This window comes from Bombina bombina, chromosome 4 (assembly GCF_027579735.1).
Source record: "Bombina bombina isolate aBomBom1 chromosome 4, aBomBom1.pri, whole genome shotgun sequence".
In the NCBI taxonomy this organism is placed as follows: Eukaryota; Metazoa; Chordata; class Amphibia; order Anura; family Bombinatoridae; genus Bombina; species Bombina bombina.
This window is the reverse complement of record NC_069502.1, coordinates 805908796-806197153: the sequence shown is the minus strand read 5'-3', so window position 1 is coordinate 806197153 and position 288358 is coordinate 805908796. Positions and strand designations below refer to the sequence as shown.

The following is a 288358-nucleotide window of genomic DNA, read 5'->3' as shown; positions in this document are numbered from 1 at the left end:
TGGACTCTTGCCAATATGAAAGAAATGAATTTATCAGGTAAGTTCTTACATAAATTATGTTTTCTTTCATGTAATTGGCAAGAGTCCATGAGCTAGTGACGTATGGGATAGCAGATACCCAAAATGTGGAACTTCCACGCAAGAGTCACTAGAGAGGGAGGGATAAAATAAAGACAGCCAATTCCGCTGAAAAAATAATCCCCAAACCAAATAAAAAAAAAATTAAATTATAAGCAGAAGAATCAAACTGAAACAGCTGCCTGAAGTACTTTTCTACCAAAAACTGCTTCTGAAGAAGAGAAAACATCAAAATGGTAGAATTTAGTAAAAGTATGCAAAGAAGACCAAGTTGCTGCTTTGCAAATCTGATCAACAGAAGCTTCATTCTTAAAAGCCCAGGAAGTAGAATGAGCCGTAATCCGTTGAAGCGGAGATTCACCCGACTCTACATAAGCATGATAAATCAAAGACTTTAACCAAGGTGCCAAAGAAATGGCAGAAGCCTTCTGACCTTTCCTGGAACCAGAAAAGATAACAAACAGACTAGAAGTCTTTCTGAAATCTTTAGTAGCTTCAACATAATATTTAAAAGCTCTAACTACATCCAAAGAATGTAAAGATCTCTCCAGAGAATTCTTAGGATTAGGACACAATGAAGGGACAACAATTTCTCTACTAATGTTGTTGGAATTCACAACTTTAGGTAAAAATTGAAAAGAAGTCCGCAACACCGCCTTATCCTGATGAAAAATCAGAAAAGGAGATTTACAAGAAACAGCAGATAACTCAGAAACTCTTCTAGCAGAAGAGATGGCCAAAAGGAACAAAACTTTCCAAGAAAGTAATTTAATATCCAGAGAATGCATAGGTTCAAACGGAGGAGCCTGTAAAGCCCTCAGAACCAAATTAAGACTCCAAGGAGGAGAGATTGACTTAATGACAGGCTTGATACGAACCAAGGCCTGTACAAAACAATAAATATCAGGAAGATTAGCAATCTTTCTGTGAAAAAGAACAGAAGGAGCAGAGATTTGTCCTTTCAAGGAACTTGCAGACAAACCCTTATCCAAACCATCCTGAAGAAACTGTAAAATTCCAGGAATTCTAAAAGAATGCCAAGAGAATTTATGAGAAGAACACCAAGAAATGTAAGTCTTCCAGACTTGGTAATAAATCTTTCTAGACACAGATTTACAAGCCTGTAACATAGTCATAGAGGTTTCTCTGACTCAGTGATTAATACTAAGTATCAAGCATTCAATTTCCATACCTTCAAATTTAATGATTTGAGATCCTGATGGAAAAATGGGCCTTGAGATAGAAGGTCTGGCCTTAACGGAACTGTCCAAGGTTGGCAACTGGCCATCCGAACAAGATCCGCATACCAAAACCTGTGTGGCCAAGCTGGAGCCACCAGCAGAACAAACGAACACTCCATTAGGATTTTGGAAATCACTCTTGGAAGAAGAACTAGAGGCGGAAAGATATAAGCAGGTTGATAATTCCAGGGAAGTGACAACGCGTCCACTGCTTCCGCCTGAGGATCCCTGGATCTGGACAGATACCTGGGAAGTTTCCTGTTCAGATGAGAAGCCATGAGATCTATTTCTGGAAGCCCCCAGATTTGAACAATCTGAAGAAATACCTCTGGGTGAAGAGACCATTCGCCCGGATGTAACGTCTGGCGACTGAGATAATCCGCTTCCCAATTGTCTATACCTGGGATGTGAACCGCAGAAATTAGACAGGAGCTGGATTCCGCCCATACAAGTATCCGAGATACTTCTTTCATAGCCTGAGGACTGTGAGTCCCACCTTGATGATTGACATACGCCACGGTTGTGACATTGTCTGTCTGAAAACAAATAGACGATTCTCTCTTTAGAAGAGGCCAGAACTGAAGAGCTCTGAAAATCGCACGGAGTTCCAAGATGTTGATTGGTAATCTCGCCTCCTGAGATTCCCAAACCCCCTGCGCTGTCAGAGATCCCCATACAGCTCCCCAACCTGAAAGACTTGCATCTGTTGAGATCACGGTCCAGGTTGGACGAACAAAGGAGGCCCCTTGAATTAAACGATGGTGATCCAACCACCAAGTCAGAGAAGATCGAACATTGTGATTTAAGGATATTAATTGTGATATCTTTGTATAATCCCTGCACCATTGTTTCAGCATACAAAGCTGGAGAGGTCGCATGTGAAAACAAGCAAAAGGGATCGCGTCCGATGCAGCAGTCATGAGACCTAGAATTTCCATGCACAAAGCTACCGAAGGGAATGATTGAGACTGAAGGCTTCGACAAGCTGAAACCAATTTCAGACGTCTCTTTTCTGTTAAAGACAAAGTCATGGACACTGAATCTATTTGGAAACCCAAAAAGGTTACCCTTGTCTGAGGAATCAAAGAACTCTTTGGCAAATTGATCCTCCAACCATGTTTTTGAAGAAACAACACAAGTTGATTCGTATGAGATTCTGCAGAATGTAAAGACTGAGCAAGTACCAAGATATTGTCCAAATAAGGAAATACCGCAATACCCTGTTCTCTGATTACAGAGAGAAGGGCACTGAGAACCTTTGAAAGATCCTTGGGGCTGTTGCTAGGCCAAACGGAAGAGCAACAAACTGGTAATGCTTGTCTAGAAAAGAGAATCTCAGGAGCTGATAGTGATCTGGATGAATCGGAATATGAAGATATGCATCCTGTAAGTCTATTGTGGACATATAATGCCCTTGCTGAACAAAAGGCAGAATAGTCCTTATAGTCACCATTTTAAATGTTGGTATCCTTACATAACGATTCAATATTTTTAGATCCAGAACTGGTCTGAAGGAATTCTCCTTCTTTGGTACAATAAACAGATTTGAATAAAACCCCAGACCCCGTTCCAGAACTGGAACTGGCATAATTACCCTAGCCGACTCTAGGTCTGAAACACATTTTAGAAACGCCTGAGCCTTTACTGGGTTTACTGGAATGCGTGAGAGAAAAAATCTTCTCACAGGTGGCCTTATCTTGAAACCTATTCTGTACCCTTGTGAAACAATGTTCTGAATCCAAAGACTCTGAATCGAATTGATCCAAACATCTTTGAAAAATCGTAACCTGCCCCTACCAGCTGTGCTGGAATGAGGGCCACACCTTCATGTGGATTTGGGAGCTGGTTTTGACTTTCTAAAAGGCTTGGATTTATTCCAGACTGGAGAAGGTTTCCAAACGGAAATTGTTCCTTTAGGGGAAGGGTCAGGCTTCTGTTCCTTATACTGTAAAAAGGAACGAAAACGATTAGCGGCCCTATATTTACCTTTAGATTTTTTTGTCCTGAGGCAAAAAGGCTCCCTTCCCCCCAGTAACAGTTGAAATTATTGAATCCAACTCAGAACCAAATAGTTTATTACCTTGGAAAGAAAGAGAAAGCAATGTTGACTTAGAAGTCATATCTGCATTCTAGCTAAAATAGCTAAAGACGTATACCTGACATCAATCCTAATGATATAAAAAATGGCATCACAAACAAAGTTATTAGCATGTTGAAGAAGTTTAACAATGCTATAAGCATTATGGTCTGACACTTGTTGCGCTAAGGCCTTCAACCAGAAGGTGGAAGCTGCGGCAACATCAGCCAAAGAAATAGCAGGTCTAAGAAGGTTACCTGAACATAAATAAGCCTTCCTTAGAAAGGATTCAAGCTTTCTATCTAAAGGATCCTTAAAAGAGGTACTAGCTGTCGTAGGAATAGTAGTACGTTTAGCAAGAGTAGAGATAGCCCCATCAACTTTGGGGATTTTTTTCCCAAAACTCTAATCTATCAGATGTCAAAGGGTACAATGTCTTAATATATAAACACAGAGTTATTTCTCCCTTCCGTAAATGGATAGCATCACGCTCCTTATTATTGACAACCACAGCAGCCTTAAAGTCAGTGAGGAGACTGTAAAAGTGTTGTTGTTGCAATTTTTAACCCAATAAAACTATGGATTGTGATTTACAAGAGACCGGAACTCCTTATTCCTTCTTTCTACAATTTCTTAAACCTTGGAGAAGGAGTAAATGAAGTACCCAGACTATTCCATTCCCTAGAAATTACTTCTGAAATAGCATCAGGAACTGGAAAAACTTCTGGAATAACTACATGAGGTTTAAAAACTGAATTTAAACGCTTATTAGTTTTAATATCAAGAGGACTAGACTCCTCCATATCTAATGCAATCAACACTTCTTTAAAGGGAGAGTATACACTTATTTTCATATAACTGCATGTAATAGACACTACTATAAAGAATAATATGCACAGATACTGATATAAAAATCCAGTATAAAACTGTTTAAAAACTTACTTAGAAGCTGTCAGTTTGGCTCTGTTGAAAAGGTAGCTGGAAAGCCCACTGCAAGTGGCAAATAAGACACTCCCCCCCCCTCCCCCTTCTTTTGCATATGAAAAGACCCTTTACACAAACAGGAGCAAGCTGGAGTAGGTAGTCGAGCGTATTCACATAAAACTTTGGGGCTTGGTTAGGAGTCTGAAAATCAGAGCAATGTTATTTAAAAATAAGCAAAACTATACATTAATTTAAAAAAAAAACTTTATGGGCTATATAAATAGATTATCTACAAAACATTTATGCAAAGAAAAAATTAGTGTATAATGTCCCTTTAAGTAAAGAACGAAATGTGAAAAAAACTGGCGCCAAGTACGACGCCCACTTTTTTGGCGTCAAGTATGACGCCCACATTATTTGGCGCCAAAAATAACGCCAACATTTTTTGGCGCCAAAAAAAGTCTGTAATACACATGCGTCAAAAAATGACGCAACCACGTGAAAACTTCCGTCGTCAGCTATGACGCCGGAAATGACTAAATTTTTGTGCCAAAAAAGTATTGCGCCAAAAAAGACGCAATAAATTGAAGCATTTTCTGCACCCGCGAGCCTAACAGCCGCAATTTTGAAAAAAGTCAAATTGAAAATTTTAAGGTCAGAAAAATATTCATATGCATTTTCCCAAAAAAAGAAACTGACAGTCTGAAAAAAGGAACACTGATTACCCTGAACCATGGCAAATATAAGTTTAAAACATATATTTAGAACTTTACATATAAAGTGCCCAACCATAGCTTAGAGTGTCATGAATAAAATAACACTTACTTACCCTTAGACACTCATCTACATATATTCATATGCATTTTCCCAAAAAATGAAACTGACAGTCTGAAAAAAGGAACACTGATTATCCTGAACCATGGCAAATATAAGTTTAAAACATATATTTAGAACTTTACATATAAAGTGCCCAACCATAGCTTAGAGTGTCATGAATAAAATAAGACTTACTTACCCTTAGACACTCATCTACATATAGTAGATAGCCAAACCAGTACTGAAACGAGAATCAGTAGAGGTAATGGTATATAAGAGTATATCGTCGATCTGAAAAGGGAGGTAGGAGAAGAAATCTCTACGACCGATAACAGAGAACCTATGAAATAGATCCCCTAGAGGAAGACCATTGTATTCAAATAGGCAATACTCTCTTCACATCCCTCTGACATGCACTGCACTCTGAGAGGAAAACCGGGCTTCAGCCTGCTGCGAAGCGCATATCAACGTAGAAATCTAGCACAAACTTACTTCACCACCTCCATGGGAGGCAAAGTTTGTAAAACTGAATTGTGGGTGTGGTGAGGGGTGTATTTATAGGCATTTTGAGGTTTGGGAAACTTTGCCCCTCCTGGTAGGAATGTATATCCCATACGCCAAGAAAGAGCAGATAATTCAGAAACTCTTCTAGCAGAAGAGATGGCCAAAAGAAACAATACTTTCCAAGAAAGTAATTTAATGTCCAGAGAATGCATAGGCTCAAACGGAGGAGCCTGTAAAGCCCTCAAAACCAAATTAAGACTCCAAGGAGGACAAATTGGCTTAATGACAGGCTTGATACGAACCAAAGCCTGTACAAAACAATGAATGTCAGGAAGAATAGCAATTTTTCTGTGAAACAGAACAGAAAGAGCAGAGATTTGTCCTTTCAAAGAACTTGCAGACAAACCCTTATCCAAACCATCCTGAAGAAACTGTAAAATTCTAGGAATTCTAAAAGAATGCCAAGAGAATTTATGAGAACACCATGAAATGTAAGTCTTTCAAACTCGGTAATAAATCTTTCTAGACACAGATTTGCGAGTCTGCAACATAGTATTAATCACTGAGTCAGAAAAACCTCTATGACTAAGCACTAAGCGTTCAATCTCCATACCTTCAAATTTAATGATTTGAGATCCTGATGGAAAAAATGGACCTTGAGATAGAAGGTCTGGCCTTAACGGAAGTGGCCAAGGTGGGCAACTGGACATCCGAACAAGATCCGCATACGAAAACTTGTGTGGCCATGCTGGAGCCACCAGCAATACAAATGAACGTTCCATTATGATTTTGGAAATCACTCTTGGAAGAAGAATTAGAGGCGGAAAGATATAAGAAGTTTGATAATTCCAAGAAAGTGACAACGCATCCACTGCTTCCGCCTGAGGATCGATGGACCTGGACAGATACCTGAGAAGTTTCCTGTTTAGATAAGAAGCCATCAGATCTATTTCTGGAAGCCCCCACATCTGAACAATCTGAAGAAACACATCTGGGTGAAGAGACCATTCTCCCAGATGTAACGTCTGGCGACATTGTCTGTCTGAAAACAAATAAACGGTTCTCCCTTCAGAATAGGCCAAAACTGAAGAGCTCTGAGAATCGCACAGAGTTCTAAAATATTGATTGGTAATCTCGCCTCTTGAGATTTCCAAACCCCCTGCGCTGTCAGAGAAACCCAGACAGCTCCCCAACCTGAAAGACTCGCATCTGTTGTGATCACAGTCCAGGTTGGACAAACAAAAGAGGCCCCTTGAACTAAATGATGGTGATCTAACCACCAAGTCAGAGATAGTCGAATATTGGGATGTAAGGATATTAATTGTGATATCTTTGTATAATCCCTGCACCATTGGCTCAGCATACAAAGCTGAAGAGGTCTCATGTGAAAACGAGCAAAGGGGATCACGTCCGATGCTGCAGTCATGAGACCTAAAACCTCCATATGCACATAGCTACTGAAGGGAATGACTGAGACTGAAGGTTCCGACAAGCTGAAACCAATTTCAGACGTATTTTGTCTGTTAGAGACAAAGTCATGGATATGGAATCTATTTGGAATCCTAAAAAGGTTACCCTTGTCTGAGGAATCAAGGAACTTTTTGGTAAATTGATCCTCCAACCATGTCTTTGAAGAAACAACACTAGTTGATTCGTGTGAGATTCGGCAGAATGTAAAGACTGAGCAAGTACCAAGATATCGTCCAAATAAGGAAACACCGCAATACCCCGCTCTCTGATTACAGAGAGAAGGGCACCGAGAACCTTTGAAAAGATCCTTGGAGCTGTTGCTAGGCCAAAAGGAAGAGCAACAAATTGGTAATGCTTGTCTAGAAAAGAGAATCTCAGGAACTGACAGTGATCTGGATGAATCAGAATATGAAGATAAGCATCCTGTAAGTCTATTGTGGACATATAATGCCCTTGCTGAACAAAAGGCAGAATAGTCCTTATAGTCACCATTTTGAATGTTGGTATTCTTACATAACGATTCAAAATTTTTAGATCCAGAACTGGTCTGAAAGAATTCTCTTTCTTTGGAACAATGAACAGATTTGAATAAAACCTCAGACCCTGTTCCAGATATGGAACTGGTACAATTACCCCGTATAACTCCAGGTCTGAAACACACTTCAGGAAAGCCTGAGCCTTTACTGGGTTTACTGGAATGCGTGAGAGAAAGAAACTTCTCACAGGCGGTCTTACCTTGAAACCTATTCTGTACCCTTGTGAAACAATGTTCTGAATCAAATGATTTTGGATTGAATTGATCCAAACATCTTTTAAAAAAGATGGAAACCGTTCCTTTAGGGGAAGGGTCAGGTTTCTGTTCCTTATTCTGACGAAAGGAACGAAAACGGTTAGCAGCCCTAAATTTACCCTTAGATTTTTTATCCTGAGGCAAAAAGGCTCCCTTCCCCTCAGTGACAGTTGAAATTATAGAATCCAACTGAGAACCAAATAATTTATTACCTTGGAAAGAAAGAGATAGCAACGTTGACTTAGAAGTCATATCCGCATTCCAAGATTTAAGCCATAAAGCTCTTCTAGCTAAAATAGCTAAAGACATATACCTGACATCAATTCTAATGGTATCAAAAATGGCATCACAAATGAAATTATTAGCATGTTGAATTAGCTTAACAATGCTATACACATTAGGATCTGGTACTTGTTGCGCTAAAGTTTCCAACCAAAAAGTTGAAGCCGCAGCAACATAAGCCAAAGAAATAGCAGGCCTAAGAAGATGACCTGAACATAAATAAGCCTTCCTTAGAAAAGATTCAAGTTTCCTATCTAAAGGATCTTTAAAAGAAGTACTATCTGTCGTAGGAATAGTAGTACGCTTAGCAAGAGTAGAGATAGCCCCATCAACTTTGGGGATCTTTTCCCAAAACTCCAATCTATCAGTCGGCAAAGGGTACAGTTTCTTAAACCTTGAAGAAGGAGTAAATGAAGTACCCAGACTATTCCATTCTCTAGAAATTACATCTGAAATAACATCAGGAACTGGAAAAACCTCTGGAATAACTACATGAGGTTTAAAAACCGAATTTAAACGTTTACTGTTTTTAATATCAAGAGGACTAGTCTCCTCCATATCTAATGCAATCAACACCTCTTTTAATAAAGAACGAATATATTCCATTTTAAATAAATATGAAGTTTTGTCAGTGTCAATATCTGAGGCAGAATCTTCTGAACCAGATAGATCCTCATCAGAGATAGATAAATCAGAATGCTGTCGGTCATTTAAAAATTCATCGAATTTATGAGAAGTTTTAAAAGACCTTTTACGTTTATTAGAAGGTGGTATACCAGACAGGGCCTTCTGAATAGAATTAGAAACAAATTCTCTCACATTAACAGGAATATTCTGAACATTAGATGTTGAAGGAACAACAACAGGTAATAGATTACTACTAATGGAAATATTGTCTGCTTTTGAAAGTTTATCATGACAACTAACACAAACTACAGCCGGAGGAACAGTTACCACAAGTTTACAACAAATGCACTTAGCTTTGGTAGAACCGACATCAAGCAGCAGCATTCCAGAAGTAGATTCTGAGACAGGGTCAGATTGAGACATCTTGCAATATGTAAATAGAAAAAACAACATATAAAGCAAAATTATCAATTTCCTTATATGACAGTTTCAGGAATGGGAAAAAATGCAAACAGAATAAGCCTCTGGAAACCAGAAGCAAAAAGAAATAACGACTTAAATAATGTAAAAAAATCTGGCGCCAAGTATGACGCCCACAATTGACAAAATATTTTTTGGCGCCAAAAACGTCTGCAACAAACACGAGCGTCATAGATGACGCAACTACGTGAAAAAACTCTTGGCGCGAACTAAGACGCCGGAAATGACGTCATTTCGTCAACAAACGTAATTCTCGCGACAAAAATGACGCAATAAATTATAGCATTTTGCGCTCCTGCGAGCCTAACAGCCCGCAATTTAGAAAGAAAGACAATTTGAAAAATTTTCAGGTAAGAAAAAATGTATTCATATGCATTTCCCAAAATGAAACTGACAGTCTGTAGAAGGAAATATACTGATTAACCTGAATCATGGCAAATATAAGTATAAAACATATATTTAGAACTTTACATATAAAGTGCCAAACCATAGCTGAGAGTGTCATAAATAAAAGAAAACATACTTACCAAAAGACACTCATCTACATAAAGTAGATAGCCAAACCAGTACTGAAACGAGAATCAGCAGAGGTAATGGTATATAAGAGTATATCGTCGATCTGAAAAGGGAGGTAGGAGATGAATCTCTACGACCGATAATAGAGAACCTATGAAATAGATCCCCGTTAGGATGACCATTGTATTCAATAGGTGATACTCCCTTCACATCCCTCTGTCATTCACTGCACTCTGAGAGGAACCGGGCTTCAGCATGCTGAGAAGCGCATATCAACGTAGAAATCTTAGCACAAACTTACTTCACCCCCTCCATAGGAGGCAAAGTTTGTAAAACTGAATTGTGGGTGTGGTGAGGGGTGTATTTATAGGCATTTTGAGGTTTGGGAAACTTTGCCCCTCCTGGTAGGATTGTATATCCCATACGTCACTAGCTCATAGACTCTTGCCAATTACATGAAAGAAATACACAGGTCTTTATAAGGATGTTTTTTATTTTAACTCACTAGCTATGAATACGGCTCCGGCCTAAACATGTTAGCTTTAATCATCATCCTTTACTTTGTCTTGCTCATGTGAAGGTTCCTTTGTGTTTTACACATTGTTGGAATAAAAGTTACGTTTTACATACAGCTCCCCGGATTTGCTACTTTGTTACCTTATTATTAATTGTTCACAAAAATGTTAAGAGTGGCAGTGCCTTGTGAACAAGATTGATAACATCTCCCAAATGCATTAAAAGGACAAGAAACCACAATTTTTTCTTTCATACTTTAGACAGATCATGCAATTCTAAACAACTTTCCAATTCACATATATTATCTATTTGCTTTGTTCTCTTTGTATCATTTGTTGAAAATCATACCTAGGTAGGCCGAGGAGCAGCAATACACTACTAGGAGCTAGCTGCTGATTGGTGGCTGTACATATATGCCTCTTGTCATTGGCTCACCCGATATGTGCAGCTAGCTCCCAGTAGTGCATTGCTGCTCCTTCAACAAAGATACGAAGAAAATTAACATTTGATAGTAGAAGCAAATTGGAAAATTGTTTAAACATGTATGTTTTTTTTTTTTAAAGAGCTTTATTTAGAAGATTTGTATAATAACATGTCATGGTCAACCAATAATAACAGATACATTAGATTCTTTAAACAGCTTTCCCTTCTCTCTGGAAGGTAGGGGTAGAAGAGGTAGGGTCCCTTGTTAAGTTCGTAAGGGCCACCTAGGTCCTGTTGTCAAAATTTTGGGGAAAAGCTAAAGTTTTCAGCAGTATGACAGTTAACAGTTTTTTCATAACTTTACCCCAGGTCAGCAATTCCTTATTATAAACATACTTATGTGGTAACAAGGTATAGGGGTAAAGAAAGGAGAGGATGAGAAGAAAAAAAAAAGGGGGGAGGGATAGGGTGGGAGTTATTGAGTACCTGGGTATGATACCCGTAGATTTATATTTATATATTACATGTTTAGTGTACTTGAGCTTCAGTATGTGAGTGTGTGGTGTTAAGTATCTGCGGCTGGGGACCACATTGCCAGCATAAGTTTGTGGATCTCAGTTTTTCCGGTCTGCAGGTAGTGGTGTTTTTCCAGGTGTAATGTATTGATTACTTGTTGTTTCCATTGGTCTAGTGTGGGTACTGTGGGAGACTTCCACTTTTGGGGGATGAGGGCTGTTGCGCTGTTGAGGCAGATATAGAGGAGTGTGCGATCTGCTGCTGCGCTGACTTACTTAGGTAGTGAGTGGAAGAACAAGATTTTTGGGTCTACTGGTAAATGGATTGAGAATGTATCGCTAATATATTTAATGATCTCTTGCCAGTATGGACCAATGTTGTCGCATCACCACCAGATATGTAGGAGATCAGCTTCCTCAACACATCCCCTCCAGCACCTCCGATTTGTTTTTTTAAATATGTGCTTTATCCTGGTGGGAGTCAGGTACCACCTCAATAGGCGTTTGTAATTCATTTCTTGTATGTTTGTAGAGACTGAGGAAGTTTTAGGAGCCTGAAAGATTTTACCCCAGTCATTTGTATCTATTGGTTTGCTCAGGTCCGAGTTCCATCTGTGTGTGTACGAGGGGAGGGTATCTTGGGGTAGGGTTAACTTGTATAATAGTGAGAGCATGTGTCTCGTTGGGGTTTCAGATTATCAAAGGTTTTCAAAGGGAGCAGTTCATCTGAGTATTTAGCCTTTCTGTTAGTGTGTTTGTATATAGTGTGAGATTTGTATGTATGAGAACCAGGAGGAGAAGGTATCGGCGTCTATTTCCTCTAGTTTGACCTGGAGGTATTAGTGTGCCATTTCTTATGATAGATCATATTGCAACATGTTTGATGTGGTTTATAATTGAGTTGGATGGGTTGTGTTTGGGTATCGGGATGTCTGTGTTTCCTTTGAAAGGTGTCAGAGGGGATGGATTTGAGGATATGTGTGAGGTAGTGTTGATTAGCTTGTCCCATTGAGTGAATAGTTCACTAAGGAGTGGATATTTTTTATGTCTAGGAATCTTTTCTGTGTGGGTAACTACGTCAGTGAGCCTACGCTCTTGAGTTGAAGGATATCTGCATCTAGTTGGATCCACTGTTTTTAATCGGAGTTAGAGCACCACTCTGGTATAAGTTGAAAGAGAGCAGCTAGTCTGTATTGGGTTAAGTTCAGTACTCTTAGACCTGCTTTATCCCATTGGGAGATACAATGGGTTTTTTTTAGGAATTGTGGTTTGATTTTTTCCATATAAACATCTCTATTTTAGCTTGTAGGTGTTGTAGATAGTTGTGTGGTAGTGGTATGGGTGCTGTTTGAAAAAGGTACAGGATGCGAGATAGGATGTTCATTTTTAATATCTGTATTCTACCAAGCCATGAGGATTTGTTATTACACCCTGATAGATCTTTTATAAGTTCTTCCTGTATATGTGTGTAGTTGGTACAGATCATTTCTTGGGGGTTTGCTGTTAGGAAATGCCCAGGTATTTGAGCTTGTCTGGTTGGATTTTAAGGGGGCAAGAAGAGGAGATGTTTGCCATGATATTGTGTGGTGTTGTAATGTTGAGAATTTCTGATTTTGTGAGGTTGAGGTGGAAGTTGGAGTGTATGCCATATTCCTTGAATTCTTTAAGCAGTGCAGAGAGGGACAACGTAAGGAGTCAACGTAAGGAGAATAATGCTCGGCATATAACGCTGATTTATATTCTGTGCTCTGGATGAGAATGCCCTTGATATGATGGTTATTTCGTATTTTGTGGGCTAAGGAGTGGGGACAGGGGACATCCCTATCTGGTACCGTTTTGAATTTGAAAAGGGCTAGAAAGAATGTTATTTGCCTTAAATCTTGCAGTAGGGTTAGAGTATAAGGAGAGAATTTGATTCATGAATTTAGTTCCCAGATTCATGTTTGCCAGGGTGGCACCGAGAAATTCCCAATCCATCCTGTTAAAAGCTTTTTTGGCATCGGTAGAGATGAGTGCCATTGTAATGTTGTTGATGCGAGCATGAGAGATTAATTGTATATTTTTGAGAGTGTTGTCCCTAGTTTCCCTACCCGGTATGAAACCAACTTGGTCTGTTGAGATAATGTGTTTTAGTAGTGGATTGAGCCTATTGGCAAGTATTTTAGCGAATATTTTTATATCGGTCTAAAGAAATAACAAAATAACAGCACTACTAATAGATAAATAAACAGAATTATATCCTGAATTGTCAAGAGGGGCGGGTGCAAGAGTAAGGTATCGCCCTACATACCAACAAATCCACAATAATAAAAAATACTCAGCACAGCTAAATGAATCAAAAAATGAAAATATTTAATTTTAGAAAGAATATCGATTACTAAAAAATACCAACGCAGCATACACTTGCATACATCACACTTTCCCTTAGGCGTCCCTAAGGAGAAATAGAACAGAGGCGTCTTTTCAAAAGATTCACAGTTCAGTAGTGTGAATAAGTAACCCAGGGGCTCAAAAAGTGATACTTTGTAATCCAATAGTAATAATATGTTAAGCTTGATTGTAGCTCATTACAAACATCAGAGCAGTGGTAACTATTGTAATCCACATGTAATGTAACAATCTATCCAGCTTGATTGTAGTTTATTGAACACAGTTCACTGCCCATATGCAGCCACCATATGCATAGGACACTCCTATCCTTCTAGGTCTCACACCCCTAGAGAGCAAGATGTATCACATAGACCTCACACTTATACAAGACTTCCCAGTCCGTAACACTTGTGATCTCGTCACTGGACAGTATGTAAGTCTCTCTACAACTGAAGCGTATGGTGCAGTAATAATTGCAACGTTTCTCATAAGTAAAACACAATTGTGAATGTCCCACAGGCTACACAAGAAAACCTGTATGTTGTGTCAGCTTGCAACGCAATAGACAAAGAGTATACTTGCTAATATTCAGTCCGGCTTCCTGTCGGATAACGCTGAGTCAGCGTGTAATATCCCGGCTGCTGCAAGAAGCAGAGAATATACTTGCTGGTATCCTGTCCGGCTTTCTGTTGAATATCGCTCAGTGAGCGTGATGTCCTGCACCAAAACTGTCACATGTAACAGTTGTCAGAGGCTATTGGAAATCCAGGTTACCATCAAAGGGAGACCCATGCATACGGTGGATTTAGAAAAGACTGCCTTAGTCAAACACTCCACTCGGGACTCCACCCTTTCTCAAGGAGTATGATACGTCATAGTGTTCACTGCCTCTTGTAGTTCACATCTCATTTGTGGTTGGATCATAGGGCACCTTCCTTCCGTGTACATCACTCACACACTTACTCTAACTTAGCGAACACTATATTAAACAACTTTATATACATAAACAATGAAAAACTATGGGAAAATACATTGAGCAATAATCTATTTTTAATCTATATAACCGAATCTCATTTGAAATCTCAAACATATCATAATGCGTTATATAGGATCATCTGATCAGTATCCAATATACAGACACATAATGGAAAATAATGGAAAGATATATTGGGCAATGATCCATTACTAATCTACATAGCAGAATCTCATCTGTAATGTCAGACTTATCTTCATACATAATATTGAATCATCTGATCAATATGTATATACAAACGCATAATGGAAAACAAAGGCAGAATATATTAAGCAGTAATCAATATTCTAATCTATATACCAGCATCTTATTTGTAATGACAGATTTTACATAATACATTTATCATCAGATTATGGTCTCAACATAGTAAATCCAGCAGTATGATAGATATCCACACTTGACACTATACTAGAATACCTACATGTCTAATTCGCAACAAACCTTGGTAGGATACCAAAAATCTTTAATTAAAAAAAACCCCAAGATATATCTATTTAGACCCTTAGGGGTAAGCGTATCTAATTTCCTAATCCACTGGGCTTCCTTACAGAAGAGGGTCCTTTGTCTATCCCCCTCTTCTAAGCAAAGAAGCATCATCCACAATTTGAAACCTAAGTTGACTCTTATTATGGGAATGAGTAAGAAAATGAAAAGCAACTGGGGCATCATAGTCTTCATTACGGATAGCTGCCTTATGTTGTCTGATCCGTTCCTTGACACTCTGTGTGCTCTCACCCACATATGCCAACCCACACGGGCATTTTATGACATAAATTACGAGTTTGAGTTACAAGTATATGTATTTCTAATATTAATCTTACTTCCATTATGTGGATGTGTTACATAGTCACCTTTAATGAGGGAATTACAGCTATAGCATGGAAATTAACCTTTTTTTGGAGGGATAAGGTCGTATTTATAGAACCCAAATCCGTCCTAACATGGCTGGTGGATGAAAACTAGCATACAATAATAGATTATTTCTATCTGTGGTTTTACTGAAAATATCACATTCCATGGTAAATTTAAAAAATCAGTTGTGAATGACTTCCGGTGGGCGGGTGTACAGAGTGGAAGTGGTGAAAAAGAGCTCTGCTGCTTAAACTCCTAAAACTGAGTTAAACCTCATCAAACACCCCTTAAAAGTGCTGTCATCCTTAGCAGGAAAGGTATATACCTGCCCGGACTCTGGGCAGCAAGGAATCGAGCATCTGATTCCCCCGCCGAAACTTCCGACAGACAGAAGAAGAGGAGAACGGCTGCAGCTGCAGCCGCAGAGGAACTTGCTGGGCAGTGACTCCAACACACCGCAGAGCCGCACAAGGGGCAAGCGGCAGTCAACTAGTACCTGGTGAGAGTTGGGGGCACTGTGTGGGACACTTTACAATTCAGAGGGGCCAATATAGTCACTGGCGGGAAAACCGCCATCTTGCCTCCACTATTGGGAGTACACAGCAGTGCGGCCCGCAGCTGACAAATAAAGCGGCAGCAGATTGGTCTCTGTGTGACCGGCTTGAAAAGGCCAAACACCTGTCGCCATCTCAAAGGGACAATAAGGAGCATGGCACGCTTCATAAAAACACTGAGTGCTAACCTCTTTAAAAACAACAAAAACCCAAACATATAGCAAGGGGGAAAAAGATAGGAAGCAGCATTAAGGAGCTGCAAATACAGCCCAGAACAGACCACGTGGCTCAACAGATAAACATATGAGGGGACAGGACCCCTAATTAAGGAGTCAAAAGACACAGGGAAAAAAACACATATTGAACAATCCCTTAGGTGATACGGGGCAGCCCTACTCAGTTGTCCACTGGAGAAAGATTAAACTGACAAGAACAAACTCTTTTCCCCTTTCTCTTTGGGGGACATATCTCCTTTAGTTTAGGTACCTGCCACATCTCAGGAGAAAAGTACAGGAACTGGGGAGACTGTATAGCTGCATTGAATTACGTGTGCTCCAACCCCCAGACTCATCCCATTCATGAATAGCATAATCTCCCGCTAGAAACATGCAGGGCTAGACACTATGCTCCTGCACCCCCCTGCTCACCCATCGGTCACTAAACCCCCTATTGAAACTGGGTCCCTCATTGCCTTGGGGACAGAAAGACACTTGTTAAGAGCTGTAGACCTGCAGGAAAATAAGCACAGTAATATACCACAGCTGAGGATTGTAGCGGAGGGACTCTTAGATCTGTATGCAAAAATATTATAACTCATACATTAAAAAAACAGGCACAATGGCAAACAGATTGAAAAACGCAGATAAGAAAAAAAATCAGGCGGAGACACTGCAGGCCCCCCCTGGGTGTGTGAGGACACCTTGACCACCAATACAGTGGACACTCATCCAATTGTTTCCCAGATATCCGCTTTGTTTCTACCAAAGATAGAGCAGCTGCAAACGGGAATGGACTCACTCACAGCAGAAGTTAAATCCTTTAATGGCAGGCTCTCTCAAGTGGAACAAAAGGTGGCAGAGGGAGAAAGAAAATTGCTATAATTCAATGCCCAGTACAAGCAATTATGCCAACCCTAGGAGTCATTTTTTAGGGGAAGAGTTAAATTGGAAGAGAGACAATCCGAACTCACCCATCATAAATCAAAGAAAAAGAAGGGCATCCGAAAACGTGGGGGGAGAGGAAGTGGAATACAGAAACGTCAAAACAAAAAGAGTATAACTGAAGATATAAATAATATTTATAATTTGAGTAAAATTGAACTAACTTTAAAACAAAGGGAAGTACTAAATAGGGGTTTATCGTTTGCTCCATCACAGAGAATAAACAAATTTAATGCTTTCATTGACGCACATAAATTTATAAGGAACCTAACAGTGAAAAAATGGTTCCTACGAAATCCTCAGGATAGAAATACAAATATAAGTGTAGAATCTGATAATACGTTGTCTTTTAAGCATACTAACCTTAAAGAAAAATCACGCTTCTATCCAAAATTTATTAAAGGAGGTTCGATTGAAACTTTTGAAAAGTTGGTGACAAATGATATACAAAATTTAAATTTAAATAAAAATAAGGCGAATAAAACAAATCTAACGAAGGTACAGCTGACTGAGATTAAAAAACTAGAGGAAGATAAGACCATTGTAGTGAAACCTGCAGATAAGGGAGGAGGAATAGTTTTAATGGATAAAGATAAATATGTAAATATGTGTAATCAGCTCCTTAATGATGAAGAAACATACAAAATCTTACCTAGAAATCCTACTAATGAATTTTTGTCTGAGTTAGGTATACTTTTATCGTCAGCTAGGGAACAAGGTATTCTGAATGACAAAGAGATGGGTTATTTACTCCCCAAAGAGCCAAGAATTCCACTTATGTACTGTTTACCAAAAATACACAAAGATAGTTTAAATCCGCCCGGGAGACCAATTGTATCCGGGATTAATTCCATTACTGCGAATCTATCTGAGTATATAGACTTGCATCTTCAGAAACATGTAAGAGCTTTACCTAGCTATTTACAAGATTCCACTGATGTACTTCGAACTTTGGAGACCATTGTATGGGAGGAGGGGTTTCTACTCGCCACTTGTGACGTTTCTGCGTTATACACCTGTATTAGACATGAGTTGGGTATAGCAGCAATTGCTTATTTTCTAGAAAAAGATTCAAGTTTACCTAAAGAACATAAAAAATTTATTATTGATGGTATAAAGTTTATTCTATCACACAATTATTTTAATTTTGATGGCAATTATTATTTGCAAGAATGTGGGACGGCCATGGGGACCAGATTTGCCCCCAGTTATGCTAATTTGTTTATGGGTTTATGGGAGTATATCTTCCTTGACTCTACAGACCTGGGGGCAAATCTGGTCTCCTTTAAAAGATATATTGATGACATTTTAATTATCTGGCGAGGCAGTAAGGAAGACCTTGATTGGTTTTTTTCTAGAATTAATCAAAATGATAAAAATTTGAAATTCACATATGAAACTAGTGATACTTGTATAAATTTTCTTGATTTAAAAATATATGTGGAGGATGGTAAGATAATGACAAAAACCTATTTTAAACCAGTTGACGCAAATGGATATATCCATGCTGAAAGTTGTCATTTGGAGAGGTGGAAATCCAATATCCCAAAGAGCCAATTCTTGCGCATTCGGAAAAATTGCACAAATAGTATAGATTATATGAATCAATCAGATATTTTAGCTAACAAATTTTTGCAAAAAGGTTATAATGCAGGGCTAATAGAATCAGCTAGATCAGAAGCTCTAATGATAGATAGAACTGACCTTTTAATCAAAAAGGAAGATAAAATAAAAAGGAATAACAATAGTAATAGAAATGATTTTGGAACTACAAATAATTTGAATATAACTGAAATTTTGAATATCCCTTTCATCACACAATATAATGATGATAAGAAAAAACTTGAAATTTTTTTAAAAAGGCATTGGTATGTTCTGAGATCAGATGACACTCTAGGGCCTGTTCTACCCAGTTTTCCAAAGTTTGTTTATAAAAAATGTAGAAATTTAAAAACATGACTCGCCCCAACGGATCTTAATGTAAAGTCCTGTATAAATAGGGATAGGGACCTAAAAGGTAATAGAATTACAGGGTTTTTTCCCTGTTTGAGTTGTAAGGCGTGTAAGAACTCCAAGAAATGTAAAACTTTTAAGTCAAATATTACCAATAAGGAATATAATATTAAAGATATCTATAGATGTACTGACTCCAATGTTATCTATCTCCTAGAATGTTCGTGCGGGGCTCAGTATGTAAGAGAGTCGACAAGCGCTATAAAAGATAGAATTAGAGAGCATATTAATTCTATTGAGAATATGGAGTCAGAGAGGAATAAGGTTTTACCTGTCCCTAAACATTTCAAAAAATGTAATAATGGGAATTTGAAACATTTTTCATATAAAGTGATTGATAAGGTCAAACCAAATTGGAGGGGAGGGAATATACAGAAAGAAATTCTAAAACTAGAAGCTAAGTGGATATTTGAACTGAAAACTTTAGCCCCTCAAGGATTAAATCTAGATTTTGATTTGGGGTGTTTTTTGTAAAGTTTTTTATAATGAGTTACACTTTATATAAATACTTATTTCAAAAAAGTAGTATAGTATATAATATTTAAGGTCTTTCTTGTTATGATAATAAATCCTTGTAATTTTTTTAAAAGATATTATTGTTAGATTTGTCTGGACCATTATGTCTTTATATATATCAATAGACTTATGTCTTTATCATGAGCCTATTGTGGGCCAGTGGTTAAGTTGCTTGTTTCAGAACCAGAAGGTTACTGGTTTGATTCCCATCATATACATATATTTATGAAATAATAGGAATATAGAAGTTATTTATAAAAAAATTCGGAACCTAATTATGAATTGGGAAGGATGGCCGAATGGTATAGCCTGCAGGTTTAGCTAGTATGGGTCTTTGGGTTCGAATCTTTACTATCATTTATAGAATATATTTGTAAATGAGAGGGTTTAAATACAATCCAAAATAGCAGTTACCATGTTTAGATGAGCTATGGCTTAGTTGTTAAAGTGTAAGCATTTGATGTTTTTTGGGATTCGAGGTTAGGGGTTCAATTCCCTGTTTGGTGAATATATATATATATTTTTTTTCTAAGGATAACTAATTGTTTTTTAGTATATATATTTTTCAGCAGCCTTATATTTATTTTTTATTTGTTTATTAGGGTAATAATATTAGTAAACAATTTTGTAGAAAGATGCCGGCAACAAATTGTATGTTAATATGTTAATATTGTTTCCAGAATACTATGCAATATTTTTAGCATGAATGATTTTTAAATATAAAATTAGTTCTAAACATTAATTTTTAAATATGAATGTATATTCTGCAAATATTTTCACTGATAACAATGCTTATAAATCTGCTAATGTTAACAGCCTCACCTTTTACAAAACAGGTGGCAGACTAATTGATTAATCAAATCAGCTGGCTGGAAGTGGGTTTAAAAGAGAGCATTGTTCATTTGTTTTTAGAGCTTGAAAAAGATATTACATTTTGAAACTAGTTGCTCTATTTGCTCTATTTTAAACTAACTCCTACACCTTTGGAGTATTTTATTTGTGCAGATATCTTGTGGCTGAATAACCCTCTGCTAGGTGTTTTTTGTGCAGTATTGGCCATTATAAACAGGCCTTGGGAGCAAGAATGCATATCCTGTAAAAGAAAGCTGCATAAAATTCACTGGGTTTCTAGCCTAGTATATCTAATTGCTTTTCCCTGTTAAAGCTTTTCTGTTTCCTGTGGCCATTGGTTACTATTGGAAGGTGTGTCCACAGATCGTTGGTTCAAGTTTGGAGGCCGGTTGCTGCTTATTATTATGTAAGTACGGATGTAACTTCCCCTGCTATTTGCTGTGTGACATTTACTAAGAGGATTCCTTGTCCGTACGGGAAATACCATCATTGGCTGTGACTGCCTCTTTTGTCCTGGGAACGCTCCTCTTGCAACTATAGACAGAACAGCATCCTTGTATGAGCGTGGGTCCACATAGTAACAAGCCGAAAAATCGTCCACTCCTGGGAACTGTTTCTTATGCATGAACTTTTGGTTTAAGGAGTTTTTTATACTAATTTTCTTTTTTTCTTAATTTTGTGATTTATTATTGTATGTCTTGAATAGGTCGACCTATATTGTAATAAAGTTTTTTATATATAGATATGCAATTCTAGTATTTGTTGCTGGCATCTTCTATAGAATTGAATTTTTTCACATAGAATTTTTTTCATATATAATTTTTCCCAATTTTGAAAAGATTTTTTTCACACATAATTCATAATTCACAATTTATATTTACATGTATTATACATATTGCCTATTATAGTAGTATCATATTAGTATCAGGTTAGGTGTTTTATTATTATATATATTCTATAATCCTTACTCTTAAGCTGGTTTCAGCGCTCCCTAGTGCTTTGTATTTTGTATTGATTAGTCCTGTAGGTCTTTGAGGGTAACCTATTTTTTCTAGTTGGAGTTTGTAGTAATTTATATTTTTTGGCGCTGGTCACTCAAGTCTATTTTTTAGAGGGAGAAACTCGCCATAGAGAAACCGCAGCAACTATTCATACACTACAGCAACAGACCGATCGGCTGTGGACAAAGATTGACGATCTGGAAAACAGGTCGCGAAGAAATAATTTGCGAATAGTTGGAGTCCCAGAATCCCTCCCGGGGACACAGCTAATAGAGTTTGCAGAAATTACCCTACCAAAATTGCTGCATATTCCTCAATCGGGCTCGCCGTGAACTGTGGAGAGAGCCCACAAAGTGGGAGATCTTAGAAGACAAGGCGAAAACAATCAGCAGCCGAGACAGGTCATGATAAAGTACCTCAACTTTAAAACAAAAATAGCCCTCTTGCAGGCCTACAGGAAGATTCCATCTCTGTAATATCAAGGCAAGAAATTATACCTGTTCCAGGACTACTCTGCGACAGTGGCAGCTAGAAGGAAGGAATTCTCTCCGTACTGTAAACAACTGATGGAGCAAGGCAGAACAGCAGCCCTACTATATCCAGCAAGACTACGATTGCACATAACAGAAGGACCTTTGTTCTTTGAGTCACCAAATCAACTTAAGCTCCACTTACAGAGAGAGAATGAACAGCAGCAAGCATCAAATCAACTAGACTTTCCTTCTGCTTCACGAAACTAAGGTTCGGGACCCAGACATACAGTAGAAAGAAAGAAAAGCACTTTACGGACTACGCCATGTAGAACTATATCCTTTACAAGTGAGGGGGGGGGGGACTTTTTCTTCACAGTTGAAGAGACTCTGTGTGTTATTGAATTGTTGGGAGGGACAAGGGAGAGGGTGAGTTCTTGTTTTACTGCTCTGTTCACTAATTGTTTTATAGAATAGTAGAAACAGTGTACTCAGCCTCGAGGAGCTACCCCGGGGAAAAGGAGGATAGACCTAGGTGACATCACACGTAAGTAGCCGAAGCGTATTGAAATTTACCCAAACAGCTGCTCACAACACACTACATACTCTTACACTGACAGACACCTACCAACACACAAGGTAACCATACTACTGTAGCAGAATGAAGATAACTATATGGAATGTGGGGGGGATCACCTCGCCTATTAAAAGAAAGGTGATCCTAAGACAGCTCAACGCTAAGAAAACAGACATAGCGATACTGGAAGAGAAGCACCTCTCGCAAACAGAACACCAGAAGCTTAAGCAAGGTTGGGTAGGAGAGATACTCTACACCCCTTATGAGGGGAAAAGAGCGAGAGGAGTGGCAATGTTATTCCGTAAAGGGCTAGATTATAATATTTCACAGACAGTAACTGACAAGGAGGGCAGATACTTGATTGCTAAGATTCAAATAGATACACTACACCTGGTGTTGTGTGGGATCTATGGTCCTCAAACGGGGAAAAATAATTCCTAAGCCACCTCCAAAGCCAGCTCATACACTTCTCAGATCTACCCATCATAGCGGGAGGTGACTATAATATTGCACCACATACACCAGCTGACAGATTCCGTAACCCCAACAGCGCCACACATTCTACCCACTTATGGGCGGGCTCTAAAAGGGAAACACTAATCTTGAAAAATTTCAGAAACAATCTGTCCCTGACGGATGTTTGGAGGGAAAGAAACCCTGAGACACGAGATTTTACATGCTCACACCCATCCAAAACTACTCTTTCTCGCATAGATTACTGTTACGGTTACCCTTAGTCTCGCTGAGAGATGGACCGCTTAGTAGCCTGGATCCCTATTGCTAAAGAGGGGAGAAGCTGCTTTCCATAGTATTCTATATGAGTCTCGCAAATATAGAATAATCTCCCTTAGCTGCAGTACAGCTAGGATACCCTTCTGCCCACAAAACGAGTCAACGCTGCGATTGAGGGTCAAACAAGAACTCAGGACTGGGATGCCCAGCCTGCTTTTTATTAAGGTTACATGCACACAGGGCACTCCCAGGGGGAGAGGGGGGGAAGCACAAAATCCCCCATCACACATTTAGATAGAGAGCACTGTCCTTTGACAGGCCACAATAGGATTACAGTACTTAAGATAACAAGTTTACAAGTTCATCTTATCAATTAGCAGTCTGGCTCCAGAGGTGATTAGACAATAGTTTCTAAAAGCTGAAAAAAAAGAGTTAACTCTTTATGAAATGAAACTTGTTACAGTTTTCTTGGAGCCCTTCTTAGGCGCTGGCTTGCTGGTTCAGGCATTGCTGCTGGGAAATAAGCTCTTCATAACAAAATAACTAATGCTTCTGTAACATTGCTCCCTTTCTGTGGAACACTCTGGCAGACACGGTCTGACCCCTTTTCGGGGCAGACTAAGGCTGTCCAGACTGCTGGTTATGCGGGGCTGAGGTCGGTTTGTCTGGACAACCCGTCGGCGTTGCCATTCTGTTTCCCAGGTCTGTAAGTAATGGTGAAATTGAAGGTTTGCAACGATAAGCTCCAACGTAATAGCCTGCCGTTATCTCCAGAGACCCGGTTCAGCCACACCAACGGGTTATGGTCGGTGACCAGAGTGAACTCCTGACCATATAAATAGGGAGTCAATTTCTTTAATGCCCACACCAAAGCCAAACACTCCTTTTCGACCGCTGCATAGCTGACTTCGCGGGGCAGGAGCTTCCGGCTGATGTAGGCAACTGGATGCTCCCCTCCATCTTCGCCTACTTGGCTGAGGACGGCTCCCAACCCGAACATGGAAGCATCTGTATGGACGATAAAACGTTTGTTAAGGGCTGGGGCCGCCAAGACAGGAGCGTTAATTAGAGCATTTTTGAGAGCCTGGAAAGCCGTTTCACAGTGGGGAGACCACAGGACCTGTCGAGGTAAGTTCTTCTTGGTCAAGTCAGTCAGGGGTTTGGCAAGTGTGCTGTAGTCTGGTACGAACCGTCTATAGTACCCTGCCGTGCCCAGGAAGGCTAGGACCTGAGTCTTAGTGATGGGGGTGGGCCAATTGGCGACAGCTTCTATTTTGGCCGGCTCTGGTCGCTGCTTTCCACACCCCACCCGGTGACCCAGGTACTGTACCTCGGCCATCCCAAAGTGGCATTTTTCTGGCTTCAGAGTCAGGCCAGCAGCCCGGATCTGATCCAGAACCATTCCCACATGAGCTAAGTGGTCCTCCCAGGACTCACTGTGGATCGCTATGTCGTCCAGGTAGGCGCAAGCAAAACTCTGGAAGCCATCCAGGAGCCTATCCACCAAGCGCTGGAATGTAGCTGGGGCATTCTTCATCCCAAACGGCATTACCCTAAACTGATATAAGCCGAATGGGGTGACGAATGCCGACTTGGGGATAGCCTCCGGGGCCAGGGGAATCTGCCAGTAACCTTTGCAGAGGTCAATAGTGGTCAGGTAATTTCCCCTGGCTATACGATCGAGTAGCTCGTCTACCCTGGGCATAGGGTAAGCGTCCGTCACAGTATTTTCATTGAGCCTCCGATAGTCTACGCAGAACCGGGTGGTCCCATCTTTCTTGGGCACCAAGACAACTGGGGAGGCCCAGGGACTATCGGAGGGCTCAATTACCCTGAGCTGGAGCATCTCATCGATCTCCTTCTTCATTCCTGTCCTAACTGCTTCGGGGATTCGGTACGGAGCCTGGCGCAAGGGAGCTTGTCCCGGAGTATCTACCTGGTGGGTGGTTAAAGTAGTGTACCCTGGCTTCGGGGAGAAGGTGAGGTGTTTGGACTGGAGGAGTTGGTTGAGCTGCTCCCTTTCAGTGGGGCTAAGTCGGTCCCCTATCTGAACCTGCGCCACTATACCTGTGGGGAGGCTCTTTTCTAATAGGTCTGGAATGGGTAAACTGTCGGGGTCTTCCTGAGGGGAACAACATACGGCCGTCACGTTCTCTGGTCGCTCAAAATATTCCTTGAGCATGTTTACATGGAATGTCTTTCTAAGATTGTTGTCGTGGCAGCTAGCTATCACATAAGTGGTGTCTCCCCTTTTCTCTACGATCTGGTAGGGACCCTGCCAGGACGCCTGCAATTTGTCTGTCTTCACCGGCTTAAGTACTAACACCTTTTGTCCTATGGTGAAGATTCTCTTTCGGGCCCCCCGATCGTACCATACTTTCTGTCTTCTCTGGGCCAACTGGAGATTAGCCCGCACGGATTTGGCTAATTGCTCCATTCGGTCCCTGAGTTCCAGCACGTATGGCACAATTGGGACACCGTCAGCCTCCATCTCTCCCTCCCAGTGCTCCCGGATCAGGTTTAGGGGTCCCCGTACCTTTCTTCCGTAGAGCAACTCGAAGGGAGAGAACCCTGTCGTTTCCTGGGGCACCTCCCGATAAGCAAATAGGAGGTGCGGCAGGAAGCGTTCCCAGTCTCGGTATTCCTGAGTGAACGTCTTGAGCATTTGCTTGAGGGTCCCATTGAACCTCTCACACAGCCCGTTCGTCTGGGGGTGGTATGGGGAGCTTAGGAGGGACTTAATTTTGCAAACCTGCCAGAGTTGTTGGGTCAATTCAGCCGTAAATTGGGTGCCTCGGTCGGATAGGATTTCTTTTGGAAATCCTACCCGGGAGAACACCTGTACTAGTGCATTCGCTACCGTATCCGCTTGTATGTTGGATAGGGCGACAGCCTCTGGGTACCTGGTAGCGTAGTCCACTACGGTAAGAATGTATCGCTTACCGGAGGGACTAGGGGTAGCCAGTGGTCCCACTAGGTCAATAGCAACCCGGCTGAAGGGTTCCTCTACAATGGGCATATTTACTAGCTGGGCTTTAGGGTGATCGCCTCGCCTTCCTACTCGTTGACACACATCGCAGGTGTTACAGTAAGTTCTAACGTCAGCGTGCACCCCTGGCCAAAAGAACGTGTGAGTAATGCGGTGTAGGGTACGGGTAACGGCTAGGTGGCCTGCTAAGGGGATGTCGTGGCCTATTTTGAGGATTTCTTGACGGTATTTGTGGGGCACTACCAGCTGTCGCCTACGCTGTCCCCTTTTCTCTGTCCAGCGGTATAGTTTCCCTTTTTCCCATAAGAATGTTTCGTTATCTGCCCCGCCCCCTCCGGTCTCTGCTCGTTCCCGGTACTTTTGTAAGGTCGGGTCAGTCTTAGACTCTGCCTCGAAGGCATCTGGGGTGTCCCAGGGTATGGGGCCTAACCTGTCAGGCAAGGTCGGGGTAGGTCTTACCTGTGTCTCCCGCACTGGTGAGAGCTCTCGCTCCGTCCGGGCTTGGGCCCGTGTAGTCACTGGGTCCGCCTCGTTGTTGCATACTGGAGCATAGGCAGAAGTCATGGGGCCCAAATCGTTGCCCAGTAGTACTTCGGCAGGTAAATTATCCATTAGGCCCACGTTCACAGCCCCCTTTCCCGCTCCCCAATCAAGATGCACTTTAGCTGTTGGAATTTTGTACACATCCCCCCCCGCCACTCTAACGGCCACAGTCTGTCCGGATCGCTTGTGCTCTGGCACCAAATGACTCTGTACCAGCGTGATAGTAGCCCCTGTGTCTCGCAATCCCTCGGTAGATCGCCCCTCGAGCCATACCCTCTGCCGATGGTGCTGGCGGTTATCTGAGGCAGCATATACAGGGTCTGCCTCGTGAAGCGGCCCCACATATCCCTCCATAGGGGCCTCTTGGTTAACACAGAGGGCCCGGGCCAGACGATAGGACCCAGAGGGGTAATTGTAATTCCTGGGTGTCTGGTGCGTATTAAGGGGGCAGCTAGCCATGAAATGCCCTGGTTGCTTGCATCGGTGGCAAGTCGGTCTGGGACGCTCAGAGCTGTTATTGGGTGGTCCTGAGTGTCGGACGGGCCCTGTGGGCACCGGGGCTCGGAATTCAGCACGAGGGGGTGCACGGTAAACCTCTCTGGGTTCGACCCGTGCTGGAGCTCGGTAGTTCATGGGTTCGTAAAGACGGGAGTCATAATGTTCATCGGCCAATTTGGCTGCTTCTTCTAAGGTAGAAGGCCGCCTGTCTCGCAGCCATTCCTTCCCTTGCTGTTCCATGCCATTATAAAAATGTTCTAAGAGAAACAATTGTAAAATTTCCTCCCCAGTCACCGCTTTACTTCCGATCAGCCAGTGATTTGCCGCTCTCCGCATTCGGTGCGCCCATTCCATATGGGTATCGTTAGGCTTCTTTTCCGTGCCCCGAAACTGTCGGCGATACGTGTCCGGAGTTACAGCGTACCGTCGCAACAGTGTCTCCTTAACTAGCTCATACTGTGTCACTTCCTCAGCACCCAGAGTACGAAAGGCTTCCAGGGCTCGCCCGGATAGTTTCCCAGACAATATCGTGGGCCACTCTCTGTTGGGAATCTGGTGCAGGGCACATTGCCTTTCGAAGTCCGCCAAATATTCATCAATCCCTGTCTCGCTCTCTAGGAAGGGTCGAAATGCCGCATAGGGTATCTTGGGCCTCCCAGCATTTTCGACAGGGATGATTACCTGCGGGGCTTCAGCATTGCGGTGTGCGTTCGCTAGGTTGAGTTCGTGGGCTCGAGTCTCTCGTATATCCTCGTCCGCCTCCGCCATCAACTGCTGTACCAATTCCATGGAGGGGTTCGGCCCGTATAATGAGAGCCTTTCCCGAACAATCCTGGTTTTTTCGTCACTAATCGTGGTCGGCGTTTCCGCCATTGTGAAGCTCTGATCCAGTTCGGTCAATTCTGCGATCAGCTCTCTCCTCGGCCGGTTGCTGGCGTACCCCCCTCTGCTTTCAAGTAAATCCTTTAGGGTTGTACGCTTCAATTTTTCGTAAGCGCTCTCCATCCGTTCTGTACCTCTCCTAGGAAATCCAGGAAAATCCCGCCGCTGCCGCCAAATGTTACGGTTACCCTTAGTCTCGCTGAGAGATGGACCGCTTAGTAGCCTGGATCCCTATTGCTAAAGAGGGGAGAAGCTGCTTTCCATAGTATTCTATATGAGTCTCGCAAATATAGAATAATCTCCCTTAGCTGCAGTACAGCTAGGATACCCTTCTGCCCACAAAACGAGTCAACGCTGCGATTGAGGGTCAAACAAGAACTCAGGACTGGGATGCCCAGCCTGCTTTTTATTAAGGTTACATGCACACAGGGCACTCCCAGGGGGAGAGGGGGGGAAGCACAAAATCCCCCATCACACATTTAGATAGAGAGCACTGTCCTTTGACAGGCCACAATAGGATTACAGTACTTAAGATAACAAGTTTACAAGTTCATCTTATCAATTAGCAGTCTGGCTCCAGAGGTGATTAGACAATAGTTTCTAAAAGCTGAAAAAAAAGAGTTAACTCTTTATGAAATGAAACTTGTTACAGTTTTCTTGGAGCCCTTCTTAGGCGCTGGCTTGCTGGTTCAGGCATTGCTGCTGGGAAATAAGCTCTTCATAACAAAATAACTAATGCTTCTGTAACAACTACTTCTTGATATCCAAACCTCTCTGCCCCAGGGTTAAAGAGGTGCGTATAGACCCTATTACCATATCGGATCACGCCCCAGTTACATTAGAGCTGCATACGGACATACCACAGAGACAGACTCGCAGATGGAGTTTCCCTACACACCTGTATCATGACCAAAACCTTCGGAAACACCTAATAGGGGAATGGTTAGCATACAAAGAATTGAATGCCCAACATATAAATGACATATCCCTGTTTTGGGAAACAGCGAAAGCAGTACTGAGAGGGGTGGTCACAGCATATGCGGTGAAGCTGACCAGAACCTGTAGGATGAGAGGGGAATTACTTTTGCGCCAACTCTTAAATGCCAGGAACCAGTATCTCAGATACCCGACAGAACAGAATAGAATCAAATACAGAGATATCAAAACCCTTAGAGACACACATCTCCTGCAAGTTTCAGTTAGGGCCCAGAATAGACTACACACCAAGTTAGATAGAAAGCCCAATATCGTAACAGCCATCAGATGCGAGGATAAGATACTAATACAAGAAACAGATATACACAGAGCATTCATCGACTACTACTCAAAACTATACAGCTCCCAAGATGTAAACACAGAAAGGAAACAACAGTTCTGGAAGGTCAATTACACAAACTAAATGCCCCAATCCACCCAGCAGAGGTAGCCAAATCAATAGACGCATTGCCTTTGGAGAAAACCCCTGAACCTGATGGTCTGCCAGGGGAATTCTACAAAATGGTCAAGGGGGAGACTTCAGACACACTCACACTACTTTATAATGCAATTCTCAAAGGGAAGGCAAAACTATCCAACAAGTTTACAGAGGCAAATGTGACAGTTATCCCCAAACCAGTCAGGGACCCTTTACTGACGTCATCTTACAGACCAATATCCCTACTCAATTCGGACTACAAACTATTCACGAAAATAATGGCCAACAGATTAGCGGAGATACTCCCCTCTTTAGTACACGAAGACCAGACTGGGTTCGTGAAGGGTAGATCCTCAGTTAAGAATATGAGAAAAGTGCAACTAGTACTTACACACTACTGGGAGAAAACCAAGCAAGCCCACGACACCGAAGATGCTTGTCTGATACTTGTAGATGCCGAAAAGGCTTTCGACAAGATTCTGTGGGACCACTTGTTTACTACACTAGGGAAATTTGGTATACAGGGAGCCTTCATGACAGCTATAACGGCCATCTATAATGAACCCCGCGCAGCGATCCTGATCAATGGCACACCATCGCCATCATTTCTGCTTATGAGAGGCACGAGGCAGGGGTGCCCCCTGTCTCCGCTCCTCTTCGACCTAGCACTAGAGCTACTGGCAATAAAAATTAGAAGAGACACAGAGGGCTTAAGCATAGGCGGGGAGACTATCCATATGTCTCTCTTTGCAGATGATATGATCCTGTATACTAGAGAACCCAGAAGAAATATTCCGCACATAATGCAAATTATTGCTGAGTTTGGTGAGATCTCAGGATATTGTGTAAATAGGGACAAATCTGAGCTACTGTGGTTACAGAATAAAAGACACTCAGAGCCTCTGCAAGATAACTTCAAAATAGTGACCAACACATTTAAATATCTAGGTATCACCCTGGCTAGGGACCCTGCCCAGTGGTATGAGATCAATTTCCGACCGCTGCTTAAAGACCTACAACGAACACTACTAAATTGGTCCACGTTACCATTGACCCTGTCGGGGAGAGTAGGACTAATTAAAATGATATTATTTCCCAAATTGCTCTACATAATGCAAATGCTCCCAGAGCTCATACACAAACAGGACATTAAGATCTTAAATAGGGACATACTACACTTCCTGTGGAAAGGGAAAAAACACAGAATAAGCTATATTAAAATGACGTGCACACCAGAGACGGGAGGCTTTGGGCTGCCGAACATTGAGCATTATAACTGGGCAGCTTTGGCTAAGTATGTGATGGACTGGTTATTGGACAGGGGACACTTTACCAACCACAAACTAGAGACAGAAATCATTAAACCGTGGTCTTTGAAAATGCTCCCACACATGACACGCGCACAAGTTGACGCGATAGTCGGTGGCGCAACCCTTCTTCTCCACCCTATAAAAGCGTGGTGGAAGAGCTGCAGGGCCTTTGGCGTCTCACACAGACACACTATATATCTCCCACTCTGAGGCAACCCAGACTTCCAAGCAGGGTTTACCACAAAACCTTTTAAGCAATGGGAGGAGTGGGGAGTAACGACTCTCAGGCAAGTACTGTCAGAGAATCAGAGAACAGTTAGACCCTTTAAAGACCTGCAAGACGACTTCAATATACCAAAAAGACATCACTTTGCTTTTCTCCAAATGAGACATTATGTACAGGACCTCCTGAAAACTGGATCCATGCCTGACACTAAGTGAACATTTACAGACTATTGACATTGACAAAAGGAGGGATGATCTCTATTTCTCACACTTACAGGGCCCTGCAGGTCGCTCCCAACTACGCTACTGGAACACAACTCCAGAACATATGGAATACATTGACTGGACAGACATTGACAGACCAATGCGTTCAACCAAGCTTCACAAAGGTGAGGAAGGCCTCCTTGTCCAGTGACATATGCGAGTCGCACACAAAACTACTACACAACGCATACATAACACCTAGACTGCTCCACAAATGGAACCCGGAGGCCCCAGGCATATGCCCGAAATGTTCTTACCTCAACCCTACTATCATACATATGACATGGCAATGCCCACGGTTAACAAAATTCTGGGGAATGACACGGAGATGGTTGGAGGGTGTTACCGGGGATAGAATTGAAATGACGACAGAAATGGTGTTTTTTTTTACACTCGCAATCCGCCAAACAGAAGCACACAAAATTCATCCACAACGCAATATTGCTAGCTAGAAAACTAATTTTTAAACAATGGATGGCACCCTCGCCGCCACACCTAACACACCTCAGACAAGCATTACAACAACAACTGATATATGAACAAATAGACACACAGGGAGATGTCACCCTGAGAATCAAACACTTCCTAGCCAAATGGGAACCCTTTATCTGTAGCCTGGATTTACCACATCAGAAACAGATTATATACCCATTTAGAGACTCAGAACATGTGTTAGAATCTCAACTCCAGGGAATATGGAATATCTTTTCTTAACAATCCACTAGAGTTCTGGATGGACAGGGACGAGAGGTAGAGAGACAACCCTGGGGGAAGCGCCTCGGGGAGGGACTGAGGAGTGTAGACTCTTAATGAAACTGTGAAATGATAGAGGAGAAGTAAGAGTTGTTAATATAAATTGTTACCTAACTGTTAAAAGACTCATTCTAATTTCAAATCTCTACGTTTACTATGCAACGAAGATGTTTTAAGCCATGGACTCCTGTAGATCTGCCAGCAAACTCACAGCGAGATGTGGAGCTGTTCTTTTCAACGCGAACAAAGGAGCAGGATGAACTGACTGCAAATATGATATTGTTTAAACAAGTTTTTGTTTTTCCTCAGTGGAGAATATATATGGATTTAGCATAATACCAGGTAGTAGATAGCGAAAGTAAGATAATAGAACATGTTAAAAAAAAAAAAAAAAAAGTACAGTTGTAGTGACAATATTTTTCATTGTACTTTGTAAAGCCTACTTATACTCGCATTGTTTGTTGCTGTGACCAGTGTTGGAAATAAATAAAGTATTTAAAAAAAAAAAAAACATTCGTATTAGTCAAACTATCTACAAAGGCATTTAATAATAGGTCTCCTGTCCATATAAAGAATATGTCATCTATATACCTGTACCAACACAGTACATGCTCTTTAAATTCATCCAGTATATAAATGTTCTGCTCCTCAAACCGTCCCACAAACAAATTTGCATATGTGGGCGTGACATTCGAGCCCATAGCTATACCCCGGGCCTGTACATGGAAGGTGTCTTCAAACATGAAATAGTTATCATATAAGATGATATCTAATAGATCTCTGATCAAACCTCGGTCAGATGGAGTATATACTCCCTCTTTCTCAATATAGTAGAAGACAGCTCCCATGCCCAGATTATGCGATTATGCGGGATACGGGAATATAGACCGGAAATGTCCATAGTCACCAATATGCTGTCCAATGGTACTTGGAGAGCTGCCACCTTTTTCAAAAAATCAGTAGTATCTTGAAGATATGAGGTGACACTCCCCAATAGGGGTCTAATTAAATGGTCAACCAAAATAGCAATCGGCTGAAAGACTGAGTCTATCCCTGCCACTATAGGGCATCCAGGTGGATCCCATAAGTTCTTATGAATCTTAGGCAGTATGTAAAAAACTAGTATTACGGGATACAGTTTAACCAAAACCTTGCTTGTTGAGCAGTAATTAAATCTCTTTCTTTAGCCAGTTCAACTAAAGCTAAAATTAACCCTATAAGCTACCTAATTAACCCCTTTACTGCCTGAAATAATAGACATGTGTTGCACAGCTGCAATTAGCGGCTTTCTAATTACCAAAAAGCAATGGCAAAGACATATACGTCTGCTATTGGGATCCCAGAGAAGCTCTTACAACCATTTGTGCCATAATTGCACAAGCAGTATGTAAATAATTTCAGTGAGCAACCCAAAGTTTGTGAAAATGAAATGCTGGCATGAAAAGAGATGGTCCTAGATCAATACCTTAGGTTGTCTACTTGTTTTAGTTCAATAAAACTATTAAATTGTTATTATTAAGGTAATTGTTATTTTTCTTTAATTCAATAAAACTATTAAATTGTTATGAAGGTAATCATTTTTCTCCTTCCAATAAAGTACATCTGAAAAGTTGATCAAATAAGAACGTATTAAAATGGAGATATTTCAGGGGGGGCGCGTCTGAACAGTGGCCAAGATGGCTTCTTCTCTTTATGGCTGTGACAGGAGCTGTTGAATCTGCTATTTATCGCTCCTCTGACCTGTTTTTCTAATCACTACTACTGTAAATTGTGATGCTCAATAACTGCTGAGCAGAATCCTACACATTTTATGAGTAACTTTAGCCCGGAAGACCTGATTAGATGAGGTGCGTAGTCCAACTAACGGTCTAAGCCTTCATCCTCTAGCCCTCCCCATTTTCCTGAAGAAACAGGAGGCACAGCAATATATGCTGCATATTTTCTACTTGCTTTTACCGACGAGCGATCGCAACATTCAAAATCTATTTATTCTGCATGAAACAAATGAGCTAAAGTTTGATATCATGGAAGAGCTCTGTGTAACTTTGGTCACCTTATTTCAGGACTTCCGACTCAAGATTCAGGAGAGTCTTGATACTGCTCTAACTACAGCTGGAGACGTGTCTAATGAGAGTGAACAGTGTCAACTGATATGGATGGGGTCTTCTACTCTTACACAGACAAATATCCAACGACCAAGGTATTTGGGAGAGCGTGATACAACAGAGTTAACATTGGATAGGACTGTCAGTTCCCCTTTTTAAAATTTAATAAGTGCTAAAATAAAAATGTTCTCTTTTTTTGCACTATTGTGCTGCTGGATTCTGTTTTTTCCTGATCGTTATTAAGCTGTTAGTTCACTGCACCCAACCGGAATTGCACACTGCCTTTGTGGACACCTGTTGTTACCGTAGTTTCTAAGTTGCTGTGGCGTCTGACGTCACAAATCTGTGCCCGGGATCGTATATGGCCTGTGAGTTTGGAGCGGCAGTCGCCTATTGTTTGTACCCCCTTTAATATACCTCTGAGAGACCCCGCAACAATGAATCAGGAAGGGTCTGCTGAGATAGAGGTCCCCATAGGGTTAATGTCACCAACAGCTCCTATTGTCCCTATACTGACAGATTGGAAAATGGAGCAATATCTACAGTGGCTTTACCGACTATGCTTCCGGTTACTGTACCCACATCTAAAATGAATAAGTATTGCGAGGCGGCTTTGGAGACCGCTGCAGCCCATCCTCTGGATAGTCCTGAGAAGCTTAGACATGGCGATCCTAATTTAGTAGAGCTCAATTTGAAATCTAATCTAAGGTGGGAGTGGAGGTTGTTTTCCTCGCTTTGGAGAGCAGGTGACTCCATCACGACTTGTCAAGGCATACTACAAGTACCGGCACAATCACCATTCCTAGCCCTCACTTCAAAATGGCATGCATTATGGAGGAGCCTCTGGAAATCGAGTTTTGGGTCCTGGAGAGTATCTTCTACCCCTGGAAGCACTACTGACAAAAACTGTTTCTCGATGAGATCTCCTACAATGCCCCGGTCTCAAGCTGGAATCGGCTGAAACCTTACTTCAGCACACAGGCATCCGCAGCATACGAGGTGCAGCAATATGTTAAAAAAAAAATAAACTTGACATGAACTGCTAAAGCGAACTGTCACCTTTTGTGCTTTTCCTGTGCTACTTTTTACAGTTAGTCCTTCAAGGACCATTTACCTATTCATAATCCATGTATTCCCTCACGATTTACACATCAGATTGAGGACTGAGGGATAGGATAAAATGTGACAGTTAATCAGTAACCTTAAACTCACTATCTGTAAGATGAACATTGCATGATGTTACTTAGTTCAGTCACATAGTTCATTAATATTAATATATGTTTCTAATTCTTATACATGTATATATGGTGACACATATCTGATAAGGATGAGTTTTACTACTGCCACTTCCTCATTCAAATAACTGATGATTTATAAGCACTCCCTTGTTGCAAATACGTCATGTCAGTAATAAGGAACATCTCCATATCATTATAGGGATTTAGATCCATCCATTAAGATGCTCTTCTCCTCCCCAATAGTTTCAGTTTTGAATAACTATACAGATTTGTTTGCCTTATAATTTGTTCTGGTTATGTATTGTACAAGAAGATTCTTGCTCAATGTGAACTATAACTTTTAAAAGCATCATCCTTCACTAAATCCATATCTCCAATACCTACAGGATAGCTCTGTCACTGATACTAGGCTGCAGGGGCTGAACCCTTGCCCCCCTATTGCCTCACCCCTGCTGTTTCTTAGTAGTTTGGGGCTCCTCGGAGCAACCACAATCCCTGGAAGCTTTGGTTTTCTTGTCTTGTGAAAAGCTGGTTTATGACCAGGAAAACCCTGCTAGGCTGGCCGGGCCCCTGGAACTCCCGGTCGGCTGCCTCACCACTGACACCCGCCTAACACCTCTTCGGCTGTCCGGGCTCCTGGAACTCCTCAGGACAGCAGGACACCCGCTAACTTTACCCTGGTCGCTCCAGCAACCATGTGCCTCAGAGCTCCGCTGTTTTGGGGATTAGTAGCCCCTAGGGAGGACAAGAGGTGGGGGAATTGCCGGAGGGGAGCTGCTTTGGGAACCAGGGGTTTTGGACACCCCTACCACCATAACTTCAATGGGCTGTATCTCCGGTCACCAATAACGAATCACGCCGCTTTTTGGACTGCAGCATCTGGGGACCAAGAGCTTTCAAATGACACCCTGGAAGTGCTGGTCTGTTTGGAGGGGCGGGAATGGCGGGAAAACTGTGGCATTGTCTCCCTGTCTTATCAAGATGAGCTGTCTGTATAAAAGGAGTGTGTGTTTTCAATAAAGTCAGTTCTTTTTTTCACCTGAATGCTAGTCTGTCTAGTCATTTAGGTGGGCTCCTGCTAGAATCACTTTCCTGGGCTACATAGCAGTTTGTTACAGACAGCGGAAGGACCCGGTTGATGGCGCTACTCAGTCGGGGTAGCGGGAAGTCCGTCACAAGCTCCATAACATAATAAATGTTTGTCTCAGGTTATGTTCTGGTAAGTGTTCGCCCTATTAGCACCATAGACTAATGTAAAACAGTACACTAGTATATATTATACAAGACTATATTGGTGTCAAGTTTCTATCCTGCCCACTAGTTGCTTTATACTCATTCATTAGATCACACTCCCTTACTATAGAGTTAAACACATATCTATACCATTATTTTATATCCTCTCATATTACTTAACATATCATATATCACATAAAACCTGCAATATCAGTTGTCAATTTATTTGAACTACTTGTACTAAGGCCCAAGAGTGGCCAATTCTATTACTAGTATACCTCTTATAGGTTCCACAAGCTTAGTGAGGTCCAAGAGTGACCCTTTCTGTATTAAGGAGGTTTAATTGCCAGTTCTTAATATGGACAAAACAGAGGTCTAAATCCCGTACATCTCATCAGATTAGAAAATCCAGATAATTATATCTCTGTTATTACTAAGCAGTTTTTATAATTTGTATTATTGATAATTAAGTTATTCTGTGAATTGACCTTACTATTATGTACTACCACTGAGTGATAACAATTTCAGCTATATCTGTCATATTGTAAGCACCAGATTATTCTCTAGTTCATGTACTAACTTAATCATACTCACCGTTATCTCTGCTCTTATGACAATTTGCCAACTCCTAATAATTTAATGTATTATCTATGAATTTCTAATTATCACCTAGATTAAGAGTTTTGAGCGCTATAGGGAAAGTAAAGAACGCAACAAAAAGTTGCATTATTTAATCCCCTATAGCGCTGCCATTACAAGTTTAAAAAACCCGGCTTGTGCGGGCGATATGGAGATTTTGAGCTCCATAGCGCACCAAAAACAAGCGCTTGCCCCATAGATATCAAAGGGGAGAGCCAGCAAAAAAAAAAAGTCTAACACCTGCAATCGCGGAAACAAAAGCTCTGTAACGCAGCCCCATTGATGTCTATGGGGAAAAAGAAAATGCAAGTGATGGGGATATGGACTAGCGCCTACTCTATACCCTTGAAGCTTGAGGGGGCTGATACCTAGTAACCACCAATAGAAATCGAGTTGAAAAAGGAAATCCCCCAAGCGCCTACCAGACCGGAGGCAGAAAGGGATTAACAACGATAAATATCTAATAGTATAAAATTACATAAAAACATTTATTAATAAACATAGGTATAAAAACACATTAATTACAGTTCATGGATCCATGAAGTAGAGGGTTACAGTAGTAATAGACAATGATATATAGACAAATAAAAAATTAAAAACAACAGATGTCAAATGAAATGGATTATGCCTATCTGATAGTGCACAGGACTGGGTACAAAAAATAGGTACAGTGACCAATAAAGAAATGAGAGTCCAGTGGTGTTTAGTACGAAAAACCAACAAATGTTCAAAAAAGGCAACTAATGTTCAGAAAATCATCATGAAGAAAATCGGTGATTAATAAAGAGTCTCGGTGTAGAAATCAATAATCAAAGTCAAAAAATTCCGTGTGAAGCTGTGGAATGTGATAAAAAGAATGTGAAAAACATAATTTATGCTTACCTGATAAATTTATTTCTCTTGTGGTGTATCCAGTCCACGGATCATCCATTACTTGTGGGATATTCTCATTCCCAACAGGAAGTTGCAAAAGGACACCCACAGCAGAGCTGTCTATATAGCTCCTCCCCTAACTGCCATATCCAGTCATTCGACCGAAAACAAACAGAGAAAGGAGAAACCATAGGGTGCAGTGGTGACTGTAGTTTAAAAATAAAAAACACCTGCCTTAAAATGACAGGGCGGGCCGTGGACTGGATACACCACAAGAGAAATAAATTTATCAGGTAAGTATAAATTATGTTTTCTCTTGTAAGGTGTATCCAGTCCACGGATCATCCATTACTTGTGGGATACCAATACCAAAGCTAAAGTACACGGATGAAGGGAGGGACAAGGCAGGTACTTAAACGGAAGGTACCACTGCCTGTAAAACCTTTCTCCCAAAAATAGCCTCCGAAGAAGCAAAAGTATCAAATTTGTAGAATTTTGAAAAAGTATGAAGCGAAGACCAAGTCGCCGCCTTGCAAATCTGTTCAACAGAAGCCTCATTTTTAAAGGCCCATGTGGAAGCCACAGCTCTAGTAGAATGAGCTGTAATCCTTTCTTGAGGCTGCTGGCCAGCAGTCTCATAAACTAAGCGGATTATGCTTTTTAGCCAAAAGGAAAGAGAGGTTGCCGAAGCCTTTTGACCTCTCCTCTGTCCAGAGTAGACAACAAAGCAGATGTTTGACGAAAATCTTTAGTAGCCTGTAAGTAAAACTTTAAAGCACGAACCACGTCCAGATTGTGTAATAGACGTTCCTTCTTTGAAGAAGGATTAGGACACAAAGACGGAACAACAATCTCTTGATTGATATTCTTATTAGATACCACCTTAGGTAAAAACCCAGGTTTGGTACGCAGAACTACCTTATCTGCATGGAAGATCAGATAAGGAGAATCACATTGTAAGGCAGATAACTCGGAAACTCTCCGAGCCGAGGAAATAGCTACCAAAAAAAGAACTTTCCAAGATAAAAGTTTGATATCTATGGAATGAAGAGGTTCAAACGGAACCCCCTGAAGAACTTTAAGAACCAAATTTAAACTCCATGGTGGAGCAACAGGTTTAAACACAGGTTTGATTCTAATTAAAGCCTGACAAAATGCCTGAACGTCTGGGACATCCGCCAGACGCTTGTGCAAAAGAATAGATAGCGCAGAAATCTGTCCCTTTAAGGAACTAGCTGACAATCCTTTCTCCAATCCTTCTTGGAGAAAAGATAATATCCTGGGAATCCTGACTTTACTCCATGAGTAGCCCTTGGATTCACACCAATAAAGATATTTCCGCCATATCTTATGATAGATTTTCCTGGTGACAGGCTTTCGTGCCTAAATTAAGGTATCAATGACTGACTCGGAGAAACCACGCTTTGATAAAATGAAGCGTTCAATCTCCAGGCAGTCAGCCTCAGAGAAATTAGATTTGGATGGTTGAAAGGACCTTGAAGTAGAAGGTTCTGTCTCAGCGGCAGAGTCCATGGTGGAAAGGATGACATGTCCACCAGATCTGCATACCAAGTCCTGCGTGGCCATGCAGGCGCTATCAAGATCACCGATGCTCTCTCCTGCTTGATTTTGGCAATCAGACGAGGGAGCAGAGGAAACGGTGGAAACACATAAGCCAGGTTGAAGGACCAAGGCGCTGCTAGAGCATCTATCAGCGTTGCCTTGGGGTCCCTGGACCTGGATCCGTAACAAGGAAGCTTGGTGTTCTGGCGAGACGCCATGAGATCCAGTTCTGGTTTGCCCCAACGATGAACCAATTGAGCAAATACCTCCGGATGGAGTTCCCACTCCCCCGGATGAAAAGTCTGACGACTTAGAAAATCCGCCTCCCAGTTCGCTACACCTGGGATATGGATAGCTGATAGGTGGCAAGAGTGAATTTCTGCCCAGCGAATTATCTTTGAGACTTCTAACATCGCTAGGGAACTCATTGTTCCCCCTTGATGGTTGATGTAAGCCACAGTCGTGATGTTGTCCGACTGAAATCTGATGAACCTCATTGTCGCTAAATGAGGCCAAGCCTGAAGAGCATTGAATATTGCTCTTAGTTCCAGAATGTTTATTGGAAGGAGTGACTCCTCCTGAGTCCACGATCCCTGAGCCTTCAGGGAGTTCCAGACTGCACCCCAACCTAGAAGGCTGGCATCTGTCGTCACAATTGTCCAATCTGCGAAAGGTCATACCTTTGCACAGATGGACCCGAGATAGCCACCAGAGAAGAGAATCCCTGGTCTCTTGATCCAGATTTAGTAGAGGGGACAAATCAGTGTAATCCCCATTCCACTGACTGAGCATGCAGAGTTGCAGCGGTCTGAGATGTAGGCGTGCAAACGGCACTATGTCCATTGCCGCTACCATTAAGCCGATTACTTCCATGCACCGAAGAGCGAGGAATGGAATAAAGAACACGGCAGGAATTTAGAAGTTTTGATAACCTGGACTCCGTCAGGTAAATTTTAATTTCTACAGAATCTATCAGAGTCCCTAGGAAGGAAACTCTTGTAAGGGGGGATAGAGAACTCTTTTCCTCGTTCACCTTCCACCCATGCAACCTCAGAAATGCCAACACTATGTCCGTATGAGACTTGCCAATTTGGAAGTTTGACGCCTGAATTAGGATGTCGTCTAAATAAGGGGCCACTGCTATGCCCCGCGGCCTTAGGACCGCCAGAAGCGACCCCAGAACCTTTGTAAAAATTCTTGGGGCTGTAGCTAGCCCAAAGGGAAGAGCTACAAACTGGTAATGCCTGTCTAGGAAGGCAAACCTGAGAAACTGATGATGATCTTTGTGTATCGGAATGTGAAGATAAGCACCCTTTAAATCCACTGTAGTCATGTATTGACCCTCCTGGATCATAGGAAGGATGGTACGAATAGTCTCCATCTTGAATGATGGAACTCTGAGGAATTTGTTTAAGATCTTTAGATCCAAAATTGGTCTGAAGGTTCCCTCTTTTTTGGGAACTACAAACAGATTTGAGTAAAATCCCTGTCCCTGTTCCTCCTTTGGAACTGGATGGATCACTCCCATAATTAGGAGGTCTTGTACACAGTGTAAGAACGCCTCTCTCTTTATCTGGTTTGCAGATAATTGTGAAAGGTGAAATCTCCCTTTTGGGGGGGAAGCCTTGAAGTCCAGAAGATATCCCTGGGATATAATTTCCAACGCCCAGGGATCCTGAACATCTCTTGCCCACGCCTGGGCGAAGAGAGAAAGTCTGCCCCCTACTAGATCCGTTATCGGATAGGGGGCCGTTCCTTCATGCTGTCTTAGAGGCAGCAGCAGGCTTTTTGGCCTGCTTACCCTTGTTCCAGGTCTGGTTAGGTCTCCAGACCGTCTTGGACTGAGCAAAAGTTCCCTCTTGTTTTGCATTAGAGGAAGTTGATGCCGCACTTGCCTTGAAGTTTCGAAAGGCACGAAAATTAGACTGTTTGGCCCTTGATTTGGACCTATCCTGAGGAAGGGCATGACCTTTTCCTCCAGTGATATCAGCAATAATCTCCTTCAAACCAGGCCCAAATAGGGTCTGCCCCTTGAAGGGAATGTTAAGCAGCTTAGACTTTGAAGTAACGTCAGCTGACCATGATTTAAGCCATAGCGCTCTGCGCGCCTGGATAGCAAAACCAGAATTCTTAGCCGTTAGTTTAGTCAAATGAATAATGGCATCAGAAACAAAAGAATTGGCTAGCTTAAGTGCTCTAAGCTTGTCAAGTATGTCATCCAATGGAGTCGCTACCTGTAGAGCCTCTTCCAGAGACTCAAACCAGAACGCCGCAGCAGCAGTGACAGGAGCAATGCATGCAAGGGGCTGTAGGATAAAACCTTGTTGAATAAACATTTTCTTAAGGTAACCTTCTAACTTTTTATCCATTGGATCTAAGAAAGCACAACTGTCCTCGACAGGGATAGTAGTACGCTTTGCTAGAGTAGAAACTGCTCCCTCCACCTTAGGAACTGTCTGCCATAAGTCCCGTGTGGTGGCGTCTATTGGAAACATTTTTCTAAAAATAGGAGGGGGAGAGAACGGCACACCTGGTCTATCCCATTCCTTAGAAATAATTTCTGTAAACCTTTTAGGTATTGGAAAAACATCAGTACACACCGGCACTGCATAGTATTTATCCAGTCTACACAATTTCTCTGGCACTGCAATTGTATCACAGTCATTCAGAGCAGCTAAAACCTCCCTGAGTAACACGCAGAGGTGTTCAAGCTTAAATTTAAGTGTAGAAATATTAGATTCAGGTTGCATCATCTTCCCTGAGTCAGAAATATCACCCACAGAAAGAAGCTCTCCTTCTTTGGCTTCTGCATATTGTGAGGCATTATCAGACATGGCTCTTAAAGCGTCAGAATGCTCTGTATTTCGTCTAACTCCAGAGCTATCTCGCTTTCCTCTAAATTCAGGTAGTCTGGCTAATACCGCTGACAGTCTATTATCCATGACTGCCGCCATGTCTTGTAAAGTAAACGCTATGGGTGCCCTAGATGTACTTGGCGCCATTTGAGCGTGAGTCCCTTGAGCGGGAGTCAAAGGATCTGACACGTGGGGAGAGTTAGTCGGCATAACTTCCCCCTCGTCAGATTCCTCTGGTGATAAATTTTTTAAAGACAGAATATGATCTTTATTGCTTAAAGTGAAATCAGTACATTTGGTACACATTCTAAGAGGGGGCTCCACAATGGCTTTTAAACATAATGAACAAGGAGTTTCCTCTATGTCAGACATGTTTATACAGACTAGCAATGAGACTAGCAAGCTTGGAAAACACTTTAAATCAAGTTAAAAAGCAAATATAATAAACGGTAATGTGCCTTTAAGAGAATCAAATTTTGTCAGAATTTGAAAAACAGTGAAAAAAGGCAGTAAATCAAACAAAATTTTTACAGTGTGTATAATAGGCTAACAGAGCATTGCACCCACTTGCAAATGGATGATTAACCCCTTAGTTCAAAAACCGGATCAAAAAAACGATCTAGACATTTTGTAACAGTCACACCAAACTGCCACATCTTGCTGTGGGCCTACCTTCCCAACAAAACGATTTTGGAAAGCCCAAGAGCCCTTTAGAGATGTCCTATAGCATTCAGAAGACCCTTGGAGGAAGCTGGATGTCTCAGTCTGTAAAAGTTACTGCGCAAAAAAGCTCTAAATTGGGCCCCTCCCACTCATTGTAACACAGTGGAAAGCCTCAGGAAACTGTTTCTAGGCAAATTTAAGCCAGCCATGTGGAAAAAACTAGGCCCCAATAAAGTTTTATCACCAAAGTATATATACTATACTATATATATATATAAGTATATATAAAAACGTTTAAACATGCCAGCAAACATATTATATTGCAATCACTGTATTCAGGCTTACCTTACATAAATTTGGCATCAGCAGCATTTTCTAGCATTCACATCTTCTAGAAAAATCTTAACTGCACATACCTCATAGTAGGATAACCTGCACGCCATTCCCCCGCTGAAGTTATCTCTCTCTTCAGTCATGTGTGAGAAAAGCAATGGATCTTAGTTACAACCTGCTAAGATCATAGAAATCACAGGCAGATTCTTCTATTTTTCTGCCTGGAACAAAATAGTACGACTCCGGTACCATTTAAAAATAATAAACTTTTGATTGAAGTAAAATAACAGCTACATTTCACCACTTCTCTCTTACTACCTCCATGTTTGTTGAGAGTTGCAAGAGAATGACTGGATATGGCAGTTAGGGGAGGAGCTATATAGACAGCTCTGCTGTGGGTGTCGTCTTGCAACTTCCTGTTGGGAATGAGAATATCCCACAAGTAATGGATGATCCGTGGACTGGATACACCTTACAAGAGAAATAGTCACCCGGATCCTATATAGATCAGATAATCCTTGCAGTAATCCCACAGTGTTACTGTATCCTTAAGGATGTGAAGAGAAAAGGGGCTGGGCCCACAGGTGTGTGAATCACATAGTCAGAAACCAGTATATGAACCAGAATGGCCCAAAGACGATATCCACCTAAAAATATAAAAGAATATGGTGCAGATAACTTCAAACAATATTACATAAATGGAAATAGGCTTACCAATACTCAGTCGACGCGTTTCGGCCTTAGTATAGGCCTTTATCAAGACTGAGTTTACTAAGGAAATTCTATCCTTATAAAGGGTATTGTAGCCAATAGTTGTGTTGAATTTTTGCGCCAAAAGTAAGCTCCGCCCACTTCCTGTTAGGTGTATTGTGGGTATGGGCATTATTTTTGAATAATAATCCTTTATTCAATTTAGTCAGGAAATCTGTGAATAATTAGATCTAGGGATCTAGACAAAGTGTGTGTAATGTAAAAGATCCATTTTCCATATCTTATTTATATGGTTGAAGTTACTGCCGGAATCTGACTTCCTGTTGCTATTGGAAATGATGTCACTTCCGGTTTAACTGGATAATTTCATGGGGTGTAGCATTAAAATTGTGATACAATTATATACACATATATATGAGTATAAATAATCATCTAACCAATATAGTGGAACATTGATAGTGATCTACAATCTCAGAAACTTATTCCTAATATTAGAATTGCCCTCGGAGTTTTACTTCCGGTTTCGGCAAATCGTAGCGTCATTTCCGGTTTGCTTTGAGACTAAATTCTGGTTATATAGAACTAAGGTATATCTTTAGTAGTTCAATCGGGACGTGGACTTAGAGATAACATGACTAAGGAAAATTATTGTAGGGGAAAGTGATTTTTGCGAAACAGAATCGCGGAATATTACTTCCGATATAAACAAGGAATTGATGTCACTTCCGGTTTAGCAGATTTTTAGTGAGATACTGGGCGTAACTCTGAGTGAGGGACAGGTCCTAACTTATAATTTTTATTGGTCACTGTACCTATTTTTTGTACCCAGTCCTGTGCACTATCAGATAGGCATAATCCATTTCATTTGACATCTGTTGTTTTTAATTTTTTATTTGTCTATATATCATTGTCTATTACTACTGTAACCCTCTACTTCATGGATCCATGGACTGTAATTAAAGTGTTTTTATACCTATGTTTATTAATAAATGTTTTTATGTAATTTTATACTATTAGATATTTATCGTTGTTAATCCCTTTCTGCCTCCGGTCTGGTAGGCGCTTGGGGGATTTCCTTTTTCAACTCGAAAAAGAAAAACAGAATTTATGCTTACCTGATAAATTACTTTCTCTTACGGTGTATCCAGTCCACGGATTCATCCTTACTTGTGGGATATTCTCATTCCCTACAGGAAGTGGCAAAGAGAGCACACAGCAGAGCTGTCCATATAGCTCCCCCTCAGGCTCCGCCCCCTCAGTCATTCGACCGACGGTTAGGAGAAAAAGGTGAAACCATAGGGTGCAGTGGTGACTGTAGTTTTAAACTAAATTTTTTTTATCCTGACTTAAATGCCAGGGCGGGCCGTGGACTGGATACACCGTAAGAGAAAGTAATTTATCAGGTAAGCATAAATTCTGTTTTCTCTTACAAGGTGTATCCAGTCCACGGATTCATCCTTACTTGTGGGATACCAATACCAAAGCTTTAGGACACGGATGAAGGGAGGAAACAAGTCAGGTAACCTAAACGGAAGGCACCACTGCTTGCAAAACCTTTCTCCCAAAAATAGCCTCCGAAGAAGCAAAAGTATCGAATTTGTAAAATTTCGCAAAAGTATGCAGTGAAGACCAAGTCGCTGCCTTACAAATCTGTTCAACAGAAGCCTCATTCTTGAAAGCCCATGTGGAAGCCACAGCTCTGGTGGAATGAGCTGTAATTCGTTCAGGAGGCTGCTGTCCAGCAGTCTCATAAGCCAATCGGATGATGCTTTTCAGCTAGAAGGAAAGAGAGGTAGCAGTCGCTTTCTGACCTCTCCTCTTACCAGAATAGACAACAAACAAGGATGATGTTTGTCTGAAATCTTTAGTTGCTTTTAAATAGAATTTTAAAGCACGAACCACATCAAGATTGTGTAATAGTCGTTCCTTCTTAGAAACTGGATTAGGACACAGAGAAGGAACAATGATGTCCTAGTTAATATTCTTTTTAGAAACCACTTTCGGAAGAAAACCAGGTTTGGTACGCAAAACAACCTTATCTGCATGGAACACCAGTTAGGGTGAATTACACTGTAAAGCAGACAATTCTGAAACTCTTCGAGCAGAAGAAATAGCTACCAAAAACAAAACTTTCCAAGATAATAATTTAATATCTATGGAATGTAAAGGTTCAAACGGAACCCCTTGAAGAACTGAAAGAACTAAATTAAGTCTCCATGGAGGAGCCACAGGTTTATAGACAGGCTTAATTCTGACTAAAGCCTGTGCAAACGCTTGAACGTCTGGTACTTCTGCCAGACGCTTGTGTAACAGGATAGACAGAGCAGATATCTGTCCCTTTAAGGAACTAGCTGACAAACCTTTCTCCAATCCTTCTTGGAGAAAAGACAATATCCTGGGAATCCTAATCTTACTCCACGAGTAACCCTTGGATTCACACCAACAAAGATATTTCCGCCATATCTTAAGGTAAATCTTCCTGGTGACAGGCTTTCTAGCCTGGATCAGAGTATCTATAACAGATTCAGAGAACCCACGCTGAGATAGAATTAAGCGTTCAATCTCCAAGCAGTCAGTTGCAGAGAAACTAGATTTGGATGCTTGAATGGACCCTGAATTAGAAGATCCTGCCTCGATGACAGTGTCCAAGGTAGAACAGATGACATGTCCACTAGGTCTGCATACCAAGTCCTGCGTGGCCACGCAGGCGCTATCAGTTTGATTCTGGCTACCAGTCGAGGGAGAAGGGGAAACGGTGGAAAGACATAAGCCAGATTGAAGGACCAAGGCGCTACTAGAGCATCTATCAGTGCCGCCTTGGGGTCCCTGGACCTGGATCCGTAAAGAGGAAGTTTGGTGTTCTGACGGGACACCATCAGATCCAATTCTGGAATGCCCCATAGCTGGGTCAGCTGTGCAAAAACCTCCGGGTGGAGTTCCCACTCCCCCGGGTGAAAAGTCTGACGACTTAGAAAATCCGCCTCCTAGTTGTCTACTCCTGAGATGTGAATTGCAGATAGGTGGCAGGAGTGATCCTCCGCCCATTTGATGATCTTGGTTACTTCCTTCATCGCTAGGGAGCTCTTTGTTCCTCCCTGATGTTTGATGTACGCTACAGTTATGATGTTGTCCGACTGAAATCCGATGAATTTGGCCGCCGCAAGTTGAGGCCATGCCTGGAGCGTGTTGAATATCGCTCTCAGTTCCAAAATGTTTATCGGGAGAAGAGACTCTTCCCGAGACCATAGGCCCTGAGCTTTCAGGGAGTCCCAGACCGCACCCCAGCCTAACAGACTGGCATCGGTCGTGACAATGATCCACTCCGGTCAGCGGAAGCACATTCCCTGAGACAGGTGATCCTGAGACAACCACGAGAGAAGAGAATCTCTGGTTTTCTGGTCCAGTTGTATTTGAGGAGACAAATCTGCATAATCCCCATTGCACTGCTTGAGCATGCACAGTTGCAGTGGTCTGAGATGAATTCTGGCAAAAGGGACCACGTCCAATGCCGCAACCATTAATCCGATTACCTCCATGCACTGAGCTACAGAAGGCCGAGGAATGGAATGAAGAACTCGGCAAGTAGTTAAAAGCTTTAACTTTCTGACCTCTGTCAGAAATATTTTCATTTCTACCGAGTCTATTAGTGTTCCCAGGAAGGGAACCCTTGTGAGCGGGGACAGAGAACTTTTTTCGACGTTCACCTTCCACCCGTGAGACCTTAGAAAGGCCAGAACAATGTCCGTATGAGCCTTGGCTCTGTGAAAAGACGACGCCTGTATTAAGATGTCGTCTAGGTAAGGTGCTACTGCAATGCCCCGCGGTCTTAGTACCGCTAGGAGGGACCCTAGCACCTTTGTAAAAATTCTGGGAGCAGTGGCCAACCCGAAAGGAAGGGCCACGAACTGGTAATGCTTATCCAGAAAGGCGAACCTTAGGAACTTACCCTCTTGCTTTGTGTTTGCAGAGGTTGAAGCAGGGCCGCTCCTGAAGTTGCGAAAGGAGCGAAAATTAGCCTTGTTTTTGGCCTTAAACGGTCTATCTTGCGGGAGGGCATGGCCCTTTCCCCCAGTGATATCCGAAATAATTTCTTTCAACTCGGGGCCGAAAAGGGCCTTTCCCTTGAAAGGAATATTTAGTAATTTTGTTTTGGACGACACGTCAGCCGACCATGATTTGAGCCAAAGCGCTCTCCGCGCCATAATGGCAAAACAAGAATTTTTCGCCGCTAACTTAGCTAATTGTAAAGCGGCATCTGTGATAAAAGAATTAGCCAGCTTTAGGGCATGAATTCTATCCATGACTTCGTCATATGAAGTCTCCCTCTGGAGCGACTCCTCCAGCGCCTCAAACCAAAAAGCCGCTGCAGTAGTTACAGGAATAATGTAGGCAATCGGTTGAAGAAGGAAACCTTGTTGAACAAATATTTTCTTTAGTAAACCTTCTAATTTTTTATCCATAGGATCTTTGAAAGCACAACTGTCTTCTATTGGTATGGTTGTGCGCTTGGCTAGTGTTGAAACGGCTCCCTCTACCTTAGGGACCGTCTGCCACGCGTCTCGCCTGGGGTCAGTTATATAGGGGGGGGGGGGACAAAAGGTACACCTGGTCTCTCCCACTCCCTAGTTACAATATCCGCCACCCTCTTCGGGATCGGAAACGCATCAGTGTATACAGGGACTTCTAGAAACTTGTAGATTTTACACAATTTTTCTGGGACCACCGTGGGGTCGCAATCATCCAGCGTAGCTAAAACCTCCTTAAGCAGGAGGTGTTCCAGCTTAAATTTAAACGCTAAGGAATCTGATTCTGCCCGCTGAGAAACCTTTCCTGTGTCAGAAATTTCTCCCTCGGACAGCACAAAACCCTCACTGCCACTTCAGAGTGTTGTGAGGGTACAACGGATAAATCATCCAAAGCTTTTGATTGCTCATCCTCTGTTCTTAAAACTGAGCTATCACGCTTTTTAGGAAAAACTGGCAGTTTAGATAGAAAAGCCGCAAGGGAATTATCCATGACTGCAGCTAATTGTTGTAATGTAATAGGGGCCAATGCGCTAGAGGTACTAGGCATCGCTTGCGCAGGCGTAACTGGTGTAGACACATGGGGAGAGGAAGGTGGACTATCCTCATTACCTTCCGTTAAAGAATCATCTTGTGCAACATTTTTAAGTGTCACTGCATGGTCTTTAAAATGCTTAGATACCTTAGCACACTTTAAACACAAATTTAAAGGGGGTTCCGCCATGGCTATTAAACACATAGAACAACGTCTATCTATAGGCTCTGACATGTTAAACAGACTTAGACAGCACTCAAATACAGAAAAATACAATTTTAGAAAAAACAGTACTGTGCCTTTAACCACTTAACGACCAAGGACGTACGCCACACGTCCTCAAAAAAAAGTCAGTTAATGACCGAGGACGTGTGGCGTACGTCCTTGGTCTGGAAAGCAGCTGGAAGCGATCCTGCTCGCTTCCAGCTGCTTTCCGGTTATTGCAGTGATGCCTCGATATGGAGGCATCCTGCAATAACCCCCCTTGGCCATCCGATGCAGAGAGAGCCACTCTGTGGCCCTCTCTGCACCGGACATCGATGGCCGGTATCGTTGGTGGGTGGGAGCTTACGTGGGAGGCGGGTGGCGGCCATCGGTGCGCTATGTGGAGTGGAGGGGGGCGGGATCGGGGGGCGGGAGCTACGGGGGCGCGCACGGGAGCGCGCGCGTGCACGGGGGTGGTGGGCGGGCGCGTGCACGGGGCGGGAGCGGGTGGGAACCGCTACACTACAGAAAAAAAAAAGTTAAAAAGTTGAAAAAAACCCCACTAAAATGCAATCTAAGGGTCTTGGAAGGGGTTGGGGGTTGGTCTCGGTGGGGGGGGGGGAAAGCTACACTACAGAAAAGGGAATTAAAAAAAAAAAAGGCACATTTTGTTACAAAACTGGGTACTGGCAGACAGCTGCCAGTACCCAAGATGGCGCCCATTATTGCAGAGGGGAAGGGTTAGAGAGCAGTATGGTGGGGGATCAGTGAGGTTGGGGTCTAAGGGGGGATCCTACACATCAGCATATGTAAATATGCTTTTTTTTTTTTTAAAAAAAAAAGGGCCAAATACCTTTTATTTTAGTACTGGCAGAGTTTCTGCCAGTACTTAAGATGGCGGGGACAATTGTGGGGTGGGGGAGGGAAGAGAGCTGTTTGGGAGGGATCAGGGGGTCTGATGTTTCAGGTGGGAGGCTGAGCTCTACACTAAAGCTAAAATTAACCCTGCAAGCTCCCTACAAGCTACATAATTAACCCCTTCACTGCTAGCCATAATACACGTGTGATGCGCAGCGGCATTTAGAGGCCTTCTAATTACCAAAAAGCAATGCCAACGCCACATATGTCTGCTATTTCTGAACAAAGGGGATCCCAGAGAAGCATTTACAACCATTTGTGCCATAATTGCAGAAGGTGTTTGTAAATAATTTCAGTGAGAAACCTAAAATTGAGAAAAAATTAACTTTTAATTTGATCGCATTTAGCGGTGAAATGGTGGCATGAAATATACCAAAATTGGCCTAGATCAATACTTGGGGTTGTCTACTACACTACACTAAAGCTAAAACTACCCCAAAAAGCTCCCTACATGCTCCCTAATTAACCCCTTCACTGCTGGGCATAATACACGTGTGGTGCGCAGTGGCATTTAGCGGCCTTCTAATTACCAAAAAGCAACACCAAAGTCATATATGTCTGCTATTTCTGAACAAAGGGGATCCCAGAGAAGAATTTACAACCATTTATGCCATAATTGCACAAGCTGTTTGTAAATAATTTAAGTTAGAAACCAAAAGTTTGTGAAAAAATTTGTGAAAAGTGAACAATTTTTTCTATTTGATTGCATTTGGCGGTGAAATGGTGGCATGAAATATACCAAAATGGGCCTAGATCAATACTTTGGGTTGTCTACTAAAAAAAAATATATACATGTCAATGGATATTCAGAGATTCCTGAAAGATATCAGTGCTCTAATGTAACTATCGCTAATTTTGAAAAGAAATGGTTTGGAAATAGCAAAGTGCTACTTGTATTTATGGCCCTATAGTTTACAAAAAAAGCAAAGAACATGTAAACATTGGGTATTTCTAAACTCAGGACAACATTTAGAAACTATTTAGCATGGGTGTTTTTTGGTGGTTGTAGATGTGTAACAGATTTTGGGGGTCAAAGTTAGAAAAAGTGTGTTTTTTTCCTCATATTTTATAATTTTTTTTATAGTAAATTATAAGATATGATGAAAATAATGGTATCTTCAGAAAGTCCATTTAATGGCGAGAAAAACGGTATATAATATGTGTGGGTACAGTAAATGAGTAAGAGGAAAATTACAGCTAAACACAAACACCTCAAAAATGTAAAAATAGCCTTGGTCCCAAACGGACAGAAAATGGAAAAGTGATGTGGTCATTAAGGGGTTAAATAATAAAAAGCGCACACTTTTTTACTAAATCTCAAAAAATAACCCAATCTTTATGAAATTTTCACCATATGATCCTAATGCTTTGAAATGATTGCACAGTGAATTTCAATTCAATTAACCCCTTAATGGCCAAACCGGAGCAAAGTAAAGCTGGCAACCGGTTAGCAAACTACAGCACCATGCCACAGCAATCTGCTGTGGCCCTACCTTCCTTGGGGATTAGTTTTGATCGAAAATAAGCCTCTATGAAGTCCTCAAGTAATCTTTGGACCCTCCACGTGAAGCTGCATGAAGCTGTCTGCAATATCAACTGCGCAATTGAGGCTCGAAATTTAGGCCCCCTCCCTCTCCACTCTGGAGTTGTGGGGCCTTCACAAGCCTAAATAGGTGTCTAAATATATGCCATGTGGAATAAACCCCATAAAACGTTCCAAATGTAATAAAAAACTTGTAAAAAGATCAGATTTTTGTTATAAAATAATCGATTGCCCCTTAACAGTGTCCACCAGTGTTTTGAGCCCATTTAATAAGCCTTCCTTCTATACTAAGTCTCAGAATATGGCTTACCTTCCCCACATGGGGATTCTTGTCAGTCTTCTAGCATTACTAAGTCTTGACTAGAAAAAAATGACTGAGTATACCTTATAGCAGTTAAGCCTGCAAACTGTTCCCCCCAACTGAAGTTTTCTGGTACTCCCCAGTCCTGTGTGGGAACAGCAATGGATTTTAGTTACAACATGCTAAAATCGTTTTCCTCTCAGCAGAAATCTTCATCACTTTCTGCCACAGAGTAAATAGTACAAACCGGCACTATTTTAAAAATAACAAACTTTTGATTGAAGAAATAAAAACTACAAATCTAACACCACATTCACTTTACCCTCCCGTGGAGATGCTACTTGTTAGAGCGGCAAAGAGAATGACTGGGGGGGGCGGAGCCTGAGGGGGAGCTATATGGACAGCTCTGCTGTGTGCTCTCTTTGCCACTTCCTGTAGGGAATGAGAATATCCCACAAGTAAGGATGAATCCGTGGACTGGATACACCTTGTAAGAGAAATACAGTTTAAACCACCCTAACATAAACCCCACGTCTAAACACCCTTAATCTGCTGCCCCTGACATCGCCGACACCTGCCTACAGTTATTAACCCCTAATTGCCGCTCCAGATATCGCTGCCACTAAACTAAAGTTATTAACCCCTATTCTGCCGCTCCCCAACATCGATGCGACTAAATAAAGTTATTAACCCCTAAACCTCTGGCCTCCCACATCACTAAATAAACCTATTAACCCCTAAACCGCCAGCCCCCCACATCGCAACAACCTAAATTAAACTATATTAACCCCTAAACCTAACGTAACTCTAACACACCCTAACTTTAATATAATGAAATTAGATCTAAATTAAATTTACAATTATTAACTAAATAATTCCTATTTAAAACTAAATACATACTTACCTGTAAAATAAAACCTAAGGTAGCTACAATATACCTAATAGTTATATTGTAGCTAGCTTAGGTTTTATTTTTATTTTACAGGTAAGTTTGTATTTATTTTAACTAGGTAGACTAGTTAGTAAATAGTTATTAACTATTTACTAACTACCTAGCTAAAATAAATACAAACTTACCTGTGAAATAAAACCTAACCTGCCTTACACTAAAACCTAACATTACAAAAAATAAAAAACTACCATTACAAAAAATAAAAAAACAAAATTATCCAAAAAAAAAATTAAAATTATTCCTATTCTAGTACCCTTTTACAAAAAAAAGCCTAATCTAGAATAAACTACCAAGGGCCCTTAAAAGGGCCTTTTGTAGGGCATTGCCCTGAGTTAAACAGCTCTTTTGCCCCCCCAAAAATACAAACACCCCCTAACGCTATACAAACCCCCACCCCCCAAACTACCAAGGGCCCTTAAAAGGGCCTTTTGTAGGGCATTGCCCAGAGTTAAACTGCTCTTTTGCCCCCCAAAAAATACAAACACCCCCTAACACTATACAAACCCCCACCCCTCAAACTACCTAAACTAGAAAAATAAAACCCACCCAAAAAACCTTAAAAAAGCCTAACACTAACCTTCTTCAATCTTCATCCCGCCCGCGAAGTCCTGATCCAAGTGGTGAGAAGTCTTCATCCAGGCGGCCTCTTCAATCTTCATCCAGGCGGCATCTTCTATCTTGATCCTGGAGGCGCGGAACAGGTCCATCCTGAAGACATCCGGCGCAGAGCATCCTCTACATACGGTCGCCGCCGTACACTGAATCTTCAATGCAAGGGACGCGATCCAAGATGGCGTCCCTTGCATTCCTATTGGCTAAAAAATTTGAATCAGCTGTTCAATCAGCCAATAGGATTTAAGCAGCTCTAATTCTATTGAATGATGAATCAGCCAATAGAATGAGAGCTGCTTAAATCCTATTGGCTGATTTGAACAGTTAATAGGTTTTAAGCAGCTCTCATTCTATTGGCTATTGGTGTGAAGAGGATGCTCCGCGCCGGATGTCTTCAGGATGGACCCGCTTCGCGCCTCCGGGATCAAGATAGAAGATGCCGCCTGGATGAAGATTGAAGAGGCCGCCTGGATGAAGACTTTTTGCCGCTTGGATCAGGACTTTGCCGCCGGGATGAAGATTGAAGAGGTCACCTGGATGAAGACTTCTCGCCGCCTGGATCAGGACTTCAACTCCGGGATGAAGATCGTTCAAGTGAGACTTCAAAAACTGTAAGTGGATCGTCAGGGGGTTAGTGTTAGGCTTTTTAAGGTTTTTTGGGGTGTTTGTTTTTTTTTTTTTTAAATAATTTAGACTTGGATTTCAGTCCTCCATAAATAATATCACTGGGGCATTTTCATCTGTGTGTTTTACTAAAAAGAGACAAGGCTCTAAAATGTCTCTCTCTCCCCTAGTAAAAACCTCCCTGTGCTTAGTGATACAGATGATCTGTATCTCTCAGATATATCACACACGTACACTTACCTGTACTGATATTGTCACTGATTTCCTGCTTCACAGGTTCCAGCTGACATGTCACAAATGTAAACTCACTTGTGACCTGCATCCCTCAGACACATCACACACATACACTCCCTTGGTCCATGCACCCATCAGACGCATCACACATGTACACTCACCTGTGACCTGCGTCCCTCAGACACATCACACATGCTCTCCTATGTACCCTGCACCCCTCAGACACATCACACGTGCACTCACATGTACCCTGCACCCCTCTGACATATCACACATGTACACTCACCTGTACTGATATTGTCACTGATTTCCTGCTTCAGAGCTTCCAGATCATCAGTCTGTTCAGCATTAATTGTGACTTCAGTATTAACATCACCTGCATACATCATATAAAAATGGTTACATTTTAGCACTGATCAAGGAAATTATATTAGACATATATACACTCACCTGTACCCTGCCCCCCTCAGACACATCACTCACATAAACTTACCTGCACCCTGTAGATACATCATACACACACTCACTTGGTCCCTGCGTCCCTCAGACACATAACGTACACACCTGTGTCCTGCATCCATAATACTAAGCGCAACCATTGACATTAACTTTAGTGTGATGATGCGCACAGTCATTATCAGAGACATGAAATTGTCAGACAGATTCAGAGAGCAGGCAATTTGTAACAACTTTCCAATTTACTTTTATTATCTAAATTGTTTTGTTCTCTTTGCATCCTTTGATACCAAGAAAATGAAGAAAATTATATAATAGAAGTAAATTTGAAAGTTGTTCAAAATTTTATTCTATGTCTGAATTATGAAAGAAAAATGTGGAGCTTGCATGTCCCTTTAACAAGGCTGACATTTATTTAGCACACCCTATACTTTGAATGGATAGCACAGGATTTGTTACTAACGCTCGTATTACATTGGCCACATAAGTGTTACACTCAAGCACATTACAAAATAGCATTGGAAAAATGAGTGCTTTTGGAGACCTGAAGTAAACCTTTCACAATACAGATAGAGCGTGCACTTTTAAAAAAACTTTCCAATTTACTTCTGGTACCAAGAGAATGAAGCAAATGTTGTTATATTTTGTTGAAGGAGCGGCTAAGCACTACTGGGAGCTAGCTGTACACATTTGGTGAGCCAATGACAAGAGACATATGTGCAGACACCAAACATCAGCTAGCTAGTAGTGCATTGCTGCCCTTGAGCCTACCTACCTAGGTATGCTTTTCAAGGAACTATACCAAGAGAACACAGAAAATTAGATAATAGATGTAAATTGGAAATATGTTAAAATTGTACTCTTCATCTGGAGCACAAAAGTGTAATTTTGCCTTTACTGTCCCGACCCTATGAATATATGCACAACAAAACATACAGTGGCTCACAAAAGTGAGTACACCCCTAACATTTTTGTAAATATTTTATTATATCTTTTCATTTGACAACACTGAAGAAATGACACTTTGCTACAATGTAAAGTAGTGAGTGTACAGCCTGTATAACAGTGTAAATTTGCTGTCCCCTCAAAATAACTCAACACACAGCCATTAATATCTAAACCGTTGGCAACAAAAGTGAGTACACCCCTAAGTGGAAATGTCAAAATTGGGCCCAATTAGCCATTTTCCCTCCCCAGTGTCATGTGACTTGTAGTGTTACAAGGTCTCAGGTGTGAATGGGGAGCAGGTGTATTAAATTTGGTGTTATCGCTCTCACACTCTCTCATACTGGTCACTGGAAGTTCAACATGGCACCTCATGGCAAAGAACTCTGAGGATCTGAAAAAAGAATTGTTGCTCTATATAAAGATGGCCTAGGCTATAAGAAGATTGCCAAGACCCTGAAACTGAGTTGCAGCACGGTGGGCAAGACCATACAGCGATTTCACAGGACAGGTTCCACTCAGAACAGGCCTTGCCATGGTCGACCAAAGAAGTTGAGTGCACGTGTTCAGCGTCATATTCAGAGGGTGTCTTTGGGAAATAGACGTATAAGTGCTACCAGCATTGCTGCAGAGGTTGAAGGGGTGGGGGGGTCAGCCTGTCAGTGCTCAGACCATATGCCGCACACTGCATCAAATTGGTCTGCATGGCTGTCGTCCCAGAAGGAAACCTCTTCTAAAGATGAGGCACAAGAAAGCTCGCAGTTTGCTGAAGACAAGCAGACTAAGGACATGGATTACTGGAACCATATCCTGTGGTCCGATGAGACCAATATAAACTTATCTGGTTCAGATGGTGTCAAGCGTGTGTGGTGGCAACCAGGTGAGGAGTACAAAGACAAGTGTGTCTTGTGTTGCCTACAGTCAAGTATGGTGGTGGGAGTGTCATGATCTGGGTCTGCATGAGTGCTGCCGGCACTGGGGAGCTACAGTTAATTGAGGGAACCATGAATGCCAACATGTACTGTGACATACTGAAGCAGAGCATGATTGCCTCCCTTTGGAGACTGGGCCGCAGGGCAGTATTCCAACATGATAACAACCCCAAACATACCTTCAAGACAACCACTGCCTTGCTAAAGAAGCTGATGGTAAATGTGATGGACTGGCCAAGCATGTCTCCAGACATAAACCCTATTGAGCATCTGTGGGGCATCCTCAAACGGTAGGTGGGGAAGCAAAGTCTCTAACATCCACCAGCTCTGTGATGTCGTCATGGAGGAGTGGAAGAGGACTCCAGTGGCAACCTGTTAAGCTCTGGTGAACTTCATGCCCAAGAGGGTTAAGGCAGTGCTGGAAAATAATGGTGGCCACACAAAATATTGACACTTTGGGCCCAATTTGGACATTTCCACTTAGGGGTATACTTACTTTTCTTGCCAACGGTTTAGACATTAATGGCCGTGTGTTGAGTTATTTTGAGGGGACAGCAAACTAACACTGTTATACAGGCTGTACACTCACTGCTTTACATTGTAGCAAAGTATCATTTCTTCAGTGTTTTCACATGAAAATAAATAATAAAATAAAATATTTACAAAAATGTGAGGGGTATACTCACTTTTGTGAGATACTGTATATAATATAACAAAAATAAAGTATTTCACTCAGTTATACATATTTAATACAAAAACAAATATTCTAACAGTGATTTATGTTTAAATCTTTTTATTAATATCATGGGTTTTCACATTACAGAAATAGATTTTCTTCTCATGTGGAACAATCAATCTACAATTAACTAAGCATTAGGAAAGGGATGAGCAAATATGAGTTGTAACATATTATGGGTTGAGTATCTGTTCTTCCATATAGGAGTTTCATCTACCTTATACAATCACTGCTCAAGGATTCTCGAGCCTTTCCAAAACAATAAGTCTCTGATCGTGTATTTGTCCATATCTTCCTTTCTTTTCTGGATTGTTCCATATTGTGTTGTCCCATATTTAACCATTTTCTTAAATAACTATATTGAGGTATAATCAACAATTCAATATTACTAAATGTAAATTTAACAGGTAACCGAACCTAAGCTGCATTCCTTAAGGTCTCTCTAGAATTCTTAACATCAGCTTAGAAAAATAAAAATAAGTAACAAATACAGAAAAGAAAAATTAACAAAAGGGTAAGCTAGGTCGCCGGGTGTCTCCTCCTTTCTTCCCCTCCAGGTCTTACTGTCTTCTCCCCCTATTTCTAGGCTACAGGAGATCATCTCGCTTTAATTGAGTCTATGTCTATTCAGTGTCCAGTAAAACCAGATCTATTCAAATTGTGTCTGTGTGTCTAGTAACTGCGAAGCAGTTTCATACATGTGGTATGTTAGAGAAATTTTATTGACTACTTCCACCCAGGGGGGTGCTGAGGTTTTCCAATATTTTGCTATGCAGGTTCTGGTAACCGTACTAATGATTCTAATGAATGTGTTTGTCTGTTTGTTAAACTGAGGTAGTGGGAAATGTAGAAGAGCTTGCAACGGCGTCAATCGAATGTGTTCATCTAGGACAGAGCTTAGTAGATCTGATGTTTTAGCCCAGATATCTCTCACCATTCCGCATTCCCACCACATATGACAGTAGGAGCCTACTTCCCCACATCCTCTATAGCAGGACCTATTATGATTAGATGACATATGGGCAGTTTTTACTGGGGTTAAGTACCACCTAAACATCGTCTTGGTGGTGTTTTCTCTCAGATCGGCGCTTAAGAGTCCTTTACAAGCTGAATTAAACATGTCGTCCCACCATTGCTTATCTTTATTTATATCTAAATCTTTCTCCCAGTTCAGAATCAAGTTAGATTTTGATGTATTGTTAGTTGCCTGTATCTGTAGGTATAATTTAGAAATGGCCCCCTTTGGTCTGTGTGTGGACTTAAGTAAACTCTCCAGAGGTGTGGTTATGGTGGGCTGAAGGTCTTTAATATATTCATGGATTACAGAGTTAACTTGAAGATATTGGAACCATTGTATTTTTACTGAGTCTAATTGGGTCTGTATCTGATTGAAAGTCTTAGGCTTACCTCCACTTAACCAGTCTGCCACTCTATAGAGGCCCTTATTGGCCCATTTATCTACTATGTGTTGTGACTCTTTGGGAAGCAGATATCTAATTGGGTGTACTAATGTCTGGTTGGATAAGAGATTCTGTCTTTTGGTCAAGAAGGACCATATTTCGGTAGTGTGATGTATGATCTGTAATCCTGGCTTATCCTTGAGGTCCCTTCTTATATGTTTATGCCATAGAAAATCATCTAGATAAGGGGTATCTCTTATCTCTGCTTCTAGATTGGTCCATATGACCCCTTCCACGTTACGTCCCACTAATGCCGTCTGTGCTAGTCTTGCTGCTTTTTAGTACTCTACTATGTTGGGAGCTCCAATTCCACCTAGACTCCTATGTTTAGTTATCAAAGCAGTTGCTATGCGAGCTACTTTATTCCCTCTAATGTAAGTTATTAAGTCTCTTTGTAGCCGCTCAAGATCTTTTAGTGGGACTTTTATGGGTAAGGTTCTAAATAAGTATAATATCCGGGGAAAAATTGACATTTTGACTGTTGCTAGTCTACCTAACCATGAGAAAGTGTGTGTCTTCCATTTGCTTAAGATTTTCCTTATCTCTTTGTATATGGGTTCATAATTGTATTTATATAACTGGTTAATCTGAGGTGTAAGGTGTATCCCTAAGTATTTAAGCGAGTGAGTAACCCATCGTACTTCAAAGTTAATGTGTATAATTTTTTTGGTGTGTTGTGGAAGTCCCAAAGGTAATGCTTCACATTTATCTAGGTTGACTTTGTACCCTGATATTTGGGAAAATTGGTCCAGTAATTTGTATAGATTGGGTAAGGATGTGAGGGGTTTCGTCAGTGTCAGAAGGATGTCATCCGCAAAGAGTGTCAGCTTGTATTCCCGATCTTTGACCTTCACCCCTGTAATGTCTGGGTCTAGTCTAATTTTGGCCGCTAGGGGTTCTATGCAAATTGCAAAGAGCAGAGGTGACAATGGGCATCCCTGCCTTGTGCCGTTTAGTATGGGAAAACTCTTAGATTTGTAACCTGAGATAGACACTTGGGCTGAGGGGTTAGAGTAGATTGCTTTTAGGGTTGTAAAGGCTCCCTCAAATCCCATCTGTTGTAAAACTGCAGACATATATCCCCAGTCCACTCTATCAAATGCCTTCTCCGCGTCCAACGAGAGGAGCAGAGAAGGCATTCGTTTGTCTCCCACATAGTCTATAATGTCTAACAGTCGACGCACATTGTCTGGTGCTTCTCTGTCCTTCACAAAGCCCACTTGATCAGGGTGGATCAGCTTTGGAAGTATGTGTTTTAGTCTATTGGCAAAAATCTTCGTCAATATTTTTAGGTCCTGGTTAATGAGCGATATTGGTCTGTAGTTTGCACAACATTTGTTGTTTTTACCGGGTTTAGGGATCACTATGATTTTGGCCTGCAACATGTCTGTTGGAATGGTGTGTCCTTCTAAAATAAAATTACAGAGATCCGTGAGGTGGGGGATTAGGGTTTCCTTGAAAGTTTTATAATATTCCCCCGCGAACCCATCTGGTCCTGCTGCCTTCCCCGTTTTAAGTTCCTTTATAACCTTCCCGACCTCCACCCTTGTGACTGGGGCATTTAGTGTGTCGTTGTCTTCTTTTGTAAGTAGGTGCATGTCAGCTTCTTTAAGAAATTTCTCAGTTTGGGATTGTAAGGTGGTCGAGTGTGTTACTTTTTTACCGTCATATAGATTTCCATAAAACTCTGCAAATGCGTCTGTTAAATATTGTGGGTGGGATACGGTGGTGCCGTTTGTCAATAAGATAGAAGGAATAATAGATGCCCTACATCTCTCTTTTAATTTATTTTCTAGGTATCTATCGGGTTTGTTCGCATGGATGTAATATTGTATTGCTCTAGTTGATTGGTTGTTTAGAATATTGGCTAGGTTTTCTCTTTTGGCTGTGAGGGCGGAAAGAATTTCTTTTTTTTGTGTGGTTTTGTGTAGCTTCTCTAGTTCTGAGATTTCTTTGTGTAAGTGTGCTAGCTGGTCTTTGTATTGTTTGTTGCTTTTGGATTTGTCTTGAATGAGTAACCCTCGTATGTATGTTTTGTGTGCTGCCCATGGGGAAATAGGGTTAGCTGTGGTTTCTTTGTTGAGATCCCAATATTCGTTTAACGATTTGACGTATTTCTCTTTATGTGTAGGATTTTTTAAGTATGATGGGTCATATGTCCAGGTTCTGGATCTTTGCGTATCTACGAGTCCCTCTAAATGTAAAGAAAGTATTGAGTGGTCTGACCACACACAGATCTGAATTGACGAGTACTGGAGAAGTGGTTGTAGGATCTGGCTAATATATATGTAATCCAGTCTCGTATACTGCTTGTGAGCTGCTGAGTAGAAGGTAGTGTCTAGGGTCTTACCATATAATGTGTACCAAGAGCCAAATAGTGCATGTGGGGCCAGGTGTTCTAGAATAGAGTTCACTATCCTGTTGTGTCTAGTTTGTTTAGCAGTAAGTTTAGTTTTATTTTCTACAAATTTGGTCATTGTAATGTTAAAGTCTCCTACTAGGATAATTTTGTGTTGGGACCAGTTAGTAAGCAGGTTAGATATATGGTTGAAGAAGGAGTGTTGATTGTCATTGGGAGCATATATGTTACATAATATGACACTAGATTCCCCACATTGGCCTTTAACTATAAGGTAGCGCACCTCTCTATCCGCTATAGTAGATTCATGTTTGAAATCAAGACTAGCATGGACCAGAATCGAGACCCCCCGTTTCTTAGTGTCGGTGGTTGCATGGTAATGTTGTGTGAAGCTTTTTGCCCAGTATTTTGGGATTATGTCTCTAGTAAAGTGAGTTTCTTGGAGAAATAAAATATTGGCCCCTAATCGGTGATATTGGGACATGGCTGTGCGTCTTTTAATATTAGTGTTTAAGCCCCTCACATTATGAGAAATGAGGTGTATTTTTGGAATCATGGGATAGATGTATTGTGGTATTTAGCTTTTGTCAATCTAGATATGTAAAATTTTGATACATAGGACCCTAACGAGGTAGATGGTTCCACAAAGAAGACCTTACTGTAGATTTCTGACCTGGGGGGGGGGAGAATCCCGGCAACCTTAAAAAAAATAAAACAGAATTTTTAGGAAACATACAAGAAAAACAACATAAGGAATAACAGATTTTACATCTAATCATTAGGCAGTTGTCCAATAACCCTGATGTCACCTCCAACTAGGTGACTGGAGCTGTGTAAAAGCATAAGTTATACTATTAGCTAAATTATCAGCAACTTAAAAGCAGGATGTGATTTTACTAAACAAAGAAACTAAGCAGGAATTAACTGACTATTATGTGTCTCCTTCTAACTAGAGGAGACATAGTATGGGTTCTGACTTCTCTCAAGAAGTGTAGAGTCAATTTGACCCCTCAAGTTCTCCATCTAGGAAGGATTTAAAGTCACAAACCGCCGGTTAGCGGCTCTAGAGGCGGATCTTCAACCCCCCCACATTGTTGCAGGGGTATCAAAGGATGACCTTTTGGATGATCATCTTGTTTCATTTCTTGACTCTTTTTCGGTTTACTTTTGTCCATCTTGATTGTCCCGAGATGCTCGGCGATCGATGTGGTTGTTCTTCAGTTGACATGGCAGGGATTTCCAGCCCCAGAAGCTTGCAGGTGGAAGAGACATCCTCAATCTCATGAACTGTGATGGTTTTATTGTCCTTGAGGATGTGCAGGGCGAAGGGGAACCCCCATCTGTATCTAATTTGATTTTTACGTAGCATAGAGGTCAGGGGGCGCAGGGTGCTTCTTCTTTGCAGAGTACGAAGGCTAAGATCTTGGAAGAATTGAATAACGCTTCCTTGGAATTTATAAGTTGGTTTGTCCCTGGAGGCTTGAAGGATTTTTTCTTTATCTTGGAAGAATGACAGTTTTATAATGACATCTCTAGGGGGTGCATCTTCTTTGGGCCTTGCTCGTAAAGCCCTGTGGGCTCTTTCAATTGCAAATACTGAATCTTCCGCCTCCCCTGTTATGTTTCTAAACAGGTGTTGTAGATATGTGTTAAGATCGGGATTAGCAATTGTTTCCGGGACCCCTTTTAACCTGATGTTATTGCGGCGTGACCTATTTTCTAGGTCATCGACCTTATCTTGCAAATCATTAATGGTTTGTTGTTGTATCTGCAGGGTCTGAGATGAGGCTTCTATTTCGTTTGTTACCGTGTCCCTCTGTTCCTCCAGAGCTTCGACTCTACCTCCTAAATCTGTTATATCAGCTCGTATGTCGTTAAGGCTAGATGTGACGGCTGTATGCATGGAGTCTATTTTCCCCCACAACTTCTCAAAGTTTGCAGTAATGTCTAATTTCGAGACTAGATCTTTAAAGTCTGCTTTAGTCAGCGGTGTTGTATCTTTAAGGGAGGATGGCTCTGTTTCTGTATCTGAATCTTTTCCTGATTCCATATTGTCTGGCTCTGTTATCTTGGTATGGCGTGAAGGCTTGAAAAAAGTGTTCACATTTGTCGTTTTATTCGTTTTATCTCCCTTAATCAGTTTTTTAGTTGACATATTAACTGCCTGCTTCCAGAGATAAATTTGTGTATTGGAGAAGTGTGAGTTATAAGAAATCCTCCTTTTGGTGATGATCTCTCACTTATATATGTAAGTGCAATCGTTCAATAAGAGAAAAAAAAATATTTTAGACTAGGCAACAGGAGTTAAGCTGATAGTTGGTATCTTGAGAAAGTAGTAAAATTATCACTCCGATTTCCTTGCTTATTGTTGTGTCTATATAGTTAGCCAGTTTTGTATTACAGTTGTTTGTTCACCCTTTACTTCAAGGTATCTAAACTTTTTAAGTGTATTTCTTTCTCCTTGTTTCTCTATTTAGCCAGATCCCCAGCTCAGCTCCCTGTTATCTAGGGATAGACATTCCTGCTTTATTGTAATTTCTTAGTGAGAGGCCCCATGTAATCTTGCTCGGTGTCTCTGTGAGTAATCTGTTTCTCTCCCCTAACGGCTAAGGGGGTATGATAGAAAATTTGAAATAGAAAGATATCCTCCCTTTCTCCTATCTTGTCACTTAACATATTGTAAATCCTGAGGCTGGGGGAGGGCCAAGGTTCCTTATCTCTATCTCTGTTATCCAGCCTCCCACTTCGGCCTTTAACGGTCTGGGTTATATATTTGTCCCCAGGTCCGTGTGTGTGGCTTATAAGTGCGGCCTACTTGCGTGGCTTCAGAGAGTCGGACCGGACTTGTTGGCGGGGTCTCTAGCCGTTTAAGTATTTATGTACTCACTGTGCGCTGCACGACTAATTGTCCTCTGATCATGTCAACAGGTTACGATGCTGTGTTCTGCGCTAGCTCGGCGCGCCATTACTGTTGTGTCTGTCAGTCTATTTTCGGCGCGAACGCCCGGCATCGCTTAGAGATGTCTTCACTTAACCTGTCGCTCTCATCCGAGTTTCTATTTATGGCCCCAGTGTCCAAGCACCTTACAGTGTGTTTTGAGGCAGCTTGCTCAACAAGTAAAGCAGTGTTGCTGATTTATTTATTAGTTGCAGCTCAGAGCTCAAGGATCACACTTCCATCCTCGAGCTCAGTTAGGCTCCGCCCCCCCAACAGTGATTTAAAGAGATATGGTCTATGATCAGGTGCTGGACTGGAACAGACACAAAGTTGTATATGCAAGTGTTTTTATTTATATGTGTATAAATATACAGGAGTCTATGCAGAAAGGGACTCAGCAAGATCACAATAAACGACCTCCAGATGTTAGCACCTGAGGCTTTGACTCTTCCGATAACATTCTACTTTCAACTTGTAATATGAGTACAAGAATAGGAGCACTATAGATTTAACTTGAGTGGAGTTAGCACTCAGTAGTGATTATATTTGTGTGCTTCATGTGTAATCTAGCCCTTAGTTATTCATACATGAGCTGCTCACTGACTTGTGTCTGTTGTGTAACCATCTGAGAAAATATAACTTATTTACATGAGACAAAATGTCACCATCAGAATATTCTCTTTACTTAAAGGGACATGATACCTACATTTTTTCTTTCATGATTTAGAAAGAGCATGCAATTTTAAACAACATTCCAATTTATGTCTATTATCTAATTTGCTTCATTCCCTTGATATCCTTTGTTGAAAAGCATATTTAAATAGGCTCAGTAGCTGCTGATTGGTGGCTGCACATAGATGCCTCATGTGATTAGGTCACCCATGTGCATTGCTTTTTCTTCCACAAAGGATATCTAAAGAATGAAGCAAATTAGATAATAGAAGTAAACTACAAAGTTGTTTAAAATTGTATTCTCTATCTGAATCAAGAAATAAATATTTTGGGTGTCATGTCTCTTTAATTAACCTTGGTTAATGGTTAAATATAGATAATGACTTGTTTTTCAGAACCTGTACAGGCCCTGTACGTTTGTGGTCATTTTGGGTTTAACTAGCACAGCTTCGCTGGCAAAGCTGTGCTAGGACTGTATGCCGGAGTCAAGACCTGTGCAATAGCCGGCGGATATTTGAGGGTAATGTGTTAATTAGTGCAAATCACCTGTAGCCATATATATAGGAGCTTCATCCTCCTCAGTCTTTATGTGATCACACAAATAAGGTTCTCCTCTGTGCTCAACCGCTGAGCCCTCTAAAGGCGTCACATCCATACGGCCTGTACAATAAGAATATATATGCATGTGTAAGTTGTGTGCAGTGCTCGTGGGATGCATCACTGTATCTCTCACACACAATATATGTGCACACTCACCTGTAACCCACATAACTCACACACAATAAATATGTACACCCACCTGTAACCAACATACCTCACACAGTATATGTGCACACTAACCTGTAACACACATACCTCACACACAATATATATGTGCTCACTCACCTGTAACGTAGATACCCCACATACAATATATATGTGCACACTCACCTGTAACCCACGTACATCACACACAATATATGTGCACACTCACCTGTAACCCACATAACTCACACACAATATATGTGCACACTCACCTGTAACCCACATAACTCACACACAATAAATGTGTACACCCACCTGTAACCAACATACCTCAAACACAATATATGTGCAAACTAACCTGTAACCCACATACCTCACACACAATATATGTGCACACTAACCTGTAACCCACAATATATATTTGCTCACTCACCTGTAACGTAGATACCTCACACACAATATATATGTGCACACTCACCTGTAACCCACGTACCTCACACACAATATATGTGCACACTCACTTGTAACCCACATACCTCAAACACAATGAATGTGTACACCCACCTGTAACCAACATACCTCACACACAATATATGTGCACACTCACCTGTAACTCACATACCTCACACACAATATATGTGCACACTCACCTGTAACCCACGTACCTCACACACAATATATGTGCACACTCACCTGTAACACACATACCTCACACATAATATATGTGCACACTCACCTGTAACCCACGTACCTCACACACAATATATGTGCACACTCACCTGTAACACACATACCTCACACACAATATACGTGCACACTCACCTGTAACCCACGTACCTCACACACAATATATGTGCACACTCAGATGTAACCCACATACCTCACACACAATATATATGTGCTCACTCACCTGTAACACACATACCTCACACACAATATATATGTGTACACTCACCTGTAACCCACGTACCTCACACACAATATATATGTGCTCACTCACCTGTAACGTAGATACCTCACACACAATATATATGTGCACACTCACCTGTAACTCACATACCTCACACACAATATATATGTGCACCTCACCTGTAACCCACATACCTCACACACAATATATATGTGCTCACTCACCTGTAACCCACGTACCTCACACACAAAATATGCGCACACTCACCTGTAACCCACGTACCTCACACACAATATATGTGCACACTCACCTGTAACCCATGTACCTCACACACAAAATAAGTGCACACTCACCTGAAACCCACGTACCTCACACACAATATACGTGCACACTCACCTGTAACCCACGTACCTCAAACACAATATATGTGCACACTCACCTGTAACCCATGTACCTCACACACAAAATACGTGCACACTCACCTGAAACCCACGTACCTCACACACAATATACGTGCACACTCACCTGTAACCCACGTACCTCACACACAATATATGTGCACACTCACCTGTAACCCACGTACCTCACACACAATATATGTGCACACTCACCTGTAACCCACGTACCTCACACACAAAATATGTGCACACTCACCTGTAACCCACGTACCTCACACACAAAATATGTGCACACTTACCTGTAACCCACATACCTCACACACAATATATGTGCACACTCACCTGTAACCCATGTACCTCACACACAAAATATGTGCACACTCACCTGTAACCCACGTACCTCACACACAATATATGTGCACACTCACCTGTAACCCACGTACCTCACACACAAAATATGTGCACACTCACCTGTAACCCACGTACCTCACACACAAAATATGTGCACACTTACCTGTAACCCACATACCTCACACACAATATATGTGCACACTCACCTGTAACCCATGTACCTCACACACAAAATATGTGCACACTCACCTGTAACCCACGTACCTCACACACAAAATATGTGCACACTCACCTGTAACCCATGTACCTCACACACAATATACGTGCACACTCACCTGTAACCCACATACCTCATACACAATATATGTGCACTCACCTGTAACACACATACCTCACACACAATATATGTGCACACTCACCTGTAACACACATACCTCACACACAATATATGTGCACACTCACCTGTTTCCCACGTACCTCACACACAATATATATGTGCACAGTCACCTGTAACCCACATACCTCATGAACACACACAACACCCATGTTACCTTCATCCCTCAGACACAAGTACACTAACCTGTACACAAAATACGTGCACACTCACCTGTAACCCACATACCTCACACACAATATATGTGCACACTCTCCTGTAACCCACGTACCTTACACACAATATACGTGCACACTCACCTGTAACCCACGTATCTCACACACAATATATGTGCACACTCATCTGTAACACACATACCTCACACATAATATATGTGCACACTCACCTGTAACCCACGTACCTCACACACAATATATGTGCACACTCAGATGTAACCCACATACCTCACACACAATATATGTGCACACTCACCTGTAACACACGTACCTCATACACAATATATGTGCACACTCACCTGTAACACACATACCTCACACACAATATATGTGCACACTCACCTGTAACACACATACCTCACACACAATATATGTGCACACTCACCTGTTTCCCACGTACCTCACACACAATATATATGTGCACACTCACCTGTAACCCACATACCTCACGCACACACACAACACCCATGTTACCTTCATCCCTCAGACACAAGTACACTAACCTGTACACAAAATACGTGCACACTCACCTGTAACCCACATACCTCACACACAATATATGTGCACACTCTCCTGTAACCCACGTACCTTACACACAATATACGTGCACACTCACCTGTAACCCACGTATCTCACACACAATATATATGTGCTCACTCACCTGTAACGTAGATACCTCACACACAATATATATGTGCTCACTCACCTGTAACTCACATACCTCACACACAATATATATGTGCTCACTCACCTGTAACCCACGTACCTCACACACAATATATATGTGCTCACTCACCTGTAACGTAGATACCTCACACACAATATATATGTGCACACTCACCTGTAACTCACATACCTCACACACAATATATATGTGCTCACTCACCTGTAACCCACGTACCTCACACACAAAATATGTGCACACTCACCTGTAACCCACGTACCTCACACACAATATATGTGCACACTCACCTGTAACCCATGTACCTCACACACAAAATACGTGCACACTCACCTGTAACCCACGTACCTCACACACAATATACGTGCACACTCACCTGTAACCCACGTACCTCACACACAATATACGTGCACACTCACCTGTAACCCACGTACCTCACACACAATATATGTGCACACTCACCTGTAACCCACGTACCTCACACACAAAATATGTGCACACTCACCTGTAACCCACGTACCTCACACACAAAATATGTGCACACTTACCTGTAACCCACATACCTCACACACAATATATGTGCACACACTTACCTGTAACCCATGTACCTCACACACAATATACGTGCACACTCACCTGTAACCCATGTACCTCATACACAATATATGTGCACACTCACTTGTAACCCACATACCTCACACACAATATATGTGCACACTCACCTGTAACACACGTACCTCATACACAATATATGTGCACACTCACCTGTAACACACATACCTCACACACAATATATGTGCACACTCACCTGTAACACACATACCTCACACACAATATATGTGCACACTCACCTGTTTCCCACGTACCTCACACACAATATATATGTGCACACTCACCTGTAACCCACATACCTCACGCACACACACAACACCCATGTTACCTTCATCCCTCAGACACAAGTACACTAACCTGTACACAAAATACGTGCACACTCACCTGTAACCCACATACCTCACACACAATATATGTGCACACTCTCCTGTAACCCACGTACCTTACACACAATATACGTGCACACTCACCTGTAACCCACGTATCTCACACACAATATATGTGCACACTCACCTGTAACCCACGTACCTCACACACAATATATGTGCACACTCACCTGTAACTCACACACAATATATGTGCACACTCACCTGTAACCCACTTACCTCACACACAAAATACGTGCACACTCACCTGTAACCCACGTGCCTCACACACAATATATGTGCACACTCACCAACTCACGTACCTCACACACAATATATGTGCACACTCACTTGTAACCCACATACCTCATACACAATATATGTGCACACTCACCTGTTTCCCACGTACCTCACACACACAACACCCATGTTACCTTCATCCCTCAGACACATGTACACTAACCTGTAAACCTGTGCCCTGGAGAAACAATACACATGCCCACTCACCTGTAACCTGTATCCCTAAGACACAACATATGTGCACATTCACATGTATCCTGTGTCCCTGAGACACAACACATGCACACTCACTTGTAACCCATACGTGCACACTTACCTGTGACCTGCATCACAACATATGTGAGCACTCACCTGTAACCGGGACACAACACATGTGCACACTCACCTGTATCCTGTGTCCCTCAGACACACCACAAGTGCACACTCACCTGGGCTGATGCTGTCACTGGTTTCCTCATCTGGTGATTCCAGCTGATGCCTCACACACAGATCTTCTGTTATCTCAACTTTCACTATATCAGCGTTATCTTCATCTGTACAAATAAAGCAGATTCCGTTTTTATATCACATGATCTAGTTTTATAACTTTACCATAAAACAGTTTGTTTTTTTCCCTGACAGACAATAGCACCAAATTCACACATTCTCCTCCTTTTCCCTCTCATCCTTTTTTTCTGTGAGCCTCTATATCCCAGTATAAAACTACAACATGAACGAAACAAGGGTTAAACTCATTGTGTTATCTGTGCTTATAAAGCAGACAGTAAAGTACAAGGGAGAGCAGTAAGTAACTGTGTGCACAGCCCCGGCAGACTCTCACGTATTACTACTCACTGGCAGGGAGGGAGAGCAGTAAGTAACTGTGTGCACAGCCCCAGCAGACTCTCACGTATTACTACTCACCAGCAGGGAGGGAGAGCAGTATGTAACTGTGTGCACAGCCCCGGCAGACTCTCACGTATTACTACTCACCGGCAGGGAGGGAGAGCAGTAAGTAACTGTGTGCACAGCCCCGGCAGACTCTCACGTATTACTACTCACAGGCAGGGAGGGAGAGCAGTAAGTAACTGTGTGCACAGCCCCGGCAGACTCTCACGTATTACTACTCACCGGCAGGGAGGGAGAGCAGTAAGTAACTGTGTGCACAGCTCTGGCAGACTCTCACGTATTACTACTCACCGGCAGGGAGGGAGAGCAGTAAGTAACTGTGTGCACAGTACCGGCAGACTCTCACGTATTACTACTCACCGGCAGGGAGGGAGAGCAGTAAGTAACTGTGTGCACAGCCCCAGCAGACTCTCACGTATTACTACTCACCGGCAGGGAGGGAGAGCAGTAAGTAACTGTGTGCACAGCCCTGGCAGACTCTCATGTATTACTACTCACCGGCAGGGAGGGAGAGCAGTAAGTAACTGTGTGCACAGCCCCGGCAGACTCTCATGCATTACTACTCACCGGCAGGGAGAGAGAGCAGTAAGTAACTGTGTGCACAGCCCCGGCAGACTCTCACGTATTACTACTCACCGGCAGGGAGGGAGAGCAGTAAGTAACTGTGTGCACAGCCCCGGCAGACTCTCACGTATTACTACTCACCGGCAGGGAGGGAGAGCAGTAAGTAACTGTGTGCACAGCCCCGGCAGACTTTCACGTATTACTACTGACCGGCAGGGAGGGAGAGCAGTAATTAACTGTGTGCACAGCCCCGGCAGACTCTCACGTATTACTACTCACCGGCAGGGAGGGAGAGCAGTAAGTAACTGTGTGCACAGCCCCGGCAGACTCTCACGTATTACTACTCACCGGCAGGGAGGGAGAGCAGTAAGTAACTGTGTTCACAGCCCCGGCAGACTTTCACGTATTACTACTGACCGGCAGGGAGGGAGAGCAGTAAGTAACTGTGTGCACAGCCCCGGCAGACTCTCACGTATTACTACTGACCGGCAGGGAGGGAGCAATGTATTTCATTACAAACATATACATCATTAGACATGTATATGTATGTACCTCAATGTTAAAGCCCTTTGGCGGCATTTTTTCTCTGTAACACCAGAGATCTCATATCTTTGAGCCCTTGTAACTTTTGTGTGGAATATTTTTTTTAAATAATTTTCATTAGACAGTGTTGTTATAAGTGTAACGGTACTTTGTAATGTATTTTTGAAGTGTTTGGTGCAACATTTTATTTTCACCAGTTAACCAGAGCTCTGGTAATGATTTTAAAGTAAATTACTATTGCGCTCACGTGATCGCTTTCAACTTGTATTACGAGCTGTAAGCCCGATGAGTGTAAACCCTCGCGATTACAACCCTTATCTCTATGGAGCAAACGATTGCTCTGAACTTGTAATCTAGCCCCAAATATTTTCAATATTTAAGGCTCAAATTATCCTTTAATCAATTAATGTTACATTATGCAATTACTTTGTCCAATGGATAGCATAAAGGGACAGTATACAAACATTTTCATATAACTGCATGTAATAGACACTACTATAAAGAAGAATATGCACAGATACTGATCTAAAAATCCAGTATCATTTTTTTTTAATTGAGGTAATGATTCGGCAAACAAACAAGGGATTGCAGCAAAATACAATAGAATTTTGAAATTGCTTATAAGAAGTTATATCGTATAGGTTACATATTAGAGTTGCATATGTAATAAACACTGATTGCAATCTGTGTGGCATGAGACAAATAGTACATACAATTGCTGCAAAAAGAGAAGAAAGAAAGCAACAGCCCAGCAACCTGTCAATGAGAAATCTTAAACCTTCATATCTTTCAGAGGCCACACTTGGACCGCAAATCAACTAAAATACATAACAATAACTGAAGGTTGCTTCAATTATAGGAGACCGCTTATGGGTCTCATTAACTAGACCTCAGGTTTTAATTATAATATAGAATCTGTAGCGAAGCCTTCAAACTGGCACATTGGGACACTTATGGGCCCTATCTTGATCCTAGTAGCTTCAAAGAAGGCAACTGAGAAATGTTTTAAGATTATAGACTATAGAGCTGGCAAGTAATGTTGATCAGTCCTGCTGATTTAAGTAAGGTAGGTAGAGTCAACACTATGGTATTATGTAAGAGTAAATACTAAAGGGAGTAGTTGAGGTTGCGGTATAGACAAGAGAAACCGCATATGTAGTCCTCCTAAACTAGGCTCATTACATGGAGGGGGGGGGGGGGAGGTGGTGGTTTAAGTGCGATGGATTGCAGGTACTGCCTAAATCCGAAACCTAGGCACTAGAGCCTAAAGCAGAGCCAAGTATGTAATTTCAGATATGCATGCACTAACCGGATTAAATAGGCTGAAATCATTGTGTCCCACATAGGGAATTAAACTATGCTCTAGCTGAATATATATTACATGAAATATTAGGACATACCCAGCTTACAGGTGAATATATTCTGTATAACAATTGGACATTAAAAGCAAAATCCGTTGTCGCACCATAGCTTGGATCAAACAGGCTTCAACATTACAATACAACATATCTACAAACTGCAAGAATTGGGAGAAACTCATAGGGGTCAACCGGGCATTAAATATGGTTTGTATAAGTCAAAGAGATCAGTAGTATCCTAGCAATTAACAATATTACAAAAGCACTAGAAAGTCACTAACAGATGGTGGGCAGTCCCCAAATCTTCTAAGTGTTAAGGGGGAAAAGCTTGGTAGGGCATATATACTGCGCCATAGGTAAAACTTATATGGTGAAGTTATGTAAAGGGGAAAGCATGAATCTGGGGTGAGAGATATGCATACCCTCCTTATACCTGCATTACCAGAATTTGAAATATCAGCGTCAGCTAGAACCGTCTTTTGAGTCTTATATCAGACAGCCTTACCGTATGGGCATGGGCCCTATACCCCACGGTGAGGCAAAATGCATTATTTGGTAAACATGCTACAGGAAATATACAATAATCCCCATCTTACACCATATAGTCTACAACAGTGTAATATTTCTTAGCTTTTTTTTTTTAATATATAAAGAGTTTCAACCATTTAATAGGTCTATAGCAGACACATTCAAAGTTGGAACTTTGGTATCGGGTATGCCAGTGTATATCATGTTTTCATATACAAAATCCCCAGTTTTTAAGCCTATATGCCATCATCATGGTCAGATTATCTAGGTATAGGAGCTATGAGTGAGTAAGCTACGACATGCCTATTTCTCAAATATCTACCATCGGGGCATATGGTCATGTGATTTCTCGAATCCCCTACAGCAGAGCTTTCCAAACTTTTCATGTTGGTGACACACTTTTTAGACCTAAATCATTTCGCGACATGGTAATTAATTCAGTTGTACTAGCAAAAAGGAGGTTAAACTAACTTGTTTTAAAATATACGGACACATACATAAATTATGTAATAATAATATGTATTTACAAGTAACAGTAAGTATGTGCAAGAATTAAAAAAAAGTTTAATAACACCAATAGCTACTTACTATTTTAATGGGATGTATGAGGTTGATGGGATGAACACAGTTTCTGATTATTTGGTGGAATATTAGATAAAGATACTCGCATTTCATCATCAAGCATTTTTAAGCTTCCCCTTCCTATCCATATATCAGGAGCAGGAGCAGCAATGCACTACTGGGAGCTAGCTGCAAAAAAACCCCTCTGACTTCAGCTCAGCATTTAAGCTGCCGCCCTCAGAGCTCCGTGAGCCCTACTGACTACTGCCCACGCTGCAAACACACTGCTGTCCCACTCACTGACTACACGTGCAGTCACAAGCCAATTAAGGAGACTACACGTGCAGTCAGGAGCCAATGTCCCGCCAAAGCCGCCAATGGGAATAGTTTCAGTTCCCACTGAGCTGCGCCAATTGGTTAAGATGATCTGTGACCCACTAGGTATCAATCATGTGTCAACCATGTGATATGCGTAGCAGGCAGACGGAGAGTCAGAAACCAAAAAACATTTTTTTTTTTTTAAATTAAATTTAAAAAAAAATTGTGCTGAAGCAAGGACACACCTACACACTGCTGCCGACACACTAGTGTGTCCCGACACACAGTTTGGAAAGCACTGCCCTACAGATTGTCATATTATTTATGGTAGGGGTGTTTCATTAAAGTACATGAACCAGCATGGTACCTAAATAAGTTTTAACTCCCAAATAGGTTATAACAGACATTATTATAGAAACACAAATGGCAAGTTCTTATATGTAAATATTATAGTCTCAAACTAATGAGGACAGGGATACAGTACAACCTGTGATCAGCAAGGTAGTTTTACAGAGAAATGAAAAGGAAAAAGGATTTTTATGATAAATAGTATGATCACAGAACAAACTATCAGCAAGCATACAATGTGTAGATCAGAGCAGGATTACTACTCACAACGTGTCTGTGAAGTAGTTAGTTATAAGTAAAGCAAAGTATACATTCCATTCTGATATATATATAATCACACTGTCGTTCCATATATTATCAAATGCATAGTAATAAACTACTGGCTATAACTCTGATCATATGTGAAACTAGAAGTTTATAGTTTTTACCAGGCTATGAGTGTAAGATTCAGTGAACAGTAACTAACCAAATATCTTAGCAAAGCATAATAAAAACGATAAGAAAACTGTAAGCATTCAATGTTGCATATTAAAGAGCACGATAATGAACGTTCTTCCCAGCAGGCAGATAGGGAGATTTGAGTTCTGTGAGCAATTCTGCCAATTCCTCTTTTGGAGAGCTCTTTCCCAGAAGGGGCTAAACGAATAGTATCTATGAAAGGTAAGCCTCCAGGGTCCCACTTCAGTGTCAATAGATGTATATAGCGGCAATAACTGGGTTGCTTAGTGGATTGCGGATAGATGCAGCTAAAAAAGAACAAATATAGGCAATGAATATCACCTAATGAAAGTATACACCAATAGCACTCCAGGGAGTTGGAAAGAACAATATTTTATGTCTTACTGCAAATTTCTATCTGTATCGTATAGTCAAGTTATGATTGACAATCACATATGTGACATGGACAGATGAAAAAAATTGTTATGTTTAAAATAAGGGAGAAAAAAATAGTGAATTAAAAACACTTACACAAAATCAAAGTGTTGCTGAAATACATTGTGAATTGTGAATCAATGTGTTGCACAATTTGTGAATGAAATCTGTTAAGAATATCTCTTGTGGAGTTGATTAAATTTGCCTCGATGGGTTGATATAGTTGGTCAAATAATCACTCCCACTATTGAGAATATAAAGCTTACAAATGTATATGGTTATGGGCTGCAATACATACAACCCTAGTGAATGTGGTTTTGAACCTATCTGGTTCTATAACTGTATTAGTCCCAAAGGGTTAATAAATTATAACACACATTTGTGGGCTGCAATAAATACAGTCCAAGTGAATATGGTTTGGAACCTGTCTAGTTCTATAAGTGTTAATCCCAAAGGGTTAGTATATTATAACCCACATTCACTAATATCACTAAGTAAACTTGTGACTAAATAGTTATGAAGTGTGCCATCATATATAACTGTGGGTCACAAATAGACACCCAAGAGTAAATAGATGCGGCTAAAAAACATAATTTATGCTTACCTGATAAATTCCTTTCTTCTGTAGTGTGATCAGTCCACGGGTCATCATTACTTGTGGGATATTATCTGCTCCCCTACAGGAAGTGCAAGAGGATTCACCCAGCAGAGTTGCTATATAGCTCCTCCCCTCTACGTCACCTCCAGTCATTCGACCAAGGACCAACGAGAAAGGAGAAGCCAAGGGTGTAGTGGTGACTGGAGTATAATTTAAAAAATATTTACCTGCCTTAAAAAACAGGGCGGGCCGTGGACTGATCACACTACAGAAGAAAGGAATTTATCAGGTAAGCATAAATTATGTTTTCTTCTGTTAAGTGTGATCAGTCCACGGGTCATCATTACTTGTGGGATACCAATACCAAAGCAAAAGTACACGGATGACGGGAGGGATAGGCAGGCTCTTTATACAGAAGGAACCACTGCCTGAAGAACCTTTCTCCCAAAAATAGCCTCCGAGGAAGCAAAAGTGTCAAATTTGTAAAATTTGGAAAAAGTATGAAGCGAAGACCAAGTTGCAGCCTTGCAAATCTGTTCAACAGAGGCCTCATTCTTAAAGGCCCAAGTGGAAGCCACAGCTCTAGTGGAATGAGCTGTAATTCTTTCAGGAGGCTGCTGTCCAGCAGTCTCATAAGCTAAACGAATTATGCTACGAAGCCAAAAAGAGAGAGAGGTAGCAGAAGCTTTTTGACCTCTCCTCTGACCAGAGTAAACGACAAACAGGGAAGACGTTTGTCGAAAATCTTTAGTTGCCTGTAAATAAAATTTAAGGGCACGAACTACATCCAGATTGTGCAAAAGACGTTCCTTCCTCGAAGAAGGATTTGGGCACAAGGATGGAACAACAATCTCCTGATTGATATTCCTGTTAGTGACTACCTTAGGTAAGAACCCAGGTTTAGTACGCAGAACTACCTTATCCGAGTGAAAAATCAAATAAGGAGAATCACAATGTAAGGCTGATAACTCAGAGACTCTTCGAGCCGAGGAAATAGCCATTAAAAATAGAACTTTCCAAGATAACAACTTTATAACAATGGAATGAAGGGGTTCAAACGGAACACCCTGTAAAACGTTAAGAACAAGGTTTAAACTCCATGGTGGAGCCACAGCTTTAAACACAGGTTTAATCCTGGCCAAAGCCTGACAAAAAGCCTGAACGTCTGGAACTTCTGACAGACGCTTGTGTAACAGAATGGACAGAGCTGAGATCTGTCCCTTTAAGGAACTAGCGGATAACCCCTTTTCTAAACCTTCTTGTAGAAAAGACAATATCCTAGGAATCCTAACCTTACTCCAAGAGTAACCTTTGGATTCGCACCAATATAGGTATTTACGCCATATTTTATGGTAAATCTTTCTGGTAACAGGCTTCCTAGCCTGTATTAAGGTATCAATAACTGACTCAGAAAAACCACGCTTTGATAAGATCAAGCGTTCAATTTCCAAGCAGTCAGCTTTAGAGAAGTTAGATTTTGATGTTTGAAAGGACCCTGAATCAGAAGGTCCTGTTTCAGAGGTAACGACCAAGGTGGACAGAATGACATGTCCACCAGATCTGTATACCAAGTCCTGCGTGGCCATGCAGGCGCTATTAGAATCACTGATGCTTTCTCCTGTTTGATTCTGGCAATCAATCGAGGAAGCATCGGGAAAGGTGGAAACACATAAGCCATCCTGAAGGTCCATGGTGCTGTCAAGGCATCTATTAGGACCGCTCCCGGATCCCTGGATCTGGACCCGTAGCGCGGAAGCTTGGCATTCTGTCGAGACGCCATGAGATCTATCTCTGGTTTGCCCCAACGTCGAAGTATTTGGGCAAAGACCTCTGGATGAAGTTCCCACTCCCCCGGATGAAAAGTCTGACGACTTAAGAAATCCGCCTCCCAGTTCTCCACTCCCGGGATGTGGATTGCAGACAGGTGGCAAGAGTGAGACTCTGCCCAGCGAATTATCTTCGATACTTCCATCATTGCTAGGGAGCTTCTTGTCCCTCCCTGATGGTTGATATAAGCTACAGTCGTGATGTTGTCCGACTGGAACCTGATGAACCCCCGAGTTGTTAACTGGGGTCAAGCCAGAAGAGCATTGAGGACTGCTCTCAATTCCAGAATGTTTATTGGAAGAAGACTCTCCTCCTGATTCCATAGTCCCTGAGCCTTCAGAGAATTCCAGACAGCGCCCCAACCTAGTAGGCTGGCGTCTGTTGTTACAATTGACCAGTCTGGCCTGCTGAATGGCATTCCCCTGGCCAGATGTGGCCGATAAAGCCACCATAGAAGAGAATTTCTGGTCTCTTGATTCAGATTTAGAGTGGGGGACAAATCTGAGTAATCCCCATTCCACTGACTTAGCATGCACAGTTGCAGTGGTCTGAGATGTAGGCGTGCAAAAGGAACTATGTCCATTGCTGCTACCATTAGTCCGATTACCTCCATGCATTGAGCTACTGACGGGTGTTGAATAGAATGAAGGACACGGCATGCACTTTGAAGTTTTGTTAACCTGTCCTCTGTCAGGTAAATCTTAATTTCTACAGAATCTATCAGAGTCCCCAGGAAGGGAACTCTTGTGAGTGGAAAGAGAGAACTTTTCTTTTCGTTCACTTTCCATCCATGCGACCTTAGAAATGCCAGTACTATCTCTGTATGAGATTTGGCAGTTTGAAGGCTTGAAGCTTGTATCAGTATGTCGTCTAAGTACGGAGCTACTGAAATTCCTCGCGGTCTTAGTACCGCCAGAAGAGTGCCCAGAACCTTTGTGAAGATTCTTGGAGCCGTAGCCAGTCCGAATGGAAGAGCTACAAACTGGTAATGCCTGTCTAAAAAGGCAAACCTTAGATACCGGTAATGGCTTTTGTGAATCGGTATGTGAAGGTAAGCATCCTTTAAATCCACTGTGGTCATGTACTGACCCTCTTGGATCATGGGCAAAAATGTTCGAATAGTTTCCATCTTGAACGATGGAACTCTTAGGAATTTGTTTAGGATCTTTAAATCCAAGATTGGCCTGAAGGTTCCCTCTTTTTTGGGAACTACAAACAGATTTGAGTAAAACCCTTGTCCTAGTTCCAACCGCGGAACTGGATGGATCACTCCCATTAATAAAAGATCTTGTACGCAGCGTAGAAACGCTTCCTTCTTTGTTAGGTTTGTTGACAACCTTGACAGATGAAATCTCCCTCTTGGGGGAGAGGATTTGAAGTCCAGAAGGTATCCCTGAGATATGATCTCTAACGCCCAGGGATCCTGAACATCTCTTGCCCAAGCCTGGGCGAAGAGGGAAAGTCTGCCCCCCACTAGATCCGGTCCCGGATCGGGGGCCCTCAATTCATGCTGTCTTAGGGGCAGCAGCAGGTTTTCTGGCCTGTTTGCCCCTGTTCCAGGACTGGTTAGGTTTCCAGCCTTGTCTGTAGCGAGCAACAGCTCCTTCCTGTTTTGGTGCAGAGGAAGTTGATGCTGCTCCTGCTTTGAAATTACGAAAGGAACGAAAATTGGACTGTCTAGCCTTGGCTTTGGCCTTGTCCTGAGGCAGGGCATGACCTTTACCTCCTGTAATGTCAGCAATAATCTCTTTCAAGCCGGGCCCGAATAAGGTCTGCCCTTTGAAAGGAATATTAAGCAATTTAGATTTAGACGTAACATCAGCTGACCAGGATTTCAGCCACAGAGCTCTGCGTGCCTGAATGGCGAATCCTGAATTTTTAGCCGCAAGTTTAGTTAAATGTACTACGGCATCTGAAATAAATGAATTAGCTAACTTAAGGAATTTAAGTTTGTGTGTGATGTCATCTAGTGTGGATGATTGAAGTGTCTCTTCCAGAGACTCAAACCAAAATGCTGCTGCAGCCGTGACAGGCGCAATACATGCAAGAGGTTGCAATATAAACCCTTGTTGAACAAACATTTTCTTAAGGTAACCCTCTAATTTTTTATCCATTGGATCTGAAAAGGCACAGCTATCCTCCACTGGGATAGTGGTACGCTTAGCTAAAGTAGAAACTGCTCCCTCCACCTTAGGGACCATTTGCCATAAGTCCCGTGTGGCGGCGTCTATTGGAAACATCTTTCTGAATATAGGAGGGGGTGAGAAAGGCACACCGGGTCTATCCCACTCCTTAGTAACAATGTCAGTAAGTCTCTTAGGTATAGGAAAAACGTCAGTACTCGTCGGTACCGCAAAATATTTATCCAACCTACACATTTTCTCTGGGATTGCAACTGTGTTACAATCATTCAGAGCCGCTAATACCTCCCCTAGTAACACACGGAGGTTCTCAAGCTTAAATTTAAAATTTGAAATGTCTGAGTCCAGTTTATTTGGATCAGAACCGTCACCCACAGAATGAAGCTCTCCGTCTTCACGTTCTGCAAACTGTGACGCAGTATCAGACATGGCCCTTGCATTATCAGCGCACTCTGTTCTCACCCCAGAGTGATCACGTTTACCTCTTAGTTCTGGTAGTTTAGCCAAAACTTCAGTCATAACAGTAGCCATATCTTGTAATGTGATTTGTAATGGCCGCCCAGATGTACTCGGCGCTACAATATCACGCACCTCCTGAGCGGGAGATGCAGGTACTGACACGTGAGGCGAGTTAGTCGGCATAACTCTCCCCTCGTTGTTTGGTGAAATATGTTCAATTTGTACAGATTGACTGTTTTTTAAAATAGCATCAATACATTTAGTACATAAATTTCTATTGGGCTCCACTTTGGCATTAACACATATAGCACAGAGATATTCCTCTGAATCAGACATGTTTAACACACTAGCAAATAAACAGCAACTTGAAAATACTTTTCAAAGTAATTTACAAATAATATGAAAACGAACTGTGCCTTTAAGAAGCACAGAAAAAAATTATAACAGTTAAAATAATTAAGTTATAGCATCAATCTTTGTCAGAATATACAGTTTTAGCAAAGGATTGTTCCCCTCAGCAATTAAACAACACAACTTTAGCAAAGGTTTAATCCCATTAGCAAAGATAACAATTTCTGAAAGCAGGAAACAAATTACAGAATAAACGTTTTTATCTCAGTCAATGCTGACTGAAATATTTGATGCATAGTAAAAGCGCCCCTCCCCCACACACACAGCAGTGAGGGAGAACAGAAACTGACAGAAAAAAACAGATTTAAGCAACTGCCAAGTGGAAAAATAGTGCCCAAACATTTATTCACTCAGTACCTCAGTAAATGAAAACGATTTTACATTCCAGCAAAAACGTTAAACATAATCTCTAGTTATTAAACAGCTTTATGTCTTTCTTACAGTGTAATTCTAGTGAAGTACCATTCCCAGAATACTGAAGTGTAAAGTATACATACATGACATTATATCGGTATGGCAGGATTTTCTCATCAATTCCATTGTCAGAAAATAAAAACTGCTACATACCTCTATGCAGATTCATCTGCCCGCTGTCCCCTGATCTGAAGTTTACCTCACTCCTCAGATGGCCGAGAACAGCAATATGATCTTAACTACTCCGGCTAAAATCATAGCAAAACTCTGGTAGATTCTTCCTCAAACTCTGCCAGAGAGGTAATAACACACTCCGGTGTTATTTTAAAATAACAAACTTTTGATTGAAGATATAAAACTAAGTATAATCACCATAGTCCTCTCACACGACCTATCTAGTTGCTGGGTGCAAGAGAATGACTGGAGGTGACGTAGAGGGGAGGAGCTATATAGCAACTCTGCTGGGTGAATCCTCTTGCACTTCCTGTAGGGGAGCAGATAATATCCCACAAGTAATGATGACCCGTGGACTGATCACACTTAACAGAAGAAACCTGTGCTGAAAGCCCCATATCAGACTTCACTATGGACCAGTAGTTCTTAGATATATCCATTTCATGGGCACGATCAGATCATTGTTGAACTTCAGTAGTTCTGGGCTGGAAGAAATAGTTGTAGACCGCATAGTCGATTGCAAATGCGACCCTGTCTCTCTCTGGTCTCGGAAAAGAACCGCGGCTGGAATTCCCCAGGGTATCTGGGCCTTGCATGTTGGGCTTAATGCGGGGACCGGCTGAGTAGCGGCAATTTCTCTGATTCTCAGTATTGGGTAGAGCTATGTTTGTGGTTGCAGCTTCTACTTCCACCATACCAGGCTCCAAAACAGCTGGGACCAGATCTTTTGCACGGTCAATTGGGATTTTTGGGCGCTGGGGCTCCACAGCGCAGCTACACACATCACCCGCCAAAGCCAGTTCAAGGTGTGAGTTTAGTTGAGGGATACAAGTGTCTGTGTTTAGATGCCCCACAGACCAATTGTTCCAAAGCAGTATGGTGTTCCGTAAGCATACAGCGCAGGGCCTCTATGAGGCTTTTAGCTCCTGCCATATTAATTTTGGGTAACGAGCTTCTAGGCTATCACAAAAGGGGATAGTTGGCTTCAATTTTCAGTGTAGGCCAGAGGTATCTATATAACTACACAGCTACTAGGTTTTGAAAATGGCCACCATATATGTGATAGGAGAACAAGCTTCAGTTCTTAGTTTGGCATTACCACTCCGGTATAAAAGTTTAGCACTTCCCAGGCATAGAGAAGGAGTTCAGAAAGTCAAAGGATTATATAGGGCTTAATTAGATTTCTTTCAGGATAAATCATAAATTTGCTAGTACCGGAGCAGTATGAATGTGTGACCATTCTTGTGTGCTGCTGGCTCCACCCCCAGTATAAAACCTTTTAAAATCTTACTTAGAAGCTCCAAGTTTAGCACTATTGATGAGGTTAGGCTGGGACACCCAGTAAAAGAGACTTGGAAAACATGAATAGAAGATATTCCCACCCTCCCTTGCATATGAAAAGACAGATTAAACAAACAGTATATATCTAAAACTTTGGGGCTTGGTTAGAAGTTTGAAAATCAGCACAATGTTATTAAAAAATAAGCAAAAACTATACATTTATACAAAAACTCTACAGATGGGCTATATAAATGGATCATCTACAAAACATGTATGCAAAGAAAAAATCTAGTGTACAATGTCCCTGTGCCTAGTGAGGCAGATGATCTGTATCCCTAAGACACAACACACACATGCACTCACCAGCACTGATATTCTCACCGTATTCCTGCATCACAGCTTCCAGCTGACCATTAAGATTTAAAACATTTGTTTGTTCAGCATTGAGTGCGACTTCAGTCTTAACATCACCTGCATAGATCATATAAATATGGCCACATTTTAGCACTGCACAAGGGATGTACAGCAAAAAAGGAGGATGGCTGCTGAGCAACAGATAAAAAATCAGTTTTATTCCACTAAAAAGAGAAAGACACAACAAGTCAAACGAGGGTATTTAGCTATCTTACATGTTTCGCGCAAACAAGCGCTTACTCATAGATGCTAAATGCAAGTAAAGACAGCTGTTGTATTTAAAGGGCAAGGCACCAATGAAAAACTTTGTCTGTTAGGTGACGTAATTTGTAAATGTCACACAGGCTCCTGATCATAAGTTAAAGTTCCCACCCTTTATAAATGCAAGAGCTTAAATATTAAAAACATACACATATTACTTGTGAAGAAATGGCAATACTTGGCACATAAAAAGACAATGTATATATGTATATAAATGCACATATAAATACACATAATTCAAAAACAGTATTCAGAATATTAAAGATTGTTCTCATAGAAATTCCTTTAATAACGCATGCAACCATCAGTGTGTAACAAAGTCATATTTAGGTATGTGTACATGTTATTCAAATTGACACTGATGGTAATGGTGATTAATGACAGTTCATAACAGAACAACAGTGTAAATAGTGTAATCAGGTTATAAAAAACATAGTAATAGAAAATACAGCACAGCTAGCACATATGGCACGTATGGATGTATGAATGATATCCCACTTCCAAAATTTACCAATCTTATATAAATATACATATATATATATATATATATATATATATATATATATATACACACACACACACGAGTATATGACTATATGGCGCTGTCCTATTGTCTAGACACTTTTGGGCACGACCAAGTTGTCCATACTAGGGGTATATATAAAAATACGTACTAATATGAAAATATATGTAAGGATATCAATATATGTGTTCTTAACTACCTAGTCGACAAAGTATCTCATGTCCCATTCCAGGTTCATGCCTAATGGTGATTTGGATTTCAATTTAAAATTCCAAAATAGTTATTTTTTGTCTAATATCTTGGACACATTGCCACCTCACTGGGGAGTTCTTGATAGGTCAATAACCTTAATTTTGAACCTAGGTACTTTAGTAAGGTGAAAGAGATTAAAATGTTTCGCTACAGCAGAATCTTTATTGAAATTCTTTATATCTCTCAAATATTCTCTAGTGCGGTCCCTAATAGTTCTGGTTGATTGTCCCACATATTGGGCCCCACAGAGTTGACAATCAAGTAGATATACTATATAATTAGTGAGGCAAGTAGCATAAAAATTTATCTCAAAATTTATCTCAACCTATTAGTGTAATCCATGGTCTCACATGTTAGACAATTGGAAAGATGTGCTCTGAAATTCCCTTTGCCTCTAAGCCAATTATCATCTGTCCTAATCTTAGAATTTACTAGGCTAGGAGAAAGCCTGGAAGCTAATGTTGGTGGTTTCTTAGCTACAAATCTACAATCTTTAATAGGGCTGCAAAATCTCATCACCCTTTAATACATGTAGATGCTTTTTAATCATGAGGGAGTGATAGATCTTCATTTATATGGAGACATTACTACACATAAAATTCTGTCCAGTACCTATAGAAAGGACACGGCGGGTAATACTATACTTCACGCCACTTCTTGCCATCCTCAGCATTTAGTAAATTCAATTCCCATAAGTCAATTTATTAGGCTTAGGCGTAATGCCAGTACATTTGAAAACTATATTCAAGGTGGAAAGGATTTAATTATCATACTAAAAGCTAGAGGTTATAATGAAAGAGAGTTACACAAAGTCTTTGAGGAGACAAAATACTGGAAACCAAAATCCAAAGAATCAATCCCCCCAACAGACAATATCAGTAGCACTGGTGTGACCAAGAAAGGAACTGATAAAATTTATTTGGACGAACGAAGTATAGTCTTTTCTACAGAATTTTCACTCCAATATAATTCAATATAATTCAATATGTAGCATTTTTAAAAAGCATCTACATGTATTAAATGGTGATGAGATTTTGCAGCCCTATATTAAAGATTGTAGATTTGAAGCTAAGAAACCACCAACATTAGCTTCCAGGCTTTCTCCTAGCCTAGTAAATTCTAAGATTCGGACAGATAATAATTGGCTTAGAGGCAAAGGGAATTTCAGAGCACATCTTTCCAATTGTCTAACATGTGAGACCATGGATTACACTAATAGGTTCTGTAGTAATGTTACAGGTTGCTACTTGCCTCACTAATTATTTTAGTATATCTACTTGATTGTCAACTCTGTGGGGCCCAATATGTGGGACAATCAACCAGAACTCTTAGGGTCCGCGCTAGAGAACATTTTAGAGATATAAAAGAATTTCAATAAAGATTCTGCTGTAGCGAAACATTTTAATCTCTTTCACCTTACTAACGTACCTAGGTTCAAAATTAAGGTTATTAACCTAGCAAGAACTCCCCAGCAAGGTGGCAATGTGTCCAAGATATTAGATAAAAAAAGAACTATTTTGGATTTTTAAATTGAAATCCAAATCACCATTAGGCATGAACCTGGAATGGGACACGAGATACTTTGTCGACTAGGTAGTTAAGAACACATATATTGATATCCATACATATATTTTCATATTAGTACGTATTTTGAGATATACCCCTAGTATGGACAACTTGGTCTTGCCCAAAAGTGTCTAGACAATAGGACAGCGCCATATAGTCATATACTCTCGTGTGTGTGTATGTGTGTATATATATATATATATATATATATATATATATATTTATTTATAGAAGATTGGTAAATTTTGGAAGTGGGATATCATTCATACATCCATATGTGCCATATGTGCTAGCTGTGCTGTATTTTCTATTACTATGTTTTTATAACCTGATTACACTATTTACACTGTTGTTCTGTTATGAACTGTCATTAATCACCATTACCATCAGTGTCAATTTGAATAACATGTACACATACCTAAATATGACTTTGTTACACACTGATGGTTGCATGCGTTATTAAAGGAATTTCTATGAGAACAATCTTTAATATTCTGAATACTGTTTTTGAATTCTGTGTATTTATATTTGCATTTATATACATATATACATCGTCTTTTTATGTGCCAAGTATTGCCATTTCTTCACAAGTAATATGTGTATGTTTTTAATATTTAAGCTCTTGCATTTATAAAGGGTGGGAACTTTAAATTATGATCAGGATCCTGTGTGACATTTACAAATTACGTCACCTAACAGACAAAGTTTTTCATTGGTGCCTTGCCCTTTAAATACAACAGCTGTCTTTACTTGCATTTAGCATCTATGAGTAAGCGCTTGTTTGCATGAAACATGTAAGATAGCTAAATACCCTCGTTTGACTTGTTGTGTCTCTCTTTTTAGTGGAATAAAACTGATTTTTTTATCTGTTGCTCATCAGCCATCCTCCTTTTTTGCTTTAAGTCTTTGCGGTAGTCGTTCGCTTTTTGGTCGGCTCCACACACCCCTATTTTTTGGAGTTGATTTGTTCCCCTTATCCATTCTCTTCCTGCGGAAGTTCCCTGCAGCAGCACGTCTTTTCTCTACAAGGAATGTACACTCACCTGTGCCCTGTGTCCCTCAGACACATCTCATTATGTACTCCCCTGTGCCCTGAATCCCTCAGGCACGTGACAACAGCACACTCACCAATGCCCAGCATCTCTCAGACACATCACACGCATACACTTACCTATGCCCTATGTAAGAGTATAATTAAAACATCACACTTTATTGAAGTGTATATTATAATATATATATATATATATATATATATATATATACACACACACACACATACATACATACATACATATATATTTTAGTCCTGAACATCTTGTTGCAGGCCTGAAACTTATTTTTCAAGTCCTCTTTCTGGAGTAGCGGGATAACAGAGTGTGTTTACTACACATATATATATATATATATATATATATATACATACACACACACACACACACACACATACATATATATATATATATATATATATATATATATATATATATATATATTACAGAAAGGATATGGGAGATATGTTAGAAGCGCTAATATATAGAGGTCCTAACAATAAATAAATGAAAATAGGACGGAAAAACTTGATCCCCAGGGGAACAGAGAATTAGGGATAGAAGGAGAAGAGGCAATTGGATATGATATACCAAACACTCCAGGATTGAATCCGTCTAACTCAAATTGGGCTGACATTTGCTCGGCTGATTATGCTATGAACAAGAGCTTTGGACAACTGTACAAAGACCAACTAGGTAAAAATAACAGATCTGAAAGAAATCTAAAATCTGTAAAAAAAACATGAGTCTAGGGGGCTTCCTGCTGGTAGTGGGATGCAAAACAGACGTCAGTCACACCCCAAAGGAGCACTCCCATAATATTACAAATAATAATTTCCCCCAAAACAAATTAAAGCACAAGAATAAAAATTCATACTCCACTAATTTTTATAATAAACCAAGGGGTCAAGAAATCCCATCTAAACAAGAAAGATATTATGATAATCATGATAGTAAACATTATATGTCCAATCATGAAACTAGACACCCTAAGAATCATCAGGGTTTTCCGGGGGCTCATTACCAGAGACCCCCGAATATAAGCCAAGATCCCCAGTTATGGGACGAGTGGACAGAGAGAAAAGAGACCCCCATGGAGGGGGAAGGGAAGGACAAGAGGAATAGAAAAACATAATGTATGTAAGAACTTGCCTGATAAATTAATTTATTTCATATTGGCAAGAGTCCATGAGCTAGTGATGTATGGGATATACATTCCTACCAGGAGGGGCAAAGTTTCCCAAACCTCAAAATGCCTATAAATACACCCCCCACCACACCCACAATTCAGTTTAATGAATAGCCAAGAAGTGGGGTGATAAGAAAGGAGCGAAAGCATCAACAAGGAATTGGAATAATTGTGCTTTATACAAAAAAATCATAACCACCACAAAAAGGGGTGGGCCTCATGGACTCTTGCCAATATGAAAGAAATGAATTTATCAGGTAAGTTCTTACATAAATTATGTTTTCTTTCATGTAATTGGCAAGAGTCCATGAGCTAGTGACGTATGGGATAGAAAATACCCAAGATGTGGAACTTCCACGCAAGAGTCACTAGAGAGGGAGGGATAAAAATAAAGACAGCCAATACCGCTGAAAAATCAATCCTCAACCCAAAAGTTTTAATCTTTATAATGAAAAAAACTGAAATTATAAGCAGAAGAATCAAACTGAAACAGCTACTTGAAGTACTTTTCTACCAAAAACTGCTTCTGAAGAAGAGAAAACATAAAAATGGTAGAATTTAGTAAAAGTATGCAAAGAAGACCAAGTTACTGCTTTGCAAATCTGATCAACAGAAGCTTCATTCTTAAAAGCCCAGGAAGTAGAAACTGACCTTGTAGAATGAGCCATAATCCTCTGAGGCGGGGATTTACCCGACTCCACATAAGCATGATGAATCAAAAGTTTTAACCAAGACGCCAAAGAAATGGCAGAAGCCTTCTGACCTTTCCTAGAACCAGAAAAGATAACAAATAGACTAGAAGTCTTTCTGAAATCTTTAGTAGCTTCAACATAATATTTCAAAGCTCTTACAACATCCAAAGAATGTAAAGATCTCTCTAGAGAATTCTTAGGATTAGGACACAACGAAGGGACAACAATTTCTCTACTAATGTTGTTAGAATTCACAACTTTAGGTAAAAATTTAAATGAAGTCTGCAAAACCGCCTTATCCTGATGAAAAATCAGAAAAGGAGATTCACAAGAAAGAGCAGATAACTCAGAAACTCTTCTAGCAGAAGAGATGGCCAAAAGGAACAAGACTTTCCAAGAAAGTAATTTAATGTCCAGAGAATGCATAGGCTCAAACGGAGGAGCTTGTAAAGCCCTCAAAACCAAATTAAGACTCCAAGGAGGAGAGATTGACTTAATGACAGGCTTGATACGAACCAGAGCCTGTACAAAACAATGAATATCAGGAAGATTAGCAATTTTTCTGTGAAACAGAACAAAAAGAGCAGAGATTTGTCCTTTCAAGGAACTTGCAGACAAACCTTTATCCAAACCATCCTGAAGAAACTGTAAAATTCTAGGAATTCTAAAAGAATGCCAAGATAATTTATGAGAAGAACACCAAGAAATGTAAGTCTTCCAAACACGGTAATAAACGAGCCTGTAACATAGTATTAATCACTGAGTTGGAGAAACCTCTATGACCAAGTATTAAGCGTTCAATCTCCATAACTTCAAATGTAATGATTTGAGATCCTGATGGAAAAATGGGCCTTGAGATAGAAGGTCTGGCCTTAACGGAAGTGTCCAAGGTTGGCAACTGGACATCCGAACAAGATCCGCATACCAAAACCTGTGTGGCCATGCTGGAGCCACCAGCAGTACAAACGAACGATCCATTATGATTTTGGAAATCACTTTTGGAAGAAGAACTAGAGGCGGAAAGATATAAGCAGGTTGATAATTCCAAGGAAGTGACAACGCATCCACCGCTTCCGCCTGAGGATCCCTGGATCTGGACAGATACCTGGGAAGTTTCCTGTTTAGATGAGAAGCCATCAGATCTATTTCTGGAAGTCCCCATATCTGAACAATCTGAAGAAATACCTCTGAGTGAAGAGACCATTCGCCCGGATGTAACGTCTGGCGACTGAGATAATCCACTTCCCAATTGTCTATACCTGGGATGTGAACCGCAGAGATTAGACAGGAGCTGGATTCCACCCAAACAAGTATCCGAGATACTTCTTTCATAGCCTGAGGACTGTGAGTCCCACCTTGATGATTGACATACGCCACGGTTGTGACATTGTCTGTCTGAAAACAAATAAACAATTCTCTCTTCAGAAGAGGCCAGAACTGAAGAGCTCTGAAAATCGCACGGAGTTCCAAAATGTTGATTGGTAATCTCGCCTCCTGAGATTTCCAAACCCCCTGCGCTTTCAGAGATCCCCATACCGCTCCCCAACCTGAAAGACTCGCATCTGTTGTGATTACAGTCCAGGTTGGACGAACAAAGGAGGCCCCTTGAATAATTGGGATTTAAGGATATTAATTGTGATATCTTTGTATAATCCCTGCACCATTGGTTCAGCATACAAAGCTGGAGACCTAAAATTTCCATGCACAAAGCTACCGAAGGGAATGATTGAGACTGAAGGTTTCGACAAGCTGAAACCAATTTCAGACGTCTCTTGTCTGTTAGAGACAAAGTCATGGATACTGAATCTATTTGGAAACCCAAAAAGGTTACCCTTGTCTGAGGAATCAAGGAACTCTTTGGTAAATTGATCCTCCAACCATGTCTTTGAAGAAACAACACAAGTTGATTCGTGTGAGATTCTGCAGAATGTAAAGACTGAGCAAGTACCAAGATATCGTCCAAATAAGGAAATACCGCAATACTCTGCTCTCTGATTACAGAGAGAAAGGCACTGAGAACCTTTGAAAAGATCCTTGGAGCTGTTGCTAGGCCAAAAGGAAGAGCAACAAATTGGTAATGTTTGTCTAGAAAAGAGAATCTCAGGAACTGATAGTGATCCGGATGAATTGGAATATGAAGATATGCATCCTGTCTATTGTGGACATATAATGCCCTTGCTGAACAAAAGGCTGAATAGTCCTTATAGTCACCATTTTGAATGTTGGTATCCTTACATAACGATTCAACATTTTTAGATCCAGAATTGGTCTGAAAGAATTCTCTTTCTTCGGTACAATGAACAGATTTGAATAAAATCCCAGACCCCGTTCCAGATATGGAACTGGCACAATTACCCCAGCTGACTCCAGGTCTGAAATACATTTCAGAAAAGCCTGAGCCTTTACTGGATTTACTGGAATGCGTGAGAGAAAGAATCTTCTCACAGGCGGTCTTATCTTGAAACCTATTCTGTACCCTTGAGAAACAATGTTCTGAATCCAATGATTTTGAATCGAACTGATCCAAACATCTTTGAAAAATTGTAACCTGCCCCCTACCAGCTGTGCTGGAATAAGGGCCGCACCTTCATGCGGACTTGGGAGCTGGTTTTGATTTTCTAAAAGGCTTGGATTTATTCCAGACTGGAGAAGGTTTCCAAACGGAAACCGTTCATTTAGGGGAAGGGTCAGGCTTCTGTTCCTTATTCTGAGGAAAGGAACGAAAACGATTAGCAGCCCTATATTTACCTTTAGATTTTTTATCATGAGGCAAAAAAGCTCCCTTCCCCCAGTGACAGTTGAAATTATAGAATCCAACTGAGAACCAAATAATTTATTACCTTGGAAAGAAAGAGAAAGCAACGTTGACTTAGAAGTCATATCTGCATTCCAAGATTTAAGCCATAAAGCTCTTCTAGCTAAAATAGCTAAAGACATATACCTGACATCAATCCTAATGATATCAAAAATGGCATCACAAACAAAGTTATTAGCATGCTGAAGAAGTTTAACAATGCTATAAACATCATGGTCTGACACTTGTTGCGCTAAAGCCTCCAACCAGAAAGTGAAAGCTGCATCAACATCAGCCAAAGAAATAGCAGGCCTAAGAAGATTACCTGAACATAAATAAGCCTTCCTTAGAAAGGATTCAAGCTTCCTATCTAAAGGATCCTTAAACGAAGTACTATCTGCCGTAGGAATAGTAGTACGTTTAGCAAGAGTAGAGATAGCCCCATCAACTTTGGGGATTTTCTCCCAAAACTCTAATCTATCAGACGGCAAAGGGTACAATTTCTTAAACCTTGGAGAAGGAGTAAATGAAGTACCCAGACTATTCCATTACCTAGAAATTACATCTGAAATAGCATCAGGAACTGGAAAAACTTCTGGAATAACTACATGAGGTTTAAAAACCGAATTTAAACGCTTACTAGTTTTAATATCAAGAGGACTAGACTCCTCCATATCGAATGCAATCAACACTTCTTTAAGTAAAGAACGAATAAACTCCATCTTAAACAAATATGAAGATTTATCAGTGTCAATATCTGAGGCAGAATCTTCTGAACCAGATAGATCCTCATCAGAGATAGATAAGTCAGAATGATGGCGGTCATTTAAAAATTCATCTGATTTATGAGAAGTTTTAAAAGACCTTTTACGTTTACCAGAAGGTGGTATAACAGACAGAGCCTTCCGAATAGAATTAGAAACAAATTCTTTTACCTTAACAGGAACATCCTGAACATTAGATGTTGACGGAGCAACAACAGGTAATGGATTATTACTAATGGAAATATTATCTGCGTTAGATAGTTTATAATGACAACTAACACAAACTACAGCCGGAGGAACAGTTACCATAAGTTTACAACAAATGCACTTATATTTGGTAGAACCGACATCAGGCAGCGTCTTTCCAGAAGTAGATTCTGATCCAGGGTCAGATTGTGACATCTGTGACAACATATAAAGCAAAATTATCAAATTCCTTAAATGACAGTTTCAGGAATGGGAAAAAATGCAAACAGAACAAGCCTCTAGAAACCAGAAGCAACTAAAAAGTGAGACTTAAATAATGTCAAAAAATCTGGTGCCAAGAATGACGCCCACATATTTTTTGGCGCCAAAAACGTCTGCAACAAACACGAGAGTCAAAAATGACGCAACTACGTGAAACTTCCTGCGTCAACTACGACGCCGGAAATGACGTCAATCTCGCGCCAAAAAAGTCTTGCGCCAAAAATGACGCAATAAATACTAGCATGTTTTGCACCCGCAAGCCTAACAGCCCGCAATTTAGAAGAAAAAAGTCAATTGAAAATTTTAGGTAAGGAATTTTTTTTTATTCATATGCATTTCCCAAAAAATGAAACTGACAGTCTGAATGAAGGAAAATAAACTGATTGACCTGAATCATGACAAATATAAGTATAAAACATATATTTAGAACTTTACATATAAAGTGCCAAACCAGAAAACAGATCCCCTATAGGAAGACCATGGTATTCAATAGGCAATACTCCCTTCACATCCCTCTGACATTCACTGAACTCCGAGAGGAAAACCGGGCTTCAGCCTGCTGCGAAGCGCATATCAACGTAGAAATCTAGCACAAACTTACTTCACCACCTCCATGGGAGGCAAAGTTTGTAAAACTGATTTGTGGGTGTGGTGGGGGGTGTATTTATAGGCATTTTGAGGTTTGGGAAACTTTGCCCCTCCTGGTAGGAATGTATATCCCATACGTCACTCGCTCATGGACTCTTGCCAATTACATGAAAGAAAACTAGACGAGGATGTAGAGGAGGAAAGGGATTACGGAAACAAACAAAGAAAACCTTCATGGATGTAAAAACAGATGACCTAATGAAAGTATTTAATCTCTCCAAAAGGAACCTTACAGGGGATGAGGAAAGACTTCTAAGGAGAGGTCTCTCTTTTGCACCAACTAGGGGGCCGAATGCTTTTAACTTATTTGTTGATTTTAACAAATATATTTCGGAAACTCACTTTACATAGGCACTTCAGTAAGATTGAGGCCTCTCAACAAACGTTAGAAATTGAAAATAAAGAATTCAGTAAGGACGATGTTGAGTCATTGAGGGTCCTGGAGGCCCTTCAAGAAGAAAGTGAAAGATTGAGGGAAGTAGATAATGTGAACTCTCTTCTAACATATGAACCCCATACATCTTTTAAACCAAATTCAGTGTTTAATCCTATACACTCCAAAGGAAATTTTATTCCAGTGTTTAATAGTCTGGTACACACAGATTTGGATAAAATGTGTGGTAATTTTAAAATTAAAGATGGAAACCTAAATAAAAAAGAGAAAGCTTGGCTGGATCTGCTGAAAAATGACAGCTCGATAGTCATTAGAGAAGCAGATAAAGGGGGGGATTGTTATCCAAGTGAGAAATGATTATCTCGAAGAAGCGAGCAGATTATTAGGAGATATGGAAGTATATGTGAAATTGGACAGAAATCCAACTTCACGCTTTTTAAAACTATATAGCAGACATCAGGGAACACTAAATGATAATGAATTCAAATTTCTCAACATAACAGACCCAGTGACTGCTATATTCTACCACTTACCAAAAGTGCACAAAAGCCCCTCCCGGTAGACCAATAGTGTCAGGTATAAACTCTCTAACCACAAGACTATCAGAATATGTGGATACATATTTGCAACCACTAGTCCCTATTTTAAAGTCATATATTAGGGACACCACGGACATTATTAAGAGTAAGTCCCATTAAGTGGGAAGAAAACTACCAGTGGGTTACTTTAGATGTAAGCAGCCTATACACATGTATTCCCCATACTAAGGGGGTATCAGCCGTTGAGTTTTGGCTAGACCAAAGGACTACCTTACCGAAAAACACCCAGAATTTCCTTCTTCAAGCTATTAGCTTTATATTGGAACACAATTTCTTTCTTTTTGAAGACAAATATTATTTACAAATCAGTGGCACGGATATGGGCACGAAATTTGCCCCTAGCTTTGCCAATGTCTATATGGGGTTTTGGGAGGACAATAAGATCTGGAACAACAACCCGTTTATATCAGATATAGTGATGTGGAGCCGCTATATCGACGATATAGTGATGATATGGAAAGGGGAAGATGAAGCCCTCCTAAACTTCATAGAATTTGTAAATACTAATGATTCAAATTTAAAAATTCACTTTCAAAGCATGTAAAGAAGAAATTGAGTCTAATGTTGTCAAATGAGAATGACCAAATTGTAACTAGATTGTTTAAAAAGGAAACCGATAGGAATGGGAATTTACATGCTAGTAGTTGTCATCACCCCAATTGGATCAGAAACATCCCTTACGGACAGTTCCAACGTATACGGAGGAACTGTAGTAAGATGGAAGATTTTGAACTGGAATCCCAAATTTGAAGAAAAGATTTATTAGTAAAGGGTACAGAAAGAAAAATATTGAGAAAGCCTATATGAAGGCAAAAAACACGCGCAGAGATGAACTGCTTAAAGTACAATCATTTAAAAAGAAAAGCAGTAAAAAGGAACAGGACGTCATGTTCGTGACAACTTATAACGAAGGCACCAAAATGATACAAGCAGTGATAAAGAAACACTGGCATATATTAGAGAAAGATGAATTATTAAAAGATATTGCCGCATCAGGTCCCAAGATAATTTTCAGGAAAAATAAAAATTTCAAAAATATCTTGGCACCAAGCGAACTAAGAGGAAAGAGTAAGAAAGAGGGTAACTGGCTAAATTCACAATCTATTGGATACTTTAAGTGCAATAGAGCGAATTGTGTGGCGTGTGAGCATCATTGACAAAAAAACCACAAAACAAGTTATGTCAACCAGTAACGAATCGGTGTGCGTAATTGAAACCTTATGTAACTACAAATCAACATATGCGGTTTATCTTCAGCAGTGTGATTGCGGTTTTCAATACAAAGGGCACACGACCCGCCCCTTTAAGGTTAGACTTCTTGAGCATATTAATAATATAAAAGCAGGTCTAACCACACACAATGTTCCGGTGCATTTTTCCCATTTCCACAATAAAGATCCAAAAGGGCTGAAAGGATGTATTTTAGAAATAGTAAAACAAAACAAAAAGGGGAGGAAGTAGAACCCTGGATCTTCGCAAAAGGGAGACCTTTTGGATCCACAAAATGGGGACTCTAGTACCACTGGGACTTAGTAAAGATGTGGATTTAGTTGCTTTCTTACTCTAAGATATGCCTAGGCTACAGAATAGGTAATCTCACTTTTATTACTATTCTTTCTATTTTTTCCTATTTTAATTAACAGTTCAGGATAGTAAGTATATGGGGTTTTCTGAGTGTTAGGGAGTTAGGTCTTTTTTTGTAAAGAATGAGCAGCTTCTCAAATCTTTTGTAACTTCTGTATCCCTTTGAACCCTTTTTTTCTTTTTTTTTTTTAGAGTATATCTGTAACCAACTCTGTATGGATGTTAAATTGTACAAATATGCATACATTACATGTTACATTTTATATTGTAAAAGGTGGTCTGTGCGAGTGTCATTTTTTGATTATAAATACATTACATTATATATTGGTTACTAGCTTTTAACATGCTGTTACTAGTCATAATACTAGCTAAAAAGGTATCTGTATGGTATATACATTTTAGGCTATTATTAATTTTAAATTTTTAGCTCTTTTTAATATTTAAGTCATATTATTATATTGTATTGATACTTATTTACAGGTATTTTTAGTGTATTCGTTTATATTTATATGCATACCTGTACACCTAAGGATGTTTACCCCCATCTTTATAGCTTTGACTGATACTGATTTTTATAGTTTTGATTCTTATTGGTATTCTACATATGACAGTACAGTGGGTATACTTTTTAAAATACAGATACTCGTCGACTTACGACCGCGTTACGTTCTGACCTTCCGGTCGTAAGACGATTTGGACGTAAGTCGGACAAAATATATGGCATGTAAATAATATGGTCTATTGTGTGATGTGTTGGGCTGACATTTCATGATTAATAATAACAATAACACCAGAGTTGTTTTAAATTAAATTCCTTTACTAATACAGTATCATCACAGTATGAATAATAAAATAACCTTTACTGTACTGTACCTGTACTGTGCAAATAATAACATAATATTTACTGTGCAAATACTATTACTGTACTGTACCTATACTGTACTGTAATAAAATAACATTTTTTTTTGTACTCTACCTGTAGTACTATGCAAATAATAACATAACATTTTAACATTTAACATAACATTTTAACATTTACTGTACCTGTACAGTAGTTTGCAGGAACTTTAACACTTATTTTACTTTAAATTTTTTAGAAAAGTAACTGAACTTAAATTTTTCTTTTACTGTACTTTTACAGTTATGTCATCAGAGTTACAGTATTATCATCTTGGTGAGTTGAGGCTGGAGGGGTTTCAGATGCAGTGTTCTTTTCAAAAAACATGCTGAGCTTTGTTTGACGCGTTTGTTTCTTTTTCTCCTCATAGATTTCACGATAGCCACGCACAGCTTCCTGAATTTGACGGTCAAACTTGTTAAATCTTTCAACATTCTGGTCCATGTTTTCAAAACAGGAGACAGCTTTATTTAGCAATGTAAAGCCTTCAGCCAACCCCTTTGCAGTGAATTTCTTCTCTGGCTCTTCTTCTTCTTTGTCTTCTTCCTCTCTCCTATTTTCCTCTGCAACTCTCTCTGCTTCCAGTTCTATTAGATCTTCATTTGAAAGTTCTTTTGACTCATAATCTAACAGCTCTTCTACATCTTCCACTTCACATTCCAATTCAAGATTGTTTGCAAGTCTTACAATGTTTTCTCGAATTTCATCAAGCTCTTCCTCTGTTTCAAATCTCTCAAATCTGGTCACATATCGTTTTAGGCACTTCTTCCAAATTCCATTCATGCACTTTTCTGTTACATCCTCCCACGCTGCTGCAATATTTTTTATGCACTGAAGAATGTTATAACTTTTCCAAAAATCACGCAATGTTATGTCATCATCAGCATCTGTAGCAGCTATGGCTTGGGCGAATGTAGATCTGAGGTAGTATGCTTTAAACGTGGCAATTGCCCCTTGGTCCATAGGTTGAATGAGTGGTGTTGTGTTAGGTGGCATATAAACCACTTTTACATCAGGATTAAGGTCACCCAGGTGTGGTGGATGTCCAGGTGCGTTGTCTAAAATCATTAAAATTTTGAACGGGATTACTTTCCCTAAGCAATATTCACGAACTTGGGGAATGAAACAGTTAACAAACCAGTCTGTGAACAATGCCTGAGTCATCCACGATTTAGCATTTGACCGGTAATACACAGGCAGCGTGTGCTTATTAATGTTTTTAAATGCACGTGGGTTTTCTGAGCGATAGATAAGAAATGGCTTAAGCTTAAAACCAACAACGTTTCCTCCAAGTAACAAGCTTACACGATCTTTGAATGCTTTAAATCCTGGCATGGTTTTGGATTCTTGGTGAATGTATGTGCGCTCAGGCATCCGTTTCCAGAACAGACCCGTTTCATCAACGTTGAATATTTGTTCAGGTAAATACCCTCCCTCTTGGATTAATTCATCCAAAGTGTCAATGAACTTTGCAGCGGCTTCTGAATCTGCACTTGCTGCTTCTCCTGAAACCCGCACATTATGCAGACTGAATCTTCTTCTAAAACGTTTAAACCATCCAGTGCTTGCCTGGAAATTCTCTTTGTAATCCTCACCAGCTTTCTCCTTTAAAGTCTCAAACAAACTTTTAGCCTTCATCTGAATTGTTAGAAGGCTTATGGGTGTACGTTTTTGTATTTGATCTTCTATCCACAACATTAATAATTTCTCCATTTCATGAATGGGCCCTTGACGTTGTTTTGTTATTATTGTTGATTTCATTGGTGCGGAACCTTTTACAGCTTCACGTATGCGTTCCTTGTCCTTAATGATTGTGGAAACTGTGGAATGCGACAGTTTCATATCACGGGCAATCGCATTCACTTTTTTACCTTCGTCATACTGCTTTATTACTTTCATTTTTAACTCCAAATCAAGAGCTTTCCTCTTCTTTGTAGCCTCTTTGCCACTACACGGTACCGGCCTTTTGGACTGCGACATGGTCAGACCCATACAAAGGCTGCTGCTTACAGTCACTTCTCATCACACACAAGCACCGCCTTTGCGCACACAAGCAGTCTTGCTGATGGTCGTAAGTACCGCCTTTGCGACCGATGGTCGTAAGTACCGCCTTTGCGCACACAAGCACTGCCTTGCCCCTTTACGCACATACGCAAATAAGCATCACCCTCAGTGCGACCGATGGACGTAAGTACCGCCTTTGCGCACACAAGCACTTCCTTGCCCCTTTACGCACATACGCAAATAAGCATCACCCTCAGTGCGACCGATGGACGTAAGTACCGCCTTTGCGCACACAAGCACTTCCTTGCCCCTTTACGCACATACGCAAATAAGCATCACCCTCAGCGCGACCGATGGACGTAAGTACCGCCTTTGCGACCGATGGTCGTAAGTACCGCCTTTGCGACCGGTACCGCCTTTGCGCACGTATCGCCTCTTCAGTGCGACCGATAGTCGTAAGTACGGATGGCCGTAAGTCGCATAGGTCGTAAGTCGACGAGTATCTGTAGATTGTTTTATGTGTTTTCAATATATGCATTTTAATGTGTGATAGGAATCTTTATACCGACCAAATAGTTAATACATTTTAGACTTTGGAGCTCCGCAGATTTAGTGTTGTGGCTCACTAATTGGAAGTATTTGTGTGTTTATATATATATAGTTTTACGCCAATTACACAGTGTTTTTCGTTCACTTTTTGTTCACTTGTTTAGAACTGTTCAGGGGATGATGCCTGTTTTTCTAGTACCTCATACACGCTACACATGATAGTGGGCGTGTTCTACTCCTGTGCGAGTAGAGTGGGTAACGGGCACTGTCAATCCAAAATTCTTACGGCATTGTATCAGAGGCCGTTGAACGACTTCCGGTCTGGTCACACACCCCTAAGGGTGAACCAATGAGCACAATAGTTTTGCTAGTGGGCGTGACGGCGTTCGGCTCTGATTTTGTTTAAAAATACGCAGTGAGTTGCTTCTTGATTATAATATTCTAGCCTTTGAGGAAGAAGGGAGAACGGAAGTTCTGTAATGCTCCTTCGAAAACGCGTAAGGCTTGATAGAATATTACTTTGAGATCGACACACCGCAGACCACCTTATTTATTTATTCATTCATCTATATATCCATTGATGTATGTTATTCTACAACTGGTATCTACATGCTTTTAGTTACCTCATATCATTGAGGTTTGCAAATGTGAGTGTAAACGTTTGCTTTGTATATTAGTGCTACAATAAATTGGTGTTTGACAATATTGCACTAGTTTTTGTACTACCTTTTTCTTTTACATACCATCTGTATTGCACGAGCCTGCCAGGACACCTGTGTGAGAGAAGTGACACTGACTGAATCCAGCCAAAGAGCTGTAATGAGGATTAAACACCTGTATCTTACTTCATAGTGATTGAGGGTTGTTCCTGTGAGTATATACCCTAAGGGGACTGTCTGGAGTAGTGTTCACCATTTGGAGGGTGCTTGCAGTTATTAAGAAAGGAACACAAACGACTTACTATTTTTATATCACAGCCTTTTTGACACGAATTGGGATCTCTCCTTGTATTGGGACTCTTTCTCTCCTTTTTTATATTCAAAGCGTGTTTTTATGTGTGTATATTTATTTATTTGTTTTTATACAGTTTTAACACATTTTTTATCTAGATTGTTATTATATTATTTCATTTCTGGCTGTATGAGGATATATGCACATAAGTGAGATTCTTATCATATACATTTTGTCATTTTTTAATTAATTTATATTTTGAATAGCTTTTATGAGATTTTTATGGCTATAGTATTATTATATATGGAATAACCAAATTCTAGACATCCAGATATTTATTTATTGTTAGGACCTCTATATATTAGCGCTTCTAACATATTTTCCATATCCTTTCTGTAATTCATTTTTATTTTAGAAATATTTGGAAAATATATTTCGCCCATTTGGGGGACTGTGTTTCTAGCTGCTTATATTGGGGTGTCCATATCTCTATACATGCATGTTTGGTTGACCCTATTTTACTTTGCGCTTCACTAGTTCCAGAGCTTATACCTCTACTGGTTAGTGGTATATTCTATCTTTCTTTATATATATATATATATATATATATATATATATATATATATATATATATATATATATATATATATATATATATATATACACATACACACACATACACATACATACACATATACATACACAACAAATTACTATAATTGGAAATAGAGAGGTGGGTAACATCACAACCACCTCCAATTCAGACTATACTCCAACACTAAATTAAAAACAAAGAAGGGCCACATGACCAGGGGAGAGTGTAACAAGTGTAGTTTCTCATAGCTAGACACTAATTCAGTTATGTAGTTTATTATGGGCTAACAAATGCAGCCTTTCTATGTGTCAATATTAAGCTAGGAGTCAGTAAATGCTAAAAAAACAACACTAATGTGTACAGAGTATCGACCCAAAAGAGGATTTCAACAGTGTAGCAATAGAGAGATATTATTAACTGCTAACTACTAAGTGCCCAAACAAACTCCACTGGCCACGCCCACCAACGCGTTTCGTTACTAGTAAGTGACTTTGTCAGGGCATGAGATTTAAAACATTTGTTTGTTCAGCATTGAGTGTGACTTCAGTCTTAACATCACCTGCATAGATGATATAAATATGGCAACATTTTAGCACTGCTTATGTCCCCCAGACACATCTTACATTTACTTCCCTGTGCCCTGAATCCCTCAGGCACATCACAATCGCACACTCACCAATGCCCAGCATCTCTCAGACACATCACACACATACACTTACCTGTGCCCTATGTCCCACAAACATATCACACAAGTACACTCACCTGTGCTGTGCATCCCTCAGGCATATAGCACATGTACACTCACCTGTGCCCTGTCTCCCACAAGAATGTCACACACATACACAAATGTTCCCTACCTACCTCAGACACATCACACACATACACTCACCTGCACTACTATTAAGTATTTTCTGCTGTGCAGCTTCTGTGATATTCGTTAGCCACTGATTTTCTGATTTTCCCCTCTTACATGAAATCTTAGCATAATTTTTACCTGAAGTAAAAAAAACAAAAGAATGGTTATTTACATAGCAACATAGTAGATGAGGTTGAAAAAAAGAGACAGAAGTCCATCAAGTTCAGCCTAAATCCATTGAATTTTAAAGTTAAATAATCTGTATATTCTCTTTTCTAAAAAGTACTAAAATTAAAAGTGAAGATTGCACAATTTAATACAGCACTAGTATTCAAAAAGCCCGTAAACCTGAAATGGGGACAATACAGCACTAGTATCCCAACAGTTTCTATACCTGACATGGGTACAGTAAAGAACACGTATTCCAACAGCCCTTATACCTGACATGGGCACAATATAGAAAAAGTATTCCAACAACCCCTGTACCTGACATAGGGACAACCCAGCACTAGCATTCCAACAGCCCCTGTACCGGACATGGGCACAATACAGAACAAGTATTCCAACAACCCCTATACCTGACATGGGGACAACCCAGCACTAGCATTCAAACAGCTCTTGCAACTGAAATACTACACAGAGTCACTAAAGATGACAATAGATAGGGGGCGCTATAAATAATAACAATGCAACTGTAACATTGAAATTATACAAGAATATATTAATATAGTGTGGGTGCTACCTATAAATAAATTTAAGTGTCATTCATATTAAAGTTGAGCATAAACAAGTGCATTAGTAGTAAAAAAAGTATTTGTACAGTTTTACACTTGTATTGATAGGTCCATCTTATAGGACTCCTATTAAACCGGTATTTGATAGAAGGCTGCTCTCGCCTCACAAGTAGATGTCGTAGAATCTTGAGAAATGTAGAGAACAAGAGAGGTGCATGTGTGTACCAATAACAGACTGGAAATAAGCCAATAGATGCCCTAATCGGGGTACTCACACTTGTGAGGAGCGCTCATACAGTGCTATTGGAGGCAGGCTGGTTGTTTAGCAGCGACCCAGCTCACTGTTCTATCTTGATATACAGGAACACAGGATCCCAATATCTGTTTATGCAATGAAAAACAGAAGGGGCACCTGTGTGTACCAGTAGTATAATGTGATATTTGGACAAACCTAATCAGGGTACTCACATTTAGGAAGAGCACTCAGACAGTGCTATTAGGAACAATGGACCCTAATGGTGAAAAGATAACGATCTCTTCAGAATGGGACTCCCAATGGGATTGATTGGTAGGTGGTAGGCTAATTCAGTAAGGTTCCAAAGATGTTGCTAATAATTATAACCAATTTATTAAAAAAAGAATATATAAAATACAAGTACAATGGAACCCTAAGGTGGGATATGCTAGCTGCCCACCTAGCTTTATGCGACACGTTTCTCAGAGTGCAAACTTCATTGCAACAAGGAGTAGATATTAAATTAAAAATGTTTAATAACAATACCTTGATGTTTCTAACTGATATACTAACTTTATCAGAGCTGGGACCTATTAGATAGATGAACTTAATATCCGTTCGTCATGCGGAGAGCATAGGAAAAATGACAGGTAGTCCTATTCAAAATCAAATGTTATAAATAATTAACAATACCTTTTTAAAATGTTGATTTCACTGAATACAAACAAACGTAATGTGTCGCGAAAGGTGTAAAGGGAAATGGTTGTGTGGCTGCCGATATTGAACCAATCATAATCAGTGTATAAGTGGTATATTCCGTGGATTCAAGCATGCATGATGTGTCACAATGGGTGTGTGAGGAAGTAATGATATTTCTGCCAATCGCGGTGCGTGTGTATGGCAAAAGTATGCCCCATAAGAGATAGTAAACACAGTATTTGATTAAAGCGTGTCTCCGTGACGTCAATGAGTGGGCCGGACAGAGTGCGCTGTCAGTACTGAGGGAAGGAATCCAGTATCAGCTGCTAACAGTGCTAGGGAGGTGTACAACAATCTCAAACATTCCGTTTCTTTTCTCGAGGTGACATATAAAAAGAACAACAAAACGGACAGTTTGAGAACTATATATGACCTAAATAATTGCGGAAGTACACATCAAAAAAGCTGCTAAGACAGCGCATCAATAGTACGGTGGTGAGTAAAAAAAAAAATTGTTAAGTGTTGGGCACATATTGACATAAAATCTAAGCCATGCTATGTTGACTATGATCAAAGATTCTATGTGCACATACCCTATGGTGGAGTCCCTAAGACTTCTATGATGGGGTGAGATGTGCTAAATGATAATACAGGGGGTATATAAAGTAGTTGGAGATGTATTGAAAAAAAAAACTAGGATTTATCTAATAGTGTTGGGTGCCCTGAATGCACAAACCATTCACAATAAACAAATATATAAGGATACTATAAATGTATTCTAGGAATGGTAAGGTGAAAAAAATGTTGATATAATGTGAGGAACATTCATGTTATAATATAAGTGGTGTAAGTGATGGGGATATTAAAAAAAATGATTGAAATATGAACAGAGTATGGAACCTAAATAATATGAAAATAAAAATAATATATATATATATATATATATATATATATATATATATATATAATTATATATTATATTAATAGGGGTAGGCTAATTCAGTAAGGTTCCAAAGATGTTGCTAATAATTATAAACAATTTATTAAAAAAAGAATATATAAAATACAAGTACAATGGAACCCTAAGGTGAGATATGCTAGCTGCCCACCTAGCTTTATGCCACACGTTTCTCAGAGTGCTAACTTCTTTAGAGCAACGTTTTAGCTTTTATTTTTGCTATTTGTATATTGCTATTTTGATCTGAGCTATTTCTTTTGTTACTATTGTCATCGCTACACTTACTCACACTATACATATTTATTGCCCTTTTGCTCATCACATAGTAGAGCTAATCACATAATAATTTTTCCCTGATCTTACACTACCCCTATTAATATAATATATATATATATATATATATATATATATATATATATATATATATATATCAAAATAACAAGACTAACATGACTCTGGACTAACATGGCTACTGCAATCAACATATATATATATATATATATATATATATATATATATATATATATATATATATATATATATATATATATATATAAATAAAAAGAGTTCATAGGCATATGCACTCCCACCAACCGTTCACCTGCCAGGGTGCTTTCAAAAAATTCAGAAAAAAATATAGCAGGAAAAGCACTCACTGGACTTCAGACTTCAAGTGTGACAACAAATTTTTATTGAATGTGACGTTTCGGGACTTAACACGTCCCTTCCTCTGACAGTTTGAAAACTCCAAACAAACCAAGACTCTGGACTAACATGGCTACTGCAATCAATATATATATATATATATATATATATATATATATATATATATATATATATATATATATATAAATAAAAAGAGTTCATAGGCATATGCACTCCCACCAACCGTTCACCTGCCAGGGTGCTTTCAAAAAATTCAGAAAAAAATATAGCAGGAAAAGCACTCACTGGACTTCAGACTTCAAGTGTGACAACAAATTTTTATTGAATGTGACGTTTCGGGACTTAACACGTCCCTTCCTCTGACAGTTTGAAAACTCCAAACAAACCAACTTATAAAGGCATACAAAACCCACCCCCAATGCAAGCTCCAATCACTGGAAACCGTGTGCAAAATACAGTGGTTTCTACCGGATAAGTGTATTAAATAAAATAAAATAACACATGTATTCACAAATTCAAAAAGAAAAAACAAAAACCATTATTGTTGTAATGTTTAAAGATACAAAATGTAATAGAAGTGTAACTACATATGTGGATATATCACGAATAATGCCCCAGACTGCTAAAAATGGATCATCATAGTACCCCTGTGTCAGAAATGGACTCTCCACCAACGTCATAAAGGGTTTGGCATCACCCAAGGATACTCCCCTACTTCAAATTACTATCAAGATTCGCTGATAAAGAATCCCACACCTACTCATTATGCACAGTACTATTTCCATTCATATACCTCATCACCAATCAAGATGTGATCAAAAGTAAAACAGACCCGATTGCTGTCACCGATTTCCCTTCATAAACACAACACTAGTGTTTACGTCACCTAATCTCCCATTGGACCACATCACACGTTGTCTAGACAACTAGATAAACACAGGTGTGCCACAACAAGTAACCAAACAGAGGTGCTAGAGTCCGGGACCAATGAGACCGCCCACTGTGGGCGTGCTGCTTCACCGGCATACCTAGTGCAGAAGTTGCTATGGCAACCAATCTGACAGGGTGTAATAGTCTGTATTTGTAGCAATTTGAACAAGCATTTAATTTTGTTTTATAAATAAGAACCAACAATTGCCTCAAAAGTAGGTTTGTAACATAAAAGAAGCTTGATGAATTCGTTGTCAGTGCTTCATATAATGTATTACTATTTGCCCAATAAGTGACAGTTTATTAACTTCATAAACTGTATTACTTTCAGGGCATTTGATAATGCAAACAGTTCAAATTAAGCAGTAACGTAAAATATAGTATTCCTTAATTAGGCAGGTAAAGTTCATCAAATTAAGTAAGGATAACGATTAATAATAAAATAATTAGGTCTGACCTGAGAACACAGGAATTGTTACTTGTCCGTTTGTTATGAACAGCAGCGTGGTACTCAGAGGGAGAGCGGTTGCGGCTACAGCTGATGACGTCACCGCTACTTGCTGTGCTGTGTATGAAGCTGCTTGAATCCTGTTACCTTGTAAATGCTTCAGGGTTTGATGTCGAGTTAGTTTGATTTCCTTATAGTATGAAATATCTTCCAGTGTTGAATTGAGTAGAAGAGCTGCTAGATGTAGGAATGAAAAATAAGAGATGTTATCAGTAACTCTTCAAATAAGAATTTATGAGGCTGTTGGAGAGTGAGGAAAACTCTCAGTGTAACGCTTGTGCTGTGAATCCTTTCTCAATTAACCAGCAATGAATGCTGGGGGGAAGTGCTTGATATAGGAGGCTCTTAAAGGGACAGATCATTAGCAAGCAGTAACCCTGACAGAGCCCCCCACAAAAAGAACCACAGCGAGGTTCAAGGCCTAGGACGATCAGGGTTACGTCTATGGAAGAGGGAAATCAGACGTGGAGCAGATATGTTCGAGGCAGGCTCCCAGGAATCATCCTCATGGCCAAAACCTTTCCAATGAACCAAATAGAAAAGATTCCCACAACGTAGTCTAGAATCCAGAATGCTATGAACCTCATACTGGCAATCAAGATTAGCAGAAGGTATTGGGTCTTCTGATGTAATATTTGTTATGGGTAGGTTGCAAGGTTTGATAAGAGACACATGGAAAGTTGGATGTATCTTAAAAGTTGATGGTAGTTGGAGTGTAACTGTTGTTGGACCATTTACCCTGACGATAGGGTAAGGACCCAAAAAGAGTTTACCTAGTTTCCTACAAGGATAAGGTATCTTGAGGTTCTTAGTGGAGAGCCATACTTGTTGTCCTACGGAATATTGAGGACTAGGTCTGTGGCGAAGATCGTAGTACCTGCGTTGTGATGCCTGTGCCTGAAGAATATGTTCACGAATTGAAGAAAAGTTAGCAGAAATGTCATTAACCAGATCATTCACCTGAGGACATGGGGTGTCAATCTTCGGAAGTAGTGTTAAATTTGGATGTAAACCATAATTTACAAAAAATGGTGATGTGCCAGTTGTAGAACTCTTATTATTATTATAGGCAAATTCTGCTAGGGGCAAGTAGGTGGCCCAAGAATCTTGTTGGTGAGAGCAGAAACAACGTAGGTATTGTTCTAGCCACTGGTTCACCCTCTCCGTCTGCCCATTCGTTTGAGGATGGTAAGCAGTGGTGAGTTTTTGTTCTATATGCAGAGCAGCACACAAATTTCTCCAGAACTTAGATGTGAATTGGGTTCCACGGTCACTAAGGATGGTTTTAGGTATTCCATGCAGTCTTACAATGTTTTGAATGAACAATTCACTGGTGAACTTGGAAGTGGGTAGGGAGATAACCGGTATGAAATGTGCCATCTTTGAGAATAGATCGGTGACAACCATTATAGTGGTATATTTGTTAGAGACAGGTAAGTCCACGATAAAGTCCAGGGATACCGCCTCCCAGGGTACTTGAGGTACAGGTAAAGGCCGTAAAAGACCCACAGGGAGTTGTTTAGAAGGTTTGGAGGTTGCACATATAACACATTTAGAAATATATTCTTTGAGATCGAGGTTAAGAGTAGGCCACCAAAAAGATCTCTTAAGTAAATCCAAAGTTTTATCCCTTCCCATGTGTCCAGCAAGGGGGGACTCATGAACTGTTTTCAAGATTGAAGATCTAAGATTTGGAGGTATGTATAGCTTCCCGTCCTTATAGAGTAAGCCATCAGAATTGTAAGTAAGATCTGTATGAGGTACTGATGGATCAATAGCAGTAGCATCTTTTATCACTGTAGTTAGACTTGTTATAACACCAATGATAGAGTCCTTAGGAACAATAGTAGTAGGAATGCATGGTATTATAGGTTTAGGACCTTGTCTAGAGAGGGCGTCAGCCTTGCCATTTTTTGTACCAGGCCTGTAGGTAATGATGTAATGGAAACGAGAGAAGTAAAGACTCCAGCGTAATTGTCTGGAGGATAGAGTTCGATTAGACTGAAGATATTGCAGATTTTTGTGGTCAGTATATATGACAGTTGGTTGTGTTGCACCCTCAAGCAAGTGCCTCCAGTGATCGAAGGAACACTTTATTGCAAGTAATTCTTTCTCGCCAACTGGATAATTTAATTCTGCTGGTTGCATCAATCTAGAGAAGAATGCGACCGGATGTAAGGGTTCTTTGAATGATTTCCTTTGAGAGAGGATTGCCCCTATTGCGAACTCAGAAGCGTCAACTTCCAGGATGAATTGCTTTTCTAAATCCGGGTATTGGAGAATGGGTGCTGTAGTGAATTTATTTTTTAAAAGGTCAAATACCTGTTGAGTATGGCTTGTTTACCTGAAAGGATGATTCAATTTGGTGAGTTCAGTAAGAGGTTTGGTAATAGCAGCAAATCCAGGAATGAATTTCCTATAATAATTTGAGAAGCCAAGGAAACGTTGAACATCTTTCTTACATTGAGGAGTTGGCCAATTATGAATGGCCTGAACCTTGTCATCTTGCATCTTGATTCCTTCAGGAGAGATGTTATAACCCAGAAAAGAGATATTATTTGATTCAAATATACATTTTTCTAGTTTAGCGTATAGGTTATTTTTTCGTAACCTAGTGAGAACCTCTCTAACATGCATTCTATGTTGATCTAAATTTTGTGAGTAAACTAGAATATCGTCCAAATAGACAACAACATATACATCCAAAATATCTCTGAAAAGATCATTGATTAAGCATTGGAATGTTGCTGGGGCATTGCACAGACCGAATGGCATCACTGTATATTCGAATAGCCCATATCTAGTCCGAAAAGCAGTGAGCCATTCGTCGCCAGCTCTCATTCGTATAAGATTATAGGCACCTCGAAGATCCAATTTAGTGAAAATTGAGGCCCCCCTTAATCTTTCAATTAATTCAGGGATTAAAGGTAGGGGGTACCTGTTTTTTCTGGTACGCCTGTTCAATTCCCTGTAATCAATAATTGGTCTTAACGTGCCATCTTTATTGGTAACAAAAAATATGCCTGCACCTGCAGGAGAGGTACTAGGTCTTATAAAACCTTTTCGGAGGTTCTCATCGATATAATTTTTAAGGTGTTCTAGTTCTGGTTTAGAAAGGGGGTAGATATGTCCATAGGGAATTGAAACTCCTGGGAGTAAATCAATAGGACAATCGTAATCCCTATGAGGGGGCAAACATTCAGCTTCTTTTTTATTAAAAACATCTGAGAAGTCTGCATATTGTTTGGGTAAAATATTATCCTCAACCTGTAGCATAATTAAATCTGATGATGTCTCACTATTTTGAGTGAGATGAGGAAAAGATAAACTGAGGTCATTCCAGTTTATAGTTGGTTTGTGTTTACAAAACCAATTTATACCAAGGATTACATTAAACATTGGTGAAGATATGACATCGAAAGTGAGTGTTTCTGTGATGTGTGTGCAAGATATTACCTGTAATGGTGTAGTTTGGTGTGTGACAGGACCTGATTTTAAAAAAGAGCCATCAATGACCTTCACAGAGACTGGAGTTTTCTTAGAGACCAGAGGTATTTTATTCTGTTTCACAAAAGAAAAATCAACAAAATTTCTACATGAGCCGGTGTCCAGGATAGCTTCAGTTGTTATCCTGATTTGATCCCACTGTAAAATAATAGGGATAGTTAAATATGATGGTTTAATGGTTTTCATCAACAGGGATTCAGAGATGTTAGGCAACCTACCCTTCTTATTCCTAGCCAGAACTGGGCAGTCCTTTACTTCATGTGTAGGGCAGGCACAATACATGCACAAACTATGCAACTTCCTCCTAGTCTTTTCCTGAGAGGAGAGGGGACCCTTTATAAAGCCTATGTCCATAGGTTGTGGTGATTCCTTAGTTTGATAAACAGGTGTGGAGAGAAAGCTTTTTGTACCGCTAGCCTTTTCAGAGCGGCGTTCCCTAAGCCGTCTATCTATGTTAATAGTGAGAGAAAAGAAATCTTCCAATGAATCTGGAATACCTGTGCGTGAAAGTTCATCCTTTATATCCTCAGACAACCCTAAACGATATTGAGTTTTAAGGGAGACCTCATTCCATCCCGAATCACGGGCAGAAATTTTAAATTGTGTGATGTAAGACTCCACTGGGTTCTTTCTTTGTTTTAAAGATCTAAGTAAGTTTTCAGCTGTGACCTGTTTGAAAGGGTCATCATATAATGCTGACATTTGATCAAAGAACTCATCTAGAGATCCCAGTATTGCATCATCATTTTCAAAAAAAGAGTCAGCCCAAGCCCTAGGTTCCCCCCTCAAATATGATATCACAGTGAGCACTCTTGATCTTTCTGTGGGATAAGTACGTGGCTTTAATTGAAAAAGCAACATGCAGGAGTTTTTAAACTCTCTGAATCTTGAACGGTCACCAGAGAATTTTTCTGGGGGGGAGACCATAGGTTCAGGGATAGAATCTGCACTTGCAGGTTTAGGTGCCAGAGTCTCTCTTAAGCAGGCCTTCAAAGCCTGATTTTCCACTTGTAATTCATGGAAAGAACCTGATAGAGCTTCTAATCTGTCTGACAGGACTTGAACTTTATCACTTAAAAGATCTTGTTCCATAATTGCTGTTGAAAGTATATGTTTAGTATAGGATAATTCTGTGTACACAAACACTAAATCCTTTCTTCCTTATGGCTGGTTAATTCTGTAATAGTCTGTATTTGTAGCAATTTGAACAAGCATTTAATTTTGTTTTATAAATAAGAACCAACAATTGCCTCAAAAGTAGGTTTGTAACATAAAAGAAGATTGATGAATTCGTTGTCAGTGCTTCATATAATGTATTACTATTTGCCCAATAAGTGACAGTTTATTAACTTCATAAACTGTATTACTTTCAGGGCATTTGATAATGCAAACAGTTCAAATTAAGCAGTAACGTAAAATATAGTATTCCTTAATTAGGCAGGTAAAGTTCATCAAATTAAGTAAGGATAACGATTAATAATAAAATAATTAGGTCTGACCTGAGAACACAGGAATTGTTACTTGTCCGTTTGTTATGAACAGCAGCGTGGTACTCAGAGGGAGAGCGGTTGCGGCTACAGCTGATGACGTCACCGCTACTTGCTGTGCTGTGTATGAAGCTGCTTGAATCCTGTTACCTTGTAAATGCTTCAGGGTTTGATGTCGAGTTAGTTTGATTTCCTTATAGTATGAAATATCTTCCAGTGTTGAATTGAGTAGAAGAGCTGCTAGATGTAGGAATGAAAAATAAGAGATGTTATCAGTAACTCTTCAAATAAGAATTTATGAGGCTGTTGGAGAGTGAGGAAAACTCTCAGTGTAACGCTTGTGCTGTGAATCCTTTCTCAATTAACCAGCAATGAATGCTGGGGGGAAGTGCTTGATATAGGAGGCTCTTAAAGGGACAGATCATTAGCAAGCAGTAACCCTGACACAGGGAGTCCCCACTGGATTCCACTGTTTATAACGGCCCCCATAGTCTACCCATATCGGACAGGTAACAGCGACAAGAGCAAGCCACATACAAAGCACCAAACAACCCCATGCACACAGCGCCACCGTTCACCTCCCAACAAACTCCGATCAGCACGGCCGAAAATGTAAACACAAATACGTATAATGTCACTCCAATAGATTCCCACAGTCTGCCAGGTCACACTCCCACAAACCAGCCAACACAGATGACAGAAATCGGCCGCAATCACAGAGGCCATAGTATACGCAAAGTGCCCGACTCAGGGATCTCTCAGCCACCCCATAGGGAAAAGTCACATTAGTACCCCCCTCTTATTTATCAAGTATACAACCTAAGATAAAGAGGTATGATCCTGAATTCATTTCTCACAGTCATAATAACTAGTGGAGCCCCAGAGACTTCATCAAAACACCAACCAATAAAACCACAACAAATAGTATGCAAATGTACAATTAAGAACAACTTAATAGAAATAAATATGTCACCAGCATAAAGTGATCCTACAGAACACCCTATCTATCTGTGCCCAAAATGCATATAAACCATCATATTCAACCTACTAACGGTCCTATCTACAGCCAATACAATCACCAAACCAGAGATATAGGAAATCCCTATATCACTAAAATCATCCTATCACCATGGGTCAACTAATAAAAATTAAAAAATAGAACTAAAAATGAAAATTAGAAATAAAATACAGGACCAAAGAGAACCACCACTTCAGACACAGGGGTGTCAAAAAAGAAAGAAACCAGGGGCATATTCGAGACCATAAAATAAATAAAAATAGAAATATATGAAGTGCACAAGTGTTTCTCCAGACCTATTCTGTGTGTGTGAATATATTAAAGATAATATTAAAAATAAAATTAAAAATAAAAACAATGTAACTCCTAGCAAAACTAGTTACCGGCTCCTGAAGCAATACCAGAGCCCTCAAGATAACACACTCACAAAAGGAGACCAAGCTACTAAAATAAAAGGAGAGGAAGGAAAGGGGAGAAGGAGGGGGGGGAAAGAAGGGGGGGGGAATGGGAAAAGGGGGGGGGGGAAGGAGGGGAGAAAGGAGGGGGAGGCCAAAAGGGGGGGGGGGGAGGGAAGGGGGGGGAGGAGGGAGGTTGGGGGAAGGAGGGAAAGAAGGGGGGGAATGAAGAGGGGAAAGGGAAAGGAAAAAATAAAAAAGAAAAGAAGAAAAAGAACAAAGAAGGAAAAAGGGAGAAATAAAGAAAAGAAAAAGCAAGAAACAAGAAACTAAAGATAGGGGATATGCCCCCTAGACCACTGAATCATGTACTCTCATCAGCAATTGAACTCCTGGACTCTCCATGAGGTGATGGTCAACAGTAGCAACTATGTAAACAAAATCAGCCAAGGTAAGCTTGCCACCCTGTATGGGTATTAAGTCCTCTTGGGGTCAGTGTACCCAATTCATGGATCCACCGAGTCTCTTTCTGCAATAATATCTTGGCTCGATTTCCTCCTCTCTTCAGACTTGGCACGTGATCAATCAGGCGAAATCTCATGTCAGTTACGGTGTGGTTCTTCTCAAGGAAATGGCGAGCCACCGGTTGGTCAGCCTTATCGTTCTTCAGGGCTGCTCTAATGCTAGACCGGTGGTTCGCCATCCTCGTTCTGGCATCATCAGTCGTTTTACCGATGTAAAACATACCACACGGGCAATTGAGAAGGTATATAACAAAGGTGGTGGTGCAAGTTAAGAAGTGGTTAATCCTATACTTCTTCTTTTTCTCCGGATGCTGGAAAGAATTTCCTGCATGCATGCTATTACATGTGACGCAACCAAGACATTTGAAACACCCGTTCTTTTTCTTCAACCAAGTCTGTTTATCAGATGTAGGTGAGATGTCAGTCTTCATGAGTGTATCTCTTAGGCTTCTTCCTCTGCGGTACGCCAACCGTGGTGCCTTCCAGTGTGTAAATGGTAAGGCTACGTCAGAAGTAATCAGTTTCCACTCCTCTTTCACAGCTTTAGAAATCAGATACTGGTCAGGGGCATATGTGGTGACAAAAGTAAGTTGTTTCTTTTCTTTTTCCCTTTCAGGATTCGTATTCATAGTCCCCTGAACAAACTCTGAACAGACTCTAGCACCTCTGTTTGGTTACTTGTTGGGGCTCGCCTGTGTTTATCTAGTTGTCTAGACAACGTGTGATGTGGTCCAATGGGAGATTAGGTGACGTAAACACTAGTGTTGTGTTTATGAAGGGAAATCGGTGACAGCAATCGGGTCTGTTTTACTTTTGATCACATCTTGATTGGTGATGAGGTATATGAATGGAAATAGTACTGTGCATAATGAGTAGGTGTGGGATTCTTTATCAGCGAATCTTGATAGTAATTTGAAGTAGGGGAGTATCCTTGGGTGATGCCAAACCCTTTATGACGTTGGTGGAGAGTCCATTTCTGACACAGGGGTACTATGATGATCCATTTTTAGCAGTCTGGGGCATTATTCGTGATATATCCACATATGTAGTTACACTTCTATTACATTTTGTATCTTTAAACATTACAACAATAATGGTTTTTGTTTTTTCTTTTTGAATTTGTGAATACATGTGTTATTTTATTTTATTTAATACACTTATCCGGTAGAAACCACTGTATTTTGCACACGGTTTCCAGTGATTGGAGCTTGCATTGGGGGTGGGTTTTGTATGCCTTTATAAGTTGGTTTGTTTGGAGTTTTCAAACTGTCAGAGGAAGGGACGTGTTAAGTCCCGAAACGTCACATTCAATAAAAATTTGTTGTCACACTTGAAGTCTGAAGTCCAGTGAGTGCTTTTCCTGCTATATTTATATATATATATATATATATATATATATATATATATATATATATATATATATATTCATATTATTTAGGTTCCATACTCTTCATATTTCAATCATTTTTTTAATATCCCCATCACTTACTCCACTTATATATTATCAAAACATGAGTCTTGATAAAGGCCATTATTTGGCCGAAACGCGTTGACAAGGAGCTGGTAAGCATAATTCTAATCCTTTCATTGTGATCCAGACGATTTTGCACCATTTGTTTATAATTTCACAGGTATTCCCCAAGATGAACTTTCAAAAAACAAGGGGACTATAGGATTCTCATCACCAGGAAAGAACATTCCACACTTCACCTATTTGGGATCACCATCACCGGATTCTTCATCAGGAAACAAGTTGATTTTTTAAATTTTTCACTATCCTGAACAGCATTGGGATTTTTGCCGTTTTCTTGCATTTTTGCTTTTACTTTTTATATTTTTTCTAATATATATTTTTAATCACCATTGGATTGCAAACTTGATTGTCACACACACACACAGAGAGATTTTTCATATATTTTTTATTTTTGTGACATTTTAGGACACATTTGGGACACCTCCAGGACACATTAATTTTCTATATATTTTTGGTTTTTCACATCACATTTGTATTATATTTATTTGAGGATTTGTTTATATGTATTAATCTGTACCTTACCTGAGCACCAATCACATTATTGTTAGACTACCTCTGGAATTGGTATATCTTGGGTTATACTTATTTTTGTATTCACAGACTCGCTTCTTAATATTTTTTAATATTTTAACATAATATTGATCAGTGGCCACTGGATAGTTTTATTACAAAGTCTATTGTATGTATGTTTATTGTGTAATTTTACATATCATATATATTTTATCATAGTGTGGACACACACTATAGTGTGTCAGGATTAAAGCTTTTTTTAACCTCCATATATCTTATCCACACCTTGCCTACTATTGGCGCTTTGAACACCACACACCAACCACTGTTTCCTTGGGCTAGCTAGGTAGCCTTTGTTCAAAGCTATAGGTCTCATAAGGTCTCAGGCGCTAATTCCACACAACTATATCCTATGAATGTTCCTCACATTAGGTGCACTTATATCCACACCTTTTTCCACATTACCATTCCTAGTATACATTTATAGTATCCTTATATATTTGTTTATTGTGAATGGTTTGTACATTCAGGGCACCCAACACTATTAGATGAATCCTAGTCTTTTTTATCAATACATCTCCAACTACTTTATATACCCCATGTATTATCATTTAGCACATCTCACCCCATCATAGAAGTCTTAGGAACTCCACCATAGGGTATGTGCACATAGAATCTTTGATCACAGTCAACATAACATGGCTTAGATTTTATATCACTTATGTGCCCAAAACATATTAACAGTTTTAATTCACCACCGTACTATTGATGCGCTGTCTTAGCAGCTTTTTTTGTGTGTACTTCCGCAATTATTTAGGTCATATATCGTTCTCAAACTGTCCGTTTTCTTTTTATATCCACTAACATATGGCACCTCGAGAAAAGAAAGGGAATATTTGAGAGTGTTGTATACCCCCATAGCACTGTTAGCAGCTGATACTGGATTCCTTCCCCCAGTACTGACAGCGCACTCTGTCCGTCCCTCTCATTGACGTCACGGAGACACACGCTTTAATCAAATACTGTGTTTACCATCTCTTATGGGGCGTACTTTTGTCATACACATGCACCGCGATTGGCAGACATCATTACTTCCTCACACACCCATTGTGACACGTCATGCATGCTTGAATCCACGGAATATACCACTTCTGATTATGATTGTCTCAATATCGGCAGCCACACAACCACTTCCCTTTACACTTTTCGTGACACATTACGTTTGTATTCAGTGAAATCAACATTTAAAAAAAGGTATTGTTAATTATTTATAACATTTGATTTTGAATAGGACTACCTGTCATTTTTTCTATGGTCTCCGCATGATGAACGGATATTAAGTCCATCTATCTAATAGGTCCCAGCTCTGATAAAGTTAGTATATCAGTTACAAACATCAAGGTATTGTTATTAAACATTTTTAATTTTATATCTACCCCTTGTTGCAACGAAGTTTGCAGTGCCAACAAAGGGTTAATTAATTGGGAACTCACTCCAGCGGAGGTGGTTACCTAGGTGCTTGTGTTTTTTTATTGTTCTGGTTTCTCATGTGATTGGTAAGGCTTGTATATTTAAAGGCAGTTTACAGCTTGTTTCTTATGCCTGATGAAACAGCGTTTTGACACGCTGAGAAATGCGTTGCATAAAGCTAAGGTGGGCAGCTAGCATATCCCACCTTAGGGTTCTATTGTACTTGTATTTTATTCTTTTTTTAATAAATTGGTTTTAATTATTAGCAACATCTTTGGAACCTTACTGAATTAGCCTACCACCTACCAATCAATCCCATTGGGAGTCCTATTCTGCAGGGATTGTTATCTTTTCATCATTAGGGTCCATTGTTCCTAATAGCACTGTCCGAGTGCTCTTCCTAAATGTGAGTACCCTGATTAGGTTTGTCCAAATATCACATTATACTACTGGTACACACAGGTGCTCCTTCTGTTTTTCATTGCATATACAGTTATTGAGATCCTGTGTTCCTGTATATCAAGATTGAACAGTGAACAGTGAGCTGGGTCGCTGCTAAACATCCAGCCTGCCTCCAATAGCACAGTATGAGTGCTCCTCAGAAATGGGAGTACCCTGATTAGGGCATCTATTGGCTTATTTCCAGTCTGTTATTGGTACACACATGCACCTCTCTTGTTCTCTACATTTCTCCAGCTCTTGCAACTGACATTATGGCACTAGTATTCCAGCAGCTCCTGTACCTGAAATGGGGACAATACAGCACTAGTACTCCAAATACCCTTATACCTGAGATGGGGACAATACAGAATACAATAAGAAAGAACACAGTACTTATAAATAGCACTCTTGCCTCAAAAACACTGTCAATTGAAACGGTGGATATAATTTAATATAGCCACCTACACTGATAAAAAATCATACATGGAATATATTGCACATATGTTTATTATGTTACAGATGGATACAAACATAAATAAGAATGTATCATGAAGATCAAGTGTATTTTACAAATAAATTACTAAAAGTTCCCTCGTCTTAAAAATATCAAAACAGTCTTGTGAATTACGCCATCGATATAGTTACCACTGATGAAGTCTGTGTATCCCTCATAAGTGAGCCAAATACTGCTGCAGAGAGTCAATGACTATTGATGAACAGTTGTAAATCCCAAACAATATAATAATTGTAACAACGTGTAGAATGGAACCCACTTCCATTGTACACGTTGTTAGAATTATTATATTGTAAGAAGAAGGGTGGTGTAAGCTGTACACAAAAGGGGTCCTAACCAAACCCCAAGTGAGTCAAATGCCAGTTAAAAAGTAATGAGTACAGCGCCAGAGGCTAGGGAGTAACGTGAAAGCCCTAAAGGTACTCAGAGGTGTGGAGTACAACTACTATATTAAAAGTAGTGGAATATATTGCTATCCGAGAAGGTTAAAAAACAATATATTTAATACAAGAGTATGTTTTAAAATTGTTAAAGTACAGATACAATAAAAATACAGATAAAAACAATGGTGATTAGTAACAAAATACCTACTTTGCAAATTTCAAATTATACCAATGGGAATTCATGGATCCATGAGAAACCGTAAATTGCTGGGTTGACAAAAAATGGCAGTGATAAAACAAGGTAATTTTAACTAGTGCAAACAATGCCTAGTGAAGCAAAGTGATTTACAAACAATAGGCAAAAAAAAAATATATATGTGAATAATATGAAGAATAAAATGAAAAATAAACAGTAAATATGCATTTGGCACTGCAGTGCAAAGAATGATGACAATGTTAAGCAAAAAAAAGGTGGAAACATGGTGAAAAAATGAAGTGAAGTAACACAATGATTGTTAAGTAAAACCAAAAAATTGAAAGGTGAAAAAAGAATCCAAAAAGTATAAAAAATATAAAAAAGTGAAAAACACAATGATGTTCAACAAATGTTAATGATGATCAAGAAAATGTGTCTTAGTTGTAATCTAAATGAATACATGCAAATTTAAAACAAAGTCAAAGAATAAGAAAAAACCTTTGAATCCTGGTGATGGAATCCCCTAGGCAAGTCCCTAGTAGTGGACTCACAGGAACAAACAACTGGCTCCATTGTTAACCTGTTCTATGGCGATTTACCACCTGGGTGCAGCTTTTTAGCCCAGTAATGCTTTTCACAGAGAAGAACTTTCCTGTAGTATATCAGTCTGATCCCGCCTATTACGGTCAGTCCAGCGCCGAAATACCAGGCAATTCCTCTCTGAACAAGGAACAAAGCAACCCCAGACGATCGTTTCGGCCTTCATTGGGCCTCGTCAGTGAGGTGTAGCCATATTCCTCTAAGCACACTGAGCAAGGAGTCCACGTCTGGTTGCCCCTTTTTCCCATAGGGAGACTAAATACATACAGAGAGAAGTGCACTCAAAGGAACGAACAACTGGCTCAATACCATTGTTAGCCTTTTCTATGGCGATTTACCACCTGGGTGCAGCTTCAGAGGGGAACTGCCTGGTATTTCGGCGCTGGACTGACCGTAATAGGCGGGATCAGAATGATATACTATAGGAGAGTTCTACTCTGTGAAAAGCATTACTGGGCTAAAAGAAGTTGCACCCAGGTGGTAAATCGCCATAGAACAGGCCAACAATGGTATTGAGCTGGTTGTTCGTTCCTGTGAGTGCATTTCTCTCTAGTTTCTCTCTCGTCTCCCTCTCTCTCTAGTCTCTCTCTCTCTATATCTATATATATATATATCTATATATATATGAATTCATTATTCCTTTAGCCATCAGTGGATAACGCATTGCCCTTTCTCAATATGGCTGATACACAGCTTTATACACAATATACAATATTAAATACAGATGGTTCTGATTCGACATACCAATATACTCCTCTCTTTTCTGATAGGCTGTACAGCCTTTAAATATCATCTAATGCCTCTGCTGGTATAGTCTTGATAAAGGCCTCGGTGTAGGCTGAAATGCCTTGGCAAATCTGTTCTTACATTGCATCACCTTATTTTTTGTTTTGCCGATTTGTTTATATTTTCTATTGTTGTGCATATTTGCCGCTTACTCACTGCCTACTTGCCGCTAATTTGTTGCTCATTTAGTTATTCTAGTTTATCTTGCAAATACCCAGTCATTTTATATTATTATTAAATTTTTATACATCAGTTATGTATTAATTTTTGCTATAATACGTATATATTATTATATTATATTCTTTTAATGTATCCATTTTAACGTCGCTTATTCCGTCCAGTTAGTAGGTACATATATCCACCGCAAGAAACAAATTGATAATTTGTTTCATTATTATTTTAAGAAAACACATGATCCGCACGTAAGAACCCGTCACTTGTTTATTTGTTTCACTAATCCGTTCCACACTACTATATGTAACCCTGTGATTTTCACTAATTAGTTTCGCTACACATTCGCAACTTATTCTTACCATTTATTATACTTACCCAAAAAGACACCCTATTTAGCAGTATCCATTGGTTTGTGTTCACACTTAGAGATATATATCAGTTTAACACTCGTCTGTTTTTATTTTACGTTTGCACACTATCAAATTTGTGCCACTAGCCACTGACGCTATTTTTTTTTTTCCCTACTCACGTTTCTTTTGGTAGTGTACTTAAACCTCTCTCCAGGGCGCTCCTTCCTATATCTATAATTAATTATATATTCATTTGTACAATTTTGTTAGACAATTGTCCAACCTAATGGAAGTGAGCTTGAATACCTTTTTCTTATTTTGGCGCTGTCCCTCTATCATTGTACTGCTATTTGTGTATCTTAATGCAGTCTGGGAGCTGTAGCCAGAATGTAACTGGATTGATTTGCTTTGTTATCTGACCCAGTTTCTTAGATGGCACTTGAACCTTGAGAACGTTTATGGAGAACTATACTTTATCTCCAATATGAAAAACTGGATTCTGTTTACGATGTTTGTTAGCTGATCTTGTATAACTCTCCTGAGCTTCACTGAGAACCGATTTCGTGTGTAGAGCTGCAAGTCGTTCTTCTATAACTGGCATGGAATCTGTAGTTGGGTAGTTAATAATGAATACTGCATGATAACGATAATTTGCAAAAGAACGGGGTCTGGGAGGGGAACTGTGTTTTGCATTATTGTAGCCAAATTCTGCTGCAGTTAGGAAATCAGCCAAATTATCCTGCAGATAATTAACAAAACATTGCAGCTATTGCTCTAGAGTCTGGTTAGTACATTCTGTTTCTCCATTAATTTGTGGATGAAATGCAGTAGACAATTTGATGTCAATACCTAAAGCATAACAAAAAGTTTTCCAAAAATTGAGAAGTAACTTGAACCCCTCTGTCAAAGATTACTTCATCTGGAACTCCTTGCAGAAAAACATAATTTATGCTTACCTGATAAATTTATTTATCTTGTGATGTATCGAGTCCACGGATTCATCCTTACTTGTGGGATATTCTCCTCCCCTACAGGAAGTGGCAGAGAGAGCACCCACAGCAGAGCTGCCTATATAGCTCCCCCCTTAGCTCCACCCCCCAGTCATTCGATGAAGGCTAGGAAGAAAAAGGAGAAACTATAGGGTGCAGTGGTGACTGAAAGTTTAAAAATAAAAATATATATGCCTGTCTTAATAAACAGGGCGGGCCATGGACTCGATACATCACAAGAGAAATACATTTATCAGGTAAGCATAAATTATGTTTTCTCTTGTAAGCTGTATCGAGTCCACGGATTCATCCTTACTTGTGGGATACCAATACCAAAGCTTTAGGACACGGATGAAGGGAGGGACAAGACAGGGAACTTAAATGGAAGGCACCACTGCTTTTAGAACCTTTCTCCTAAAAATAGCCTCTGAAGAAGCAAAAGTATCGAATTTGTAAAATTTGGAAAAAGTATGAAGCGAAGACCAAGTCGCCGCATTACAAATCTGTTCAACAGAAGCCTCATTTTTAAAAGCCATGTGGAAGCCACAGCTCTAGTAGAATGAGCATTAATTCTTTCAGGAGACTGTTGGCCAGCAGTCTCATAAGCCAAACGGATGATGCTTTTCAGCCAAAAGGAAAGAGAGGTAGCCGTAGCCTTTTGACCTCTACGCTTACCAGAATAAACAACAAACAATGAAGATGTTTGACGGAAATCTTTAGTTGCTTGTAAGTAGAACTTTAAAGCACGAACTACATCAAGATTGTGCAACAGACGTTCCTTCTTTGAAGAAGGATTAGGACACAGTGAAGGAACAACAATCTCTTGATTGATATTCTTATAAGAAACAACCTTAGGAAGAAACCCAGGTTTGGTACGCAAAACCACCTTATCTGCATGGAAAATAAGATAAGGGGAAATCACACTGTAAAGCATATAGCTCAGAAACTCTTTGAGCCGAAGAGATAGCTACTATAAACAAAACTTTCCAAGATAGAAGCTTAATATCCATGGAATGCATAGGTTTAAACAGAACCCCTTGAAGAACTTTAAGAACTAAAATTTAGGCTCCATGGCGGAGCAACAGGTTTAAATACAGGCTTGATTCTGACCAAAGCCTGACTAAATGCTCGAACGTCTGGGACATCTGCCAGACATTTGTGTAGAAGAATAGACAAAGCAGATATTTGTCCTTATAAGGAACTAGCTGATAATCCCTTCTCCAAACCTTCTTGGAGAAAAGACAATATTCTAGGAATCCTAATCTTACTCCACGAGTAACCTTTAGATTCACACCAATAAAGATATTTGCGCCAAATCTTATGATAGATCTTCCTGGTGACAGGCTTTCAAGCCTGAATCAGGGTATCAATGACCGACTCAGAGAAACCACGCTTTGATAGAATCAGGCGTTCAATCTCCAAGTAGTCAGACGCAGAGAAATTAGATTTGGATGCGTGAACAGACCATGGATTAGAAGGTCCTGCCTCATTGGCAGAGTCCATGGTACCAAGTCCTGCGTGGCCACGCAGGTGCTATCAGAATCACAGAAGCTCTCTCCTGCTTTATTCTGGCAACCAGACGTAGAAGGAGAGGAAATACATAGGCCAGATTGAAGGACCAAGGCACTGCTAGAGCATCTATCACAGTACCGCCTTGGGATCCCGGGACCTGGACCCGTAACGAGAAAGTTTGGCATTCTGACGGGATGCCATCAGATCCAATTCTGGTGTGCCCCATAGCTGAATCAGCTGGGCAAATACCTCCGGATGGAGTTCCCACTCCCCCAGATGAAAAGTCTGATGACTTAGGAAATCCGCCTCCCAGTTCTCTACTCCTGGGATGTGGATTGCTGAGAGATGGCAAGAGTGATCCTCTGCCCATCGGATTATTTTGGTTACCTCCATCATCGCTAGAGAACTCCTTGTTCCTCCTTGATGATTGACGTAAGCTACAGTCGTGATGTTGTCCGACTGAAACCTGATGAATTTGGCCGCAGCAAGCTGAGGCCACGCCTGAAGCGCATTGAATATCGCTCTCAGTTCTAGAATATTTATCGGGAGAAGAGATTCCTCACAAGACCATAAGCCCTGTGCTTTCAGTGAGTTCCAGACTGCATCCCAGCCTAGCATCTGTCGTTACAATGAGCCACTCTGGCCTGCGGAAACACATTCCCTGAGACAGGTGGTCCTGAGACAACCACCAGAGAAGAGAATCTCTGGTCTCCTGGTCCAGATGCAGTTGAGGAGACAAATCTGCATAATCCCCATTCCACTGTTTGAGCATGCATAGTTGTAGTGGTCTGAGGTGTAGGCGGGCAAAAGGAACTACAGGTATACCTCACTTTACAGCGCGTCACTTTACAGCGATTCGCTAATACAGCACTTTGTGGAGCTGAAGTTCAACCTCCAAGGATTATGAAATAGTGCTGTAATCATTGTGAGTTTGCGAGAAAAGTGACTGGCACCATTTTGTTATGCGCAGTTCACTCTGTTTACAGCTTTACAGTGCAATCTGTGTCTCAGTGCTATAGTTTGGCAAATTTTACTACAGTAATTGTCACTATTTTACAAGTACAGTATTTATTGAATACTGTGCTGTGCTAGTGTTAAACTAAACTTAGCCCTATTGTACCCCTAATACAGGGGTGTCCAAACTTTGCTCTCCAGAGGTTTTGGAACTACATTTCCGATGATGCTCAGCCAGCATTTTATCTAGCTGAGCATCATGGGAAATGTAGTTCCAAAACCTCTGCAGAGCAAAGTTTGGACACCCCTGCCCTAATATATGCAAGTTCAAACATGTTTTCAAGTTTTTAAACACACTGGCAAGTGGAAAGAAAGCTAAAACTGCCTTGTTTCACTTTAAGGGCTCCGGTCCCTAACCCGCTGTATGACCGGGGTATACCTGTATGTCCATTGCCGCTACCATGAGTCCGATTACCTCCCTATACTGAGCCACTGATGGCCGAGGAATGGAATGAAGAGCTCGGCAAGTGGTTAAGAGCTTTGATTTTCTGACCGCCGTCAGAAACATTTTCTTTTCTACCTAGTCTATCAGAGTCCCTAGGAAGGAAACTCTTATAAGAGGGAAGAGAGAACTCTTTTTTATAATCACCGTCCACCTGTGAGATCTCAGAAAAGCCAACACAATGTCCGTGTGAGACTTGGATAGCTGGAAAGTTGACGCCTGAAATAAGATGTCATCTAGATAAGGCGCCACTGCTATGCCCCGTGGTCGGAGAACCGCCAGAAGGGACTCTAGCACCCTTGTGAAAATTCTGTGAATAGGGATGTGTAGATACGCATCCTTTAAGTCCACGGTGGTCATATATTGACCCTTCTGGATCAGAGGTAGAATAGACCGAATAGTCTCCATCTTGAATGATGGAACTTTGAGGAAATTGTTTAGAATTTTGAGATCCAAGATTGATCTGAAAGTTCCCTCTTTTTTGGAAACCACAAACAGGTTTGAGTAAAAACCTAGCCCCTGTTCCTCTTTTGGGACTGGGCGGATCACTCCCATGGTATGTAGGTCTTCTACACAGCGTAAGAACGCCTCTCTCTTTGTCTGTTTACAGACAATCGAGAAATGTGAAAAGTCCCCCTTGGAAGAGAGCCAATATCCCTGGGACACAATTTCTAAAACCCAGGGATCGTGAACATCTCTTGCCCAAGCCTGAGCGAAGAGAGAGAGAGTCTGCCCCCTACTAGATCCGGTCCTGGATTGTGGGCTACCCCATCATGCTGTCTTAGAGGCAGCTGCAGGCTTCTTGGCCTGTTTACCCTTGTTCCAAGCCTGGTTAGGTCTCCAGACTGACTTGGATTGGGCAAAATTCCCCTCTTGCTTTGCAGCAGAGGAAGTTGAAGCGGGACCACTCTTGAAATTCCAAAAGGAACGAAAATTATTTTGTTTGGTCCTCATCTTATTTGATCTATCCTGAGGGAGGGTATGACCTTTCCCTCCAGTGATGTCTGAAATAATCTCTTTCAATTCAGGCCAGAATAGGGTCTTTCCCTTGAAAGGGATGTTCAAAAGTTTAGTTTTAGATGACACATCAGCAGACCAGGATTTAAGCCATAACGCCCTGCGTGCTAAAATGGCAAAACCTGAATTCTTTGCCGCTAATTTAGCCAGTTGAAAAGCGGCATCTCTAATAAAAGAATTAGCAAATTTAAGGGCCTTAATTCTGTCCAAAATTTCTTCTAATGGAGTCTCCATCTGAAGAGCCTCTTCTAGAGCCTCAAACCAGAAAGCAGCTGCAGTAGTTGCAGGAACAATGCACGCAATAGGTTGAAGAAGAAAACCTTGATGAACAAAAATTTTCTTCAGGAGACCTTCTAATTTTTTATCCATAGGATCTTTGAAACCACAACTGACTTCAATAGGTATAGTTGTATGCTTAGACAGAGTAGAAATAGCTCCCTCCACCTTAGGAACTGTCTGCCACAAGTCCCGCATGGTGTCAGATATGGGAAACATTTTCTTAAAAACAGGAGGGGGAATGAACTGAATACCTGGTCTATCCCACTCCTTAGCAATAATATTCACAATCCTCTTAGGGACTGGAAAAAAACATCGGTGTAAACAGGAACCTCTAAGTATTTATCCATCTTACACAATTTCTCTGGGACCACTATAGGGTCACAATCATCTAGAGCCGCTAATACCTCCCTGAGCAATAAGTGGAGGTGTTCAAGCGTAAATTTAAAGGCTGTCATATCAGAATCTGTCTGAGGAAGCGTCTTTCCTGAATCAGAAATTTCTCCCTCAGATAACAAATCCCTCACCCCTACCTCAGAGCATTGTGAGGGCATATCAGATACGGCTACTAAAGCGTCAGACTGCTCATAATTTTTCCTTAACCCAGAGCTGTCCCGCTTTCCTTGTAAACCAGGCAGTTAGGATAAAACCTCTGAGAGGGTTGTATTCATAACTGTGGCCATGTCTTGTAAAATAAATGAATTTGACGCACTAGAGGTACTTGGCGTCACTTGTGCGGGCATTACTGGTTGTGACACTTGGGGAGAGCTAGATGGCGAACCCTCATTTACTTCTGACTGAGAATCATCTATTGCTCTATTTTTAAGTGCTAATATATGTTCTTTATAGTTTATAGACATATCAGTACAATTGGGACACATTCTAAGAGGGGGTACCACAATGGCTTCCAAACATATTGAACAAGGATTTTCCTTGGTGTCAGACATGTTAAACAGGCTAGTAATGTAACAAGCAAGCTTGGAAAACACTGTAATCAAAGTAAATAACACTTAGAAATAAAACGGTACTGTGCCTTTAAGAGAAAAAAAGCTGCACAAATTCTGCAAAACAGTGTAAAAAAGCAGTAAACATAACAAAATTTTTACAGTAGTATCATATAGCCTTAGTAACTTTGCACAGCTATGCAAATAAACAATTAACCCCTTAATGGCAAAACCGGATTGAAAAAACATCAAAACCGGTAAAAAAGACTTTCAGCACTTTGCCACAGCTCTGCTGTGGCTTCTACCTGCCCTTCAGAACAATTTGTGGGGGGAAAAAAACTTCTTTTACAGCCCTCAAACATGGCAGGAACCTCTGGAGAAGCAGTTAGAAGTCTCAGAGGAAAAGAAACTGCACAACTGAGGCACGAAAATATGCCACTCCCACCTCACTCAATGGTTTTGAGGCCTAACAGACAAACAATAGAGTGTCTCTAAATTAACCATGTGGGTTAGAAAACTCAAAAACAAGCCACAATGACCCCTTTAGTCCCTTAAAAAAAACGTTATAATTGCATCATTCACTGAATAAACAAAAACATTTTTTCCTAACAGTGTCACCAGTAACTAATGAGCCCTTCATGCAAGCTGAAATTCCTATCCAAATGTCTGAATACAGCTTACCCTTCCCTCATGGGGATATTGCCAGCCTTTTCTAGAAATAACAGTCTGTCTAGAAAAAAAAAAATAGCCTGAACATACCTTAATGCAGTTTAGCCTGCAAACTGTTCCCCCAACTGAAGTTTTCCTGTACTCTTCAGCCCTTGTGAGAACAGCTTTGGATCTTAGTTACAAAATGCTAAGATCATCATCCTCCTTGCAGAAATCTTCATCCTTTTCTGCCAGAGAGTAAATAGTACACACCGGTACCATTTAAAAATAACAAACTTTTGCTTGAGAAAATAAAAACCTAACATTTTTGTCACCACACTCCTCTTTGCCCTTCCTAGCAGTTAAGCAGGCAGAGAGAATGACTGGGGGGTGGAGCTAAGGGGGGAGCTATATAGGCAGCTCTGCTGTGGGTGCTCTCTCTGCCACTTCCTGTAGGGGAGGAGAATATCCCACAAGTAAGGATGAATCCGTGGACTCGATACATCTTACAAGAGAAAAAAACATTCTGCATAATTAACTCTACAGTCTTTTTAGCTGTAGGGAGGCCCTGGGTAGCAATAAGATGACTCATCTTTGTTAGACGATAAACAACAACCAAGATTGTTTTATATTCCCCCGATAGAGGCAGCCCTACAGTAATTTCAATTAAAATTGATCCTCAGGGATGGGTTGGCACAGTAAGGGGTTCCAATAACCAAAGTGGACGAGAATGAGTTTTGTTTCTGGCACAAGTGTCAGAGGATGAAACATATTTATGGATAAACTTCTGAAAAGTGGGCCACCAGAAAGAATTAAACAATGCTTGGCTTTTACTTATTCCCTGGTGACCTGCCAGTTTCGAGTCATGGCAAAGGTGTAAAACTTGCAATCTAACAGACTCGGGTACATATTGTTTTTTTGGTAGACCCCAAAACCATTAACCATGGTCACAGAAAGAGAAAAGGGGATCATCAGCATATGCGCCTTTAATTTGCTATAAGAGGGTAGAAGAAATTGTAGCAGCCCAAAAAATTGGCTTTAGACAAAATAGCCTTTCTGGTTCAGTGGGTTGTGGAGTTTCAGAAAACATTTGAGACAGAGCATCTGTTTTTCCATTTCTGCAGCCAGGTCTATAAGAAATCACAAAACTGAAGCACAAGATAAATGGCCATCTTGCCTGCCATGCTGACAGTCTTTTAGCGGACAATACATTCTAGATTTCTGTGGTCTGTAAGTACTGCAATTGGGTGAACTGCTCCTTCTACTTTATGTTCCAATCTGTAAAATCAGATTTGATTGCTAGGAGCTCTTTTTATTACCAATACCATAATTTCTTTCTGCTGGATTCATTTCTCGAGAGTAAAAGGCACATGGATGTAGCAGCATCTTAGGCCCTGTACGCTGGGAGTGGATTGCACAAACAGCAGAATCAGATGCATCAACCTCTGCAATAAAAGGTAAGGCTGTGTTTGGATGAACCAAGACTAGGACAGAGGTAAATAGAGATTTTAACCTTGTAAAAGAAGATTGTGCTTCAGTTGACTATTTAGACAGTATTCCTTTTTGAGTTAACATGGTAATTGGGGCTATTATCCCAGAGAAGTTGATAATAAATTGTATATAAAAAGTTTGCAATTCCAAAACATCTTTGAACATCTTTCTCATTTTTTTTTGGAGTAAGTCATTCCAAGATAGCTTTTACTTTACTTGGATCCATGGTTAAACCATCGGGAGATCTTACATATCTCAGGAACTGGATCTTCATTTGCTTCTCTCTCTACTCAAATTCACATTTTTCAAGCTTTATGTACAGTTGGTGAGTATGAAGTTGCTCAAGACATATACGGGCCTGTTTTCTGTAATGTTCAGTATCTTTAAAAAATCATCAAGGTAGAAAATGACAAATTGGACTAAGAAATCTCGCAGAACATCATTTATAAAATGCTGCTGAAAAGTAGAAGGGGCGTGGCAAAGACCAGAAGGCATTACTAAATATGCATAGTGTCCATTAAGAGTTCTGAAAGCAGTCTTCCATTCATCAACTGGCCTAGTACAATCCAAACTGTAAGCTCCTCTCAAATCAAGTAAAGTTCTTGTTAGGGGTAATATGAACCTGATGGCAGCCATCTTGTTCCTCGCAGCCATTTTAGAATGAATAGACTTTATTATACTGGGTTATTATGCAGTGAGAATATTATGCATGTTATGAGTTTCTTTAGCTATTCGGCCTTGCCAATGTACCCTGGCCTAACGCCTAGAAGTAAGATAGCATAAGATAATGTAAACAAGAGGCTTTAGACACTTGGTTGTCTCTGCAGATGGTAGTTTGTTATGACTCTGTAAATATTGTTATGAGAAACTCATGTTCTAGCTTTTCCATGTATTTCTGCTCTGTATAACTGTGTAATATGACGCGGTCCAAACGTGTCATCCCCTTAACCCTATGTGCTGTCTCTGTACGCTATAAGACATGATTACAATGTTCAATAAACATGAATAGCTTTGGATCATAATACTGCGTGGTCTGAATCTGTTCAGGGAGCTCCTTATCAGATAAATCTGCATCTGCCTCTCGTGGTACCGTAGGCCCCAGGCTTTGGTCTGCGCTGACACCCCCCCGTTGGATTATACACCTTACAATTCTTGGTGTCAGGATAGTGGGATTCGCAGAGGGTAAGTTATCGTGGTTTTATTACGCTGCTTTCCTTCTGTGAATTTGAACCTAAATTTAATTGTTTGTATTTTTAAAAGGTGTAATATATGATATAAGGTTAAAGGGGTTCCTGTGGTTGAAGCACAGGTTTGCGGAGGTTAAAGTCCTGCCGGCAGTTGTGATACCCCTCCAGACAGGTAATCAGTCCTGTGCTGGGACACGACAGGTATTGTGAGTCCTGTCGGTGATAAGCGCGCAAGTAATATATGTATGCCAGTCGACGGGAGGTTCTTTTAAGATAAGGTCCCCCGGGCGAACTTGGCAGTGACGTGAGTAAGTCTCATGTGTGTTGAAGTTTCCCTGATTTATTCCGTTATAGAGTTTTGGTATCCACTTGAGGCTGGTGTTGCTATCTGAAGCTTTGCTTTTGCTTATTTTGCTTTGTTTATTGTGCTGTGCATAGAACATATTAAGTGATTGTGCATTTTATTATTGCTGCTGCTAATATCGCTGTAATTATTTTTGTGTAACAATGGGGTCTGCACACAGCAAAAAATGTGATAAAAATGCTGATCAGAAATGTAATATTAAGTACAAGACTGTGCAGCGTGTACCATCCAGTGCTGGTAAAAATACTGTGCGTGTTACAAATCCTAAGCCAGTTAAAGGGGAAACTCCAAAAGACTTTGTAGCTAGAATTGCAGGACAATATTATGTAATTCCATTTGTGGATAACATAAGTGGGTGGAGCGAATCTTTGTTCCCTCAGGAGCAAAATCCGTTCCCCCGTATAGGCTCCCTCTGTGAACCGCATGTAACTATGATAAGAGGGATGTGTTTAAAGGATCCTGCTTATAAGGGACCAGAGGGCGATCCTAAATGGGATAAGAAATACATGAAGGAATGTGGAGAGGTTTGGATAAAGCTGTCTGTGTTTTGGACTGAATGCAATATCCTGCCTCCACCATATCTGGCTGTGCCCACGGCATCAGCGGCTGTTCCCATACCATCAGCGGCCGCACCCACGGCACCGGCATTGCCCCCACCTGCCCCGACACTTCCTCCGCCTCATCCATCTGCACTTTACCCTTCGTTGTCTGTGCTTAAGAAAGCACACAGCGTCAAGGAGATAGAGCAGCTGGAAGATGTTGCTGTTGCCACTTTAAGTGCTAGAAAAGGGTTAACTGGTTCTCTTCAGAGCAGTACAGATGCAGGAATGTCTGAAGGGGAGGGGGAGAGGCTCCTGGTAGTGTAAAGAAATTAGCTCTCACATTCCCTAACAGTGTGGGCAGAGAAGGGGGGTTGCAGAACGCTGCAAAGACATCTAAAGCGAAAGCTGTGAAAGCTGTGAAAACTGCAGCTGTCACAGGTCCCAGTCCTATAGGGAAGCATACGAGATCACACACGCAGGGAGCAGACACTGATTTAGAGGATGATGTGAACATAGAAGCACCGTTTTTTATAATCGGGGACCAGACGATGATTCGTCCTCCCGACACAGACCGCTTGATGGATTGGGCATTAAAATGTCCTGATCCTGTAAAGCATCCGATGGGAGCAATAACTTATCTTAGACGGGTGACTAGAGATATGTGTCTGGGTGGTCCAGACTACAGGTTTTTGTTGAATGTGATCACTAAATACACAGATGTGAATTTTACTGAAGTGTGCAAGTTCCTGGATACTAAGTATGATGTTCCAGTGAATGATGATTATGTGTGGAGAGATGCGGCTGTTGTGAGTGTAATGTGGGAGGATGTTGAGAAATTCTTTAAAAGTCAGCATGGTGATCGTAAGGATATTACGAAAGCTGGTGCATGTAAGCAAAAGAAGGGTGAACAGGTGTCTGATTTTCTGAAGAGGTTTGGTGATTGTTGGCGACAGGAATGTTGTTTGGGTACGCAAGGAGAGTTGGCACAACTGTATGTGCAACACTTGTTGAATAATATGCATTCGCAAACTGCGCAATTGGTGAGACAGACAATTTCAGGTATTCATGCAATGAAAGTGGAAGAATTTGAAAAGGCTATAAGAGAGAAAGATGCAGCAGATGTTTTTCGTGTGTATAATGAGAAAGGTCAGGAGAGTATGTTTAATGCGTCAGGTAACAGGAGAGGAAGAAAGCAGAATAGAGGGCAGAATAGAAGCTTTCGAGGAAGGGGAAGAGACAGATTTCAGTGGAACGGTGATAGGAGACAAGAGGCACATAACTCCACAGACAGATCTTGCTGGAATTGTGGGTCTTATGATCATTGGCAGCAGGACTGCCCACAGCCTAGAAGGGATAGAAATGATCAGTATGGTGGGAATAATAATTCCTCCCAGAATCCCAGCAACACTCCCAGATATCAGATACCCTGGACTCCTTCCCAGAATCAGAATAGTACCCGCTAGGATTGCCAGCAGAGGGGACTGCTCACATGTTATACTGCTCAGTTGTCGTATCATTGGCAAGATTTACCCTTAATGTCTTTAGTTGTGCAAGGTGTCCCACATGATTTTTTGGTAGATACCGGAGCAACTAAATCTAGCATTTCTGCTAGAGAATACAATGGGCCAGTGACTAATACATGTGAAAAATCTGTTGGCATTACAGGAGTCCCAATTTCGTGTCCCAGGACGCCTCCTTTGGAGGTGTATCCAAATGACAGCCCTTCAAACAGATTTGTTTATGCTTTTCGCATAATACCCAATAGTCCTGTTAATTTGCTTGGAAGGGATTTAATGGCTAAGATGCAAATGTCTGTTAACATTGATTGCAAGGGAGGATTGCATGTTGACACTCCCTGGGATTCAGTTCCGTTGCTGTATGCAGCTGATCCTGAACCTGCCCTTACTAAACAGTTGTACCTTGATAAACTCAGTTTACAGACTCTTGAGAATGTGTTTGAGTATGCCTCACACCCTGACAAAGTTGTGACACAAGCTTTTTACAGACCTTGGATTACTGACCATGTTGAGAAAGAGATGTGGAAAGCACCAGTTAATGCAGTTGTACTTACACCAGATACAGTTTATGTGCAAACACCAGAACATTTGTGGACATGGAAATATGGCAGGAATATTGTAAAAGATCCTAAGGTTATACCTGTACAATTAGAGCCAGATGCATTCACACATGCTTCACATGTCACTAATGATGTGCCAGAGGCACTTGAGGAGTTAAAACAGAGTTTATGGGCCACTGGATTTAATGATCCAGGTTTCATTTCATGCACACCATATAAAGCCACTCTCAAACCAGGTGCTAAACCTGTATACATTAAGCAGTACCCTTTGTCTAAGGAAAAGGAACAGGGAATAGCTCCTGTAATTAAGGACCTATTGTCTAAGAAAGTTATTAGACGCACACTGTCACCATACAATACACCTATCAATCCTGTTCCTAAACCTGGAGGTACAGAATACAGATTTACACAAGACTTGCGAGCAGTAAATGCTCTGGTGCAGCCACTTGCACCGATAGTGCCAGATGTTAATGCTATTTTAACAGCCATCCCAAGTACTGCAACTTGCTTTACAGTCATTGATCTCTGCAGTGCATTCTTTAGCATCCCTGTGCATCCCGACACTCAACCGTTGTTTGGTTTTACGTATTTAGGGAATCAATATACGTTTAATCGTTTACCAATGGGCTATTGTAAAAGATCCTAAGGTTATACCTGTACAATTAGAGCCAGATGCATTCACACATGCTTCACATGTCACTAATGATGTGCCAGAGGCACTTGAGGAGTTAAAACAGAGTTTATGGGCCACTGGATTTAATGATCCAGGTTTCATTTCATGCACACCATATAAAGCCACTCTCAAACCAGGTGCTAAACCTGTATACATTAAGCAGTACCCTTTGTCTAAGGAAAAGGAACAGGGAATAGCTCCTGTAATTAAGGACCTATTGTCTAAGAAAGTTATTAGACGCACACTGTCACCATACAATACACCTATCAATCCTGTTCCTAAACCTGGAGGTACAGAATACAGATTTACACAAGACTTGCGAGCAGTAAATGCTCTGGTGCAGCCACTTGCACCGATAGTGCCAGATGTTAATGCTATTTTAACAGCCATCCCAAGTACTGCAACTTGCTTTACAGTCATTGATCTCTGCAGTGCATTCTTTAGCATCCCTGTGCATCCCGACACTCAACCGTTGTTTGGTTTTACGTATTTAGGGAATCAATATACGTTTAATCGTTTACCAATGGGCTTTATTGATTCCCCTGCCGCGTACTCAGCTGTAGTTCGTAAGACCCTAGAATCCTGGACACCTCCTGAAGGTTCCACTTTGATACAGTATGTGGATGATTTGTTGTTGTGCAGTGTTGATGAACAGACTTGTAAAACTGACTCTCTCCATTTGCTTCAGCACTGCTTCACATGTCACTAATGATGTGCCAGAGGCACTTGAGGAGTTAAAACAGAGTTTATGGGCCACTGGATTTAATGATCCAGGTTTCATTTCATGCACACCATATAAAGCCACTCTCAAACCAGGTGCTAAACCTGTATACATTAAGCAGTACCCTTTGTCTAAGGAAAAGGAACAGGGAATAGCTCCTGTAATTAAGGACCTATTGTCTAAGAAAGTTATTAGACGCACACTGTCACCATACAATACACCTATCAATCCTGTTCCTAAACCTGGAGGTACAGAATACAGATTTACACAAGACTTGCGAGCAGTAAATGCTCTGGTGCAGCCACTTGCACCGATAGTGCCAGATGTTAATGCTATTTTAACAGCCATCCCAAGTACTGCAACTTGCTTTACAGTCATTGATCTCTGCAGTGCATTCTTTAGCATCCCTGTGCATCCCGACACTCAACCGTTGTTTGGTTTTACGTATTTAGGGAATCAATATACGTTTAATCGTTTACCAATGGGCTTTATTGATTCCCCTGCCGCGTACTCAGCTGTAGTTCGTAAGACCCTAGAATCCTGGACACCTCCTGAAGGTTCCACTTTGATACAGTATGTGGATGATTTGTTGTTGTGCAGTGTTGATGAACAGACTTGTAAAACTGACTCTCTCCATTTGCTTCAGCACTTAGGTGATGCAGGGCACAAAGTGACTTTGAGAAAAATGCAATTTTGTCTTCCACAAGTAACATACCTGGGTTTTCTTCTTTCAGCAGGCAAGAGACTGTTATCCCCTGAAAGAGTTAAGGCTCTCATGGTTATTCCTCGACCACAAACAAAGACTGCTATGTTATCTTTTCTGGGTATGGTTACTTACTGCAGGCAATGGATACCAGACTGTTCATATTATGATCATATTTTGCGTTCAGTTACAGGTCAGCATGAACCAGAACAAATCCACTGGACACAGGCTCTTGATAAGGCCTACAACACCCTCAAGCAGGCTCTCTGTTCCGCTCCAGCCCTAGGTTTACCCAACTATAACCTACCATTTCACCTGTATTGCACAGAAGGGGGAGGTACAGCAGCAGGGGTCCTTGCTCAGGAACACGGTAATGGGTACAGAGCGGTAGCTTTTTATTCAAAATTATTGCCAACGGTGGTACAGGGTATGCCAGCATGCTTAAGAGCTACAGCAGCATGCGCTATGATGGTGGAAGCGGCACAAACATTGGTACTGTCACATTCTCTGATATTGCATACATCACATCAAGTCTTGCAAGTGTTAAATAATCTCACTACACAGCACATGACTGCACAGAGAAGGTCAGGCTATGAAACAATTCTCACATCCACTGCAAACCTCACTATCAAATACATTGCACCCACAGGAGGCCCAGCACCTTTATTACATCCATTGATTTCTAAATGTCCTTTAGAACACCCTGAGGCCCATAATTGCATAGACACTGTACACACAGAGACGTCACCACGTCTAGACTTGCAAACAACTCCACTAGAGGAGGGAGAAGTTGTTTTTGTTGATGGGTCATGTTCTAAACCTGCTGATGGTGTTTATCTTACAGGCTTTGCTGTGGTACAGTTACCCGACACAGTGGTTACTGCTGGTTCTCTGCCTTTTGTGTCAGCCCAAGCAGCTGAATTGGTAGCCCTAGCTCAGGCATGTAGAGCGTTTGCGATGAAAGATGTGACCATTTACACTGACTCAAGGTATGCGTTTGGAGTTGTGCATGATTTTGGAGTGATTTGGCAGAACAGAGGTTTTGTTGCAGCTGATGGTAAGAGTATCTCACATTCTACACTGGTACAGGAACTCTTAGATGCAATTAAATTACCACATAAGCTAGCAATTGTTAAATGTAAAGGCCACAGTACTGACTCCACTGACGTTAGACTTGGCAATGATTTTGCAGACACCATTGCTAAGGAAGCTGCGTTTCGGGGTCCACCGCACCCTGACTATCTCAGCACTACTACACAGGAACAGTTACACATGGTAATGATTCCTGCCTTAGCATCTGATGTGGATGTGGCGCACCTACAGTTTGGCGCAACTGAAACTGATTTACAGACTTGGATCTCTGCTGGTCTGACCAAAGGCCAAGATGGCCTGTGGTCAGACGAGGAGGGGAGAGTAGGGATACCACAAATTGCCGCACCATTGTTTATTAGTCATTTTCATGGTTTTGGCCACATAAGTAAACAACAGACCAAGAATCTGATGACATCCAAGTATGTCATTAAAGATCTGTTGCGCATGATTGATAGACAACTGGACAGATGTCTAACTTGTGCCAGAAATAATCCTGGAGGCCTTGTACATGGTAAACTTGAGCATTTACCACCCCCTGATGGTCCTATGCAGGTATTGCAAATTGATTTCACACACATGCCCACTGCGCGAGGTGGATACAAGTATCTTTTAGTCATTGTTGATCAATTCAGTAAGTGGGTTGAGGCCTTTCCAACCACTCAAGAGAATGCACGTACTGTAGCAAAGATATTGTGCAAGGAAATTATTCCTCGTTTTGGTTGTCCATTACAGATAAACAGTGACAGAGGTACTCCTTTCACTTCACAGATTACACAAATGATTTGTACTATGTTGTCCATTGACTGGAAGTTTCATATTCCTTATCACCCACAGTCATCAGGACAGGTAGAGCGCATGAATAGAACCATTAAAGATAAGTTCAGGAAGGGAACTGGTGGTACATTTACTAATTGGCTTGAACATTTACCTGCAGTATTGGCAGAAATCAGAATGACCCCTAGCACCACTACGGGTTATTCACCTTTTGAAATTCTGATGGGCAGACCTTTTCCAACCCCATGGTGTAAACAAAAAGGTTCTCCTGTGGTAAGGGGAGATATCAATGTTGTAAGGGAAGAATATGTAACTAATCTGATTGAAACATTGAATGGCATCTATGGTGATGTTTCCTCTACTCTTCCTCAGCCTACAGGTATCCCGACACACCCGTTCAAGCCTGGAGATACTGTCTTGGGGAAGCAGCTCCACAAGAATAAGTCGCTGGATCCTCCTTTTGGTCTTCCAACTACAGTGATCGCTGTGACGAGAACCGCTGTCCTTACAGAGGAAGCTCCAGTATGGATCCACGCGAATCGGATCAAGAGGGCCCCAGACGACGTCAACCCTGGCCGCTCCATGATTCCATCGAGTATCGAATAGTGTGGTACCTCCTGCCAGCAGTGTTCTTCGCATCCGTGATTGTCATCCTGATCCTAATCTTCAATCCTGGTGCGCCCCTGCACAAACTCAGGCCATTCCCTAGTCCTGGTGCGCCCCGGCACAATGATAATAAAAGTGTAATTGACAATGGCACTAATCCCTTATCCATCCCTCTCACCCGTGATGTCAGAGAGTTGCATATGTCGGCATGGGAAACTGACAATGCTTTTGTTAAAGCTGCCACGAACTTATACAAAGTGACTAATCAGACTGATTCTTGTTGGGTTTGTGGCTATGTCCCTCATGGGGGGAAATGGGGTTATCCATTTGTGGGTTTTCCTATTACCGCACACAATTTGACACAAATGATAAATGATGATACTATGTGGAATTTTACACCAATAGTTAACACTGATAAAGGTTTTGAAAAGGATAGGGTACACTTAGTCAATTGTGTAAACCATGGTGTTATTATGTCCCATAATCTTAATGGTACTAGTTTTCACCCCAGTACACTTAGTCAAATGCCTATTACAGTTGCCTTAATCTACAATGCAGCCACACCAGTTAATGCTACACTGTTAAATATATGGGATGGATCCTATCTTTCTTTTGAGTATATTCGTAATTTTACTGCCAAGTATACTGAACCACACAACACAATTCGTAATTGGTTCTGGCGTAACAACAGAAATATAGGTAAACAGACAGGTGCTTCTCCAGAAGCTAAGAGGAAAAGATTTCCCTCATGTCCTTCAGTTATTAAGTTACCTTATGGTTATTATTGGCTTTGTGAAAGATGGGCAGTTAAAATTATACCATGTAGCCATCTCTCACCTTGTTATTTGGGTTACATATTCCCAGCATTAAGTATTCATGACACACTCCCTAATGTTAAACTGCGAACACGTAGAGCTTCTGATTTTACAGTTAAGACTAGTACTGCCGAGATAGCTACTGCATCTTGGTTTCCTACCGCAGCTGTCATGCGCTTATATTATAAGCTTAATTTGTTTGCTACACTGGTAGATGCAGCTTTTAATTCCACTGCAGACGCTATAGAGTCCTTAACTATGCGACAAGAGCAGATCGCTCAGACTGCTCTCCAGAATCGTATGGCTTTAGATTATTTGCTAGCAGCAGAAGGAGGAGTATGTAAGCGCATAGGTTCTTCTTGCTGTGTTTTTATCTGGAACAACACTGGTAGAATACACCATGATCTTGACACTTTGCATGACATTCAATCACACATACGTAAGCAGCCAACAGGTCTCTTCGATGGTATAGATTGGACCTTTGGTCTGAGTTCCTGGCTAGGAGCTCTTGGTATGAAAATTTTAATGGGTTTTGCATTTCTTCTTTTTCTGTTTCTTGCTTTCTTTTTCATATATAAGCTTACTGTGTGTTTGATTAATAAGCTTACCAGTACTCATGCTAACCCTCACCATTCCTTTTTCCATAATGTTACCGCTCAGCCATCTCGCTATAAGGTTCTTTATATTCGTTAAGTTGTTTTAGTTTTTATGTTATTCTGTTAGAATAAAAGGGTGGTATGTTAGGGGTAATATGAACCTGATGGCAGCCATCTTGTTCCTCGCAGCCATTTTAGAATGAATAGACTTTATTTTACTGGGTTATTATGCAGTGAGAATATTATGCATGTTATGAGTTTCTTTAGCTATTCGGCCTTGCCAATGTACCCTGGCCTAACGCCTAGAAGTAAGATAGCATAAGATAATGTAAACAAGAGGCTTTAGACACTTGGTTGTCTCTGCAGATGGTAGTTTGTTATGACTCTGTAAATATTGTTATGAGAAACTCATGTTCTAGCTTTTCCATGTATTTCTGCTCTGTATAACTGTGTAATATGACGCGGTCCAAACGTGTCATCCCCTTAACCCTATGTGCTGTCTCTGTACGCTATAAGACATGATTACAATGTTCAATAAACATGAATAGCTTTGGATCATAATACTGCGTGGTCTGAATCTGTTCAGGGAGCTCCTTATCAGATAAATCTGCATCTGCCTCTCGTGGTACCGTAGGCCCCAGGCTTTGGTCTGCGCTGACACCCCCCCGTTGGATTATACACCTTACAATTCTCAAGTAGCTCAGGCATGAGAGGAAGAAGATATTGTTTTTTTCAGGTAATCCCCTAAGAACCTTTAATTTTGGATCTGAAAGAGAATAACAGTCATCCAAAAGGTGTTGCCACTCTGGGAAGTAGTTCTATTGGACAGTCATATGAGTGATGAGGTGGAAGCTTATCTGCATTATTTTTGTCACAGACATCTTCTAAATCTTGTTACTGAGAATGAAGCTTACTAATATACATAGAATTCTTGCCTTTAATGGCTACAGCTGTATGCAATGTTGTAGAATATTGACAATTCAGACACCAGAACTCAGATGGAAAAATAGGTTCTTGGTTTTCCAATAAATCTTTGGATTATGTTTCAATAACCAATGGATTCCTAAAATTACTGGGAACCGAGCAGAGGAAATTAGATTAAACTTTATAGACTCATAATGTACTGGTTTAAGAAGCAACTCAAATGGTTTACTCTCATGGGTAACAGGACTAGAACAAAGCTATGAGTTATCCACTGTTTCCATCTCAATGGGTGATACTGTATATATGAATTGAATTTTATTTTGATTATGCAAATTTAAAACATCCATAAAGTTACCACCAGCTCCGGAATAGTAAAAGTAGTTGCGCTCGCCATAATAAAAAGTAAACTGGCAGCACCAAATGGGGGTGCCAATTAAAATGTTGGCCTTCCTCTTGTGCCACAAAGGAACAAAATTGTGTTACTAAGTCTAAATGTCTAACAAAGGGATAATCCAGTAGTTTTTGTTGACATTGAGCAATCATGGTGATAGTTCTCTTAGCTTTATTTGGGCAAGTAATGGCATAATGTCCTGAATTACCACAATACAGACACAACACTGTTTTTCTTCAAATGAAAGTGATTTATGGATTAAGTTCAATTGCATGGGTTCAGGTCCTAATTAAGATGATGTACAAGGAAAAACTTAGCAACAGGAGAATTTGATTAAACTTGGGGTAGAAAAACTTTGTCTTTCCATCATTTGCTCTGAAAGCCTTTGATTAATACAAATGGCAAGGTGAATAAAAGTATTCAGATCTTCAGGAATATCTATTTGAGCCAACTCATCTTTAATGGAGTCTGCTAGATTCAGATCACATAACATCGAGCTATCCTGCTCAAGTAACGGTGAAGCCCAGGCTAAATCCTCATCAACAAGTAAAGACAAAAATAAAGGCTACCTTGGTTTTATCTGTGCAAAATCTGGAGGGGTACATCAGAAAATGCAACTGACACTCCTGAAACATGTGATAGTGTCCTTTAAATGTCTCAGGTAAAGGCAGATGAACATCTTGGGGTGGGTCAGCAGCAGCATTTGGAGGACTGATCCCAGACACATTTCCACAGAGGGTATGCATTTCATTCTGCAGATCAGTAACTTGAGCTTGTACTGTCTGAGTTAGGAAAGTAACCTGTTGCACAATGACTGAATCTGTACCTGAGGGCTCCATTTTTTGGGCCTGATTATTCTGTATTGATACGGATACTCAGCACAAATTAATCCAGTAGCTGGCACAAAAAAAAAAGAAACACAGGAGTGTAGTTTGAAAATGTGAAGAAAGTTGCATAGTCCGAAAACAAGACGTATTCAGGGATCGGAGAACTGCTGAGAGAAGTCAAACAGGCTGAAGTGGATACATAGGAAGGAAATCCACAAATAGTAGCTAGATTAAGGGTGAGCAAACCCTTAAAGTGACCTCTTATAGGCTAAGAACCAGTCAAATGATCAGTCAGGTGAAGAGAGTTCAATACAACGATGCAGGAACCAGGTTCAAGGTAATGTATGAAAGCAAATAGATTTGAATTATGCAGTAAGAGACTGACAGAGAAAAGGGTTAGTACCAGCGAGACCAGAGTTCGATACCAGATATGCTTTTAACAATAAAATCCAATTGGGTACACTATTGCACAGTTTTACAGTTTCCATGGTCTTCTCTGCTGACACTTCTCACCTGGGTAATTATTACCAATATTGCTTTTTTTGCATATGTGTACTGTGCTCTCTGCATCTCTTTGGTTGGTGCTGTGACTTGTTGGCAGAGTATAATGTGCCTTTAAAAATTTCCACATTTAAATTTATGCTCCTACAAAGTCCTACCAATGTATCTGCAACTGATCAGATGACAATAGTAATGATTATACTCTGGCAGATATAAATTACAGCAGCCGTCTATGGCTTTGGCGTCATACGAGGAGGATAACCAAACCTTAGAAATGTGACAACAGTCAGTAAATATCATGCTATATTGTACTGGGACACTCAGTAATTAAGGTGACACCCTGGCTGGTGATATGATGTACAGTACTAACAGACAATAAGCTATAAAACCCAGGCAATACCTCATAAACAGAAGACAAGTCACACACGTGCACTTACATTCATTGTCACGTTACACTCAGATCTTCTGTTTTAACATCTACATCAGTATTAATGTAATCTGTAAGAACATTTATTGCAGACAATATTTCATGGTTTAAAATTTAATGTCACCCCGAAAGCAACTAACGTTTAACACAGTAATGGGTACTTAATCTCCATACACTTAATATTTGGGGCATATTGATATTGATTGATAACATCAAAAGAGGGTGATGAGAGAGGGCACATGTGTATCATTTACATGAAGAAGAGTGTGCATGTGTGTCTGTACTATTCACATGAAGGAGAGAGAAGAGAGGGCATGTGTGTCTGTACTATTCACATGAAGGAGAGAGAAGAGAGGGCATGTGTGTCTGTACTATTCACATGAAGGAGAGAGAAGAGAGAGAAGAGAGAGAGAGAAAAGAGAGAGAGAAAAGAGAGAAAAGAGAGAGAAAAGAGAGAGAAAAGAGAGAAAAAGAGAGAAAAGAGAGAAAAAGAGAGAAAAGAGAGGAAAAGAGAGAAAAGAGAGAGAGAGAGAGAAAAGAGAGAGAAAAGAGAGAGAAAAGAGAGAGAGAGAGAGAGAGAGAGAGAGAGAGAGAGAGAGAGAGAGAGAGAGAGAGAGAGAAAAGAGAGAAAAGAGAGAAAAGAGAGAAAAGAGAGAAGAGAGAGGAGAGAGAGACTTTTGAATTTTAAAATAATTTATTTTACAATCTTACATAAAAACAACTTTTTTTTTTTTTTTTTTTACAAATGCATAATCAAATTTTCATTTTCAATATCAATATGCTCCACTTTGATTTAAATGATTCTAAATCATGAATCATCTTATAGAATTGATAATCGATCTGTACTCTAGATGCTACTAATAAACTAAACAGATGTAATACATTAGTCATACCAACACCAGTTAACTTACATTTTCTACTTTTAAGAATAGCCAACTTTGCCTGTCCTAACAAAAAGTTAGCTAAAACAATATAATGCCTTTTAACAAAATTGTATTGAATTCCAAAGATAAAAGTAGTACCTGAAAAATCAAAATGCAATTTTAAAAATAAATCACTCAACAGATTAAAAAGACCACCTAACCTAGGACAGAAAAGAAACATATGATAAATAGTTTCCCTCACTGATGTACAAAAGGGGCAATATTCAGTATTTTCAGGATTAATATGACTTAAAAAAGAATTAGTAGCTATTATACCATGAATTATTCGCCACTGTAGATCGCCTGAACGTTTTAGAATTGGGGGTTTGTATAAAGTCCTCCAAGCAGGTCTAACACTTGTTAAAACATCAAGATGCTCCCTCCACTTTGTATCAGGAAATGTTTTAAGCTGGTGAAAATGACAAATCTTCACGCACATGATATACATTAATTTCTTGTTTATATTATTAAAACTTAAATTATACAAAGTTTTAAAACAAAGAAGTTTTTCAGAAAAATCAAAATTATAATCAACAGCAGGAGTAACTTGTAAAGATGGTATTGAAAAAAAACCATCAGCCAAACTATTTTCAACAAAACTCCTTTCTAATGCATATAAAGTGCTTTTAGGAAGAACTGACTTTACCATTTCCACCAGCTGAGAAACAAACCTAACTGACTGAATTTGTACTTTTCTTGCCAAATCAGAAGCTGAAACCAATTTAAAACCAGTAAAGTCTATTAAATGTTTAACTTTAGTAACTCCAGCCTTTACAAAAATGGAAACCAAACTCTTAGAACTAAAATGTTCAATGTTTAAAGATGGATTATAAAACAAAGGCTCCTCCAAAATCCAGGGAAAACTTAAAGATTCCTCATTCCGTAAAAGTTTTAGAAATTTCCAAGCATTTAAAACACTGCCATAAAAAGGGGTAGCATTGGTTACATCTATTTGACCCAAATCTATTAGAAACAACTGCTGATCATACCCCAAACCACCTACTCTATGAAGCAGCGTAAAACCAAGGTATCTCCAAGGGGCATAACCATCATAAAACAATAGTCTCTGCAAAAAACGAAGCCTAAAAGCTGCTGTTCTGCTTTGTAAATCCATTAAAGCCTGACCACCTTCACTTACTGGTAAAAACAAAACACTTTGCTTAAGCCAATGATTTGAATCCCAAAAAAATGACAGTAATTTTTTCTGAATATTTTCTAAAAGTAGAGGGGGCGGATTCAAAACAATCAATCTATGCCACATCATAGAGGCAATTAAGTTATTAATAACTAAAACTCTCCCTCTATATGATAACTGAGACAGCAGCCATTTCCATTTTTGCAACCTCTTTTCTATCCTGTCTAAAACTCCCTCCCAATTCAAATGCATAACTTCATCTGAGCCTAAAAAAACTCCTAGAATCTTAAAACCAGATCTGTTCCACTCTAATTTTTCAGGAAGACTTGGTGGAAAATCCTCACTCCATTCCCCAAGCAAGAGAGTATTACATTTAGGCCAGTTTATTTTTGCTCCTGAAGCGATTTCATATATTTTTTGCCAATTACAGAGCACATTAACATCTTGTTTACTACACACAAACACATATACATCATCAGCATATGCAGATACTTTTATAGAAATAGGAACCTGTATGTGAGGTAAACTTAAACCTACCAGATGGTCTCTTAATTTAATCAGTAAAGGCTCAATTGCAAGAGAATACAGCATTCCAGAAAGTGGACATCCCTGCCTAATACCAGTTTGTACAGGGAAAGGACTACTAAGTTCACCATTAATCCTAAGAAAACTAAATATATTGTTATATAAAAGTTGTATAGCAGAAATAAATTGAGGACCAAAACCATAAGCATGCAAAGTACTGAAGAGGTAATCATGCTCAACTCTATCAAAAGCCTTTTGTTGATCTAATGAAATTATACCCACATTAATATGAAACAATTTGGAAACAGCTATAGAATCCCTTAATAAAGAAATATTATCATGAATACACCTATTAGGAATACTGTAGGTTTGATCAGGGTGCACTACAGAACCTATAACTTCTCTCAAGCGCATTGCCAAAGCTTTAGAAAAAAGTTTATAGTCTGTACATAACAGAGAGACTGGTCTCCAATTTCTTATATCAGTCAAATCACCTTTTTTAGGCAACAGAGTTATCACTGCACTCCGACAACTTAAGGGCAGCTCTCTGACCTGTAAGGATTCCTTAAGGACCAAGTGAACATCTTCACCAATTATAGTCCAGAAATGCTTATAAAAATACACAGGAAGCCCATCAATTCCAGGGGACTTGCCACTGTGCAAACTGTTTAAAGCAGAAGTCAGTTCATCAAATGTTAAAAGTTTTTCAAGGTCCTCCACATCCCGATCCTTGATCTTTGGGAGAGAACAGAGGAGCTGCTGTGTAGCAGAATCGGATCCATTACACACTTTTCTCCTGAACAGTTCTGTATAGAAATCCACAGCAAAGTTTCTTATCTCCTTTTGCTCAGTGAGCTCCAAACCATTTGAGTCCTTTAGACAAAGTATCACTTTCTTTTGTCCATTTTTCTTCTCAAGTTCAAAGAAATACTGTGATGATATGTCCATCTCTGTTGCAACTTGAAAGCGAGATCTTACTAGCACACCCTGAACCCTACTATCCAATAGGTTGGCTAACAACTGTTTTTTTTAACTTTAAATCATCATACAACCCAACATTAAAAGAGCTATCAAAGGCTTTTTGGAGTTGCAAAATTTCCTGCTCCAGAACTCTCATGCTATTATTTACACTTGCAGACATTTGCTGACAAAAAAAACTTTTATTTGTACTTTTCCTATATCCCACCATTGCCTTAATGTTGCAAAATCATTTTTTCTTTCTGACCATTGTTTCCAAAAAAAGGCAAAACATTCTAAAAAACAGAATTTATGTTTACCTGATAAATTACTTTCTCCAACGGTGTGTCCGGTCCACGGCGTCATCCTTACTTGTGGGATATTCTCTTCCCCAACAGGAAATGGCAAAGAGCCCAGCAAAGCTGGTCACATGATCCCTCCTAGGCTCCGCCTACCCCAGTCATTCGACCGACGTTAAGGAGGAATATTTGCATAGGAGAAACCATATGGTACCGTGGTGACTGTAGTTAAAGAAAATAAATTATCAGACCTGATTAAAAAAACCAGGGCGGGCCGTGGACCGGACACACCGTTGGAGAAAGTAATTTATCAGGTAAACATAAATTCTGTTTTCTCCAACATAGGTGTGTCCGGTCCACGGCGTCATCCTTACTTGTGGGAACCAATACCAAAGCTTTAGGACACGGATGAAGGGAGGGAACAAATCAGGTCACCTAAATGGAAGGCACCACGGTTTGCAAAACCTTTCTCCCAAAAATAGCCTCAGAAGAAGCAAAAGTATCAAACTTGTAAAATTTGGTAAAAGTGTGCAGTGAAGACCAAGTCGCTGCCCTACATATCTGATCAACAGAAGCCTCGTTCTTGAAGGCCCATGTGGAAGCCACAGCCCTAGTGGAATGAGCTGTGATTCTTTCTGGAGGCTGCCGTCCGGCAGTCTCGTAAGCCAATCTGATGATGCTTTTAATCCAAAAAGAGAGAGAGGTAGAAGTTGCTTTTTGACCTCTCCTTTTACCGGAATAAACAACAAACAAGGAAGATGTTTGTCTAAAATCCTTTGTAGCTTCTAAATAGAATTTTAGAGCGCGAACAACATCCAAATTGTGCAACAAACGTTCCTTCTTTGAAACTGGTTTCGGACACAGAGAAGGTACGATAATCTCCTGGTTAATGTTTTTGTTAGAAACAACTTTTGGAAGAAAACCAGGTTTAGTACGTAAAACCACCTTATCTACATGGAACACCAGATAAGGAGGAGAACACTGCAGAGCAGATAATTCTGAAACTCTTCTAGCAGAAGAAATTGCAACTAAAAACAAAACTTTCCAAGATAATAACTTAATATCAACGGAATGTAAGGGTTCAAACGGAACCCCCTGAAGAACTGAAAGAACTAAATTGAGACTCCAAGGAGGAGTCAAAGGTTTGTAAACAGGCTTAATTCTAACCAGAGCCTGAACAAAGGCTTGAACATCTGGCACAGCTGCCAGCTTTTTGTGAAGTAACACAGACAAGGCAGAAATCTGTCCCTTCAGGGAACTTGCAGATAATCCTTTTTCCAATCCTTCTTGAAGGAAGGATAGAATCTTAGGAATCTTAACCTTGTCCCAAGGGAATCCTTTAGATTCACACCAACAGATATATTTTTTCCAAATTTTGTGGTAAATCTTTCTAGTTACAGGCTTTCTGGCCTGAACAAGAGTATCGATAACAGAATCTGAGAACCCTCGCTTCGATAAGATCAAGCGTTCAATCTCCAAGCAGTCAGCTGGAGTGAAACCAGGTTCGGATGTTCGAACGGACCCTGAACAAGAAGGTCTCGTCTCAAAGGTAGCTTCCAAGGTGGAGCCGATGACATATTCACCAGATCTGCATACCAAGTCCTGCGTGGCCACGCAGGAGCTATCAAGATCACCGACGCCCTCTCCTGATTGATCCTGGCTACCAGCCTGGGGATGAGAGGAAACGGCGGGAACACATAAGCTAGTTTGAAGGTCCAAGGTGCTACTAGTGCATCCACTAGAGCCGCCTTGGGATCCCTGGATCTGGACCCGTAGCAAGGAACTTTGAAGTTCTGACGAGAGGCCATCAGATCCATGTCTGGAATGCCCCACAGCTGAGTGACTTGGGCAAAAATTTCCGGATGGAGTTCCCACTCCCCCGGATGCAATGTCTGACGACTCAGAAAATCCGCTTCCCAATTTTCCACTCCTGGGATGTGGATAGCGGACAGGTGGCAGGAGTGAGACTCCGCCCATAGAATGATTTTGGTCACTTCTTCCATCGCTAGGGAACTCCTTGTTCCCCCCTGATGGTTGATGTACGCAACAGTTGTCATGTTGTCTGATTGAAACCGTATGAACTTGGCCCTCGCTAGCTGAGGTCAAGCCTTGAGAGCATTGAATATCGCTCTCAGTTCCAGAATATTTATCGGTAGAAGAGATTCTTCCCGAGACCAAAGACCCTGAGCTTTCAGGGATCCCCAGACCGCGCCCCAGCCCATCAGACTGGCGTCGGTCGTGACAATGACCCACTCTGGTCTGCGGAATGTCATCCCTTGTGACAGGTTGTCCAGGGACAGCCACCAACGGAGTGAGTCTCTGGTCCTCTGATTTACTTGTATCTTCGGAGACAAGTCTGTATAATCCCCATTCCACTGACTGAGCATGCACAGTTGTAATGGTCTTAGATGAATGCGCGCAAAAGGAACTATGTCCATTGCCGCTACCATCAACCCGATCACTTCCATGCACTGAGCTATGGAAGGAAGAGGAACGGAATGAAGTATCCGACAAGAGTCTAGAAGCTTTGTTTTTCTGGCCTCTGTCAGAAATATCCTCATTTCTAAGGAGTCTATTATTGTTCCCAAGAAGGGAACCCTTGTTGACGGAGATAGAGAACTCTTTTCCACGTTCACTTTCCATCCGTGAGATCTGAGAAAGGCCAGGACTATGTCCGTGTGAGCCTTTGCTTGAGGAAGGGACGACGCTTGAATCAGAATGTCGTCCAAATAAGGTACTACAGCAATGCCCCTTGGTCTTAGCACAGCTAGAAGGGACCCTAGTACCTTTGTGAAAATCCTTGGAGCAGTGGCTAATCCGAAAGGAAGCGCCACGAACTGGTAATGCTTGTCCAGGAATGCGAACCTTAGGAACCGATGATGTTCCTTGTGGATAGGAATATGTAGATACGCATCCTTTAAATCCACCGTGGTCATGAATTGACCTTCCTGGATGGAAGGAAGAATAGTTCGAATGGTTTCCATCTTGAACGATGGAACCCTGAGAATCTTGTTTAAGATCTTGAGATCTAAGATTGGTCTGAACGTTCCCTCTTTTTTGGGAACTACGAACAGATTGGAGTAGAACCCCATCCCTTGTTCTCTTAATGGAACAGGATGAATCACTCCCATTTTTAACAGGTCTTCTACACAATGTAAGAATGCCTGTCTTTTTATGTGGTCTGAAGACAACTGAGACCTGTGGAACCTCCCCCTTGGGGGAAGCCCCTTGAATTCCAGAAGATAACCTTGGGAGACTATTTCTAGCGCCCAAGGATCCAGAACATCTCTTGCCCAAGCCTGAGCGAAGAGAGAGAGTCTGCCCCCCACCAGATCCGGTCCCGGATCGGGGGCCAACATTTCATGCTGTCTTGGTAGCAGTGGCAGGTTTCTTGGCCTGCTTTCCCTTGTTCCAGCCTTGCATTGGTCTCCAAGCTGGCTTGGCTTGAGAAGTATTACCCTCTTGCTTAGAGGACGTAGCACTTTGGGCTGGTCCGTTTCTACGAAAGGGACGAAAATTAGGTTTATTTTTTGCCTTGAAAGGCCGATCCTGAGGAAGGGCGTGGCCCTTACCCCCAGTGATATCAGAGATAATCTCTTTCAAGTCAGGGCCAAACAGCGTTTTCCCCTTGAAAGGAATGTTAAGTAGCTTGTTCTTGGAAGACGCATCAGCCGACCAAGATTTCAACCAAAGCGCTCTGCGCGCCACAATAGCAAACCCAGAATTCTTAGCCGCTAACCTAGCCAATTGCAAAGTGGCGTCTAGGGTAAAAGAATTAGCCAATTTGAGAGCATTGATTCTGTCCATAATCTCCTCATAAGGAGGAGAATCACTATCGACCGCCTTTATCAGCTCATCGAACCAGAAACATGCGGCTGTAGCGACAGGGACAACGCATGAAATTGGTTGTAGAAGGTAACCCTGCTGAACAAACATCTTTTTAAGCAAACCTTCTAATTTTTTATCCATAGGATCTTTGAAAGCACAACTATCCTCTATGGGTAAAGTGGTGCGTTTGTTTAAAGTGGAAACCGCTCCCTCGACCTTGGGGACTGTCTGCCATAAGTCCTTTCTGGGGTCGACCATAGGAAACAATTTTTTAAATATGGGGGGAGGGACGAAAGGAATACCGGGCCTTTCCCATTCTTTATTAACAATGTCCGCCACCCGCTTGGGTATAGGAAAAGCTTCTGGGAGCCCCGGCACCTCTAGGAACTTGTCCATTTTACATAGTTTCTCTGGGATGACCAACTTGTCACAATCATCCAGAGTGGATAATACCTCCTTAAGCAGAATGCGGAGATGTTCCAACTTAAATTTAAATGTAATCACATCAGGTTCAGCATGTTGAGAAATGTTCCCTGAATCAGTAATTTCTCCCTCAGACAAAACCTCCCTGGCCCCATCAGACTGGGTTAGGGGCCCTTCAGAAACATTATTATCAGCGTCGTCATGCTCTTCAGTATCTAAAACAGAGCAGTCGCGCTTACGCTGATAAGTGTTCATTTTGGCTAAAATGTTTTTGACAGAATTATCCATTACAGCCGTTAATTGTTGCATAGTAAGGAGTATTGGCGCGCTAGATGTACTAGGGGCCTCCTGAGTGGGCAAGACTCGTGTAGACGAAGGAGGGAATGATGCAGTACCATGCTTACTCCCCTCACTTGAGGAATCATCTTGGGCATCATTGTCATTGTCACATAAATCACATTTATTTAAATGAATAGGAATTCTGGCTTCCCCACATTCAGAACACAGTCTATCTGGTAGTTCAGACATGTTAAACAGGCATAAACTTGATAACAAAGTACAAAAAACGTTTTAAAATAAAACCGTTACTGTCACTTTAAATTTTAAACTGAACACACTTTATTACTGCAATTGCGAAAAAACATGAAGGAATTGTTCAAAATTCACCAAATTTTCACCACAGTGTCTTAAAGCCTTAAAAGTATTGCACACCAAATTTGGAAGCTTTAACCCTTAAAATAACGGAACCGGAGCCGTTTTGAACTTTAACCCCTTTACAGTCCCTGGTATCTGCTTTGCTGAGACCCAACCAAGCCCAAAGGGGAATACGATACCAAATGACGCCTTCAGAAAGTCTTTTCTAAGTATCAGAGCTCCTCTCACATGCGACTGCATGCCATGCCTCTCAAAAACAAGTGCGCAACACCGGCGCGAAAATGAGGCTCTGCCTATGCTTTGGGAAAGCCCCTAAAGAATAAGGTGTCTAATACAGTGCCTGCCGATATTATTATATCAAAATACCCAAATAAAATGATTCCTCAAGGCTAAATATGTGTTAATAATGAATCGATTTAGCCCAGAAAAAGTCTACAGTCTTAATAAGCCCTTGTGAAGCCCTTATTTACGATCGTAATAAACATGGCTTACCGGATCCCATAGGGAAAATGACAGCTTCCAGCATTACATCGTCTTGTTAGAATGTGTCATACCTCAAGCAGCAAGAGACTGCTCACTGTTCCCCCAACTGAAGTTAATTGCTCTCAACAGTCCTGTGTGGAACAGCCATGGATTTTAGTGACGGTTGCTAAAATCATTTTCCTCATACAAACAGAAATCTTCATCTCTTTTCTGTTTCTGAGTAAATAGTACATACCAGCACTATTTCAAAATAACAAACTCTTGATTGAATAATAAAAACTACAGTTAAACACTAAAAAACTCTAAGCCATCTCCGTGGAGATGTTGCCTGTACAACGGCAAAGAGAATGACTGGGGTAGGCGGAGCCTAGGAGGGATCATGTGACCAGCTTTGCTGGGCTCTTTGCCATTTCCTGTTGGGGAAGAGAATATCCCACAAGTAAGGATGACGCCGTGGACCGGACACACCTATGTTGGAGAAATTAGGTTTATTTTTTGCCTTGAAAGGCCGATCCTGAGGAAGGGCGTGGCCCTTACCCCCAGTGATATCAGAGATAATCTCTTTCAAGTCAGGGCCAAACAGCGTTTTCCCCTTGAAAGGAATGTTAAGTAGCTTGTTCTTGGAAGACGCATCAGCCGACCAAGATTTCAACCAAAGCGCTCTGCGCGCCACAATAGCAAACCCAGAATTCTTAGCCGCTAACCTAGCCAATTGCAAAGTGGCGTCTAGGGTAAAAGAATTAGCCAATTTGAGAGCATTGATTCTGTCCATAATCTCCTCATAAGGAGGAGAATCACTATCGACCGCCTTTATCAGCTCATCGAACCAGAAACATGCGGCTGTAGCGACAGGGACAACGCATGAAATTGGTTGTAGAAGGTAACCCTGCTGAACAAACATCTTTTTAAGCAAACCTTCTAATTTTTTATCCATAGGATCTTTGAAAGCACAACTATCCTCTATGGGTATAGTGGTGCGTTTGTTTAAAGTGGAAACCGCTCCCTCGACCTTGGGGACTGTCTGCCATAAGTCCTTTCTGGGGTCGACCATAGGAAACAATTTTTTAAATATGGGGGGAGGGACGAAAGGAATACCGGGCCTTTCCCATTCTTTATTAACAATGTCCGCCACCCGCTTGGGTATAGGAAAAGCTTCTGGGAGCCCCGGCACCTCTAGGAACTTGTCCATTTTACATAGTTTCTCTGGGATGACCAACTTGTCACAATCATCCAGAGTGGATAATACCTCCTTAAGCAGAATGCGGAGATGTTCCAACTTAAATTTAAATGTAATCACATCAGGTTCAGCTTGTTGAGAAATGTTCCCTGAATCAGTAATTTCTCCCTCAGACAAAACCTCCCTGGCCCCATCAGACTGGGTTAGGGGCCCTTCAGAAACATTATTATCAGCGTCGTCATGCTCTTCGGTATCTAAAACAGAGCAGTCGCGCTTACGCGGATAAGTGTTCATTTTGGCTAAAATGTTATTGACAGAATTATCCATTACAGCCGTTAATTGTTGCATAGTAAGGAGTATTGGCGCGCTAGATGTACTAGGGGCCTCCTGAGTGGGCAAGACTCGTGTAGACGAAGGAGGGAATGATGCAGTACCATGCTTACTCCCCTCACTTGAGGAATCATCTTGGGCATCATTGTCATTGTCACATAAATCACATTTATTTAAATGAATAGGAATTCTGGCTTCCCCACATTCAGAACACAGTCTATCTGGTAGTTCAGACATGTTAAACAGGCATAAACTTGATAACAAAGTACAAAAAACGTTTTAAAATAAAACCGTTACTGTCACTTTAAATTTTAAACTGAACACACTTTATTACTGCAATTGCGAAAAAACATGAAGGAATTGTTCAAAATTCACCAAATTTTCACCACAGTGTCTTAAAGCCTTAAAAGTATTGCACACCAAATTTGGAAGCTTTAACCCTTAAAATAACGGAACCAGAGCCGTTTTGAACTTTAACCCCTTTACAGTCCCTGGTATCTGCTTTGCTGAGACCCAACCAAGCCCAAAGGGGAATACGATACCAAATGACGCCTTCAGAAAGTCTTTTCTAAGTATCAGAGCTCCTCTCACATGCGACTGCATGCCATGCCTCTCAAAAACAAGTGCGCAACACCGGCGCGAAAATGAGGCTCTGCCTATGATTAGGGAAAGCCCCTAAAGAATAAGGTGTCTAAAACAGTGCCTGCCGATATTATTATATCAAAATACCCAAATAAAATGATTCCTCAAGGCTAAATATGTGTTAATAATGAATCGATTTAGCCCAGAAAAAGTCTACAGTCTTAATAAGCCCTTGTGAAGCCCTTATTTACGATCGTAATAAACATGGCTTACCGGATCCCATAGGGAAAATGACAGCTTCCAGCATTACATCGTCTTGTTAGAATGTGTCATACCTCAAGCAGCAAGAGACTGCTCACTGTTCCCCCAACTGAAGTTAATTGCTCTCAACAGTCCTGTGTGGAACAGCCATGGATTTTAGTGACGGTTGCTAAAATCATTTTCCTCATACAAACAGAAATCTTCATCTCTTTTCTGTTTCTGAGTAAATAGTACATACCAGCACTATTTTAAAATAACAAACTCTTGATTGAATAATAAAAACTACAGTTAAACACTAAAAAACTCTAAGCCATCTCCGTGGAGATGTTGCCTGTACAACGGCAAAGAGAATGACTGGGGTAGGCGGAGCCTAGGAGGGATCATGTGACCAGCTTTGCTGGGCTCTTTGCCATTTCCTGTTGGGGAAGAGAATATCCCACAAGTAAGGATGACGCCGTGGACCGGACACACCTATGTTGGAGAAATTGCATATCCTTTAAAAGCTGACAATTAAAATGCCAATATGAACTATGGGTGGAAGTTGATGGCAGAACTAAATTACAAAGAACCATTGCATGATCAGAAAAAACATTAGGAACAATCTGACAATCAATAAAAATATTTGAATTATGCTTAAAAACATAAAATTTGTCCAGTCTAGCAGCAGAAATACAATTTTCACTTAAACTGACCCAAGTGTATTGTGTAATTTTTGGGTTAAACATTCTCCAGACATCAACTAAATCATTAACATTTAAAACAGAAAGCAGTTCTTTAGCAGACATTGGGGAAGGCTCCAAATGATTCCTGTCAATTTTAAAATCTACAGTGCAATTAAAATCTCCCCCTAGCAGCAGCACAGTCCCTAACTGAATACAAGTTAAAGCTTTGCTTAAAGTTTGTAAAAAAGTAACCCTTTCTGTAGCAACACAAGGTGCATAAACATTCATAAAACAAAATTTAACCCCTCCAAATACAGCCTCAACCTTTAGAAGCCTTCCTTTAATGATTTCTTCAACTACTACAGAATCTGGTTCTATATTTTCAGAAAAAAGAATTGCAACTCCTGCACTTGTATTAGAGCCATGACTGAGAAAACACTTCCCTCTCCATTCTCTAAACCACACACTCTCATTAGTTAAATCTGTATGAGTTTCTTGTAACAAAGATATCTTCACTTTTTTTTGTATTGAATATGAAAAAATTGTAGCTCTCTTCTCACTACCTCTACACCCATTAACATTTAATGTCCCACAGGACATCTTATTCACATTTTTACCCATCACAAAACATGAAGTAAGCAGAGGAAAGAGTAAAAAAACAAATGCCTGCTAATCATCATTACTCTTTAGGGAAAGACGAACCTTTTGTAACAATTTTTTTTAAACGATACCTATTTTGTTTACTGAGCTCTTCCTCACTAGCACGTTTAAAATAGAACTCTACAGAATCTACAAACTTCACAAGATCAGGAAATGAATTCTGTATTTCAACATTCTTTTTCCTTTTAGTAATATCTAAAAATTCATTAATACTCTGCAGAGAATAACTAGCAGTCATAGTTTGAGCTGCAGGTAGAGAAACCTGAGAATCAGAAATTTCAACATCTTCCTCACTCTCTGAAAATGCTGCAAGAGCAGCTGGGGAATCATTAGCCACAGGTGTTCCTTCAGTAGTCTGCAAAACTGGGGGATTAACACTTTGTGAACTCGGCTCATCAGCTTTATCACTTACTTTTACTGAACTAGTTACAGAATTATTATTGCATCCAGCTTTTTCCTCCTTATCAACACTTTTACTTTCCTTCACCTCATCACCAACTGCATTTTCTATATTCTTATATGAAACATCCTCTTTATTCCCTTCCACAACTGAGATTTTATTTTCTTCCATTTGATTCCCACTTATTTCATTAAATCTCTTAACCTTTTCTCTCCCTACCTGAATGAGCTCAGATTTAAAAGGCCTGTTCTTACTCTGCACTTTATCAGTTACAGCTAAATCTTTTTCCTGCAGTTTAGAAAGAGAAACTACAGCTTCCTGCTCCATTTTCTCATCTTGCTCACTGTCCTCAGATAAAGAAGACTCCCCTGATTCCAAATCAGAAACCAAATTCTCTTGCTCATTTGCAGCAATTTCAGCTGCTGCTTTCTGCTTTAGATCAGGGCAGTCCTTAATTAGATGTTCAGAGCTTTTACAACTAAAACAGCGCATTTGCTCAGTACTAGCAAAAACAATATAGTCACATTCATCCAACTTGTACCTTAAAGCAACATTTAAAGTTTTGTTACTGTCCTTAAGTATCATAAAAACCGGTCTTCTAAAGGACATAACATGCTTAATCTCATTTGCTTTACATGCTAAAGGAACCATGTGAATGGGACTAGTCAATTTCCCATAACGAGATAAATCATGAGCTAGTTGTTCATTTCTCAAAAAAGGAGGCACATTAGAAATAAGCACTTTCACAGTTGGAGTAGATAAGGGTAGAACCGTATAAAAAACTCCAAAAATGACAACACCCTCAGAAATTACTTTGTTAGCTAGCTGTTCAGTGCTCACAAAAACAACCACTGATTTATTCATTCTTGATGCAGACTTAATATTACTGCAACCAACAACTTTCCCTACAGCTAACACACAATTCTCAACATTAACATCATTTCCAGGGCTAATCCTGACCCCATGCCTTCTGGTCAAATTCTCAAACCTAAATACATTGGGACAGCTTCCCCCTGAAGTTGAAGCCATTCTGGGCTAGCCCCAGAAAAAAAACCCTAACCAACAGCAAAAAAACAGCAAGCTAAGCCAAGCTACACTGCAACACACAGCCTCAGTCAGTGCTCTCACACCAAGCTCCTCCTCTAGAGAGAGAGAAAAGAGAGAGAGAGAAAAGAGAGAGAGAGAAAAGAGAGAGAGAGAAAAGAGAGAGAGAAAAGAGAGAAAAGAGAGGAGAGAGAGAGAGAAAAGAGAGGAGATAAAAGAGAGAAAAGAGAGAGAGAGAAAAGAGAGAAAAGAGAGAAAAGAGAGAAAAGAGAGGAGAGAAAAGAGAGAAAAGAGAGGAGATAAAAGAGAGAAAAGAGAGAGAGAAAAGAGAGAGAGAAAAGAGAGAGAGAGAAAAGAGAGAAAAGAGAGAGAGAGAAAAGAGAGAAAAGAGAGAGAGAAAAGAGAGAAAAGAGAGAAAAGAGAGAAAAGAGAGAAAAGAGAGAAAAGAGAGAGAGAAAAGAGAGAAAAGAGAGAAAAGAGAGAGAGAAAAGAGAGGAGATAAAAGAGAGAAAAGAGAGAAAAGAGAGGAGATAAAAGAGAGAAAAGAGAGAAAAGAGAGGAGATAAAAGAGAGAAAAGAAAGGAGAGAGAGAGAGAGAGAGAGAGAGAGAGAGAGAGAGAGAGAGAGAGAGAGAGAGAATGAATATGTATGTATTATTCGCATGAAGTAGAGGATGAGAGAGAAGAGAGGGTATGTGTGTGTAGTATTCAAATAAAGCAGAAGGTGAGAGAGAAGAGAGGGCATGTGTATGTACTGTACTATTCACATAAAGCAGAGGGTGAAATCATTTTAGGATCAGAGTTTTCTAATTGTGATTCTTATACCATAGATCACTCACCTGCAGAAACATCTGATGGCTGGATAGTCGATACAAGTTCTCCATGTGCTCCTGTGACTAGATTTTCATCACTGTCATCTGTTAGTTCTAATAAAGAATAACATTTCCTTAGGTAATCATGAAACAATGTATTTTTTTTTTTTAAAGATGATCTTTTATTGGATAAACCTACTTTTAAGTCAGCCTATGCACATCACAAACTAAGAAATGCATTTCCTGCTAGGCTGTTGCATAAATACGTTTTTGTGTATAATAATATTAATATATAATTGCATTATTAATGTTCCTGACAAACTTTTTTGCCTCTCACACCTCTGTACAAAATCTTTATAATCAGACAGCTCGTTAGATCACACATGACAGATTCACAGTAGATTAGCTCTGTGTCAGTCACGTCAGTAGTGTTTGTGCATTTCCTGAGTGAGATATTTATTACTACACAGCATTACCTGAGCTCTCATTCCCTGGGATCTCCATAGTCCTTAGTGCTTGGTGAGTCTCCAGCATGACGTCCTTGTAAAGCTCCTTGTGTCCCTCTATATACTCCCACTCCTCCATAGAGAAATACACAGCAACATCATCACACTTTATAGGCACCTGAAACACACACAACTCATTCAGCGCTGACACAGGGACTGGTTCTGTCACACTTTTACTGACAGAGCCAGAATAATGTTACTTAAGTGATGGTAAATTCGCCCAAACTGCTCCACATATTTGGAAAGGTCTTCTCCTAACTAGCATATCGATAGGCTTATTTATTACAAAAGTCATCAGTACACTAAATAATGTTTGTTTAATTCCTGCTACATTACCTCATTGAATGCAGCCTCTCTCTACGATTTTTGATTATGCTTATTTGAGTGGCAGCTCTTCTGGCCAATCAGAGCATGCACCACATGTAAATGTATAACAGCACACTCCCGTGCTTGGAACTCTGTCATCAACTTGAAATGCGCATGTGCTACTCCTTACGCATTTTGTGCAACAGAAGAAGTGAATTTGCTTTACGGGTTTGTGATTCACTTGGATCCATCTGCAAGGATATCAGCACGTGTAGTATCCGTGCTCCACCAATATTTTATCTATTCTTCGGTGAGTTTGTCAATCAATCTAAAGGATTATGACAGCAAATCTACTTCTGTTGCGCAAATAGCGTAAGTAGTAGCGCATGCGCATTTCAAGTTGACAGGAGCGCTATACATTTACATAGAAGAGCTGCCACTCAAATAAGCATAATCAAAAATCTTAGAGAGAGGCTCCATTCAATGAGCTAATGTAGCACGAATAAAACCAACATTATTTAGTGTATTGATGACTTTTGTAATAAATAAGCCTATCGATATGCTAGTTAGGAGAAGACCTTTCCAAATATGTGGAGCGTTTGGGCGAATTTACCATCACTTTAGAACATGCAGAGACACAGACAGCAGGTTGCAAATACACAGGGCCAGGTGAGCCAGCAATGGGAGTCACTGTGCCCTAACGCTGGTATAATGTCACAATCCCCAGCAGAGCTCATCTCTCTGCTCATCTGGTGAATGGTGCTGTGGGGGAGGATAATGGTACAGAGAACAAGCAAAGACACAGACAGAAGGTAGAACATATTAATAGGGCTGTATAGGAGCCACTGTTACCTGATATGGTATAATGTCACATTCCCCAGCAGTGCTCACACAAGATACAAGTGCTGTCACTAATTTAAACTAATTACTAGGGACTGAGTACAAGTCTAGTGATACTGATTGTGTGAGGTGCACTACTGTGTTCTAGTCCTCGCACCATCAGTATTGCTTGATTTGGCATTAGAGTTTATTAGTTAAAAAAAATCTAACAAAAGACTTGTTTGTTTGGCAGCTAAATAAGTGCATCCAGTATTAATAATAGGACTAGATAATTAGCAGCTAGACAGATTTACCATTATATCACCAGAAGATTATCCCATGCACAGTGTATATGATAATATGCTTTTAATAGCTGGTGTAAAGTTATACTATCACATAATCTGCTGTACCCTTATTATGCTTAAACCCTAAACTGCCAGACCCTCAATTATAATAAACCCACTAACCACCATTAACCCCTTAAGTGCGGGGATCTGTTTGTTTTTTTTAAATGTGGCAGTTTTGTGTTGATTGTAAATTCTGAAAATATTATATAAATTTTTGGGATGTGTTTGGAATTATATATAGTATTATATTCATGTTTACTGGAGTTTAATTTCAGATTTCCTGTGCTTTTAATGAGAATATATATATATATATATATATATATATATATATATATATATATATATATATATCCAAAATTCCAGATCTTGCCCACAAGTGGAAAACTGCCTGGGTGCAACTTTAAACAACAAATAGCAGCCAAAAGAAAGTGCACTCTCAGGTCTTTCCATCAATAAAGTAACCTTTGCTGTGAAAGACCTGAGAGTGCACTTTCTTTTGGCTGCTATATATATATATATATATATATATATATATATATATATATATATATATATATATATATATATATATATATATATATATATATATATATATATATATATATTATACACACATATACACACACACATATACACAACATACATACACAAAAAAAATGTTTAGGCACCAATGACAATTTCCATATTTGCATGAATTTCATTTATAAATAATTGGGTGTTTGGAACAGCAATTTCATTTTGATCTATCAAATAACTGGAGGACACAGTGATAATCCAATAAACCTAATTTCACTATTGAAATAACAGAAAATGTGCAATATGCATCAAAACGAAATTAGACAGGTACCTAAATTTAGCCCCATTTTGAATACCTTTAACTACCTAGCACTGATTAATTGGAACACACAATTGGTTTGGGGAGCCCATTAAGCCTTGAACTTCATAGACAGGTGCATCCAATCATGAGAAAAGGTATTTAAGGTGGAAAATTGCAAATTGTTGTTCTCTTTGACTCTCCTCTAGTGGCAACATGGGGCCTCAAAACAACCCTCAAATGACCTGAAAACAAAGATTGTTCAACATTATGGTTTAGGGGAAGGCTACAAAAAGCTATTGCAGAGATTTAAGCTGTCAGTGTCCAATATGAGGAACATAGTGAGGAAATGGAAGACCACAGGCACAGTTCTTGTTAAGGCCAGAGGTGGCAGGCCAAGTAAAATATCGGAGAGGCAAAGGCAAAGGATGGTGAGAACAGTCAAAAACAGCCCACAGACCACCTCCAAAGACCTACAACATCATCTTGCGGCAGATGGTGTCACTGTGCATCCTTCAACAATTCAGCGCACTTTGCACAAGGAGAAGCTGTATGGGAGAGTGATACGGAAGAAGCCTTTTATGCACACACGCCACAAGCAGAGTCGCTTGAGGTATGAAAACGCACATTTTGGCAAGCCAGCTTCATTTTGGAAGAAGGTGCTGTGGACTGATGAAAAAATAATTTACATAAGAATTTACAAGATAAATTAATTTCTTTCATATTGGCAAAAGTCCATGAACTAGTGACGTATGGGATATACATTCCTACCAGGAGGGGCAAAGTTTCCCAAACCTCAAAATGCCTATAAATTACACCCCTCACCACACCCACAATTCAGTTTAACGAATAGCCAAGTAGTGGGGTGATAAAGGAGTAAAAAGCATCCACAAAGGAATTTGGAAATAATTGTGCTTTATACAAAAAAAAAAAAAAAAATCATAACCACCATAAAAAAGGGTGGGCCTCATAGACTCTTGCCAATATGAAAGAAATGAATTTATCAGGTAAATTCTTACATAAATTATGTTTTCTTTCATGTAATTGGCAAGAGTCCATCAATACCCAAGATGTGGCACTCCACGCAAGAGTCACTAGAGAGGGGGGGGGGGGGATAAAAATAATCCACAACCCAAAATATAAGTTTATTCTTATAATGAAAAGAAAAACTTAAAAATATCAGCTGAAGAATCAAACTGAAACAGCTGCCTGAAGAATTTTTCTACCAAAAACTGCTTCTGAAGAAGCAAATACATCAAAACGGTAGAATTTAGTAAATGTATGCAAAGAGAACCCAGTTGCTGCTTTGCAAATCTGATCAACTGAAGCTTCATTCTTAAAAGCCCACGAAGTGGAGACTGATCTAGTAGAATGAGCCACAATTCTGAGGTGGGGCTTGACCTGACTCCAAATAAGCTTGGAAAATCAAAAGCTTAACCAAAAAGCCAATGGCAGAAGCCTTCTGACCTTTCCTAGAACCAGAAAATATAACAAAAAGACTAGAAGTCTTCCTGAAATGTTAGTAGTTTCAATATAATATTTCAAAGCTCTCACCACATCCAAAGAATGTAAGGATCTTTCCAAAGAATTCTTAGGATTAGGACACGAAGAAGGGACAACAATTTCTCTACTAATGTTGTTAGAATTCACAACCTTAGGAAAAAAGTTAAAAGAAGTCTGCAAAACTGCCTTATCCTGATGAACTATCAGAAAAGGAGATTAATAAGAAAGAGCAGATAACTCAGAAACTCTTCTAGCAGAAGAGATGGCCAAAAGGAACTACACTTTCCAAGAAAGTAGTTAAAATGTCCAAAAAAATGCACAGGCTCAAACGGAAGAGCCTGAAAAGCCTTCAAAACCAAATTAAAACTCCAAGGAGGAGAGATTGGTTTAATGACAGGCTTGATATGAACCAAAGCCTGTACAAAACAATGAATATCAGGAAGTTTAGCAATCTTTCTATGAAATAAAACAGAAAGAGCAGAGATGTGTCCCTTCAAGGAACTTGCAGACAAAATCTTATTCAAACCATCCTGAAGAAACTGTAAAATTCTAGGAATTCTAAAAGAATGCCAAGAAAATTGATGAGAACACCATGAAATGTAAGTCTTCCAAACTCGATAATAAATCTTTCTAGAGACAGATTTACGAGCTTGTAACATAGTAATAATCACCGAGTCAGAGAAACTTCTATGACTTAGCACTAGGCGTTCAATTTCCACACCTTCAAATTTAATGATTTGAGATCCTGATGAAAAAACAGACCTTGAGACAGTAAGTCCGGCCTTAATAGAAGTGGCCAAGGTTGGCAACTGGACATCCAAACAAGATCCACATACCAAAACCTGTGAGGCCATGCTGGAGCCACCAGCAACACAAACAATTGTTCCATGATGATTTTGGAGATCACTCTTGGAAGGAGAAATAGAGGCGGGAAAATATAAGCAGGTTGATAACACCAGGGAAGTGTCAACGCATCCACTGCTTCCGCCTGAAAAACCCTGGACCTGAACAGGTATCTGGGAAGTCTCTTGTTTAGATGAGAAAACACATCTGGATGGAGAGACCACTCCCCCGGATGTAAAGACTGACGGCTGAGATAATACACCTCCCAATTGTCTACACCTGGGATATGAACTGCAGAAATTAGACAGGAGCTGGATTCCGCCCAAACAAGTATCCGAGATACAGTCCCCAAGCTATGAAAGAAGTAAGTCCCACCCTGATGATTGACATATGCCACTGTTGTGATATTGTCTGTCTGAAAAAACAATGAACGGTTCTCTCTTCAACAGAGGCCAGAACTGAAGAACTCTGAAAACTGCACGGAGTTCCAAAATATTGATTGGTAATCTCGCCTCTTGAGATTCCCAAACCCCTTGTGCTGTCAGAGATCCCCAAACAGCTCCCCAACCTGAAGACCTGCATTTGTTGTGATCACAATCCAGGTTGGATGAACAAAAGAAGCCCCTTGAACTAAACGCTGGTGATTTAACAACCAAGTCAGAGAGTATCGAACATTGGGATTTAAGGATAATAATTGTGATAACTTTGTATAATCCCTGCACCATTGATTCAGCATACAAAGCTGGGGAGGTCTCATGTGAAAACGAGCAAAGGGAATTGCGTCCGATGCTGCAGTCATGAGACCTAAACTTCCATGCACATAGTCACTAAATGGAATGACTGAGACTAGGGTTCCGACAGGCTGCAACCAATTTAAACGTCTCTTGTCTGTTAGAGACAGAGTCATGGACACTGAATCTATCTGTAAGCCAAAAAAAGGCGACCCTTGTCTGAGGAATCAAGAAACTCTTTGGTAAATTGATCCTCCAACCATGTTTGTGAAGAAACAACACTAGGAACTGAAAATGATCTGACTAAATCAGAATATTAAGGTATACATCCTGCAAGTCTATTGTAGACATAAAATGTCCTTGCTGAACAAAAGGCAGGATAGTCCTTAAAGTCACCATTTGAAAGTTGGTACTCTTACATAACGATTCAAAATTTTCAGATCCAGAACAGGTCTGAATGAATTTTCCTTCTTTAGGACAATGAATAGATTTGAATAAAACCCCAGACCCTGAAACACACTTCAGGAAAGCCTGAGCATTTACTGGATTTGCTGGGATGCGTGAGAGAAAAAAAATCTTCTCTCAAGAGGTCTTACTCAGAATCCTATTCGATAACCCTGAGAGACAATGCTCTGAAACCATTGATTTTAGACAGAATTTATCCAAACATCCTTGAAAAAAAATCCTTAATCTGCCCCTTACCAGCTGAGCTGGAATGAGGGCTCACCTTTATGCAGACTTAGGGGCTGGCTTTGGTTTCTTAAATGGTTTGGATTTATTCCAATTTGATGAAAGTTTCTATTTGGAAACAGATTCCTTGGGGGAAGGATTAGGTTTTTGTTCTTTATTTGACAAAAAGAACAAAAACAGTTATAAGCTTTAGATTTACCCTTAGGGCTCTAATTACCTTGGACATAGTCACTAAATGGAATGACTGAGACTGGGGTTCCGACAGGCTGCAACCAATTTAAACGTCTCTTGTCTGTTAGAGACAGAGTCATGGACACTGAATCTATCTGGAAGCCATAAAAAGGTGACCCTTGTCTGAGGAATCAAGAAACTCTTTGGTAAATTGATCCTCCAACCATGTTTGTGAACAACACTATGGCAATCTAGACTTAGAAGTCATATTAGCATTCCAAGATTTAAGCCACAAAGCTCTTCTAGCTAAAAATAGCTAAAGACATTGATCTAACATCAATCTTGATGATATAAAAAAATGGCAACAGAAATGATTAGCATGTTACAGTAAGCGAACAATGCTAGATAAATCAGAATCCAATTCTTGTTGCACTAAATTCTCCAACAAAAATGTTGATGCAGCTGCAACATCAGCCAAAGAAATTGCAGGCCTGAGAGATGACCTGAATAAATAAGCTTTCCTTAGATAAGATTAAAGTTTTCTATCTAAAGGAACTTAAGTACTATCTTCTATAGGAATAGAGGTACGTACAGCAAGAGTAGAAATAGCCCCATCAACTTTGGGGATCTTTTCCCAAAACTCTATAAAAATTGCTGGTAAAGGATACAATTTTTTAAACCTTGTAGAAGGAATAAAAGAAGTACCCGGCTTATTGCATTCCTTAGAAATCATATCAGAAATAGCATCAGGAACAGGAAAAAAACCTCTGGATTAACCACAGGAGGTTTAAAAAACAGAATTTACTAGTTCTAATATCAAGAGGACTAGTTTCCTTAATATCCAAAGTAATTAACACTTCTTTAAACAAAGAATGAAAATACTTCATTTAAAATAAATAAGTAGATTTGTTAGTGTCAATATCTGAGGAATGATCTTCTGAATCAGATAGATCCTCATCAGAGGAGGATAATTCATTATGTTGTCGGTCATTTGAAATTTCATCAACCTTATGAGAAGTTTTAAACGACCTTTTATATTAATTAGAAGGTGGAATAGCAGACAAAGCCTTCTGAATAGAATCAGTAACAAATTCTTTAAAATTCAAAGGTATAACATGTACATTAAAAGTCGAAGGAACAGCAACAGGCAATGTACTAATACTGATGTACACATTATCTGCATGAAAAAGTTTATCATAACAACTATTTACAAATGACAATCGGAAATAAAATCGGAAATAAAATGCACTTAGCTTTGGTAGAACCGATATCAAGCAGCAAAGTTCCAGCAGATACTTCTGAGACAGGATCAGATAGTGACATCTTGCAAAATGTAAAATAAAAAACAACATATAAAGCAAAATTATCAATTTCCTTATATGACAGTTTCAGGAATGGGAAAAAATGCAAATAGCATAGCCCTCTGACTGTAAGGTGTGTGTACCCTTTAAGGAACTCAAATACAGATAACCTGTTTCCTTTTGTTATTTCTTAACTGAATTATGGTTATGTATCTTTTTAAGAACTGAAACAACCAGATATAATGTTTTTGAATGAACCACAAATAAGTGTGTATGTTGCTTTAAATGAGGAATTTGCAACAACCTGGCAAAGTTTAAGTTTGTATCACCACACAGACAGAATTCCTCTATTGGGAGAAAGGAAATCTCAGACTGTAGTGAGCAATATTATAAAGTGACTGAGAGATTCCTTAGAATATTCTCAGATTAGTGTTGATTGATTAAAGTTCAAGTTACTTAGGTTTTCCTATTTTTTCAAATATATACCATCTGCTATAATAGTCAAAACGTATTTGCAACTAAGTATGAACACTCTTCATGTAAGTGGATTCCCTTAATTGTGAGAATGACTTGGCAGGTTATATATATATATATATATATATATATATATATATATATATATATATATATATATATATATATATTATAACGATGTATTCACAGCAAGATATTTGTCAGTAACAAAGTCTTTTATAACAATGTATTCACAGCAGGTTATTTGGCAGCAACAAAGTCTTTTATATTTATGTAATCACAGCAAGTTATTTGGCAGTAACAAAGTCTTTTACTATTTGCTGAATTCAGTTACCTGTAACAGCTCAGTAACAAGCAGCTCCTCAGTTTGAATTGCTGCAGGCTAAGTCACTGCTGTAAGCTGCGGTGGTGTATTCAGCTGCTATGTCTGAACCAGAAGTGACCAGAACAGATAGTAACTTCAGTGTAATGGAATATGTAGTGACAGCCTCTGGAAGAGGAATGAAACAATGCAAGGCAAAAAACAAGGTAAGGATTATTTACAAGGATAAGAGTACTTGCGATAGTGAATTCCTCAGTCTCTAAGATAAGCTGAATTCCCCAAATGGTGAGCAATCAATTGTTGAAAATAGCAGGATAGCTACAAGCTGTTACAGATGAATTTTGCTCCAAGAAGGAGAGAGGAGATGAAACTCCGGTGGTTAGAATCTTACAGGAAGTAAGGGAGGAGGCTTGGTTCTTCAGGTGGTTGTGAGGTCACAATTAGAATAACTAAGCAACGTTACCTGTCTGTGAATAGTATTTAAAGGGGCAGTAACCAATCAGAGCTGACTTGAGTGAAAGCACTAGTTAAAGACACAGTAACCCTGACACTGACATAGAAAAAGGCAAGAGGCAAATAGCAATGGGGTGCTAAAATAATGAAAAAGTTTGGAGCCAAGTATGACGCACAACATAACTGAAATTTTTTTTGGCGCTAACAACGTCCGGAAATGACACACTCGCGTCACTAACGACACAACCTTGTGTAAGGAACTCGGCGTCAACTACAACGCCGGAAATGACGAACTTGTGTCAACGGACGTACTTCCCCGCAAAAAAATATTTGCGCCCAGAATGACGCAATAAAGCCTAGCATTTGGCGTACCCGCGGGCCTAATTCTGCCCGCAATTTGCAAAGAAAAATGTAGTCAATTTGAAAAAAAGACTAAACCCAAGGTAAGAAAAATATTTCTTAATATGTTTATTTTCCCCAAATATGAAACTGACAGTCTGCAAAAAAGGAAATACATGAACCTGACTCATGGCAAATATAAGTACAATACATATATTTAGAACTTTATATTAATGCATAACCATAGCTGAGGTGTCTTAAGTAATAAAAACATACTTACAGAAAGACACCCATCCACATATAGCAGATAGCCAAACCAGTACTGAAACAGTTATCAGTAGAGGTAATGGTATATGAGAGTATATCGTCGATCTGAAAAGGGAGGTAGGAGATGAATCTCTACGACCGATAACAGAGAACCTATGAAACAGATCTCCCGTGAGGAAAACCATTGCATTCAATAGGTGATACTCCCTTCACATCCCCTTGCATTCAATAGGTGATACTCCGTTCACATCCCTCTGACATTCGCTGTACTGAAAGGAATCGGGCTTCAAAATGCTGAGAAACTCATGTCAACGTAGGAAACTTAGCACAAACTTACTTCACCACCTCCATAGGAGGCAAACTTTGTAAAAACTGAATTGTGGGTGTGGTGAGGGGTGTAATTTATAGGCATTTTGCCCCTCCTGGTAGGAATGTATATCCCATACGTCACTAGCTCATGGACTCTTGCCAATTACATGAAAGAAACAAAGATTGAGTTATTTGGTCATAACAAGGGGCGTTATGCATGGTGGCAAAAGAACACAGTGTTCCAAGACAAACACTTGATACCCACAGTAAAATTTGATGTGGGGCTGTGTGGCTAGTGTCGGTACTGGGAATCTTGTTAAAGTTAAAGGTTGCATGGATTCAACTCTATATCAGCAGATACTAGAGAATAATGTTGAAGTTACGCCGAGGCTGGATATTTCAACAAGACAATGACCCAAAACACTGCTCAAAATCTACTCTGGTATTTATGCAGAGTAACAAGTACAATGTTCTAGAATGGCCATCCCAGTCCCCAGACCTGAATATCATTTAAAAATTTTGTGGGGTGATTTGAAGTGGGCTGTCCATCAAAAATAACTGAACTGGAGAGGTTTTGCAAGGAGGAATGGTCCAAAATATCTTCATTACAGACTATAGGAAGCATCTAGAGGCTGTTATTTCTGCTAAAGGAGGCTCTACTAAATATTGATGCGATATATCTGTTGGGGTGCCCAACTTTATGCACCGGTCTAATTTCGTTTTGATGAATATTGCACATTTTCTGTTAATCCAATAAACCTCATTTCACTACTGAAATATTACTGTGTCCTAGGGCTGGGCGATATGGCCAAAAATGAAAATCGCGATTTTGTACCCAAATTGTTTTTACTAAAACACCTTAATTTTCTAAACAAGCTCCGGGGAGAGGATCAGTGGAAGTAAAAGCAGTCTGAATAACTTGCTGCATATACTTATACCTGGAAATTTATTCAATAAAATATTTGTTTTTATTTTCAAACACCTGCATTACATATATACTGTAAATAAAGCATTAGCCATTAAACATGTTTTACTTACTGTGTATGAAAATAAAAACAAATATTTTATTGGATAAATCTCCAGGTATAAGTATATGCCAGGGCAGTGCCACATCTGTTATTCGGACTGCTTTCACTTCCACAGAGCCTCCCTCTCCCCGGAGCTTCTTTACTTTAGATTTTATAACCCTGCAGACAGTGGCAGTGCAGTCAGATGCTGCTTTATCCTACACGTAGTGAACGTTTTTTACTTGCTTGCCTCCAGCTTCCAGTCGCCTAAGTGAGCAACCCACCTTGACCACGTGTATCCACTCTATGCCCCGCAGTGGCGCCTCTTCTAACTGCTGTGTGTGCATGGTGCCTCTGCCTAGCTATATGCTAGGCCAGAACATGTCACTCAGTCACCGGTAGTCCGCCCACCCCCATAAAAAAAAAAGTGCACTCTAGCGGTTAATCGCCCAGCCATAATGCGTCCTTCAGTTATTTGATAGATCAAAATGAAATTGCTGATCCAAACATCCAATTATTTATAAATGAAAATCATAGAAATTGTCAGGGGTGCCTAAACTTTTGGATACAACTGTATATATTAATTTTAGGCTCTCCAATAAAAACAAACAATACAGACGGTCACAGGGACATGAAGCTGTTACTATGACACATATTCTATCAGCTCTCACCTCCCCTGTAAGCAGGTACATGATCTGCAGGGTGTGGGTTAGTATCCTCTCTGTTGTCGTCTTGTCCCCGGTCATGTGACTCGCTGTTAGTGAGTTAGTCACACGCTGCAAGAGTGAAACATAAAAACATCACTGACCCCTCTCACATCACTTGTGTGTATCCTGTTATCACATTCCCCATCTCATCATCATGGTCACATACTGAGCACACAATGTGACTGCTAAACACCATCCTAGTTAAAGGAACATTAAATATTCATGATTCAGATAGAACATGCCGTTTTAACCAACTTTCTAATTTACTTCTGTTATTTAATTGGCTTCATTCCCTCGGTAACCATAGTTAAAATGCACTACAGTGAACTCGGTGCTTATTGGTGACTGCACATATAGGTTAATTGTCATAGGCTCAACTGATGTGTTCTGCTAGCTGGATATAGAGATTTAAGCAAATCTAATAAAAAAAAATTAATTGAAATCATGAAAGAAAAAATGTTGGGTTTCAGGTCCTTTGAAATGTCATATTACAAAAGTTCCGCACACACAGTAAATGTTATAAATGCACAGTACATATATAAGACATTAAGTGATACATTGTAAAGTTCTGCACACAGAATAAATGTTATAAATGCACAGTACATATATAAGACATACACGGCTAGATTTAGAGTTTTGTCGGTAACGACCCGCGTAGCTAACGCTGGCTTTTTTTTCCCCGCACCTTTTAAATACCGCTGGTATTTAGAGTTCACAGAAGGGCTGCGTTAGGCTCCAAAAAGGGAGCGTAGAGCATAATTTACCGCCACTGCAACTCTCAATACCAACGGTGCTTACGGACGCGGCCAGCTTCAAAAACGTGCTCATGCACGATTCCCCCATAGGAAACAATGGGTCAGTTTGAGCTGAAAAAAAACCTAACACCTGCAAAAAAGCAGCGTTCAGCTCCTAACGCAGCCCCATTGTTTCCTATGGGGAAACACTTCCTAAGTCTGCACCTAACACTCTATCATGAACCCCGAGTCTAAACACCCCTAACCTTACACTTATTAACCCCTAATCTGCCGCCCCCGCTATCGCTGACACCTGCATATTTTTTTAACCCCTAATCTGCCGCTCCGTACACCGCCGCAACCTCCATTATACCTATGTACCCCTAATCTGCTGCCCCTAACACCACCGACACCTATATTATATTTATTAACCACTAATCTGCCCCCCACAACGTCGCCGCCAGCTACCTACAATAATTAACCCCTAATCTGCCGACCGGATCTCACCGCTACTATAATAAATGTATTAACCCCTAATCCGCCTCACTAACCCTATAGTAAATAGTATTAACCCCTAATCTGCCCTCCCTAACATCGCTGACACCTAACTTCAAGTATTAACCCCTAATCTGCCGACCGGACCTCACCGCTACTCTAATAAATGTATTACTCCCTAAAGCTAAGTCTAACCCTAACACCCCCCTAAATTAAATATAATTTAAATCTAACGAAATAAATTATTCCTATTTAAAGCTAAATATTTACCTGTAAAATAAACCCTAATATAGCTACAATACAAATTATAATTATATTGTAGCTATTTTAGGACTAATATTTATTTTACAGGCAACTTTGTAATTATTTTAACCAGGTACAATAGCTATTAAATAGTTAATAACTATTTAATAGCTACCTAGTTAAAATAATTACAAAATTACCTGTAAAATAAATCCTAACCTAAGTTACAATTAAACCTAACACTACACTATCAATAAAATTAATTAAATAAAATACCTACAAATAAATACAATTAAATAAACTAACTAAAGTACAAAAAATAAAAAAAATAATTACAAAAATGCGGAACAGCCAATAGAATGCGAGCTCAATCTGATTGGCTGATTGGATCAGGCAATCGGATTGAACTTGAATCTGATTGGCTGATTCCATCAGCCAATCAGATTTTTCCTACCTTAATTCCGATTGGCTGATAGAATCCTATCAGCCAATCGGAATTCGAGGAACGCCATCTTGAATGACGTCCCTTAAAGGAACCGTCATTCTGTGTTAGGACGTCGGAAGAAGAGGATGGATCCGCGCCGGAGGTCTTGAAGATGGAGCCGCTCGTCGTCGGATGGATGAAGATAGAAGATGCCGCTTGGATGAAGATGGTTGCCGGTCCGGATCTCCTCTTCTGCCCGGATAGGATGAAGACTTTGGAGCCTCTTCTGGACTTCTTCTTGCCGCTTGATAGAAGACTTCAGCCGGATGATGGATCTCTTCAGCCCCCGCTTGGACTTGGATGAAGATTTCGGAGGATCTTCTGGACCGATCGGTGATACCCGGCGTGGTGAAGATAAGGTAGGAAGATCTTCAGGGGCTTAGTGTTAGGTTTATTTAAGGGGGGTTTGGGTTAGATTAGGGGTATGTGGGTGGTGGGTTGTAATGTTGGGGGGGGTATTGTATGGTTTTTTTTTACAGGCAAAAGAGCAGAATTCTTTGGGGCATGCCCCGCAAAAAGCCCTTTTAAGGGCTGGTAAGGTAAAAGAGCTTTTCTATTTTAATTTTAGAATAGGGTAGGGCATTTTTTTTATTTTGGGGGGCTTTGTTATTTTATTAGGGGGCTTAGAGTAGGTGTAATTAGCTTAAAATTGTTGTAATATTTTTATTATGTTTGTAATTCATTATTTTTTTTTGTAACTTAGCTTTTTTATTTTTTGTACTTTAGTTAGTTTATTTAATTGTATTTATTTGTAGGTATTTCATGTAATTAATTTATTGATAGTGTAGTGTTAGATTTAATTGTAGGTATTTTATTTAATTATTTTATTGATAGTGTAGTGTTAGGTTTAATTGTAACTTAGGTTAGGATTTATTTTACAGGTAATTTTGTAATTATTTTAACTAGGTAGCTACAGTTATTAACTATTTAATAGCTATTGTACCTGGTTAAAATAAATACAAAGTTGCCTGTAAAATAAATATAAATCCTAAAATAGCTACAATATAATTATTCGTTATATTGTAGCTATATTAGGGTTTATTTTACAGGTAAGTATTTAGATTTAAATAGGAATAATTTATTTAATAAGAGTTAATTTATTTAGTTAGATTTAAATTATATTTAATTTAGGGGGGTGTTAGTGTTAGGGTTAGACTTACCTTTAGGGGTTAATAAATTTATTATAGTGGCGGTGAGGTCCGGTCGGCAGATTAGGGGTTAATACTTGAAGTTAGGTGTCTGTGATGTTAGTGAGGGCAGATTAGGGGTTAATACCTTTATTATAGTGGCGGTGAGGTCCGGTCGGCAGATTAGGGGTTAATACTTGAAGTTAGGTGTCGGTGATGTTAGTGAGGGCCGATTAGGGGTTAATACCTTTATTATAGTAGCGGTGAGGTCCGGTCGGCAGATTAGGGGTTAATAATTGTAGGTAAGGTAGCAGCGACGTTGTGGGGGGCAGATAGGGGGTTAATAAATATAATATAGGGGTCTGCGGTGTTAGGGGCAGCAGATTAGGGGTACATAGGGATAAGGTAGGTGGCGGCGTTGTGCGGTCAGCAGATTAGGGGTTAAAAAAATTTAATAGAGTGGCGGCGATGTGGGGGGACCTCGGTTTAGGGGTGCATAGGTAGTTTATGGGTGTTAGTGTACTTTAGAGCACAGTAGTTAAGAGCTTTATGAACCGGCGTTAGCCCAGAAAGCTCTTAACTCCTGGCTTTTTTCTGCGGCTGGAGTTTTGTCGTTAGATTTCTAACGCTCACTTCAGCCAAGACTCTAAATACCGGCGTTAGAAAGATCCCATTGAAAAGATAGGATACGCAAATGGCGTAGGGGGATCTGCGGTATGGAAAAGTCGCGGCTGGAAAGTGAGCATTAGACCCTTACCTACAAGACTCTAAATACCAGCGGTAGCCCAAAACCAGCGTTAGGAGCCTCTAACGCTGGTTTTGACGGCTAACGCCAAACTCTAAATCTAGGCGTAAGTTCTGCACACACAGTAAATGTTATAAATGTGCAGTACATATATAATACATTAAAGGGACAGTCAAGTCCAAAAAAAACTCTCATGTTTCAAATAGGGCATGTAATTTTAAACAACTTTCCAATTTACTTTTATCAACAATTTTGCTTTGTTCTTTTGGTATTCTTAGTTGAAAGCTAGACCTAGGAAGGCTCATATGATAATTTCTAAGCCCCTGAAGGCCGCCTCTAATCACATGCTTTGTATTTGCTTTTCACAGCAGGGGAGAGCTAGTTCAGGTAAACCCTATAGATAACATTGTGAGCACGCCCGTGGATTGTGGCAGACACTGCACTAATTGGCTAAAATGAAAGTCAATAGATAATAAATAAAATGTCATGTGATTAGGGGTTTGTCAGAAGATGCTTATATACAAGTTAATCACAGAGCTAAAAAGTGTATTATTATAACTGTGTTGGTTTTGCAAAAGTGGGGAATGGGTAATAAAGGGATTATCTATCTTTTAAAACAACAAAAATTCTGGTGTTGACTGTCCCTTTAAGTGATACATTGCAAAGGCCTGCACACAGAATAAATGTTATAAATGTGCAGTACATATATAAGACATTAAGTGATGCATTGCAAAGGTCTGCACACAGAATAATTGTTATAAATGCGCAGTACATATATAAGACATTAAGTGATACATTGTAAAGGTCTGCACACAGAATAAATGTTATAAATGCGCAGTACATATAAGAGACATTAAGTGATACATTGTAAAGGTCTGCACACAGAATAAATGTTATAAATGCGCAGTACATATATAAAGACATTAAGTGATACATTGTAAAGGTCTGCACACACAGTAAATGTTATAAATGCGCAGTACATATAAGAGACATTAAGTGATACATTGTAAAGGTTAGCACACACAGTAAATGTTATAAATGCGCAGTACATATATAAGACATTAAGTGATACATTGCAAAGGTCTGCACACAGAATAAATGTTATAAATGCGCAGTACATATATAAGACATTAAGTGATACATTGCAAATGCCTGCACACAGAATAAATGTTATAAATGCGCAGTACATATATGACATTAAGTGATACATTGCAAAGGTCTGCACACAGAATAAATATTTATATGTGTGCACAGTATATATCAGCAGTTAAGAAAAGCATTGCAAAAGTTCTGTACATACAATAAATGTTGTATATCTGTATAGTATATAGCAACAATTAAGCCCTTTGTGGTTGTTAAACACAGACTTACAGCGCCACTAAAAATAAATTATGTGATCTAATTATAAGAGAATGTCATTTTTTTCACTAGAATGGTCCTTTAAGTGTAGCATTGCAAAATGTCTGCACACATAATAAATGTTTTATAAATGCTGACGGAAACCTAAAGAGCTGCCTATTGCTGGTCTGTGTATGGGGATGATGGAACAAATAACAAAAGGCCCCAAGGCAGATCACTGTGCAATCTCATTGCAGAAACTGTAGTGTGTCTGCAGAAAGACCGGCTGTGACATTTAAAAAATAAAAATAAAAAAATTGCCTGCACTTTTAATTTCTACCTGCAGGTGTCACTGTTCCGTTCTCAGTATAAATATTTACTAGGTTCCTCTCTTTTCAATTTCCTCCCCCTTCCTGAACTCCAGTGCGGTAGAGAGTAACAGCACATTGCAGAAAAGGTAAGTCAGGGCTTAAAGGGACAGGGAACCCAATTTTTTTCTTTTGTGATTCAGATAGAGCATGCAATTTCATTTAATTTACTCCTATTTAATGTACTCCCATTATCAAATTTTCTTCATTCTCTTGGTATTTTTATTTGAAAAGCAAGGATGTAAGTTTAGATGCCGGCCCATTTTTAGTGAACAACCTTGGTTGTTCTTGCCGATTGGTGGATAAATGCTGTCCAACGTTCTGAACCAAAAATTGGCTGGCTCCTTAGATGCCTTTTTCAAATAAAGATAGCAAGAGAATGAAGAAAAATTGATAATAGGAGTAAATTAGAAAGTTGTTTAAAATTGCATGCTCTCTCTGAATCATAAAAGAAAAAAATGTGGGTTCAGTGTCCCTTTAACAAATGTATTCTAGGAGCCAACCAATATACTTAGAAACCAGATTTATTTTTTTAAAGGGACACTCAATCAAAATTAAACTTTCATTATTCAGATAGAGCATACCATTTTAAACAACTTTCCAATTTACTTCCATTAACTAAATGTGCAAAGTCTTTTTATATTTAAACTTTTTGAGTCACCAGCTCCTACTGAGCATGTGCAAGAATAAGTGTGTATGCATTTGTAATTGGCTGATGGCTGTCACATGGTACGTGTATGCATTTGTGATTGGCTGATGGCTGTCACATGGTACATGGGGAGTGGAAAGACACATAACTTTTAAAATTGTCAGAAAGAATCTACTACTCATTTGAAGTTCAGACTAAGTGCTATTATATATATATATATATATATATATATATATATATATATATATATATATATATATATATATATTATTATTTTTTTTTTATTTATTTATTAATTAATTAATGTGTGTGTGTGTATATCCAGCCCCCTGACATCCTTCATAAATACACGATATGGTAAGCCACTTTTTCACCATGTTTTGTTTACAGGAGTCTGAAGACAGGGGTCACTCCCTGAAAACGTTTACTCACAAATTAAATATTTTTTGAAACATGGCGAGTGCATCCTCTGGATTTCTTTCCTTATATTATATTCACTGGGTGGCACCCCGCACTTTCATGACAGGAACAGAGTGTGCTGATACATATATATATTGAGACTCATTTCTAAGTGCCATCTATTAGGAATTATATATTATACATTAGCATTATAAGCATGGAGCAGCTGCCCCTCCAAAATAAGCATATAGACCCCAGCAGTACAGTAGAGCAGGTTCCCAGGCAGACTGACACTGTGGGAACGTACAGCAGACATCAGCGAGGCTGTACACGACCCTGTCCTCATGCACACCAAGAGTAAGGGCAAAGAACGCAGAAACACTGGCTCCTCAGAGACACTGCAGAAAAAAATTTGCAAAAAAAAAATCTCATTGCAGAAAATGAAAAGAAAAAAAAGTTCTGCCTCTGGGACAAAAGGCTGGTGGGAAATTTCTACAACAGAATATTCCCAGAACAAATCTACACTTTTGTATTTGCACAAAAACTTTAAAGGGCCACTAAACCCAAAATCTTTCTTTCATGACTCAGATAGAGAATATAAATTTAAACATTACAATTTACTTCTATTATTTATTTTGCTTCATTTTTTAGATATCCTTAGTTGAAGAAAAAGCAATGCACATGGGTGAGCCAATCACACAAGGCTTCTATGTGCAGCAACCAATCAGCAGCTTCTGAGCATATCTAGATATGCTTTTCAGCAAAGAATATCAAGATAATAAAACAAATTAGATAATATAAGTAAATTAGAAAGATGTTTAAAACTGCATTCTCTTTCTAAATCATGAAAGAAATAATGTGGGTTTCATGTCCCTTTAAACACCGGCTCTTTCTTTACATCTGAGCATCGGTCACCTCTTGTTGCTAAGCAACTAACAAACATATTTACTGCAAGAGGTTACCGTGGTGTCGTTATGATGTTTTCTCACCTCTCCCGTCAGCAGGTAGAGAATCTCCAGGATGTGATTCAGGATCTGCTCAGGCAGCTTCTTCTTCATCTTGTTCATGATCAGTGAGATTGTGTAACACTGAGACCTGCAACAGTGGGATATACATGACAGAAATTACACATATTGGTATACTGGCCATACATACACATCTATCTAATCTATACACACATCTAAACTCTGCCTGTGAAATATATATATATATTTATTTTTTTCTCCTTTCTTTTATTACATAAACATATACAAGCAACCCTACTTATAAACCAGACACACATTCACTAAACTGATGAAAATCCCTTTTTTGGTTTAACCCCAGCCAGGAATAGAAGGTTAAGAGGGGAGCCTGTGTTTGAGTGAAGGAGAGTAAGTTCAGAGAGTGAGCAGGGGCTGTGTGTGAAAGGGAGACTTACAGCCGAACGATCATATACATAAAGATATAAAAATGACTAGGTTTGCAATTTGAATGACATTTGGGGCCCAATACGTTCAAATAATTCCACAGTAAGAAGTCCCAATACTTTGTGATGTTTTAGAGTGGTCATTGTGTGAGAAAGCTGCAGTGAAAATTTATAGGCATAATGTTAGTTCTTGGTTTTATCCCTAAGTGAAAGTACTGGAAAATGACTATTTTTGCAATTTGAATGACATTTGGGGCCCAATATTTTAATTATTCCACAGTAAAAAGTTCCCATACTTTGTGATATTGTAGTGGAGTCATTGTGTGAGATAGTTGCAGTGAAAATGTATTGGCACTGTGACGGATCTCTGGCTACCCCAACTGGGCAGCTCCGCCAACAGATCCTTCCAGCACCCGGAACAAGCCAATATGTAGCGGAGAAAGCGATCTTAGCAAGGCCCCACCCAAATAACTAGACAGACTAGTATTCAGGTGAACAAAGAAGAACATTTTATTAGGGAAAACACACAACATTTATACCCAAACTGATCTTGATAACAAGCCTTATCTGACCAGCGGCACAAGGATGGTGTATTTGGGGTGATCCCTGGGGAGCGGCGGTCCTTCCAGGGTGTTGTTGGAAAGCCCTTGGCCCTCAGCTGCTTCAGTACAAAAAGCGATCCATGGCTGGGGGTCGGAGTTATGGGCTATCCAATGTTCACAGAGAAGGCCATTGGGAAAGCGGGTAATGAGGGAGGGGTCCAAACCCCCCCCCGGTTTCTGAGAGTGCTCACCCCTGAAAATTACCCCCTCTCTAGTGCTCCCTGAGAGGTCCACATCCCCAAGAGAGCGGAGCTCTAGGACAAGTAGCCGCTGGAGCGACCTGAGTTAAAGGGGACCAGGAATCCGAGCTGCTGTGGCCGGTCGGCAATTCCATGGGGCCGGCAGTCTGCTGAATGGGGCTCGGAAACCCCGGTTCTCCATGGAGCTCACCTCCGGCAATTGGCCTACATCTCACCCTCCCCACGGGGTACCAATCCCCAAAAGAGCGGAGCTCTGGGGCAAGGGGCCTCTGAAGCAGCCGGAGGTAAAAATTTCCGGAGGATGCCGGGTGCGGCAGCCGGCCGGTAGATCCGGGGGCCCGGCCGGCCTGAGAGAGATGGGTGGGTCAGAAACCAGCTCTTTCAAGATCAGGTTTACATAACAAAAACAAGGGAAACAAGAGCTCTGGGAGATTGCGGTTGCTCTGAGGAGCCCAAAACCGCTGAGATACAAGAGGGGGTAGGTGGAGTTTAACCCCTGCAGCCCGGCATCTGTGACAGGCATGATAGGAGATTTTGTTTTAACCCTTAGTGAAGTGATGGAAAATGATTATTTTTGCAATTTGAATGACATTTGGGGCTCAATATTTTTATTATTCATCAGTAAAAAGTCCCCATACTTAGTGATATTGTAGAGGAGTCATTGTGTGAGATAGTTGCAGTGAAAATGTATTGGCACAATGGGAGATTTTGTTTTTAACCCTAAGTGAAAGTGCTGGAAAATTACTATTTTTGCAATTTGAGTGACATTAGGGACCCAATATTTTTTCAAATTCTACAGACAAAAAGTCTGCATACTTTGTAATGTTGTAGAGGAGTCATTGTGTGAGATAGCTGCAGTGAAAAGTTACTGGCACAAATAATTTTTTGTTTTTAACCCTTAGTGAACTGCTGTAAAATTACTAATTTTGAAATTTGAGTAACATTTGGGGCCCAATATTTTAAACATTCCACAGTACAAAGTCCCCATACTCTGTGATATTGCTGATGAGTCATTGAGGCCCATTTATCAAGCTCCGAATGGAGCTTGAGGGCCTGTGTTTCTGGCGAGTCTTCAGACTTGCCAGAGACAGCAGTTATGAAGCAGCGGTCTAAAGACCGCTGCTCCATAACCCTGTCCGCCTGCTCTGATGAGGCGGACAGGGATCGCCACAATTCATCCCGATCGAGTACGATTGGGTTGATTGACACCCCCCTGCTGGCGGCCGATTGGCCGTGAGTCTGCAGGGGGCGGCTTTGCACCAGCAGCTCTTGTGAGCTGCTGGTGCAATGCTGAATATGGAGAGTGTATCGCTCTCCGCATTCAACGATGTCTGTCGGACCTGATCCGCACTGTCGGATATGGTCCGACAGACATTTGATAAATAGGCCTCATAGTGTGAGATAGGGGGAATGAAAATGTATTGGCACAATAGATTTTGTTTTTAACCCTAAGTGATGGAAAATGACTTTGTTTGCAATTTGAATGACATTTGGGGCTCAATATTTTTATTATTCCACAGTAAATAGTCCCCATATTTTGCGATATTGTAGAGGGGTCATTGTGTGAGATAGCTGCAGTGTAAATGTATTGGCACAATGGAAGAATTTGTTTTTACCTTAAGTGGAAATGTTGGAAAATGGCTATGTTGGCAATTTGAGTGACATTAGGGGTCTAATATTTTTAAAATTCGACAGTAAAAAGTCCCCATGCTTTGTGATTTTGTAGAGGGGTCATTGTGTGAGATTGTTGCAGTGAAAATATATTGGCACAATGGGAGATTTTGTTTTAACCCTTAGTGAAAGTGCTGGAAAATGAATATTTTTGGAATTTCAGTGACATTTGGGGTACAATGAGAGATTTTGTTTTTACCTTAAAGGGACACTAAACCTAATTTTTTTTCTTTCATGATTCAGACAGAGCATGCAATTTTAAGCAACTTTCTAATTTACTCCTATCATCATTTTTTCTTCATTCTCTTGCTATCTTTATTTAAAATTCCAAAATTTATGGCAACAGGTATCTCCACTATGCTAAATTGAGCACAGTATTAAATAAACAGTATGTAAATTGTGGAGTTAATGAAGAAAAAACACACTAAAAAGTGAAACTTTATTGTAACCATATTAAAAAATTCCTTGAGACCAAGGAACTAATACAAACATGAAATTCCTTTGTCTTCTGAATAAAGGGTTAATTATCAGTATCGCCCTTTCGCAGCTCGCTAGTTTCACTTATTAATGTGTTTTTTCTTCATTAACTCCACAATTTATATACTGTTCATCTTTATTTAAAAAACAGGAATTTAAAGTTTTGGACCCTGCCCATTTTAGGTTCAGCACCTTGGATAGCGCTTGCTTATTGGTGGCTACATTTAGCAAACCAACAAGCAAGCAAAACTCAGGTTCCGAAAGAAAAATGGACCAGCTCTTAAAGGGACAGTACACTGTAAAATAGTTTTTATATTAATGTGTTTTCAATTACTTGTTATACCAGCTACTGAGTATAAAATGTATAAGAAATTGCATTTTCATGTTTATTTGTGTATATGAAATAGCTGGGTTTGTGCTTTTAAATCACAGCCTATTACAATGGGTTGAGCTTCAAGTAATATAGCTCATTATGTTATAACTTTGTGTACACAAACTTGCTTCCTTATCTTATATTTGGCTGGAAAACTAAAGCTCAATGAATAGAGAGAACTATGTAAAATTATAATTTTATTACTTAACTATCCTGCACCCCACTGGGAGAGTAATTTATTCTGCTGGCTGTGTTTACTTAGGCTATTCAATAGCTGAGACTCCAGTATCAAAACTTTCAGTATAGGTTGGGATACCACAAGCTAAATCAGCTATTTCAAAGGCCAAAATAGGGGTAAATGAGCTACTTATAAACAATTTAATACACCCCAGCAGGTAAAATGGAACATTGTGAACAATTTAAATGGGAGTAAAATGTGTGGTGAATTGTCCATTTAAGCTTTACATTCATGCTTTTTTAATAAAGATAGCAAGAGAACAAAGAAAAATTGAAAATAGGAGTAAATTAGAAAGTTGCATGCTCTATCTGAATCATTAAAGAAAAAAATTGGGTTACGTGTCCCTTTAACCACTTAAGGACCAACGACGTACAGGGTACGTGGTACAAAAAATGGTCCTTAACGACCAACAACGTACCCTGTACGTCATCAATGGATTCAAGCAGTGGAAGCGATCCTAATCGCTTCCAGACGCTTTCATGTTATTGCAGTGATGCCTCGATATTGAGGCATTCCGCAAAAAAAAAAATTTAGGCATCCGATGCACAGATCCACTCTGTGGCCCTCTCTGTATCGGCCAGCGATGGAGCCGATCGTTGGTGGGTGGGAGCAGCAGCAAGGAGGCGGGTGGGTGGCCATCGCTGGTAGGTATATGGCAGAGGGAGGTGGGATCACGTGCGGGGGCGCCGGGTACACGGGTGCAGGAGCGGGTGGGAAGTCAATGGGAACCCTACACTATGGAACAAAAGAGGGATAGAGGAGGGGGAAATTGAATATAAGCGATCTGGGAGGGGTGGGGGTAGGTCATTGGGGGGGGCAGCTACACTACAGAAAAGTTTAGTTATTTCATTAGAACGCATTAAAAAAAAAACTAATTATATGCAAAATGGGTACTGGCAGACAGCTGCCAGTACCCAATTTGGCGGACAATAAGGTAGAGGGGGGAGGGTTAGAGAGCTGTTTGGGGGGGGGGGGGTCAGTGAGGTTGGGGGCTAAGGTGGATCCTACACAGCAGACTATAGCTTTAAAAAAAAAATCCTTTAATTTTAGTACTGGCAGACTTTCTGCCAGTACTTAAAATAGTGGGGCCAATTTGGTGGGGGAGGGAATATAGCGGTTTGGGAGGGATTAGGGGGTGGGATGTGTCAGGTGGGAGGCTGATCTCTACACTAAAGCTAAAATTAACCCTACAAGCTACCTAATTAACCCCTTCACTGCTGGGCATAATACACATGTGGTGCGCAGCTGCATTTTGCGGCTTTCTAATTACCAAAAAGCAACTCCAAAGCCATAGATGTCTGCTATTTCTGAACAAAGGGCATGCCAGAGAAGCATTTACAACAATTTGTGCCATAATTGCACAAGCTGTTTGTAAATAATTTCAGTGAGAAACCTAAAGTTTGTGAAAAAGTTTGTGAAAAAGTTTGTGAAAAAGTTTGTGAAAAAGTTTGTGAAAAAGTGAACAATTTTTTTTATTTGATCGCATTTGGCAGTGAAATGGTGGCGTGAAATATACCAAAATGAGCCTAGATCAATGCTTTGGGTTTTCTACAAAAAAAAAAAAAATATATACATGTCAAGGGATATTCAGGGATTCCTGAAAGATATCAGTGTTACAACATAACTATTGCTAATTTTGAAAAAAAAAATGTTTGGAAATAGCAAAGTGCTACTTGTATTTATTGACCTATAAAACTTGCACACAAAAAAAAGCAAAGAACATGTAAACACTGGGTATTTCTAAACTCAGGACAACATTTAGAAACTATTTAGCATGGGTGTTTTTTGGTGGTTGTAGATATGTAACAGATTTTGGGGATCAAAGTTAGAAAAAGTGTTTTTTTCCCATTTTTTCATCATATTTTATAAAAAAGATTATAGTAAATGATATGATGAAAATAATGGTATCTTTAGAAAGTCCATTTAATGGCGAGAAAAAAACGTATATAATATGTGTGGGTACAGTAAATGAGAAAGAGGAAAATTACAGCTAAACAAAAACACAGCAGAAATGTAAAAATAGCCTTGATCCCAAACGGACAGAAAGTGGAAAAGTGCTGTGGTCCTTACCTAAGTGGAATTTTTGGAAAATTACTATTTTTGCAATTTGAGTTATATTAGAAACTCAATATTTTAAAAAGTCTACAGTAAAACGTCTACATACTGTGTGATACTATAGAGGGGTTAGCGTGTGAGATATGTGCAATGTAAATATATTGGTAGAATGATAAAAACAATTTTATCTTTATGCAGAATTATTTTAAAATGTCAATTTATTACAAAAAATGCTTATGCTTTGTTTAGTAACTTTTTAATTAAAAAAAATTAATACAACACAGTTGAAGAATTGTTTTAACTGTGTTGTATTCATTTTTTTAATTGAAAAGTTACTAAACAAAGCATAAGCATTTTTGTAATAAATTGACATTTTAAAATAATTCTGCATAAAGATAAAATAGTTTTTTTTATCATTCTACTAATATATTAGCACAAATGTATGGTACAGCTATAGTCTTAATAAAGTGCAGAAAACTCCAGTCACCCCAGTACCTTAAATACAGGTGTTTATAGAGGTTCCCTCTGTCTCGCACACACATATCTCCCATCCCAGTACCTTATATACAGATATATATTATAGAGTTTCCCTCTGCCTCACACACACAGCCCCTTTCCCATTACCTTATACAAAGATTGTTATAATATTGAAGAGAGGCTCGTTGTGACACACACATCCCTGGTACTTAATACACCAGCTAGAAAGTTACTTACATGAAACCACCGTATTGAGTGTTGAGACCGTAGCAGCTTGCTCTGTACAAGTATAACTGCTGGGATACAATAGCACTAACAGCTACAGGAAGCTGCCTTATACTTTCCCGTGTAATTACTTCCTGAAGTTCCTGTAGTTCTAGCTTCTGTGTGGTCACACCAGCCATGTGACGTCACAGGTCCTTCTGTTGGAAGGGGACTAGCGTCTACACTATTTGCTAACAACATCAGACTCACAAAGGTAACAATGAGCAAAGACCCCGCTGCATAGCATTATACCCGCATATGATGTACTAAAGAAAGCATGTGAGTGTGTCTATGAGGCAGCATCTACCGGAACGAGTCTTGAGTGTGTATTTATGAGGTAGAGGGAGCCTCTTTGTATTAGTATATATCTTTGTATAAGGTAAGGCAGAGTGTACATCTATATAATATTATTTGTCTATGCATAAGGTGCTGGGAGGGAGCTGATTGTGTATGAGTGTGAGGCAGTGGGAATCTCTCAATAAATATTATATATCTCTATATAAGGTACTGGAAGAGAGCTGATTGTGTGTTTGTGTGATGCAGAGGGAACCTCTATATAATATTATATATCTCTATATAAGGTAATGGGAGGAAGCTGATAGTGTGTGAAGCAGAGGAAACCTCTATAATATAATATATCTCTGTATATAATTCTAGGGGGGCTGTGTTTGTGAGGCAAATCTGTATATAAGTTACTGGGAGGGAGCTGATTGTGCATGTGTGAGGTAGAGGGAACCTCTCTATAGTGTTATACATCTGTGTATAAGGTACTGGGTTGGGGGCTGTATGAGTGTTATATGTCTGTGTATAAGGTACTGGGGAGGGAGTTGAGTGTGTGGGACAGAGCGCTTCTCTTTAATAATGTAGATCTGTATATAAGGTGCTGGGAGTGGGCTGTGTGTGAGAAAGAGGGAGCCTTTCTGTAACTTTTATATTCCTCTGTATACCACACTGGGCAGGGACCTGAATGTGAGGCAAAGAAAACCTCTGTACAGTATTAAATATTTCCATTTAAGATGCTGGGGGAAGTGCGTTTAAGACACATTGACCATCTCTATAGTACTGTATATCTCTATATGAGATGCTATGTGAGGGGGTGATGTATGTGAGGCAGACAGATCTCTATTGTCTGTGTATTATGTCTTGTATATAAGGTGCAGAGGATGAGGCTTGGGGTGAATAGATACATGGGGTGTAGAACACTGGTGGCAACAGAAAAATGCATTAATAATCGCATAAAGCTCAATTACACATCTTCTATAACTCTACATCAGCCTATAGCTTTAGTTCTATGGTGTAATGCTTAAAGGGACACTCAAGTCAAAATTAAACTTTTTTTTATTCAGATAGAGCATGCAATTTTAAACAACTTTACAATTTACTTCCATTAACACAATGTGCACAGTCCTTTTATGTTTAAACTTTTTGAGTCACCAGCTCCTACTGAGCATGTGCAAGAATTCACAGAATAAGCGTATATGCATTTGTGATTGGCTGATGTCTGTCACATGCTACGTGTATGCATTTGTGATTGGCTGATGGCTGTCACATGGTACAGGGGGAGTGGAAATAGACATAACTTTTTAAATTGTCAGAAAAAAAATCTACTCATTTGAAGTTCAGACTAAGTGCTATTCTGTAATTAGTGGCATAAAAATATATATCGTTAGAATAGTTTATTTTTCATGTGTTTTATTTTTTTTTAGTAATCACTGTCCTCTGATTAATTTGTTTATTCCCTTTAATTCCTTTGTGATCAAGCAGAGTAACACCTGAATCCTGGTCTCTTTATGATGCTCAGGTACAGGTGTTGGTCACACATAATTCACAGCATTTCCCCTTATGACAATGAACTGTACATAGACCCATCTCTCTCTCTGTGTTTAGGCTCCTGTTACTGTGAAGATCACATACAATACACGTCACTGCCTTTGCCAGTACAAAAGAATCATTATAAGAATATCTGAAAAGTTCAGTTACTTAAGACAATGTCTGACAAAAACCGAACCTCAGACCTTCCTGATGTACACGGAGGTAAGCAGGACGTCACATGCATGTCACATGGTTTTGTCATCACAATGGGATAATATTTACAGTAACCAAACACCTGAGTGATCTAATTGCTTATAGTACATTTTCACGATCTGGTAAAACCTTGCTAGCTATAAGGCACTAAAAAACACTTCAGTGTTTGTTAAGTGCTGTATAGCTAGCATGGCTATTACGTATGAGGTGTAAACATCACCTCTTTCAACAACAACAAAAAAAACTTTTGCTTTGGACGGCCGGAGAAGGGTAATGTAATAAAAATGATGAAACAAAAAAAAAAATAGGTTACATTGCATATTCAATTAAAAATTATAAATGAATATCAGTTTAACATAATGCATTGATTCTGTAAAGCTTTACCAGATCGTGCAAATTTACTATCACTTCAAAGGAATGCAACGGTCTGTAGTTTGCTGGTGACGTATAGAGGTTTATACTAAGCATCATTTAAAAACTACAACAACAAGATCATCACTAGGTGCTCACGCTCAGTGTCAGTCTGTGATTAAATAGACATAACAGTCAGTATAGTGCTGGTGATATACAGAAGTTTATACTAAGCAGCATATAAAAACCTTTATCCTTGTTAACAAGATCACTAGGTGCTCACGCTCAGTGTCAGTCTGTGATTAAATAGACATAACAGTCAGTAAAGTGCTGGTGATATACAGAAGTTTATACTAAGCAGCATATAAAAACCTTTATCCTTGTTAACAACAAGATCATCACTAGGTGCACACGCTCAGTGTCAGTCTGTGATTAAATAGACATAACAGTCAGTAAAGTGCTGGTGATATACAGAAGTTTATACTAAGCAGCATATAAAAACCTTTATCCTTGTTAACAACAAGATCATCACTAGGTGCTCACGCTCAGTGTCAGTCTGTGATTAAATAACAGTCAGTATAGTGCTGGTGATATACAGAAGTTTATACTAAGCAGCATATAAAAACCTTTATCCTTGTTAACAACAAGATCATCACTAGGTGCTCACGCTCAGTGTCAGTCTGTGATTAAATAACAGTCAGTATAGTGCTGGTGATATACAGAAGTTTATACTAAGGAGCATATAAAAACCTTTATCCTTGTTAACAACAAGATCATCACTAGGTGCACACGCTCAGTGTCAGTCTGTGATTAAATAGACATAACAGTCAGTATAGTGCTGGTGATATACAGAAGTTTATACTAAGCAGCATATAAAAACCTTTATCCTTGTTAACAACAAGATCATCACTAGGTGCTCACGCTCAGTGTCAGTCTGTGATTAAATAGACATAACAGTCAGTATAGTGCTGGTGATATACAGAAGTTTATACTAAGCAGCATATAAAAACCTTTATCCTTGTTAACAACAAGATCATCACTAGGTGCTCACACTCAGTGTCAGTCTGTGATTAAATAGACATAACAGTCAGTAAAGTGCTGGTGATATACAGAAGTTTATACTAAGCAGCATATAAAAACCTTTATCCTTGTTAACAACAAGATTATCACTAGGTGCACACGCTCAGTGTCAGTCTGTGATTAAATAACAGTCAGTATAGTGCTGGTGATATACAGAAGTTTATACTAAGCAGCATATAAAAACCTTTATCCTTGTTAACAACAAGATCATCACTAGGTGCTCACGCTCAGTGTCAGTCTGTGATTAAATAGACATAACAGTCAGTATAGTGCTGGTGATATACAGAAGTTTATACTAAGCAGCATATAAAAACCTTTATCCTTGTTAACAACAAGATCATCACTAGGTGCTCACGCTCAGTGTCAGTCTGTGATTAAATAACAGTCAGTATAGTGCTGGTGATATACAGACGTTTATACTAAGCAGCATATAAAAACCTTTATCCTTGTTAACAACAAGATCATCACTAGGTGCTCATGCTCAGTGTCAGTCTGTGATTAAATAGACATAACAGTCAGTAAAGTGCTGGTGATATACAGAAGTTTATACTAAGCAGCATATAAATACATTTACCCTTGTTAACAACAAGATTATCACTAGGTGCTCACGCTCAGTGTCAGTCTGTGATTAAATAGACATAACAGTCAGTAAAGTGCTGGTGATATACAGAAGTTTATACTAAGCAGCATATAAAAACCTTTATCCTTGTTAACAACAAGATCATCACTAGGTGCTCACGCTCAGTGTCAGTCTGTGATTAAATAACAGTCAGTATAGTGCTGGTGATATACAGAAGTTTATACTAAGCAGCATATAAAAACCTTTATCCTTGTTAACAACAAGATCATCACTAGATGCTCACGCTCAGTGTCAGTCTGTGATTAAATAGACATAACAGTCAGTATAGTGCTGGTGATATACAGAAGTTTATACTAAGCAGCATATAAATACATTTACCCTTGTTAACAACAAGATCATCACTAGGTGCTCACGCTCAGTGTCAGTCTGTGATTAAATAGACGTAACAGTCAGTATAGTGCTGGTGATATACAGAAGTTTATACTAAGCAGCATATAAAAACCTTTATCCTTGTTAACAACAAGATTATCACTAGGTGCACACGCTCAGTATCAGTCTGTGATTAAATAACAGTCAGTATAGTGCTTGTGATATACAGAAGTTTATACTAAGCAGCATATAAAAGCCTTTATCCTTGTTAACAACAAGATTATCACTAGGTGCTCACGCTCAGTGTCAGTCTGTGATTAAATAACAGTCAGTATAGTGCTGGTGATATACAGAAGTTTATACTAAGCAGCATATAAAAACCTTTATCCTTGTTAACAACAAGATCATCACTAGGTGCACACGCTCAGTGTCAGTCTGTGATTAAATAACAGTCAGTATAGTGCTGGTGATATACAGAAGTTTATACTAAGCAGCATATAAAAACCTTTATCCTTGTTAACAACAAGATCACTAGGTGCTCACGCTCAGTGTCAGTCTGTGATTAAATAGACATAACAGTCAGTATAGTGCTGGTGATATACAGAAGTTTATACTAAGCAGCATATAAAAACCTTTATCCTTGTTAACAACAAGATCATCACTAGGTGCTCACGCTCAGTGTCAGTCTGTGATTAAATAACAGTCAGTATAGTGCTGGTGATATACAGAAGTTTATACTAAGCAGCATATAAAAACCTTTATCCTTGTTAACAACAAGATCATCACTAGGTGCTCACGCTCAGTGTCAGTCTGTGATTAAATAGACATAACAGTCAGTATAGTGCTGGTGATATACAGAAGTTTATACTAAGCAGCATATAAAAACCTTTATCCTTGTTAACAACAAGATCAACACCAGGTGCTCACGCTCAGTGTCAGTCTGCGATTAAATAGACATAACAGTCAGTATAGTGCTGGTGATATACATAAGTTTATACTAAGCAGCATATAAAAAGCTTTATCCTTGTTAACAACAAGATCACTAGGTGCTCACGCTCAGTGTCAGTCTGTGATTAAATAGACATAACAGTCAGTATAGTGCTGGTGATATACAGAAGTTTATACTAAGCAGCATATAAAAACCTTTATCCTTGTTAACAACAAGATTATCACTAGGTGCTCACGCTCAGTGTCAGTCTGTGATTAAATAGACATAACAGTCAGTATAGTGCTGGTGATATACAGAAGTTTATACTAAGCAGCACATAAAAACATTTACCCTTGTTAACAACACGATCATCACTAGGTGCTCACGCTCAGTGTCAGTCTCTGATTAAATAGACATAACAGTCAGTATAGTGCTGGTGATATACAGAAGTTTATACTAAGCAGCATATAAAAACCTTTATCCTTGTTAACAACAAGATCACTAGGTGCCCACGCTTAGTGTCAGTCTGTGATTAAATAGACATAACAGTCAGTATAGTGCTGGTGATATACAGAAGTTTATACTAAGCAGCATATAAAAACCTTTATCCTTGTTAACAACAAGATCATCACTAGGTGCACACGCTCAGTGTCAGTCTGTGATTAAATAACAGTCAGTATAGTGCTGGTGATATACAGAAGTTTATACTAAGCAGCATATAAAAACCTTTATCCTTGTTAACAACAAGATCACTAGGTGCTCACGCTCAGTGTCAGTCTGTGATTAAATAGACATAACAGTCAGTATAGTGCTGGTGATATACAGAAGTTTATACTAAGCAGCATATAAAAACCTTTATCCTTGTTAACAACAAGATCATCACTAGGTGCTCACGCTCAGTGTCAGTCTGTGATTAAATAACAGTCAGTATAGTGCTGGTGATATACAGAAGTTTATACTAAGCAGCATATAAAAACCTTTATCCTTGTTAACAACAAGATCAACACCAGGTGCTCACGCTCAGTGTCAGTCTGCGATTAAATAGACATAACAGTCAGTATAGTGCTGGTGATATACATAAGTTTATACTAAGCAGCATATAAAAAGCTTTATCCTTGTTAACAACAAGATCACTAGGTGCTCACGCTCAGTGTCAGTCTGTGATTAAATAGACATAACAGTCAGTATAGTGCTGGTGATATACAGAAGTTTATACTAAGCAGCATATAAAAACCTTTATCCTTGTTAACAACAAGATTATCACTAGGTGCTCACGCTCAGTGTCAGTCTGTGATTAAATAGACATAACAGTCAGTATAGTGCTGGTGATATACAGAAGTTTATACTAAGCAGCACATAAAAACATTTACCCTTGTTAACAACACGATCATCACTAGGTGCTCACGCTCAGTGTCAGTCTCTGATTAAATAGACATAACAGTCAGTATAGTGCTGGTGATATACAGAAGTTTATACTAAGCAGCATATAAAAACCTTTATCCTTGTTAACAACAAGATCACTAGGTGCCCACGCTTAGTGTCAGTCTGTGATTAAATAGACATAACAGTCAGTATAGTGCTGGTGATATACAGAAGTTTATACTAAGCAGCATATAAAAACCTTTACCCTTGTTAACAACAAGATCATCACTAGGTGCTCACGCTCAGTGTCAGTCTGTGATTAAATAACTGTCAGTATAGTGCTGGTGATATACAGAAGTTTATACTAAGCAGCATATAAAACCTTTATCCTTGTTAACAACAAGATCATCACTAGGTGCTCACGCTCAGTGTCAGTCTGTGATTAAATAGACATAACAGTCAGTATAGTGCTGGTGATATACAGAAGTTTATACTAAGCAGCATATAAAAACCTTTATCCTTGTTAACAAAAAAGATCATCACTAGGTGCACACGCTCAGTGTCAGTCTGTGATTAAATAGACATAACAGTCAGTATAGTGCTGGTGATATACAGAAGTTTATACTAAGCAGCATATAAAAACCTTTATCCTTGTTAACAACAAGATCATCACTAGGTGCACACGCTCAGTGTCAGTCTGTGATTAAATAACAGTCAGTATAGTGCTTGTGATATACAGAAGTTTATACTAAGCAGCATATAAAAGCCTTTATCCTTGTTAACAACAAGATCATCACTAGGTGCTCACGCTCAGTGTCAGTCTGTGATTAAATAGACATAACAGTCAGTATAGTGCTGGTGATATACAGAAGTTTATACTAAGCAGCATATAAAAACCTTTATCTTTGTTAACAACAAGATCATCACTAGGTGCACACGCTCAGTGTCAGTCTGTGATTAAATAACAGTCAGTATAGTGCTGGTGATATACAGAAGTTTATACTAAGCAGCATATAAAAACCTTTATCCTTGTTAACAACAAGATCATCACTAGGTGCACACGCTCAGTGTCAGTCTGTGATTAAATAGACATAACAGTCAGTATAGTGCTGGTGATATACAGAAGTTTATACTAAGGAGCATATAAAAACCTTTATCCTTGTTAACAACAAGATCATCACTAGGTGCTCACGCTCAGTGTCAGTCTGTGATTAAATAACAGTCAGTATAGTGCTGGTGATATACAGAGGTTTATACTAAGCAGCATATAAAAACCTTTATCCTTGTTAACAACAAGATCATCACTAGGTGCTCACGCTCAGTGTCAGTATGTGATTAAATAGACATAACAGTCAGTATAGTGCTGGTGATATACAGAAGTTTATACTAAGCAGCATATAAAAACCTTTATCCTTGTTAACAACAAGATCATCACTAGGTGCTCACGCTCAGTGTCAGTCTGTGATTAAATAGACATAACAGTCAGTATAGTGCTGGTGATATACAGAAGTTTATACTAAGCAGCATATAAAAACCTTTATCCTTGTTAACAACAAGATCATCACTAGGTGCTCACGCTCAGTGTCAGTCTGTGATTAAATAACTGTCAGTATAGTGCTTGTGATATACAGAAGTTTATACTAAGCAGCATATAAAAACCTTTATCCTTGTTAACAACAAGATCATCACTAGGTGCTCACGCTCAGTGTCAGTCTGTGATTAAATAGACATAACAGTCAGTATAGTGCTGGTGATATACAGAAGTTTATACTAAGCAGCATATAAAAACCTTTATCCTTGTTAACAACAAGATCATCACTAGGTGCTCACGCTCAGTGTCAGTCTGTGATTAAATAACAGTCAGTATAGTGCTGGTGATATACAGAAGTTTATACTAAGCAGCATATAAAAACCTTTATCCTTGTTAACAACAAGATCATCACTAGGTGCTCACGCTCAGTGTCAGTCTGTGATTAAATAGACATAACAGTCAGTATAGTGCTGGTGATATACAGAAGTTTATACTAAGCAGCATATAAAAACCTTTATCCTTGTTAACAACAAGATCATCACAAGGTGCACACGCTCAGTGTCAGTCTGTGATTAAATAACAGTCAGTATAGTGCTGGTGATATACAGAAGTTTATACTAAGCAGCATATAAAAACCTTTATCCTTGTTAACAACAAGATCATCACTAGGTGCTCACGCTCAGTGTCAGTCTGTGATTAAATAACTGTCAGTATAGTGCTTGTGATATACAGAAGTTTATACTAAGCAGCATATAAAAACCTTTACCCTTGTTAACAACAAGATCATCACTAGGTGCACACGCTCAGTGTCAGTCTGTGATTAAATAGACATAACAGTCAGTATAGTGCTGGTGATATACAGAAGTTTATACTAAGCAGCATATAAAAACCTTTATCCTTGTTAACAACAAGATCATCACTAGGTGCTCACGCTCAGTGTCAGTCTGTGATTAAATAGACATAACAGTCAGTCTATATGAGTGCTTGTAATGAGAGCATAGTGAGGTAGGTACAGGATGATGATCTATATGAGGCAGCAATGATTGTAATGAGAGCATACTGAGGTAGGTACAGGATCATGCTCTATATGAGGCAGCAGTAATTGTAATAAGAGCATACTGAGGTAGGTACAGGATCATGCTTTATATGAGGCAGCAGTGTGTGTAATGAGAGCATACTGAGGTAGGTACAGGATCATTCTCTATATGAGGCAGCAGTAATTGTAATGAGAGCATACTGAGGTAGGTACAGGATCATGTTCTATATGAAACAGCAGTGTTTGTAATGAGAGCATACTGAGGTAGGTATAGGCGCGTGCTCTATATGAGGCAGCAGTGTTTGTAATGAGAGTACACTGAGGTAGGTACAGGATCATGTTCTATATGAGGCAGCAGTGTTTGTTATGAGAGCATACTGAGGTAGGTACAGGCGCATGCTCTATATGAGGCAGCCGTGTTTGTAATGAGAGCACACTGAGGTAGGTACAGTCGCATGCTCTATATGAGGCAGCAGTGATTGTAATGAGAGCATACTGAGGTAGGTACAGGATCATGCTCTATATGAGGCAGCAGTGTTTGTAATGAGAGCATACTGAGGTAGGTACAGGCGCATGCTCTATATGAGGCAGCAGTGATTGTAATGAGAGCATACTGAGGTAGGTACAGGAGCATGCTCTATATGAGGCAGCAGTGATTGTAATGAGAGCATACTGAGATAGGTACAGGATCATGCTCTATATGAGGCAGCAGTGTTTTTAATGAGAGCATACTGAGGTAGGTACAGGATCATGCTCTATATAAGGCAGCAGTGTTTGTAATGAGAGCATACTGAGGTGAACTTACATCACTGTTTGTCTTCCTCCCCTCTATCGTCTTTCTTTATTTTATTAAATATGAATTAATTTTCATTCTAATAATTTTCCTGCGCACAAAGCTATTCCACCTGAATGCCAGTAATTGCCATCCAGCAGATCAGCCATATCCCACCAGTATTATAGTAATTGCCAGTAACATCAGTTGTGGTTAGCTCATATCCATATTGAGAGATTTTCTGATATAAACTTAATTTATGACTCCAATGTCTGTCCATGATCATAAGTAGTTTTGAATAATTCCTAACTGGGGAGGTAACTTGGAAGTCTTGTGGTCCTTTTAAACATAATTCTTTTCCCCCCACTTTCTGCCTCTCGGTTTCCAGCTCAAAAGTTGGCACTCACCCTTCATCTGTCATTTGGAACTATTCTCTCAGTTCTGTCAATCAGTTAGTTAATTCCAAAAAATAATTCTTAAAAATGTGTTATATACATAATGTAAACTTAGCTATGGTTATACTAGTTATGTACAGTATGTGTGTGTATGTATGTATATATATATATATATATAAAAATTCATGTTAGTGGTCCACGGGATTCAAAATTGTGAGTTTAGTGGTCCCTGAGGCCTGAAAGGTTGGCGACTCCTGCTCTATATGAGGTAGCAGTGATTGTAATGAGAGCATACTGAGGTAGGTACAGGATCATGCTCTGTATGAGGCAGCAGTGTTTGTAATGAGAGCATACTGAGGTAGGTACAGGATCATGCTCTGTATGAGGCAGCAGTGTTTGTCATGAGAGCATACTGAGGTAGGTACAGGATCATGCTCTATATGAGGCAGCAGTGTTTGTAATGAGAGCATACTGAGGTAGGTACAGGCGCATGCTCTATATGAGGCAGCAGTGTTTTTAATGAGAGCATACTGAGGTAGGTACAGGATCAGGCTCTATATGAGACAGCAGTGTTTGTAATGAGAGCATACTGAGGTAGGTACAGGCGCATGCTCTATATGAGGCAGCCGTGTTTGTAATGAGAGCACACTGAGGTAGGTACAGGATCATGTTCTATATGAGGCAGCAGTGTTTGTTATGAGAGCATACTGAGGTAGGTACAGGCGCATGCTCTATATGAGGCAGCCGTGTTTGTAATGAGAGCACACTGAGGTAGGTACAGTCGCATGCTCTATATGAGGCAGCAGTGATTGTAATGAGAGCATACTGAGGTAGGTACAGGATCATGCTCTATATGAGGCAGCAGTGTTTGTAATGAGAGCATACTGAGGTAGGTACAGGCGCATGCTCTATATGAGGCAGCAGTGATTGTAATGAGAGCATACTGAGGTAGGTACAGGATCATGCTCTATATGAGGCAGCAGTGTTTTTAATGAGAGCATACTGAGGTAGGTACAGGATCATGCTCTATATGAGGCAGCAGTGTTTGTTATGAGAGCATACTGAGGTAGGTACAGGCGCATGCTCTATATGAGGCAGCCGTGTTTGTAATGAGAGCACACTGAGGTAGGTACAGGCGCATGCTCTATATGAGGCAGCAGTGTTTGTAATGAGAGCATACTGAGGTAGGTACAGGATCATGCTCTATATGAGGCAGCAGTGATTGTAATGAGAGCATACTGAGGTAGGTACAGGATCATGCTCTATATGAGGCAGCAGTGTTTGTAATGAGAACATGCTGAGGTAGCTACAGGCGCATGCTCTATATGAGGCAGCAGTGATTGTAATGAGAGCATACTGAGGTAGGTACAGGATCATGCTCTATATGAGGCAGCAGTGCTTGTAATGAGAGCATACTGAGGTAGGTACAGGATCATGCTCTATATGAGGCAGCAGTGCTTGTAATGAGAGCATACTGAGGTAAGTGCAGGATCATGCTCTATATGAGGCAGCAGTGTTTGTAATGAGAACATACTGAGGTAATTACAGGCGCATGCTCTATACGAGGCAGCAGTGTTTGTAATGAGAGCATACTGAGGTAGGTACAGTATCATGCTCTATATGAGGCAGCAGTGTTTGTAATGAGAGCATACTGAGGTATGTACAGGCGCATGCTCTATATGAGGCAGCAGTGTTTGTAATGAGAGCATACTGAGGTAGGTGCAAGATCATACTCTATATGAGGCAGCAGTGTTTGTAATGAGAGCATACTGAGGTAGGTACAGGATCATGCTCTATATGAGGCAGCAGTGTTTGTAATGAGAGCATACTGAGGTAGGTACAGGCGCATGCTCTATATGAGGCAGCAGTGTTTGTAATGAGAGCATACTGAGTTAGGTACAGATGCATGCTCTATATGAGGCAGCAGTGATTGTAATGAGAGCATACTGATGCAGGTACAGGATCATGCTCTATATTAGGCAGCAGTGATTGTAATGAGAGCATACTGAGGTAGGTACAGGCGCATGCTCTATATGAGGCAGCAGTGATTGTAATGAGAGCATACTGAGGTAGGTACAGGATCATGCTCTATATGAGGCAGCAGTGATTGTAATGAGAGCATACTGAGGTAGGTACAGGCGCATGCTCTATATGAGGCAGCAGTGATTGTAATGAGAGCATACTGAGGTAGGTACAGGCGCATGCTCTATATGAGGCAGCAGTGACTGTAATGAGAGCATACTGATGTAGGTACAGGATCATGCTCTATATGAGGCAGCAGTGATTGTAATGAGCTCATACTGAGGTAGGTACAGGATCATGCTCTATATGAGGCAGCAGTGATTGTAATGAGAACATACTGCGGTAGGTACAGGAGCCTGCTCTATATGAGGCAACAGTGTTTGTAATGAGAGCATACTGAGGTAGGTACAGGCGCATGCTCTATATGAGGCAGCAGTATTTGTAATGAGAGCATACTGAGGTAGGTACAGGCGCATGATCTATATGAGGCAGCAGTGTTTGTAATGAGAGCACACTGAGGTAGGTACAGGATCATCCTCTATATGAGGCAGCAGTGTTTGTAATGAGAGCATACTGAGGTAGGTACAGGATCATGTTCTATATGAGGCAGCAGTGTTTGTCATGAGAGTATACTGAGGTAGGCACAGGTTCATGCTCTATATGAGGCAACAGTGATTGTAATGAGAGCATATTGAGGTAGGTACAGGATCATGCTCTATGAGGCAGCGGTGCTTGTCATGAGAGCATACTGAGGTAGATACAGGATCATGCTCTATATGAAGCAGCAGTCATGGGAGCAAACTGAAGTAGGCTCAGGAGCGTGCTTTATGTATGACAGCAGTGCTTGTCGTGAGAGCATACTGAGATAGGCACAGGGTTAAGTTGGATCAAGGGGTTAGATACATACGATGTGACTACACTATTCCAAGATGCTGGTTTATTTCGGCCCATAGTTGGTACCTGTTAACCTTTTAAATTGGGATTTTTTTTCTTCCTAGCTGTGCTACTGTACTTAATTTTTTTATTAATTAAATTGTATTCTATAAAATCTGTGCCAATTTCTTCCCAAAAGTGATTCAATATTACTCATTGCTGTAAGTGGCTGCATTTAATACAAAGCGTGATTTAATTAGGCTTCAGGATATTATTGTAAAAGAAGATAAAACATACAAACTGCTGTTATATAAGTTTATGTTACACCCTGTACTGTGCTCTATCGGGTAACTTCCTGCTGTAATTACAGGGCGTCTAGAGGAAAACCCGGGCACTGGGCTATTAAATGCGAAGGAAGAGGATGAGACAGATGACATGAATAGTCATCAGACTGAAATACATTGCTCCCTCCCTGCCGGTGAGTAGTAATACGTGAGAGTCTGCCTGGGCTGTGCACATAGTTACTTACTGCTCTCCCTCCCTGCTGGTGAGTAGTAATACGTGAGAGTCTGCCGGGGCTGTGCACACAGTTACTTACTGCTCTCCCTCCCTGCCGGTGAGTAGTAATACGTGAGAGTCTGCCGGGGCTGTGCACACAGTTACTTACTGCTCTACCTACCTGCCGGTGAGTAGTAATGCGTGAGAGTCTGCCGGGGCTGTGCACACAGTTACTTACTGCTCGCCCTCCCTGCCGGTGAGTAGTAATACGTGAGAGTCTGCCGGGGCTGTGCACACAGTTACTTACTGCTCTCCCTCCCTGCCAGTGAGTAGTAATACGTGAGAGTCTGCCGGGGCTGTGCACACAGTTACTTACTGCTCTCCCTCCCTGCCGGTGAGTAGTAATACGTGAGAGTCTGCCGGGGCTGTGCACACAGTTACTTACTGCTCTCCCTTGTGGTTTACTATCTGCTTTATAAGCGCAGATAACACAATGAGTTTAACCATTGTTTAGTTCATGTTGTAGTTTTATACTGGAATATAGAGGATCACAGTAAACAAAAGAAAAAAAAGGATGAGAGGGAAAAGAAGGACAATGTGTGAATTTGGTGCTATTGTCTGTTAGGGAAATAAACAAACTATCGGCTAGATTACGAGTCTTGCGTTATGAGTAAAAAAGCAGCGTTAAGCCTCATACTGCTGCTTTTTCACTACCGCTGGTATTACGAGTCTTGCAGATTTAGGGGCACCGCACACTTTTTTGGCCTTACCGCAAATCAATTTACGCAAATTGCGTATAGTCTTTTTTTCTATGGGACTTCCATAGCGCCGGTATTACGAGCTTGTCCTGGGAGGCCAAAAAGTGAGCGGTATACCCTATCCAGTTAGATTCGTACCGCATTTTAAAGTCAGTAGTTATGCGTTTTACACTACAATGCTGTAACATAAAACTCATAACTAAAGTGCTAAAAAGTACACTAACACCCATAAACTACCTATTAACCTCTAAACCGAGGCCCTTCCGTATCGTAAACACTAAAATTAAATTATTAACCCCTAATCTGCCACTGCCGACATCGCCGCCACTATAATAAACATTAACCCCTAAACCGCCTCACACTCCCGCCTCACAAACATTAGTTAAATATTATTAACCCCTAATCTGCTGTCCCTAACATCGCCGCCACCTACCTACATTTATTAACCTCTAATCTGCCGCCCCCAACGTCGCTGCCAACTTAAATATAATTAAAATGAATTTAAATAAAACTTACTATTAATAACTAAATAATTCCTATTTAAAACTAAATACCTGTAAAATAAACCCTAAGATAGCTACAATATAACTAATAGTTACATTGTATCTATCTTAGGGTTTATTTTTATTTTACAGGCAAGTTTGTATTTATTTTAACTTGGTAGAATAGTTACTAAATAGTTATTAACTGTGACTGACCGCCTGGTACCCCAAATGAGTACCTTCGTCAGAACACTTCCCTTGTCCTGGACATCCCTTTGACCGCAGTCTAAAGTTATGTAGGGGAACAGAACTGAGACAACACTCAGTTTTCTGAACACAAAAATGAACACTTTATTTGAAAGCAGCACACAGATTTATACATCCTGGCATTTACAGAGCTTCAGGTAACATAGGAAATTGGTTCAACAGTAAAGCAAACATATGAACAATACATCAAGCCTCTAACAATTTATTCACAGGTAAAACAGATTAACATATCAAGTTAATTAACTGTGGAATAAAGTTTACTCAGACAATCTGATGTTGGGCAGTCTAGTTAACATAATCACACAGGAACACAATCAGTTTACCCAGACAGACTCTTGAGACACAATCAGATTAGAAACGTAAATAAAATACATCTTATTACAGAATATAAGAACAGCGCTTATTAACTATTAAGTCCTTTATGACCATTTGGTTTATAGAGTCACAATTGCTCCCACAAGGGGCACTCACACCCTGTACCCATCCTGTATTTATGGATACAGGGTGACATGGACATAAGACAGAGTTATTAAAGTACATGGGGTGTCCAGCATATAAAATTCCACATTTCCATTCAGTCTCTGGGTATCCTTAAGCCCATGTACCTCCAGCCCAAAGAATGTTCCATAACAGGCCCTCAGATCTTGGTGACTCACGTCACATTAACTATTTACTAACTACCTAGCTAAAATAAATACAAATTCACCTGTAAAATAAAACCTAACCTGTCTTACACTAACACCTAAACTATCCCTACTATTAAATAAATTCCCTAAATTAAATACAATTAACTAAATTCAAAACAATTAGCTAAATTAAAAAAAAAAAACCCACTAAATTACAGAAAAAAACAAAACAAATTACAAGATCTTTAAACTAATTACACCTAATCTAATAGCACTATCAAAATAAAAAAGCCCCCGCAAAATAAAAAGAATACCCCTAGCCTAAACTAAACTACCGATAGCCCTTAAAAGGGCCTTTTGCAGGGCATTGCCCCAAAGAAATCAGCTTTTACCTGTAAAAAATACAAACAACCCCCCCAACAGTAAAACCCACCACCCACACAACCAACCCCCCCAAATAAAACCCTAACTAAAAAAACCTAAGCTCCCCATTGCCCTGAAAAGGGCATTTAGATGGGCATTGCCCTTAAAAGGGCATTTAGCTCTATTGTGGCCCAAAGCCCTAACCTAAAAATAAAACCCACCCAATACACCCTTAAAAAATCCTAACACTAACCCCCGAAGATCCACTTACCGGGAGAAGTCTTCATCCAAGCAGTAAGATGTCCTCAACGAAGCCGGCAGAAGCGGTCCTCCAGATGGGCAGAAGTGGTCTTCCAGACGGGCAGAAGTCTTCATCGGTATATTTTGCTCTACGCTCACTTCTTGCCTTTTAACGCCGGGTTTCTGAAAACCTGTGATACCAGCGTTGTAGGTAAGTGAGCGGTGACATTAATGTGCAAGTTAGCACAGCACCCCTCATAACGCAAAACTCGTAATCTGGCCGTATATATGGTAAAGTTATACAAAACTAGATCATGTGATATAAAAACTGAATCTGCTTTATTTGTACAGATGAAGATAACGCTGATATAGTGAAAGTTGAGATAACAGAAGATCTGTGTGTGAGGCATCAGCTGGAAGCACCAGATGATAAAACCAGTTGCAGTATCAGCCCAGGTGAGTGTGCACTTGTGGTGTGTCTGAGGGACACAGGATACGACACTTGTGTTGTGCCTGAGGGATGCAGGTCACAGGTAAGTGTGCACGTATGCTGTGTCTGTGGGACATGGGCTACAGGTGAATGTGCATGAGTGTTACAGATGAGTGTGCATGTGTGATGTGTCTGAAGGATGAAGATAGCATGGATTGTGTGTGTGTTACAGGTGAGTGTACACAAGGTGGTTGTGCATGTATGTTGTGGGTTACAGGTGAGTGAGCACCTATATTGTGTGTGAGGTATGTGGGTAAGAAGGGAGGGTTTGTACACTCGCTGATATGTGTCTATGCTGAAAAGGTAACAGTTCACATAGCGAGTTGAAATATCTCACAAAATATACCAAAAATATGATCTAATCAACTTCTGGGAATAATTTCTTAATTTCTTAATATCATAATATCACAATACAACTAAAAATGCAAATATATTTTTTCAAATGGAGAGTAAATTATTTTTTCTATATATTCTTATTCACAAGAAAGTGACTGTATTATCATTATTATTATGTTATGATTCATATTTGTTTTGTGCTTTGTGCTTTCTGCCCTTTTCTCCTAGGCTTTATACTTCATTATGCCTTTATTGCATTTTCTAATCTTAGTATATATTTATGCTTTTCTTACATTCTCTATTTTCTTTATATCATTTTTTTCCGTTTTTTATCCGCTATTTACTTTCCCCCCCTCTTTTCTTTTCTTTTTGCTATTCATCTTTAGGTTTCTTGATGTTCTGCGAGCTTTACATGGCATTTAGGGTTAATTTCCAATGTTCCACACTGTTGTGTAAAATAGGCGTGCTTTTGTTTGTGTATTTTTTAACCAATCAGCATGCATTGTACTTCTTTTAAACTCACTGTTAATTTGTCACACCTGAGGCTATGATTACGGCTAAGCGCCGAAACATGTAAGCCCATAGGTGTCTCGCCTGTCTTACACCTGTTTTCTTGTCTGTTGCCCCAACTTGCAACTTTTAATTTTTTGCTGAAATAAAGAACTTTTTATTTTATTTCTTGGGCATCCGTTCCTCCTTTTGCTTTCATTGAGGTATGTGGGTTATAGGTGAGTGTGCACATATATTGTGTGTGAGGTATGTGAGTTACAGGTGAGTGTGCACATATATTGTGTGTGAGGTATGTGAGTTACAGGTGAGTGAGCACATATATTGTGTGTGAGGTATGTGGGTTACAGGTGAGTGTGCACATATATTGTGTGTGAGGTATGTGAGTTACAGGTGAGTGTGCACATATATTGTGTGTGAGGTATGTGAGTTACAGGTGAGTGTGCACATATATTGTGTGTGAGGTATGTGAGTTACAGGTGAGTGAGCACATATATTGTGTGTGAGTTACAGGTGAGTGTGCACATATATTGTGTGTGAGTTACCGTGAGTGTGCACATATATTGTGTGTGAGGTATGTGAGTTACAGGTGAGTGTGCACATATATTGTGTGTGAGGTATGTGGGTTACAGGTGAGTGTGCACATATATTGTGTGTGAGGTATGTGAGTTACAGGTGAGTGTGCACATATATTGTATGTGAGTTATAGGCGAGTGTGCATGGTGTGATAGTCTACTAAATAATTCTCTTGTGTGCACATAGTAATTTTTTTGCGTTCTCACATGATTTTTCGTTATATACAATGAGAGAGAAATTGATACATCCCATGAGCACTACAAATAACTTACACATATGCATGTGTATTCTTATTGTACAGGCCGTATGGATGTGACGCCTTCAGATGGCTCAGTAGTTGAGTACAGAGGAGAACCGTATGTGTGTGATCACGTGAAGACTGAGGAGGATGAAGTTCCTATCAATACGGCTACAGGTGATTAGCACTAATTAACACATTACCCTCAAACATCTGCTAGATATAGCGCAGGTCTTGCCTCCACATGCAGTCCTAGCACAGCTTTGCCAGTGAAGTTGCGCTAGTTAAACCCAAAACGACCACAGATGTACAGGGTACGTCTGTCATTAAGGGGTTAAGTAAAGGGAATATTCTGTGATGGTGACATTTTGCCTCATGTAAATAACAGTTATATTTTCTCAGATGGTTACACAGCAGACACAAGTCAGTGAGCAGCTCATGTATGAATAACTAAGGAATAGATTACAAATGAAGCACAAAACTATAATCACTACTGAGTGCTAACTCTGCTCAAGATAAATCTATAGTGCTCCTATTCTTGAACTCATATTACAAGTTGAACGTAAAATGTTATCGGAAGAGCCAACGTCTCAGGCGCACTAACATCTGGAGGTCGTTTATTGTGACCTCGCTGAGTCCCTTTCTGCATAGACTTCTGTATATTTGTACACATATAAATAAAACACATACATATTCACCTTTGTGCACCAGACCATAGACCATATCCCTTTAAATCACTATTAGAACATTTATTTCTATGATAAACCTTGTTTTTGTGTTACATATGTATAACTATGAGTGAAATACTTTACTCTAATATATTTTACGTGTGTTTTATTGCGCATATATTCAGGCGTTAATGGCACAGTAAAGTCAAAATTAAACTTTTGTGCTTCAGATAGAGGATACAGTTTTAAACAACTTTCCAATTTACTTCTAATATCTAATTTTCTGTATTTTCTTGGTATCCTTTGTTCAATTTATAACCTAGAGGTAGCGCTCAAAGCTAATTGGAGGGGTTAAACTGAGGTTAGCAGGATTTGCTTTCTCCTAAGCGCTTTGTCTATTTCTCTTTTTTACACATTTACCCTTTGTTCAATAGCATACCTAGGTAGGCTCAGGGGGCAGCAATGCCCTACTAGCTAGCTGATGTCTGCACACAAATGCCTCTTGTCATTGGCTCAGCAGATGTTTACAGCTAGCTCCCAGTATTGATTTGCTTCTCCTTCAACAAAAGATAACATTTGATTCATTATCTTGGTAACGAAAGTACATTGAAAAGTTGTATAAAATTACTCTCTCTCTCTGAATCATGAAAGTTTTGTTTTTTACATTTTACTTCAGGTCTCTAAAAGCACTAAGTTCCCAGTGCTATTTTGTAATGTGCTCGAGTGTAACACTTATGTCGCCAATGTAATATGAGCGTTGGTAGCAAATCCTGTGCTCTTCATTCAAAGTATAGGGTGCGTTAAATAAATGTCAGCCTCGGTAAAGGGTCATGAAACCCTTAATTTTTTTTTCATGGTGCAGAGAGAGAATGAGGAGCAGAACCGTTAACGATACCCTTAGTGTGACCTTGCGCACAATCATTATCAGAGACATGAAGCTCTCAGATAGATACAGATAGAATACAATTTTATAAAAAATTTCCAATTTACTTATATTATCTAATTTTCTTCATTCTCTCGTTATCAAAGAATAGCAAGATAACAAAACAAATTAGATAATAAAAGTAAATGGGAAAGTTGTTTAAAATTGTATTCTCTCTGTATCTATATAAATTTCATGTTTCTGATAACTGTGCGCAATGTTACACTAAGGGTAACGTTAACGGTTTTGCTCCACTTGCATCTCATTGATACAGGGCACTGGTGAGTGTACGTGTGTGATGTGTCTGAGGGATACAGGGCTCAGGTGAGTGTATATGTGGGGCATTGTAATACTACAACTTCGTTGTGCAGTGCTAAACTGTGACCATATTTATATGATCTATCAGTACAGGTTAGTGTATGTGTGTGACGTGTCTAATATTACAATTTCCTTCTGCAGTGCTAAAAAGCTAAAATGGGACTATATTTATATGACCTATGCAGGTGATGTTAAGACTGAAGTCGCACTTAATGCTGAACAAACAAATGATCTGTATGTAAAGAGTCAGCAGGAAGCCGTGAAGCAGGAAATCGGTGACAATATCAGTACAGGTGAGTGCACGTGTGTGATGTGTCTGAGAGGTACAGATCATCTGTCCCACTAAGCACATAGGTTTTTATTACAGAAAAGGAAGACATTTTTAGAGCCATCATCTCTTTTCAGTAAAACACACAGATGAAAATGCCCCTGTTATTTGTAGGTGATTGTGATATCATTTATGTAGGACTGAAATCCAAGTCTAAAGAAAATAATTATTTCTTTCTAATGACATGGTGAGTCCACAGATCATCTAATTACTATTGTGAATTTCTTTTTTTAAGACAGGATGAGTCCACGGATCATCTTAATTACTAATGGGATATTCACCTCCTGATCAGCCGGAGGAGGCAAAGAAGCACCACAGCAGAGCTGTTAAATAGCTCCTCCCTTCCCTCCCAGTTCCGTCATTCTCTTTGCCTACGTTAGTGATAGGAAGAGGTAAAGTGAGGTGTTAGTATAGATTCTTCAATCAAGAGTTTATTATTTTTAAAGTAGTGCAAGATTGTGCTGCTTTGTCCTAGGGTGTAGCCGTAGTCCATATCAGTCTCTTCAGTAGATCCTTGGTGGCTTTAAAGCATTGGGAACTTGTGGGACATAATTCTCACTGCACCTCCCATATTTGTTTGCTGCCCTAACCCTGAAAACCTGAGGCATATTTAATCAGGAATTTCATTTTTTTCAGAGGTCCATGTGGGGGATAGGACTCCTCAAACCTGCTGAACTGCCTTTGCTGTCAGGCAGACATATGAGGTAAGTGCTTATTTATTTTTCCTGGGACACTTAGAGGAAAAGGAGCACTTTTATTACACTTCATTACATTTCACATAAGGCTTATGGTTGCACAATATAACGTATAAGCGCTTGGGACATATACACTCTCAGGGTCTGAGGGGACCAGACAGCATATTACAGGCACTGGGGCTGGGAGAAAGCATAATTATGGTGGTTTTTATTAATATGGCGTTATTTACCATAGCTATAACGGCCAAGAGTGTGTCGTTGCGCTTAGCCACGCCCACGATGGGCGGATCTTCTAGATTGCGCGCCTTTCATACTGCGCCTCTATCTAGAGACGGTTCAGACAGAGTTACACGCATGATATTGCTCTGCCTAAAAGCGCATGTTGGCTTAGATTTTACAAGCGTTTTTAGACTGGAAGCGCTGCTGAATATTTTCCCCATCGAATCAGGATCGCTGCCCTACAGGGAGTGAAGGATCCGGTTCTTACAGTCAGGTAGACACCTCAGCAGAGCTGCTGAGGTGTGGGGGTGTCTTTATTTTTAGTCTATAGCTGTTTGAGAACGTTGTTTTGTACTTTTTCTTGCATGCAGTAAAAAAAGTTACACTTTAAAATTTAAAGAAACAGTAAAGTTTTTTTGATAAAAAATTTTTTGTGTAAAAATTAAAATTTTCATTGCATATTTACATTTTTGTGACTAAATATGGACACAGGAGCTTTGCAAAATTTTACTTGCTCTATGTGTTTGGATGCTAATGTGGAACCACCAATCTCTTTCTGTCCCTCATGCATTGAGAGCGCTATAGATTGTAGAGAAATTATTTTTCCTGAACAAATCTTTTCAAAGGCAGATGCTTCCCAAAAGTCTACCGACGAGGTGAAAGGTGTGCCGCAGCTTTCTCCCCAAGCGTCCCAAACTCTAACGCCCGCTCAAGCAGTGTCCTGTACTCCTACTTTGGCGCCTGCAGTTACCTTGAAAGACATAGCTTCTCTTATGTCCTCTACAATTTATGAAGCATTGTCTTTTCCTATGCTGCAAGGCAAACGTAAGAGGAAAGCCAGACAATCAGTAAGTGAGGTTGTGGATGCCATGGAAGTTCCCTCCCAACCGGAAGAGGAGGGTAATGCAATTCAATCTGAATGTGAAATTTCAGATTCAGCAAGTTCATTGCCTCTGACGGACTCGGAGGTTGTAACCTTTAGGTTTAAGCTAGAACACCTCCGCCTGTTGCTCAGGGAGGTTTTAGTTAACTTAGACGACTGTGATTTCACAGTAGTGGTGGCCCCTTTAAAGTCTAGTAAACTGGACAAATATTTTGAAACTCCTTCTTTCTCAGACATATTTCCTGTTACAAAGCGAGCTTCGGAGATCGTTACTAAAGAATGGGAGGAGACCAGGTATTCCCTTTTCTCCCTCACCTATCTTTAAGAAGATGTTTCCCATAGCTGATGCCTTCAAGGAGGCTTGGCAGACCGTTCCTAAAGTGGAAGGGCCTGTTTCCACCTTAGCCAAGAGAACTACTATTCCCATAGAGGACAGTTGTTCTTTCAAAGATCCTATTGATAAGAAGTTAGAGGGTCTACTTAAAAAGATATATGTTCACCAGGGTCTGCTATTGCAGCCTGCTGCATGCATTGCTACCATCACGGGTGCGGCAGCATACTGGTTAGATGCTCTATCTGAGTCTCTCAGGACCGAAACTCCCTTGGAGGAGATCCAAGACAGGATAAAAGCTCTGAAGACTAGCTAATTCCATCATTACAGACGCTTCTCTTCAAATCATCAAACTGGCAGCTAAAAGTTCAGGTTTCTCTGTCCTAGCCCGCAGAGTCCTATGGTTAAAACCTTGGTCTGCGGACGTGTCATCTAAGTCTAAGCTTCTAGCGATTCCTTACAAGGGGAAGACCTTGTTTGACCCTGACTTGACGGAAATTATTTCATATATATCGGGAGACAAGGATCATCTACTCCCTCGGGATAAGAGAAACAAGCTAAAGGGATGACAGAATCATTTTCGTTCCTTTCAAAATTTCAAGGGAAATTCTTCCTCTTCCTCCTATAAGCAGGAACAATCCAAGCCTGCTTGGAGACCCAACTAGTCTTGGAACAAGGCCAAACAGTCCAGGAAGCCTGCTGCTGATTCCAAGACTTCATGAAGGGCATGCCCCCGATCCGGGTCCAAATCTGGTAGTGGGCAGACTATCCTTCTTTGTTTAAACCTTGGTTTGGGACGTTCAGGATCCCTGGGCAATAGAGATAGTGTCCCAGGGATACAAATTGGAGTTCAAGAGTTTTCCTCCCAGACGCAGGTTTCGACTTTCAAGATTATCTGCAGACCAGATAAAGAAAGAGGCGTTCTTACATTGTTTAAAATACCTTTCTATCATGGGAGTGATTGTTCCCGTCCCAGTACAGAAACAAGGTCAGGGTTTTTATTCCAACCTGTTTGTGGTCCCCAAAAAGGAGGGAACCTTCAGACCAATTTTAGATCTCAAGAGTCTAGACAAATTTCTCAGAGTTCCATCCTTCAAGATGGAAACTATACTTTCCATTATCCCATTGATCCAAGAGGGTCAATTTATGACAACAGTGGATTTAAAGGACGCGTATCTACATGTTCCCATTCACAGGGATCATTATTATTATTATTATTATTCTTTATTTATAAAGCGCCAACAGATTCCGCAGCACTGCCCATAGGTACAAGGATAACAGTACAGTGGAGAAACAATACGATAAGACACAACATTTTACAGACAAATACAGGGGGAATTGAGGGTCCTGTTCCCGTGGGAACTTAGAATCTAGATGGGTAGGAGGATTGGAAACAGGAGGTGGGGACTGCAGAGGTGAGAATGATATTAGTGAGGAGTTAGAGGGCAACTGTTAGTTAATTGGTTAGTTTGTTAATAAGTCGGGTGATAAGCTTCCCTGAACAGAAAGGTCTTTAGGGAACGTTTAAAGGAGGAGAGGTTAGGGGCAAGTCTAACATCTCGAGGAAGTGCGTTCCAGAGGGTTGGTGCCGCACGAGAGAAGTCCTGTAGTCTAGAATGAGAGGAGGTGATGGTAGAGGATGCAAGAAGCAGGTCGTTGTTGGATCTTAGGGGACGGGCAGGAGTATATTTGTTGATGAGTGAGGACAGGTAGGGTGGGGCAGCATTGGTGAGGGCTTTGTAGGTCAGGGTGAGAATTTTTAATTTAACTCTGTTGTGAATGGGGAGCCAGTGAAGGGACTCACAGAGAGGCGCAGCAGAAACAGAGCGTCGAGAGAGGTGGATTAGTCTGGCAGATGCATTTAGGACGGATTGGAGGGGAGAGAGGCGGGGAGAGAGGGAGGCCAGTTAGTAAGTTGTTACAGTAGTCAAGTCGGGAAATTACCAGGGAGTGGATGAGCTGTTTGGTAGTTTCAGCACTCAGAAACGGGCGAATTTTGGAGATATTGCGTAGGTGGTTGCGGCAGGATGAAGAGAGCAGTTGGATGTGGGGAATGAAGGACAGATTTGAGTCAAGCGTGACTCAGGGGCAGCGGACTTGGGGTGATGGGGAGATAGTGGTGCCGCCAACAGTGATAGAAAAATTAGAGACTGGAGTGGAGCTAGAGGGGGGAATTAGAAGTAGTTCGGTCTTGGACATATTTATTTTTAGGTGGTGAGAGGCCATCCAGGAGGAAATGCCAGATAAGCAGTCACTGATGTGAGAGTTGACAGAAGGAGAGAGTGCAGGGGTGGAAAGATAGATCTGGGTATCATCAGCATAGAGGTGATAGCTGAAGCCATAGCTGTTGACAAGTTTACCCAGTGAAGAAGTGTAAATAGAGAAGAGTAGAGGACCCAGGACAGAGCCTTGAGGTACTCCAACAGACAGGGGCAATAGAGAGGAGGAGTCACCAGCAAAAGAGACTGAGAAGGATCTGTTAGAGAGATAAGAGTGAATCCAGGAGAGGGCAGTGTCACAGAGACCAAGAGAACTGAGAGACTGTAGGAGAAGGGGATGGTCAACAGTGTCAAAGGCAGCAGATAGGTCAAGTAAGATGAGTATAGAGTAGTAGCCTTTGTTTTTAGCAGAAAGGAGATCGTTAGTAACCTTGGTGAGGGCAGTTTCAGTTAAGTGTTGGGGAAGGAAGCCAGATTGCAGGGGGTCGAGCAATGAGTTGGAGGACAGGAAGTGGGTTAGGCGATTGAAAACTAGTTTTTCGAGGAGTTTTGAAGCTAGTGGGAGCAGTAATATGGGGTGGTAGTTTGCAGGGGAGTTAGGGTCGAGGGAGGGTTTTTTGAGGATGGGGGTGACCTTCGCATGTTTGAAGGAGGATCATCACAAGTTCCTAAGGTGTACCTCCCAGGACAAGCACTTCCAGTTCGTGGCTCTGCCTTTTGGTCTGGCCACGGCTCCAAGAATATTTACAAGGGTTCTGGGGTCTCTCCTGGCGGTTCTCCGACCACAAGGCATTGGGGTGGCACCTTATCTGGACGATATTCTAGTTCAGACGCCATCTTTTCAACAAGCAAGATCCCATACCGACCTGGTGTTACCTTCCTAAGAACTCACAGGTGGAAGATAAATTTGGGAAAAAGTTCCTTGACTCCAAGTACAAGGATAATTTTCTTGGGAACCATAATAGATTCCCTATCCATGAAGATCTTTCTGACAGAAGTCAGGAAATCAAAGATTATCGATACTTGTCTAGCCCTTCAGGCTGTCAGAGGCTCAGTGCATGGAGGTTATCGGGCTGATGATGGCGGCAATGGATATCATCCCGTTTGCTCAGTTCCATCTCAGACCTCTGCAGCTAAGCATGCTCAGGCGATGGAACGGGGATTATGCAGACTTGTCTCCTCAGATAACTCTGGAGCAGGAAATGAGATTCTCTTCAATGGTGGATCATCTTTCCCAGGGAACCTGCTTTCGCAGACCGTCTTGGGTGATTGTGACAACAGATGCCTGCCTTTTAGGGTGGGGAGCTGTCTGGGGCTCTCTAATGGCTCAGGGACTTGGACTCAGCCAGAGTCTGTTCTTCCTATAAACATCCTGAAACTGAGAGTGATCTTCAATGCTGTTCTGGCCTGGCCTCAGTTAGCCTTGGCCAAGTTTATCAGGTTCTATTCGGACAACATAACTTCAGTAGCCTTCATCATTAATCAGGGAGGAACGAGGAGTTCCTTAGCGATGACAGAAGTAACCAAGATAATTCAGTGGGCGGAGGCCCATTCTTGCTACCTGTCAGCGATCCACATCCCAGGGGTGGACAACTGGGAGGTGGACTTTCTGAGCAGACAGACCTTTCATCCGGGGGAGTGGGAACTCCATCCGGAAGTGTTCTCCAGCCTGATTCTCAAATGGGGTCAGCCGGAGTTGGATCTCATGGCATCTCGACAGAATGCCAAGCTCCTGAGATAAGGGTTGACGTACAGGGACCCCCAGGTGGAACTGATAGATGCCCTGGCGGTTCCTTGGAACTTCATTCTAGTATACCTGTTTCCTCCGTTTGCTCTTCTTCCTTGGGTAATTGCTCAAATCAAACAGTAGAGGGCTTCAGTGATCCTCATAGCACCGGCCTGGCCTCGCAGAATTTGGTATGCAGATCTGGTGGAGATGGCTTCTCTGCCACCTTGGAGACTTCCGTTTAAGAAAGACCTTCTGATGACACTATTATTTTCCTCCCTCCCATGTGGGAATCTTAAGTGATATTATTGGATGGAGGTGTGTCTCAATTAATCAGTAAGAGTGAGTCTGTTTAAATAAGAAATGGGGATTTACACTCCAATTTTATTCAGCTTGGACAACGGCAGGAGGCCAAAACGCGTCAGCTGTGTTCTGATAAACTCTTTTTGCTACATATGTGTTATTAGCTTTTATTTTTTACTAATAAATGCAGTTTTCTATATTTGTGCTCTGCTTCAAAATCCTTTCACATTATTAGACAGCGGGACACAAGCCTCCTCAGAGGATTACGGCTCATTCTACGAGAGCAGTGACGTCCTCTTGGGTCTTCGAAAATGAGGCCTCTATGGATCAGATTTGTAGGGCGGCTACCTGGTCCTCCTTACATTCTTTTTCCTAAATTCTTTATGCATTTTTGCTTTTGTTGAAGCAGCTTTCGGGAGAAAGGGTTTTGCAAGCTGTGGTGCCCTCAGATTGGGGCTGCCTCTCCTTTTTGCCTTCCTGTTAGCATTCAGAGTCCTCTGGAGCTTGGGTATAATTTCCCACAAGTAACGAATGCAGCTGTGGACTCTCCCTGTACAGAAGGAAAGGAAATTTTCTGGTAAGCGTAATTTATGTTATTCCTATCTAACTCGCTTTATTGCTTGACACCTGTATTTACTGTTGTTCTAATGTCATTTATATGGAATGTTTCTTACTGATGTGACTGCTAGTGTTGAAGGCTGAGGCATATTTAACTTTTATTACACAATTTTTCACATTTTTTTTTATAAACAGAAATGTATTTATTCTTTTTTTTCCAGGTGAAAATGATGCTAAGATTTCATGTAACATGGAACAAACAGAAGATCAGTGGCTAAGAAATATTCCAGAACCACCAGAGCAGGAAATATGTGACAATATAGGTATAGGTGAGTGTATGTGTGTGACGAACCAAGGTTATCCAACCCTGCGCCAGTCACTTATTTGGCACAGAAAGAGTTATCAGCCCCCTTTTTCTGTCACCAATAGGTCACAATCTAGCCACACCAGGCAAGCTTGTGATTCAGTTTAGTGGGTGCATGGGTTAACCACACTCCCCTAGTCTGTACTAGACGTAAGAGAAATGCCCAAAACTCCCTTTTAATGCCAGCCACAATAAACTATAAATCCTATAGCTCAAATACTGCCACCACTTAAAATTTATTAAAGGGAAAATCCTAAGAAAAACCCCAGACTTTACACATTAACCCTCTAAATATAATTTAGCAGAAAATAACCTAAGTTATACAGTTCTAATATTCCAGTCTCTTTCAGTAACGTGGTTCAATTATTAGACATGAAATATTATGCACAATGCATTAATAAAAAGTTGTTACAAATAAAATTACACACGCAAACAGTGTTTTAAAATAAAAAGGAGAAAAATAACAGACCTAATACTTCACTAGCTTATGAGTCTGCCCCCAGGGAGATGGGCAAGAAGAAAAGTTGTCACTCACGCTGTAGCAAGCAGCCTCCCATGTAGAATGAACACTTTCAGTGTTAACACCCAAAACCCTTATACTTTTTTTCCCTTAGATCAAGTTCCTGACCACACCCTCCTGGGCAGGCTAAGAAACCCCCCTGTCTTTAAACACATATAGGCATTAGACCAATGTCCTTTTATTGGCCTCATCAGGATGTGGGGGAGAAGCACTGTGGTATCTCTGGAGCTGACAGATTGACTCAATGCATACACAATAACATTTGGAGGAAGGGTTTTTTAGAAACTATTTATGATGGGTTCTGGCACTTCAAAGAAAACACAAACAAACCCAGTGCACAGCTATTTCTAAAAAACAAACAACGGTTCTTAGTTCAAGCCACACAGAATTAACCCCTTCTTAGCTAAATCCTGAGGTTTTCGTGACACCTCCCCCAATAAGAGGCGCAAAAGGGGGTGGCTACAAGCCACTCCCGATGCGTATCAAAGGGAGCTTACCCTTGCGGTGATAACGCCATTGCCAGACAAATTGCACATAGCAGTTTGGCCAGCAGGATGCCCTCCTTTTAAAAGTGACACACTAGTTGCTCTACCCAACTGATTGAATATATTGCAGGGCCCCTCCCATGCAGCCTGTAGCTGGTTCTGCCTCATGGGTGTTAGTACCAGAACATTTTGCCCCATCTCATATACTCCCTCTCTGGCAGTAAAATCCTGCAACTGTTTTTGTGGGAATATGGCATCTCTGGGTTTTGCAGGTACCTCCCCCAATATGGCTTGCATCTTATCCCTGGATAACACATCATCCCTTGTTACAGAGGTGCCTGTGAAACCTAGGGTCTTGCTACCTATGGTGTGCTCTCTGAACATATTGTGTGCTGTCAGTTGCTGCTTAACTACCATAGGATCTTGCCCTCCCACTGGAGTAGAATTCCTATACTCCTGCACTCTGTTATGGTTGGTAGGGGGTTGACTAACTGCCCCCCTCCTCTCCACTCTGTGTTCTAACTGCTGAGCCTGCTGGGGACACTGATGCTGCACATCTATCAGTGTATTTGCTGAATGGCACTGTGGGGCTGTGTAAATACACTTCTCTGTACTCCTCCCCCCTGTGCCTGCAGTCTGTGTCAGTCTCTGTCCCCTAGTCTGTGCAGTCTGTTTATAGGTCACAGCTGAGGTTACTGGGGTCTCTGTCACCCACAATCTTTCACACTCACTCTGGGGGTCCCTCAAAGAGTATCCTGTACCCTCCTCCCCCACACACTCTGAAGTCTGTGGCTCTGCTGCTTCTGTCATAGAGTGCGCTAGCTTGCCCCCCCTGCTCTCTCTCACAGTCAGTCTGCCACTTTGCATCCTCACACAGAATCTGGGATCCTTTTGACACTGGTGCAGACAAGCACACATCTTCCTTCTGCCATTTATCCCAACTATTGTCTCTTTTCACAGGGTACGGAATTGCCCCTGCCACAGACTGGCGCACATCATCCAGCGGCCCAGTCACACAGTCATTCTCTCCCCCGTCAATCTCACCTCCTTCTATAGAATCCACTGATTCAATCACAGACACTCCCCACTCATCTGCCTCCTATCACAAACAGTTTCTCCCTGTACAGTTAAACTTGGTTCAGGCACAGACAGACCCACACAGTCTATCTGCCTTTCTCCCCCATCAGGTTCTCCTCTTACAGGTTCACCTCTCAGCACAGACACCCCCAGTTCAGGCACAGCACTTCGCACACATGCACGCTGTCCTCCCTCCTGGCAAACTTTCTCAAAGCTACGCAGGAATACTTCCACATCTCCATCTTTCTCCAGGGTGGGAAAATTCTCTGCACGCACTCTGGGAGCAGGTGGGTCTCTAGGTTCACTAACAACAGGTGAGACCATCCCTCCTCCAACCGTGCAAGCTCTAGCTGATACTCTCCGCCTGTCGTTCAGCAGCCTGTCTTTCAGCTGCCAGAGCCTCTCTCTCAGCTGCCAGAGACGCCTGTCTCTCAGCCACAGCAGCCTGTCGTTCAGCAGCCTGTCTTTCATAAAACTTTGTAATCAGTTCCATGCACAAACTTGCATCCACTGAGCCCATATGTTTAAGAACAGTTAGCAAATAACAGTCCAAGGGATCCCCAGATCCTGATGAATCGCTGCCCCCAGCTGCAGACATCTCTCCTGAGACTTCAACTGGTGTGATTTGGCTGTTATCATATTCAACAAGAACTTGTATTAGTAAATCTTTGTTCTTTGAATGTGTTGGAATATCCCGCTCCTGGCATAGGAGTATAAGTGCCTCTTTAGATCGCTGCTCGTATGCCTCCATAGCAAAAATAAAATAGAAAAGAAAAACAGAGAATAGGGAAGGGGACTGTTTGCAATGTGTGACTATATAATGCACTGAGTTTTAGCCTTTGGAAATTGTAAGAAACAATTTCTTTTAGTACCGGGATTTTCACACTAGCAAATCCACACGCACTAAAATCTAATAATAAAAAAATTATCTACACCGCTGCCCACCAATTTGTGACGAACCAAGGTTATCCAACCCTGCGCCAGTCACTTATTTGGGACAGAAAGGGTTATCAGCCACCTTTTTCTGTCACCAATAGGTCACAATCTAGCCATACCAGGCAAGCTTGTGATTCAGTTTAGTGGGTGCACGGGTTAACCACACTCCCCTAGTCTGTACTAGACGTAAGAGAAATGCCCAAAACTCCCTTTTAATGCCAGCCACAATAAACTATAAATCCTATAGCTCCAATACTGCCACCACTTAAAATTTATTAAAGGGAAAATCCTAAGAAAAACCCCAGACTTTACACATTAACCCTCTAAATATAATTTAGCAGAAAATAACCTAAATTATACAGTTCTAATATTCCAGTCTCTTTCAGTAACGTGGTTCAATTATTAGACAAAGGCCAAACTTAATAAAGGAATTATTTATTATGCCAAAAATATTATGCACAATGCATTATTAATAAAAAAGTTGTTACAAATAAAATTACACACGCAAACAGTGTTTTAAAATAAAAAGGAGAAAAATAACAGACCAAATACTTCACTATCTTATGAGTCTGCCCCCAGGGAGATGGGCAAGAAGAAAAGTTGTCACCCACGCTGTAGCAAGCAGCCTCCCATGTAGAATGAACACTTTCAGTGTTAACACCCAAGACCCTTATACTTTTTTTCCCTTAGATCAAGTTCCTGACCACACCCTCCTGGGCAGGCTAAGAAACCCCCCTGTCTTTAAACACATATAGGCATTAGACCAATGTCCTTTTATTGGCCTCATCAGGATGTGGGGGAGAAGCACTGTGGTATCTCTGGAGCTGACAGATTGACTCAATGCATACACAATAACATTTGGAGGAAGGGTTTTTTAGAAACTATTTATGATGGGTTCTGGCACTTCAAAGAAAACACAAACAAACCCAGTGCACAGCTATTTCTAAAAAACAAACAACGGTTCTTAGTTCAAGCCACACAGAATTAACCCCTTCTTAGCTAAATCCTGAGGTTTTCGTGACAATGTGTGACATGTCTGAGGGATGCAGGGTGCAGGTGAGTGTACATGGAGATTTTTCACAGATTGATATCCTTTTCGTTTAGCTGTATTGGGATCTTTAAGCCTTTACAGCTAAATAATCCTCATCATCTATATGATATAACAGAATTGCCTGAGTAATACAGTTGGCTGGGAAGCTGCTAATTATCCCAGAAGGTGTAGTTGACACGTGAGTGAGATTCTTCTCTCAGATGATTTTATATATTGCTTAGATATACTACACCGCCTGGAAGCTATTTTCTTTGTTTTTGATGTTGTAGTGTCATCTTTGTTTTAAACACAAGCAGTAGTTATAAAGATTAGTTTATGGACTGAAATAATTGTATTACTAAAAGACTCTGTGAACACAATTTTAAAAGGACATGATGCATTAGGTAGCAAAACAACATTCATTTTAAAAACATCATTCATTTTAATTTAGTTTGGTCTTTGACTGAGTCCTTAACATGATGATAAATCCTAGCGTTTGTGAAACGCTAGGATTTACCATTGGAACAAATAAAGGGGACTTTCATTCATGAAGTATAAAATACTTCACCTCTCAGCCAAATAGGGGAAATAGCGTTCTGACGGTGGGCTGCTTTTAGCAGCTGAGAATGGCAAACACTTGGAACAAATAAAGGAGCTTTCATAATGAAGTATTTTATACTTCATGAATGAAAGTCATCTTTATTTGTTCCAATGGCAAATACTAGCGTTTCACAAATGCTAGCATTTGCCATCACTTTAAGCCTTAGCATGAAAGCTGTGAAAGGTCTAGTTGTCACAGTGTCTTCTACAATTGTAGGGGACTGACTAAATCAGAACAGTTTATATGTTCTCATGATAAAATAATTATGTAATTAATAACATTACTCCCATTGTGTTTCTTATTGACAGGTAAATTCACAAACTGCAATAATCCTAGTCATGATCAGAGTGCAGATTGTGGGAAATATTTTCTTAAGAAATCACATCTTTTCAAACATCTAAAAATGTATACAGGAGGAAAAGGATTTTCATGTTCTGGCTGTGGGAAATGTTTTAATAAGAAATCAAATCTTATTACCCATCAGAAAATTCATACAGGGGAGAAAGCATTTTCATGTGCTGACTGCGGAAAATGTTTTACTGTGAAATCAACTCTTCTTGTGCATCAGAAAACTCATACAGAAGAGAAATGTTTTTCGTGTTCTGACTGTGGGAAATGTTTTACTCAGATAGCAAATCTTATTATGCGTCAGAAAATTCATACAGTAGAAAAAGCATTTTCATGTTCTGACTGTGGAAAATGTTTTATTAGAAAATCAAATCTTATTAGGCATCAGAAAATTCATACAGGAGAGAAAGCATTTTCATGTTCGGACTGTGGAAAATGTTTTAATCTGAAACAAACTTAATAAGCATCAGAAAATTCATACAGGGGAGAAAGGATTTTCATGCTCTGACTGTGGGAAATGTTTTACTCACAAAACAAATCTTATTATGCATCAGAAAATTCATACAGGAGAGAAAGCATTTTCATGTTCTGACTGTGGAAAATGTTTTTTTAGAAAATCAAATCTTATGCACCAGAAAATTCATACAGTAGAAAAAGCATTTTCATGTTCTGACTGTGGAAAATGTTTTATTAGAAAATCAAATCTTATTAGGCATCAGAAAATTCATACAGGAGAGAAAGCATTTTCATGTTTGGACTGTGGAAAATGTTTTAATCAGAAAGAAACTCTTAGGGGGGTAGTTATCAAGCCGTCAACCTCAAATACGCTGCGTATTCCGCAGCGTATTTGTGGCGAGGCTGATACGCCTTAGTTATCAAAGGCTCGAGACCGGCAAAAGTAGAATTTTGTGACGTCAGCTTCGATCCGCCGGACTCAGTCCGACACAGATCGATTCTTACGTCACTCCAGATGTTCCGCACACAAGTGCGGCACATTCTCACTACTTTTGCTAGCTATCAAAAAACTAGCAGGTACGATCAGCAGTTTTACGGCCCAGCGTACCTGGTTTTCAAAGCGCCAGCCTGGAGGCGGCGGATCCCATAGGAATCAATGGGAGTCTGACCATAGCGAAAGTACAAGTTCGCTGCTGACAGACATCCCATTGATTCCTATGGGAGCTGTCTACACCTAACACCCTAACATGTACCCCGAGTCTAAACACCACTAATCTGACCCCCCCTACACCGCCGCAACTAAATAAAGTTATTACCCCCTAAACCGCCGCTCCCGGAGCCCACCGCAAGCTACTCTATACATATTAACCCCTAAACCGCCGCTCCCGGAGCCCACCGCAACTATAATAAATGTATTAACCCCTAACCCGCCGCTCCCTGAACCCGCCGCAACCTATATTAAATGTATTAACCCCTATCCTGCCCCCCCTACACCGTCGCCACCTATAATACATTTATTAACCCCTATCCTGCCCCCCCTACACCGTCGCCACCTATAATACATTTATTAACCCCTATCCTGCCCCCCCTACACCGTCGCCACCTATAATAAATTTATTAACCCCTATCCTGCCCCCCACTATGCCGCCGCCACTGTAATAAAATGATTAACCCCTAAACCTAACCCTAACCCTAACGCCCCCTAACTTAAATATTAATTAAATAAATCTAAATAAATTAACTCTTATTAACTAAATGAATCCTATTTAAAACTAAATACTTACCTTTAAAATAAACCCTAATATAGCTACAATATAAATAATAATTATATTCTAGCTATCTTAGGATTTTTTTTTATTTTACAGGTACCTTTCAATTTATTTTAACCATGTACAATAGCTATTAAATAGTTATTAACTATTTAATAGCTTACCTAGCTAAAATAAAGAGAAATGTACCTGTGAAATAAATCCTAACCTAAGTTACAATTACACCTAACACTACACTATACTTTACTAAATTATTCCTATTTAAAAATAAATACTTACCTGTAAAATAAACCCTAAGATAGCTACAATGTAATTAATAATTATATTATAGCTATCTTAGGATTTATATTTATTTTACAGGTAACTTTGTATTTATTTTAGCTAGTTAGAATAGTTATTAAATAGTTATTAACTATTTAATAACTACCTAGCTAAAAGAAATACAAAATTACCTGTAAAATAAATCCTAACTTAAGTTACAATTAAACCTAATACTACACTATCATTAAATTAACTAAATAAACTACCTACAAAGAACTACAATGAAATACAATTACATAAACTAACTAAAGTACAAAAAATAAAAAAAGCTAAGTTACAAAAAATAAAAAATTAAGTTACAAACATGTTAAAAATATTACAACAATTTTAAGCTACTTACACCTAATCTAAGCCCCCTAATAAAATAACAAACCCCCCCAAAATAAAAAAAATCCCTACCCTATTCTAAATTACATAAATTTCAAAGCTCTTTTACCTTACCAGCCCTTAAAAGGGCCATTTGTGGGGGCATGCCCCAAAAAGTTCAGCTCTTTTGCCTGTAAAATAAAAATACAACCCCCCCCCCAACATTAAAACCCACCACCCACATACCCCTAATCTAACCCAAACCCCCCTTACAAAAACCTAACAATAATCCCCTGAAGATCATCCTACCTTGAGTCGTCTTCACTCAGCCGAGCCACCGATGGAACTGAAGAGGACATCCGGAGCGGAAGAAGATAATCCTCCAAGCGGCGCTGAAGAAATCTTCCATCCGATGAAGTCATCATCCAGGCGGCGCTGAAGAAGTCTTCGATCCGGCCGATGTCATCTTCAAAGAGGCGCTGAAGAGGTCTTCTATCCGGGCGAAGTCATCTTCCAAGCCGGGTCTTCAATCTTCCTTCCGCCGACGCGGAACCACCTTCTTCACCGACGGACTACGACGAATGACGGCTCCTTTAAGGGACGTCATCCAAGATGGCGTCCCCTCAATTCCGATTGGCTGATAGGATTCTATCAGCCAATCGGAATTAAGGTAGGAAAATCTGATTGGCTGATGGAATCAGCCAATCAGATTCAAGTTCAATCCGATTGGCTGATCCAATCAGCCAATCAGATTGAGCTCGCATTCTATTGGCTGATCGGAACAGCCAATAGAATGCGAGCTCAATCTGATTGGCTGATTCCATCAGCCAATCAGATTTTCCTACCTTAATTCCGATTGGCTGATAGAATCCTATCAGCCAATCGGAATTGAGGGGACGCCATCTTGGATGACGTCCCTTAAAGGAGCCGTCATTCGTCGTAGTCCGTCGGTGAAGAAGGTGGTTCCGCGTCGGCGGAAGGAAGATTGAAGACCCGGCTTGGAAGATGACTTCGCCCGGATAGAAGACCTCTTCAGCGCCTCTTTGAAGATGACATCGGCCGGATCGAAGACTTCTTCAGCGCCGCCTGGATGATGACTTCATCGGATGGAAGATTTCTTCAGCGCCGCTTGGAGGATTAACTTCTTCCGCTCCGGATGTCCTCTTCAGTTCCATCGGTGGCTCGGCTGAGTGAAGACGACTCAAGGTAGGATGATCTTCAGGGGATTAGTGTTAGGTTTTTGTAAGGGGGGTTTGGGTTAGATTAGGGGTATGTGGGTGGTGGGTTTTAATGTTGGGGGGGGGGTTGTATTTTTATTTTACAGGCAAAAGAGCTGAACTTTTTGGGGCATGCCCCCACAAATGGCCCTTTTAAGGGCTGGTAAGGTAAAAGAGCTTTGAAATTTATGTAATTTAGAATAGGGTAGGGATTTTTTTTATTTTGGGGGGGTTTGTTATTTTATTAGGGGGCTTAGATTAGGTGTAAGTAGCTTAAAATTGTAGTAATATTTTTAACATGTTTGTAACTTAATTTTTTATTTTTTGTAACTTAGCTTTTTTTATTTTTTGTACTTTAGTTAGTTTATGTAATTGTATTTCATTGTAGTTATTTGTAGTTAATTTATTTAATTAATGTAATGATAGTGTAGTATTAGGTTTAATTGTAACTTAAGCTAGGATTTATTTTACAGGTAATTTTGTATTTCTTTTAGCTAGGTAGTTATTAAATAGTTATTAACTATTTAATAACTATTCTAACTAGCTAAAAGAAATACAAAGTTACCTGTAAAATAAATATAAATCCTAAGATAGCTATAATATAATTATTAATTATATTGTAGCTATCTTAGGGTTTATTTTACAGGTAAGTATTTATTTTTAAATAGGAATAATTTATTAAAGTATAGTGTAGTGTTAGGTGTAATTGTAACTTAGGTTAGGATTTATTTCACAGGTACATTTCTCTTTATTTTAGCTAGGTAAGCTATTAAATAGTTAATAACTATTTAATAGCTATTGTACATGGTTAAAATAAATTGAAAGGTACCTGTAAAATAAATATAAATCCTAAGATAGCTAGAATATAATTATTATTTATATTGTAGCTATATTAGGGTTTATTTTAAAGGTAAGTATTTAGTTTTAAATAGGATTCATTTAGTTAATAAGAGTTAATTTATTTAGATTTATTTAATTAATATTTAAGTTAGGGGGGCGTTAGGGTTAGACTTAGGTTTAGGGGTTAATCATTTTATTACAGTGGCGGCGGCGTAGTGGGGGGCAGGATAGGGGTTAATAAATTTATTATAGGTTGCGGCGGGTTCATGGAGCGGCGGTTTAGGGGTTAAACTATTTATTTAGTTGCGGAGAGGTGCGGGATCAGCAGGATAGGGGTTAATAATTTTATAATAGAGGGCGACGGTGTAGGGGGGGCAGGATAGGGGTTACTAGGTATAATGTAGGTGGCAGCGGTGTCCGGGAGCGGCGGTTTAGGGGTTAATACATTTATAAGACTTGCGGCGGGGTCTAGGAGCGGCGGTTTAGGGGTTAGTAACTTTATTTAGTTGCGGGGGCCTCCGGGGGCGCCGGTATAGGGGGTAGAACAGTGTAGTTTAGTGTGAGTGCTTAGTGACAGGCTAGCAATAAAGCTGGGAAAAAGCCGAAGGGCAGCGAGATCGGATGAGTGATAACTGTCACAGTCCGCTGCTCATCGCCCCGCGGCTTTTTGACAGCTTTATTTGATAACTTAGGCGAACGTATTCAAGGTCCGCGGCGGCGAAGGTAGGCGAGCTTAGGCGGACGTATTGGACCGGCGAAGCCAGAAAAGTAGACGGCTTGATAAGTAGCCCCCTTAATAAGCATCAGAAAATTCATACAGGGGAGAAAGGATTTTCATGCTCTGACTGTGGGAAATGTTTTACTCACAAAACGAATCTTATTATGCATCAGAAAATTCATACAGGAGAGAAAGCATTTTCATGTTCTGACTGTGGAAAATGTTTTATTAGAAAATCAAATCTTATTATGCATCAGAAAATTCATACAGTAGAAAAAGCATTTTCATGTTCTGACTGTGGAAAATGTTTTATTAGAAAATCAAATCTTATTAGGCATCAGAAAATTCATACAGGAGAGTAAGCATTTTCATGTTCGGACTGTGGAAAATGTTTTAATCTGAAACAAACTCTTAATAGGCATCAGAAAATTCTTACAGGGGAGAAAGGATTTTCATGCTCTGGCTGTGGGAAATGTTTTACTCACAAAACGAATCTTATGCATCAGAAAGTTCATACAGGAGAGAAAGCATTTTCATGTTCTGACTGTGGAAAATGTTTTATTAGAAAATCAAATCTTATTATGCATCAGAAAATTCATACAGGGGAGAAAGCATTTTCATGTTCTGACTGTGGAAAATGTTTTACTCTGAAATCAACTCTTCTTACGCATCAAAAAACTCATACAGGAGAGAAAATATTTTCATGCTCTGACTGTGGGAAGTTTTACTCAGAAATCAAATCTTATTGTGCATCAGAAAACTCATACAGGGGAGAAATAATCTTCATGTTCTAAATGTGGGAAATGTTTTAATCAGAAATCAACTCTTATTACACATCAGACAATTCATACAGGGGGCAAAGGATTTTCATGTTCTGACTGTTGAAAATATTTTACTTGGAAAGTAACTCTTTTTAGGCATCAGAAAACTCATATTAAAAGAAATCAGAGCTTAACCTCCTAAGTGCAGAGGGTGGCATGTAGTTGTCAATACAATACCAAGTGCTGATGATTACTGCATGTGACCTCCAGGGGCATGCGGTTTTGGAGCTGTTTGAGGGCCCCTTCTGAACCTCAAGCGTGTTTGAGGTGACCCCAGGGTGGATTTGATTTAAATCAAATTGATTTAACTAATGATTTAAATCACTAGTCAGTAAGACTAATTTAAATAATGGTTTTAATTTTTAGACTAGTACCTTTTCAGATTATTTTTTCCAGTTATATCAGACCATTGCTGATTTGGTTATATATCATTAGCTATGCATACATAGATAAATCATTGAAATGAATGAAATTATTTGGAGGTGAACTATCTCCGGTTTAATTGGTTAATCATTAATATTTGATCAACTTTTCACCTGTATTTTTTTTTTGAAAGGAGAACAATTATTACATTAATAACAATAGAAATAGCTTTATTTAACTAAAACAATAACATTATTTTTCATTTTTAATGCTTGACCCTCCCTCCTCACACTTAGGTCCTTGTGCAGATCTATTCCGCTCCAAACAATCTTCTATTCAGTGAGCTTCTTAAAACTTTATATGGGTTGATTCTGTGTACATAGATTTGCAGGGCACCAATGGCATTAAAGGAAAGGAAAGTCAAAATTAAACTTTCATAATTCAGAAAGAACATGCAATTTTTAACAATTTTCTAATTGACTTCACTTCTGTAATTTTCTTTGTTCTCTTGGTATCCATTGTTAAAAAGCATGCATATGTAGGCTCACTCAGATGCAATGCACTACTGTGAGCTAGCTGCTTGTCACTGTCTCGCCCATTATATTCAGATAGCTCTCCTTCAACAAAGGATTACAAGAGAAGGATGTAAATCTGAAAATTGTATGTTCTCTCTGAAACCCAAAAGTTATCTTTCCTGATTATGTCCCTTTAAGGTCTATTTATCAACTCTGTTTGCTAATTTTATAACATTTTGCTGTGAAGAAAGGGCATGTTCTAATATTCCAGTCTCTTTCAGTAACGTGGTTCAATTATTAGACAAAGGCCAAACTTAATAAAGGAATTATTTATTATGCCAAAAATATTATGCACAATGCATTATTAATAAAAAAGTTGTTACAAATAAAATTACACACGCAAACAGTGTTTTAAAATAAAAAGGAGAAAAATAACAGACCAAATACTTCACTATCTTATGAGTCTGCCCCCAGGGAGATGGGCAAGAAGAAAAGTTGTCACCCACGCTGTAGCAAGCAGCCTCCCATGTAGAATGAACACTTTCAGTGTTAACACCCAAGACCCTTATACTTTTTTTCCCTTAGATCAAGTTCCTGACCACACCCTCCTGGGCAGGCTAAGAAACCCCCCTGTCTTTAAACACATATAGGCATTAGACCAATGTCCTTTTATTGGCCTCATCAGGATGTGGGGGAGAAGCACTGTGGTATCTCTGGAGCTGACAGATTGACTCAATGCATACACAATAACATTTGGAGGAAGGGTTTTTTAGAAACTATTTATGATGGGTTCTGGCACTTCAAAGAAAACACAAACAAACCCAGTGCACAGCTATTTCTAAAAAACAAACAACGGTTCTTAGTTCAAGCCACACAGAATTAACCCCTTCTTAGCTAAATCCTGAGGTTTTCGTGACAATGTGTGACATGTCTGAGGGATGCAGGGTGCAGGTGAGTGTACATGGAGATTTTTCACAGATTGATATCCTTTTCGTTTAGCTGTATTGGGATCTTTAAGCCTTTACAGCTAAATAATCCTCATCATCTATATGATATAACAGAATTGCCTGAGTAATACAGTTGGCTGGGAAGCTGCTAATTATCCCAGAAGGTGTAGTTGACACGTGAGTGAGATTCTTCTCTCAGATGATTTTATATATTGCTTAGATATACTACACCGCCTGGAAGCTATTTTCTTTGTTTTTGATGTTGTAGTGTCATCTTTGTTTTAAACACAAGCAGTAGTTATAAAGATTAGTTTATGGACTGAAATAATTGTATTACTAAAAGACTCTGTGAACACAATTTTAAAAGGACATGATGCATTAGGTAGCAAAACAACATTCATTTTAAAAACATCATTCATTTTAATTTAGTTTGGTCTTTGACTGAGTCCTTAACATGATGATAAATCCTAGCGTTTGTGAAACGCTAGGATTTACCATTGGAACAAATAAAGGGGACTTTCATTCATGAAGTATAAAATACTTCACCTCTCAGCCAAATAGGGGAAATAGCGTTCTGACGGTGGGCTGCTTTTAGCAGCTGAGAATGGCAAACACTTGGAACAAATAAAGGAGCTTTCATAATGAAGTATTTTATACTTCATGAATGAAAGTCATCTTTATTTGTTCCAATGGCAAATACTAGCGTTTCACAAATGCTAGCATTTGCCATCACTTTAAGCCTTAGCATGAAAGCTGTGAAAGGTCTAGTTGTCACAGTGTCTTCTACAATTGTAGGGGACTGACTAAATCAGAACAGTTTATATGTTCTCATGATAAAATAATTATGTAATTAATAACATTACTCCCATTGTGTTTCTTATTGACAGGTAAATTCACAAACTGCAATAATCCTAGTCATGATCAGAGTGCAGATTGTGGGAAATATTTTCTTAAGAAATCACATCTTTTCAAACATCTAAAAATGTATACAGGAGGAAAAGGATTTTCATGTTCTGGCTGTGGGAAATGTTTTAATAAGAAATCAAATCTTATTACCCATCAGAAAATTCATACAGGGGAGAAAGCATTTTCATGTGCTGACTGCGGAAAATGTTTTACTGTGAAATCAACTCTTCTTGTGCATCAGAAAACTCATACAGAAGAGAAATGTTTTTCGTGTTCTGACTGTGGGAAATGTTTTACTCAGATAGCAAATCTTATTATGCGTCAGAAAATTCATACAGTAGAAAAAGCATTTTCATGTTCTGACTGTGGAAAATGTTTTATTAGAAAAGCAAATCTTATTAGGCATCAGAAAATTCATACAGGAGAGAAAGCATTTTCATGTTCGGACTGTGGAAAATGTTTTAATCTGAAACAAACTTAATAAGCATCAGAAAATTCATACAGGGGAGAAAGGATTTTCATGCTCTGACTGTGGGAAATGTTTTACTCACAAAACAAATCTTATTATGCATCAGAAAATTCATACAGGAGAGAAAGCATTTTCATGTTCTGACTGTGGAAAATGTTTTTTTAGAAAATCAAATCTTATTATGCACCAGAAAATTCATACAGTAGAAAAAGCATTTTCATGTTCTGACTGTGGAAAATGTTTTATTAGAAAATCAAATCTTATTAGGCATCAGAAAATTCATACAGGAGAGAAAGCATTTTCATGTTTGGACTGTGGAAAATGTTTTAATCAGAAAGAAACTCTTAATAAGCATCAGAAAATTCATACAGGGGAGAAAGGATTTTCATGCTCTGACTGTGGGAAATGTTTTACTCACAAAACGAATCTTATTATGCATCAGAAAATTCATACAGGAGAGAAAGCATTTTCATGTTCTGACTGTGGAAAATGTTTTATTAGAAAATCAAATCTTATTATGCATCAGAAAATTCATACAGTAGAAAAAGCATTTTCATGTTCTGACTGTGGAAAATGTTTTATTAGAAAATCAAATCTTATTAGGCATCAGAAAATTCATACAGGAGAGTAAGCATTTTCATGTTCGGACTGTGGAAAATGTTTTAATCTGAAACAAACTCTTAATAGGCATCAGAAAATTCTTACAGGGGAGAAAGGATTTTCATGCTCTGGCTGTGGGAAATGTTTTACTCACAAAACGAATCTTATGCATCAGAAAGTTCATACAGGAGAGAAAGCATTTTCATGTTCTGACTGTGGAAAATGTTTTATTAGAAAATCAAATCTTATTATGCATCAGAAAATTCATACAGGGGAGAAAGCATTTTCATGTTCTGACTGTGGAAAATGTTTTACTCTGAAATCAACTCTTCTTACGCATCAAAAAACTCATACAGGAGAGAAAATATTTTCATGCTCTGACTGTGGGAAGTTTTACTCAGAAATCAAATCTTATTGTGCATCAGAAAACTCATACAGGGGAGAAATAATCTTCATGTTCTAAATGTGGGAAATGTTTTAATCAGAAATCAACTCTTATTACACATCAGACAATTCATACAGGGGGCAAAGGATTTTCATGTTCTGACTGTTGAAAATATTTTACTTGGAAAGTAACTCTTTTTAGGCATCAGAAAACTCATATTAAAAGAAATCAGAGCTTAACCTCCTAAGTGCAGAGGGTGGCATGTAGTTGTCAATACAATACCAAGTGCTGATGATTACTGCATGTGACCTCCAGGGGCATGCGGTTTTGGAGCTGTTTGAGGGCCCCTTCTGAACCTCAAGCGTGTTTGAGGTGACCCCAGGGTGGATTTGATTTAAATCAAATTGATTTAACTAATGATTTAAATCACTAGTCAGTAAGACTAATTTAAATAATGGTTTTAATTTTTAGACTAGTACCTTTTCAGATTATTTTTTCCAGTTATATCAGACCATTGCTGATTTGGTTATATATCATTAGCTATGCATACATAGATAAATCATTGAAATGAATGAAATTATTTGGAGGTGAACTATCTCCGGTTTAATTGGTTAATCATTAATATTTGATCAACTTTTCACCTGTATTTTTTTTTTGAAAGGAGAACAATTATTACATTAATAACAATAGAAATAGCTTTATTTAACTAAAACAATAACATTATTTTTCATTTTTAATGCTTGACCCTCCCTCCTCACACTTAGGTCCTTGTGCAGATCTATTCCGCTCCAAACAATCTTCTATTCAGTGAGCTTCTTAAAACTTTATATGGGTTGATTCTGTGTACATAGATTTGCAGGGCACCAATGGCATTAAAGGAAAGGAAAGTCAAAATTAAACTTTCATAATTCAGAAAGAACATGCAATTTTTAACAATTTTCTAATTGACTTCACTTCTGTAATTTTCTTTGTTCTCTTGGTATCCATTGTTAAAAAGCATGCATATGTAGGCTCACTCAGATGCAATGCACTACTGTGAGCTAGCTGCTTGTCACTGTCTCGCCCATTATATTCAGATAGCTCTCCTTCAACAAAGGATTACAAGAGAAGGATGTAAATCTGAAAATTGTATGTTCTCTCTGAAACCCAAAAGTTATCTTTCCTGATTATGTCCCTTTAAGGTCTATTTATCAACTCTGTTTGCTAATTTTATAACATTTTGCTGTGAAGAAAGGGCATGTTATTTCTGCAGACACAAATTCATGTGCACTGCTATTTCTTCAACAAAGAATGAAGCACATTAGACACTAGACATAAATTGGAATGTTGTTTAAAATTGTATTCTCTACCTGAAGAAATTTTATGGGTTTAGTGTCCCTTTAAGAAAAACAATTCTCACTGTATTGTTTACAACCTTGTTTATTTAAAATGTAATAAAATATGCATTTTTTTCACCTTTTTGTTGCAGATTTCTCTACCATGATATAGATAAAATAATGGTCTAGTTTGAATCTGCTGGGTCTGCTAAAACAAAACAAAAAGCAATCAAATCATAAATTATGCTTACCAGATAATTTCCTTTCCTTCTGTACAGGGAGAGTCCACAGCTGCATTCTTTATTTGTGGGAATACTGAACCTGGCCACCAAGAGGAGGCAAAGACACCCCAGCCAAAGGCTTAAATACCTCCCCCTCTTCCCTCATCCCCCAGTCATTCTGCCAAGGGAACAATGAACAGTAGGATAAATATCAGGGTGAAAAATGTGCCAGAAGAATAAATTAAAATTTAGGGCTGCCCATCGGAGAACATGGGCGGGAGCTGTGGACTCTCCCTGTACAGAAGGAAAGGAAATGATCTGGTAAGCATAATTTATATTTTCCTTCTTAATACAGGGAGAGTCCACAGCTGCATTCCTTACTTGTGGGAAATTATAGCCAAGCTCCAGAGGACACTGAATGCTAACGAGAGGGTAAAAAAGAGTGGCGGCCCCTAATCTCAGGGCACTACAGCCTGCAAAACCTTTCTCCCGAAGGCTGCTTCAACAGAAGCAAAAAAATCAAACTTGTAAAATTTGGAAAAAGTATGTAAGGAGGACCAGGTAGCCGCCTTACAAATCTGATTTTTAAAGGCCTCATTTTTGAAGGCTCAAGAGGAAGCCACAGCTCACGGAGAATGAGCTGTAATCCTCTGAGGAGGCTTAAGACCCGCTGACTCATATGGTAAGCGGATGATACTCCTCAACCAAAAAGTTGAAGAGGCACTCTGACCCCTACGCTTCCCAGAATAGAGAACACACAGAGAAGAAGTTTGTCTAAATTCCTTTGTAGCTTGAAGATAGAACTTCAAGGCATGAACCACATCCAGATTATGCAGTAAACAATCATTTGATGAAGAAGGATTTAGGACATAAGAAAGGAATCACAATTTCTTGATTGATGTTGCGATTTAATACAACCTTAAGAAGAAATCCTAACCTGCTCCATAGAACAGCCTTATCAGCATGGAACACCAGATAAGAAGGGTCGCATTGCAAGGCAGCATTCTCAGAGACTCTGCGTGCAGAAGCAATAGCTAGTAGAAAAAGAACCTTCTAAGACAAACAACTTAATGTTAACCTCATGCATAGGCTCAAACAGAGACCATTGCAAAACTTTAAAAACAAGATTTAAACTCCAAGGAGGAGCATTAGATGTAAACACCGGTCTGATCATAGTCAGAACCTTAACAAAGACTGTACATCCAGAAGCTCAGCGAGCCTCTTGTGCAGTAAAAACAGACAGTGCTGAAATCTGTCCCTTCAAGGAACAAGCTGAGAGGCCCTTTTCCACTCTATCCTGGAGAAAAGAGAGAATCCTGGCAACCTTTACTTTGTAAAGAAAATAGAGAGAGGCACTCACTGAGACAGAACAATAGCTAGAAAAACTTCTGTGCTTGTCCACAAGGCCAGTGCCACTCAGGGTGCAGTCTCTTTTTGCACACTATGCCTTTTCACAGAGAAAAAATATCCTGTAGCATATCAGTCTGATCCTGCCCAATGACAGTCCAGCACCGAAATACCAGGCAATTCTTCTCTGAACAAGACAAACAACAAACCCCAGACGTACCTGTCGGCCTCTCTTGGGCCTCGTCAGTGAGGTGCAGTTTGTCCTGGCAGTTTACTTTGTGCCAGAACAAACCACGCTCTTCACACCAGAATAAGTAGGTCCTCCACACCTTATGATACATGCGACGAGTAACCAACTTACAAGCTTGAATGGAGTATCAATAACCCTCTCTTGGCTAAGACTACTCCACCTCGATCATTTTCACGAAGGAGACGCACCAAAAGGTAGCCGCTCCAGCAACTGCGGAGACAAGCGCCACCAGTAAAAGCAAATATCCCATAGGTTGAAACATCCTCTTTAACAGAGTTTCCATCCTTATATCTGGCAGCTCTATGAACAACGAACTATCCTCACACGGGTTAGTATTACGTGTGGCAAGCGTAAAATAGCGCAACCAAGTAGGGATAGGAAAAAGAAAACTTATCCTCAAAGAGAGGCCGGAACCAGGATATTTAAAAGGCAGACGACAGGAAGGGGTTCTAATCCTGTCCCACTCGTCCTTAATAATGATTGCCATCAAATTTAGGACCCAGAGGTTTGTCTGGTAGCTCGGCCTTTGGAACCTCTAATGTAGTCAAAAACTCCTTTAGTAGAAAGCGTAAACGTTTTGTCCCAAATTAAATAAAACTGGATCATCCACAGGCGGAGGATTATAGGCAGCAGACTCTAACCCTGAAAGTTCATACTCTGAAGTTTCAGAGAGAACCTCATCCTCGGATATTTGATCAGATATATCCGACAAATTACATAATGCCACCTGGGTGCAAGATTTAACCTTTCGCTTGCACTTAGCAGTGCGAGGGAAAGCACTAATGGCTGCAGACACCACTGTAGGAAACTGCGCAATAACGTCTGGTGAAAAAACAAAAAAAGACCCCCTCCAAATGAAGGATTAGCAGTGCAATGGGAAGCTGCGTGTCTATAAAAAGATGCATGTATGGTGTGCAACTCACTGGACTAGGACTCCTCAGTAGTGATGTCGCGAATAGTTCGCCGGCGAATAGTTCCCGGCGAACATAGCTTGTTCGCATTCGCCGCGGCGGGCGAACATATGCAATGTTCGATCCGCCCCCTATTCGTCATCATTGAGTAAACTTTGACCCTGTATCTCACAGTCTGCAGACACATTTCAGCCAATCAGGAGCAGACACTCCCTCCCAGACCCTCCCAGCTCCTGGGCAGCAGCCATTTTAGATTCATTCTGATCCTGCATTCTTAGTGAGAGGAGGGATAGTGTAGCTGCTGCTGATTTTATAGGGAAATTGATAGCTAGGCTAGTGTATTCAGTGTCCACTACAGTCCCGAAGGACTCATCTGATCTCTGCTGTAAGGACAGCAACCCAAAAAGCCATTTTTAGGGCTAGAACATCATTTTTTTTTAATTTATTTTTTATTCTTTGTAATCTAATTGCATTTGCCTGCCTGTCAGTGTGTGTCAGGCTCACAGCATATACTGTGCCTACTTGCTCACTGCCACCACTCATATCTGGTGTAACATTAGTGTAAATTAAAAAAACTTTTACATCAGTCTGCTAGTGTAATCTAATTTCAGTTGCCAGGCCAGCCTGCCACTGCCAGCCTGTGTGTCAGGCTCACAGCATATACTGTGCCTACTTGCACAGTGCCACCACCAGTCATATCTGGTGTAACATTAGTGTACATTTAAAAAAAAAAACTTTTACATCAGTCTGCTAGTGTAATCTAATAGCAGTTGCTTGCCTGCCACTGCCAGCCTGTGTGTCAAGCTCACAGCATATACTGTGCCTACTTGCTCAGTGCCACCACTCATATCTGGTGTAACATTTGTGTAAATTAAAAAAAAAAAAACTTTTACATCAGTCTGCTAGTGTAATCTAATTTCAGTTGCCAGCAGGCCAGCCTGCCACTGCCAGTCTGTGTGTCAGGCTCACAGCATATACTGTGCCTACTTGCTCAGTGCCACCACCAATCATATCTGGTGTAACAGTAGTGTAAATTTAAAAAAAAAAACTTTTACATCAGTCTGCTAGTGTAATCTAATAGCAGTTGCCTGCCTGCCACTGCCAGCCTGTGTGTCAGGCTCACAGCATATACTGTGCCTACTCGCTCAGTGCCACCACTCATATCTGGTGTAACATTAGTGTTAATTTTGTAAAAAAAATTTTACATCAGTCTGCTAGTGTAATCTAATTTCAGTTGCCAGCAGGCCAGCCTGCCACTGCCAGCCTGTATGTCAGTCTCACAGCATATACTGTGCTTACTTGCTCAGTGCCACCACCAGTCATATCTAGTGTAACAGTAGTGTAAATTTAAAAAAAAAAAAACTTTTACATAAGTCTGCTAGTGTAATCTAATAGCAGTTGCCTGCCTGCCACTGCCAGTCTGTGTGTCAGGATCACAGCATATACTGTGCCTACTTGCTCAGTGCCACCACTCATATCTGGTGTAACATTTGTGTAGATTTAAAAAAAAAAAAACTTTTACATCAGTCTGCTAGTGTAATCTAATTTCAGTTGCCAGCAGGCCAGCCTGCCACTGCCAGCCTGTGTGTCAGGCTCACATCATATACTGTGCCTACTTGCTCAGTGCCACCACCAGTCATATCTGGTGTAACAGTAGTGTATATTAAAAAAAACTTTTACATCAGTCTGCTAGTGTAATCTAATTTCAGTTGCCAGCAGGCCAGCCTGCCACTGCCAGTCTGTGTGTCAGGCTCACAGCATATACTGTGCCTACTTGCTCAGTGCCACCACTCATATCTGGTGTAACATTTGTGTAGATTTAAAAAAAAAAAACTTTTACATCAGTCTGCTAGTGTAATCTAATTTCAGTTGCCAGCAGGCCAGCCTGCCACTGCCAGCCTGTGTGTCAGGCTCACAGCATATACTGTGCCTACTTGCTCAGTGCCACCACTCATATCTGGTGTAAGATTTGTGTAAATTTAAAAAAAAAAAACTTTTACATCAGTCTGCTAGTGTAATCTAATTTCAGTTGCCAGCAGGCCAGCCTGCCACTGCCAGCCTGTGTGTCAGGCTCACAGCATATACTGTGCCTACTTGCTCAGTGCCACCACCAGTCATATCTGGTGTAACAGTAGTGTATATTAAAAAAAACTTTTACATCAGTCTGCTAGTGTAATCTTATAGCAGTTGCCTGCCTGCCACTGCCAGCCTGTGTGTCAGGCCAACAGCATATACTGTGCCTACTTGCTCAGTGCCACCACCAGTCATATCTGGTGTAACAGTAGTGTAAATTTAAAAAAAAAAACTTTTACATCAGTCTGCTAGTGTAATCTAATAGCAGTTGCCTGCCTGCCACTGCTAGCCTGTGTATCAAGCTCACAGCATATACTGTGCCTACTCGCTCAGTGCCACCACTCATATCTGGTGTAACATTAGTGTAAATTTAAAAAAAAACTTTTACATCAGTCTGCTAGTGTAATCTAATTTCAGTTGCCAGGCCAGCCTGCCACTGCCAGCCTGTGTGTCAGGCTCACAGCATATACTGTGCCTACTTGCTCAGTGCCACCACCAGTCATATCTGGTGTATCAGTAGTGTAAATTTAAAAAATATTTTTACATCAGTCTGCTAGTGTAATCTAATTTCAGTTGCCAGGCCAGTCTGCCACTGCCAGCCTGTGTGTCAGGCTCACAGCATACTGTGTCTACTTGCTCAGTGCCACCACCAGTCATATCTGGTGTAACATTAGTGTAAATTTAAAAAAAAAAACTTTTACATCAGTCTGCTAGTGTAATCTAATAGCAGTTGCCTGCCTGCCACTGCCAGCCTGTGTGTCAGGTTCACAGCATATACTGTGCCTTCTTTCTCAGTGCCACCACCAGTCATATCTGGTGTAACAGTAGTGTAAATTTTTTTTAAAAAACTTTTACATCAGTCTGCTAGTGTAATCTAATTGCAGTTGCCAGGCCAGCCTGCCACTGCCAGCGTGTGTGTCAGGCTCACAGCGTATACTGTGCCCACTTGCCCAGTGACACCACTCATATTATCTTGTTTAATAGTATTGTAAGTGTACATTTAAAAATAAAAAAACTATTTTGACTGTGAAACATCAGTCTGCTTTTTTGTGTCAGGCTCACAGCGTATACTGTGCCCACTTGGCCAGTACCACCACTCATATTTTCTTGTTTTATAGTAGTGTAAGTGTACATTTTAAAAATAAAAAAACTATTTTGACTGTGAAACATCAGTCTGCTTTTTTGTGTTAGGCTCACAGCGTATACTGTGCCCACTTGCCCAGTGCCACCACTCATATCTTGTTTAATAGTAGTGTAAGTGTATATTTAAAAATAAAAAAACTATTTTGACTGTGAAACATATGTCTGCTTTTTTGTGTCAGGCTCACAGCGTATACTGTGCCCACTTGTCCAGTGCTACCACTCATATTATCTTGTTTAATAGTAGTGTAAGTTTACATTTTCAAAATAAAAAAACTATTTTTACTGTGAAACATAAGTCTGCTTTTTTGTGTCAGACTCACAGCGTATACTGTGCCCACTTGTCCAGTGCCACCACTCATATTATCTTGTTTAATAGTTGTGTAAGTTTACATTTTCAAAATAAAAAAACTATTTTTACTGTGAAACATCAGTCTGTTTTTTTGTGTCAGGCTCACAGCATATACTGTGCCCACTTGTCCAGTGCCACCACTCATATTATCTTGTTTAATAGTAGTGTAAGTGTACATTTTAAAAATAAAATAACTATTTTGACTGTGAAACATCAGTCTGCTTTTTTGTGTAAGGTCACAGCGTATACTGTGCCCACTTGTCCAGTGCCACCACTCATATTATCTTGTTTAATAGTAGTGTAAGTGTACATTTTAAAAATAAAAAAACTATTTTGACTGTAAAACATAAGTCTGCTTTTTTGTGTCAGGCTCACAGCGTATACTGTGCCCACTTGTCCAGTGCCACCACTCACATCCATTATCTTGTTTAATAGTAGTGTAAGTGTACATTTTAAAAATAAAAAAACTATTTTGACTGTGAAACATGTCTGCTTTTTTGTGTCAGGCTCACAGCGTATACTGTGCCCACTTGACCAGTGCCACCACTCATATTATCTTGTTTAATAGTAGTGTCAGTGTACATTTAAAAAAAAAATTACTGTAAAACATCAGTCTGTTTTTTTTGTGTCAGGCTCACAGCGTATACTGTGCCCACTCACAGTAGCTTGCACGCATAGTAGCACTAATTGAAAAAAAAATGACAGGTAGAGGCAGGCCAACCCGCAGGGGCCGTCGTGGTAATGGTGCTGTGATTCCCTTTGGCCATAGAATAATGCCCAGTGTTAGGCCACGTACCATGAACACGAAAAGTTCTGATGAAATAGTTGACTTTATAACACAGGACACCCAATCTTCTACAGCTTCCGCTCGTAACCTTGACGCACCATCCTCCTCCTCTAGCTTAGCTTCGGGCACCTCTCAACTTACCACTCGCCCGCCTGCCGCTACCACCGACACTAGCACCACAGCCGCCTCACTTGATCTGTCAGAGTAGTTATGTACACCTCATTGTGAAGAAATTAGTGATGCGCAACCATAATTGACAGAGGATGTAGATAACTGTGATATGTCTCAGTCAGGCAGCATTACAGACATGGACGACGCACGGTGTGATGATGATGATGTTGTACCCGCCGTTGCTTCCGTTGTTGAGTTGTCAGATACAAGTGAAGGGTTTGATGATGACGATGCGTCCGTGGATATCACGTGGGCGCCCGGTAGAAGAGAAGAAGAACAGGGGGAAAGTTCAGATGGGGAGACAGAGAGGAGCAGGAGGAGGAGACGAGTTGGAAGCAGGGTGAGGTTGTCGCAAGGAGCTAGTGGCACAGTCAGACAGCATGCATCGGCACCCGGGGTCAGCCAGACAGCACGCCAATCAACGCATGCTGTTGCCACCACCAGAATTCCGTCATCGCAGAGCTCAGCAGTGTGGCATTTTTTTATGTGTCTGCCTCTGACAACAGCAATGCCATTTGCAACCTGTGCCAAAAGAAACTGAGTCGTGGGAAGTCCAACACCCACCTAGGTACAACTGCTTTGTGAAGGCACATGATCTCACATCACAAACGCCTATGGGATGAACACATGAGGACAAGCAGCACACAAACTCAAAGCCGCCATCCTCCTCCTGGTCCAGCATCTTCAGCCACGTCAACCACTGCTGTGCTCCTTGCCCCCTCTCAACCATCCATCAATCCGTCTCTCTTCCGGAGCAGTTCCTGCTCATCTGCCCACAGTCAGGTATCTGTCAAGGACATGTTTGAGCGTAAGAAGCCAATGTCACCAAGTCACCCCCTTGCCCGGCGTCTGACAGCTGGCTTGTCTGAACTCTTAGCCCGCCAGCTTTTACCATACAAGCTGGTGGAGTCTGAGGCGTTCAAAAAATTTGTAGCTATTGGGACACCGAAGTCCCCAACCTGTACTCGATTGTGTGAAAGGAAGTAATGGCATGTCTGGCACACAGTGTTGGGGCAAGGGTCCATCTGACCATTGATAGCTGGTCTGCAAAGCATGGTCAGGGCAGGTATATCACCTACACTGTGCATTGGGTAAACCTGCTGACGGCTGCCAAGCATGGAATGTCTGGCTCTGCAGAGGAGTTGGTGACACCGCCACGACTTGCAGGCAGGCCTGCTGCCACCTCCTCATACTCCATCCTCTTCTATAACCTCCTCGGCTGAGTCCTCTTCTGCTGCTGTGTCTTGCTCCACATCAACGGCACCCCCCCAGCTCCCAAGGTACTATTCCACATCCCGGATACGGCAGTGTCACGCCATCTTGGGGTTGACTTGCCTGAAAGCAGAGAGTCACACTGCAGCAGCACTCCTGTCCGTCCTGAACGCACAGGTGGATCAGTGGCTGACTCCGCACCAACTGGAGATCGGCAAAGTGGTTTCTGACAATGGAAGTAATTTGGTGGCGGCATTGAAATTGGGCAAGTTGACACATATGCCGTGCATGGCACATGTGTGTAATCTGATTGTACAACGCTTTGTGCATAAGTACCCAGGCTTACAGGACGTCCTGAAGCAGGCCAGGAAGGTGTGTGGCCATTTCAGGCGTTCCTACACGGCCATGGCGCACTTGTCAGATATCCAGCGGTGAAACAACCTGCCAGTGAGGCGCTTGATTTGGGACAGCCCGACACGTTGGAATTCAACACTCCTAATGTTCGACCGCCTGCTCCAACAAGAAAAAGCTGTTAAAGAGTATTTGTATGACCGGGGTGCTAGGACAGCCTCTGGGGAGCTGGGGATTTTTTTTGCCACGTTACTGGACACTCATGCGCAATGCCTGTAGGCTCATGCGTCCTTTTGAGGAGGTGACAAACCTAGTCAGTCGCACAGAAGGCACCATCAGCGACATCATACCATTTGTTTTCTTCCTGGAGTGTGCCCTGCGAAGAGTGCTGGATCAGGCCGTAGATGACCGTGAAGAGGAAGAGGAAGAGTTGTGGTCTCCATCACCACCAGAAACAGCCTTATCAGCATCGCTTGCTTGACCAGCGGCAACGCAGGAAGAGGACTGTGAGGAAGAGGAGTCAGAGGAGGAATGTGGCTTTGAGGAGGAGGAGGAAGACCAAGCACAACAGGCATCCCAGGGTGCTCGTTGTTGTCACCTATCTGGTACCCATGGGGTTGTACGTGGCTGGGGGGAAGAAGATACCTTCAGTGAGATCATTGAGGACGAGGAACGGGACATGAGTAGCTCAGCATCCAACCCTGTGCAAATGGGGTCTTTCATGCTGTCGTGCCTGTTGAGGGACACTCGTATAAAAAAGCTGAAGGAGAACGAACTGTACTGGGTGTCCACGCTACTAGACCCCCGGTATAAGCATAAAGTGCCTGAAATGTTACCGAATTCCCGCAAGTCGGAAAGGATGGAGCAGTTCAAAAATAAATTAAAAAGTATGCTTTACACAGCGTATAAGGTTGATGTCACAGCACAACGGGAATCTAACAGGGGAATGGATGAAAGTAATACTCCTCCTCCCACAACCACGCCGGCAAGGACAGGACGCTTTCCAGACATGTTGTTGATGGAGGACATGCGGACCTTTTTAACTCCTATGCATCGCCACAGCCCTTCGGGATCCAGCCTCAGAGAACGACTCAACCGACAGGTAGCAGACTACCTCGCTTTAGCTGCAGAGCTCGACACTGAGAAGCGATGAACCCCTTGACTACTGGGTGTGCAGGCTTGACCTGTTGCCTGAGCTATCCCAATTTGCAATCAAACTTCTGGCCTGCCCCGCTTCAAGTGTCCTGTCAGAAAGGACCTTCAGTGCAGCAGGAGGTATTGTCACTGAGAAGTCGCCTAGGTCAAAAAAGTCGATTATCTCACCTTTATTGAAATGAATGAGGGATGGATCCCGAAGGGACTGACATTGGGCGATACATTTGTGTAAAAAAGGCCTGATGAGATGAGCTGCCTTGGGCTAAAAATGGTCCACACGCTGCTGTATTTTATTTTCGAATGTCGGGTGACTTGCGTGACATATACGCCAACAACTAGGGTTCAAGCCGCAATGTTTTAGGGCACTTTCTAACTGTCAATCAAACATCAATTTTTCTGGCCGCTGCTACAGCAGCGGCTGCAACAATACCTAATTTTTCAGGTATGTGTATATGCCTAATTTTTCTAGCCTCTGGTGCTGCACTGTGGCTTCAAAATCCAAACCAAAAAAAAGGCACATAACAGGGATAACTGCTAAGAATAGTACTACTTAACACACCACTCATATCTGGTGGCACAGTAGATTGCACGCGCAGTGCCACAAATTTGAAGTAGGAGGACCGACCAAGCATCTTTTTCCATCTCCCGGTTCCTAAACATTATCTCTGGGTTCCTAAAATCGATGCCATACCTGTACTCGATTGTGCAAAAGGAAGTCATGGCATATGGGGTCTTTCATGCTGTCGTGCCTGTTGAAGGTCAGGGACCCTCGTATAAAAAGGCTGAAGGAGAACGACCTGTACTGGGTGTCCAAGCATCTTTTTTCATCTCCCGGTTCCTAAAAATTATTTCCGGGATCCTAAAATGGATGCCTTACCTGTACTCGATTATGCAAAAGGAAGTCATGGCATATGGGGTCTTTCATGCTGTCGTGCCTGTTGAGGGTCGGGGACCCTCGTATAAAAAGGCTGAAGGAGAATGACCTGTACTGGGTGTCCAAGCATCTTTTTCCATCTCCCGGTTCCTAAAATCCATACCATATACACGTCCCCTGATAGGGGACACTGCAGTGGAAGGTACCCGGCCACAATTTCTTTGCACAAAAGGCAATCCCCAACCTGTACTCGATTGTGCAAAAGGAAGTAACCTTACCATGGGTCCCAGAACGCACGTCTTGTAATTCTCTGTCTGGTAAATTATATATCTATCAAATCTATCTATCAAATCTATCTAACTATCAATCGTATCTATCAAATGTATATTGCATCTATTGATCTATGTAATCTATGTATCTATCTATCAAATCTATCTATCTCGTGGCCGGACTGTTTTGTGACAGCCACTGGTGTTTTGGCCAAATGTCCGTCGGCTAAAAGTCCGGCCACGATTGCACGCGCAGTGCCCCAAATTTCAAGTAGGAGGACCGACCAAGCATCTTTTTCCATGTCCCGGGTCCTAAAATCCATGCCATATACACCTCCCCCGATAGGGGGAGTAACAGGTATTAAACTGATCAGAATAGTACTACTTAACACACCACTCATATCTGGTGCCACAGTAGATTGCACGCGCAGTGCCCCAAATTTGAAGTAGGAGAACCGACCAAGCATCTTTTTCCATCTCCCGTTTCCTAAAATCCATGCCATATACACCTCCCCTGGCGCCGCAGCTGCCTCTGGGAACCTTACCATGGGTCTCAGACCGCCTGTCTTGTAATTCTCTGTCTTGGAAATTATATATCTATCAAATCTATCTATCAAATCTATCTAACTATCAATCGTATCTATCAAATGTATATTGCATCTATTGATCTATGTAATCTATGTATCTATCTATCAAATCTATCTATCTCGTGGCCGGACTGTTTTGTAACAGCCACTGGTGTTTCGGCCAAATGTCTGTCGGACAAATATCCGTCGGCTAAAAGTCCGGCCACGATTGCATGCGCAGTGCCCCAAATTTGAAGTAGGAGGAACGACCAAGCATCTTTTTCCATGTCCCGGTTCCTAAAATCCATGCCATATACACCTCCCCCGATAGGGGGAGTAACAGGTATTAAACTGATCAGAATAGTACTACTTAACACACCACTCATATTGTAAAGATATGTTTAGTTGTTTTAGAGAACACTACTACTACAGCTTACTGCTTTATGCAGGACCACTCAGTCTCACACCTTACCTCGGATTCCCACAGATTTAACTTAAGGGAACCCTGATATGCTCATTGATCTGAGGGTCACTACAGCAGGGTAGCTGAGTGAAAACGGAACCTTCACGCAACAATAACTGCTTGCAGCAGAAAAGAGAGTAAGTCTTATAGGAATGTAATTTCAACAGTAGTGAAAGAGTTAATTAGAGCAGATGCCTTGATTCAAACACACAAGCAGTGAAAATAGTTTATGCAGCAGGCTTTAGCAAACATACCGAAATTCACACTGCTGTGGGTAACTTAAAAACAATAAGTCTTTATTTGAAAAGCCATAAAAAATAAACAGCTACAACCGCTGTACAGGCAAGAGCAAAAGGTACAAAAAACGACAGAGGCAAGGCAGGGTAGAAAAATAGACAGAAAATTGTCTGACTAGTTTCGAGTGCAGACTGCACTCTTATTCATATGTCTTATGTCTATGAATAAGAGTGCAGTCTGCACTCGAAACTAGTCAGACAATTTTCTGTCTATTTTTCTACCCTGCCTTGCCTCTGTCGTTTTTTGTACCTTTTGCTCTTGCCTGTACAGCGGTTGTAGCTGTTTATTTTTTATGGCTTTTCAAATAAAGACTTATTGTTTTTAAGTTACCCACAGCAGTGCCTGCATCTTTTTCTTTTTCCTTCATCTACAAAGTGGCTGGGTTTCGCCACTGCTACGGCACTCCGTTGGCTCTCTATGGAAGGACTATACTGATACCGGCGTCACTTCCGGTTGTCTCGCTGAGTCCGCAGACGCTGCTAGGAACGCCGCACCTAAATGTCTCTCATCTCATACCGAAATTCACACAGTACTTTGTTATCTAAATAAATCAAGCTGTGGGCATTTTGTAAACCATACTTTGATAATGAATATTAGTTATTTCCAAACTTGTTCAGTCAGAGTATAAGAAGCTGTGTTTATCTCATGAAACAGATAAAGTTGAAGTTAAAGCAAACAGTTCTTTTCAAGCAGAATGGAGGTTATTTATAATAAAGATTGAAGTATGCTTAGGAAGTCCGTTAATGAGAGATGGTAGCAGTATGAATCTTTGTCACAGTTATTTGTATGCAAGTTGGTAAGTTTCAGTATAAGTTTAGTGCATGTTTGATATCTGAAGTGAATATGAATCTCCAGCAAGTGAGAGTTTCAAAGTTAACATATATAGCAAGCATAAGTGTAATGAAGTTGCAGCAATACACACAGTTCATACAAAGCAATATATACAGACCGGTATTACAGGAGATGGCAAATGAGCAAAGTAATACTGTTACCAGACAGCAACAAGTCCCAGCGGTATCATAGTAATCCTGACAGAGAACCGCGGCGGGAGAATGTCGGGCGTGACGTCACACGCTGCAGGGAGTAGCTTCAATACAGGAGAGAGACTGACAAATCTCTGACTGAATAAACGATGAAAATCTTCAGGCACAAAAGAGTATCTGCAGGTTGATTCAAGTGGGCAGAAACTCAGGGTGAGTTTAGAAAGCAATAAGTTGAAATACAAAGTTGTATAAACGGCTAGGTGTCTTCAGGAGCAGCTTGTCACTGAGCAACAAATTACCAAGCAATGAGTTCTGTTGGGAGGAGCCTTAAATAGGGCTAGTGAGTTCACTTTCTTAAAGGTACAGCGTGAAAAGAGATAAATCCCTGACAGGACACCCCCCCCCCAAGGAGCCGCTCCGCGGATCAAGGACCAGGACGATCAGGATTTCTACGATGGAACAAGGAGACAAAACGTGGTGCAGAGACATTAGTGGAAGGCTCCCAAGAGTCCTCCTCCGGACCAACCCCTTTCCAACTGACAAGATATTGAAGTTGATTATGATGGTAACGAGAATCTAGGATAGACTCAATCTCATACTCCATGCCATCAATAACTGAAGGATCCACCGTGTCATTCTGAGTCGTGTCTCTGATTGTACTGTACGGTTTCAAAAGAGAAACATGGAATGTGGGATGTATCTTTAGAGAGTCTGGTAGCTTAAGTGTTACAGCATTAATATTGATGACCTTTTGTATTGGATAAGGCCCTAAATATAGAGAAGCGAGTTTTTTAGATGGAACTTGTAACCGTAAATGTTTAGTGCTTAACCAGACTTTGTCGCCAATCTTATAATCTGGGGGCTTGGATCTACGTAGATCATAATGGTGTTTCTGAACAGCCTGAGCTTCTAGTAAAACTTGTTTCAATGTTGTGAAATTGGTGGCAATGGTGTTAACAAGATCATTAACTATAGGCATGTCGGAATTGTTGATCCGATTTGGGTAATATGAGGGATGAAATCCGTAGTTGATGTAAAATGGTGTCATTTTAGTTGATGAATTTACGGCATTATTATGGGCAAATTCTGCAGTAGCAAGTAGAGAATGCCAGTTATATTGTTGTTGAGTGCAGTAGCAACGAAGGTACTGCTCTAATGTTTGATTTGTCCTTTCTGTTTGACCATTCGTTTGTGGATGATAAGCGGTACTCAAACGTTTGGTAATGTTAAGAGAAGAGCACAGTTGATTCCAAAACCTTGAAGTGAATTGCGTACCTCTATCTGTGGTAATTGTCTCAGGTAGACCATGTAGTTTTACAATGTGATTTAAAAAAAGTGAAGCAATTTCTGAAGATGTAGGCAATCCTCTATGTGGTAGGAAATGTGCCATTTTAGAGAATAAGTCCACTACTACTAATATGGTGTTATAATTAGCTGATGAAGGTAGATCAACGATAAAATCCATAGCAATCGCTGCCCAAGGTCTGTCTGGTACTGGTAAAGAGAGAAGGTAACCATAGGGACTCTTATGCTGATGTTTCTTAGTTGTACATACCATACAGGATTCAATATACTGTTTAATAGTATCATGCATCTTAGGCCACCAGTAATTCCTTTTAATCAAATGAGCAGTTCTATGAACTCCAGGATGACCAGCCAACAAGGAGTCGTGGGCAGAGGTAAGTACCTCATTCCTGAGAGAAGGAGGTATATATAACAGAGTGCCATGGTAGTATAAGTTGTCCAAATGTTTTAGTACATCCAAATGATCCAAAGATGAATCATCCTTTAAATGTTCTTGTAAAATGGTTTTAAAATCAGTTGTTAGACAAATAATTCTATCCGGAGGTATGATAGATGAAGGAGAAACCACATCAGTAGGACGAGGGTCTTTTCTAGAAAGAGCATCAGCTTTCATATTTTTGGATCCTGGTCTATAAGTTATAATGCAATTAAAACGAGAAAAGAACAAACTCCATCGAACCTGGCGAGCAGTAAGGGTCTTGTTTGATTTTAAATATTCTAAATTACGGTGATCAGTATAGATGGTGATTGGATATGTTGCACCCTCTAGGAGGTGTCGCCAAAACTCCAAAGCTGATTTGATTGCAAGAAGTTCCTTATCACCAATTCCATAATTAATCTCTGCTGAACTCATAGTTCTAGAATAATAGGAGACAGGATGCAAAGGTTCTTTTTCAGAACGTCTTTGAGATAAAACAGCCCCCAGAGCAAACTCAGAAGCATCAACTTCCAGAGTAAATTGACATGTGGGATCTGGAAATTGTAAAATAGGGGCTGAGACAAATTTAGTTTTTAGAATATTAAAGGAATGATCAGCATCTTGATTCCAAACAAACTTAACTTGCTTACATGTTAGCGTAGTGAGAGGTCTGACAATAAGAGAAAAATCTTTAATGAACTTTCTGTAAAAGTTCGCAAAGCCAAGGAACCTTTGAACATCTTTTTTATTACGTGGAATAGGCCAGTTAGTGATAGCTTCCACTTTGCTTGACTCCATTGAAATTCCAGCTGGTGAGATGCAGTAACCAAGGAATGATATGGTGTTTGTATTAAAAATACACTTTTCAAGCTTTGCATAGAGATGGTGTGCCCTTAAACGTGTTAATACTTGTTTGACATGTACAATGTGAGCCTGTAGAGAATTTGAATAAACCAAGATGTCATCCAAGTATACGACAATACAGACATCTAACAAATCATGAAAGACATCATTTATAAAACATTGAAATGTCGCTGGGGCATTGCACAACCCGAAGGGCATTACAGTGTATTCATACAAACCGTATCTAGTACGGAATGCAGTTAACCATTCATCCCCTGCCCTCATCCTAATCAAATTGTAAGCACCTCTGAGGTCAAGTTTAGTAAAAACTGTGGCACCTTGTAAACGTTCAATAAGTTCAGGTATGAGGGGCAGGGGGTATCTGTTCTTTTTTGTGCATTTGTTCAACTGCCTGTAATCGATGATAGGCCTAAGACTGCCATCCTTGTTTTTTACAAAGAACATTGCTGCAGCTGCAGAGGAGGTGGAAGGTCTAATAAAGCCTTTTTTCAAGTTGTCATCTAAATATTCTTTTAAATGATTTAACTCTGGCTGTGACAACGGATATATATGGCCATATGGTATGGAGCTTCCAGGTATAAGATCAATAGGACAGTCATAGTCTCTGTGTGGAGGTAAGGACTCAGCCTCCTTTTTATCAAAAACATCAGCAAATTCACTATAGCATTCTGGTAACTTATGTTCAGTGATATGACAAAGTGTGTGTACCCCAAAACAGGATTGTTTACAGTGATTTGAATCAAAAACTACTGATGCTGTAGACCACGATATAGTGGGATTATGCTTTATTAACCAATTCAATCCAAGGATTAGTGGATAAACAGAAGATGGAAGAACATCAAAAGAAATAAGCTCTGTGTGTCCTGAAGGGGTAACCACTTTGAGTGGGATAGTGTGGTGAGTTATGGGGCCAGAGCTAAAGAATGAACCGTCAACCAGACGAATAGCTAGTGCAACACTCTTTTTTATTAGTGGAATGTGATTATTAACAACAAAAGTGTTATCAGCAAAATTCCCAGAAGCCCCAGAGTCAATTATGGCCTGAACGTTTATCTTCTGATGGGACCACTGTAAGGAGACATAAATAGATAGATGAGATTTTATGCTGTCAACCAAATTAACTGTATGGTCATTGAATGAAGTCTTACCCTTCTTTTGTCGAATCAGAGAGGGACAGTCCCTAACTGCATGGTTTTTTTCAGCACAGTATAGACATAAGTTTAGTAGCTTGCGCCTAGCTTTCTCTTCAGGTCTCAAGGGTCCCCTAATAACTGCAACATCCATGGGTCCTTCTATGGGTCTAGTGATTGCTGTGGAAGGAGTTGAGTGATAATAATTGGGGGTTCTTCTGGTGGTATTCTCCGAATAAGATCTTTCTGACTTCCTTTCCCTAAGTCGACAATCTATGCCAATAGAGAGAGTCATCAAGGCATCCAAGTCCTCTGGAATCACACCCCTTGCCAACTCATCCTTAACTGCATCATTGAGCCCCAGACGGAACTGATTGCGTAGAGCAGGAATATTCCACAGGGTGTCAGGAGCCCATCTTTTGAATTCAGTAATGTAATCTTCTACCATTCTTTTGCCCTGCCTTAAAGACCTAATGGCAGTTTCAGCAGTATTTTTTCTATTGTGATCTTCATATAAGAGAGACATAGCAGAAAAAAAATCTTCTAGGGAATTTAGGATAGGATCATTTTTTTCATAAAAAGCATTGGCCCAAGACCTGGCCTCACCTCTGAGAAATGAAATTACAGTTAGAACTCTAATCCTGTCAGTTGGGTATGACTTAGGTTTCAAAGTAAAAAGCAGAGTGCACGAATTCCTGAAATCCCTGAACATAGATCTGTCCCCAGAGAACTTTTCAGGTGGACTAACAATGGGTTCTGGGGTTGACTCAACATTAGGAGTTTTGTTAGCAAGATGATCATTAATAAAAAAAATTATATTCTGATTCTCTAGTTGTATATCCCTTAAGCCTTGAATCATGTGATCCATACTCTGAGCCAAAGAACCAACTCTCCTGGACAGTTCACTTACATCCATGATTTTAGCTGTTAGTAGTATTCCTTTTTTAAGGCTTGGTAATATGTAAAGATATGTAAAGATATGTTTAGTTGTTTTAGAGAACACTACTACTACAGCTTACTGCTTTATGCAGGACCACTCAGTCTCACACCTTACCTCGGATTCCCACAGATTTAACTTAAGGGAACCCTGATATGCTCATTGATCTGAGGGTCACTACAGCAGGGTAGCTGAGTGAAAACGGAACCTTCACGCAACAATAACTGCTTGCAGCAGAAAAGAGAGTAAGTCTTATAGGAATGTAATTTCAACAGTAGTGAAAGAGTTAATTAGAGCAGATGCCTTGATTCAAACACACAAGCAGTGAAAATAGTTTATGCAGCAGGCTTTAGCAAACATACCGAAATTCACACAGTACTTTGTTATCTAAATAAATCAAGCTGTGGGCATTTTGTAAACCATACTTTGATAATGAATATTAGTTATTTCCAAACTTGTTCAGTCAGAGTATAAGAAGCTGTGTTTATCTCATGAAACAGATAAAGTTGAAGTTAAAGCAAACAGTTCTTTTCAAGCAGAATGGAGGTTATTTATAATAAAGATTGAAGTATGCTTAGGAAGTCCGTTAATGAGAGATGGTAGCAGTATGAATCTTTGTCACAGTTATTTGTATGCAAGTTGGTAAGTTGCAGTATAAGTTTAGTGCATGTTTGATATCTGAAGTGAATATGAATCTCCAGCAAGTGAGAGTTTCAAAGTTAACATATATAGCAAGCATAAGTGTAATGAAGTTGCAGCAATACACACAGTTCATACAAAGCAATATATACAGACCGGTATTACAGGAGATGGCAAATGAGCAAAGTAATACTGTTACCAGACAGCAACAAGTCCCAGCGGTATCATAGTGATCCTGACAGAGAACCGCGGCGGGAGAATGTCGGGCGTGACGTCACACGCTGCAGGGAGTAGCTTCAATACAGGAGAGAGACTGACAAATCTCTGACTGAATAAACAATGAAAATCTTCAGGCACAAAAGAGTATCTGCAGGTTGATTCAAGTGGGCAGAAACTCAGGGTGAGTTTAGAAAGCAATAAGTTGAAATACAAAGTTGTATAAACGGCTAGGTGTCTTCAGGAGCAGCTTGTCACTGAGCAACAAATTACCAAGCAATGAGTTCTGTTGGGAGGAGCCTTAAATAGGGCTAGTGAGTTCACTTTCTTAAAGGTACAGCGTGAAAAGAGATAAATCCCTGACACATATCTGGTGCCACAGTAGATTGCAAGTGCAGTGCCCCAAATTTGAAGTTGGAGGACCGACCAAGCATCTTTTTCCATCTCCCGGTTCCTAAAATCCATGCCATATACACCTCCCCCGATAGGGGGAGTAACAGGTATTAAACTGATCAGAATAGTACTACTTAACACACCACTCATATCTGGTGCCACAGTAGATTGCACGCGCAGTGCCCCAAATTTGAAGTAGGAGGACCGACCAAGCATCTTTTTCCATCTCCCGGTTCCTAAAATCCATGCCATATACACCTCCCCTGGCGCCACAACTGCCTCTGGGAACCTTATCATGGGTCCCAGACCGCACGTCTTGTAATTCTCTGTCTGGGAAATGATATATTTATCAAATCTATCAAATCTAACTATCAATCGTATCTATCAAATGTTTATTGCATCTATTGATCTATGTATTTATCTATCAAATCTATCTCGTGGCCGGACTGTTTTGTGACAGCCACTTGTGTTTCGGCCAAATATCCGTCGGACAAATGGCCGTCGGCTAAAAGTCCGGCCACGATTGCACGCGCAGTGCCCCAAATTTCAAGTAGGAGGACCGACCAAGCATCTTTTTCCATCTTCCGGTTCCTAAAATCCATGCCATATACACCTCCCCCGATAGGGGGGAGTAACAGGTATTAAACTGATCAGAATAGTACTACTTAACACACCACTCATATCTGGTGTCACAGTAGATTGCACGCGCAGTGCCCCAAATTTGAAGTAGGAGGACTGACCAAGCATCTTTTTCCATCTCCTGGTTCCTAAAATCCATGCCATATACACCTCCCCCGATAGGGGGAGTAACAGGTATTAAACTGATCAGAATAGTACTACTTAACACACCACTCATATCTGGTGCCACAGTAGATTGCACGCGCAGTGCCCCAAATTTGAAGTAGGAGGACCGACCAAGCATCTTTTTCCATCTCCCGGTTCCTAAAATCCAGGCCATATACACCTCCCCTGGCGCCACAACTGCCTCTGGGAACCTTACCATGGGTCCCAGATAGCACGTCTTGTAATTCTCTGTCTGGTAAATTATATATCTATCAAATCTATCTATTTATCTATCAAATCTAACTATCAATCATATCTATCAAATGTATATTGCATCTATTGATCTATGTATCTATCTATCAAATCTATCTATCTCTTGGCCGGACTGTTTTGTGACAGCCACTTGTGTTTCGGCCAAATGTCCGTCGGATGAATGTCCATCGGCCAAATGGCCGTTGGCTAAAAGTCCGGCCACGTTTGCAAGCGCAGTGCCCCAAATTTGAAGTAGGAGGACCGACCAAGCATCTTTTTCCATCTCCCGGTTCCTAAAATCCATGCCATATACACGTCCCCTGATAGGGGACGGAACAGGGATTAAACTGATAAGAATAGTACTACTTAACGCACCTTATAATAACGCAGAGAGAGGCAACGCAGAGAGAGGAGTCTGAAGAAGAGGAGTCAGAGGAGGAAGGTGGCTTTGAGGAGGGGGAAGACCAAACACAGCAGGCGTCCCAGGGGGCTTGTTGTCACCTTTCGGGGACACTTGGTGTTGTACGTGGCTGGGTGGAGGAAGAGACCTTCAATGACATTAGTGAGGACAAGGAACGGGAAATGGCTAGCTTGGTATCCAACCTTGTGCAAATGGGGAGTTTGCGGTTTTGCAAATGGACTGTTTGCGGTGGTTTGCGGTGCGTTAAATGGGGAGTTTGGTCTGTCACTGTGAAGCGGGCGTAACCCTTACACTACCTGATCGATACAACATCATACCTGATGTTTTAAAGCACGTTATTCCAAACAATTTAGGAATGTTAGGTGATTTATGTCCTTTATGGATTAAAACCAGACTCTGCATCAACTATGTAATTTTACGTGGGAGTTTTGCCATGGATCCCCCTCCGGCATGCCACAGTCCAGGTGTTAGTACCCTTGAAACAACTTTTCCATCACTATTGTGGCCAGAAAGAGTCCCTGTGTGTTTTAAAATTCGCCTGCCTATTGAAGTCAATGGCGGTTCGCCCGTTCGCGAACAGTTGCGGACGTTCGCGTTCGAGGTTCGCGAACGGAAAATTTTAAGTTCGCGACATCACTAATTATCTATGTTTTTAAAAAATTTTTGGTCCTTTAAATATTACAATTGTGATAAATGCAGCCATCATTTCATATTGGTTTACATGGTGCTCTATACACAATGCTCTGGATTACCAAATAGTGCACTAATTATAGCAGTATAAAAGAAAATAAGCAGTATCGCTGGACCGCACTAACATTAGCGTGCAACTTGATATTTCAAGTCTATGGTAAATCCTAGGCATGTGTGTGGGCAAAAAAAATGTGGTTCTGAATTCCAAAATCTAATATTCGTGGAATTTAGTTTCCCCAAATATTCGTTGATCATCCCATCCGGTATTCATTTCTTCTTAAACAAAATGAATACTTAAAGGGGTAGGATAGTCAAAATTAAACTTGCATGATTCAGATAGAGAATGTCATTTTAAGACACTTTTAAATTCACTTCTATTTTCAAATGTGCTTCATTCTCTTAGTACCCATTGTTAAAAAATGAATACACACATATCATTCTGACTCCGATAGTTGTGATAGTGATCTATCCCTTGCTGAGACCTCTATGCCTGGCCTGTATAAGAAGATACAATCACTGTGGACAATCCTTGTCAGATAGCTGAACTCACCAATACCTTGTCCATCCACAAAGTTGCTTTATTCTGAATATTGGGTTACAGCAGATAATAAGATACAGCAGATGAATGGTTACAGTATTTAAGCAGTCAAAAGTTGATATTGTTCGTAGCATGCGTTGTAGATTAACATGTGTCCTTGTTACATGCAGGTTACATGTGGCCTGTTAACTGCAGCCATGACACAGGAAAAACATCATCGAACTACAAGGGCGGAGCAATACAAATAAGAGAAATGCATAATAGGTCTGAGGGAAGGTACCACAGAAAACAGGAGCGTTACCAAAAAAGGTCACTAGATGGCAGCACAGGATAAAACATAGAGTAGCTTTGAGAAAATGGCATAGAAAAATGATATACTTTTTTAACTATATCAACATGAATATTAACAGAGTCTATGTCATATTCTATGCCCCATTGGGGCGGCACACTCCCCGTCTGGCATAGTAAATGTCACTATTTAAATTGTAACGGAAGTTATGCATAACAATGTAATTTACATAGATGTCTTAAAGACCTGAAAGATATAAGGAGAGCATACATATAATGCAACAACAACTATAATATAAGGCTTCAAGTTGTGTCAATTAAAGTTCCAGATACTTCCTTCTTTAAGTCACAGGAAGAATCCAACAGCATACGTAAGTTTTTATATTCCCTTGTCTTGCAACTTTCACCCCGACCTTACGCACCTTACCATCATCACTTGGAATGCTCTTTACAATCAGTCCCATGGGCCATTCGATTCTTTCAGCTTGCTGATCCTTGAGGAGAACGAGATCTCCAACCTTGATGTTAGGGTTCAGACTTTGCCATTTCCTGCGTCCTTGCAGAGTAGAGAGATACTCCATCTTCCAACGATTCCAGAAGCAGTTGGCAAGGTGTTGTACTCACTTCCACTTATTGTAGCACAGATATCCTGTTTTAAAGTCTCCAAGTGGAACAGGAACAGACCCAAGCTTCTGGATAAGAAGAGTAGCTGGAGTAAGGAGAGTTGTGGTCTCTGGATCTACAGACACTGGAACAAGTGGTCTTGAATTGATTATGGCAAATGCTTCTGCCAGGAAGGTGGTTAGAATCTCATGGGTGAGTCTTGTGGACTTCAGGTTCATAAGCATGGAGTCCAGTATTTTACGTGTGATGCCTATCATTCTCTCCCATGAGTCACCCATGTGGGAAGAATGAGGAGGATTGAAAATCTATGTACAGCCCATTTCAGCTAAAAGATCTTGAATTGGCCTAGAGCTGAGATGTAACGCTCGATAGGCTCCAACAAATTTAGTTCCACGGTCAGATCTTAATGTTTTGACTGGTCCTCTGATGGCAAGGAATCACCTTAGAGCATTGATGAAACTTGAAGCGTCCATATATTTTATTACTTCAATGTGTACTGCACGCACACTCATGCAAGTGAACAGCACTAAATGTCAGCAGTTATGGCAACTGGCTCTCTTCTGAACCTCATAAGCACACCTACAAGGTTGTTGGTTAGGTTAGGACCAGTGAGAAGAACATTGTTCAGGGATATGCCTTGATGCTTGGCACTGGAATCGGACACTACCCTGATTTGCTTTGGCTTACGTGGATGATACACTCTGAAGAAAGGCAGGTACCAGCACTCATGGAGTTTTTGAAGTAGTGGAGCTGGCTCAGCATAATTATTGTCAAAGATTCTTTTCATAAAGGTAATGAAATGGTCCTTCATTTCAGGCCTGTTCTTTAGTGTTCATTGAAGTGAGTTGCATTTGGATAACGCCTGTTCATGATTGTTTGGGAGTAGGACCCTTGCAGCATGAAAAGGCAATGGTGCAACCCAGTTGTTAGACTCGTCCTTGAAGAATTATTTGTCCATTACTTTGATGAATTCTCTGTCTTCAACTGACAAGGCTATTTTGTTGTCATCACTTGTAGTAAAAAACACTGTGGTACCCAGATTGTCATCACAAAGGATGAGAGTAAATTCAGGTATTTGAATGATGTCAAGAGGCTTCTCCCTTACTTCATAATGGTGACGGCACTGTTTGAAGTGGGATGCATGTCCATTTCCTAATATGTAAGTTTTGAAGGAGTGGATCTCAGATGACGTACGCATTCTACCCAAGCACACATCGGCCACTATCACCCAACCTAGATCAAGTCTTTGAGCATAAGGGGCATCGTCAGGTCCATCGCACTGCTCATGTACTTTTATGTACTCTGAGAATGTTTCTTCCTAGCAGGACCAAAATTTCAGCATTCATATCCATTGCCAGAATCTCATCAACAAGGTGCCTTAAGTGAGGATGGTGATATGCAGCCTCTGGAGTAGGAATCTCTTCCCTTTCATCTGGTATCTTGTCACACTCGACTAATGTTGGTAGGGGTATGCCGTTTTTTCCTTTGATATGAGAGACCATGAATCCATCGGCCCTTCTGCCGAAGGCCTTTATACGACCGGAACAGGCTCTGAGAGTATACAATGTTGCATGACCCTCTATGCCGAAGATCTCAAAGAATTTAGGCTTAACTATGGACCTGTTGCTCTGTTCATCTATTATAGCATACATCCTAGCAACTTTCTCAGGTTGATCCTGTGGGTAAATCTTCACTAGCATACCTTGGCACAGGATTTGTGGTCTAAGCCTTCTCCACAGACTTCTGTGCATGCAGAGGAAACACTCGCTGTGACTGGAGCATGACTTTGTTGCTCCCTGCCATGATTCGAGACAGGGGTGGAGGCAGTTAGCTGCTGTGGGTTGTCTGGAAGTGGAGTAGGATGCATAGCTGTAACGTGTCTGTTGCTACTTCATTCTGTGCACTTGATGACAACTTTACAGTCTTTAGCAAGGTGACCATAAGAAGCACAACACCTGTAGCATACTCCAAGTTTCTGGAGAATCTCCCTGCGCTCTTGTAAAGTCTTTGCCCTAAGCCCACAACATTTCTTAAGAGGGTAAGGCTTCCTGTGAATAAGGAACTGACGATTAGGGTCTTTAACTCTATCACCCGAGTCGCTCTCGTGTGCAGGAGAGGATACGGGTGGTGAGATGTCTGTCCTTTTTACAGATATTGCTTTATTAAAGTCTCTTCGTTTAGCTGCTGTGTTATCATACCTTGATGATGATGAAGCAGGCAAGTTGGGTTCGCAGAAGCTGAAGCTGGGATTGTTTCTCATCCAGGCTTGATCGCTGATGAACCTGCAAAAATATGAGAATGTAGGAAAAGATACGTTATAGTCTCTTATGTATCTTGAGCCCTGTTGCACCCATTTCTCTTGCAGGTTGCAATGCAGTTTAGACACCACTGGATTGACACCATGAGCAGTGTCCAGGAAGCTTAGTCCAGGTAGACATGGGTCTGTCTTTGCCAACTCTAGCTCCAAAAGGAGGTCACTTCGTTCTTGAAGCTTGCAATAGTCTTTGTTCCCTATTTTTGGGAAGTTTTGCAGTCTCTTGAACAGAGCACTTTCTATGACTTCAGAGCTACCATAGGCTTGCTCAAATCTTACCCATTCAGCAACAAGGCCCGCATCTGGGTGGTCAACTGCTATTGTTCTCAGTCTTTTAACACAATCTGCAGATTCTGGCCCCAGCCACTTTATGAGCAAATTGAGATCAGCAATAGCAGCCTTGAAGGTTGATCTCCAGGCCCTGTAGCTCACTGGACAGTCGTCAAACCTTGAGAGGCTTGTGTTAATGAGCTTGCGGCTTATCATATATCTGGCGGTCAGTCAAGTCTGATCTCTCACTCTTTGGTGCCAAAGTAACTTGAGGAACCCCTTGGGTGTGAAAGTTCTCTGGTGAAGAAGGCTGAAGTTTACCAGGATAAAATGATGTTGTAAGAGCGTTCAACTGTGATGTAGTCTCTAAGGCTTCTGCTGGCTGTGGCTTGAGCTGCCGCTTGTCACTGTAAGTCACCTTGTTGTCAGCGGGAGGTGATACGGTTTGCTGCGTAGATGCACTTGTGTTGTGTATTTAAAGAGGCTCTGGCATTTGGTGCTGAGAGGTCTCTGTGTTGGGAGTGAGAATGATGGTGTTAGTAGGAGGTACAGGAGATTACTCTGTATCGTTGCAAATATTATGCTTTAGAATGTATTCACTAGTGATTTTCAACTGGGTCTTTCAGATCTGCTGGGATATGGCAGTCTGAATTAGTACTTTCTCCCATTTCTTGTTGAAGGACTTTCAGCCTTGCTAGGGACGCTGCTTCTTTCTTTTCCATTTGCTGAACCTTTATTTGGGAATCCACCTCTGCTTGCTGGGCAGCCATTTGTGCTTGGAGAGCTTTGCTTTGGGCTTCCATCTCTGCTTCCCTTCTGGTAAAGGAGCTTTGTGCTTTTTTTTTATTCTGCATCAGCACTGGCCTCTATTAGCTTGTCGCTTAATGTTGAACATCTGGAGCGAGAGGATCTAGAAGAACGTGCAGAGAGCTTAGTTTATGTGGATCTATGAGATCTGGTCTCCTGCAGTTGAGCAATGCGGAACTCTGCCCTTTCTTTAGCGATTTGTACTAAGAGATCTCTATGTTGGTCCAGTGCATCAGTCCTGGTCAGTTCTGCTGAAGAGTCCTCTATATTAAAGTCCTGTAAGAAGGCTGTGTATTTTGCAGACAGCCGCTGGTAGCGTTCATACTCAGCAGATAGGTGATCTATAGAGTCTCTCAATTCGAATGGTTGATCATTAAAGTGTTACAAACCTGACAGATTGCTGGAGAACTCTTCTGTAGTGGTTTCATAGTTTTCTCTGAGTTTCTGTGACGGTTTTATTGTACGTTTGGGTCTTACACTCTGTTCGGCAATGTCTGCAGGATCTGCTCCCTGTACATCTGCGGGTTCAGAGGCATGATGTATCTGCGTTGGTTCAGCCATAAAAGAGTGCTCAGAGCCTTGTCTAGACATTTGTTCAAGTTTTGCAAATAATGGTACTGTCTCTTTAAGAATACGAACAGCAGCATAGACAGGTGGGGTAACACAGTTCAATGCAGAGAAACAGTTTTCAACATTCACAGACGAAGAGCAGTAAGCTTGTGCGACCATGTGCTTTCACAAGATGGCGGATGGCCCTGAGCTTGATTGCAGATTAGGCACACACATATACATAGCAGGCTGTAGGAATTCTATACAACTTTTGACTATTCTGACTCTGATAGTTGTGATAGTGATCTATCCCTTGCTGAGACCTCTATGCCTGGCCTGTATAAGAAGATACAATCACTGCGGACAATCCTTGTCAGATAGCTGAACTCACCAATACCTTGTCCATCCACAAAGTTGATTTATTCTGAATATCGGGATACAGCAGATAATAAGATACAGCAGATGAATGGTTACAGTATTTAAGCGGTTAAAAGTTGATACTGTTCGTAGCGTGCAATGTAGATTAACATGTGTCCTTGTTACATGCAGGTTACATGTGGCCTGTTAACTGCAGCCATGACACAGGAAAAACATCATCGAACTACAAGGGCGGAGCAATACTCAAAAGGGAAATGCATAATAGGTCTGAGGGAAGGGACCATAGAAAACGGGAGCGTTACCAAAAAAGGTCACTATATGGCAGAAAAGAATAAAACATAGAGGCCCATTTATCAAGCTCCGTATGGAGCTTGTGGGCCCGTGTTTCTGGTGAGTCTTCAGACTAGCCAGAAACAGCAGTTATGAAGCAGCGGTCTAAAGACTGCTGCTCCATAACCCTGTCCGCCTGCTCTGAGCAGGCGGACAGGAATCACCACAATTCAACATGATCGAGTACGATCAGGTTGATTGAAACCTCCCTGCTGGCAACCCATTGGCCGAAAGTCTGCAGGGGGCGGCGTTACACCAGCAGCTTTTGTGATCTGCTGGTGCAATGCTGAATACGGAGAGTGTATTGCTCTCAACATTCAGCGAGGTCTTGGATCAGGTCCGCAAGACCTTTGTTACATAGGCCTCATAGAGTAGCTTTGAGAAAATGGCATAGAAAAACTATATCAATTTTTAACTATATCAACATGAATATTAACAGAGGCTATGTCATATTCTATGCCCCATTGGGGCGGCACACATATCATACACTAGTGGGAGCTGCTGCTAATTGGTGCCTGCACACATTTGTCTCTTGTGATTGGCTAACTAGCGGCTAGATTTAGAGTTCTGCGGCCAAACGGGTGCGTTAGCTACGCATGCTTTTTTTCCCCCGCACCTTTTAAATACCGCTGGTATTTAGAGTTCACAGAATGGCTGCGTTTTCAGAGCGTTAGGCTCCAAAAAGGGAGCGTAGTGCATAATTTATCACCACTGCAACTCTCGATACCAGCGGTGCTTACGGACGCGGCCAGCTTCAAAAACGTGCTCGTGCACGATTCCCCCATAGGAAACAATGGGGCAGTTTGAGCTGAAAAAAAATCTAACACCTGCAAAAAAGCAGCGTTCAGCTCCTAACGCAGCCCCATTGTTTCCTATGGGGAAACACTTCCTAAGTCTGCACCTAACACCCTAACATGTACCCCAAGTCTAAACACCCCTAACCTTACACTTATTAACCCCTAATCTGCCGCCCCCGCTATCGCTGACACCTGCATATTTTTTTTAACCCCTAATCTGCCGCTCCGTACACCGCCGCAACCTACGTTATCCCTATGTACCCCTAATCTGCTGTCCCTAACACCGCCGACCCCTATATTATATTTATTAACCCCTAATCTGCCGCCCCCAACGTCGCCGCCACCTACCTACAATTATTAACCCCTAATCTGCCGACCGCTACTCTAATAAATGTATTAACCCCTAAAGCTAAGTCTAACCCTAACACGAACACCCCCCTAAGTTAAATATAATTTAAATCTAACGAAATAAATTAACTCTTATTAAATGAATTAATCCTATTTAAATCTAAATACCTGTAAAATAAACCCTAACATAGCTACAATATAAATTATAATTATATTGTAGCTATTTTAGGATTAATATTCATTTTACAGGCAACTTTGTATTTATTTTAACCAGGTACAATAGCTATTAAATAGTTAAGAACTATTTAATAGCTACCTAGTTAAAATAATTACAAAATTACCTGTAAAATAAATCCTAACCTAAGTTACAATTAAACCTAGCACTACACTATCAATAAATTAATTAAATAAAATACCTACAATTATCTACAATTAAACCTAACACTACACTATCAATAAATTAATTAAATACAATACCTACAAATAAATACAATTAAATAAACTAACTAAAGTACAAAAAATAAAAAAGAACTAAGTTACAAAAAATAAAAAAATATTTACAAACATTAGAAAAATATTACAACAATTTTAAAATAATTACACCTACTCTAAGCCCCCTAATAAAATAACAAAGCCCCCCAAAATAAAAAAAATGCCCTACCCTATTCTAAAATTAAAATAGAAAAGCTCTTTTACCTTACCAGCCCTTAAAAGGGCCCTTTGCGGGGCATGCCCCAAAGAATTCAGCTCTTTTGTCTGTAAAAAAAAAACATACAATACCCCCCCAACATTACAACCCACATACCCCTAATCTAACCCAAACCCCCTTAAATAAACCTAACACTAAGCCCCTGAAGATCTCCCTACCTTGTCTTCACCACACCGGGTCCCGATCTGTCCAGAAGAGCCTCTGAAATCTTCATCCAAGCCCAAGCGGGGGCTGAAGAGTGACGTCCATCCTCCGGCTGAAGTCTGGATCTAAGCGGCGGCTAAAGAATTCCATCTTCGGGCAGAAGTCTTCATCCTATCCGGGCAGAAGAGTCGATCCGGACCGGCAAACATCTTCATCCAAGCCGCATCTTCTCTGTTTTTCCATCCGATGATGACCGGCTCCATCTTGAAGACCTCCGGCACGGATCCATCCTCTTCTTGCGACGTCCTAAGTCCGAATGAAGGTTCCTTTAAATGACGTCATCCAAGATGGCGTCCCTCGAATTCCGATTGGCTGATAGGATTCTATCAGCCAATCGGAATTAAGGTAGGAAAATTCTGATTGGCTGATGGAATCAGCCAATCAGATTCAAGTTCAATCCGATTGGCTGATCCGATCAGCCAATCAGATTGAGCTCACATTCTATTGGCTGTTCCGATCAGGTATTGTATGTTTTTTTTTTACAGGCAAAAAAACTGAATTCTTTGGGGCATGCCCCGCAAAGGGCCCTTTTAAGGGCTGGTAAGGTAAAAGAGCTTTTCTATTTTAATTTTAGAATAGGGTAGGGCATTTTTTTATTTTGGGGGGCTTTGTTATTTTATTAGGGGGCTTAGAGTAGGTGTAATTAGTTTAAAATTGTTGTAATATTTTTCTAATGTTTGTAAATATTTTTTTATTTTTTGTAACAGTTCTTTTTTATTTTTTGTACTTTAGTTAGTTTATTTAATTGTATTTATTTGTAGGTATTGTATTTAATTAATTTATTGATAGTGTAGTGTTAGGTTTAATTGTAGATAATTGTAGGTATTTTATTTAAGTAATTTATTGATAGTGTAGTGTTAGGTTTAATTGTAGATAATTGTAGGTATTTTATTTAATTAATTTAATGATACTGTAGTGTTAGGTTTAATTGTAACTTAGGTTAGGATTTATTTTACAGGTAATTTTGTAATTATTTTAACTAGCTAGCTATTAAATAGTTATTAACTATTTAATAGCTATTGTACCTGGTTAAAATAATTACAAAGTTGCCTGTAAAATAAATATTAATCCTAAAATAGCTACAATATAATTATAATTTATATTGTAGCTATATTAGGGTTTATTTTACAGGTAAGTATTTAGCTTTAAATAGGAATAATTTATTTAATAAGAGTTAATTTATTTTGTTAGATTTAAATTATATTTAAGTTAGGGGGGGTGTTAGTGTTAGGGTTAGATTTAGCTTTAGGGGTTAATACATTTATTATAGTAGCGGTGTGGTCCGGTCGGCAGATTAGGGATTAATAATTGTAGGTAGGTGGAGGCGACGTTGGGGGCGGCAGATTAGGGGTTAATAAATATAATATAGGGGTCGGCTGTGTTAGGGGCAGCAGATTAGGGGTAGATAGGTATAATGTAGGTTGCGGCGGTGTACGGAGCGGCAGATTAGGGGTTAAAAAAATATGCAGGTGTCAGCGATAGCGGGGGTGGCAGATTAGGGGTTAATAAATATTATGTAGGTGTCGGCGGTATTAGGGGCAGCAGATTAGGAGTACATAGGGATAACGTAGGTTGCGGCGGTGTGCGGTCGGAAGATTAGGGGTTAAAAAATTTTAATAGAGTGGCGGCGATGTGGGGGGGCCTCGGTTTAGGGGTACATAGGTAGCTTATGGGTGTTAGTGTACTTTAGAGCACAGTAGTTAAGAGCTTTATAAACCGGCGTTAGCCCAGAAAGCTCTTAACTACTGACTTTTTTCTGCGGCTGGAGTTTTGTCGTTAGATTTCTAACGCTCACTTCAGCCACGACTCTAAATACCGGCGTTAGAAAGATCCCATTGAAAAGATAGGATACGCAATTGACGTAAGGGGATCTGCGGTATGGAAAAGTCGCGGCTGCAAAGTGAGCGTTAGACCCTTTCCTGACTAACTCTAAATACCAGCCGTAGCCCAAAACCAGCGTTAGGAGCCTCTAACGCTGGTTTTGATGGCTAACGCCAAACTCTAAATCTAGCCGTAGATGTTTTCAGCTTCCTGTCAGTAGTGCAATGCTGTCCCTTCCGCAATGGATAACAAGACAATGAAGCAAATTTGATAATAGACGTAAATTGGAAAGTTGTTTAAAATTGTATGTTCTATCTGAATCCCAAAAGAAAATGTTGGGGTTTACTATCCCTTTAAGATTTGTCAAACATTTACATTCCTTTTCATTAAACCGCTGCAAAAAACTCAAATACTTACGTAAACACTTTGCAGAGCACGCTAAGCCTGAGCCTATCCTTCCCTGAGCCTATCCCGCACTAACTAGAGGCTTAGCGCAGGCCGGGCTCAGACAACAAGGGGACTGGGTTAGTGAGCTCTCCAGCATGTTAAGGTATTTGAGGATTTTTTAAGGAATTGAAGGAATAGCGACGAATTTGTCATTATTCCTTTGTTTTCTATAAAATGACGTGTGTATTCTTTCTGATAGTCATTTTGTGAAAACGAAACTAATATCCCTGCTTCGTTACTGAATATACATTTGTTACAGAACTAATGCTCATGTCTAGTAAATCCCATTTACCAGAGCATGGTTATCGCGGCTGACATCACCCTAGCAAAACCTATATTTCAAAGGATGGGACAATGGGACCTATTTATCAAGCTCTGTATGGAGCTTGATGCCCCGTGTCTCTGGCGAACCTTCAGGCTCACCAGAAACACAAGTTATAAAGCAGGGGTCTAAAGACCGCTGCTCTATAACCTGTCCACCTGCTATGAGGCGGCGGACAGACATCAATGAAAATCAACCCGATCCTATACGATCAGGTTGATTGAAAACCCCTGCTGACGTCCGATTTGCCGCAAATCTGCAGGGGGCGGCGTTGCACCAGCAGTTCACAAGAACTGCTGGTGCAATGATAAATGCAGACACCATATGCTGTCGGCATTTATCGATGTGCGGCTGACATGATCCGCAATATTGGATCATGTCTGTTTGCATATTAATAAATAGGCCCCCTGAAGTAAAGTGTAAGGGTTAAAAAAAAAACATTTTTACAAAACACATCAAAACATATTAAAATAAACTATTACACTCATATATAAACTTTTTAAATCACTTTTAACCAATTTTTGTGTTTTGAATAAAAAATTATATATATGTATATTTTGTTTTTTTAAATAGGGATATGAAACACACATTTTTTTTCATGATTCAGATATAGAACATGCAATTTTAAACAACTTTCTAATTTAATCCTATTATTAATTTTACTTAATTTAAGTGGGTAGATCTCGTTGAGCTGGTCATTTGAAAAGTAGATCCCAACACAAAAAAGTTTGGGCAGCCTTGATGTATAGTGTGTGTGTATATAAATATAAACATATACATACACACTGATAAATAATTTATAATAAGCATGCTGCACTTTATAATGATACTGAGTATTTATACACTGACAGTGAGCACTCTGTGCTGTATAATCATGTCAGTTTCTATACACTATACCCCAGGGGCAGAACTACCATTGGTGCAACAGATGCAGTGCCACCAGGGCCCAAGTGCTGTAGGGGGCCCATAGCATCCAGTTTATACATAGGCGTGTGCAGAATATTTACAGTCCTAATGCAGGGGAGCCTTTTATTAGGGCATATTTATCTATCATCAAAATCATTAGGAAGAGCTGCATGTATATTACTATTGCTTTCTACTCATTTAACTTGGGGGGGGGGGGGGCAAAAAATGTTTGCACCAGGGCCCACTGTTAAGTACGTCTGCTACTGCTATACCCCGATGAGTGCACTGCGCTGTATAAATATGATGAGCATGTGAGTATATATATTCTGATGAGTATGCTGTGCTGTATATAGATGTCAGTTTCTATACACTATACCCTGAGGAGTACACTGTGCTGTATAAATATGATGAGCATGTGAGTATATATATTCTGATGAGTATGCTGTGCTGTATAAAGATGTCAGGTTCTATACACTATACCCTGAGGAGTACACTGCACTGTATATATATGATGAGCATGTGAGTATATATATTCTGATGAGTATGCTGTGCTGTATAAAGATGTCAGTTTCTATACACTATACCCTGAGGAGTACACTGCGCTGTATATATATGATGAGCATGTGAGTATATATATTCTGATGAGTATGCTATGCTGTATAAAGATGTCAGTTTCTATACACTATACCCTGAGGAGTACACTGCGCTGTATAAATATGATGAGCATGTGAGTATATATATTCTGATGAGTATGCTGTGCTGTATAAAGATGTCAGTTTCTATACACTATACCCTGAGGAGTACACTGCCCTGTATAAATATGATGAGCATGTGAGTATATATATTCTGATGATTATGCTGTGCTGTATAAAGATGTCAGTTTCTATACACTATACCCCGAGGAGTACAATACGCTGTATAAATATGATGAGCATGTGAGTATATATATTCTGATGAGTATGCTGTGCTTTATAAAGATGTCAGTTTCTATACACTATACCCTGTGGAGTACACTGCTCTGTATAAATATGATGAGCATGTGAGTATATATATTCTGATGAGTATGCTGTGCTGTATAAAGATGTCAGTTTCTATACACTATACCCTGAGGAGTACACTGCGCTGTATAAATATGATGAGCATGTGAGTATATATATCTGATGAGTATGCTGTGCTGTATAAAGATGTCAGTTTCTATACACTATATCCTGATGAGTACACTGTGCTGTATAAATATGATGAACATGTGAGTATATATATTCTGATGAGTATGCTGTGCTGTATAAAGATGTCAGTTTCTATACACTATACCCTGAGGAGTACACTGCGCTGTATAAATATGATGGGCATGTGAGTATCTATATTCTGATGAGTATGCTGTGCTGTATAAAGATGTCAGTTTCTATACACTATACCCTGAGGAGTACACTGCGCTGTATAAATATGATGGGCATGTGAGTATCTATATTCTGATGAGTATGCTGTGCTGTATAAAGATGTCAGTTTCTATACACTATACCCTGAGGAGTACACTGCGCTGTATAAATATGATGAGCATGTGAGTATATATATTCTGATGAGTACACTGCGCTGTATAAATATGATGGGCATGTGAGTATATATATTCTGATGAGTATGCTGTGCTGTATAAAGATGTCAGTTTCTATACACTATACCCTGATTAGTACACTGCGCTGTATAAATATGATGAGCATGTAAGTATATATATTCTGATGAGTATGCTGTGCTGTATAATGATGGAATATCTTTACACAAACAGTGAATTTGCTGCACTGTATAGTGATATGAGCAGTGGCAGAACTTCCAGGGTTTAAAAGACCACAGGTGCCACTGGGCCCTTGAGCTCCGCCACGGTGGGGGAAGGGGGGGTCAGCAGGTGTGACAGGGCCCTGGAGTTACGACACTGCTATGATGGAGTGTTTTGTAGCTGTGAGGGGCAGCAGAATTATAGAGGTGGCTCACCGCCATTTGTATTGTTTTTGCATACTGGTGATAACCAGGGAGCTGCAACACCCTTGGAACCGGTGTCTCCTCACATAAAGATCGGCAGCAGGGCAACACCTGGAAGCGCAGTATGGTTTTCACTGGCTAGACAGAGGAGCGAAGAATATGCAGTGAGTGTGAAAGTAAATTTTTAACGTCACATTTATTAACTGAGCTTGTACATAACTGTTAGGTGTTGGTTTCAGGAGGGGGGGGGGTGTCAGTTCAGGACTGGGCATCGGGCACACCATACCAGCTGGAAATCAGAACTTATCTGTTCAGGACGTCCAGGAGAATAGATTTCAGACCACGCAGCTATGATTCCAAAAGCTATTCTGTTTATTGCAAGTTGAAAGGCACTGTTTTATAGCCAAGAGTTACAGCATATAGGTTTAACAAGTGACGTATTCATAATTACATCATCTTACATAGTATTTATATACGAACAAAGAAACTCATAGAAAATATAATTGGAAGAAAATGAGTGTTAGGGAGTCATTTCTACAGAAATACCAAACTTCAGATAACAGTAACTGGGCCTCCTAGCCCAGCACAAATCACAGCCGTTTGACATCTTGTAGAGATAACAATGCATCCAAGCACATTGTCAGGGTCATTCTCAGGGCTATTCTATCTATGCAAGTCTCCCTAACATCAGCATATTTCTTACTACATAATAAACCACTATAATAAAAGATTCATTACACAAGATGGATGCCTAAGACAAAATGGCGGCGAAGAACAAGATGGCGCTAGTCATGCTAACAATAATTCCTAACAATAACAAAACATGAGAAAAAAAACGTGCAAATAGCTAATGTATTGTATTGACTTTGCATCTGAAAACCATGTGGAGGGAAAAGAATATGTGCTAAGTTCTTATCTTTTTCCCAAGGAAATCATTATTTTTATTGGTATATACAATTTTCTTATGGCCTACTCATGTATTGATATCCAATAATAACATGATATGGTGTAGAAAAGAAGCAATGATGTAATACACCAAAAGTGCCTTAAGTGTAAAATATTCTTTGTACCACACTCACCTTACGCAATATTACAACACCTTGCAAAGTGCACATAAGCTGTCTAAGAGCTAGAAGGTTGTATGAAATCCTAGCAGCTCTGGGCTAGATTACAAGTGGAGAGCTAAATTACATAAAGTATAATTTATTGTATTAGTAGCAAATGCTCTTTTTAAATATCAATTCCCCTAGACTTACTCAGCTTTCCAGAAGATTCAACCTTCAAATGTCAACTTTTGTTCTATAGAAACATTTTAAACTCAAAACAAATGTCACCATTGTTTCTGGTATTTAAGTATACACCAAAGTGTGGGAAATGTATGCTGGGCTTTTGCATACAAAGAGTTAATACAATATTATATCAATCATATACAGTAATGCTAAATGTTATTTGCTTATCTGGTATCCATGGTAACAAGCTAGTGCAGAAGCTGACAATGGCGCAGTATTCCATCACCTTATGATGTCACAGTATGCTACATTATCACTGTGTGCTTTAGGTAAGAGTCTTCACTGGTGCTATTGGAGGTGTAGTTGACAGCATTGGATTCTTGCTCTAAAGCAAACAAGAAGTATTCACTGAATTCTTGTGATTTATCCTTCATATGCAGGTTGAGAATGTAAGTAGAATAACTATTAATTTAATTGTTATTTGTTTAGAGAGAGCAAGGAGGGGAATATATGTTACTGTAGGTGTCCACTAAGTACATCATGGTCTGCTCTTACAGTATCACATTATTCACTACTACTACAATATTCTTATTATCTTGTCTTCTGCAGATGATGAATGATGTTCTGTCTTTTGATAACAAGATGTTCCTCATTGACTTTAAGGAAAATAGATTTGTTAGCATTATCCTAATCTACCCCTAACCCACACTGTCTCATGCTATTACATTTCACTGTAATATTAAATAGAATACTGCAGAACCTTTCATTTCTTTTGCTTGTGTTTCTAGTCTGAAATATATAAGGGATTGATGGATTTTAAATGATATCCCTCTAAATGGCGATATAGGCCAATAATTTACAGTTACACACTGGGCACAATACTAGAGGAAAAGGAAGGAGATGCAGAGGATGAAGAGGTAAGTACACAATTTATCTAAGGTATGTTGTTGTGGAATTTGCTTATGGCCACTAAATGTTGTTTTGGGTTCTTGCCTCAAATCTTTGTGCCCCTAGCAATGCCCCTGCTCATAAAGATCTTATTAACCTCATACAAAATATATCATAAAAGTAAATTGGAATGTTGTTTAAAATTATATTTCTTCTTAAAGACACGATGAGTCCACAGATCATCTTCATTACTTATGGGATATTCACCTTCTGGTCAGCAGGAGGAGGCAAAGAGAGCCAAAGCAGAGCTGTTAAATAGCTCCCCCCTTCCCTCCCACCCCAGTCATTCTTTTTGCCTACGTTAGTGATAGGAAGAGGTAAAGTGAGGTGTTAGAAAAGATTCTTCAATCAAGAGTTTATTATTTTTAAAGTAGTGCCAGAGAGTGCTGCTTTGTTCTAGGGTGTAGCCGTAGTCCATATCAGTCTCTACATTAGAGCTTTTGGTGGCTTTAAAGCAATGGGAACTTGTGGGACATAATTCTCACTGCACCTCCCATACATGATTTGCTGCCCTGCTTGTAAAAGTCTGAGGGAAGAGAATATACATCGGTACTTTTTCTGTTCCACAGACCAATGTGAGGATGATGACCTTGCAAGTCGGGTGGGCTGCCCTACTGCCGCCGGGCAGATTTCTGAGGTAAGTGCTAAATTCTTTTTTTCTGGTAAAGGATATGCTGCAGGGAAAGAGCATACACTGGAAAATTTAGCACACTATATACCCTACATTGGACACTAGATAACTCTGGCCCTAAGAGGGAAGGGGACAGTTTATCTGGCAGTACATGCAGGCACTGGAGGACGCGGGGAAGTGGCTCTGTTTTTATTATAATCTAGCATGTTTGCAGCTCCCAAAGGCTTATTTTACTTTCAGCCATCTGGGAGGTTTCTCCTTACACATTAGGGGATATGTAGGGTAGGTGTAGTGCTAGTTCCGTTGGCTTTATTTAGGTTAGTGGCCAACCGAAAGATCGTTTGTTCAGATATATGTCTGTTAGGACTGTACTTTTCATTTGTAAAGATGCGGCTGCTGTTTAGTTTTTGCCACCCGGGAGTTTGTCTGGAGACGCCCACGATGGCCGGGGCTAAGTTACGCGCCATTGTTGCGCATTCCTTGTCTCCTTCCCGGGTGGTTAGAGTGACAGTTTTTCTGGGCACCGGAAACCTTCTCTGCTGCGTTGTGATTATGCAGTGGAGAGGTTTCTATCTTTCAGGAACGTCTTTATGCTTTTCTATGCTGCACTAGACGTCTGGGAACATAAGCAGCGCCTCTATGCAGAGGACAGGCTTCTATTTTTTTGCATTAATATCCAGTGCTGTGGATACATTCTCTGCTGCACTCAAGAGTACTGAGTAGTCTGATGCCGTCTCTGATGTGTTGTTTAATATAGCAGAGAGGCTTTCATGCAATACCTAATTATCTTTGAGTAGTCAAAACAACTACTATTTATTTATGGTTATGTGTTCATTTGTTGTCTGAATGAATCCCTGCAAAGTTTATATGAGGTCTTGAGATCTTTATATCTCTTCAAGACTCTTTTTATAAATGGTGTTTTTAACTCTTAAAAAGACAGTACCATCTGTTGTTATCAAACAATTTGTTATTTATTCATGATCTAAGAGTCCTTTTCTCCTTATTAATGGCATGTACAATGTAAAGTAACTGGGTCAGAACTTTTTCCTTTATTATTTAATGTCACGGTAACAGTTTTTATTAAAAAAAAAAAAGTGAATAAGGAGGTTATTCTTGGTACGTCTTGATACTTCTGTGATTTGACTAAAGTCTCCATGTATTATGAGATTTTTTGTTGTTTTTTTTTAAAAAAAGAAGGAAAAAAAAAGGAATTTTTCAGAGCCGACATTGCCTCGGATGTTTTTGAAGCTTTCGGTCAATGTTCATTATTTATGCAGCCTTCCCCTCAAGTGTCCTAAAATCTTAGCGTCCGTTCATCCAGTGCCCTGCGCTTCCTTCTCGACTCCTATTGGGGTTATCTTGCTAGACATCGTTGCTATCTGGGCTTGTCAGGTGTGTTGTCGGCTTTTCCCATGCTGCAGGGAGACTGCAAGAGGAAGAATAAATATTCAGTGAGTGAGGTTTCTGTCACTGTAGACTACTTGTTTAGAGGTTTCCTCCAAGTTACATGAGGAAGGGAATACTTCGGTGGTAAAATTTCAGTCCTGGCGGTATGATTCCTCACGCTGATACTGAAGTAGTATCTTCAGGTTTAAGCTAACTCTGCTTCGGTTATTACTAAGGAGTTTTTTAGCTATTCTGGAACGACATTTCGGTCATTGTTTACTTGTTCTGGTACCAAGAAGCGGTACTAAGAGATGTAAGTGAATGGGTATTACCCTTTTATTCACATTTTCTATATTGACTAAGCGGTTTTTAGTAGAAGACCTCTCAAGGAGTCTTGGAAGACAATTTCATAATGACCAGGAGACTTCTATCCCTATAGAGGATAGCTATTCCCTTTCAGGATCCCATAGATATTGGGATAGGGGGTTTGTTCCAGGTTAGTATTACTGCCTTTTATGGCAGCATACTAGCTCATATGTTGTATGGTTCTCTTCAGACAGATAGTGCCTAGGACATATAGCTCAGCATACTAGGACAATGTGGCTAAGCTCTGTAGCAACCGAAGGGTTGCAGGTTTGGTCTCCAGTAAGGTCAATAACATGAGCAGCGCCTTGAGACCCTTATGGGTCTTTTACCAAGCTTTACGGATACCCAATATATACAGGGAGTGCAGAATTATTAGGCAAATGAGTATTTTGACCACATCATCCTCTTTATGCATGTTGGCTTACTCCAAGCTGTATAGGCTCGAAAGCCTACTACCAATTAAGCATATTAGGTGATGTGCATCTCTGTAATGAGAAGGGGTGTGGTCTAATGACATCAACACCCTATATCAGGTGTGCATAATTATTAGGCAACTTCCTTTCCTTTGGCAAAATGGGTCAAAAGAAGGACTTGACAGGCTCAGAAAAGTCAAAAATAGTGAGATATCTTGCAGAGGGATGCAGCACTCTTAAAATTGCAAAGCTTCTGAAGCGTGATCATCGAACAATCAAGCGTTTCATTCAAAATAGTCAACAGGGTCGCAAGAAGCGTGTGGAAAAACCAAGGCGCAAAATAACTGCCCATGAACTGAGAAAAGTCAAGCGTGCAGCTGCCAAGATGCCACTTGCCACCAGTTTGGCCATATTTCAGAGCTGCAACATCACTGGAGTGCCCAAAAGCACAAGGTGTGCAATACTCAGAGGCATGGCCAAGGTAAGAAAGGCTGAAAGACGACCACCACTGAACAAGACACACAAGCTGAAACGTCAAGACTGGGCCAAGAAATATCTCAAGACTGATTTTTCTAAGGTTTTATGGACTGATGAAATGAGAGTGAGTCTTGATGGGCCAGATGGATGGGCCCGTGGCTGGATTGGTAAAGGGCAGAGAGCTCCAGTCCGACTCAGACGCCAGCACTGTGGAGGTGGAGTACTGGTTTGGGCTGGTATCATCAAAGATGAGCTTGTGGGGGCCTTTTCGGGTTGAGGATGGAGTCAAGCTCAACTCCCAGTCCTACTGCCAGTTTCTGGAAGACACCTTCTTCAAGCAGTGGTACAGGAAGAAGTCTGCATCCTTCAAGAAAAACATGATTTTCATGCAGGACAATGCTCCATCACACGCGTCCAAGTACTCCACAGCGTGGCTGGCAAGAAAGGGTATAAAAGAAGAAAATCTAATGACATGGCCTCCTTGTTCACCTGATCTGAACCCCATTGAGAACCTGTGGTCCATCATCAAATGTGAGATTTACAAGGAGGGAAAACAGTACACCTCTCTGAACAGTGTCTGGGAGGCTGTGGTTGCTGCTGCACGCAATGTTGATGGTGAAAAGATCAAAACACTGACAGAATCCATGGATGGCAGGCTTTTGAGTGTCCTTGCAAAGAAAGGTGGCTATATTGGTCACTGATTTGTTTTTGTTTTGTTTTTGAATGTCAGAAATGTATATTTGTGAATGTTGAGATGTTATATTGGTTTCACTGGTAAAAATAAATAATTGAAATGGGTATATATTTGTTTTTTGTTAAGTTGCCTAATAATTATGCACAGTAATAGTCACCTGCACACACAGATATCCCCCTAAAATAGCTAAAACTAAAAACAAACTAAAAACTACTTCCAAAAATATTCAGCTTTGATATTAATGAGTTTTTTGGGTTGATTGAGAACATGGTTGTTGTTCAATAATAAAATTAATCCTCAAAAATACAACTTGCCTAATAATTCTGCACTCCCTGTATATATATATATATATATATATATATATATATATATATATATATATATATATATATATATATATATATATATATATATCTGGAACCAGATAGAGGCTGTGTTCTTTTTATTAGGTGGGAGTCCTCTCCCCCCTGGGAGTGATATCTCCGGTTCAGGAACAAGGTCTGAGATTTATTTCAATCTGGTTGTGATTCCCAAAAAGGAGGAACCTTCAGACTAATTTTAGATTTATGCAATCTAAGATGTTACCTTCCTTCTAGGTGGAATCTATTCGTACCATCCTTCCTTTGATCCAGGAGGATCAGTTTTTTTGCAAGTTTAAAGGACGGGTATCTGCATGTTCCCATCTATGGGATCATCGCAAGTTCCTATGGTTTGCCTATCTGGACAAACATTTCTAGTTTGTGGCTCTTCTTTAGGTCTTGCCACAGTTTTCAGAATTTCCATGGTGCATTGCAGCACCATATTTAGATGACATCCTAGTCCAGGTGACTTTGTTACAACAAACTGGTTCACTCTCGGACATGAGTTATCGTTCCTGCGTTCTATCAAGTGGAAGGTATTTCAAAGGGTTCCTGAGTCCTAAGTTTTTTTTTTTTTTTTATTTCTTTTTATTAAAGAAGCACAGGTACAACGAATCAAATACATACAAGTACATACATAGTTGCAATGCCAATGTCGACAGTATTGTGAAGTGAGCGTAACATGTTGGGTAGCAATATACTGTTGAGAATGAGTACTACAATAGAGCATACAAATAAGTTGACAGGGGCCACCAGGATCATATATCACAAGCTTGTATACTATATGAGCTAATACAGAAAAGTAGTGATTACCTGCTGCAGTATTTATGAAGACATATAGTTTATAATTCAATGGTAGAAAACAACAAAATAGAAATACTATTTATTTCGGGTCAGAGGAGTTTACTGTCTGTGTTCATATCACCCCTGAAAATGCCTTCCTGGCATTATCCTCTCCCTTTACTGTTCTGCTTGAGTTTACATACTCTGTTTACTGCTGTTACTGAACTACTATGAGTTAGTGGATGTCTGTAGGATATTGACCTCTGGTGGATGGACTATTAAAAGCCTAAATATCTTCTAAACTATGGAGTAATACATTCTCACATTTCGGTTTAATTTCAATCTGAGTAAATTCTTGTGTAGTCAGCCCCAAAGTAAATTGAGTTAGTCCAGTATAACCAACATTTAGTAGATAACGCTTTAAGGGGACAAGGAACACTATTCCATTGTCTTGCTATAACATATCAGTCGAGTCTACTATCATCAAACACAGTGATATTACATCCATGTTCCAATATGAATTGGTCCCTGCAGGCAGAGCTAGAGTAAAATTAGTTGATTTTTATCTCATATTGTACCCGTACCTCTTATTTTTAAATGCTATTAACATAAACCAAAAAATAACAACACAACAGATAACACACACATAAACTAAACAAAACAAGAACAAAACAGATCCCCAAAAGGTTCAGTAGGTATGTGGGCTAAACTAAACTCTTCGGGGCTAAATGCATAGTGTCTGGGGTGATATTTGTATTACTTTCGTGTGTTCAACTTTACGCGGGGAAATTGAAGATTGGCAAGGGTAGGGAGAACTGTGTATATATTATGTTATATTGTGTACTAAGATGGCGGGTCTAATGCGCTGGAAAGCCATAGGAAAACATACAGAGCCATGTCTCACAGGGAAGTGACACTAGTGAATCTAAGTGAAGAACGGCTGTCCAGATTCCAGACTTTCCAGAAGGAACTACAGGGTTCACAAACTATATGGCATTTGTGTTTTCTCAGTCTAAATTCACTAACTACCCGTCCCATATTTACCAGAGATATCCTATGATGCCCCTACCTAGCTAGATAGGATTAAAATAATACTTAGCTATGCTGAACTAAGAATATAAAAACAAACATTCCCCTTCTTACCTAGTATTGTCCGGACAGCACCATGCATACTAGGTCCTATAGTGTTAAGTAGGATTACAAAACGATACCCTTACAAAACATCGATAGTAATAGACAGAGTTCATAGAAATCAACTTTGCCCATTTGACCCGGTTGTCTGTGTTTCATGGCCCCCACTTAGGACATAGCATAAGCCATCTCCCACTAGCAATTAAGTATCCCAGCCACGTGGGAAACAAGTGCTGGTATATAATAAGGAAAGAAAAAAAAGGAACAGAAGCATGTACATTGACAAATATAAGGAATTCGGCCATGATCTAGCAGGCGGTTGTTCATGTGGCCATAAGGGACACACTGATCATTATAAAACAAAAGATTCAGGTTAAGGTTATGCAAATTGGGATCAATAGGCAACAAGGCTCATAGCAGATATATATTGGGCTGTAAGTCAGCCAGCTACCATTGCATTGTTCTAGGGTCCGTAAGTATATCATTTAGAAGCGTACAGTCAGCGATATTACTGGAAGAAAATCGGTCAAGGTGTGTGGGGAGTTACGGCAATAAAAAAACAGAACAACTTTGAACGTAAAACAGTAACCAGTATTTTCTCAATTGACCGCCAATACAGAGAGATTGTGGCTCCTAAACAGACAGGCCGGGTAGAGTAATTAGATTACCCGATTCCACCACGAGTTGAATTGAAGGCGTTGCAGTTCAGTAGAGCACAGCCTCTCTGTGGGGAATACCAGCCGCCGTGTTGCTTTCCACAATCAGAGGGATAGATGTTATGGTTTGTGACTAAATGCGGATCCCATACATGAACAGTGTACTGCAGTATTTTGACCCAGGAGAACTCTCATGAAGGCATGGCATAGATTTCAACTGCGCGATGATCCTGAAGGTCTGCCCTCCCAGCTACAGGCGAGTACCCTGAGTCAAGAAGTTCCCACTTGGCCAGCACTGCATAGTCCGGGCTGCAAGTAACTCCTGTGGTTATGGCATCAATCGGGTGGGCCGGCAGTGATATTATCGAGCTCTCCTCCACACTGCTTTGGCTTACCTCAGGCAGCACATTGGCGGGCCACATGGTGCCATACTGTGAGCCGCAGTCTGGTAACTGTTGGTACTGAATGGTTGCTCTCACTGGCCACGAGGTGGTTGCCAGTAGCGGTGTTATTGTCCCATATTCAGCATCAGGTTTTGTGGAGTTCGATTTCTCCGTTGCCTGAACAGCATCTCTTAATTTTCCATAGCTTACAAATAATTGCTCAAACTTTGGCAGGAAGACAGAGCATATCTGATGCGCAATGTCTTTTGCCGAGTCCATTCTTCTGCAGTCCCTTAAGGATGTTATTTCAATAAACTGACTTCCAGGGTTGAAGTGATTGAAGGGTTTCTATCTGCTAGAGGTTCCTGGACAGCTTGCCTGTCAAGGGGGTTGCAGATGGCGAAGAAAGAGGCAAATTTGCAGATATTAAATGCAGGTTTCTGCAGAGCTAAGAGTTCTTGCTGCCATCTTCTAGGTCTGCCCACCGGAAGTCCTGAGTCCTAAGTTTAAGGTAATTTCTGGGACTTATGTTAGATTCTCCATCAATAAGGCCTTTTCTGATAGAAGTCAGGAAGTCAAGGATTATTGATACTTCTCTTGTTCTTCCGTATTCTCTTCGGACCCTCAGTCTATGGAGGTATTCGGGCTGATGGCGGCAATGGACATCATCCCGTTTGTTCGATTCCATCTCAGACTATCTGAGGATTAACCATGATCAGGCAATGGAGCAGAGATTATATGATTTGACTCTGTGAATACTGGATCAGGAGACAAAGGATTCTCTTTCATGGTGGTTATCTCTGGATCATCTCTTCCAGAGAATCTGCTCTCGCAGACCTTCTTGGATGATTGTGACAACAGACACCAGCCGTCTAGGTTGAGGAGTAGTCTGGAGTTTCCTAAAGATTCAGAGAGGTTGGACTCAGTCAGAGTCCGTTCTTCTTATAATCATTCTGGAGCTGAATCCAAGGGCTACTCATGGAGTAGAGTTAGGATTTCTAGTATTTTGTTTTTCTCCAAGAGAGTTTGGAGAAGGGCTTATCGACGAGCTCCCTAAGAGTTCTTTTTTGGCCTTATCTATTTGGTTACACTAATGTTTGGCGGATGTCCCAGTAGTACATTCTTTTTGTCAGGCCTTGAATAGGATCAGGCCTGTGTTCAAGCCAATTACTCCGCCATGGAGTCTTAATTTAGTTCTCAAAATACTTTTTGAGCCTAGGCATTCCTTAGATATTAAAGTTTTATTTTTTGTTGCTATTTCCTCTGATCGCAGAGTGTCAGAGCTCTTGGCATTGCAGTATGGTTCCCCTTACCTTATTTTTCATTGTGATAAGGTACTGATAGATGCTCTGGCGGTCCCTTGGACCTTCAGTCTAACATACCTATTGTCTCCGTTTGCTCTTTCTCTGGTAATTCCTCGAATCAAGCAGGAGAGGGCTTTGTCGATCCTCATGGCACCGGCCAGGCTTCGCAGGATTGATATGCGGATCTGGTGGAGATAACATCTCTATCTCCTTTGAGACTCCCATTGAGAAAGGATCTTCTGATTCAGGGGTTTTTTCCTTCACCCAAATCTAGATTTTCTGAAGCCGACTGCTTGGAGATTGAACGCCTAATTTTATCTAGGCGGGGATTTTATGATTCGGTCATAGATGCCATGATTCAGGCTTGTAAGCCTGTATCTAGTAGGATTTTCCATATGATTTGGCGTTAATATCTCTATTGGTGCAAATCCAAGGGCTACTCATGGAGTAGAGTTAGGATTTCTAGTATTTTGTTTTTCTCCAAGAGAGTTTGGAGAAGGGCTTATCGACGAGCTCCCTAAGGGTTCTTTTTTGGCCTTATCTATTTGGTTACACTAATGTCTGGCGGATGTCCCAGTAGTACATTCTTTTTGTCAGGCCTTGGATAGGATCAGGCCTGTGTTCAAGCCAATTACTCTGCCATGGAGTCTTAATTTAGTTCTCAAAATACTTTTTGAGCCTAGGCATTCCTTAGATATTAACGTTTTATTTTTTGTTGCTATTTCCTCTGATCGCAGAGTGTCATAGCTCTCGGCATTGCAGTATGGGTCCCCTTACCTTATTTTTCATTGTGATAAGGTAGTTTTACGTACTAAATTAGGATTTCTTCCTAAGGTTGTTTCTAATCGGAACATTAACCAGGAGATTGTTGTCCCTTCCTTGGGTTCTAATCCTTCTTCTCAGAAGGAACGATTTCTGCACAATTTGGATGTGGCCCGCGCTTTAAGGTTTTTCCTACAGGCGATTAAGGACTTTTGTCAGTCTTCTTCTTTGTTTGTGCTTGTGTTTTTCTCAGGAAAACGTAAGGGACAGAAAGCTACAACTACTACTCCTTCTTTTTGGCTGAAGAGTATCATATGTTTTACATATGAGACTGTTGGACAGCAGCCTCCATAGAGCGTTACGGCTCATTCCACGAGGTGTGTTGCTTCCTCATGGGCGTTCAAAAATGAAGCTTCTGTGGAACAGATTTGCAAGGCTGCGACTTGGTCTTCTCCTTTTTTCTAAATTTTACAAATTTGATACTTTTGCCTCGGCTGAGGCTGCTTTTGGGAGAAAGGTTCTTCAAGCAGTCGTGCCTTCCATTTAGGTTCCCTGTCTTGTCCCTCCCGTATCATCTGTGTCCTCTAGCTTGGGTATTGTATCCCATAAGTAATGAAGATGATCCGTGGACTCATCATGTCTTTAAGAAGAAAAGAAAATGTATGCTTACCTGATAAATTTATTTATTCTTAGACACGATGAGTCCACGGCCCGCCCTGTTCTTTTAAGACATGTTGTTATTTTTTGTAAACTTCAGACACCTCTGCACCTTGGCTTTTCCTTTCTCTTCCTAACTTCGGTCAAATGACTGGAGTGGGAGGGAATGGAGGAGCTATTTAACAGCTCTGCTGTGGTGCTCTTTGCCTCCTCCTGCTGACCAGGAGGTGAATAGCCCATATGTAATGAAGATGATCCGTGGACTCATCATGTCTAAGAAGAAATACATTTATCAGGTAAGCATAAATTTTCTTTCTCTATCTGAATTATGACAGAATTTTTTGGAGTTTAGTGTCCCTTTAAGGACCGGGAATTTCAGACTAAAACCTCCCCAAAAAAGAGCATGTTTAGCATTGTTGCCATCACTACATTTTAACAGAATTAGAGCCTTGTTTTGTTTTTTTATTTACCTATTAAAACTATATATTTTTTAGTAGACATCCCAAAGTATTGATCTAGGCCAATTTTTGTATTTTCCATGCCACCATTTCTCCGCCAAATCCCTTTTTTTTTTTTTTTTAACTTTCTTACTGAAATTATTTACAAACAGTTTGTGCAATCATGGTACAAATGGTTGTAAAAGCTTCTCTGGGATCCTCTTTGCTCAAAAATAGCAGACATATATGGCTTTGCCATTGCTTTTGGTTATAAGAAGGCCGCTAATTGCCGCTGCGCACCACACTTTTATTATTCCCAGCAGTGAATTTTAGCTTTAGTGTAGAGATTAACCTCCCACCTGACACTTCCTACCCCCTAATCTCTACCTGATCCATCTCAAACAGCTCTCTTTTCTCTTCCCCACCCTCCACTGGTCAGCCCCATCCTAAGTACTGAGAGTCTGCCAGTATACAGTTTTAGACCTTTTCTTTTTTATTTATTGTTATTTTCTTCAGTGTAGGATTACCCCCTTACTTTCCCACCTCCCTGATCCCCCCAAAAAGCTCTCTAACCCTCCCCCTTCTAACTAATTTCCACCATCTTAGGTACTTGTAGCTGTCTGCCAGTACCCAGTTTTTTATAATTTTTCTTTTCTTTTAATAACCCCCCCACACACATTTGTTTCTGTAGTGTAGCTGCCCCCCTCTTTTACCCCCTCCAAGATAATTTTCCTACCGTCTATACACCCCCTTCACTCTAGGATCCCCTCTCCCTCCTCCCCCCTCCCTGCTGCTCTCAGCATTAGTTTTTTCTGTAGTGTAGTGATCGCACTCATTCACGCCCCCTACCGTCCTTTTCCCTCCAGTCGATAGGTACTGTTAGCGAGAATGCGGCAGAGAGAGGCCCAGGACAGAAGCTTTTTACAGGGTATGCCGCAGGTCCATAAGGGTTTAACGACCAGCACCATACACAGGGTTAAGAAAAATTATTTTTCTTAAATTTAATATTTTTATAATGTGTATAACTATGTATTTACTGTAAATATTTTAGATTCCAATGTTCTACACATAGGAGAAAATGTTCTATGTATAATTATCTGTGTCTATGTACTTACCTGCTGCAGACTCTCATCCCTCTGTAGATATGTACTTACCTGCTGCAGACACACAATTCTCTGTGTAAATGTACTTACCTGCTGCAGACTCTCATCCCTTTGTATATATGTACTTCCCTAGTGCACTCACAACCTACATTGTATATGTACTTGCTGCAGACTGACAACCATCTGTGTATATGTACTTTTTCTTTTGCACACTCACAACACTCTATGGGGCCCATTTATCAAGCTCTGAACAGAGCTTGTGGGCCCGTGTTTCTGGCGAGTCTTCAGACTCGCCAGAAACACAAGTTTTGGAGCAGCAGTCACAAAGACCGCTACTCCATAGACTCACCACACTCTATCTATATTTACCTGCTGCAGACTCACCACCCTCTGTGTATATGTACTTACCTGCTGCAGACTCACAACCCTCTATGCATATGTACTTACCTGCTGCAGACTCACAACCCTCTGTGTATATGTACTTACCTGCTGCAGACTCATGACACTCTATCTATATTTACTTAACTGCTGCAGACTCACAACACTCTGTGTATATTTACTTACCTGCTGCAGACTCACAACCCTTTGTGTGTATGTACTTACCTGCTGCAGACTCACAACCCTCTGTGAATATGTACTTACCTGTTGCAGACTCACAACACTCTGAGGGGTAGTTATCAAGCCATCTACTTTTCTGCCTTCGCCGGCCCAATACGCCCGCCTAAGCTCGCCTACCTTCGCCGCCGCGGACCTTGAATACGTTCGCCTAAGTTATCAAATAAAGCTGTCAAAAAGCCGCGGGGCGATGAGCAGCGGACTGTGAGAGTTATCACTCATCAGATCTCGCTGTTCTTCGGCTGTTTGACAGCTTTATTGCTAGCCTGTCACTAAGCACTCACACTAAACTACACTGTTCTATCCCTATACCCGGCGCCCCCGGGAGCCTCCCGCAACTCAATAAAGTTACTAACCCCTAAACCGCCGCTCCTAGACCCTGCCGCAACTCTTATAAATGTATTAACCCCTAAACCGCCGCTCCTAGACCCTGCCGCAACTCTGATAAATGTATTAACCCCTAAACCGCCGCTCCCGGACACCGCTGCCACCTACATTATACCTAGTAACCCCTATCCTGCCCCCCCTACACCGTCGCCCTCTATAATAAAGTTATTAACCCCTATCCTGCTGATCCCGCACCTCGCCGCAACTAAATAAATAGTTTAACCCCTAAACCCGCCGCTCCCTGAACCCGCCGCAACCTATATTAAACCTATTAACCCCTATCCTGCCCCCCCTACACCATCGTCACCTATAATAAATTTATTAACCCCTATCCTGCCCCCCACTACACCGCCACCACTGTAATAAAATTATTAACCCCTAAACCTAAGTCTAACACTAACCCTAACGCCCCCCTAACTTAAATATTAATTAAATAAATCTAAATAATATTTCTATTATTAACTAAATTAATCCTATTTAAAACTAAATACTTACCTTTAAAATAAACCCTAATATAGCTACAATATAAATAATAATTATATTCTAGCTATCTTAGGATTTATTTTTATTTTACAGGCAACTTTCAATTTATTTTAACTAGGTACAATAGCTATTAAATAGTTATTAACTATTTAATAGCTTACCTAGCTAAAATAAACTGAAATTTACCTGTAAAATAAATCCTAACCTAAGTTATAATTACACCTAACACTACACTATACTTTAATAAATTAATCCTATTTAAAACTAAATACTTACCTGTAAAATAAACCCTAATATAGCTACAATATAAATAATAATTATATTGTAGCTATCTTAGGATTTATATATTTTACAGGTAACTTTGTATTTATTTTAGCTAGTTAGAATAGTTATTAAATAGTTATTAACTATTTAATAACTACCTAGCTAAAAGAAATACAAAATTACCTGTAAAATAAATCCTAACCTAAGTTACAATTAAACCTAATACTACACTATCATTAAATTAATTAAATAAACTACCTACAAATAACTACAATTAAATACAATTACATAAACTAACTAAAGTACAAAAATTTAAAAAAGCTAAGTTACAAAAAATAAAAAAATAAGTTACAAACATTTTAAAAATATTACAACAATTTTAAGCTACTTACACCTAATCTAAGCCCCCTAATAAAATAACAAACCCCCCCAAAATAAAAAATGCCCTACCCTATTCTAAATTAAATAAAGTTCAAAGCTCTTTTACCTTACCAGCCCTTAAAAGGGCCATTTGTGGGGGCATGCCCCAAAAAGTTCAGCTCTTTTGCCTGTAAAAGAAAAATACAACCCCCCCCCAACATTAAAACCCACCACCCACATACCCCTAATCTAACCCAAACCCCCCTTACAAAAACCTAACACTAATCCCCTGAAGAACATCCTACCTTGAGTCGTCTTCACTCAGCCGAGCAGCGATGGAACCGAAGTGGACATCCGGAGCGGAAGAAGTTAATCCTCCAAGCGGCGCTGAAGAAATCTTCCATCCGATGAAGTCATCATCCAGGCGGCGCTGAAGAAGTCTTCGATCCGGGCGATGTCATCTTCCAAGAGGCGCTGAAGAGGTCTTCTATCCGGGGCGATGTCATCTTCCAAGCCGGGTCTTGAATCTTCCTCCCGCCGACCGCGGAACCTCCTTCTTCACCGACGGACTACGACGAATGAAGGCTCCTTAAGGGACGTCATCCAAGATGGCGTCCCCTCAATTCCGATTGGCTGATAGGATTCTATCAGCCAATCGGAATTAAGGTAGGAAAAATCTGATTGGCTGATGGAATCAGCCAATCAGAGTGAGCTCGCATTCTATTGGCTGATCGGAACAGCCAATAGAAACATAGAAACATAGATATTGACGGCAGATAAGAGCCATAGGCCCAGCAAGTCTGCCCGACCTTACCTAACAGTATAAACTTATCTAGTTCGTAGGATAGCCCTATGCTTGTCCCATGCATTTTTAAAGTCCCCACAGTGTTTGTTGCTACTACCTCTTGAGGAAGTTTATTCCATAAATCAATCACTCTTTCTGTAAAGAAGTGCTTCCTCAAATTACTTCTGAATCTACTACCCTTTAGCTTGAGCTCATGACCCCTTGTTCTTGAATTTTCCATTTTATGTAAAATACCCACAGCCTCAGTTTTACTAAACCCTTTCAAGTACTTGAAAGTTGCTATCATATCACCTCTTTCCCTTCTCTCCTCTAAGCTATACATATTTAGGTCATTGAGCCTATCCTGGTAAGTTTTATTTTTTAGACCATGTACCATTTTGGTAGCCCTCCTTTGCACAGATTCAAGTTTGTTAATATCCTTCTGAAGATATGGTCTCCAGAACTGAAGGATATAGAATGCGAGGTTTTTGTAAGGGGGTTTTGGGTTAGATTAGGGGTATGTGGGTGGTGGGTTTTAATGATTGGGGGGTTGTATTTTTCTTTTACCAGGCAAAAGAGCTGAACTTTTTGGGGCATGCCCCCACAAATGGCCCTTTTTAGGGCTGGTAAGGTAAAAGAGCTTTGACCTTTATTTAATTTAGAATAGGGTAGGGCATTTTTTTTTATTTTGGGGGGGGTTTGTTATTTTATTAGGGGGCTTAGATTAGGTGTAAGTAGCTTAAAATTGTTGTAATATTTTTTAAAATGTTTGTAACTTATTTTTTTATTTTTTGTAACTTAGCTTTTTTTATTTTTTGTACTTTAGTTAGTTTATGTAATTGTATTTAATTGTAGTTATTTGTAGGTAGTTTATTTAATTAATTTAATGATAGTGTAGTATTAGGTTTAATTGTAACTTAGGTTAGGATTTATTTTACAGGTAATTTTGTATTTCTTTTAGCTTTGTAGTTATTAAATAGTTAATAACTATTTAATAACTATTCTAACTAGCTAAAATAAATACAAAGTTACCTGTAAAATAAATATAAATCCTAAAATAGCTACAATATAATTAATAATTACATTGTAGCTATTTTAGGATTTATATTTATTTTACAGGTAAGTATTTAGTTTTAAATAGGAATAATTTATTAAAGTATAGTGTAGTGTTAGGTGTAATTATAACTTAGGTTAGGATTTATTTTACAGGTAAATTTCAGTTTATTTTAGCTAGGTAAGCTATTAAATAGTTAATAACTATTGAATAGCTATTGTACCTAGTTAAAATAAATTGAAAGTTGCCTGTAAAATAAAAATAAATCCTAAGATAGCTAGAATATAATTATTATTTATATTGTAGCTATATAGGGTTTATTTTAAAGGTAAGTATTTAGTTTTAAATAGGATTAATTTAGTTAATAATAAAAATATTATTTAGATTTATTTAATTAATATTTATGTTAGGGGGGCGTTAGGGTTAGTGTTAGACTTAGGTTTAGGGGTTAATAATTTTATTACAGTGGCGGCGGCGTAGTGGGGGGCAGGATAGGGGTTAATAAATTTATTATAGGTGGCGACGGTGTAGGGGGGGCAGATTAGGGGGTTAATAAATTTATTATAGGTGGCGACGGTGGTAGGGGGGGCAGGATAGGGGGTTAATACATTTAATATAGGTTGCGGCGGTGTTCAGGGAGCGGTGGTTTAGGGGTTAATACATTTATTATAGTTGTGGTGGGCTCCGGGAGCGGCGGTTTAGGGGTTAATATGTATAGAGTAGCGTGCGGTGGGCTCCGGGAGCGGCGGTTTAGGGGGTAATAACTTTAGTTGCGGCGACATAGGGGGGGGGCAGATTAGTGGTGTTTAGACTCGGGGTACATGTTAGGGTGTTAGGTGCAGACAGCTCCCATAGAAATCAATGGGATGTCTGTCAGCAGCGAACTTGTACTTCGCTATGGTCAGACTCCCATTGATTCCTATGGGATCCGCCGCCTCCAGGGGTGGCGGTTTGAAAACCAGGTACGCTGGGCCGTAAAAGTGCCGAGCGTACCTGCTAGTCATTTGATAAGTAGTGACGTAAGAATCGATCTGTGTCGGACTGAGTCCGGCGGATCGAAGCTTACGTCACAAAATTCTACTTTTGCCAGTCTCGAGCCTTTGATAACTAAGGCGAATCAGCCTCGCCACAAATACGCTGCGGAATTCCAGCGTATTTGAGGTTGACGGCTTGATAACTACCCCCCTCTGTATTTACTTAACTTGCTGCAGACTGACAACCATCTGTGTATATGTACTTTTTCTTTTGCACACTCACAACACTCTATGGGGCCCATTTATCAAGCTCCGAACAGAGCTTGTGGGCCCGTGTTTCTGGCGAGTCTTCAGACTCGCCAGAAACACAAGTTTTGGAGCAGCAGTCACAAAGACCGCTACTCCATAACCCTGTTTGCCTGCTCTGATGAGGCGGACAGGAATTGCCGGAATTCAACCTGATCGAGTATGATCAGGTTGATTGACACACCCTGCTGGCGGCCGATTGGCCGCAAGTCTGCAGGGGGCGGCGTTGCACCAGCAGCTCTTGTGAGCTGCTGGTGCAATGCTGAATACGGAGAGTGTATTGCTCTCCCCATTCAGCGATGTCTTGCGGACCTGATCCGCACTGCAGATCAGGTTCGCAAGACATTTTGATAAATAGGCCCCTATGTATCTTTACTTACCTGCTGCACTCACATCCCTCTTTGTGTATGTACCTACCTTGCCGAAGACTCACAACCCTCTGTGTATATGTACTTACCTGCTGCAGACTCACAACCCTCTATGCATATGTACTAACCTGCTGCAGACTTAAAACCCTCTGTGTATATGTACTTATCTACTGCAGACTCACCACACTCTATCTATATTTACCTGCTGCAGACTCACCACCCTCTGTGTATATGTACTTACCTGCTGCAGACTCACAACCCTCTATGCATATGTACTTACCTTGCTGCAGACTCACAACCCTCTGTGTATATGTACTTACCTGCTGCAGACTCATGACACTCTATCTATATTTACTTAACTGCTGCAGACTCACAACACTCTGTGTATATTTACTTACCTGCTGCAGACTCACAACCCTTTGTGTGTATGTACTTACCTGCTGCAGACTCACAACCCTCTGTGTATATGTACTTACCTGTTGCAGACTCACAACACTCTGTATTTACTTAACTGCTGCAGACTCACAACCCTCTGTGTGTATGCAGGACCGGCGTTTGCACATGGCAATAAAGGCAGCCGCCTTTTTCTCCCCAGTAGGGGGGCTCAAATTTATAGCAGCAGTATTTTTTTTTAAAGGTAATTATTTTTAATGTGAGCACAGCAGAGTAGCTCAGAATCTGACAGATGAGCCCAGAAAACATTGATTCCACTCTTTGCTCCTTTCCCTCCTCCCTGGTGACTGTGTCAGACTGATGTATGTATTTAAGAATTGAACGGAGCTATGTGCATCAAGCATCAGCAGGTACCGCCCCCTCCTTCTTCCCCCCCTCCCCGCAGAGTAGACATCAAGGAAGTGATTACCTAGGTTTTAAAGTAAAATGCGGCCCTGTGGAGCAGAAGGTAGAGGGGAGGGGGCTGGCTAGTGGCTACTGTCTCCTGCATTGGTGTTAGAGTGTAAGGTGTGAGACTTTGCTTGTCACAGTCGAGAATGGAGACTTTTAAATTCTGTTTTTATTAAGATTATTTGTATTATGCACAAATACAGACCTGATGGAAATCACTGACAACTTGTACATAAAGGGAAAGTCAAGTCCCAAAAAAACTTTTCATTTTTCAAATAGGGCATGTAATTTTAAACAACTTTCCAATTTACTTTTATCATCAATTTTGCTTTGTTCTCTTGGTATTCTTAGTTGAAAGCTAGACCGAGACGAAGGCTCATATGATAATTTCTAAGCCCTTGAAGGCCGCCTCTATTTTATTTACTTTTCACAGCAAGGGAGAACAAGCTCATGTAGGCCATATAGATAGCATTGTGATCACGCCCGTGGCTAGTGGCAGACACTGCACTAATTGGCTAAAATGCAAGTCAATAGATAATAACTAAAAGTCATGTGATTAGGGGCGGTCAGAAGATGCTTAGATATAAGTTAGTCACAGAAGTAAAAGTGTATTAATATAACAGTGTTTGGTTTTGCAAAACTGGGGGAATGGGTAATAAGGGATTATCTAACCTTTTTAAACAACAAAAATTCTGGTGTTGACTGTCCCTTTAATATACCTAACAAGTTAGTACTTCACTGGGGATATAAAATGTATGTGTTAATTAATGTGTGTGTGTGTAAATGTGTGTGTAAATATGTGTGTGTTTATAAATGTATGTGTGTGTATATAAATGCATGTGTGTGTGTATGTATGTGTAAATGTGTGTGTGTTTATGTGTGTGTATAAATGTATGTGGTAAATCAGCGCTTGGATTGCATGTGGTATGGAGCTCAAACGCAACCATATTTGCACCGCACAAACTGTTTGAAAACTTGTAATGGCTGCGCTATAGAGGGTGAAATAACGCAACTTTTGGATGCGTTTGTTAATTTCCCTATAGCACGCAATAACTCATAATTTAGGTGAATATTAATAAACATTCGGATCTGTTTATGCAAATGGAAAAGTTTACCATCACTTTAATAATTGTAACTTTGATTTAGCTCTAATCTATTTATATTAAAGTTAGGGGGTGTTAGGTTTAGGGTTACGTTAGGGTTAGGTTTAGGGGTTAATATACTTTTAATTTAGGGTTGTTGCGATGTGGGGGCTGGTGGGTTTAGGGGTTAATAGGTTTATTTAGTGGTGCACAAGTGCATTTCAATTTAAATAGTACTGGTGCACAGGCCCCCCCCCACACACAGCATATGTGTGTATGCCGCTGATTAACAGTGATAACTTTTACTAGAAGGATTTTTGCTAGTAGAAGTTTATTTCAAAATGCTTCCATTTAAAACTGAAAAGCTCCTATTCACATATACATTTTGTACTTCTATCCCTTTAATGCTCAAAATGATATGTATCTACATGACTATGAGGGTAATAATTGTACTGAGCACTAAGGCTGGCTTAAGGCTTATCCTTTTTTTATGTATATTAATTTCAAATATATCTATACAGGGCAGGTGATTCCATAAACCACAAATTCACAGACAAAAAAGTACAAGCAGAATTCATAACCATCCACATTTCTCAACATGAGGAATATAGAGCAGACATTATATACAAGTCCTTATACAAGATCCACATCCTATAACCTTTATAGGGTTTGGTCAAATGACCTAACAGCCCTTTATTATACATTTGCATAGAAAAAAGACGAAGAGGAAAAAAAGAAACAGACATATCACTTTTATTTGGTCTGCAGGAGCTTAGATGAAATTAAATCAAAACTTGTTTTGTGCCCATTACCCCAAGGCAGATCTATAACCCAGTATAAGCAAACATTGTTGAGGGAACCTTAAACAAAGCCAAATCCTATATCCCTTAATAAGTTTACAACAAGAAAAAGAAACAGAAAAGGGCATTTCTCTACTTTAAGCAGCCTGCAGGCAATTGAATTAAATAAAGTCGTAACAATGTATACTGTAGGGCCAATCATCTTATATGGATATAGCAGAACTATGGGAAGGCGCAATCTTACCATACAAAATATAGAAAGCATAGAATATCTAAATTTCCCATCTTTCTAGTTATTGAAGTGGCCCCATGCACACAATATCAAAATACTTTAAGGTTATGTACAGCCAGAAGGGGGGGGGGGGGGGGGGGCGCAAAGCGGTCCATTTCGCTATTATGACCCAGCAAAATCACTGTATTAATTAACTTGCGGCTAGATTATGAGTTTTGCGCTATGAGGGGTGCGGTACTAACTTGCACGTTATTGTCACCACTCACTTCCCTACAGCGCTGGTATTACAAGTTTACAAAAACCCGGCATTAACAGGCAAAAAGTGAGTGTAGAGCAAAATTGTGCTCCATACCACACTCCAATACCAGCGCTGCTGAAAGCTGTGGTAAGCTGGTTTTACGTGCACGTGCACAATTTCCCCTATAGACATCAAAGGAGAGAGCAGCCCCATTGATTCCTATGGGGAAACAAAATTTATGTTTACACCTAACACCCTAACATGAACCCCGAGTCTAAACACCCCTAATCTTACACTTATTAACCCCTAATCTGCCGCCCCCAACATCGCCGACACCTACATAATGTTACTAACCCCTAATCTGCCGCTCCGGACATCGCCGCCACTATAATAAACATATTAATCCCTAAACCGCCACACTCCCGCATCACAAACACTAGTTAAATATTATTAACCCCTAATCTGCCACCCCTAACATCGCCACAACCTACCTACATTTATTAACCCCTAATCTGCCGCCCCCAACATCGACACCACTATACTAAATTTATTAACCCCCTAACCTAAGTCTAACCCTAACAACCCCCTAACTTAAATATAATTCAAATAAATCTAAATAAAAATTACTATCATTACCTAAATAATTCCTATTTAAAACTAAATACATACCTATAAAATAAACCCTAAGCTAGCTACAATATAACTAATAATTTGGGGTTTATTTTTATTTTACAGATAAGTTTGTATTTTTTTAACTAGGTAGATTAGTTAGTAAATAGTTATTAACTATTTACTAACTACCTACTAAAATAAATACAAATTTACCTGTAAAATAAAACCTAACCTGAGTTACACTAAACACTTAACCTTAAACTACATTAAATTTATTAAATACAGTTACCTAAATAACAAAAAACAAACACTAAATTACACAAAATAAAAAACAAATGATCAGATATTTAAAATAATTTCACCTAATTAATAGCCCTATCAAAATAAAAAAAGCCCCCCAAAATAAAAAAAAACCCTAGCCTAAACTAAACTACCAATAGCCCTTAAAAGGGCCCTTTGCGGGGCATTGCCCCAAAGAAATCAGCTCTTTTACCTGTAAAAAAAAATACAAACAACCCCCCAACAGTAAAACCCACCACCCACACAACCAACCCCCCAAATAAAACCCTAACTAAAAAAACCTAAGCTCCCTATTTGGATGGGCATTGCCCTTAAAAGGGCATTTAGCTCTATTGCAGCCCAAACCCTAAACTAAAAATAAAACCCACCCAATAGACCCTTAAAAAAACCTAACACTAACCCCCGAAGATCCACTTACAGTTTTGAAGACCGGACATCCATGCTCAACGAAGCCGGGAGAAGTCTTTTTCAACATTTAATGATCTTGACGCTTTGTTAACTATATTAAATCAATCTTGCGTCAAATATGACGCTGGATTCCAGTATATTATCAGTTGACGCTTTGATAAATATCCCCCTAAGTCTGGACAAAATTTTGCCGATCTACCGTAATTACCACTGTAGCAAGCTTTTTCTTTCATGTCACTCTGTGTTGAGTTCTGTATTAAAAAATAGATCTGTTTCTTGTTTATTCTCTCTATATTTACTCCATAGCTGTTTTGTAGGATTATCTATGTAGGCTTTATAGCTATTTTTTAATTTATTGGCTAGCTGTACTTCCCTCTGTTTAGTTTTTTTCCATTTAAACAGGTAGGCTTTTATTTCTCCTCTCATAAATGCTTTGGCTGTC

The 288358-nt window shown here is 40.2% G+C and overlaps 2 protein-coding genes across 3 annotated transcripts; one reads left to right on the top strand and one right to left on the bottom strand.

The window, feature by feature from the left end:
* Positions 1 to 55165: 55165 nt before the first annotated feature.
* LOC128657888 (gastrula zinc finger protein XlCGF53.1-like) lies at positions 55166 to 184450 on the bottom strand. Its single transcript, XM_053712315.1, has 9 exons — positions 184284 to 184450; positions 177538 to 177643; positions 169931 to 170035; positions 158534 to 158681; positions 158085 to 158171; positions 102765 to 102869; positions 70824 to 70928; positions 65971 to 66084; positions 55166 to 55302 (listed from the first exon to the last, which is right to left on the bottom strand). Exons 1-9 carry the CDS (start codon positions 184448 to 184450, stop codon positions 55166 to 55168), a joined length of 1074 nt encoding a protein of 357 aa, XP_053568290.1.
* Positions 184451 to 184457: 7 nt separating this feature from the next.
* LOC128657056 (zinc finger protein 585B-like) lies at positions 184458 to 218332 on the top strand. 2 transcript variants are annotated; one of them, XM_053711281.1, is made up of 8 exons: positions 184458 to 184524; positions 186198 to 186344; positions 198005 to 198112; positions 201220 to 201324; positions 203079 to 203192; positions 205109 to 205216; positions 212407 to 212514; positions 217507 to 218332. In XM_053711281.1, exons 2-8 carry the CDS (start codon positions 186299 to 186301, stop codon positions 218004 to 218006), a joined length of 1089 nt encoding a protein of 362 aa, XP_053567256.1. In that variant the 5' UTR covers positions 184458 to 184524; positions 186198 to 186298; the 3' UTR covers positions 218007 to 218332. The 2 variants fall into 2 exon arrangements, with proteins under 2 accessions (XP_053567256.1, XP_053567257.1); XM_053711282.1 differs by lacking the exon at positions 184458 to 184524 and adding an exon at positions 184532 to 184689.
* Positions 218333 to 288358: the final 70026 nt, after the last annotated feature.

Coding starts and splice junctions, on each gene's coding strand:
- LOC128657888 (XM_053712315.1), bottom strand. CDS start 184,450: ATGGCTGGTGTGACCACACAGAAGCTAGAACTACAGGAACTTCAGGAA. Junction 158,172..158,533: donor CCCAGGGAATGAGAGCTCAG/GTAATGCTGTGT, acceptor ATTCTTTATTAG/AACTAACAGATGACAGTGAT. Junction 55,303..65,970: donor TCCTATATATATGGCTACAG/GTGATTTGCACT, acceptor TGATGTATGCAG/GTGATGTTAATACTGAAGTC.
- LOC128657056 (XM_053711281.1), top strand. CDS start 186,299: ATGTCTGACAAAAACCGAACCTCAGACCTTCCTGATGTACACGGAG. Junction 186,345..198,004: donor CCTTCCTGATGTACACGGAG/GTAAGCAGGACG, acceptor CTGTAATTACAG/GGCGTCTAGAGGAAAACCCG. Junction 205,217..212,406: donor CGGTGACAATATCAGTACAG/GTGAGTGCACGT, acceptor TTTTTTTTCCAG/GTGAAAATGATGCTAAGATT.